The 206,005-nt window shown below is 46.0% G+C and overlaps 2 protein-coding genes and 1 long non-coding RNA gene across 4 annotated transcripts; all 3 read right to left on the bottom strand.

Moving 5' to 3' along the window:
* Window positions 1-10,860: 10,860 nt before the first annotated feature.
* Window positions 10,861-87,059, bottom strand: SPSB4 (splA/ryanodine receptor domain and SOCS box containing 4). Of its 2 annotated transcripts, none has more exons than XM_084753550.1 (3): window positions 86,301-87,059; window positions 64,633-65,366; window positions 10,861-12,098 (listed from the first exon to the last, which is right to left on the bottom strand). In XM_084753550.1, exons 2-3 carry the CDS (start codon window positions 65,210-65,212, stop codon window positions 11,971-11,973), a joined length of 708 nt encoding a protein of 235 aa, XP_084609676.1. In that variant the 5' UTR covers window positions 65,213-65,366; window positions 86,301-87,059; the 3' UTR covers window positions 10,861-11,970. The 2 variants fall into 2 exon arrangements, with proteins under 2 accessions (XP_084609676.1, XP_084609675.1); XM_084753549.1 differs by having other exon boundaries at window positions 64,519-65,366; window positions 86,301-87,048.
* An 11,672-nt stretch (window positions 87,060-98,731) lies between these two features.
* Window positions 98,732-134,773, bottom strand: LOC311581640. The gene is made up of 3 exons (XR_014773827.1): window positions 133,766-134,773; window positions 127,480-130,353; window positions 98,732-98,836 (listed from the first exon to the last, which is right to left on the bottom strand). It is a non-coding gene; the product is annotated as an uncharacterized lncRNA (long non-coding RNA).
* A 2,141-nt stretch (window positions 134,774-136,914) lies between these two features.
* On the bottom strand, window positions 136,915-170,507 carry SLC25A36 (solute carrier family 25 member 36). The gene is made up of 7 exons (XM_084754557.1): window positions 170,240-170,507; window positions 157,495-157,659; window positions 154,063-154,140; window positions 150,078-150,178; window positions 142,894-142,960; window positions 141,097-141,386; window positions 136,915-140,628 (listed from the first exon to the last, which is right to left on the bottom strand). The coding sequence occupies exons 1-7, from the start codon at window positions 170,278-170,280 to the stop codon at window positions 140,435-140,437; spliced, it is 936 nt and encodes a 311-aa protein (XP_084610683.1). The 5' UTR covers window positions 170,281-170,507; the 3' UTR covers window positions 136,915-140,434.
* Between the last annotated feature and the right edge of the window lie 35,498 nt (window positions 170,508-206,005).

The following is a 206,005-nucleotide window of genomic DNA, read 5'->3' as shown; positions in this document are numbered from 1 at the left end:
AAACTCTGTTTCTATTTCTTTTTACTTTGAAAGTCCATTTGCGTTACTTTATACTCGTTCCCTTTGTTCCCGTATGTTTTGTTCTGGCAGACCCTTTTCATCTTGGCTAGAATTTATTATTTATATATAACATTTTATATACTGTTTCGGTTCCATTCTTTATCTGATTTGTTCTGGAGAGTGTACTTCAGGTTTTCCCAAGGTCCTAGATCTTACTTTTTAATTAGAGGATTTGGGTCTTGTGCTTTTCTGTATTGCAGATGAAAACAGAGATCCCAGGAAAATTGGAGTTTTCTTACCTGCCTGTTTTGGGTCTCCGCTATACTCAATCAGATCCCTTTGAAGGACACACATGGATTAGACCAGCACCTGGATCAAGGCTCAGAGCACACACCCCCAACCCCACCCCAAACCCCTGCTTCCTGGCAAGGTGCCCAACGGCCCAGGCAGTGACTGCACTGCTCTTGTCACTGTGGGTTACTTTATATTTCTTGTTAACCTCATGTTGCTGGAACAATACAAAAACGACTTTCCATTCTGTGTGTTTAGGTGGGGGTTAGATGGTGCGTGTTTGCGTGCAGTCACGTGTGTGAGTGTGGTTATGCACATGCCACAGCCCATGTGTGGAGTTCAGAGGACAAGTTGGGTGCTGTTCTCTGGGGTGTGCCTTGAGACAGGCTCTCTCTGTTATTCACAGCTGTGTACGTCAGGCCAACCGCTCCAAGCTGAGTGTTGGGATTACAGACTCACTCGCTGTCACACCCAGCTTTATGTGGGTTCTGGGGGGGTTCATGCTCAGATCCCCACACTTGGGCAGCACTGCTTTGCTCACTGAGCCACCTCCAGAGTGACTTTGTAGAGAGTCATTCTCTTCACTCTGCGTAATAATCTGGGGTTCGTCTGTGTTGCCATATTACGAGGAGTTCATTCCGTTGCATTGCTGAGTAGAAATCCATTGTATAGATTTATTTTATGTATTCATTAACTGATCAGCTTTTGGACTGTTTCCATTTGAGACAGACTTTAATTAAAGCTTTTATATTTGTGCCATCTTTCTATGAGCATTCTAAATTTCTCTCGGGAAAATATCCAAAAGTTTGTCCTAGTAAGTATTCTCTAGGGACAGAATTGACCAAATGGATGTGTAATACGGAAGAGGATTTACTAGACTGGCTTGCACGGTGGGTGCTCAGAGGTCCCGCCATGGCTCTCTTGACACTGGAGAGGCTGGGAATCCACTCATGAGGCTGCATGCCTCAAGAGCCCCAGTCTGGCAATGGCAGCCTCAAGTGCTCTGGCTCTCTTCAGTCCATGTTGGGAGTGGAAGAAGATGGGTTCTGATGTCAGTGAAGGATATCAGCAGCAGCCATAGCAACAATAGAGCAAACGCACTTACCAGCAAGGAGTGAAGGCAGGCAGGCAAAAGGAATGCACTTCCTCCCCAGCCCTCTTTATATCTCCTCCACAGTTGGGCCCTGGCACCCACTCCTGGGGAGGGCCTCGTCTCTTGGTGAATCCTACTTGGAAACGCCTCCCACAGATCTGCTCAGAGACTTGTCTCTTACTCCCAACTTCACCTTTAATGAAGCTGACAATTAAAGAGTAACAATCACAGAGTTGAATAATTGGATCGTATCTTTCTACATCTCAGCAGCAGAGCTTAAGAGTTTCAGACGTTCCACATCCTTCCAACACTGACTGGGTCTTGTAAGCGTTTCCAGTTTTATCCTTTCCACACGGTGGTTTTAATGTACAGTTCCGCAGGGACTAAAACAAATAAAGACCCTGTGTTGATTAGGGTTTCCCTACTGATGTAAAGCCAGGAGAGAACTGACTCCACAGCCTTGTCCTCTGATTCCCACATACACACCACAGTATGAGTACTGTGTCGTTCCCCCCCCCCCCATGCCCCCCACCCCTCTATCACATGCACAGCAAAACTGACAGTGAAAGGGTTAACTGTTACAAAGGGCTCATGTTAGCTCATGACTTCAGAGGTTTCAATTAACCATGGTGAGGAGAGAAAGCTCTCATCCTGATCACAGAGGAAGTGGGGTGGGGAGTAGAAAGGCTTTGGGATGAGGGGGTGAAGGGGAGAGGCAGAGAACTAGGAACCCTGAGAGATGACTACCACGGTAGCACTGATCAGAAGGGCTTGCTCATCTCAAGCTGGATGTCCTTCCCCCCCCCCCCCACCTCCCCCCCATGTATTCTGGGGCCTTTATTATTTCTGCTTATCAATTGTGTTTAGGTTTTTAGACAATTTCATTAGCTTTTGTTTGTGATGTAAGAGTGTAGATTCACTTTTCCCCCTGTATGTATATTCGACAGATCTAGCAACATTTACTGAGAACGTCTTTTCTCACTGAACTGCAGTGGTGCAGTTAATTGAGCACCAAAGCATAGGTCTGCTTTTGGCCTCTGTTCTAGTCTCTGGTCTGTTCATTTTTGCTTCAGCTAATACTGAACCATCTCAGTTACCATGTCTTTATTAGCTCGCAGTGTCTGGTAACGTGGACCTGCGTTTCACTCTTATTTTCTCAGACAGAGCTATTTCAGACCTTCTTCATTTCCAACTGAATGGATAATCAATTTCCACAGCAACACATTTCCTGCACCAACGTCAGTTATCTGTCTTTACGGCTGACTAATATTCATTTTAATACACACACACTCACATGCACACACATACACTCTCGCTCACTCACGGATGAGTGACTAGGTGGCCCTTGTGAACACTGCTACAGTAAACAAGGCTGGGGATAATGACATCCCATTGCCAACTCTAGCTATTGTTTTGTGAGCTCTCGGGAAGGAATTGTTCCTGTCTGCATCCCGAAGCGTTTCCTCTATGTTTTCCTGTCCAGTTTCCCATCTTTCATTGAGGTCTTTGATCCTTGAAGAGCTGATTAAAAAAAAAAACGGGGGGGGGGGGGAACAGGCTGAGAAGAGTCTAGGATCGATCCTTACAGCCCTTCCATTCATAGCTCTGGCCTTACGGCTCTAATTCAAAAGTCAGGTTCTATGGAAGATAATTGTACGGACATCTTTGTCCCAGTTCTGACTTTTAAAGATATGGTTTCAGTCTTTCCCCAGTTTAGTCTGATGTTAGCTATGGTTTTTCTGTGTTGAAGTAGGATCCTTCTGTGCCGAGGTAGTTGTGTGATCTTTGTCTTCAGTTCTATCTGAGTGCCACATTAGGTTCATCAATTTGAGAACATTTCTTATCCTTGGATCTCTGGAATAAAAGCAAGTTGACCAAGTGGTGTGTGACCTTTGTAATGAGATGTTGGGTTCAGTTGGCAAGTAGATTACTCAAAATCATCACCTCTGTGTTTGTTGGTCTACAGTGTGTGTGTGTGTTTGTGCGCGCGTGCGTGCGTGTGAATGCAACAGCCAGAACCGGTTATCAGATCCTCCAGAGCTGGAGTCACAGGCATTTGTAAGCTGCCTGATGTGGAGGCTGGCAACTACACTCAGGTCTTATGAAAGAGCCGCTAAGTGCTGAGTCATCCTCCACCTCCGCATCCAGCGTTGATAGCAGGGCAGCAATGCCTACATGCAATGACTTCCTTTCTGTTTTGTAGAACTGTCTGAGAAGCACTGGTGTTCACTCTTCCTTAAAATATGGCAAAATTCAGTTGTGAACCCATCCAGTCCTGGGTCTCTCTTTGCTGGGAGATGGCTTATTACCACAACAATCTCGTTATTAGTTATTCATCTCTTCAGGCTGTTCAGTTTTTATAAGCTGTATGTTTTAGAGACGCACTGAATTATTTTAGAGTTTCTAATGGTTTACATTCCATTTAGTTTATAGTGGAGTTTAACACTACAGTTTTTATAAGATTTGTCTCTCTGTGTATGTGACAGTGTGTGTATGTGTGTGTCGCTATGTCTGTGTCTGTCTGTGTCTGTCTGTGTGTGTCTCTGTGTGTATGTATGTGTCTCACTATGTCTGTGTCTGACTGTCTGTCTGTCTGTCTCTCTCTCTCTCTCTCTCTCTCGAGCGCGCTCTCTCTCTGTGTCCCTGTCTGTGACTGTCTCTGTGTGTATGTGTGTTACTATATCTGTATCTGACTGTGTGAGTGTGTGTGTTGCTATGTCTGTGTCTGTCTGTCTGTCTCTCTCTCCCTGTGTGTGTGTGTGTGTGTGTGTGTGTGTGTGTGTGTGTGTGTGTGCACTTGCAGAGGCTGGAAGGGGCACAAGGTGTCCTCTTCTATCACTCTCCACCTTTTTACTTTGAGGCAGGATAAAACAATGTCTACTGATAATCTGGACTTTTGTGGGGTCTCTCAGAACAACCCCTTTCATCTCTGATTCTATTAAATCAGGTCTCCTCCCCCCTCTGTTACATTAACTAAGCACTTGTCGATCTTAGTAATCGTCAAAGAACTACCTTTCTGCTTCATCAGGCCCTTTGCTGTTTCGGCCTCCATCTCATTGCTCTCCGTTCTGACCTTTGTAGCTTCTTTCCTTTTGGTTTTGGGGTTTTGACCTTGTTTTGTAAGACTTTGAGATGCACCGTTACGTTATTTATCTGGGATCTCTCTGATGTTCGTGATGCTGGCTCTCATAGCTTTTGGCGCTCCTCTGTGTCTTGCTTTACTGATTCGGACCACATTTTCATTTGATTAGAGGATTTCTTTAACAATAGGTAAATTCAGTCTCCACATCCTTAGATATTTTCTGTTTTCTCCCGCTGTTGCTTTCTCATTCCATCTCATTATGATCAGATAAGATGTAGGAAGTTCGTTCAGTTTCCTATATTTGCCAAGGCTTGCTTCACGCCCTAAAGTACAGTGTACTTTGAAGAGTGTTCCAAGAGCTGTTGTAATAAATATGAGTTCTGCAGTTGTTGCAAGGGATAGTTTGTAAGCTTGTTGTCTGTTTGGTATACAGTGCAGTATAACATTGGGGTTTTTAAAAAGAATTATTTTACTTATTTGTGTGTATGTGTCTGCATGGGTGCATATGCACACGAGTGTGTACATGCACACACGCACACCAGAGGAGAACATCAGTCCCCCCGCCCCCCCCCCCATCTATCATGCTGTACCTCTTTCCCTTTGAGGCAGGGTCTCTCCCTAAACCTGGCACTCACGTTGACCTTCCTGTTTCCTCCTGCCCCCTGCCCGCAGGGCTAGGGTTAGAGACATTTGTGAGGACAGTCACCTCGTCACACATAGGGCTGGGCTCTTAACTCCAGTCATCATGATTTTAAAGCAAGTGCTCTCCGCCACCGAGCCATAGACGCCCGCTAGCCCAACACTGACGTTTGATAATTGATGCTTTGCTTGAATGGGGTGGATATATTGAAGTCCAAGTTTGAGTTTCATTGTTATGATACATACCACAACCAAAACCAACTCTGGATGAAAGGGTCTTAGTTCATCTGACACTTCCAGGTAACAGCTCATCCCTGAGGGAAGTCAGGGCAGCAATGCAAGGCAGGAACTGAAGCAGAAGACATGAAGACATAAAGACAGGGAGGAATGATGCTCACTGACTTGCATGGCCTGACTTAATACACCCCAGGACCACCTGGGCTGGAGTGAGGCTGCCCACAGAACGCTGGGCATTAACCAAGAAAATGCGCTTCCCCCCCCCCAAGACTTGCCTAGAAGACAGTCTGATGGAGGTATCTTCTCAACGGATATTTCTTCTATCCAAATGCCTCTAGCTTTTATCAAATTGACAACAACTAACCCCAGCACAAAGTCACTCACTAATATTGCATTTGGCCTAGTTGTGTGTCCATCTTCTCTGAACTGAAATGTTGCCTCTTGGATAGAAGAAGGTGGCTCAGTAAGATTCAGGAAGTTAATGAAATTTACAAGCTTCAAGAAGCCATTGGAACTTACAAAGAAAGTCCCCAAAGTCCCAAGGCCTGTCTCCCCCTCCCCCAGCAATGTCATAAAAGCTGGGGGCAGAGGGAGCTCTCCAATTGGTGTGAAGCTAACCCAGGTCTCTCTAGGAATTCTGTGGGTGCAACATTCCTGGGTTGTTCCACACAGAGTGGGAGCTTCAGTGATACAATTGCCTTTAAGCCCCTCATGCTCTTGTAACTCCTTACCTTGACCTTCTAAATAATTCCAATAAACTCGATGGGTCACCAGGGTAGACTGAGGTGGAATAATTTCTTTGGTCTGCTGTCAGTACCCCCTCTAGGGTGAGTCGATATTTGTTTATGTCTCCCTAGGGGAAAAAACAATCACATAATACAACTGGTGCCTGAACAGAGCCCAGCAGAACCAAAGATAAACTGAGGATGAGCAGCTGTATGATCCTGGAATGGTGGATGAGACATGCAACAAAAGTTGATTTGTTTAAAGGGGGACATCTATGAGGATGTCTTGGTTAGTTTTTTATCAACAACTTGATACAACCCAAAGTCACTTGGAAGAGGGAACCTCAACTGAAGAAATTCCTTCATCAGATTGGCCCGTGATCACGTCTCTGGAGCATTGTCTTGATTGCTATTTGGTGTAGGAGGGCCTAGCCCACTATGGGCAGTACCATTCCCGAGAAGGTGGGCCTAGATGCCAGAAGAAAACTAGCTGAGCAGAGGGCAGTGAGCGAGCCAGTAAGCATCATACCACCATGGTTTTTGCTTCAGTTCTTGCCTGAGTTCCTGCCTTGACTTCCCTCAATAATGGACCGTGGCCTAGAAGTATAAGGCACCTAAGTCCTTTCCTGTAAGTTGCTTTTGGCCAGTGTTTCATCAGAGCGACAATGAAGCAGGCTAGAACAGGGGCATGCCCGTGTGGTATGGGGTGGTGAGCTTCGTGCTGCTGTCGTGGATGATAGATAGAGCATGTTACAAAGGCTAAGCCATGTGAGAGTGGGGTATCCCAGGGGGAGCATCTGGAGTGGGCACCTTCCTGCATGTGGAATGGGTAGCAAGCCTCACTGATGGCTGAGGTCTGCCTCATGAATAAGAAGACACTCTCAAAGGTCTAGATGCTATTTCTGCCATCACTAAATAATGTGTGCAGGGGACAGGATCGTAATGATGGCAACTGCTGGGTGGCTTTTTGCTATGTGTAAAAGGATATGCAGCGAAGGCTCAGCTGTCTGCCTGTAAGAGCTCAGCTATACCATAGGGGAAACAAGATACAGGTGCTAGCCTCTGCATCGGCCTCTGATTTGGCAGGGAAGGTGGGAAATGCAAGGATGAGATGGAGGTTTCAGTCTGTCACTCTATACAGGTGGCAGTGTGCAAGGGAGAGAGGACATGTTAGATGTGTATTAAAGAGCTCTACCTGGGGAGGAAGGGAGTGAGAGGGAGGGAGGGAGCGAGGGAGGGAGGGGGAAAGAGAGAGAGAGAGAGAGAGAGAGAGAGAGAGAGAGAGAGAGAGAGAGAGAGAACACAAAGTAGAAAAGGTAGAAGTGATAGAAAATGTCTCTCCCGCCGGGCATGGTGGCTCACACCTTTAATCCCAGCACTCAGGAGGCAGAGGCAGGCGGATCATTGTGAGTTCGAGGCCAGCCTGGTCTACAGAGTGAGTCCAGGACAGCCAAGCCTACACAGAGAAACCCTATCTCAAAAAAACCTAAGCGGGGGGGGGGGGCGAGAAAGAAAGAAAAAAAGAAAATGTCTTTCCAGTCCGACCTTTAATACAGAGGAAGAAAAAGGCCTTGACTGGGCATGCAGAGCCGGCCCTAATGGTGGCCAAGCACAGGAACCTATGGTAAGTAAGGAATGCTCCACATCTGACCTACTTCAGTCGGGGAGTGCTTTTAAACCAGGAGTAAAAGGGTTTCTCACAGCCTGGCTTGTGCAGTTGTGGGTCGTGAGGGTAGATGATATGGGTCTGAGTGCTGTGGAAGCAGAGGAACTAATGAAGCTCCCCCCCCAACCCCCGTCTCCCCCCCCCCCCCCGTCCCCACCCCCACCCCCAAGGCAGCAACACATGGGAAATCAGTCCTTGATGGGCCGGCTCATATAAGCCATTAAGAATGCTTGGTTATTACCAGTTGCCGTGCAGGTCACGGACCGGAAGGGAATGAAAGATGATGTATGTGATGCCCAGTTGACTAGGCCAGGCAGGTGTGCGTTCACAGGAGAGTTAAGAGACAGGTGGATTTAGCAGGAGGTGGGGGGGGAGGCCTCACGACTAGCACGGGGTTTGTCTCAGTTATTTTTCTGTTGCCATGGCAAAACACTGCGGTGAAGACAAATTATAGGAGAGAGCATTTGATGGGAGCTTACAGTTTCAGGGGGTGGATCCATCACTACCACGGCAGCAGACAGGCAGGCATGGTGCTGGAACAGTAGCTGAGAGCTCACGTCTCATCCACGAGCTCTAGGCAGACAGAACTGGAAACGGCAAAGCCCACCCCCCACTGACACACCTCTTACGGAGGCCACAGCTCTTAATCCTTCCCAAACAGTTCTCCCCACTGGGAGCCAAGTGTTATTACCCTGGGGGGAGGGGGAGGGGGGAGGGGGGAGGGGAGCGGCATTCGCATTTAGACCACTAGGGTTTTAATGACCTTGCTGAGTTCTATGATAAGGCATAATCTTTACAAGGTAGGAAAAGGATGTGACAGGGCTGAGTGTGGCTGACATGTGGCTTGTGCTTGTAAAGTACTAAAGAGAGAAAAGTTGAAAGCAGCGGGGTGGGGGGTGGGGTCTCTACAGGGGTCACTTGAAGGCAAACGCGGCAAAATTCACGAGGAGTCGGAGCCCCTGCGGTAAAAGTTAACAGAGAGCAAATGCAGTGCTAATGAAGGTTCATATCCAGGTAGGCTGCATGTGGCCAAGGGCTGCTATGAGTGTGGCCCAACACAAAAGTGAAAACTTACTTAAACACTCTATTTTTATTATGAACACCCCCCCCCCAAGTGTGTGATTATGGAGCACGAGTTTTGTAGATGGTATGTTGAGGACATTCAGAGCTTTGCACAGACAGTTCACAGAAGACAGGAAGGATAAAACGGTGCAGATGAAAAAGGATGTGGCTGTCTTAGGGTGGGCAGTTATCCTCTCGGAGTGTGTGGTGGTGCGCCTTTCTTCCCCGAAAGAAAACGCACTGAAGGTAGAGAGTGTCCTCTAGCCCGGGGATGGAAAGGCAAGAGCCACAGCGCTGGCCTGGAGCCTGTTGGAGCCCGGGGGCTGCCTCCAGCCGCAGCACAGCAGGCCGCGGAGTGTGGTCCTGCTCTCCTTTGGGCCGGAGTTGGGTGGAGCCACACAGGTCTTCTCCGTCAAGTCCATCATGGGTAACGAGATGTGCAGGAGCAGCACCTCAGGATACGGAAGCAAGATAGTTCTCAGACAATGGAACTATGGAAAGATAGCTGTATCCAACATAATCTTAAAAGTTTTTTTTTAAGTTAAATGTATGTATATGAATGTTCTGCCTCTTCCTCACATGTCTAGCTCCATCCCCAGTGGCTTTCTATAGCCTAACTCCTAGCCCCTACCTCACCCCACCCACCCCCTTTGAACATCATAGCCCTTCTTTGTTTGGTGGTCATACATCTCTCCCCTGCCCCCACCCCCCCTTAGACTGTGAGGTCTGGCAGGGCTGGGCCAGATCTCACTCATTTCTGGTTAGTGCTGCAGGTGTGGGCATGAGAGGGCAAGGAGCCCAGGAAGTCTTGGGGGGTAGGGTCTCCAGGTCTGGAAGGATCTCAACCCCCACTCTATCACTTCCCTGTGGGTGTTTCAGTTTGCAGAGGGCATCTTGCCTACCCTGCCTCTCTGCAGGCCTTTGTAGAGCTGATGTGTCTGATCTAGAATGGGGTGGTAGGTACAGGCACAGGCCCCACCCTCCAGAGACACACAACCTGCTGGGTACATGAGGCTACAGGACAGAGGGGACCCAATCCAAGTGCTCAGTATAGGGTTCTTGGTGCTAGGAGACACATGCCCAGGTAGTGAAGACCTAAATAGCTCAGAGCAGGAAGACACTAGTGGATGGTTATGGGGTGGCCAGAGAAAGGCTGATCTCACGAGAGGGTGGAGAAAGGGTGGGAAGGCATTGTTGGAATAAAAGAAGCAGTGAAAATGAGGCTTAGGGCTTAGGACAAGGGGAATTGACTTACCCAAGGGCACTGTGTATAAATGAGGAAGCCTGGACTCCAACTTCCTGACCAAAGCCCGAGGTTGTATCTCTTCAGGAAGCTGCCTTTCGCAACCACAACAACTGAAAGCTTTGGTGGCTGACACGGATGGCAGGCAGGCAGGCAGGTGCCTAGAGCCTGAAGGCAGGGGATAACCCCCTCTCCCATCTCCAGCCTTGGGGTGGGCAGAAAATTATGTGTCTCACATCCACTCTTCCAGGCACAAGGAACTGCCTCTCACTCCTCCGCCTCCACTCCCTGCTCAACTTCTCAAGGTCAACAAACTCTAAGTGCCCCGACTCAGGACAGAAACATTAGTCTGATGCTACCCTGGAGTCTGGTATGGTGTGGTATGTTTATGTAAGGCTGATGCTGCCCAGTCAGTCCTTCCTATCCCTAACTGCTAGCCAGCCACCAGCCTCAGCAGAGCCCAGGTCAGTTCTGCCTCATTCACCCTGCAGCAATTCGCACTGCCCCCTGGTGGCCACATGCATTCAGCCCCGGCTCCAGTGGACTTGGGTTTACCCTGGCTGGCCCTGGTCATCTTGAACATCCAAGGCTTCAGTGTCAAGGGTTATGGGAATGGTTCCAGAACCTGGGAGCAGAGTGTCTTCCAGGTGAGGTCTCTGCACCATCTTTGGGGTGGGGGTTCAGATGGGGACTATGGACAGCAGATGGGAAGATGTGTATGGAGAGGCACTCCTAGGGTTGATGTCTGTAGATCTGGGGACAGATCAGCCAGGTTGGCGGTGCTGTCCCCACACCCCTGAAAGAGCACTTTACACACACAGCTCAAGGACAGAGTGACAAACTTTATTAGAAATGTTCCTTGCTTATAGGTCACATTCACATTAAAGTGGAAGCTGCACTGTCCGGCTCTGGTCCACACTATTGACCATTTCCAGTTAAACCCGAGTCTGGGCAGAGAATATCTGGAACACATCAAAGATGCCAAACGGTGTCATTGGCAGCAGCAGCAGCAGCAGCAGCAGCAGCAGCAGCAGCAGCAACATTCTGTGAGAGGATGGGTCCTGCAGAGACTATGTGACACCCGTCCTTCCGGTCCCAAGGCCACACCATTATGGGGGGTAGGGATGAGAGACTCTGGCTGATAAATAAACAGCACGTCACACATGTATTGGAAACAAGAAACTGTGGAAGTCTCCTAAAGTGAAAAAATAATTTGTTCAAAGAAAGCTTTGTGACAGCCAGGCTCCCCCCTGAATGGTGGCTGCCAGAGCCCTGGGCACTCAGGGTGTCTCAGACTTGGCATCACAAGGCCCCCATCCTCCTTAGCACCTTTGGGAAAGAAAGCCAGCCATCTTCACCACACCCCTCTTTCAAAATGCAAACCCTACTTAAAACGATCATACCCAAGAATAAACTCTGTCTCCTGCTCCCGACCCCGGGGCAAGTCACTAGACTAATGTCCCTGAACAGAGGGGTGGGGATAGCCCATGGACTCTATCCATGGAGGAAGGGGTGACAAGCCAGCTCAGTGAGGTAAGCCCAGGCGCTTTTGCACTGCCGTGGTCCCTGGGGATTTGTCTCTCAAAGTGGTACTAAGTCTCAAAATGGAAGGATGATCTCTCTCTGCCCTGGCAGGGGGCAGACAGGGAGGGGACCGTCAAGGACTTGCTTCCATCATTTATTATTCAGAAGCTATTTTCTCTCCACTGGCCAATTTTTCCCTGGGCCTGTCTGCAGTGGGGAGAACAAGACGCCGTCTCCTGCCAAATGTTTTATTCATTCTCTTGAGGAAGAAATGGTCTCTATATACTCCTGGTCCTGGTTGACGGCAGCAATGGCAACAGGCATTCCTTGTCCAAGTCAGTGACGTGTCCTGACACTCCGGAGCTAGTTGCTGTGTGACCACAGATGACAGCAGGTCTTTAGCGCCACTCACTGGTACTGCAGGTAATTTTTGAGAGACTGAGGCAGGGGCAGGGAGCCGATGTCCCGCAGGCGCTGTCTGCCCAGGGCTGAGCGGATGGATCTCCGGCACAGGTCCATCAGTGGCAGGGGCTCAGCTGCAAAGACAGTGAAGCGTTAGTGCCCGCACCTCCTCACTCTGCCCAGCCTGCCCACTGCCTACCCTTGTCCCGGAGCTGGCTCAGGGTTCCCTGCTCCTGAAGAGCCATCCCTGCTTCCAATCAGAGGTCCTCAGCGATGATGATTAGGAAAGCTGGGACATAGCTGGCCAGACTGGAAGATTTCAAACAGTAACTGGTGAACGGTGGTATTAAAAGAGTAATAGTGGTGTTAAACTTACCCACAGCAAGGATAAGTCCTGATGGGGAGTGTGTGGCTCAAAGGGTCTGAATGGGAATCCTTTTAGAAACAGGAGGATTTGTCCTGGCTACTCAGGAGGCTGAGGGGGAGTATCATTTAGGGCCAGAAGTTCAAGGCCAGCCTGGGCAACACAGTCAGACCCATCTCAAAACAAATAAGCAAACAGGTTGGATTCCACTAGAGGGGAAAATGTGAGGGTTTGATACCCTTGGTGGCCCTCTGCCCTCCCAGGACCTGTGGTAATCCCAGGGATACAGCCAGCAAATAGCCAAGGTGAGAACTAGCCCTGGAGCTGAGCTTGGATTCCGGGACTTCCTCATGATCTAAGAGTAAGCAAATGAATGGTTGGGGTGTGTGTGTGCGTGTGTTGTTTTTAATTTTGTGTACATGGGTGTTTTGCCTGTGTGTATGTCTATGTCAGTACTCCTACTGAATCCAAGTGGGACTCAGTAGGAGTGTCAGAAGCTATGGTCCAAGGCCACATCTTGGCTGCCAATGGTTAGGCCAGACCAGCACTATTAGCTTCACAATCTCCTCGTTTTTTGATTCCCATACAAAATGAGGCTGGCCAGGGGATGCCAGCTATGTATCCCAACCTGACCTGTCCTTCATAGGGTTCCCACCTCCGTGACAGCTGCACCTCCATCCTTCCCCAACCCTTGTCACTCACAGCACCTGTCCTCATGTTACCCCACTCTGTCCATCAAGCCTCTACTCTAATCCCTCTGCCTTCAATACCTCACTGGTCCCTTAGCAGGGATTGTGAGGTTTAAGATATGCTTGTAGCTGCTTCTTGCTGCAGGCTTATTATATGATCAAATACACACTAAGATCTTTTTTTTTTTTTGACTGGGAGAGGGGCTCAACTTATGTGAATGCATGTATTACATTTTAACAACCCCTGGGAGCAATAAATATGATTATTATCATCTCTCTTTTAGGGAGGAAGAAAGCTGAACCAGTGCACAATCCATTTACCTCAGGAGGCACAGCTGGTAAGTGGCAACCAGAAGTGGGAGCTCGCCTTCTATCTTACCCACATTTACCGTGGATCTGCTCGGCCTATTGCTAGGATGAGTGTATCTCGCTGAGCTTTTAAAGTCACCACCTGGAGTCAATGCGGCCACTCATTCCTGGCTGAGGGAAAAGGAAACTGAGGCTCACAGAGGAGAGGCTTCTCCAGTCGCCAAGCTTGCATTTGGAATGTCATACTGCCCCTCACCCAAAACAATAATAAAAATGTAGACTCGAGTAGAGAATGAAGGTGAAGTCACTTGTCTTCTAGACTCCTGGCATGTGCCACAGCCTCAGGCTCTTACTGTCCTCCCATAGCTACTTTCCAGGTCACTGCAGCCCACTTCTCCCCCACATTCCTGTTACAGTGGCACTGGAAAGCAGCCATGTTACTGCTCCTCACTAGTCAACTGCATCTGTACCCAAAGAAGAAGAAAAAAAATCAGCTCTAGGCAAGAAGTGGGGTCCAAGTACAGGTGAACGGAGGGATGAGCTTCTCAAGCCATAATTTTAAGTGAAAGAAAAGGGTGTCATGTGTGACTCCCCAAAACCCTGTAAGTTCAAAAGTAGCTGGTGGTGTCCAGGGCATGGTGACGTGGTGGTGGTGGTAATGGCGGAGGTTTGCCTTTAGATTTGCGTTCGGCTCTCCCAGCCAGCTTGCCTCAATGCCAGCAGGCAGCCGCTTGAGATCTGGACAGTTTCTTCACCTAGTACTCTTCAAAAAAGAACATACATCTGAAAACAGAAGCTCACTCATTGACTCAGAGCCTTACCCTCCTGACATGGGGGCAGGCAAGAATAAGTGCAAAGGATTGAAAGCACATCCATCTCTGCCAGGCGGAGGCATCTGGCTCCTCTGCTCCCACCCACACATTTCTCCTCAGTAAGATGGGATGAGATGATGACAGTACATCATGGACTATATGGTGACAATGGCATGGCTTGGCCCACCCTTTGCCTTGACAAGTTTCTTGCTGATGTACCACCTGTTTGTTTGATTTTGTTTTTCAAGACAGGGTTTGTCTGTGTAGCCTTGGCTGACCTGGCCCCGAACTCACAGTGATCCACCTGCCTCTGCCTCCCCAAGTGCTGGGATTAAAGGTGTGTGCCACCATGCCTAACTGCTTAAGTATGATTTTAAGCCATCGGCTCAAGAAATATCTTTGAAAACACTTACACTTTTGTTTATTATGCTTCTAAAAAAAATGCTCAGGTATGCTACCCTTACTGACAGCCATTTTCTGCTCTTGCTGAAGACTCATCCAGGCCAGTATGCCTACATGAGGACCAGGCCAGGCCAGAACCAGAAGGCCTGGTTCTACGCCACAGACATCCCAGTCCTGCTTGAGGAAAGTCCTGGGTACGTTTTCTCAGTCATCCATCACAAGCCCCTGTATGACCTGCGGCTAACCACGGGATTTCCAGAGACTCTGTTACCATCAGCACAAAGTGCTTATGGAGTTCACTGTCAGGGATGCAGACCGGTGGAGAGTCTGGTATGGAGACTGATGGCGTCGGCTGCTTCTCATGTCTCCCCACCCGCCATGGGACGTGCAAAGATGTGAGTCACCAGCCTACCATCACGCCTGCATGCGTGGTTTAAGTCTTGAGGCGAACGTTAAGACAGCGGGAGGCAGACGGGAAAGCATTTGAGTGACATCCTTGAAAGCTGAACTTAGAAGACCTGGGTGCTGTTTGTTTGTTGTGGTTGCCAAGGAAATGAGAAGATACACAAGTGTCCTGCCTGCATGTGTGTCTGGATGCCACTCGTACTCCTGGTGCCCCTGGAAGCCAGAAGAAGGCACTGGGTCCCCTGGAACTAAAGTTCCAGACAGTTGTGAGCCATTGTGGTGGGTACCAGGTCCTCTGAAAGAGCAGTCAGTGCTGTTAATTGTAGAGCCACCTCTCCCACCCCATGCACAAGAGTTGTTCAAGTGTCAGGATGTTGGGTAGACAGTAGTAAGCTGTAGGGGGCAGCCTGGGCTCTAGGCTTATGCCCTTCCCAGCTGAAAAGATGTGCACACTCACCCCGTGTAAGTATGAAGTTCACCACATCAGAGATGGAAACTAGGAAAGGCGGTGGCAAAGTCTAGGATGACATAAAGCCAAGTGTGACAGGGTGGTTAGTGGCGGAGAGGTGAAGCAGGGGTACCTGACAGTGCTGTCCACTAGGGGTGAACAAAGGCTCACAAGCGCCACCCAAAAGGACCACACATGGGAAGAACGTGCAAACAGCTCTAGCCCGCCACTTGGGGCAATGGTATTTCCATCGCTGCCCCAGCAGAAGCCTGAGCCTGCAGTCTTTGGGGAAAGCCCTGCTCACTACGGAGGGTCCACTGAAAGGAGGATGAGCAAACACCTCACAGTGGGTGGGGGAGGGGTGACTGGCCAGAAAGAAAAGGCATTTCTATACAGATAAGGACCCAAGAGCCTGGCCTCTGCCCCCAGGGTGGCCGATATTCTAGCTCCAGTGTTGCCCTCAAAGCAGCAGATGGCCTGGTGTGACAGCCTGGATGCAACCGGTTTGGCAGGATGGAACTCACACTTGACTCCTAACAGTGGGAAGCTTCAGGGTACTGTATCAACTTGGGTTTCCTAGGAGCAAATGCACATGACAAGGAAGGTGGCGGGATACCTGGAAGACAAATGTAGGGTGGACCTTGGATACCAGGGGTGTGGTTGTGAAAACCTCTACCAGAGAAGAGACGAATGTCCAGGAGATACACAGGGTAGGTCTTAGGGATAAGCTGGCTCTAAGTGGCACACATCAAAGGCAAGACTGCTCAGAAGAGACACTCAGCTTTACCACTAAGGCCATTGGTAGCCACTGGTCTACAGTAGCATCTCCAGAGGAGCAAGGAATCTATCTATCCACACACCTGACCCTGTACCCCAGGCCTTTCTCTATCTGCCGGTCAGGCTCTTGGGCGCTTGTCCACTTCTGGCTTTAGTGGATACCTAGCCCAGCTGCAGTCGGACGCTGGCTAGCTACTGAGCCTCTGCCAGTAACGAGGAAGACTGGATGGCTCTAGTGGGCTGTGAGGACTGCAGCCGTATCGTGCTGGCTGTGATCTCAGCTCTAATGGGCCCTTGCAGTCCCTAAGCAGGGCTGGAGAGACCTCTGTGTGTTTGGGTTAGGGGTGTGGGGGGAGTGGGGGGAGGGGCTGGGGTCTAGAGACCTGTACTAGATATAGTAGACCCCAGTTCAGCCTGACCTCGGTTCACGGTCAAAGCCGGACTCTTTCAACAGTAAACTTGAAATTTCTCTTGTAATCAAAAAAGTCATATATATCTATGAACCAATTAAAAAAAAAAGTTCTTGAGACTAAAAAAATTCTAAACACACATAGTTTTTCTTCTACTTTCCCATTCCTAAATTCTGATCAGAGTGATCAATGTTGATATTTCTGGTGCTTGAGATGTTTCTGTCCTAGGAGGAACGACGTAGCGTGTTTGTAAAAGTTGTCAGAATCTAAGTGAAGTCACCTTTGCCAAGCCCTAACAAAGATAAAGAGAGAAAGCTGGAGATGTGCGGCTAGTAACAAGAACTGTGCACAAAAGGCCTTGCCAGAAGTGTCACCTCACACAGAGGCCACCACAACCGTATCCAGCCGCAAATTCTGCAGAGACATCTGTCGGGGCCACTGTTACTCATCCCCATCAATCTGGGTGGGCAAGGGTGATGGTCTGACAACATCTTACATCACCCACATATGATGTGGCTCTTGCCTTCCCATGGAATGCCTGCTACTCCCAACCCAGCATCATGACTGTTCGGTGAATCTCTCCGATTGCTGTTCACATTGACATTCCTCAATTCAATTATTTGCCTAGTTCCTACTCTGGTGACATTAGGGCAGTTGTTACGTGGGACCTCTATCTACCCTGGCTCTGGGCTGGGACCCTCATCAGCTTTGTCATGTCCTCTGTGGCCCCGCGATATGTATGTGGTTCACGTGGGGCCCTGAGATGTAGGATCCCGGGTACCACGCAGACACACTGCATTCAGACAGCTCTTAAACAGGCCCTGTTTGTTACTCTTAACACATTGCTCTGTAGGCCCAGATGTTCTGCAGAGACCACCACACTCTTCAAAGAAGTCAAGTCCCTGTCCTCTCCTCAGCATTGTGTGGATCCCAATACTTGGGCCCAGATACCAGGGTCCCTGGCTCACACCTTTACCATACTCTGTGTGTTCATGTCTTTGAATGGAGCTCACTCCTGAGCCTTCCCCATCCATTTTCCATGCACCTGTGTTCTCTCTCAGCTTCCGTATTCACTCGGAACCCCTTTGTTCTCTTCCTGACTACAAAGCCGGATTTCCCTGCTACCCACCCTAACAGCTCCAACCCCACCCACTCCCTGGCCTCCCCATGTCACTCCCCAGCATGGCCAGCATCATTATGGTGACAGATCCCAAGAATCTGAAGACAAATCTCACTGGAAGTACCTTGCCCTAGGTTTCCAGCAAGCCCTAAGCTCTTGAGTCAATACCGAGTCTTTTTTTTTTTTTAAATCTCCTCCCCACTGTGGACTGTGACTCCCGCTGGCAGAAATGGGTGTCATCCCTGCTGCCTGGTCCTTACTGAAAATGACAAGGTCAACGAGACAGAGAGGCCCAGGTTCTGGGAGGCAGAGGCAGCTGGGGTGAGCCTTTGTGTCTACAGAAGGCACTGAAGCACTTCAAGGCAGGTAATGAGTACTAATAATAGAAAGCAGTCCTTTCCTGGGAGATGATCCAGTGCTTGACACACAAGCATTAGGACCTGGGTCCAGATGCTCAGAACCTACATAAACAGTGGAAACAGAAAGATGCCTGGAAGCTCACAGGCTAGCTATAGACCCCCCTGCAAACAGGATGGAAGATGTAGGTGTGCGCGTGTGGAAACACATATGTGTGCGCGCGTGCACGCGCTGGCACACACACACACAGAAGGAGGGGGAGGGGAGAGAGAGACAGAGACAGAGACGCTGAAGAACCCCTGGGAGAGAGCCCTTCCCTCTGGCAAGCAGAATTGTACTGTGCTGTGCCAGCTCTACACACCTGTCCCGGGATGATCCTGACTCAGATGAAACAGTTAAGATCGGGTCCTGCTCCTGGGAGCTGCAGGGTAGCTGGATGTGCTGGTCTGGGACAAAGACATCCCTAGGCACACTGGGAAAGAGGGAAACTGCCACTGCCCTCCAGCTTTTCCTCTTCTGATACATCCCGGGGGCTGCCTGCTGCCCACAGAGTCCAAGATAAATGCTGACCATGGGGTGGGGGGCAAAGGGCGGCGGGGGGGGGGGAGCAGGGCTGTGCTCACAGAGACAGCACTGGGGGTGCGGTGGAGCTCAGGAGTGGGGTTTCCATTCCCGGGGCACACCTTCTTCCATAGGAGAAGAGTGAGGTACCTGAGGCAGCCAGATTTGCCCACTAGTTGGCAGGTTAGACAATGCTATGGCCACGAATCCAGCGTGGTCCTGCTGTGGAAGAGACAAATAGGCCACCTAAACAAAGAATCTTACAGATTTGCACACAAATGCTGAAAGCCAGTAAGGAAAGGGCGAAGGAACAGTAAGCACAAGACTCAGGGAGCCAGTACCATGTCGCAAGGGTTTATGGGAAAGAAGGGACAGGGATAGGCAGAGAGGCATTTGGTTATCAGATGGGTGGTGGATTCAGGCATGTGCATTAAATCTCTCTCTCTCTCTCTCTCTCTCTCTCTCTCTCTCTCTCTCTCTCTCTCTCTCTCTCTCCAGGGTCTCTCTGTGTAGCCGTGGCTGTCCTAGGGCTGTCCTCCCTTTGTAGACCAGGCTGGCCTCGAACTCACAGCGATCCGCCTGCCTCTGCCTCCCAAGTGCTGGGATTCACGGTGTGCACCACCACACCCAGCCTGTGCATTAAATCTCAAACGAATTACAAGCAAACAAATAAGCAAGTTAGAATAAAAGAGAGCTGGGCAGGGGACTGGTGACAGCAGTGTGTTATGAGTAAAGTCGCAGCTAAGTGATGGACACAGCACTGGGGGTCTTGGTATGGATGAGATGTGCTCTCTGTGGCTCTCAGAAGTTCAGTTAAAAATAGAGATGAGGAGAATTAGAGTCCCAGCCTAACTCAAACAAGAGCTTGGCCAGAAGATGAATTGCAGCTAATTCTAGCTAATGAGTAATAATGACGCCACCCCGGCCTGCAAAGAGCTCAGCGGTGCCTGGGAGAGGCATTCCTGCAATTGAGAAACAGCCCTGACCTGGAGCTGAAGGCTTGAGAATGTGTGTGTGTGTGTGTGTGTGTGTGTGTGTGTGTGTGTGTGTGTGTGTGTGTGTGTGTGTGTAAAACAGTCATTCCTTGCTTCACAGTGCTTCCAAGGATCAGGTAGGGGACAGAGTCCAAGTACTTAGGGAAGGAAGGTCCCTGGCCTTTGTGGCACTCAATCAATGTCACACATTAAAGGCTACAGCAGCAGGTGTTCTTGAGAACAAAGCGGAAGAAATGGGGGCAATTAGAAAGTAGGATACGCCTGTGCTGGTAACCACGGATGGTTATTTAAGCTCCTGGTTCTTAATCTTCCTAAGGCTGAGACCCTCTAAAACAGGTTTTCATGCTGTGGTGACTCCAACCATAAAAACTATTTTTGTTGCTATTTCCTTTCTAACTGTGATTTTGCTGTTATGAATCATAATGTTAAGTATCTGATATGTGACCCCAGTGAAACAGTAGATTTTACCTCTCAAAAACCCTCAGTACCCACAGGTTGAGAAACACTGCTCTAAACACATCTGAACAGGCCAGAGCAGCTACTATGAGGGCAAGGCAGGGCTCAGCAGCTCTCAGTGACGGGAGCCTACAGCCCTATCCACCAGCCTGCAGTGGTTTTAGGATCCAACAGAGAAGCCCATGACTGCTGACATCTTCAGGCTCATCTACTGGACTCCAGTTACAAATACAAAGAGTTGTACTGGGGCTCCCACAGCACCTCCCATGCCATGGAACATTCTAGTTGCCAGTGCTGGGTGCTAGCCGGCAGAGTCGGACAGTACCTGGATGTGGGGTGTGGCTGAGAGATAGAGACAAGAACTTGGGAGGACGAACAGTAAATACAGCAGCCCCGAGTTTATTTCTCTCAGGCCTTGTATCCAGTATTCCTATGTGCGAACCAGAAGATGCTTAGAGCAGAAACGAATGCTAACAGCTGCTTTAGCTATCTCTATGCTTAGATGTCTATCAACTGGAGGTCAAAGAAGCCCATCCAGCTCCGCATCCCGACCTGGAATTAATAATAAACTTTCTTTTCTAAGAAATTGGCCAACACAAGCATCTTGCCAAGTTTTCAAGGCTGTGTGAGAGTCTGCAAGACAAAGTTGTCAGTCCTCTGGCCTGCCTTTGTTAAGCACTCCAGAAAACGGCCCCTGGCATCTAGTGATCTATAGTCCTCACTGTATTTACGGTAATCGGCGTGGGGAGGCACTGGTTTATGGTAGCCCATTTACAGATGTGAGGAAACTGAGGCACAGAGGGGTCGTGTAACTCGCTCAAGGCCACGGCTGAGTGATGACAATGGGACTGGTACCTGGTGTATGATTTGGAGGCTGTGTGTGTGTGTGTGTGTGTGTGTGTGTGTGTGTGTGTGTGTGTGTGTTTGTGCTTGTACATGTGTGTGTTGTGTACAGACAGAACCTACATTCCCGCCCTGAGGAGTCCCCTAGCTGGTCTCAAGAGGCCCCTTTGCATTGCCTCGTCAGCCCTGCTTCATGTGGTGATGTCTTCTGGTTTGTAGTTCACAAACAACCCTTGAAAGGACTGAAGGTGGATCCAAACCCAGGCAAACCTAGCTACAGGCTGGCGGGAGAGCTGAGAGTTCTAGTCTAGAGCAAAGGATTTTGTCCGGTATTAGACAGTTACCAAGTGGGTCCAATTTGCCAGGTTCCATGTATGATTTGGATGCCATCTGGGGTGATTTTTCCCCTGGAGTCCCAGCAACCAGGAGACACCCCTTTGGTCTTCATCCTTGAAGCAGCCTGGGTTGTGTGCTCTCAACTGCTAGGCTAACTGTCGCTGCTGACTTCTGTTTTCAAGGTCAGAGAAACTTCCTTCCTCTTGGGAAATGTCTCCATGTTAGCCTCTTACTGACCAGCATAGGCCTCAGGGGCTTAATATGAAGGCCTTCTAATGGATTTATTGTATTTATTTGACCTTTCCAAGTGTGAACTCAGAAACACGCCCGGAGGAGACGGGGAAGCTTGTTTTCCTTAAGTTGGGCAAAAATGATGGGTAAATTGGATTCTTGGATATGGTCTGCCTGGTTCTCTCACCCTCCCTTCCTCCCTCCTTCAGCCAAAGGATTCAATTAGGCTCAGGAGGAACCAGTAGTTATGGGATAGATAGCTCCAGAAGGGAAGGCGGCGTCTGCTCAGAAGTGGTGAGAGTGATGAGGTCTGTGGATGAGTATGTGCTGTGTACAAGCGCCATGATGCAGAACAAGGCTCAGCAGATTCGGAAGCGCTGACTCTTGTTTCCCCTTCTGGCTTCAAAGGCAAGTGGTGTCTTGCGTTAGCTGAATTTTAAAAACGTTAATGCCCAATGTATGAATGAAAACAAGCTCAAGTGGCACCAACACTGCAGACCAGAAGCCGCAAACATCACCGCGATGCCCCAGCGGGGCCAGGCATCTCCTAAGTACATCTGAAGAGCAGGTGTAGAGAAAGGCAGGCGGGCCCAGCAAACCAGAGAGCACACGCCAGGGCATCAGTGTTTGGTTCCAAGCAGGACTGTGGGCCCCATGTTACCAGGTTCCTGAGCAAATTGCCAGCAAAGCGATCACGTGATTTCCAGGCTTACCCAGACTTAGTAAAGGGCAGACAGGGCAGACAGGGCAGACTCTACAAGACACCACTCAATTATGAGAAAACTGCTATCTTGGATATAAAATGCCTGCAACATCTGTTTTCCCACAGACCCAAACGTCTTATTTCTTATTTTACTACAGACAAGGTATGGCAGACATTAAGGGTTTATGAGCCAAAATGTATTGGCAGGAAAAAAAAATTGACAGAGAAAATTAACTTTTTTGGTATATGCTAATTAAGTGGAGGCAAACCTAGTTTCCCAACGTACACACCGAGAATCCAGTTGCTCTTAGATAGTCATTGCCCAGGACCTACAGCAGCTGCCCTTGATGAACCCTGCCAGCACACCATCTGGCCTGACAATGCTTCAAACCTGGCCTCTTGCTGGATCCCACAGCCCTGCTTGACCACTCAGAGGACTGAGGGGAACAGAATCTGGTACCCCCTAGATCTATGCAGGGTCATTGATATAAGTGACCCTGCTGGGATTTAGGTACATGCTTAGGTGATGGGGCAGAGGACGCATCTGTGAAATAAGCCGCACAACTCTGTGGTGGGAGGCAGGCATGCCAGCTGTATCGCAAACTCATCATGAGGAATCCAGTAGCAGCCAGCCCCCCTAAAGCATGTCTGCTGTAGCAGGTGCCACTTTAACCCTCTAGAAACGAACTCATCCACTTTCACATGCCTTAGGATCCTCAATTGCAGGTAAGGAAGGTCCTGTCCTGCCTCCACACCCAAGGAGCTTCTGGGCTGGGGAGGAGTCCCTGGGGATGTCCACCCAGGAGGAAATCTTAGCCCGGATCCTGGCAGCCATACCCTGCGTTGGTCTGGGGCTATGGTTCTCCACCAGTGGAAAGGCTGGTGGGTCTCTTCTACCAAAGGAACGAACTCCTTTTGCCAGTGACACTTTAATAGGTCCCAGTGCGGTATAGCATCTTAGGAGGAGGCAGCTTTGGGCAGTAGAGTCCTAAGTCCCCACCGTAAGGAAGGACCCCGAGGTCTTCCAAGGAACAGGACTTTGGCCTTGTCTTTGCCAGGACCACGGTCTGAGACATGAACGAATGCGGAGGAGCACACTCTTGGTTTAGATTTAAGAGAACACCACAGTACTTACCCGTTCAAAGCACTGTCTTCTCCAAGGACCTTTACAGACGCCCTGTTCTGCAGGAGTGAGTCATTCCAAAGACTCACTCGAGGAATAATCGCGCCCCAAGGAGCCTCTCTACTGGGGGACATGCAGGAAACTTGGAGAGCTGCTGATTTGCTTTTGTATAGGCAAACAGAAACATTCCCAGGCCTCTTTGCTTTGGCTGCAGTTCCTAAAGCAGCCTCTTATGGTCCATGCATCCTTCCTGACTCATCAGCCCAGCCTAGGGCCAAGGAGAACCATGTTGTGAGCATTTGCTGTGCAATGGACACTAGGCTTAGAATTTTCGACACGGCATCGTTTTTCTTAATCTTCCCTTTAAAGAGGAGCTGTGTAAAGACCGAGTTGAATGGCACCCACACCGTTCCAAAAGAGCGCATGGCAACGGATGTCTGTTGACTTCTTGGTCCCAGCTTCAGTTTCTTCAGTCATAGAAAAACATTTGGCTTGCTTTGTTTTAATGAGTGGACTGTGTTAATTTATGGAGTGCTAGCGGAAACGGCTTTAAACACACACACAACCATGCAGATGTTTCTTCAATATATTCAGTCATATATGTCTCCTATTCCATTCTGGCTTTGATGGGGGCATCTGGAGAGGTTGGTGCCCTTGGATGGACAGCTTCCTGAGAATTCAGATTCTGGAAAGATGTGTGCCAGGGCAGAACAAATATCCCTAAAGGCTGGACTACAGAAGGCCAGTGAATGTCGGGTCAGAAAGGCTGTGTGGCCTACTGACAGCTCCTAGCTTCTAGCAAAAAATGGAGCTGTTTCCTCCCAAGGAGGGAGGTGGGGGAGTGAGGCTGGGGAAGGAATCTCTCTGTGAAGTAGACTTGTGATGGCACGGGAGCCTGCATTAAGACCCCATTTAGCAACACCGATTAAGGAGCTATAAATAGCACCTGGCTTGTCTCGAAGGCCATAAAACACATTTCCCTGCGTTGCTCCTAGCCTTCAGCCTGCTCTGATTAATTGAGGCTCGAAATAAAATACCTGGAAGGCCACTTTCTGATGGAAGGCCCTTGTTGTCATAGTGACCAGACATGGGGACCAAGAAGGGATTGCTGCAGGGCTGCTGGGGAGGGGAGGGAGTTGTTATTAAAAATGCAAACACCAAGGAAGCCCTGAAATCACAATCTTCACACTGAAGATTGTTGAGACAACAGTCTTTGCTTGTAATGCTTACAAAAAATGGCAGCCTTAGCTATCCCCTTCCCCCAACTTATGAACTGACACCCTATGATCAAGGAGGCAGGAGATGGACCTGCCAGACCTAGAGGGGATGAACAAGGCAGAGGCTTGAGTTTGAGTCCCGGGTCAATCCTTGAGTTGCCAGGTGACCTTGGATCTGAGCCCCCACCAGCTCTGGACCTTCTCCTGTGCTGCCCCTTCCAGTACAAAACAGAGGCCTAGAGAGGTTTCTGAGTTCCTGACGCATAGCCAGTGCTGTGCAACTGAACTGCTGCTGCTGTCAAACGAGAGCAGAGATTGTCCACATGTGGAGTCACTGCCGAGGTGTGCACACTACAGTGTACAGTGTACCCTGCTGTAGAATCATCCCCAGGTGTGCACACCACAGTGTGTAGTGTACCCTGCTGCAGGGTCATCCCCGAGGTGTGAACACCACAGTGTGCAGTGTACCCTGCTGCAGGGTCATGCCCAGGTGTGCACATCAGTGTGCAGTGTACCCTGCTGTAGGGTCATCCCCAGGTGTGCACACCATAGTATGCAGTGTACCCTGCTGCAGGGTCATGCCCAGGTGTGCACATCAGTGTGCAGTGTACCCTGCTGCAGAGTCATGCCCAGGTGTGCACACCACAGTGTGCAGTGTGCTGTGCTGTCTCTGCATGTGGAAAATACCTGAGAAGAATATACAAAAATCCAGTTGCCTCAGTAGGCTCTGGGAAGGGTGGCTGAACACAGGAGTGGGCATGCTTACCAGTGTCGTGTTTTAATTAAACTTTTAAATAGGGGCGGGGAGAGAAACACAGGGCTCTAAATTCCCAAGTTTTGATGAGCAGATTCAGCTGCGTTAGTGAGCTCAGCTTTCCTGACCGCCTGAGAGTTCCTGGTGAGCTCTCCCTCCCACTATGAGCCCTTGCTCAGATCTCTCGCACTCTGCGGTGACTCTTCAAAGCCCCTCTGCCTTTGTGGGCCTCTGTGCCTCTGTGTACTCTGACCTCTCTTCTGAAATGCCTTTCATGGCATTCTCCACCTAACAGTCTCTTCAGTGCTCCCTCCAACATCCCTGCCGTGTGCCCCTCCACAATTCTCTCTCTGGGGCCCACATGGTTAGTCTCTCTCCGCTGTACTTTCCACCTTTTATTAATGCTCATCTGAGCAATCGTAATTTGGTGGCCGCCCCAGTAAGCTTGGGACTCTTTGAGGCAGGGCCTCTGCGGTATATGAGTACTGGTGGCCTTTGAAGAGAAAGCTGCTCTCTACAGTCCTCTGCGAGGGTAGGGTCTGGCTCCATTGATTTTCTTGCTGACTATCCACCAGACCCCATGGTTCCTGCTCTCATCCACCTCTGGCCTCGCTGGCATGCCAGGCTGGTTGGTTATTAACATCTGGAGCGAAGATGGAAGAGGGGTACCCCCCCCCTAGACGCAGCATCTCTCTCTCTGCTGTGCCATCCGGGGCTGGTTCACTCTGTAGCACACCCATGGAAAGGCGGTGGGGTTTCCCCCACTATGTGACTTACGTACAATCTGAGCCATTTGGCATCCCCATCTTCTGCACAAGGCCATCACATGTGATGCTCTTGCCTCAGCTCCCTGAGTAGCTAGGGTTCCGGGCTTACACCACCAGAGCCTGCTCTATCAGGAGTCTTAAACACTGGTCTTACTGGAGTACAACTGGGAGAGGAGCCACTATGAACAAACACAAATCGTCACTTCCCACCCAGACACCAAAGAAGGGAATGGAAGGGTGTCCATGCTCCAGGATGGGGTTCAGATGTCAGGCACTCTGAGGGAGCCCACGAGCCTGAAGAAATCCCTCCCTCCTAGGTCTCTAAGTGAAGATACCAGTGGGTTGTGTCTTCAACTAGACTGTTCAAATTGACAGAAGAGTGGACGGTGGATTACAGAACACAGCCAACCTCCTCTACCACTGTCTTGTTGATCAATGAAATGGCACTGCCAAAGCCAGCTTAGATTTCTACTGTGGTTTTTATGAAAGATAAATCATTTCTAGATGTCTATCTTGCTAACCCTACTGTCAGTTACTGATGGTTTTCCCTGAGTTTTGCCTGCTGCTTCCTCGCTTGACTTGAATTCCCCACAGCAATTGGTTCAGAGTGGACGTGTCCCTGGACCCAATCAATATGCACTTACGGGGCCTACCCTGGGCAATGCTGATGTAAAGTTCTGGCTCCTTAGGGCTCACAGTTGTTTTGGGATTTGATCCCAACCATGCAGAGCAGGTTCCTGGGGGCAGGAGATTGGAAACGCTCTATTTACTTGGGACATGTTAGTTCAGGAAAGCTGAGAGCATGGCAGCTTAAAGCCCAATAAAGACACCTCAGTGAGCAAAGACGGAAGAGAGACCAGAACAGAGAGAAAAAACAGACCCAGGCAGACACACTGAAGTCTGGGTCAGGTGTTCTGTCCCTTATAAGAAAATGAGGCATCCCCACCACTGTGCCAGGCTACTCTGGACCCTGACCTTGAATTAGAGTCACAGGCGAGTCAGGGAATTACGGTGGGACCTCTGCTCTGCTCTCTAGGGGCAGGCACACTTGTTGCTTTTGTGTCACTGGTGTGAGTCTGAGGGGCAGCAGACACAATGGCTTATTAAGGGCAGGACTGTCACCTGATGGCTAGCTTTCTCTTCCCAGCCTCTGGGCTATGGAACAGCGATACACTTAATATGACAACTTCCCTTCTCTCTTGCTCTACCAAATGTTATCCCGCTTAGAAATGCCCTCCCAGAGGTTAGCTTTGTGAATTCTACATATTTTTTTCCATCTAGTCAGGTCGACGGTCTGTATCAACCATCACAATGAGTTTGGGCTGTCTGTCAAGTGACCTAAGGCGTCTGGGATCAGAGGACAGCGGAGGACCAGCCCGCGTGGACTGTTAGAGGAACTAGTATGACTTCTAGGAAGGTCTTAGGGACTCATGACTCCGCACCCCGATCCCTGAGACTGCCTTCTTCACCTGTGCCCCAAAACCTGTCTGAGCATTTTTCTTCGACTTCACTGCAACGAAGGAAGCAAGAAGTCAAGGGAGCTTCAAGTTTGAGAGAAGACTCTAGAAAGATCAGTCTAAAAAGAGCTGCATCCCTAAGGATCTGCCAGCCAGGAGACTGAAGGGGTAGCTCGCCTCTGCTGCTGTGGCCATGGCACAACACTGACTGGAACTTTGGGTTCCCACTTTCCATTTCTTTTTTCTTTCTGAGGGGGGCGGGGAGTTTGAGACAGGGTCTCTTTGTGTTAGCCTTGGCTGTCCTGGACTTGCTTTGTAGCCCAGGCTGGCCTTGAACGCACAGCGATCCACCTGCCTCTGTCTCCTGAGTGCTGGAATTAAAGGCGTGCATCACTACCACCCTGTGGGTTCCCACTTTCAAACTGGAGTCTTTTCCATTGGCCGGAGGCTGATGCCTAGCTGTCTTTGGGCTTCCTTACTGTCCCTGTTATGCAAAAGGAATGCCACCAGGTGGCGATAAGGAGTTACCTCACATGGTGTGGCAGTCTAAGTGGACATTTGTGGATTTGCTTTCGTGCGGATGTATTTTGTTTTTAGCTTAAAAAGTAATTAGAATATATGACTATTGTCAATTTGATTATCACTTTAGTAGCAAGCTACTGAATTATAATTGGGATTTTATACATGGTCTCTTCATCTCTTTTTCACTAACTGTTCTCTCTTTTTTCTATGCCGGGGATTGAACCCAGGCCGTGGCACATGCTAAGCAAGTGCCCTCCCACCAAGCTGCATCCTTAGTGCTGGCCCCGTGTCCCTCTTGCTAACCCTGCCAATGAGTGACCAAGCTCTGTCAGTGACTAGATGTGTGTCTTTGGTAAGTCACTTATCTCTGAGTTTAAAGTATATATCTGTCATGGCGGGCTCCATGCACTTTGTGCAGGGCTCTAATAGAGCACACAGGAGGTGCTCGGTAAACTTCAGATGACTGAATGAGTGAAATACTCGGCATATAGGAAGTACCCAACAAATGACAGCTAAAGGCAAGAAGGGACAAGATCTAAAAATGCAATGACAGGCCACAGGCAGTAAGAAAGGGGACTTTGCAGGCCATGAGGGGGACTTCCTGGGAGGCCAGAAATTACAGTGCATGGGTGGCTGCCCACGCACTCACCTCAGGAGACTAATCCTTTTCCACAGCAGGCTAAAACACACCCTCCCTGCCAAGTATTTTAGTTCCAAAGCCCTTCCAGAATGCTCTCTACCTTGTGGCAAACTTGGCGGGGAGCATTCCCACTTCGCCTTCTGTGGGCCTCGCTCAAGGGCCTCACCTGTGGCAAAGTGGGCCTTGACAACAGGATGCTGAAGTCTCCAGTTCTGCACCTGGCATCACCCTCCAGCCTCATGGCCTCGGTCTCTGTTCTCTGTCAGCTGGCTTGGACAGTGGTGTCCGTCCAGAAGTAGAATCCCGAGTCTGCTCCTCCCCCTAGAGCCGCAAGGCCTTGCCAGGGGCACAGACCTTCTGCAAGGGAGCACTGGTTCACTTGAGACCTCCTCAACTGTAGCAGTACAAATTATGTGACGCTTTATTTTCCCCAGCCTGCAAAGGCAGGGCTAGCACCTCATAAAGTGACGGGGAAATATGTGGCTGGTTTTGTAAACCAGGCCTACAAAGACTCACTTGTGCTGGGCCAGCCACGCAGCCTGTGCAAGGCTCCAAAGGTGCCTCACAGGCCTGCCCAGGTCTGGGCAGTGAGGTCCACAGACAGCAATGGCCCGCCTTGACACTGGCCACCTGTGTGCAGGCCACGGGACCTGGCAGCCTCTCAACCTTGCCACGCCATTACCTCTACGGGACCTGCAGATGCTCAGCTGCCAAAAGCAACACAGCCACCAGGGCCATGCCGAGGGATCCTTCTTAGGCTGTGCCTGGGAGGCCTCAAAGAAGTTTCTGCGGCCAGCCAGAGGGAGCCACCCAGGAGCTGTCCAGAGTGGCAGTGTCCGGGTCACTGGCTGGCTCCAGCAGGCTTTCCTCATGGAATCCACCCACAAGTCCCTCTCCTGCCAGACTCCTGTATTCCTTCCCCTCCCACAGGAAGTAAGGCCAGTCTGGCCTCCCAGTCGTTGCTCCTGCCTGGTGTGCTTGGGGCATCTTTACTGTAGACCGTTCCGGCCTATAGCAGCGCTGCACAAGGGCCACCCCTGTAACTCTGCAGCCCCAAGCCGACAGCCTCACTGCCTGTACCCTTTACTCAGCAGCTAATCATACCCTTCTGGGTGAGGTTTATTACTTAATGCCAGAATTATTTATTTCACTGACACCTCACTTACTTAAAACTGCCGGAGAAAGAGCCCTTTCAACATCAGTGAATTCCCAGCCCCCCTCCCCGATCAGCTCTCATCTTAAGTGACCAGTGGTATTTTTAGTTTGATCTCTTTGGGTGGGGATTTTCTAAAATGCCTATGCCCTCGCCTTAAACCGATCACTCTAAATAACTGGGTCCATTTTGGACGGCTCAGAATTAGACAGGAAGGCGGCCGCTTTGGGTATTGAGCCTTGCCTCTGTGTGGCTTCTGAGGTTGGGGCTGTGTGTGGCTTCTCTATTCTCTAGAAGGGCCTTCCATGAACTAGTCTCAGAGGGACCTTGCTGTCTACCACTGCCCTGCGTGGAGCAGGGAGTGAAGACTGTGGAGGCGGCAGTGGCCGGGCCAGCCTCTGGCTTCCCCTTCTCACGTTCTTGCTGCATCTACTCTGAGTGCAGTGGGAGGCACGTAGCTGAAAGGGACCGTTTGAGCAGCCTGTCTGTCGGTGAGCTTCAGAACAGCCTCTGGGAAGATATTTAACACATTGCAGAGGCGAGGCATGCTCCTTCCAAAGCCCTGAGGAACTGCCCCCAGCCACTCTAGCAGGCATGAGTGAGCAAATCTGTCCCTGTGCCCGCACTTCTTTCTTCCTTAGTTAGGGACTCCCGCTGTGGCCACTTGTGCCTGCAATCTGTCCTGAGTGACCTGCTTCATGGGCATGTCTTCTCCCGAGCCCTCCATTGCGGCCTCCCGCCTGAGATTAATTGCATTTTGGAAGGCCACGCAGGACTAAGACTGGATGGGATCAAAGCATACATGCCCTGGTACCAGCTGCCAACTGCTGTCTTCAGAGGATGCCCTATGACACCTGTGGGGACTGTAAAGCCTTGTAGCAAAGAGTGGCTGTAATCCCTGATCATAGGAAGACAGTGATGCCAAAGAGGTTTAAGTAACACACAGGACAGGCGTGAGCACTTGGGGACATTTCTGTCTTTGTTTCTTTTGTACGTGACCACATCGGATCGAGCCTGAGATGGAGTCCTCTTTCCATGTTACAGTGGAGGCCAAGAGCGGGGCCAGGGGCAGTGAGCACACAGGAGAGCCTGGGGAACACTGGAGGCCAGGTGAGAGGCCTGTGGGCGGGGAGAAGGATGACTTGTGCCAATCAGAGCTCTCCTTGGGCAGCCGCTCTGACCACAAGGCATCTAGAGGGGTCACGCCTGGCCTTGGTACCCTCACTGAAAATTCTTCCAAGCTGAAGGTTTTGTTTACTTCCTGCACGCTGGCTTTGGCATCCGGGAGGCAATACTTGTCTCCTTCAGCCTGGCTTCCTGGCATGCCACCCTCTCCCACCGCCTCAGCTCGCTCACTTTAAAGGCCTCATCTTCAGGCCCTTTGCCGGTGCTCATCTTTCTACTGTGGATACCTTGTCTTTTTCCCTTCCCCTCAACAGACTCTTACTAGTTAAATCCTCCTCTATGTCTCTTATAAAGTCCCTTCTATGGCGCTCAGGACAGGACAGGGTCCCATCACACTCCCCTCCTGGAACGCCACTTCTTCCACGCCCTACCCACCATAGAAGTAACTCCATGATAACTTCTGCAGTTCATTAGGGGCATTTGTCCACCCTGCTGAGTTTCTTCCTTGGGCTGCCATCCCTCTCTCTGTTCCCGGTATTAGTATCAGCAGTGCCTGGCACCAAGCATACACTCAGTGACAGCCAGTGTCTGGGCCACCTCAACCTGTAACCTGTGCTCCAGCCCCCCCTAACCCTGACCCCTTGGTCTTTCTACCTAGACACGTCTTTTGCATTAGTTACTTGCCTATTACTGCGATAAGACACCATGGCCACAACATCTTAAAGACTGGAGGGTTTATCTGAGGATTACAGTTCCAGAGGGTAAGAGAACCTCACTATCATGGCGGGGGACACATGGCAGCAAGCAGGCAAGGAGACTGGAACAGCAGGCTCAGAGCTGGCATCTTAAACTGCAAGCAGGAAGCCGAGACATCGAACAAAGCCCGCCTCCAGTGACGCCAACAAGGCCACACCCCCTAAGCCTCTCCAAAGAGCCACTAACTGGAGACCAAGTATTCAAATGCCCGGCTGGGACAAGGGGGTGGGGGAGGCATTCAAACCGTTACAGGCTCCACACCCAACTCTTGCCCTTTGATGAATGAACGAATGAATCACATGAAAGCACGGAAGAGTTAGAATGCCAGATAAGCCACGTGAGAACTACAGGTGCTCTACTGCCTAGCTGACAAGGCCCAAGACATGTCTGGGGGAGTATCCCTAGATCTCAGGGCTCAGAGGCAGAGAGGTTGACAAGCATCCTTCTAAGCATGTGGGAGATCCTGAAGTGTCTCCAGTTGAGCCATGGCAGGGAGTAAAAATAAGTGGCTTCAGAGCCATCAGGACTGATTTAAGGTGCACAAGCCATTATTGACCCTAGTTTGTGTTTAGCAAGAGACCATCTGTTTAGCTTTTTTCGCAAGGTAAAAATACTCATACAGTGGGAAGAGCCTACGTGTCCATCACTTGGGGAAACAGCAAACACGGCCCAGCAAGAGTCCTTAGCAGAGATGGATCTTCCATGTGTTTGTTGGCCCTGTGCTGGCAGTTTATACCTGTCACATTATTTGCCCCTCAGGAGAACTACGGCAAGTGCTTACAGTTGTTGCTTACAGTTTAGAACTGAGACAGGGCCTGGGATGGCTGAGGAATTTGTCTAAGGTTTCAGAACTTAGCACAGCTCAGAGAGGCAGCTGGATTCTCCAGTCTCCGTCGCAGCGACAGAATGAGATATCAGGCCAGTATCCCCAAGTCTGGAGGTGCATGTGTTGCCATAGAAACTAGACGGCCTCTGGTCCTGCTGTGCACGTTCCTTGGAATCTTTGGTCAAATTTTCCCCTGTCTCCCAGACTAAGGATCTAGAGTGCTGAGGGGAGACAAGGAAAGGTGAACCCTTGGGTTTCGTGGCCCTGGGAATTACAGAGCATTGAGGCCAAACAGTAGGGGATGGCCATCTCCAAAGGACAAGAACTCGGCTATCGGGTTCCCCTGACATTTCATATGCTTCTGGGTAGCATCTCTCTGAGTCAGTGCCCATGACCTATGGCAAGCCATTATTATAGCTACAGGCCTTGGAGGATGATGCTCTTCACCCCCTGCTTGACTGTGTGGCGTGGCCTCAGCAGAGGAGCAGTTCCTTGTGTGGCCCCTGGAAGAGGCCCTGGCCACTTCATAGGGACTTCCTGTTGGGTCTGCACTGTAGTCTTCAGGAGCGGACTACTATGTGGTTCATCTTCGAGTGTCATGAGTATCCACGTACTCTCCCCTCATCTCCTAGGCCATGGCCAGATCCAGGGCTGCCGGGTCCCAGAACTTGAGGGACTCAGGCCACAGACTCGCCTCCCTCTCTGCCTTTACCCCCCCCCCCCCCCCGGGTCTCATCTATCCCGGACATCTTGCTCACTCATCTAACTCCTTTGCTTGGAGGGGTTATATATAAACCCCACAGGCTGGTTTCCTGATGGTCCCAAAACAGTGTCACAGGCTGGTGCACGGAAACGTTAAACAACAGTAATTTGTCCCGTCATAGCTCTGGAGGCCTAAGGTCAAGGAATGGCTGGGGTGAGCATCTTCTGAGACTGTGAGGGAGACTCTGCCTGGTCCCTAGCTTCCAGTGGCTTACCAACCATGTTTAGTGCAGTCGGTGTATGCAACCTGCTGGTCTCTGGCCTCTGCCTTTATGTTCGCATGCATTATCCATGTGTGTCGAAGTTTTCCTGTCTCCTAAGGACACCAGTCACAGAGACTAAAACCCACCCAATATGGTCTCAACTTAATTCAATGACTTCATTTCTAAGTAAGGCCATATTTTGAGATACTGGATTTATCACATACTGTGGATTTGGGAAGGGCTTCAATTAAACTCACAGCACCTCTGCCTATGGGAAATAAGAGCAGATGAGGGTTCTGAGGGAGAAATTGTCCTGGAGGCATGTGGCCAGGATCACAAAGGAAAGAGGGAGGCACATGTTCACCTCAGAGGTAGCCACAGGAACCACTGAACGTGGTCACCACAGCTGTCGCCACAGACGGTGGCTTCTTGAGCCTGGACTATCTAAGACATTGTTGGGCACATGTCTGACTGCGGTGAGGTCACACCTGTCCCTGACAGAAGGGGAACTCTTGGAAGGAGACTGATTAAGGTTACGTGTTTTAGACTTCAGATCAAGCAAAACCAGGGAGTGAGACTTGACCTCAGCATCAGCCAATCCTGATGCCATGTCTTTTTTTTTTTTTTAATATTTTTTAATGATTTATTTTTTTATGTGCATCGGTGTTTTGCCTGCATAAAATTAATGTCTGTGTGAGGGTGTCAAACTACTTGGGAACGGATTACGGACAACTGTGAGCTGCCATGTAGGTGCTGGGAATTGGACATTGGGTCTGTCCCATCTGCCGCTGCCCCCATATGCCTTGTCTTTTAGCTTTGGCTGTCCTGGACTAACTCTGTCGACCAGGCTGGCCTTGAACCCACACAATCTGCCTATCTCTGCCTCCCTGAGTGCTGGGATTACAGGCATGGGCCACCATGCCTGGCTCCATGTCTTTTTCTTAACTAAAATCTAAGCTGCAATAAAACTCCGTTCCAACAACACTAGCAAATAGACTTCATGAGTTGTAAACTGTCCTCCAAGGACATGTTCCCCAGTCCTGCGATTCTGTAAGCGACTACCTGCCACCTGGGGCTCTGAAGTGCACACCTTAAATTAGATTACAGAAAAGCCTTTCTTGGAAATCAGGAAGCATTCAGTATGGACAATCTCAAAGCGGTTCACTGTGTCTGGCCCATTATTTTTACTTCTAGCAACCTGCCATGCTGATTCAAATTCAGTAGACGGAACGGGCGCAAGAAAAGCATTCCGTGTCATGTCATTTATAAAAAGGGAAGTCAGGAACAACCTCAGTGTACAACATACAGGACACTTAAGCTACGTACGGTACAATCAAATGATGACCTATTAGTTAGTCATCAAAAACCAATACGATTTCCACAAACACCACCACGCCCTATCTCCTTGTTCTAGATTAGCCAAGCAATTAGGTAAGAAGAGGGAGACAAAATTGTCACTGTCTACAGACAATTCAGCAGTATGTCTGGACCACCCTGGAGAACGCTAAGAGAGCTTTACTAGGGCAGTGAGAATTCAGTGAGGCAGTGCATTACAGACTGGTAAGATCTGCTTCCCTCCAAGATAAACAACACTTTAGGAAATGTAACAGAAAAAGAGGATTCCTTTCATAGGGAAAACACAAAGATGAACTACCTAGGGATAAACATGACAAGAATTGCCTAAACCGGGCATGGTGGCGCACACCTTTAATCCCAGCACTTGGGAGGCAGAGGCAAGTGGATCACTGTGAGTTTGAGGCCAGCCTGATCTACAAAGCGAGTCCAGGACAGCCAAGGCTACACAGAGAAACCCTGTCTCCAAACACACACACACACACACACACACACACACACACACACACACACACACACACACACACACACAAGACCCATGAGAGTGAAAAAATGTAAACACCCTGAAGGCCAGAACTGAAAGCTTGAAGGAAGAAGGTCTGTTTTATGCATGGATGGGCATGCTCAATGACTGGCTACGTCAATTACCTCTCAGAATAATGTATAAACACAGTGATTTCAAAATACCAACAGCCCTATTGGTGACCTTAATCATAACTGCAAGAGCACAAAAGAAAGTGCTCTGAAAATTGAGCTAGGAGTGGTCCTCGCAACTCCTGAACCTTATAATCATGGCACACTGCAGTAATTAAAGCCACTTGCTACTGAGCACTGGACAGGACTGGGCAGACCAGCCAATGAAACTCAACCTCTGTACAGGGATTGGTAAATGTCTATTGCCTGCTGTGGTGGTTTGAATGAAGATGGGCCCATAGGCTCATATATTTGAATGTTTGGCTCCCAGTTGGTCGGCTTTTGAGGAAGGGTTAGGATGCTGGCCTTGTTGGAGGAGGTGGGTTGCTGGGGGGGGAGGGGGGGAGACTCTGAGGTTTCCAGTGCCATGCGTGCCTGACGTCATGCTTCCCGCCACGTTGGTCATGGATTAACCCTCTGGAGCTAAAGCAAGTCTGCAATTAAATGTTTCTTCTATAAATTGCCTTGATCATGGTGTCTCCTCATAGCAATAGTAACTGGTAAGAACATGGCGTAATAAGGAAGAAATGGCATGGTGGACTTGAGACCCAGCTCCCATGACCTGGGGCATCTCTGCTACCTGCCAGGAGTCTGTTTTTGTTTTCTGCACTATGAGGATCATGTAAGGGTCATGTACGCGAAGTGCTCAGGAGTGGTGACAATCACTCTTATCACCGCTGTGTTCACCAAGACCCCCAATGAATGCCTGAAGCCACACACAGGATGGAACTAGGAGTCACTTTTCTTGTTGCTGATGAGAAGGGAGGTTTGTCTCCACCTTGGAGTCTGAGGGTGAAGACCATCGTGATGAGAAGGCATGGGGGTTCTAGCTGTGGTGGAAGGAGTGAGAGGCAGTTGGTCACATGGCATTTGTAGTCAGAGAGAGGGAGAGGGAGAGGGAGAGAGATGACCCCTCACACACACGCAGAGAGAGAGGGAAGAGGGAAGGGTGGGGAGAGGGAGAGGGAGAGGGAGAGTGACAGACAGGGAAGAATGTCAGTTTGCTTGTCCCTTTTCATTCAGTACCCAATCCCTGCCCATGGGACGGTGTCATCCACATCTCTTCTGCAGTTAAACCTCTCTGGGGACATTCTTTTTTGTTTTCTTTTGTTTTTTGTTTTTTTCAAGACAGGGTTTCTCTGTGTAGCCTTGGCTGTCCTGGATTCACTTTGTAGACCAGGCTGGCCCCGAACTCACAGCGATTCACCTGCCTCTGTCTCCCAAGTGCTGGGATTAAAGGCGTGCGCCACCACCGCCCGGCTCTGGGGACATTCTTACTGTAGATCATACCAGAGTTTTGTTCTTAGGTGATGCTAAATCTTGCTGAGTTGGCAACTGAGATTAGCTACTGCAGAGCCCACTGATTATGGCTACCCAGTGCACTGTGGTTCTAGCTTTTGCAGTCCGAGGTGAAGCAGTCAGACTTGCAGGACCGGCTTTCTTCTCTTTCACAGTTCTACAGACTCCTCCACACATCTTAGCAACCTCAGTACCTCATTTGTTTTTTCTTTCCTCATTAAGTTGAGCACATTTGCTCGAATGAAGTACTTAACACATTTTCTTTAGCAAATCCAAATTGCTAGCATCACTCTTCTGCCACTTTGGAGCCAATATTCTGCAAAGTAAGCATTCCTTGGACATCCACTACGGTACTAGATTTGAGAACTTCTGAGCGACTATCGGGAGATACTGGACAAAGGGTTAACTCAGGTCCTGGGTGAGCAAGAGTGGACAGTGAGAGATTTCCTCATGCTGTTCAGAATAGCATGCAATTTAGAATTTAGGATAATCTATTTCTCGGATTGTGCATTAAACACCCTGGTACTGTGGGTTGTTTGTTTGTTTTTTCTCATAAAGTTATTTGAATTATTAAATATGATCATGCTGCCACTTGATTGGAAGCTTACTGACCCGCTCTGTCGTACTAGCCATGTGCTGGCTCCTTGTCTGGTCCTCGATCCCACGTGGGGACACCTGCAGATCCCAGAACCTACCATGCCTCATGTGAAGGGGACGTCACTCTGTCTCCTATGGACAAGCATCAGAACCCACTGTCTGTCATGTAAGGGGGAGCAAGTCAATCTTCTTTCAATGTACAAAGTCAGAGGGGAGAAAGGAAAAGAACCTGGGGTACCTGAGCCTACAGTGGAAAACAGGTCAGTCATCGCAGCATCGTTCCTGAGGGCTCCGCGCTGTCACTCTGAGGCGAGAGTGGAAGTCTAGTGTAGCCTACAGTTTAGTCCCGTCTATCTCCAGGCTAGTGGAGAGTAGGACAGCAGTGAAAACAGAGACCCTTGCATGCTGGGTCCCAGAGTCACCAGAGGCCAAGGCTGAGGACAGACACCAGTCACTGGCTCACATAGGAGCCGAGAGCTGGGATAGAAAGACCCCTGCCACCAGAGCCGGGCGTGGTGGCGCATGCCTTTAATCCCAGCACTCGAGAGGCAGAGGCAGGCGGATCGTTGTGAGTTCGAGGCCAGCCTGGTCTACAAAGAGAGTCCAGGACAGCTAAGGCTATATAGAGAAACCCTATCTCGAAAAAAAAAAAAAAAAAAAAAAAAAAGAAAGACCCCTGCAGGTAGCCTGGTTCCTTTCCCCATGACAGACATCCTGGGAGGCTGGAACAAGAGAGATGGCATGTCAGGGTAATGAACTGGGAAGCCATTTACAGAAGACAAAAGCCTAAGAAAGCCTGGGAGAAGCAGACACAGAAAGATCAGTGGGGTGTGCCTTCAGCTGACTGGGAGTTGGGGAAAGTGCTGCCCACCTAACTATGAGCGACCCCATAAACAAGCCCTAAGCGACACACTTTCCCAGGACCTTAAAACACAATATGAGACTTGGGGAGAATTGATGGGTTCAAAGCTACAGAGAGAAAGTCGCCAAGTTAGAATGATTATACATTTAATGTAATTATCTACCCCCAAAGAGCTTATGCCGGGCAGTTCAGTATGATTTCATGTGACTGGATCCACCCACTCACACCCACTGTGATCAGGTGTGTGTGTGTGTGTGTGTGTGTGTGTGTGTGATTATACATTTTAACACAGTTACTATGATGTCATGAGAAGTGAGGTGTGATGAAGTGCTGCTCTCTGTCTGGCCTCTGCCTTCATGTCACATGCAGTCTACATGTCTGTCCAAGTTTCCCCATCTCCTGATGACATCAGTCACAGAGATTAAGGCCCACCCAAGTGACCTCATCTTAACTCACCATACAACTACAATGACGTCATTTTTAAATAAGGTCACTTTTTGAGATGTCAGATGTTAGGGCTTCGACATATCTGAATTCAGCATAAGTTAGAACAGAGCGAGAACACAAGGAATGCAGAACCAGAAACGCAATGGCCTCCAACTTCTAGGAAGTCTGACCCTGGGCTGAGAGATAAAAATCTATCACGGATTTCCAAGCCTTGCCTCCAGAGGCAACTGGAGGCCAGACTGACTCACAGTGGTCCCCTGGCTTTTAACCAAGTGGACCCCAGATTTACACGAAGGTCACATGCACATCTTTCTTTCTCCCTCAGAACAGAAAAAAGACCGGCTTTCTGCCCTCAGGGCCAGTTCCACCTCACCAACTGCAGGTCCAGCCCACCCCTCCCCTGCTCCAGGGACCTCCTAAGACTCTCCCTTGCATTCCAGGCCCTAGCTGCTCTCAAGAAACTGGGGGGAGGCCCCCCCCCTGCACTATCCATTCAATGCCGCATGCAGAGAGAAGCAGCCTTCCCGCCCAGGGTCTGTTCCACCTGGCAACTGAGCCGGCAGACACAGGAGCACCCCAGGCTTGGACAGTATGCAGTCTAGTGGAGTTTGGGGGGCAGGGAGCAGGTGGGCAAGCAGGGCTTCTTTGTGAGTTCCCTGGAGCCCCTGGCCAGGCTCATACATTATGCGTTTGTATTCACCGTAGCCATGGCATTCCAGGCAGTGGCCCAAACAATACAGAGGACACAGCTGTTGAGGAGCTTATAATGTCACATTTTCCCCCATCAGAGCAGCCCGGAAATCCCTTCCTGAACATGCCAGTGTGAAAACTCCCTCCCAGGGTGCAGTGCAGGTCAGGTGGGAACCTCGTGACTAGCATCAGACATGTGCCCTGAAGTGGCCCATGGAGGTGTGTGTGTGTGGGGGGGGGGTGGTGTCTCAGCTCCATCCTTCAACAGGCCTTTTTCCTCATCCTGTCTCTCTCGTACCTTGATCCTGGCCCTTGTCCAACCTTCCTAGTTCCTCACCCTGTCTTCCACCTGCCCTAAACTCTTGTCCAACCTCAAAATCAAACAGAAGCCATGTAGTCCAGCCTCCCAGGGGATAGAATCCCATCTTAGCTGGCCAGGCCTCAGCTCCATACTACCCCTCCCCTGTGACTAAACATTTCCCTGTCTTCCCAGGCCATGGTGAAACCCTTCAAAAAGCCCCATATTTCCTGTAGAACAACAGGCCTCATCTCGGAGGCAGAAAGACAGACAAGCCCAGGCAGGGATACTAGGTCAGCTCTCCGGCTAGCTCCCGCAATGAGTGCAAGGCCTGGGCCACATGATAAGTACCTCTGAGGGGTAGAAGCTGGGGTGTGGTTAACACTGACAGTGAAAAAAAAGGGGGCTTGGCTTTCAGGGATAATCAGTGATAAAGGAAAACCCTGGAAACACTAGGCCGAGAAGTATGTGCTACAGTCTGGCCACTGGGCAAAAACGGGGACTGTGAGTCAGCATCAACCCCAAGGATGAAAGGGGCCTCAATCAGCCAACATCCCAGTCTGGCAGGTAACTAGTTTCCTCCTGGAGTACAATCAAATGGTTTCTACTAAAAGCCTTTCCTTACAGGGCTCTGAGGGTAATTAAAAAATCAAAAAGGCCTTGTAAGAAACACACAAGCTAAAACCTGTCCTCATCAAGGCCCTCTCAGGAACTGTCTTCTCGCAGCCTCCTGCTCGACAGCCCTCCTCTGAACAGGGTGACTCTCGCTGGGAGATCGCGGGGAGCCAAGCACAGAGATGGATACAGCCGAGTTCAGATTCAACGACGCATTCCTTCCCGGCTTCCCATGGGCTTAATATGCTCACCCAGCACTGACGAACACAGGGGCAGCTCAACAAGGCTCACAGTCAAGGCAGGACAGTGACAGAATGGGGGGGGGGGGCGGCCCATGGCTGTCAGGGAGGGAGAGCATAGTGGTGGTGCCAGCCTCCAAGGGTGACCATGCCAACTGCACCCAGGTTTTGAGGCTTCACCAGACAGTGCTGTGGGAGTGTAGAGAACACACCGAGCTTCCAGCTAAGAGCTGGGCAGGCCAGGGTGTCATGGGCCTCTTATCAGTTGATAAGAACTGCGAAATTCTATTTTATTGGTTTTTTGAGACAGGGTTTCCTTGTGTGGTCCTGGCTGTCCTAGACTCACTTTGTAGACCAGGCTGGCCTCGAACTCACAGCGAGCTGCCTGCCTCTGCCTCCCGAGTGCTGGGATTAAAGGTGTGTGCCACTATGCCTGGCCTGCTTGCATCTTTTACAGACAACCCAGGGGAGTGATCCTGCTCACCTCTACTGCCCAGAAAGGAAACTCAGGCACAGGACAGGGCTAGGACAAGAAAGAGGAGCTGCTGGAAAATAATCACTTGGTCTCGGTTCAGCAAGGCCTGGCTTGGGCTCTAGGCGGTAGGAGTAGTGGATATATATTCGCCATGTCAACTGACAAGGACATCTTAGCTTCTCATTTGCATCTCTGCTCATAAACCTATGCTCAGGTCTGAGGAGACACTGGCTCTGCTACTAATGAAGGTTTCCGGGTAGCACACTCTGACTAGTCCTCGTTGACTGGTCATCTGTCCTGGTATAGCATAACAGACTGAGCCGGGCAGTGGTGGCACACGCCTGTAATCCCAGCACTCAGGAGGAAGAGGCAGGAGGATCTCTGTGAGTTCAAGGCCAGCCTGGTCTACAAAGTGAGTCCAGGACAGCCAAGGCTACACAGAGAAACCCTGTCTCGAAAAACCAAATAAATAAATAAAATTTAGAATAACAGACAGGTCGAGGAAGGAAAAAAAGGCTATGGCAGACCTCAGGCTGATTTCCCTTGCTACTCATGCCAATGCAGACAGCACTAGTGACATCCAGCATTCACCAGGTTCTGCCACTCACTCTGCATGTGTCACTTCCAGTTCTCGAGCCACGCAAAAGAACCCAGGGTCACCCTGACACTTGTGGAAGAGGATGCTGAAGAGCACAGAGATGCAGGAACTTGCACTGGGTCCCTGACCTGGGGAGAAGGGACACTGAGGTCCGAACACAGTTCTATGTAATATAAAACTTATACTCTGCACCCTGCAATCCCAGGCTTCACCTAACCCCATGCTGCTGGCTCTGGCTCCCTCATGATTTCCCAAGTCCATGGCCCCTGATGTTTGCTGCTCCACGGACTGGATTGTGGAGAGCGGTCAGTAATGAGGGGCGGAGTGGTCTGCAGGTCTGCTTTGGGGGAGCAAAGTGATGCAGAGGTCTCTCTGCTCTGTCACCTTCTCCTTGAGTCTCAGACTGTGTGTCTGTCCCTCAGTCATGGAGACTGACCCTGGTTCCTGTGCCACCTGTGGTAGATACTGACATTGGGTATCATCGTAAGCAAAGTCCAAATCTACCTTTTGCTGGTAAGTGGCACCTGTCATCCTTTACCCTAGCCATAGGTCATTACTGACAGGTAATGCAGGGACCAGAGAGGCAGGAGTCCTGGCTGATACTATCATAGAGCGGAGACCCAACACCCGCCTCTGTCGCTCTGAACCTAAGCATCTCATTGATTTGATGTGGGAGACTGTTAAGTCTTATTGATCCAGCAGTTTCGATTTGGCTGACGGTATGGTAAGTGGGTTTCAAAGCTGAAATAGGAGGCAACGTGCTTTTGAGATGGAAAATCCTCTCACAAGTGGTAAGCTTTGTTGGTAGTACTCAGCTCTAAGCACTTACGAAAACACTCAACACCCACAGTTGCAGAGTCACAGTGATGCCGAGGAGGTGATGTTGGGGCCTGTCCGTGTTTTGCAGAAGAAGAAATTGAGGCTTGAATTTTAAGCATTACCGTGCCCAAGGGCTCAGTCCTGGGGCCTCATCATCTCGTCAGCAGCTGCACTCCTACCTGGAATTTCAGTAGAGCTTTGAAGCATCTTACACTGACCCTGATCATACACAGCTCCTTCTGGGATGCCTGACTGGCTCTTAACCCTTCCTTCTGTGTGCATGCCCCTCAGCCACCCCAGCCTGCAGTCCTCCAATGCAATGCTATCGTGTGGGCTTTTTGAACCAAAAGTCTGGTCATCAGCCTTGACTCTTCTCTCACCACCACAGCCAGTCTTGTGGCCCTATTTTCATATCAAATCCAGCATCCAGTCATTTCTCTTGACCAGCCACCGTGAGATCAGCCTCTGAGCTGGCTTCCCTGCTTCTACAATGATCCTGTACCAAATATGTATAAGACAGTTAAAGTGATTACCCATCCCACCCCTAGAAACGTAATGCATTTCTCCTGCCAAAAGTTTGTGGTGACCTTGCATCCCACTCAAAAGACACTACAGTTGAGCTGCCCCTCTCTGTGCCCGGGTCTTCTCTGGCTCCAACCCTCATCTCCTTCCCGCCTAGAACATGGGCCTCAGATCCTCTGTGCTTGCAGCTTCTGCCATGACAGCCTTTTTCTGAGACAATCATATGACTCGTTTCATCTCTTCAATGTGGGCTCTTTGCTCAAATGACAGATTCTCAGTGAAGCCTTCCTTAACAACTTAATTAAAATTGTCAGCTCTGCTGCTGGGCGTGGTGGTGCATGCCTTTACTCCCAGCACTCGGGAGGCAGAGGCAGGTGGATTGTTGTGAGTTTGAGGCCAGCCTAGTCTACAGAGTGAGTCCAGGACAGCCAGGGCTACACTGAAAAACCCTGTGTCAAAAAAACAAAACAAAAACAAGTCAGCTCCAACAGGCCCCATACTCTATTCCTTTCCCTATCTTTTCCCTATAATGCTTATCACTAAATAAGGGTTTGTTGTGTGTTTACAATGACTGCCGGTTTCCACCAGTAACACGGAAGCTTTCCGAGGACAGGCAGCTGTGGCTGGTTTATGCCTGCTGGTGTGCATCCTCAGAGCCCATCCTTGTGTTTGGCACACAGAAAGTGCCCAGCTAATATGTACAGAACAATGAGGCATTGGTTCTATCTTAACTTGCAAAATTAATGCAATACCTATCAAAGTTGCAATGTCATACTTTACCGATTTAGACAAAACAATACAAGGATTCACACGAAACCACAAAAGACCAGGAACAGCCAAAGCAATCTACGGAGTGAGAACACTGCTGCAGGTTTTGCAATGCCCACCATCAATCATCCTACGTAACTTTGGTGATAAAGACACCCTGGGACTGGCATAGAAATAGGCCAGTGGAGTAGACTGCATTATATAAGAATAGAAAACAATAGCAAGCAAAGCTATGCCCGCTTAACTTCTGACACAGAAGGCAAAACCGTACATACAAGGAGAAAAGACAGCCTATTCAATGATGGTGCTGGCAAAACTGCAGAAGAACGAAATCAGATCTACACCTTTCACCTTGTGGAAAAAAAAAATTAATCCAAAATGGAAAAGACCTTAATTTAAACCTGGAAAGACTGAAACTTAGAAAACATAGAGGTATCCTCCAAGATATTGGGGCAGGCAAGAACACCACCAGCCTAGTAACTAGCCTGAGCACTCAACAGATGGGCCACACGAAAAGAAAACGTTTCTGCAAAGCATAGGAAACTATCAGCCGTACATGCAGATGGCCCACGGGACTGGAGAAAATCTCCACCAGCTACACATCACACAAGGGGTTAATAACAGCAGACATTAAACACCAAGGGAATAAAACTGCCAGTCAAAAAAATGGCCAGATGAACTGAAGAGACAGGTTTTCAAAAGCAAAGGAACACAAATGGCCAATAACTTTTTACAAGTGCGCAGTACCCCTAGCCATCAGGGACATGCAAATGAAAACTACTTTGAGATGCCCCAGTCAGATGGCTGCTATCATCAACAAATGTGATAACAAATGTTGGAGACGATGTGGTGAGAAAGGAGCCCACTGTTAGTAAGGGGGGGGCCTGTAAAAATTATTACAGCCATTGTGGAAATCAGTTTGGAGATTTTTCAAAAAATATTTGAAATAGAACCATCACAGTCCAAGCTAATTCTCTCCTGGCCACATACCCTGAGAACACTAAACCCTACCACAGAGGTGTTTGCACTCCTGCGGCTTTTCTTTTTCTTCATCATCATCATCATCATTATTATTATTATTATTATTATTTCTTTTTACATATATATTTATATTATTATGCATAAATACAATGGACTACACACCACAAGAAGGACCACAAAACAATCAGGATGCACTCCCATGTTTATTGCTGCTTTATTCACTAAAGCAAAGGATTGAGATCAACTTAGTTGTCCATCAATAGATGGATGGATAATAATTACATATATATATAATATATGTGTGTGTGCAACATATATACATATACACACACATATAATACTAGTCAGGAATAAAGAAAAACAAAATCACAGCATTTTGCAGAAAAACGGATGGATGTAAATGTGTAATATGGAGAGGGGTCACACACTCTCAGGAGGGAAAAAAAAACCCTCATGTCTCCCTCATATGTGGAATGTAGCCAAGACTACATGTAGAGATGTCAGCAAATGTACGCGTCACTACGGTATAACATGCATAAAGAGAACAAGAAAGGCTGAATATAAAGGGATGAACAGGGACCAAGCGTAGGTCCTGGGCACCCGTTTCAAAGAGGACACAAAGGGAATCGTTTTCCCAGTTCTAACTCTGCCATGGAGTTGTGGCTTGGGTGATAAGTGTGTAAGAATACATTCGGTAGTGAAAGTGTAAAATCCAGCATGAAGCTCAGTGGCTTCGGGAGCGCCTACTCTAACTGTGCAGAAGTCCACTGAGATGTAAAGGCATTGGGTCTGGCTAATGTGGGTAGGTGGTGTTTATTTTGTTTATGTTTTTAAAATATATAGGAATGCTCATAAAATTTCAAAAAAGAAGAACACACGGGTAAAGCCAGAACACTATGGAACTGGATGGTGGGGAGTAGAGCTGGCGGTTTAATTCCGGGCAGGACTCCCCATGTAGGAGACAGGGCACGGGGTAGGAAGGGAATTCCTCCTCAGCTTCTTTAATTAGAAGCACTTGGCAGGGAGCCAGGTGCAGTGGCCAATACCACTCGCCTTCACAGGGCGCATGCTCCCACCAGCCTGTCGCTCATGCGAGCAGCAAGAAGAGTAATCCCACCGCAGGCGCAGGCCCCGCAGGGATTCTCCCAAGGTCACAGAGCAGATTAACAGCCAAGCTGTCAACACCCACAGATTCTGGACTGATTCCTGTGAAATCCCTGAGAATTGGTTTTTCAAAGATAACAAGCTTTTGACAAATTCCCCAGAAACTAAGACAAAGCTTGGTCCGAATGCACCCATCCCTCATCTGGCTCCTGACCCTGAGGCTGGTGGCAGCCGTGGGCCTGCAGCCAAGCTATCTGCTATGAGACTTCACTATAGGGCTGGGGTGTTGGGGAGGTCACGGTCCTGGGTTGGTGGCAGATTACCTGCCTAGGATGTAAGTTCTATCCCTCCGTCCCCAGCAATGGGAAAGGGAAGGGGATGTCACTGTGGTCTGGGAAAGGAGCCTCCAGACCTGCTCAGAGTCACTCTGGTCCTACCACAGACTCTGCTTTCTGGGGCTGCCCCATCCTCCAGCCAGCCCAGGCTCCCCTCCACCCAAACTCTGCCCCGCATGGTGGGATGGATGGCGTCACTACCTCTGCCTACTCCAGGCCTTCTCTCCTTTGGGTATCCCCTTTTTGACGTCTGTGGCACCTGGTGCCCTTCTGGACTGGACTGCTGGGCATGTGGGATGGACCAGGTCTGTGGATCAGGGTACTCTGTCCAGCCTTCATAGAAGTGGGGGAACACTTGACAGTGCTGGGACCAGAGATGCCGACTTGTCAGAAGGGACAAGGATTTCTCACACTTCCCTCCCTTGAAGGCCACTCTCTAGCTGGGCTGCTCTCAAGCATGGGATGGGAGGCTGAGGCTGTCAGAAAGGCCTGAGCGCCAGCCTCCCAAACTCCTCCTCCTTACAGAGTGTCATTCAGCCAGCAGGAAAGCAAGCTGCGATGGGTGAGTCCTGTGTGTGCCCTGAATACCAAGCATATGTGTGTGGGGATGCCTCCGTGCAGCTCCACGGGAAAGTAAGTGCTCCATGGGGCCAACCTTAGCTTAGGACCTTAGGAAAGAAATCTGAGTTGGGGAGACCAGGAAGGGGATCAGGCAAGCAGGGGGAGGGGGAAATGAAGGCGCTGTGCCCACAGTGGGCAGCTGGCCCTACCCTTGAGAGTCCCTTTGAGCCCTGACGCGGAATGACTCTTGTGTCTTGGGCTGGGGGAAACACAGAGTGTTAACTTCTACAAATCCAAGCTTTGCCTTGTTGCCTGGGGACTGTCTGCAGAAGATGGAGGGTACAGGAGGGCACCGGCCACAGGGCTGGGGGCTGTGGTATGGGTACACAGCATGCCGGGACATTAGACTCCTTGCCTTTACATTCCTTTGTACGCATGGATTTGGAAAGCAGTAAGAGCATTTAGATGAACTGGGAACATGGCTCAGTCATTGAGCTCCCACATACATATAAACACGCGCGCGCGCGCGCGCGCGCACACACACACACACACACACACACACACACACACGAGGGAAAAGCCATGAAAACCTCAACTTTCTTCACCTTGCTGCCAGAGACAACCTTGGCTAAACTGTTTCAAGTCAAATAGACCTTCTAACTCAAGATTTCATTCTTCAGTGTCATGTCTTCTTCATGTAAAAACATTCAGAGGAAAACTCCAGCGTTCATATGTTGTTTTTTTCCCCCAGTAACATTTACTGTAGTGTCTTTTTATATTATTATTTACCTTATTTGGGTCTACTGCTTATTGTGGTTGTCACTTTTAGACTTGAAACTGTTAACCCAAGCTAGGCCCGAACTTGTGGTAATCCTACTGCCTCTGTCTCCTCCTGAGGGCTGGAATTACAGGTGTGTACCATCACACCTGGCTCAAGTTGTGTTGTTAATTTCTTGTGGTAACCATTTTATAAAGTACATTCTGTCATAAACTTGTCTGCCCGGGAAAGAACAAAGGACACACGGGGCCTGGTGTGGCCTGCGGGTGTAGGCATTCACCAGAATTTTGGGGATGTACTCCATAGATATGGAGGTTCCTAGGTACCCTGGTGGCAGGGTTTTCCATGCTGTATGCCTATGGTGCCTGACACTCTGTGCTCTTTGGTGTCCCATAGTGGCCTGATGACAGCTTTCTTGAAAGCTAGTGCTAATAGTAGGTCCTAAGTGTGAGAACCCCATGGCTCCATTTCCAAGACAGGCCTTGGGGAGGGGTTTGGGGTCCAGAGGGCCTGCAGAGGTGGGATGCCACTGGGCCACTTGTGCCCCACAGCAGAAAACAGATTTAGCTCCCCCCCCCCCCCCCGCCCCAAATTCTGCTGTAGCCCTGGCTCTTCTCCAGCAGACAGCAGTTTTAAATCTCAGCTCCGGGGTCACTTTCATTTTCCTGCTCACTGAGCAGAACCAAACTTTTGCTTCTAAAGGAAAGCCTACCATTTAGGGTTGTAAATACCAAAGTGTCCTGCCCCACCCTAGCCACAGACACGGCTAGAACCATCGCCCGGTTAGTCCAAGCAGGTGGCTAGAGGCTGCTGCCTTCAGACTTCTCTTACATGAAAGAAAAACACATATTCAGTTTTGTTTAAACCTACATATTAGTGGCTTGGGTCACAAGCAGCCAGACTTAATATCCACCGGCCCCCTTTAAAACTCCCACCGCATGATGTGCCTCCAGCAGCTTCCCAACTAGCTGATCCTGAACTCCACCAAGCTGCCTTCCCCCGTCCCTGTGCCCCCCACCCCCCACATGCTGCTCCTGCTCTCAGAATGCCCCATCTCCTTGGCAAATACCAACTTGTCCACCCAGCCCACTGTATCTGTATCCCGCAGATACAGCGGCCATCTCGGTTATGGCTGTACTAGGGGATGAGCGGGCAGACTGCTTTCAGTTCTAGGTCAGCCAGGATAGCCTGGAATATAGGTTTAGATCCTGTCACAAAACAAAACAAGATTCAATCGGTCCCAGGAACGCTGCCCTGGAGTCAAAGGCTGTAATATACCTTCAGAGTTCCTACGTGCTCTGGGTCCCCCAGCTACTCCCAGCCCAGTTGGTTTTTTTTTTTTTTTTTTCTTTCTTTCTTTTTCAAGACAGGGTCTCTCTGTGTTAGCCTTGCCTGTCCTGGACTAACTTTGTAGACCAGGCTGGCCTCGAACTCACAGCGATCAGCCTGCCTCTGCCTCCCAAGTGCTGGGATTAAAGGCGTGCGCTACGACACCCAGCTTCCCAGCCCAGTTCTTACGGTTATCCAGTGCGCAGCTTTCTGTAGGAGTTCTAGTAACAAGGACACTTCCCAGCCCTCTCCAGGGCCCTCCCTGGCAGAAAGTAGAAAGTAAATGTTTATAGAAAGAACGAAGCATAGATGATGACACACCCAAAGGGACCAGGGAAGGTGTGTGGCCAAGGAGGGTATCCAGAAAGAGGAGGGTGGGCTGAACCTGGGCCATGCCAGTTTTGGGCAATGAGCCAGGCCACTGACTATGGGCATAGAAAGCAGGCATCGCAGACCCTCAGGAGATCTTTGTGTGACTTAATGAAGCATATCCACAATGCCCTGCAGAACCTAAGAGTGGTCACAGTCCCCAGCTGCTATTGTTGATTGACAGGGCAGCTGCCTACAAGAGCCTCAAGCCCAGGGCAAGGAGGGGGGTGGGGTGGGGAGTGGCAAGCACTGTGGGCTGCTGAACTCAGCTTAAAGGCTTGCCATCTGGTTTAGGTCAAAGGTCTCCAGGGACCGTTTTGATTTATAGGCTGGGGCAGCCACCTAGGCGGCATAAGGGGAATGTGGAGAGAGCTTTAAAGGGGGAGGGGAAAGATGGGAAAAGGGACTGTGGGGGGTTGGGGGTTGGGGGTTGGGGAAACCGACATAAGCTCCGAGCTGAGCAGCCACCTGCTTCTGAGCCCAGCTTCTGGCTGTTTTCAGTACGGAACATGGCAAGAGAAAGCATGGGATTTCAAAAGGTGAGAAGCAGGTCACTGTAAGTCTGTTTACCTGAGTCGGTACTGGTGCTGCCACCTGGGAGAAGCAAGGCGCATGGGTTCTAGGTGGAGACACTTGGGTCTTTTCCTTGCAGCGGCTCAGCCTCTCAGCCATGAGTGCTGCTTTTGACAGATGGTACCCACTGGTACGCCTGGCCAGAACTTCCCTATGTCCTGCAGGGCCTCCAAAGACCTGGCACTCATCAGAGAGAGAGAAATGAACTATGGCCTAACCCCATGAGGAGGGTGTCAGACCCCTTCTGGGGCAGGAGGAGCTAGGGGCTGTGGCCTTTAGGGTGTAGCCTGCTGGACATCTCCAGGAACCATGAGACTACCCACCGGGTCTTCCGGGTAGGGAGAGTAGGCAGCACAGAGACAAAAGAGGTCCTTGTGGCGCTCAAAGCCAGCCTTGTGAGGCCACACACTTGTCAAGCTACCTGGAAGCCCAAGCCACACTGAGCCTGACCACACAGGATAGCTAACCCCAGCCTTAAAGTTGAATGTAGAGAAGCCGATGACCATACTGAGGCCAAAGCAAAGATGGATGCCGTGGAGGAGGAAGACACAAGGCCCAAAGCAGAGGACCAGACAGGCCAGAATCCAAATGTCACTTCTGATCGGAGATGAGCTAGCATCTCACGGCCTGTGTGCTCATCCATGAAATGACATGTTAACATGCTGAACCTGGGAGTTACAAGGATATCTGTGACCAGCAACTGGCGAGTCTGACTTCGCTATACCATCAGTTTCCCTGGCAAGAGTTATACTGCCTGGCTGTGGTAGGGACTTCAGGAAAACCAGGTCTGCACCTGAGTAATAAACTCAGCCCAAGGCTGTTGCCAGTGCTTCAGCATTTCAAGAAGAAATGCCACCTCCCAGATGCAAGGCCCATCTCAGCCAGGAGGGCGGAGGTGGGGTGGTGGTGGTGGTGGTGGGGGCCCAGGAGGGCAACAGTGAAACCTGACTCCAGGCTGCTTTCCACCAAGACATCTCAGGGGAAATGCTGGCAAGGCCCTGCTCTGGCCTCTGACCTCTGCCCTGGATTTGTTTATACATGGCAGGGGTGGGAGTTGGGGAGCGAGGGGATCAGAGCTGAGATGAGCCACGGATTTAGAAAATGACAACCAGCCCCAGCCAGATGCTCGAATGTGTCGCAGACAAGGGAAGTGTTCAGCAGCCCCTCAAGCACAAATCGGAGGCTGAAAGGCCACAGGGTCAGGGGATAAGAAGGAAGGCAATGTATGCCTCCTGAGCAGTGGCCAGCAGCGCCATCTGTTACGGTGGGACAGCATAGAGGAGGCTGCTGGGTGCTCAGGGCTGTGGGGACAAAGGAGGCATGTACTTGTCCCCTTCTCCAAATATTCTTTAGTCTTACTGAAAAGTCAAACAGAAACCATGGACCCCCTAAAGTCACAGGGGGTGAGAGAGAGAGAGAGAGAGAGAGAGAGATCACAGAATAAAGTATGGTGCTGTGTGATGGCCTCTACCCACGTACACAGGACTCTTGGGGTCTTGTTTTACTGTACCCCGAGAACCCATCTTGCTTATTCCTCACATCTTACCTACAAAGACAAGAGGCTCAGCAGGTTTATGGAGTTGAGAAAGTTACCGAACTAGGAGAGATGGTAACTGGCTCAACCTGGCTACGTTGTGTGGGGGTGGGGGATGGAGGGTGGGGGCCTGGATGTGGTGGGGTCACTGCCCCAGGCTGCCTTGGAATTCCTAGCATTCCTCCTATCAGCCTCCTCCCCCACCCGGGATATTCCCTAAGGTCTTCTGCCCATGACGGTACAAGCTTCTTACTCCCATCTTCCTCAGTTGGCTCCTGAGTCCTGAGAGAACTCAGACGAGGACACCTGAAGTCCACTCTGTGTCTAGTAGGTCCCGAGGGAAGCCAGACCTTTGCCCTGCCCATGAGCACCCAACTGTCCCCAGAGTGTTGAGCCTCAACTGGTGGTCGGAAAGGCCCCCATCACCACTGTCTAATATGGTGGCTACTGTCTGTGCACATTGGAGGACATCTAAATATGGACAGGACAGATAAGAAGGACCTGAAGACCTACTTCACTTCATTGTAGAAGCCACCTGTGGTCACCTTATACGACAGTATGGGCAAGGAAAGAATTTATCAAGCAATTCAGGTAGTGCAGACCATCAGCGTCAGAGATGACGAAAGGGCAGAGGTCCTTGAGGTTATCTTGTCCAAATTTCTTTCCTTTGACGGGGAAGTCAGACAGAGACCGTTTGCCCTAGCTGGAACCAGCTTTCCAGTTTCCTGGCTCCCAATCCAGGCTGCTTTCCAGCATCTACCCTACTCTTCCCTCACCCACAGCCAGCACCGACTCTGGGGGATGTCAAGTTAGTTCAACTGAAGAGCGCACTTTAATTTTCACACATCTGAACAATCCATTTTGGCTCGTTATCGTCAGCAGTCAAGGAAGGTTGCCTGTGTCAGCCAGAAAGGAAATAGTCCACTCTGGGTAGTTTGAGGTGAAAGACACACAGGCTAGCCTTGGAGCTCTCTCATCTTGGGAGACACAAAGTACAGGTAGAGTGTGCCTAACAAGAACCTTGAATTGGCCCCCTTCCAGGGCTCTCTCCAAGAGTGTAAAGGATTAAAAGCACAATAGACCGGCTTGGCTTATGCCTAGGCAATGGGTTAGGCTCCATGCCCTGCATCACCTGCCCACTGTTCCAGTTGGGAGAAACTGAAAGGCAAACACCTAGCCAGAGAGCAGTGCTGGCTGAGGCTCACACTAGGGATCCTCGGTCTACAGAGGCTTCTGTGGGCTAGACTTCCAGATGGTTCTGAGCTAACCTAATGAGCTCTGTGAAAACAAAACAAAAAAGCCTGAAATTTGGCTCGGGGGCAGTAGCAAAGGGAGAGAACAACCAGTAGGGGCCTTCAGAGCTGCTCTGACCAGTAGTCTCCCGGCCACTCAGTCCTCACACGATGCGTGGGTGAAACAGAAAATCATAAGCACTTTGACGAAGGTGCCTGTTCAGCAGCCTTACTTACCGCAGGCCACTCCGTAGAAGCAGCAAGCGAGTGCCGGTGGGAGAGAGAAGGGAGGTACTGCTGCTCTCACATGAAATTCAGAAACCTTTTATTCAAACAATGGAGTCAGAAGGCGCCTGGGAAGTGGTATTGGCCCCCAGAGCCTCATGGGGCTTCTCTTCCCGGAGTGTCCAGTGCTGTTGGCAGCAGGCTCATCCCCACTACTCTCCCTACAACCTTCACTGGCCTCTCTCCCACCTCATTGTCTGGGTTCCTCTCAGTCTCTCTCCCCAAGGAGCTCCCGGGTAACAGTTGTCAGTTACCCCTCTCTGTTCTTTTAGTCATATTTATCAATATTCAAAATGATCATAAGCATGCATTTATTTATTTATTATGAGCGGTTCAGTCAGTTTCTTCTTGCTCAAACTATCATCACAATGTTCCCAAAGCTGGACATACAGTAGATAACAGAGAAAAGAGCCGTGGAGTGACTGGCCCACTGACAAGAACGAGAACAAACCTAATCCTGAGTGCAGGCTGGACAGTGGTGGAAACCAGACCCACTCCGCTCACTTCGGCAGCCGGGCTCTGGCTGGTGTCAGTACAAACACCAGCACACAGATCAGGCGCCAAGCGCCAGATCATGTCTTTGCACACATATCAAGTTAGCAGCCGTAGTGGTGGTGGTGGGGGACACAACTGATGTAAATTCAGAATCCTTCCCTAATGGGCAGCCTCTCCAGCTTCCTTCCCAGAAGCACTGGCGAGAGTGTGTGTGTGCGCGCGCGCACGCACTCCTCCACCCTGCAGGTGCTGTGCAAAGGAAGCATTTTCCCACAAGCTGCTCATGGGTTCTTTTCAAACCCCATCCCAACCCTCAACTAGGTAGTCAATTGTGCAACTAGCACCTACTGAGAACCCACCAAGGGCCAGAAGCTGGGACACAGGGAAACAGGGTGGCAAGGAGGCACAGAGACCCGAGGGCCCGAGAATGTTCCCACATGACACTGAGGGGACAGAAGGACACACACAGAGAATGGGACTGTTTCTGGGGACCTGGCTTTAGGCAATGCTCCCTCACACTGCCCATCACCCCAGAGGCCTTGAGGATGTCCTGAGGAGGCATGATTGGAGTATGGACACCTTTCTAAACAGTGGTACCCAACACTTCACTTAGGCGGCACAGACACTTTCTCCCTTTGCAAAGGAAAGCAGTTGAACTCTCCTGGACATGCCTTTTGATCTCAGAGCCAAGGAAAAGGCTTTGAAAGCTAGACCACTTCAGCCTTGAACAGCAGTCCCCAACCTGTTTCTAGAAACTCAGCGTTGCACTCCTTGCTCTGCTCTAGCCACACTCTTTCCCAGCAGGGCATCCCAGATGGCTAGCTTCTAGCCAGTGCTGGGCTTTTGGTAAAAAAACAAACAAACAAAAAAACCAACAACAACAACAACAACAACAAACTGACTAGGAAGCTTATAACACACATTCCAGGGTCATAGCAGGATTCCTGACTTAGCAGGTGACACTTAGTACAGTATCGCAATTGCCGCAAGACACGTGCCAAGCGACCAACTTGAGGGTGCCCACAATACTTCCCAGAGGGAGCCAAGCAGAGGGCTGGGAGCCAGGATCAAGAACGTTAGGTAAAGGACCTCAGGAGCAGTATGTCAGGTGGCACACGTTGAAAGTTCTCAGTACGCCAAGGAAGGGCCAGGGCAATGAGCAGCCAGTGGCACCTAAAATTATGAGGAAGCACAGAAAAGACGCTGGGAAGCTTGGCAATGGGTTTGGGGAATAGCCTAAGGCCAACAGGTAGTTGAGGCAATAATCAGTCTAAGTAGAACGGCAGAGTCTCTTCCAACCCTGTGCCCACCACTGCCACCGCCGCAGCTGCCTGCAATTCTAATGCCATCTTATGTTCACATCCCTCCTAGGGTAACTGGACTCTTCTGGATTCTAGACTTCCAAAGAAGCCTTCCTGACTCTTAGCAGCACATGGCTTAAGTTACCTAGCCTTTCACTTTGGGTGCAGCCACTCACATAGCCCTGCTAACAAGGCCTAAGCCTCAGGCAAGAGGACTGTCATCTACCTCACTAAACACCAGGAGCCAATCTGCTTCTGTCCTGGGGGCACCCCTGGGAAATGGTGTGTGTGTGTGTGTGTGTGTGTGTGTGTGTGTGTGTGTGTGTTGCGGGGGTGGGGCTCAACACTCAGTCTGGGTCCAAATGGAGTTACTTAAAAGCATGTCCTGGGGAACATTCTCCACAGTAGAGTGGAGAGTGGGATATGACTTCCTCACATACTCTGGTGCCTCATCTTTGACCATGTCCCCTGGAGGGGGAGACCTGGTGGCACTCAGAGGAAGGACAGCAGGTTACCAAGAAGAGACTTGATACCCTATGAACCTATACAGGGGGAGGTAATCCCCCTCAGGAACAGTCATAGGGGAGGGGAATAAGGGGAAAATGGGAGGGAGGGAAGAATGGGAGGATACAAGGGATGGGATAACCATTGAGATGTAACAAGAATAAATTAATAAAGGGGGGGGGGGAAAGCATGTCCTGGGTGTTAGAGAAATGGCTCATAGGTTAGCAGTTGTTGCTTTTGCAGAGGACCTAGGTTCCCAGCATACCAACGTGGCAGCTCAAAAACCTCTGTAACTCCAGTTCCAGGGAATCAGATACTCTGTGAACTCTGTAGGCACTACACCTGCAAATGGTGCATAGGCAGCCCTGCAGGTAGAACACACATACAAAAATAAAATAACCTTTTTTTTTTTTTTAAAGCATGTCCTAAAAGGATGCTGAAGCTGGGACAAAGATAAGTCCTTTGCTAGTGTCTCTTTCAGCAGTGTTACCCAGTGGGGTTCTAGGCTTGGTGAGTGGGAGACAGGGAGCAAGTGCTGGCCAGGTGTGGTCTCCGAGGCCCGTGGTGGGGCAGCCCTTGCCTGTCAGGGCTCCCAGCAGGCAGGTCACAAAGCAGGGTTCTCTCGCAGCTCTATTTATAGAAGGTGGCCTCTGAACAGGATGAACTGGGAAAGCCAGCAAGGCAGTATTTTCCAAGCTCACGCTGTCTTGGCTTAATTTCATCCTAGGCAAATAAATCATTAAGGAGGCCCTGAGTCCCGGAAGATCTGACAAAGAAGGCCATTACACGGCACAGTCTTCCCTTGAATTATGGAAGGCCTCCTGACAGCAGCCTTATTAGTGTCTGGGCCAGACTGTACCTCAGCCTAACCACCCCTTTGCCTTAACCAAAGGACAAGACAGGGCAAATCAGCCAGCTCCCTGGTGGAAGGCAAACAGATGCTGCCACCAGCCTTGCAGGCTGCAGCTTTCCCCACTTATTGAAACGGTCTCTGGAAACAGGCTTGTTCATTCATTGCTTTCAGAATGGTCACCAGTGCCGTGAGATGCCTGAGAAATGGGCTGGACATGGTTTAAAAGTACACAAGAAAGAGCTATGGTGCTACAGGCTCCTAACGCCAACTCCAGCGCCTTCCGGTTTGTGACTTACAGGTTAGTACTAGACAGTCTCCATGATCTGGCTCTTCGTGCACAAGCCTCCAACGTCGCATGCGCAGATGCAGTTCATGGATGGGAAGGGGTCATTCATGGAGACTCAGTGGGACACCAAGCAGAAGGTCCCGAGCAGCCGTAGATGCGCTGGGGAGCCAAGCAGTTTGATTTGTAACCCTTGCCCCCCAGCATTTCACAGTAAAACTCTGCCATAATCATGTGGACTTTCCATGTGGCAGATGGGGAAGGGGGCACAAGACGGAAGTGAGCTGGATAGGAGAGAAGGAGATGCTGAGGACTCTTAGGGACAAGGTACAAAAGGCCCAGGACCTGCCCCAGCATCAGCTGGCAGGAGAGACAAAGGGCACAGACAGCCTGGGCAGCAACAGGCTTTGTTGTCATGGGCAAGCATGCCATTTCCGACAGACCAAACTATGGAGGAGCTGGAAACTAGCCTGGCTGCAGGGTCACCTGGCAAGGAAGGGTTGGTGGAGTAGGGATTTCTGGGGGCAGGGGATGGGGAGAGGGGGGCAGTGTGCTCTTTTCCACACCTTCAACGTACACCATCATTGGCATCAGCCCAGAATTTGCTAGACAAACAGAATCTTGGGCCTCCGTAGACCTACAGGGTCACATGTAATCTCCACAGTCAAACGTTCCCCGGGACAAGTGTCATCACTACAGTCACTCTGAGAAACACATCAGTCACAAAGCTGTACCTATGTGGTCCATATAGTAGACAACAGGGCTCTTTCCCCAAGTATCTGGTTCCGATGCCTGCAGAGGTTATTGAGATGAAGGAGTCACCGGGAATCCAGCAAGGATCTCGCACACGTGTGTATGTGTGTGTGTGTGTGTGTGTGTGTGTGTGTGAGAGACGCATATGTGAGCATGTGTGTATGTGTTTGTGGGGGGGGGGAGGGTAAGAACAGTAATGGAGAATGGCAGGTCAAATCCCTTTCTCTGTGCCAAAGGCCTCCCCTCCCCTTAGCCTTCCTGGTCCTTCTAGTCCTCACTGACCGTGGCAGCCCAACCTCCTGTATCCATGACCTGCATCCTGTACCACTTTGCAGTGTAAAGCCATGAACCACACTGCTGATTGACTCTCTCATGTCTTGCCAGGGACATCTTCAAAGGCTTTGGAGCCTGGGTTTTGGTTCTGGTTCTGCTGCACACTGGTAGGTGGCCTTGGCGAGTCCCTCCAGTTCTATAGACCATTCCAGAACCGCTTGTACTGTGTGGCTACCAATTGGCTGCAGGACCCCATGTCTTCTCACCCTAACGCTTGGAGACACTTTCCCTCCTCCCTTACCCACCCCCCCACACACAAATGTTCAATAGTAGCTGGGCTGTCCACCTACCACCTCCTCCTCGATGGCACACACGAGCCACAGCAGGAGTGGTGGCACTTGTGTGCGTGGCCTTGTTGAGCAGGTGATCACCAGGCAAGTCCCTAGCAGGAACTGTACCTGTCAGAAAAAAAACACTTGAACAAGACATTCACCGGGAAACCTTTGAGAAGGCTCCTGGAGAAGGCCGAACACACCCAACACACCTGGGGGGAAAAAAAAGTCACAACTGGCCTCTGAACCTGTGGTGCAATTTCTACCACATACCCTAAAACCTCCCAATGCCAGCACAGTTCCTTGTGTGGAGTCCCTCTGATTTGAGCGTGGACCAAAGTTTACTAACAGCTGTTGTCCACAGTGATTTCCCAAACCCACGGAACAATAATAAGCAGAATTAGTAGTTTTATGTCTACTATTTTCTAAGTCCCTACTATGTGACCCAAACTAAAGAGGTCACTTTTGATACATCATCAATGATCCTGACACCTTGCGGCAGAATAAACTTCTCTTTCTCAGATTAAAACAAAACAAAACAAAACAAAACAAAACAAAAAACTGAGCGCAGACTTAAAGTGACTTATTCAGGTGACAGGTAGGAAGAGCAACTCAGACCCCAAAGTACCAAGGGACCCTGAGGCCAGATCTACCTCCAGATCACACTAGTAGAGAGTGACAGAGTGACACCAGTCCCGCCCACATCTGATTTCAGATACCCGCATCTACATGTCAAAGGCCTCGGTGAGGGCAGGGCTGTGTGGGACTTTTCACGACTATTAAATGCCTGAAGTTGATCTCAAAGCATGACTGTGGCTGCTGAGTAAGGCTCTTTCTCCACTGAAAATCTGTTCCTTTTGTGGAGAATAAAAGGTGGGGGGGGGCCAGTTTCTGAATGCCAGGGTCCTGAATGGGCCTGCCTGGCCTATCACACAGCCTCCAGCTGGTCTGTCTGTGGGGACAGATGTGCTCTGCAAAGCACACAATGGAAAATGGGGATGGGTCACCCATGGGTCAGATTGTGAAGAGGGCGGGCAGTGACCACAGGCAGCTCCTCCTGCTCTGGCTAACTGTGACCCAATCCCTGCTATGAAGGGGAAAAAGAAAAAAAAAGAAAAAAAAAAAGAAAAAGACAAGCTGTTCAGGTATCGAGAGGCCAATGCATTCACGCACATTTGCTGTGCACCTACTATGCAGTCTGTGCATGGGTGCTACGAGAGAGGTCGCTGTGAAGACTAAGATGCAGTTCCCATTGCGGAGCACCTACTGTGCACTTCCGCGTGAGGTGCTTTAAGGAGAGGTAGACAAGAAGGCCAGAATAGATGCAGTCTCCACTTCAAAGTCATCACCCCACAGCAGGGGCAGCAGCACCACAAAACATACAGATTATGGTCTATTCCACGCAGGCACGGATATCCGCTTCTTATGGTGCCAATTAGATCCTACGTTCGGATTGGCTGGACTGGACAGCTGCAGTGATCTCACGGCAATAATGTCTACAGCCTTCTAAGCATCAAAGCCGTGCAACTCTACTACTGTACTGTCAACCCGAAACCAAACCATCCGCTGTGCTCACTGGGTGCCTGAGATGAGCTCAGTGGGATGATGGGAAATACAAAAGCATGCCGGCGGTTCCCACGGGAACATCTAGAGCGGGTCACCACGTGCCGGGCCAGACTTCACCTCTGCCATCGCTTCTATAGCACCTGGCAAGGTCTTCTAACTACCCCACTGCACAGGTGGGAAAACTGAGGCCCTGAAAATGTTAGGTTGGCGGGAAGGCGGAATCAACGCAATTCAAACGAAGATTAAAAGTTGATTCTTACAGGAAACTGCCTGGCTGTATAGAAATAGGAATCTGAATAATTCAATTATGAGACAACCATACTACGAAAATACACGCAGCGGTTAATAAGAAATGAGGCCACTCTACCAAACTGATACTTAAACAACTGCCAAGATCCATTAAGGTAGGGGAAGGAATCAAGATGCAGCACTCTGCTTACAGTCTGAGCTAAAAATTCTCTGTCGTAAATATTTCTGGAAGGATACAGAAGAAACTGCTGATGGTGGCTGATGGCAAGGATGTGGTAGGGGCGCGTCAGGGTACAACTGTGTGTACCTCATCTTTACCAATTAACAGGAAACATACGTGCATTAATTCCTGACTTTTTTCCACTGGTCACAAATGTCTCCCTAGTCACCATCCCTGTGTAGGTACGCTCCATTACTTGAGTGAACAAAGAAAGCAAACCCACTGAGTGGAGTCCAGGGGCCCTCGCTGATGGTGTAGAGACAGGGTCTCTCTCTCTCTGGTTGGCAGGGAGCTGTGATGACAAACTGATAGAGGATGGAAAAGAGGATGGAGGAGCCACATCCAGTCATCAGGGAAGTTGGGAGGACCTCACTGCCCACATACGGCCCGTGACCGTTGAGCGGGAAGGTGGTGCGCTCAGCACAGAGCAGGGCCACAGACTGACAAGGGGAGTATGTCCTTGCAGTCGTCCTGTGGAAAGCCTCTGGGGCTCACATCAATATCAGAAGCTGCGGCCAGCTGCCTGCCTCCTCTACTGCACAGTTACACCGATAAATACTTGTTGGCAGGTCGACTCAACCATCTAGGAATGACGTCTGGAAATATAACTTCTGCTTGGCGCAGGTGGATGGGCCCTCACAGCCAGCGGGTCCCAGGACGCCACACCTTTGCTTCCGCTCTCCATCCAAAAGTCAGTCTTGTGCATCTGTGCAGAACACCCCCAAACCAGCACAAAACAAACACCCAAGTAAAACATTTAGCCTAAGACACAGCTCATGGGTTCTAGAAAAAAAAAAACCAAACCATTAATACCCCTTTATCAAAGCTGATGAGGCCCTCAGGCTGTTGGCCTCTATCCGGGGCTCATCTCCTCCTCCTGTGTCACTCAGGACCAGAATAGCTAGGGAATGTTCTGTAACATTGCCTGCTCACAGTGACGGAGCACACCGGAGTCCCAGCAGCGGAACCGTCCTCTGCACCCAGCCTAGCTTTAAGTGTACTCTGCAGAGTTTTGTTTTGTTTTGTTTGAGGGTTGGGAAGGAAGCAATGGAAGGGGACAATGTAACAGAGGCAGTACTGCTGGATCTCAGCTAAGTTCACCTCACAGGGCCACACAGTCTGGTGGAGCCAACTCTCCTGAGCTGTCTCCCCTGCCTTGTCTGCTAAGGCTCCACAAGCATTTCGCACGATTGCCTTGCCCTGAACCCAGGTTCCTCAAGCTATGAGCTATGTGATTTTGAGCAACACATCTGAGCTCTCTGCACCTCAATCCCTTGAATAAAAGAGATCAGCCACATAGTAGCTTAAAGAAAATTTTGACAATTAAGTTTTATAAAGGGCTTAGAAAAGAGCCCAGCAGAACAAGATGCTTCTAGCTGGTGTTATTATTGGTATTACTAGGTTGGCTCTAGACAACCGAGACAGCCTGGTCATGGGCCTGGCTTTGGCTGCATCCACCTCAGTCACACAGTTCTTAAGCTGCAGACCCGTAGGCACCCTGCAGGTCTCTGCAGTAAACTCCCAGATGCTAAGTTGTATCATTCCACGATGTGGAAAGAACAAGTCCATAAGAGGTTCCAGGGCATCGTGCCTTTGTGAGAGGAAATTGCACTGCCAGGAGTGCTTGTCCTGTCAAACATGGGCTTCAGGGTTCAGAACGGTAAGACCTTTGAAGGCTTGCTTTTACAGTCATAAAAAATCATGAATTGAAAAAGAGTTATCCATTAACAACTTCCACTGCATTAGAGGAAAATGCTTTACAAAGGCCGCTCTTTGTAGTCCGTTCGTGACCTCCCAGAACCTCCCTCAGAGTGGCTGGTTAATTGGAGCAATGGGCTCAAACTCCTGGGTATCTACTCAGTGTTGGTGTGCCTGGTTACCCCAAGATGAAGAGGGAACACTGAGGCTGTGAGGGAGGTGATCTTTCAGAAGCAACCCCAAGGAGCAAACTTCTCATTTCCAATTACGCTTTCATTCTAATTCCCCAAGCCATGTCCACAATCAACAAAGGCTCAGAATTATTCTTTCAATCCACAGATCTTCACCTTGGTCCACCTAGCCTACTCAGAGACTCTCTGGGGCCAAACTGTTTCCCTCTCTAGGATCCACGGTGGAGTCTGTCCAGCTCGTCCTCTCTATTTACTACATAACCCTTTCCCAGTCGCCACCCAGCCTTGGCGCTCCACTGGACGAAGCTCTGTCCTACCACTGTGTCATGTATGGCTATGTCCTACCCGACAGTCAGGGCTGGTCCCAGGCTTTGCTTCCCCTCTCTGCCATCATAGATGGCCATGGTAGATGATGCCACTCTTGTCTGGAGAACTGGCTAGCACCGTTATCTGACCAACTGACCCTGTCATCAACTAGGAGATGCCATAGCCTTGCATCATGGCATCTTACTCCACCATCGGAATCCCTTTTCCCCACTTCCTGAATCCTGTTTCAGATTCTGCACACTGAAAAGCCCCTAACCATTGGGGAGAAAGATGGGGTTGAAACCATCCAAAGGCACCATCCATGAAGTCAAAATGCATCAAAGACAACTACCTTTCCCACCCAGCCTCCTTCAGCAGTGCAGGAGATCCCTAACTCTAAAAGCAACAAGGGAGCTAAAAGGACAGAATGGTAGACTATCATGCAATAGACTGGAGTGGATCAATAACCAAAAGGAAGAATTCTCTCTCTCTTTTGTTGTTGTTGTTGTTGTTGTTGTTAACTGTCAATGTTACACATTTAATACTGGCTACCGCATTGATGCCAACCTTCAAACTAAGAAAGGGCTCTGATGTCCCATTTTATAAATGAGTGAAGTGGATCTCAGGGAATCAGGGTGCCTCTCTAGAGACACAGAATTGCTGACTTAGGGATGGACAGAAGTGCTGTGTACACCCCCCAGAGCTCTGGTTGTAAGCCCGAATTTATTCCAGCAGTAAACTTCCAAGTTGGACCAGAGCGCTCACTAATGCCATTTATTCTCATCCCTAGGATTTGCCTCACCATGTCTACCTAAGAGGATTGCCGACATTTCCCACAAGGCACTGCGGTGACAGAATCACCCTGCTCAGGGTAGACTCATACGCTCCAGGGTTTCATAGCTAAACAGAAGATGGAGGCACCATATTCCTCCATTCATCTTTAGCTCAATAACCACAGAAACAAACACCAGGGAAAATGCTGCCAATTGCACCAGTGTTGGGAGCTCCAGCCGTCTTTGTGTTAGTGTGTTAGCCTGCCACCCTTGAAAACCCTCAGCTCACACTTTGCTCAAGCAAACACAAACTTTACACGAGTCAAACCTCGCCCGTGGTTCCTTTCCTGGAGTGTTACCCTTGGACTCTCCACTGAAGAGAGGAACATAGGAAAAATGGTCAGTCTCACAGGCCAACAGACCTAGGGGGCTGGTCCTGCTTACGGCTCTGCAGCTTCCGGTTTTGTTTGTTGTTTGTTTGTTTGATTGCTTGGTTGTTTTCTCTCTCTCTCTCTCTCTCTCTCTCTCTCTCTCTCTCTCTCTCTCTCTCTCTCTCAAAAGAAAAACAGGTCTGGCACACTGGCCGGCAATTATATCTCTTGTTTAAAATGAGGCCTGGAGTTGGGGTTGCAAGCACTCCCCTCTGTGAGTTTTGGTGGGCGTGTGGGAGGCACTCTACAAACACCTGACAAGAAAGAACTTAAGTGGGGGGGAGGGGGCTCATCTTGGCTTAGGGTTAAGAAGGGATATTGTCCCCATGACAAGGAAAGTGTAACAAACAGTGGGAGTGGGAGGCAGCTGGTCACATGGTTATCTGCGGTCGGGAAGCAGAGAGAGAACAGACATAATGTGCAGTCAGGCTATAAAACCTGCCAGTGATGAACTTCCTCCTGCCAGGCTCCACTTCCTGAAGGTTCTACAACCTCCCACATCAGCACCATCCTCTGGGGACTGGGTGTTCAAACACAAGCACCTATTGGGGGGATGTCTCACGTTCACACCACAGTAGCTGGTATGTGTGAGTGAGCAAGCCCAGCAAAGTGCTGGGATTCCAGTTGGGCCACGTAGCTATGTGTGTGTGCCTTTTCTGGAGGCTGCTATTCCTCTTCCAGCAATGGTTTGTTCCTGTGACTTTTAAACTGCCCCACAGGTTATGCATTTTGAATAAAGACAGACTTCATGTTGCTAGAGTGAAACCCAGCAGCCAACAGAGGGGTTTGACTTCAACCGCACCGTCATTAGCAGCTGCTGGGACTGTTCATACAATCTAGCTTTCTGGTTGTCTGGGGAAAAAAAAATGGCAAAATTCCATAGCCCCAGGGCCTCCTGTCCATGTGGCCACAGCCAGCTAGAGGTGAGAAATAATTTGTTTCTTTTGACAGCTGACAGAAGGAGCTAGGATTTGGGTGTGCAGACCTGCATACAGTAGGTGGCAATAAATGACAGTGGCTAACACTATACTTGCTGGATAGCTGGACTCCTACCCAGGGACGGGCAATGGTGACCCCTCTCCAGCTGTGGCCAGGTTGGGTCATTTCATAAATCTCTTCGGCACTCATAGCCGTTATCAAGTGCACTTACTAAGCACACATATCATCCCACGTGACTCTCCTGCGTGCCCTGGGCTGGATTATGGCCACGTGATGCTCCTGAGTGCCCTAAATTAGATTATGACCACCGTGGCATTTGCAAATGGGAAAATCGAGGCACAGTCCCGAAACTGCCAAGCCTTCAAAGAAGTCAGCATTCAAAACCATGACCACTGCTGTGATGATCAGGACTCCCCAACTGTTGTTTAACTCGCTCTCTTCCCCTCTTCCCAACTCTCCTGTGGCAGGAAGCCTCTACAACCTTCACCACCTAGACTAGCACACTTACGGTCAAGGCCATTGATGTAGCGCATGGTGACTTCGCAGTGGCCCCACACGGCACTCACCACCGGGTACAGTTTCTTGCCCTTGAGGCCACGGAAGGCCACACCCAGGTACTGACCATCCACGATGAAGCTGAGAGTGCCCTCGTCCATGTCCAGCACGACCAATAAGGAATCCGGCAGAGCAAAGGCCTCATCTGGCCCCAGGAAGGCAGGGTATGCCACCCCAGGCCGGTTCTTGCCGTCGTGGTACAGGCGGCTGCGACCCAGGTCCCAGCCCCAGGACTCGGAGTCACTGCCCACCAACGCGGTGTAACCCACAGAGTGTAAAGGGGCACGGGCCGTGGCCACGCCCACCACAGCGTGGGTGCCCCGCTGTCTAGCGGGCCAGTGGATCTGCCACGCATGCAGACCCCGGGCATGGCCCACCTTGCCGCGGATGCCATCTGTGCTCTGGGCCACCGGGTGCCGGTGGAAGGTGAGGCGGTCATCATCCTTGACGAAGACGTTGAGCGAGCGATCCTCAGGATTCCATGCATGTCTCAGCTGTACAGGCAGGCCTGCTGCAGGCATGTCCAGCAGCTGGTCTAGCCGAGCTGGCCGTCCGGGCTCTGACCCTCGAAGCTCCCGCTTGGCTGGCCGAAGTGCTGGCTCTCGCACCTCCACGGACTTAAGACCCCCAGAGAGCTTCTGACCCATGGCTCACTATGGGGAGGGGACCGTTGGCAGGCCACTGCTACCTCTCGGGAGCCTCCACTCCCGGTAGCCAGGGATGGACCCTGGGGCTGGGAACCAGGCTTCCTGATGGTTGACCTCCACAGCCTCTGCTGGGCTGTGGCAGGGGCCCAAGCTCCTGGAAGGAAGCAAAGGGCACAGGTTATGATAGAAGCATCAACAGCTGGCTACTCATTCCTTCATTTATGCCCAGGCCTTGGTAGGGCCCTTTGCAAGTGTGACAATTAATGTGCATAATAACTAATGATACTTCAGATCTCGCAGTTTCCAAGTATATGAGATGTGGCAGACGCTGTCCTCAATAATTAAGGTTTCCTCGGTCATCTGCATCTTACAGAGGCCCATGATTAGCCTGCCTCATGGGTAATAAGGGACCGAGGCAACAGTCAAACCAAGGTCCTCCGTTCCCAGAGTCTGTTCTTGGCACCAGAGCAGCCACTGGAAATCATTGCTGCAATAACAACTGAACCCCAAGAAATGCGAGTGCTGACACATGGGGCCATATACACCTAGGGTGTGGCTCATGGGTTTGGAGTTCCAGTTGTCTTGAGCTTAAAAAAAGAAAAAAAAAATCTCAAAACGTAACCAGGTTTTGGAAGCAAGACACCGAGCAAGTGTCCAGCAGGGTCACTCAGGGACAAGGATGCTAACATCCTTTCTCGTGTTGTTGCCACGGGAAAATAAATGGCAAAGAAAGAGGAAAAGGGAAGTGGCCACTCCAAACTGTGGAGCCAGACAGCACTGCTACAAAAACCCTCCTTATTTTGAGCCTCTTTTGGACTCCACTTTCCTCCTCCGTAAGATGGGATAAAAACATTCCCCCGCCCCGGGTGGTATGAGAATCTGAAAGATGATACTATAAAAGCTCAGGTCTCGGGCTCTGGAGGCAGGTGTCCTCTTGGCTTTGTTCTGCGATCATCCCACGGGGGAATTATTTCCCTTGGAGACATCAGTGTTTTCCTTAGGTATCTAACCATCATTGATACCACTCATCCCAGTTAGCAGCCCTTAATGCAAGGTGGCAGTTTTCCAGGAGGAGGAAAAGGAGGAGGAGGAGGAGAAGGAGGAGGAGGAGGAGGAGGAGGAGGAGGAGGAGGAGGAGGAGGAGGCCGCCGCAGGAAGGTCAGCCAGACCCCAGGGAGCTTGGAGTGCTTAGACAGCCCTACGTATGGGCAAAGAAAGGTTAAGCTTTGTCCCCCTTCACTCCCACTGCTGGCAGAGGACAGGTGTGTGCCTTCTTCTTCCCCAGCCTGAGAGCTGCTTGGCTCAGGACAATTTCCCCGAGACAAATGAGGAGACAGAATGCTGTCACGCTGTGTCCTGTCCAACCCATGACTTCCTATCAGTGATGGCTAATCCTATGAGATTAATACAGCTCACCTAGGCATATCTGCCAGGACATGTCCAGAGTTAATCAAGGGGTAGGATGCCTATCCTAAATGTGGGCAACACCATTCCACAGGCTGGCAGTTCAGACAGGATCAAAGGAGGAAAAGAGAAACTGCCCACTCTAGACATATCCCCTCCCCCCCCACCTTCCCAGCCACTGTCACCGTGAAGCCATGACGTGATTGGCTGTGCTGGGCCATGCCCTCTTTGCCACCATGATCAGAAACCTCTGCAAGTCCAAGGAAAATAAATCCTTTCTTCTTTAGGTCATTTTCATCAGGCATTTTGTCATAGCACAGAAAACTGACACTGGGATGCAGCTGGTGCTGGAACTACACCTGACCACGTAGGGGGTCTAGAATTCTTCATAGGAGGGATTCAGAAAAGTCTGGAGAAGCCAGCTAGAGAAATCCTACAAGGCTGGATGGGTGGTTCCGAGGAGCCCACAGGAGACCAGGATACTGACAGAAACGCCAACAAACAGTACGGACATCTCATCCAGTTCCAGGCTGAAGCAATGTCTCACGGGAACCGAACCCAGGCCATTTGTGTTGCTCTCTGCCAAAGAAGCTGTGCACATTTTGTCCATGTCCCAAGACTTCACAGAGACTGAATTTAAAGGTGAAGAATGATTTAATTTGTAGCATGGGATCTCAGGGCAGGCCAGCTTTCAGGCTGTGGATTTATTTTATTTTATTTATATTATTATTTTTTTTTCGAGACAGGGTCTCTCTGTGGAGCCCTGGCTGTCCTGGACTCGCTTTGTAGACCAGGCTGGACTCGAACTCACAGCGATCCACCTGCCTCTGCCTCCCGCGTGCTGGGATTAAAGGCGTGCACCACCATACCCGGCTCTGATGTTTGGATCTTATAGCCATATTTATAGTGATTTCTAGAAGTAAAATACATAGTGGGAAGATTCAAATTCTTCAAGTTTGCCTATAAAAGAAACCACAGTGGTTAACACCGATGGTCAACTTGGCAAGGCCTAGAATCACGTAGGAGTCCAAGCCCTGGTTACGTGGGGGTGGGGGTGTTCTGGGCTGGCTTGGGGTAGGAAGACTGAAAGACTCACTCTAGAGTGTGGGCAGCACCACTCCATGAGCTGAAGCCTTGGGCTGAATCAAAAGGAGAAGGTGAACGGAGCCAGCCTTCACCTCTCGCTCATCTCTCACCGTGGCTGCAGTCCTGTCACCAGGCTCTCTCCACCGAGATGAGCCACAGCAAGCTTCATCTTCCTCCCTGAAGTTGCTTTTGTCAGGGTTGCCACAGCAATGAGAAAAATAACAAATGCAGCCACCATAAAATGTGGCCTCTCAAGGGATTCGAGCAGTGGCTCTCAACCTTCCTAACACTGCCATCCTTTAATACAGTTGCTGGTGTTGTGGTGACCCGCTACCATAAAATTATTCTTGTTGCTACCCGTAATGTTGCCACTGTTACAAATCGAGTATAAGTATCTGATATGCAGGATATCTGATATTGGACCCCTGCGAAAGGGCCATTGGAACACCACAGGGGTGGGGCCCCATGAGTTGAGAATCGCAGGATTAGAGCCATCCATCATAGAAGGACATTAGGACAATGGGAAAGCCGCCTCCCTCGGGAGCATCTTGGCAACTGACTCAAGAGTGTGAAGGTTTTCACTTATATGAAAGACTCTGCCCCAAGAAGATAACTCCGGGATACCCTGCCCTGCATCAGGTAGCTAGGAAATACTCCCTGCTTCCAAGCACCAAGGCACTCAGAGGCCACCTCAGCCTCTGTTCAAGACGCCCTAGCTATTGCTTAAGGAGGTGGCGTATGTTAACGTTATCTACCATGCCAGCTTTTCAGGCATGCAGAATGCAAGAGCTATTGATTGGATCATGGAGGGTTAAAAACCTAGACGACAAAGGAAGGCCTAGGTGGCAAGACAGCCTGGGACAGATGTGGTTTCCCTGCAGGCAAGGGAGAAGCCACGTGATCCCTCTAAGAGGGTGATGCATGAAATGGTGACGGTGAAGCCAAAGATGGTAGGAAGGTGGGACATCTGCTGAAGACAGCAGCAGGCAGTGAGCAGAGACAGGCAGCAGAGAGGCAAGGTGATCTGTCTGCAAGTGACAAGGTCATAGGACCAAGGCTGCTGGGGCCCTTGAGAAGTGACATCTTGACGCCTCGTGCCCCATATGTTCCCTAAGAGGTTTCAGTCTTGTGTGGGCTCCAGCCTCTCCATCCCCCCCACGCTGTCCACTGAAATGGCGATATTTAGTCTGTGTCATCCTCTCTTCAAAGCAGGTGCCTTGCTTTAGAGAGTTTGCAGGGGCTCAGGGCTGAATGTGCGCCCGGAGGAGGTTGGGAGGATGATTTGGATTTGAAGACTGTTGCAACTGTTGAGACTCTGGGGATACACAAGATTGACTAAATGAATTTTAAGACTTCATGAGAGAGAATTAGGCCTTTTGGGAGCCAGGGGTGAACTGTATACTGTATAGCTTGCATTGTTAATTGACATGGTGTGAACTTGAGATAGTTCATTTTTTTTTTGCTTGTGTGAACACGTGTGTGTGTGTGTGTGTGTGTGTGTGTGTGTGTATGTGTGTCTGTGTGTGTAGTAGCTGGTGCACGAGTGTATGCAGGTGCGTATGCACATCTGTGTGTAAGTAAGCCAGAGGCCAACCCTGAATGGATCCCTCAGATGCCGTCCGCCTCATTTTCTGAATGAGGGCTTCTTCGTGGCCTGGAATAAACTGGCCGACTAACAGATCCCAGGGAGCACATCATCTGTTTCCACTTCCCCAGGGCTGGAACTAAAAGTACACTCAAACCACTGTGCCTTGTTTTTTCACCTAACTTCTGGGGATGAAGCTCAGGTCCCTGTGTTTGTACAGCAAACACTTTACAATCTGGGCCATCTCCCCTGCCCTGTGACAATCTTGAGTGTCAACTCTACCGGGACTTCGAACTGCCTGGAGGGTAGTCAGGTGCACTTCCGGAACTACAGAAGGCACTCCTTGGGTGCTTCTGGCCTCCGAGACCAGATCCACCCTCCTTCAGCACATCCTCTCAGCCACAGTGAAATGAAACTCTGAGACCGTGAGCTAAAAAAACAAAAACAAACAAACAAACAAACAAACAAAAACACCCTTCTGCCCTTAGGTCATTCACTCAGGTGTTTTGTCACAGACAGGAAAGCCCCGGACAGAAGCTCACCCCAACCAAAGTCCAGAAGGGACGGAAGGGCCCCTGCCTCCACTCATCATGGGCACACAGGTTTTGGATTTCTTTTTAACCCTCTAGTTTTCTTCTCAACTCCCATGTTTGTCCCCTTCCGTTGTCAAGACTCTGCTTTAGCTGGTGTCAACTCTTATTTGGAAAGTTCTGGGTGATGCTTGATCTGAGAGAATACTAGATCACAAAAATCCTCAACACTAGACAGTTTAAAGGTGGCAGAATAAAGCGAACTCGTGTTCTCTTCTGAAATCACCCAAAAAATCAAAGAGAAAGAGAAAGAGAAATGCAAACGCCCTCTTAAGCAAAACCGGACACGTTTGTAACCCAAACCACAGCTTACAGGGGGAAGTCTGCCAAACACAGCCAGAGGCAGCCCAGAGCAGCCAAGATCAAAGCCAGTCTAAAAAACACCTCGAGAAGGCACCTTGCGGGTCAGGGCTGGAGGAAAGCCTGCAGAGTAAGCCAGCAGCTGGGATTCCTGAAGGAAGACTCCAGTGGTCTGATGGAGAGCATCAGGCACAGGATGTGCTGTCTGGTGTCGGGAGCTGCCTTTGGCCTCTCGGGGTGACAGGAAAGCACAGGCATGCCTTCTTCACCGGCAGCCAAGTGCCGGGGGTGGGGGTGGGGGTGGTGGGGGGGAGCATTGCAGGAGGAGAACATGGAGCTGAGAGAAGTCCACAGCTACATCTCTCTGCTGACTGAAAAGAAGCAACTGTTAAGTCATCACCTGTGTCCTGGGAACCGCGTTTCTGTGAGCCACAGAACAGTCCTACGCTCCCTGCGTGGTTTGCAACACTCCCTCTGCATATAACATACAGTCTGCAGAATCCTGATCCAAGAAAGGTGCACCTTGACCCTCCGGGAACCAGAACTGGATGTAGGTAAGCTGCTAGGAGGACAGCAGGGGCAGCTCAGCTGGTAAGGTGCTTGTCACCGAGTCTGAACACCTGAGGTTGAGCCTGAGACCCATGTGGTGGGAGGAGAGAACCGACTGCCAAATTGTTTTCCGATGTCTGCATACACACTGTGGCACACTGACACACTGTGGCACACTGACACACTGTGGCACACTCACACACTGTGGCACACTCACACACTGTGGCACACTCACACACTGTGGCACACTCACACCCTGGCCCCACCCCACGCTCACCCTTCCCCCCACCCCACAAACACAAACTAAGTAAGTGTCATTTCAAAATGTTTTCAGATGCTATCAGAGAAACAGAGGAGAAAAAGAATAAAAGAGCAAATCAAGAAAAGCTGTCCTCTAAAACAGCTGCCGTAAAAGCAGATAGACCCGGTGATGGACTCGGTAAACAGTCTTTGCAGTCACTCATTTTAGGAGGCAGACAGTCTAAACAAAAGATTAAATTCATTCTACATAGTTATTCTAAAGATAACTTCCACAACCAACAATAAAACACAAACCTTCTAAACTGTCAGAAGGAAAGCAGCACAAAGTAAAACAGACCGTACCCCGAGGGCTTTGTTTTAAAAAAAAGTGATTGAAGTAAGAACACATAAAGACATAAGACGTGATAGTAAAACTAAGAACTGGAGTAGTAGCCATAACAATGTACTCAAAAGCAAAGACTAAAACCTAGGAGCAAGACAAAACCCCAACCACATACCACACACGAGAGTGAGTCAGAGCAAAACACAACCGAAGGACAGACAACACACAGGCAAAGCCGTGTGAAGTACCTAACAACCCTAGCATGAGGCATGTAAAGTGGATTTCAAAACAGGATTTTTTATTTTTATTACTATTTTTTGTTTGTTTGTTTTCAAGACAGGGTTTCTCTGTGTTCTCTTGGCTTGTCCTGAACTCACTTGGTAGACCAGAGCAGGCTGGCCTTGAACTCACACCGATCCTCCAGCCTCTGCCTCCCAAGTGCTGAGATTAAGGATGTGCGCCACCACGCCTGGCTTCAAAACAGAAGTTTTAAATAAAGCAAAGGAGAGGGCTTTGCAATAATAAAGAGTAAGCGCCACAGTTGAAAGATGAAATGCATCAGACGGCACCCATTAATTCAGAGCAAAAGCTGGAGGGGACTATAGGCCAGGTGGTTTTAACTCACGTCTTCCAGCTGACGAGGGGCCGGCTGACTGAAGGAAAGACAGACAATGAAAAAGCGAAGCCTGTGTAATTAATATGCTAGAGCCACTTGATGTGTGCACTGTGTTTTGTGTCTCAAAAGCAAAAATGCATGTTCCTTCAGGTGTCCGTGGAGCCATGAAGAACTTTTCCTGCATATTAAGGCCCAGATGAAGCCTCAGAAAATGAATATAACACAGGATCTGAGTTGAACCAGAGAGAGAGGGAGAGGAGAGAGAGAAAGAGAGAGAGAGAGACAGAGACAGAGACAGACACAGACACAGACAGAGACAGAGAGACAGAGACAGAAAGAGAGACAGAGAGAAGAGAGAGATCACTAAAGTAGACATCACAAAATCTAATCACTGAGCATTTTTTAGATTTTCATATATAAATCCATAGTACCTACAGAGTAACAACAACAACAACAACAACAACAAAAATCCCACTATTAAATCTGTGGGAGACTCAGACACGATGCTGAGAGGAAACTACAGATGATGTGCTTACTCTGACAAATGTTCTTGTATTTGATCATTTATCTTGGGGTGAAGGGAATGCGTGCCAAGGTGAGCATGTGGAGATCAGAGGACACCTGCAGAGGAATGTTAATCCAGCAACGTAGGCCCCTCTCATCACATCCACAGACCTTCTAGGTCTGTGAGATCCAGCTGGAAGGCAGACACGCCTAGTACACACCTTTAATCCCAAACAATGAAGGTAAAGTTAGTCTGTAGAAGGAAGCAGCCATGTTTAAAAGTGACATCTACTGAGAAGCAGACAAAGTGACGAATGAGAGAAAGATTTGACAGAACGGAATATGTCCAACTCTCGCAAAAACAGCAGGGTCAAGAGAGGCAACTTAAGAGAGAGCAGCACAGGAAGGAGGAAAGGTGAGGCAATTTCACTGGGAGAGACAGGCTGAAGAAAGAGCAAGCTAGACACAGGTGAAGAAAGGGAATGAGATGGCGCCAGAAGATTAGAACAGATGGCTAGAGTTAGTTTGAGGCCAAGCAGAGCAAAAAGTCAGAAGCCGAGCGAAGCCAGATAGAATCAGTCAGCTGGGAGAGGCGTTTGATTCACAGCAGCTGAGTTGAACCAGCCAGCCGGAGTCAGAAAGAACTAGAAAGGGTGAGCTTATTCAGCAGTATTTATCTCAGAGGCTGAAGACATTCTAGACCTACACTAGATTATATGGAGGCTAGAAGCTTCCAGGAGGAGGCCTAGGTTAACAGATGGAGGCAGTAAGCCCTTGAGACGATAACTGTATCAGATCAATAAAAGATACTTTTACAGACAACTTCTGGGAATCAGTTCTCTCCTTCCACCACACGGGTCGTGGGATTGAATTCAGGGCCTCAGGCTTGGTCCCATGTACCTCTCCTTCCTGGGTGAGCCATCTCACCAGGCCCCATACTGAGATACTTCTTAAAATGAAAATATATAAACTAAGCCTAATTAAGTAGAAAAACAACAGAATTCAGAGAAAAATCCAAGAGCCGGTTTTTTTTTTGTTTTTTGTTTTTGTTTTTTTTTTTTGCAGAGAGGGGAAGCTAGACACCACAAAACTAAAAGTAAGCCAATAACACATACAACTAATCCAATGTAATCAATCATACTGCATTTTCTAATAGCTCTTATTACACGAGGCTAGTACATTGCACAATGAAGTGGTGCTCTCGCTGTGGTTTCGTCTTCCCCGAGTCTAACCATAAAGATAAGAGGGCAAATTCCAGTTGGTGAGGTGAGGGACCTGAGCTACCCAGCCAGCACTCCTTCATACTGTCAAGGTCCCTAAAAATAAGGTCAAGAGAGTATGACAACTAAGAAGAGCCAAAGGAGACATAAAGGACCAAACATAGCACAGGTTCCCTGGGTTGGACACTGGGACCAAAGAAAAAAGAGCTGTAGGCAAACGCTGCCCCCGGTCTGCTTTTCCCCTCGGAGTATCCAGACACACTGTCCTGAGGCTGGATTGGACGGAGTGGAGCTTACCCTCGGGCAGGCGGGTGCAGGCAGGACCTTAGTCAGGCACGAGTGCTGAAGACAGTTTTCAGGGAAATAGCTCTCTTTATTTGGGGGGAGGGGGAGCAGGGGCCATATTAACCTTGGGGAGTGGGTAGGGATTTTCAGGATGAGTATACTTTGGTGCTTTGAAAGCATTATTTGCATAAAGAGGAAGTCCAGCTGCTTTGCAGGACATGACCTTATAAGAAGAGAGGAAGTTTAACCTGCAACCTGGCCAGCCTGGAGCAAGAGTGAGGTCAAGAGTAGGGCGGTAGGACTCCCCTCCCGAGCCTGGGCCTGCGTGTTCAGGTACACGTAGCCTTATGACTCTCACCTCTGCCACTCTTGAGGTGGTCATAAAGCTACGTGCACCTGAGCATGCAGGCCCAGGCTAGGGAGGAAACAGTCCTACTCTGGACCTCACTCTTGCTCTTGGCGGCCCTCTGGCTCATCCGTCCCACAGGCAAAAACATTTGAATAATAATGTAGCAATATTTCTTCGTTAATTGTGGTAAATATGTAATAGTAGTGTCAGAGTTAACTGTAGAGGAAGGAGCATGCTTGTGGGGTCGGTAAATGAGACCTCTCTATTTGTTGGTTTAGTCCTCCAACTCCCCGACCCTACTTTCTGTTCTGATTTCTTCCCATGATGGAGACTGAATCTGGGGCCTCGTGTATGCTAGGTTAAGTGCTAAGAACTGCTAATGTAACACATTTAAATGCATTTCATTTTCTTTATGGTATGTAAAATATTAAAATATGGTCTACTAGATTTATTTTTTAAAAAACCTGCCTCAGACCTTTATTCAGACCATTTTACTTAATATTAATTAACATTTTCATGTATTACAAAGTATACTTTAGATGCATGTCTTCAGTGACCAATTTAAAAAAATAAATTATATAAGTCACTCCATCTAAGTTTAAATTCAAGAAATAGAAGACATACTACATAAAACAAGAAAGGTGGCAACCTGGGTACACTCCTTTAGTCCCAGCACTCAAAAGGCAGAGACAGGTGAATCTCTGTGTGTTCAAGGCTAGCCTGGCCTACTTAGTGAGTTCTATGACAGCCAGGGTATATAGAGAGACCCTGTCTCAAAACAGAGTGGTGGGGGGAAAGAGAGGAGGGAGGGAAGGGAGGAAGGGAGAGAGAGACAGAAAAGAAACAAAAGTAAAAGTAACAGATAGGTCTGGGGGTAGAGGTCTGTTAGCTCAGAACTCAGGAGGCTGAGGCACGATGATCAAAATTTGAGGCGAGTCAGGGCTACAGAGAGAGACCTTGTTTCAATATAAAAGGGTGGAGGTAGTTTACAAATTGGTCTTGCAAAACAAAACAAAACAAAAAAACCCAAACCAAAACACTCACAAAAGAAGTTAGACATTGTTGATTTAATATGGGGCAATATCTTCCACACAAGTTATTTATAAATTAATGATAAGCTCCAACAAGTGAATATGAAAAGACCACTCCCAAATCAGTACGTGAAATGATATCAACAAACAGTACACACACACACACACACACACACACACACATACACACACACACACACACACACACACCCTGAAAATAGAAGCCAATCTCAGAGACCAGAGGGGACCAGTGAGAGGTGGAGAGAAATAATGGGGAGGGTCAAAGGAGGCAGGAGAATAGAAAAAAAGTACAACTATACATATGAATGAAGATGTTTGTGAAACATACTATTTTGCATCAAATAAATAAATAAATAAATAAATAAATGTGCTCTGTGAAAGACATAATGGAAGAGAAACAACTTTTATTTTTTATTTTTATTTTTATTTTTTCCAGACAGGGTTTCTCTGTGTAGCCTTGGCTGTCCTGGACTTGCTTTGTAGACCAGGCTGGCCTCGAACTCACAGCAATCTACCTGCCTCTGCCTTCCAAGTGCTGAGATCACAGGCGTGTGCCATCACACGCGGCCAGAAGCAACCCTCTTTTGTCTATCAGATGAGTATAAAGATCTAAAAGTTGAATGGCTTTTTGCAGGAGGTGTGCAAACGCTGACAGCCTTGTTCATCACAGAACTGAATGTACTCTGGTCAACTCCATAGATGGTAAATTAACTCCATCTCTCAAAATGGCAAGTGTGCTTAATCTAGTGATTCCATTTTACACACTTATTTACCTACATTCTCAGTTGCGCTCAACAACATCTTATATGTTGTGCACACTCAGCATTGTTTCAATAGTAAAATACTGAAGTAAAGCCAAGAGAAGACAGGTTAAAATAACGATAAGCTTGCCTGCCATGGCTTGAATGTGAAACGCCCCCTATAGGTTTGCGTGTGTGAGCACTTGGTCCCCCAGGTAGCAGCACTTTTTTCGGAAGGCTGTGGGATCTTTAGGGACACAGAACTCTTCGGAGAACATCTGTCTGTGGAGGTGGGTCTTGAGGCTGGTTTTACATCTCAGCTCCACTTCTTACTCACGCCACTTGCTGACTGCGGATGCAATGTGACCTGCTGGCTTCCTGTCCCTGCCGCCCTGTCTTCTTGACAGAGTGATGAACTGTAAGCCGAAAGGAACTGCTCCTCCCCTAAGTCGCTTCTCGTTAAGTGTTTTTGCTACAGTAACAACAGAGCAACTCATATGGGGCATCGGTAATAAGAAATGAGGCCGCTGCGATGATGTACCTGGCCATGCGGCCTTTAAGTGTTTGGAATTTGTCCAAAGGAAGAATATGGAAGAGTTTGGAAGGGCTGGGTTATAAAAACCTTATAAGCCTATAAGAAGAACTTAACAGAGTATTCTGGTGGACGTGTGGAAGGCCAGAGTCCTGAGAGAAATGTGGGCAGTGGAGGCCGAGATCACAAGGTTTCAGGGCAGAACAAGGACCCTACCGGGATCTATCTGGGTTAAAGGGCGCGTGCGTGCTATTCTAGCAAAGAATATGGCTTCACTCATGCCCCTGTCCTGAGAACTTGACTGAGACTGAATTTCAAAGTAACAAACTAATGTATTTGACGGAAGAAGTGTTTAGAAAAGGTGACATTGGGCCTTGCAACTGTCACCGCCAACCAGGTTTACCCAGGTCCGCAGTGAAAATTAGCAACAATGGTGCAAAAAGATATATATTTTTTTAATGTGTACTTTGGCAAGGAAGTGAATGTATATGGTGGTTTGAATGACGATGGCTCCCCACAGACCCATATGCTGGCATGCTTTGCCCCCAGTTGGTGGAATTGTTTAGGAAGGATTGGGAGGTGTGGCCTTTATTGGAGGCGTGTCACTGGGAGCTGGCTTCTGGCATTGAGGTTTCCAAAGCCCATGCCATTCCCAGTCTCCTCCTTCTCCCTCTCCCTTTCCCTCCCCCTCCCCTCCCCCTCTCTGCCCACTACTTATGGATCAAATGTACTCTCATCTACTGCTCCAGTGCCATGCCTGCCTGCCTGTTGCTAATGCTCCCTGCCCATAATTAGCACAGGCTGTAACCTTCTGGAGCTGTGAGCCCCCAAATTAAATGCTTTCTTTTAGAAGTTGCTTTGATCTTGGTGTTTGGTCACGGCAACAGAAGAGAAAATAAGACAATGAGTAAGATCAGGCGGACGGCAAGAGGAGAGGCTATAATTGCTAATAAGGTTAGCCCCATCAGAGAGAAATCTGCTCTCTCCTGGGACAACAGGAAAGGTCCATGCACACAGGACACCACTCATCAAACACCCCAACTTTAACTGAAAGGAGAGAAGCTGAGCCACAGAAGCATCTAAAGGGGTTCCCTGATCCAAAACAACTTCCTAGGAAAGTAATTAAGATCTAACAACAGGGCTGGGCGTGGTGGCACATGCCTTTAATCCCAGCACTTGGGAGGCAGAGGCAGGCGGATCTCTGTGAATTCGAGGCCAGCTGGTTTACAAGGTGAGTCCAGGACAGCCAAGGCTACACAGAGAAACCCTGTCTAGGAAAAACAAAAAACAGAAACAGAAACAAAAGATCTAACAACAAGGCATTGTGGAGGCCACCACAGCCGTGACCAAGGTGACCAGGCTGTATCTCAAGCTGTATTATTTTATTCACGAGGTACTAGTTTTGTAGGCATTAAAGAGCATAGAGGTTTGCTCCATGGGTGCGGAGAGCCACTAAAAGCAAACAATGTGTGGCAGGGTCAGAGTTCACACAAAGAGGCCTTGAGAGGCAACTGCTGTGAAGCCTTTGAAGGTAAAAATCTATGTTGCAAGGAAGAACCCAGGATGTTAGAGGTGTCACCTCTATGGGACTATGGGACACCTACTAAGGAAATCTATAGGTATAGAATAGATCTGGCCTAAGAGAGAGGCTATATATGTTGAGGGCGGAAGATCTGGAGGGCTGAACTATGTAAGCTCTTTGGGGCCCAGATGATTTCATTAAGAGTCCCAGGTACTTTATCTATTTACACAGTGCGACAACTCTGCAGGTGCTGCAGATTGGAGGATTCCCTGGGACAGCTCCTAACCAGGTGCTGAGTGTCCGTCCTATGCTGGGTCACCCTGGCAGAGTCTCCCTCCAAGTCTTTATCCCTATTAGCCTCAGGCTCCTGGCATTCAGGGCATGACAAGGTGGGCATATAAATAGACTGTCCCTTGTCTGCTCCCCAGTGCAGGGTCTTCGTGGGCGTTAGTGTCACGACACTGAAGAAAACCAACAGCAATATTACATAACTCAAGCCAGGGACAAAGGTTGGATGGATCCTGTCTGTCTGCTGGGCCATGGGCAAGGACTTAACGTCTGAGACTCAGCGCTAAGGCGCTGTTGACTCTTGGCTTGTCTTTCCTGCCTTCGCAATGGTGAAAATGATTATCAGTAGCATCCTATTGGGTATCCTGGGAAGGACAAGGTTCCCCTTAAGTTGTGTGTGTCTTTTGCCATCGCTATGGAGCGAAGGTCTGCGCTGAATACCCAGAATTCACAGCGTGGAGGTGTTTGGAGTTGGGAATCCCTGAATAGTGACTTCTTCCACCTCTTTCAGGAAACCTGCCCTGGTCCCCCAAATCTCTAGAATCCTTTTGCAACTTCTGAACACCCTAGACTAGTCAGGAGGGACATCTTTCTGGACCTGGTCATCTGTTCTTTGCTGAGGCCACCTACCCCTCTACCGCACCCCCAAAAGCTCTACACTTCTGTGCAACACCCCCATCCCCAGAAGCCCTTCCTGTCTTCAAGAATGCCCTCTAGGGACTGCACACATAAGGCAGGCATGCACACACAGGTAGGTTGCTGAAGGGAGCCCCGTCCCCGCCCGCCCCCCCCTCCACCCCCCCCCCCCCCGCCCCAAGCTCAGGGAGGCTCTTTCAGAGAATGGAGCTGGGAAAAAATGAGGACTTCAGTGAGGTGCTGAGGCGCAAAGCACTGCACACGCCATGTTCTCTGAGCTGCCGGCTCTCGACTGTAACCCACTGGTCTCTCCCATAGGTACTGCTCTGCCCTCCTCTGCTTGGTTTATTCATCCAACAGACACTTAGGAAATGCCCAGCGTGTGCCAAGCACTATGTAGCTGAGAGCTGGGGACACAGCAATGACTCTACCAGGCTTAGACCCTACTCCCTCCCTCTAGTCAGCCACATTTCTTCTCCCGTTTCTACAGCAACACAGGGTACACGGCCAGGCACACTGGACCCACAACAGAATCTAACTTCCCGATGGGAATAAACCCAATAAGCAACAGGCACAGCGAAGCACAACCAAAGGGCTGGGAATCCACTTCCTGAACCAAACTGAATGTTTCTGCCGTGCTCCAGTGGCGATGCTAAACGGCATTATCCTGAGGCATCCTCTTCACTTGGGCTTCAATCGTGACTGAACAGGAAAACAGAAACTCAAACTGTCCTTGGCCTTTCCTGGGTCCCTGGTGGGTGTCACTAACTCAGCAGGGCAAAGAGGCAGCATGACTGTAGCCTTGCCACCCTGTTTTAAAAGCCTCAGCGATTTGCATGTTATAACTCATTTTCCACAGTCAAATCAGTCTTAGAGGTTTTGCTGGGCTCATCAGGGGAGGGGGTCTGCCTACGAGGGGCCTGGTGACTGAAGGCATTTGGTGATTGCTGAATGACATGCCTTCTCCTCAGTGTGGCCTCAGGGTGACCCCTTGCTGGGGTCAGGAAGGGGGGGCAGGGGCTTTTTTTTTTAACAAGGGCTAATGATGTCCCCTTGGAGAATCACAGCTACAGAAAAGTATGAAACACAATTACTCCCCTCTGAGGAAGGACACCACAGAGGGGTCAGGACCCTCGACAGCTGTGAATAATGACAAGGACTGCAGAAGCAAGGGGTCTGACACCACCGAACTTCCTTTAGTAGTTTGTGAGGTACTTTTGTAAGAACACAAGCCCGACCAGACCCCACACTCTATTTATGCCCTCCTAAGGATTGTTTTGTTTTGTTTGAGACAGGTTTCCCTATGTAGCCCTGGCTGCCCTGGAACTCACTTTGTGGACCAGGCTGGCCTCGAACTCAGAGACATAACCTGTCTCTTCCTCCCCGAGTGCTGGGACTAAAGGCGTGCACCAGGTTCACTTCTAAGCCAGACTCTAACCCCTCCCAGGATGTTCAGCAATGCCTACAGCACTCAGTGAATGAATCCCTTCTCCATCTCCCTGCCCCTGTCTCTCCCTGTCCCCGCACACCTCTCCCAAGCTCTATCTATGTAGTTCTACTCAGCCTGGCCACATCAGCAACTCCGGGACCAACAGCTCCCACTCCTGAGGGCCTGTACTTGTCCCTACCACAGCACTTATCATGAGGAGCCAGACCAGAACACTACCTCTAGAACAGGAGCTGGCTTTCTCTGGACTATACCTACAAAGGTCGGGTATAGAGAAAATGGTGGGTGAGTGTCTTGGGAACTGCAGTGTGAAAAAACAAGTGCAGTACCATGCTGCCTCCGGCTCTTCCAGACAGCTACGTCAGGGCTAACGAGACCTGCCTGGTCCGGCTGATGGACTGTTTGCGAGCTTTTCTTGCTACAAACACTAAATTGGATGGGTATTTTATTAAAAGATGATCTCTCAGAATGAACCTACCAACAGTGAATAAACTATGGAACCCCCCTTCTCCCCAGGGCTTTAATCACAGATGTCCATTAGATTTTTCCCATGATACACACAGGGGAGCTCACGAGACAACTGGCTGAGCTAGCCGGTCTCCTCCCTCCCCCGTCCCCCCCCCCCCACTACTCATAAAAGCAGCCATCTGTCCAGGCCAGGTGGGGCCAACTCCTGCCTCCTGCCCATCCCATCTTCCTAGAACTCAATCAATGAGGCTTCCCCAGCCTCGCCTCCTCCTGGGGCCTCCTCCTGGGGTTTCCATGGGGATCTTCCTCCCACACTCCCCCCCTCCGCCCCCACACACAGGCTAAGGCTCCTGGGATAAAAGCTCAGCTGTCAGCCAGGAGTTGGGGGGGGGGGAGGAGGGAGGCTTGCTGGGTGGTGAGCAGCAGGCCCTGCATGCTCTACAAGGTCATTTGAAAGAGACACAGAACAGATCCAGGGGGACCCCGTGAGCACTCCTGCCCAGTGGTGTGTTGGCCCCAGGTACCTGTGGTCTGTTTCGTGGGACAGCTGTCTTCCGTGAGGCCAAGCACTGGTTCAAGCTGAGGCAAAGCATGGCAAAGCAGGCTGAGGAAGGTGCTGCCCGTGAGACCCTCTAGGAAAACAACTATTAAAAGAACCCAGTAGTCGCATGCTCAGTCTCTCACTTATGAGTGTAACTCGCTGGATGCAAGGGCTTGTCTGAAAACAGGTTTCCTGAAGGAAAGGAAAGCAGGGCCATTCAAGGATTGGGGTTAACCTAGGGGATTGCAATGGAGACTTGTGAATACTTCTGGTAAATCTGAGGCATCTTTTTGGCATGTACTGCTGCATACCAAGCTTGGAGAGGAGAAGGTACAGGCAGACAGGAGGGGCCTACCTGTGCGAAATGCTCCATCCCTAGGACCGAAGTGCTCCATCCCTAGGACTGAAGTGCTCCATCCCTAGGACTGAAGTGCTCCATCCCTAGGACTGAAGTGCTCCATCCCTAGGACTGAAGTGCTCCATCCCTAGGACTCGTAATTACCACTCCTTCACTGATCTCAGATTGTGGCTAACAGGTGGGGCCAGCTAACCGGAAGGTTTGGTTCAGCATAGACACAATTCACGCGTGGGTCACAACCCAGACAGGCGCTGCTAGCTCTGCTCCAGACATAACGTACGGCGTGTGGGGAAGTCGAGTGTCCATACCAACTTTCCTGCTGGTTCCCATAAGTGCGACGCCTCAAGGCAACATCTTGGGACTCTGCTTCCTCCTCTCTGTGTGTGTTTTCTCAAAACTTGCCCTTCTAGCCCTCTGCAGAAGTCCCCAGCCCTGCCTGCCTTCCCTTCCCTAGCCTCTGGCCAGCCCAGATGCTCCCTTGTAGTGCTTTCTATGGAGCGCATGGCTACCTTCTCAACACCATGGCACTTGGAGGGCTCACAGGAACTTGAGAATTGGATGTCCTGGACTGAGCTCAGCCTCCTCCTCCTCCTATGACCCAGGTTCCTCTCTGTGGCTCCCATTCAATGCCTTCTACTTCCGCCTTGGTTTACACCTCAGCACCGTGGTTCTCAACTTGTGGGCTCTGACCTCTTTGGGCATCAGATGACCCTTTCACAGGGGTCTCTTATCAGAAATCCTGCATATCAGATATTTACATTATAATTCACAACAGTAGTGAAATTACAGTTATGAAGTAGCAATGAAAGTTATGGTTGGGGGGGGGGTGGTCACCACAATGTGAGGGGCTATGTATTAAAGGGTCACAGCATTAGGAAGGCTGAAAAGCATGGCCTTAGCAGGATCGTTGAAGCAGTCTCCCAGGGAGGGCCTGTCATTCTCGGCTTCATTCTCTCACCCACCCACCTTGCTGCCAAAAGGCTAAATCCAAGCAAGCCATCCATCACCTGCGCATTCAAACGCGCACCCTTGACTGGCACGCAGGGGCCTCACAGTCTCTCCTCATAGCCTTTCTCTAACCAGAGATGTCAGACTCTCAAGTAAGCTCACCCCCTTCCTTCCTCAAGCTTCTCGGGCCTGCTCACCTGTCTCTGCCTACCGACATTCTCTCCCTCCTCTGTGGCCCCACTGGGATCCTCCCTCCACCTCTCTGCCCCATGATGTCATCCTAACAGCCTAGTGCCTCCAACGTCTCCTGCATCACATGCTATTTCTAGAAGGCTAGCCAAGTACCCAGCTAATTGCCACCCGTCTTCGAAACCAGCCCTGGGCACACTCCCTGCCTGCGTTAAGGGGTGCTTATCAGAGCCGGGGATGATGGCACACACCTGCAATCCCAGCACTCGGAAGGAGGAATCTGGAAGATTGAGAGTTTGGGACCAGCCTGGGCTACACTGTGAGTTCTAGTCCAGCATAGGCTGCAAGGTGAGAGCCATCTCAAAAAGAAGAAGAAAAAGAAGAAGAGGAGGAAGAGAGGAAATATTTGTCTGACTGAATAATTTGTGGTTTTTACCAACAAGCATTTTTTTTTCACAATTGAAGGATACATTTGAAATGTGGATTAAGTTCCAAATTCAAGGTGTGAAACAAGAATCCCATGCAATCAACACTCCACAAAGTTTATGACAGCTCATCTGGGGTCTTTCCCAAAGGATGAGCCAAACGGGCTGCTTCCTGCAGCCTTGGAACAGACGCCTGTATCTGAGCAGTGGCAGGAAGGAAAGCCAGTCAGCTCATGTAGGGACCATGTTTTATTTAAATGTGCTGCGAGATTTTTAATTTTTTATTATTGATCTTTTTGCCAAGTATAAGTGATCATGTTCACACAAGTTAAGTGCATACATTAAGTACTTCTTTAAAAAAAAAATGACTACCAGGAAAGACTTTGACTGCCTTGGATCTAGGTGTCCCTCTGCCCTCCTGATTTTCCACATTCACTTTCTTGTTCTATCTAGGGAGCTCCTGGAGATCTTTTGTTACCGTGCCAACAGGGGGACAGCTCTTTCAGGAGCACCGATGTGTGGCGACGAGCCAGACAGCTTAGAAAAAAATTAACAAACTGGAACATGGTGAGTTGCACTGGACTTTTTGCTCAAAGGGTAAAGACCTTGCCTCAGGCCAAAGCCTGGGCCACATCTTGGGACGGGAATGACCTCTGCAGGACAGGCTTGCGTGAAGAAAGGCAAGGTGCCGATCCCGTGACCAACTGGGGGGTAGGAGTCAGGAAAGAGATACACCCTGGGAGTGCTGGACCAAAACCAAGATCTTAGGCGAGGGTTTCAGAGGTGGGGGAGAGACAAACGGTGAAAAAGACGGTGGTGTCGGTGTTGGCAGGCCTAGAGGGCATGCCCGGCCTTTACTCCTGGCAGCCTTGAGGAAGTTCTAGCTAGAGAGGGATTTGGCCTGTTTATATTTTTTGAGGATAAACGCTTCTTACTGGTGAGTGGTTATTTGCTGATCTGATGTCTGAAGAACTGAATCTTATGGCTGTAGCACACTTTTTTTTTTTTTTTAGTGAGTGAGGTAAGGCACACAGGTTTCCGTGTTATTTCTCTTTCATTCCTTCTGTGTCTCTGTAGTCTTTGTCTTCTGGGGCTCTTGCTTGTCTTGAAGATTCTTTCCACATTTTGGACTGAGGTTTAGAGCTCAGGGGCGGAGCAGTTGTCCAGCACGCACAAAGCCCTGGGTTCCATTCCCAGCACACAGCCCCAAATCGGTTCTGAACTGGAAGACGCAAAGCCGCTGCAGCAAGCGGCAATTCTTTCCTGGGTTTGCCATGTCTTTCGACTGCTTCTGGGCAAGTTCTTTTCCTTGCAGATTTTATTTCTATGTCACTGAGTGTCCTTTAAAATCGAAGAGAAATGCAAACTGAAGAGATATTTGGGCGGCGGGTCTAATTTGGTTTGCAGCTTGCCAAGAGTGTGGCTTAAGTTCTTTTTATCGTCCTTGCTATGGAAGTTTTAAGACATGGAATCAGAGTGTGTGTGTCTCAAGAACCACACTGTAAAGTATGTCTATACCACACTGCTGAGATTGTGTTGCTGTACAAGTGGGTTTATCAGCAGCCCTAATCCGGTATCGCAGGGTTTGGGAGAGGGAGGGGCTGGAGTGGAGAGTTGGAAAGGGTCCTCCACCAGCCAGACTAACAGATCGCTTCCCACAGGGCAGAGTGGGAAAAGGAAACTTTTCCCTTTTCCACTACATCCAAACAGGCTCAACAACTGTTTGGGGCAGATGAGTGGGAGGATAAGAAGAGACATGTTCACACCCAAACCCTGGAGTAGGGGGAGGGAGAGAAGTAGCGGGGAGGGGGGGGAGGAGGAAAAGGGAGGAGAGGAGGGGGAAGGGAGGCAGAAAAAAGCTGCAGACTTTAAAGAGAAACTGTTGCTCAAGGTCACACTGCGGGTGGTGCTGGAATCAGAATTCGAATTCAAGCCCGGGACTGCAGGACCGAGAGTTCTAGAGACAGCCACACAAATGTGCCCTCTTCTTTCTTGTTGGCTCAGCAATCCGCGCTTGGCCACGGGGCGCTGGGAGTCACACTTCCTGGGCCTCTCCAGCACGGGGCTTGGCGGGGCGGGGGGGGGGGGTCCCTTGTTTTTCCTGGCTCAACCAGAGTGGACATATTTGCCCCACACAGGGCTTTGGCTTCCTCCCTACTTCCCAGAACCCCGAGCCCCCTGTTCTCTCCAAGTTTGTCTAGCAGCCAGGCTGGGGTCCGTCTGCTAGCGTTCCCCGGACAGAGCAATCACAGTGTTCACTGCCCAACTGCCGGAGATGAACCATGACAATCTCCACCAGCGCCTAGCGAGTGCCAGGCACTTCTGCAGCTCAGAAAGCCACAGACGAGCAGACCCCAGAAATTACTGCCCTCGTCATACAGATGAGGCAGCTGCTGCAGCTCTGGGAAATTGGATGATGTGCTTGGGTTCACAGGCTAATAGGAACGCTAGACTGAGTGCTTCCTGAGTGCCAGGCGCATGCCTCCGCACCACCCCGCAGTTCCCTCCAACACTCGAGTGAAGAGGGCACAATTCAAATCCCCGTCTTACGGATGAAGAAGACCGAGATTGTGGTGCCTGGCCCAAGGTCACCCCAGAGAGTGACGGATGTACTACCGAAACATAGCCGGGTGACTCTGGGGTCAATTTTTGGTGGTGTCTCCACAACACAGAGAGCAGCGGGTTTCAAACCCAAAGTACCAGAGGCTGGCCTCAACGCCTTGCCCGGGGCTGGGCGCAAACCAACCAGCTCGAATTGCCACAATTCGCGGAGACATTTCCGCTGACCGGGACCAGAGAGACCCCAAGAACACCGGGTGTGACCGGTACCGGCCGGCGATCACCCTTTAGCAGGAACTGGAGAACACTTACCATAAAAGAGAGGGCGAGCGCCTGCCCGGGAGGAATCCCCAGCGCCGGTAGGTCCGGGAGAGGTCTGCTGCCGCTGCTGCCCACTCAGGGGCGCCCGAGCGACCCCGCGGATGCTGGCTGCTTCTTCGCCAGCGGCGCGTCCTCCCGGCTGGTGCCCGGCGGCAGCGCCTTCTCTCCCCGCAGGGTGCCCTGGAGTTAGGGACGTTCTTGGCGAAGTTGGCGCTCAGGAGCAGCGAGGGGGCGCCGAGGTCCGGTCCCGAGCGGTGAAGCGTCCGACTGCCCCGATCTCAGGGGTGGCGCGGAAGCCCTCCCTCTGGCCGCCCTGAAGCTTGGCGCCTGACCTGGAAGGCGGTGAGTGCCGTGCTTAGGGCGCACGGGCCGCACCTTGGCCACTGGTCCTTGGTGCACCCGGTTTCTTCCCCGGAGCCCCGGGCGCACGCCGCGATGGCTGCAGCGGTGGCCAGGGCCTGGGCTGCGGTGCGCTCATCGCCTTCCCCAGGGGCTAGGCGCCTTTGTGCGCGGGGCGCGCCGACCGCCTGGGCCAGCTCTGGATGCTGCAGCCGCCGCCTCCCCCTCCTCCTCCACGGTCGCCCGCTCCCCGCCTTCCCGGCCGGCCCGGAGGCTGCAGCTGAAAGCCGATCCGGCTGAGCTCATCCCTGAAGGCCACTAATCCAATAGCCGCGGAAGGCGCGGCCGCCGGGAACGCCCCTTCCCCCACCATCCCGCGCCCCGGCCGTCCCAGCTCGGGCCGCTGCCGGCTCTGCCACCTTCTGGAGGCCACCAGCTGGCGGGAGAGGGAAGTGGAACCCGCGCCCGCGCCCCTGGGCCGAAGTGGCGCGGACGCCATTCACTCATCTGCCTGCTGGCCGGCCTGGACGTTTGCTCACACACGCGTTCATTCATGCGCATGGGTCCTCCCTCATTCATTCAAGCGTGCCTGGAGAGCCACCGTGGGTGCCTCTGGGGGCAGCGGATAGAAGAGAGGAAACAGCATAATCACTAGATAGCTTTGGTGCCTGCACTCAAGGCGTGTGGGAAACAGCGACCGGGAGAGAGAATGCTTTAATTCCTTGCCTTAGGCACACACATGTCCATACTTTATTTCTGAGGCCAGACTCCAACTTATCTTTCGAAGTCCAATCTCATGCAGCACCTGCTCTCCTGTACCTTTCTCCGCCCACCTAAGAAAAGGGTCTTTGCTCAGAGGGCTACGGGCACCGACGGTGGGCGGCTCCTTAGCTAGCGGGAGCTCAGAGATAAGGAAGAGGGCGTGGCCAGAGTGAGGGACCCTCTTTACTCCTCCCACGTTTGTTTCCTTGGGGAAAGAAAGCGAAGGTTCCTGGCCAGGGCATCCTGCTGGCAATCCCAGAGTTGACATCAGGTCCATTCCAGTTTTTACTGACCTCACTCCTCTCTGATGGACTCCAAGCAAAGATTCTACATCGGAAAGTGTCCTTCCCGCCCCTCCCCCCAACGGACGCTGAAGATAAGCACCTGTGATCCAATCCCTGTGAGGGAAATGTGTTGACCCAGGCTATGGAATCTCTCTCCCAGACTAGGGAGGGCAATTTGAGAATGCTTTTCTTGTGGAAGTGGCTTCATGAAATAGCTGCTGGACGCAGAAGGCATTACAGTCTCATGGTGGGTACCTGTAACAGCCAGCGGTATGACTGGAGCCAGAGCTCGAGGTAGGATGAAACAGGAGTGGATACTTAAGGGTCTTGGAGGCCATCCAAAGGGCTTGGCTTTTCCCCAAGATCCTCTTGACCTTCACAGATTTGCTGTCCAGAAAGATAATCCAGTGGCAGAGTGGATAGATGGATGAATAGAGCAGGCCAGCTGGGATGCTGCTATAGAGATCCAAGCAATAAACGATGCTCTACCATTCAGGACAACTCAGTGGTGTGCAAAGGGGTGTACCGAGCAAGTATTTATAGTGCTTATGATTTTATTTATGCTGCTTCACTGTGTTTGCACGTCTGTCTCTCTGTCCCTCCGTGTCTCTGGATGCCCTTGGGACGGCACAGAAGAGCTACTGAAGGAACAAGACCCGTGCTCACTCTTGCTTGCTCCTCTTGGAATCCCCTCCCTCCTCAGGACGTTTCTGGGGCATCTGCTCTGCTAGCTGCTGTGGCACTGACAGACCTAAACAGCATGAGGTGAGAACTGAGGAGAGCTCAGAGAGAGCAAAGGGGAGCCTGAGCAAGACTTTCCAAGGACTGGAGAGATGACTCCAGTGCTCAGAAGCCCTTGCTGGCGCCCGCTGGTGGTGGCGCATGCCTTTAATCCCAGCGCTCGGAAGGCAGAGGCTGGTGGATCGGTCTCTGTGAGTTCGAGGCCAGCCTGGTCTACAAAGCGAGTCCAGGACAGCCAAGGCTACACAGACAAACCCTGTCTAGGAAAAAAAAAAAAAGTAAAAAGAAGCACTTACTGATCTCCCAGGGTTCAGTTCCCAGCATCCACACGGTAGTTCACAGCTATCCAGAATTTCAGTTCCAGGCAATCAGATGCCTTCCCATGAGCACCAGTCATGTACACAGTGTGCATACATTCATGCAGGCACAACACGCATGCACTTAGACCTGAAAAGAACAGCAAGATGCTCAAGACTCTGCAGCTGATGATTTCGTTACCTGGACCCTGATACCATTTGGCCAACACTCATTTCTTCCTCCTTGCTGGGAGACTTCACAACAGCTTAAGATCAAGCACGGGGGGGGGGGGGGGGGGGCAGGGGGGGGGAGCCGGGTAGAAGGAGTCAGTAGCCCCAATTTGAGAAACTACTCCCCCAAACACAAACCTATGTGCCAGATAGGTTCACTACACAGACCTTTACAAATGTGACTTACCTCAGGCACCAAGGAATGGGCACAGCACTACCCAACCCCAGGTGCCACCAAAGTTCCCCAAACACTCCACCACGTCCAGAATAGCATAAGTGTGGGGTGTCCCGAGGTTTGAAATGTGCACACATGGTTATTCATTCCAGATAGAGTATCCAAAGAAATAATTTCGCCCAAGCCTAGTTCGGTGAACCAGTAAATGTATTGGAGTTACTTACAAAAGCATAGGAGGCACAAAGGTGTCACTAAAAAGCCCACTCTAGTAATGGATGCCAACTCCAGGATGCTGTATCGGTGCGGCTCCCTGCACAGCTTGCAGTCGGAAGAGTCTCCATACCCCAGCTTTTACAAGCTTGAGAAGGGGCCTTGTGAATCTTGTAACTTTCATGAGCTTTCTGAGCCTTCTCAGTTTTATGAGCTTCTGGAGTCTTATTGAACCTTTCTCCTCCCTCTCAGAATATTTCAGCTCAGAGGAAACAACCATACAGGAAGAGGAAACAATTTTGCCATTCGGGAACAGCCTGGGTAACCTGATGAAGTGTTCTTTAAACCGTAGTCTGCAGCCTATAAACTGGCCTCTGGTAATCCCTGCCCCTGGGCTGCCACATCCTGCCCCCTCCCCCTGAAGTGTAGGCTGGACTCTGCTCTCTTGCTTTTCACAAACAGAACACAGCAGGACAGACAGGATGTTCCTCCTGGCATTGGGTAATGAAAAGACCAGCTGCTCTGGGCACTCCTTGTCTCTCTTGCTCTTTTGGCACCGCCCCCTGAAGGAAGCCAGGTGTTGTGTTGTGAGGGAATTTGGTGAGGGCCTGAGGCCTGGCACTGTGGGACTGAATGAGGCAGCGCGTCCCTCCTCAGCGGTCCTTTTGATGTCTTTACCACATTCAAAACCACCGAATCAGAGGCACACGCTAAGCTACACTGATTGTGACTGTAGGAAATGCCAAGAAAATGTTGGGATTCCCAATCTTGGGATTGCTCATCAGCATCGGATAACTAACAACATGTTCTTGATTACAAATTCTTTTTTTCTTTTTCTTTTCTTTTTTTTTTTCTTTTTCTTTTTTTTTTTTTTTTTTTTTTGAGACAGTCTCTCTGTGTAGCCTTGGCTGTCCTGGACTCACTTTGTAGACCAGGCTGACCTCGAACTCACAGACTCTGCCTGCCTCTGCCTCCCGAGTGCTGGAATTAAAGGCACGTGCCACCACGCCCCCTGGCTTAACAAAATATTCTTAACTGCCAGAGAGCGGATCTAAAGATCTTTGAAGAACTCAGCACAGACTCATTCCAAAGAGCACACAATGTCTCATGGGCATATAGCCAAGCACTCATGGGTTTAAATCTCAGCTTGGACACGTTTGCTCTTAGCCCTCTTATTTGAAAACCAGGGTGTCTTAGTTTGGGCTTCTATCACTGTGAAGAGACACTGTGACCACAGCAACTCCTATAAAGGACAACATTTAACCGGCTTAGTACATCATTGTTATGGCTGGAAGCCTGGACTCATGCAGGTGGACAATAGTGCTGCTGGCAAGGCAGCTGAGAGGCATCCAGACTGACAGACCCAGCAGTGGGCAGTGAATGTCACGCTAGACTTGGCCTGAGCATTTGAGACCTCAAAGCCCGCCCCTTAGTGACACACTTCCTCCAGCAAGGCCACACCTACTCCAACAAGGCCAGGTCTCCTAATAGCGCCACTCTCTAGGAGCCTATGAGGCCATTTTTATTCAAACCACCACAATTGGGGGAGGGAGGGAGGGGTAAAGAATTTCTCCTGTGTGTGGTTTATGTTGTAGCATATTACAAAGTAGGTATTCGGTTAGCCTTTTCCTTATGCTTCTTTGATCAGTACCCCAAAATCTGCAACATTCTTAGACTTTTGGAATGAAGAGTCATGCCTATGTCTGTGAGATTGCCTGTGTCTAAAACCCCTCTCTTAGGGTTTTCGGGCATACAGATTTACATAGCACAGAGCAGTAAGTGGACCCATGGACGCCCTGAGCCGGCCTTCGCTTGCCCCTGTTTCTCCAGGTCTTGGTTTGCTGGCTACTGCCCAGGTGTCGGCTATCAAACCCTGGACTCTTCCTTGGTCTTGCAGAAGTGCTCAACTTTGCTTTTACCGCAGCTGAGGAAAATCTGTGGGTTTTGTGACATTTTTTTGGAGTGCAGAACTTGCTGGAAGGAGGCTTGTGTCAGGGCAGGAGAAGGAGGTAGAGAGGTCTGCCTGTCTTCACCTTGACCTACAATATAGTATGATCCTGTTCTCGTCAGCTCAGGTGCCATCATCTCTATGCGATGCCTGAGTGGACTTCATAAACAAACAAAACAAAACAAAACCAAAAACCTGATACATCCTTCAAGTCCGCTCCCATGACTCATCGGATGGTCTTTAATACTATTAATGGAGTCTGGGTCTGCCCATTTACCTAACATTACCTCTTTTCATCTGGCCCTGGGACAGGACATAATCAAGCACAGAATCCCTAAAGTGTGGCCACCTCATTCTCCCCGACACTGGCCTCCACACCTGCAGGTCCTTTTCCCTGATGCTGACTTACCCCGGATACCTCTAACTAACTTGCCTTTCAGCCTGCATGCAACACACCTCCTCCAGGAAGCGCTCTGTACCCCAGGCTTGACCTATGTTCTCCAGTGTGTGTCTTCTGTCTCCCCGTCCCCCCCACCCCCCATCAGTGCTGAAGTTGCCTCTTTTCTTGTCCCCACTCCAAGACAGGAGCACTTCAAGGGCAAAGGTGTCTTTTTCATCTTTGTAGCTTTGTTAACAAGCCTATATTTTCTTTTCACTAATTTCTCAAGGTACAATGCTCTATATTTTTTCCTTAGTAGCCCTGGCTGGGTGAGGGGCACTTATTTGATAATCACACAGCAGTTGGTTCTGACATCTTGTAAACCCTCTGGGATTTTCAGATCACATTCTTGCACCTGGCAGTGGCTCTCTTCTATAAAATAAAACCAACCAAACAAACAAACAAACAAAAAAACCCAAACAGATGAACTGAAATAATATTTGTAAATATTTATGACATACAGTTAGGACAGTGAAGATTTAGGGTTGTCGGATTCATTTTACCGCTTCTGGCACTCTGTTTAAGGCCTGGTACAAAGTAGATAGCCACGAAGGTTCTAGTGATGAGCGACTGAAGGCAAAGCAAAGGGAACTAGAAACGGAAGAAAGAGGGCAAGGTGCTTTGTCCAACTTCTCTCTTTCCTTGTTTCTTTCATATTTAAGGCACCGGACAATCAGAATTGGATTATTCATCGTCTTTAGTTGATGACACACTAGCATTATCAGTTTATACATGCCCTCTCTGTTAGGTGCTTTTCCACTGCCATGACAACACACCGCGTCTGTAAGTGTTACAGTTCTGGGCCAGAGTCGGGTTGGTGGGTGGAGGAACACATCCCTAATGCAGCTCTGAGGCATGGTTTTCCCCATGGAAGTGATATCCTGGCAGTTGGGAACCAAGGAATACCACAAAGTGACACCACACAACAAACCTCACACTGGAGATTTACTGGGAGAGACACAAAGAGGGTGGCTGCCTCTGCTCAGATGAGACGCGGCAGGGAACTGAGCGGGAGACAGGCTCATATAGGGTTTGTTGGTAGAGGAGCTTTCCAGGGTGGGGATTAGTTAGATTTCAAGGCAGACTTGGGGATTAGTGAGAGTTCAAACTCAGGGATTGGTGGGTTTGGGGGGGATTGGTGGGGTTTGGTAAATCTTCAAACCCGGAAGTGGGCTCAGACCTTTTACTGTACAGTGTCTAAGGCAATTTATAGAAAAAAAGAGCTTATGCAGGCTTGCTTACCATTTCAGATGAGTCCATGACCATCACTGTTAGGAACAAGGCAGCAGGCAGGGAGCAGGCAGGGAGCAGGCAGGCATTGGAAAGATTTCATCTGTTCCTTAAGCATGAGGCGGAGAGAGAGGGAGGGAAGGAGGGGGGAGGGGGGAGAGAGAGAGAACTGGGAATGGTGTGGACTTTTAAAACCTTAGCTCCCAACCTTTCAAGGACAGAGGCCAAAGTAAAGTACATAAGGTTTTTACATCATTTCTGTGTGCATTTGATTTATAGATCAATATCTGGACAAATGTAATCTTTTATTTTCTGGTAACTTGTGATCACTGAGAAAGTGTTTGAAGCTTTCTCATGGAATGTATATAATGGCGTGAAAAATTCCTTCAGAGAAATTTATGTTCCTCTCATTTATACCAAAATGCAAATTTTCAGCATGGATGTGAAAAGCATTAAAATTATAACTGTGTACAAGGTGAAAATAATTGACTAAATTTTCACACAATATAAAATGTTAAAGTTAAAAAAAAAAACAACAAAGCCCTCAACTCCCCACCCCTAGTGACACACCTCCTCCAACAAGGCCACACCTCCTAATCCTTTCCAAGCCGGTCCACCAAGTAGGGACCAAGCATTCCAACGTATGAGGCTATGAGGGCCAGTCTCATTCCCACAGCCACAGCCCTTACTGATTTATTTTTATGACTTAATAAACTGTAGGGGTCCAACATCATTGAAGGAAGACCACAGACTTAAATAGTATGTAAAACCAAAGAGCGTTTGTTTGTTTTGCAGAAACAGCCTGTATGCAGGAGTCAACCATCCATGCAAAATGGTGGTGACCTCAATAGGGAGCTTGCAGGGTCTTTTTTCTCTCTTTCTTGTTTTTTTCCCCCCCGGAGACAGGGTTTCTCTGTGTAGCCCTGGCTGTCCTGCACTCGCTTTGTAGACCAGGCTGGCCTTGAACTCCACAGAGATCTGCCTGCCTCTGGCTTCCGAGTGCAGGGATTAAAGGCGCCACCATGCCAGGCGCTTGCAGGGTCTTTTAAAGGCTTCTCCAGGAAGTCTATCTGTGGCTATGTGACTCTAACTGGGATTGGCTGGTGCCTGTGGAGGTGGGCCAGTGCTCACGGAGGCTTCGTGACTCTAGCTACCGCACTTTTAGCAATGTCCGGTCCTCACAAAACACTTAAGAACCAAATGCGCACGCGGCACATCTGGAGGATGCCCATCATGATGTTCTCTCCCCCCTCCCCCCATCCCCCACTTACCTTTTTAGCGATTTTGATGGTTACTACTGATTGTCTGTTAAAAAGCTCTAAATTCACCTAGAAAACAAATCTGTAGGCATACCTGTGAGAGAGTTTGAAGACTGAGGTGGGGAGACGCACTGTATATACGGTAAGCGCTATTTCATGTTGCCCGTTAGCTCTCCTTTCTTGAGTCCATTCTCTATCAGCTAAAGAATTACAAAACAGGAAGGTTGCAGTCCACAGGACACCGCCAAAATTCATTACAAAGAAAACAACAACAACAACAACACACACACACAGAGCACAAGGGGGGGGGCGGTCTAGAGCTAAAGCACCATTTGTTGTCCCTTCCTCCATGTCTGGGTGTCTACGTTGTTTATAGAGTGTAGATCTGAACCGGGTCCCCTTTGTCCTTCTTGAATTGGGTCTGTAGTGCAGGCTGCACTTCGTGACTTGAGTTCCGTTAAGTAACAGCCGAAACCAGATTCGATGGGGCATGGGAGGGGACTTTTGGGATTATCACGGAGAGGGTTTCTTTTGGAGAAGACCCCAGAAGCAAGACACCTAAGGCCCAATCCAGGACCTCTCTCCTTAGCTGTCAATCCACTTAAGAATTAACCTTCTCCCATCTTCCCTGACATCAACTGTGGTCCTGAACTGAGTCACAAGGAGCCATCAGCCTGAGCACCAGCGGTCACTGTGCTCTGCTTCATGCCCGCAGGTGCCTTGTGCCCTGTGGTGATAGACTGTACCCGTAAACTGGGAGCCAAAACAAGCCCTTTCCTCCTTCCGCGGTCTTGTCTGGCATGTGGAACATAAACAAAACAGCAAGAGGAGCTCGGGTCGCGGGCTGGTGCTGAGGAGCGGGGTTGTTGATAAAAAGTGGTCACCCTGTTTTTTCTGTCCTCGGGATTTTTAGGAGGAATGTGAAAGGGTTTGGAATTTGGGGTTACAAAACCCAAGAATGCTTGTTATGTGACAAAAAAAATGTCCCGGAGAGACGCCACACGCATGTCCACTCACCCCAGATAGGGAGGGATCCCACACTAAAAGCCCAGATGGTGATTAACATACTAAAGTGTAGTACAGATCCCACCAAAGCCCAACTTGGTGAACCAATGAGTTTTACTAGGGTTACTTACAGGGATGTGGGTAAGGAATTACTTATAGGACCATAAATGAAACAAAGACAGGCATATCACCAAAGCCCACGCCAGCATAAATGACAGCTCACAAAAGCTGAAAGCCTGGAGCACACTGTACAGCTTGTAGGCAACTCAACAGGTTGGAGTGTCTCCTGTCCAAGTGACTCAGTCACTTGGCTGGTTTCTACTTCTTCCTGGCAGCTGGTCTGGTCTCAGAGTCGCCTTTGCCACTTTTCCTCTTCTTCTTGGCAGTTTGGCTTCATTCACTTGACAGGGGGCGGGGGTGAGGGGGGTGTCCTCTCAGCTTTTATAGTTTACTCTGGCAGGGTGGGGCTTAGTGAATCTGGTAAATTTCAGGGATTTCCTGAAGGTATTTTGAGTGGTTCGCCTTTCAGATTAAGGAACTTTCCTGTTTCAAAACGGGAGGAAACTGTTACATAACACTGCTGTAAACAAAGATCACCAGGTCATTCTGGCGGAGGCTGGAAAACCAGACCAACTAGGGAAAAAAAAAAGAACAGGGAGGCCCATCTCATGAGGTTTCTGAGGGGAAGAAGCTCTGTATCCAGAACTGGTTTCATTCTTGCCAGTGTCCTGAGACGTGACTGAAAGTGAATCTGAAAATGAAAGACTGCTGGTCTGGGCAGAGGAAATTTCCAGGGAAAGGAGGATGCTAGGCTTTCACACTGGCCAGTGCTCACGAGCAGAAAGTGGAAAACCGTAAACTTCCTGTTTTCGGGACAGCAGGGAAAGGTGCGCCTACGGTAAGACCTTACCCACCGGAAGGCCCCCGACTTGTGAAAATGCAAAATCGGTTTGAAAAGGGAAAGCAGAAAGAGAGAATGCCTCTAACGGGCTGGTCTAACGTGTGGTGTCAGTCGTAGTAGGTCTGTGCTCTAAATTGCTGTTCCTCTCCCTCCTCCCCTGCCCCGCCCCCCCCCCCCCAATCCCAACTATTTCCCCAGCCTTCTGGAACAGTCCACGATCTTCCCAATTTTCTTTCTTTCTGAAGCTGTGCGCCAAGTGAATCACACTGATTGAGTTTTGAATGCGGAAGTGGTTTTCAATTCCTGCTGTAAGTCCCACTTAGTCATGAGGCATTCATCCTTTTTTATTTATTTAATTTTTTTTTGGAGAATTTTTCATGCAGAAGTACTGTATTTACATCGTTTTCATCCTTCCCTTTCAGCGCCCCCTCCCCTTTTAACTTCTAACCATCCCCCACTCCCTCTCAAATTCATGGCCTCCCCTTCTGTGCTACTTTTCTGGTGCCATCTTCTCCAATCTTATTTTAAAGAATGAGTTTTTTTTTTTCCTTCTATTTCCTGGGAAAGTTTGTGTAGAATTGATGTGATTTGCTCCTTGAATGTCCTGTAGGCTGGGTGGCGGTGGCTTGAACTCCAGCACTCAGGCGGCAGAAGGCCAGCAGATCTCTCATGAGTTCCAGAGGCCAGCCTGGTCTAACATATATTTAGTTTTAGGCTATCATGGCTACATAGTGAGACCTTGTCCAAAACTGAAAAAAATTTCATAGAATTCACTAGTGAAATAATTTGACCTTGGGGTTGTGAGACTCTGATTCGGCCAAGTCTATTCCGGGAAGCGACCGAATGCGAGGCAGGAGGCTGGTCCGATGCAAATGCAAGAGGGAGTTCATTGGTCCCACGGGATGGGGTCCACCTGTACCCGAGGGAGGGGCGACCCCGAGTAACAAGAGCACTGAGTTCTTATACTTTTCTTAAAGTCAGATTTGTAACAATCCTATTGGCTACTTAGCATGACCTTTAATTCTATTGGGTAGTTCGAAAACTATGCCTCAGACCGGAGGTGATCAGGGTCAGAGGGGAACTTGTTGTTTTAACTGTCTCGGGGTGGGGGCCAGTGGGGTAAGTTCCTGTTTGTGCAAGCTAAAACTGTCAGTTCTGCAGGGTGGAATTCCTCAGGGCAACGGAGTTTGGTTGGGTCTCTCAGGGTCTTTTCTTGAAGGTAATAATTTTTAAAAGATATGTAGCTATTTGTTTGGGGGTAAACTATGGTGGTTTGTACTTTTACAGAATTGTTGCACTTCATGTAATTGTTGAAAAGCTGAACATCAAGCCAGGCTTATGATTTCCTATCATTGCTTAAATACATGCAGAATGGGAAAGGAGATTGTTCCTGTCTGCTCCGTTTCTTCCTCCCTAACCCTTCTCCTCCCCACCAGCCTTTCCCGGTCTCTCCCCCACTCCAGGCTCATTAAAAGCTCATCGGTTTTATTGACCTTCTCAATGAATCAGTTTTTGCTATAATGTGTTTTCTATTTTTCTTGCTTCTATTTCATTAACTTTGAAGTAGAAATCATTGATTTGAAGCTGTTTTTCCTGTCTAATATAGGCACTTAGTTAGACAAATTTCCTTTTAAGTATGATGCTAGCCTCATCCCACAACTTTTATATTGTGTTTTAATTTTCTTTACATTGAAAATATTCTGATTTTTTTTTAATGTAATTTTTGCCAGGCGGTGGTGGCACATACCTTTAACCCCAGCACTTGGAAGGCAGAGGCAGGTGGATCACTGTGAGTTCAAGGCCAGCCTGGTCTACAAAGCGAGTGCACGATAGTCAAGGCTACACAGAGAAACCCTGTCTTGAAGGAAAAAAAAGAAAGAAAGAAAGAAAGAAAGAAAGAAAGAAAGAAAGAAAGAAAAAAGTAATTTTGGCTTGTACTTACTTAGAGTTGTATTGTTTTATTTCAAAACATTTGGAGATTTTCTAGATATCTGTCCAATATCTTTTCTAATTTAACTTTGTTCTAGTCAGAAAACTTTTTAAAAAATGATTTATTCATTTTTATGTGCATTGGTGGCTTTTTGCACATATGCCTGTGTGAGGGTGTCAGATCCCCTGGAACTGGAATTACAGACAGTTGTGAGCTACCCTGTGGGTGCTGGGAATTGAACATGGGACTCCTGGAAGATCTGCCAGTGCTCTCAACTGCTGAGCCATCTCTCTACCCCAGATGACACTCTTCGTATGACCAGAATTGTTCTGAATTTCCTTTTTGCTCAGACTATAGTTGATGGTTGTGAATGCTCAGGTGTGCCTGAAAAGTTGATGTCCTCTGCTGTTTGCTTTGGAGATGGCAGTGGGAACGTTGCCCAGCCCTCCAGGGCCCCCCGTTGTCAGGCTGCTCTTCTGTTACAGAGAGAAGGATGCTAAAGTCTACAACTGCATATTTGTCCCTGTCTCCTGGCAGCTCCTCAGGTTCCTGAAGCTTTCATCTTAGCTGCACACGCTTTGGGTTTGTTATGTTCTGTCTTAGCTAGGGTTTTATTGCTGTAAAGAGACACCATGACCATGGCAACTCTTATAAAGGAAAACGTTTAATTGGGGCTGGCTCACATTCAGAGGTTTAGTCCGTTAGCATCGTGGCGGGAAGCATCTGCATGCAGGCAGACATGGCGCCGAGGAAGGAGCTGAGGGCTCTCTATTGGATCTGCAGGCAGCAGGAAGAGACAGAGAATTACTAAGCCTGGCTTGAGCCTCTGTGACCTCAAAGCTCCCCACTTCCTCCAACAAGGCCACATCTTGTTGGGGTGACTGTCCTATTGTTGACTACTGTACAGGCTGAAAGCTGAGGGCTGGCAGGGTCTTGGTGAGGTTATTTCTATGGCCCTATAGGTGTAAATGCTTGTCCTTCCACATCTGCTAAAGGTCAGACAGACAGCCCTCTCTGTGCCTAAAGGCAATCTAAGAGATATGTCAGGTGTTGTCTTGCTGCTGATTGGTTGTAATAAAGAGATGATAACCAATAGCTGGGGCGGGAAGTAGGAGGGCAGAAAGAGTGACACAGGATGTTGCAAGCTGAACCAAGAGAATTGAAGAAGACACCTAAGGTAGCAGACACATACCAAAGAGGAGCAGGGAGGTAAAGAGTTAGCCACAGCCGGGGGCTGTCTTTAATCCCAGCACTCGGGAGGCAGAGGCAGATGGATCCCTGTGAGTTCAAGGGCAGCCTGGTCTACACAGCGAGTCCAGGACAGTCAAGGCTACACAGAGAGACCCTATCTCGAAAAACTAAAAGAGAGGGAGGGGGGATTTAGCCACATAGTGGATCTAGTGATAGAATAGTTGGATTAAGTTTTGGATTAAGTTTGGACAGTAGCTAGCTGGGAGACAGCCCCAGCAGAAGGTAAGCTTTAAACTATATTAGAAGTCCCAGTATTATGATTTTAAACCCCTGGCGGGTCTGGAAAAGTTTCGAAATAACACCTACTCCAAGAAGACCACGTTTCCTAGTTGTGCCCCGCCCCCATGAGGCTATGGGGACCATTTTATTCAAACCACCACATGTGCCTTTACAATATGACCCTCTTTATGCCAGATATGACTCATCACTCTGAAATCTACCTAGTTTAATATTAATATACCCACCTTAGATTATTTTTGGAATTAGACTAACATGGTATCTTTTCTAATATGTTGACTATGGTTTTAAATGGGCCCTTGTATTAAAAATAAATTTAATAGCTTATAGATGTGACTTGTTTTTACTGTTGCATAAGATTGTCAATTATTGGGATTAAATGTTCCATCTTGCTATTTGTTTGGTGTTTATATCTTAGTTCCTTGTTGTTTTCCCTCTTTCCTAACTTTCTTTAACATTTTCTGGAGGCAGTTTCAAGTCGTCCAGGATGACCTTAAACTTGCTTGTTGGCCAAGAATGGCCTCCTGCTTTCATCTCTTCCTACGTGCTAAAATTATAGGCATGCATCGCCACACCTGGCATTCGTTTTTAAAATATCTTTATGAGTGTTTTAGCCTGAATGTATGTCTGCGCACCACATTTGTGCCTGATGCCTGAGTTCAGAAGAGGTCATTGGATCCCCTGGAACTGGAGTTACAGTTGCGAGCTGCCATTGGGTGCTGGGAAACAAACTCTGATCCTCTTCCAGAGCAACTAATGCTCTTAAATGCAGAACCATCTCTCCTGGCTCCAAACCCAACTGTCATGGTTTCTTTATCATTGGTTCTACTCACAGTGACTTTAATGTGTCTCGTGTAGTTGTGCTTGTTTGTTTGTTTGTTTGTTTGTTTCTTCTTCTTCTTCTTCTTCTTCTTCTTCTTCTTCTTCTTCTTCTTCTTCTTCTTCTTCTTCTTCTTCTTTTTTGAGAAAGGGTTTCTCTGTGTAGCCTTGACTATCCTGGACTCACCGTGTAGAGCAGGCTGGCCTCAAACTCATAAAGATCCAGCTGCCTCTGCCTCCTGAGCGCTGGGATTAAAGGCGTGTGCCACCTCCACCCGGCGTCCTCTTAATTTCTTGAATGTCTGGTATATATAGTCACAGTAGTAATTTTTTTTAAATTTCATTGTCTGCTAATTCTACTCTCCGTGCCATTTGGGAATCAGTTCAAGTGACTGTAGTTTCATTTGGGTCTGTATATGCCTGCTTCTTTGCACGTTCTTTTCCCACAGAGAAGGTTTCTTGATCATTCATTTCACCCAGGATCCCGTCTCACCGGTGAGAACTTTTCTGTCTTTAGCCCTGTTTGAGATTGATGCTCTGAGCATTTTGGTCATTGCCCTGCAGGTCCTTCGCACTGCTGCTCTGCACTAAACTGAGTCCTCCCGGGGAGGCCCCTTGTAGGTCTCTTCCGCCCTCTGGGTGGCGGTTTATTTCCTCGTATTCTCCTTTGCAAAGGAAGCCACTTTGGCCTCCTTGCTCCCTGCTCTGTCTTCTGAAGTCAGAGCCGTAGCTGAGCTTCGCCAGGCCTCTCATGACCTGAAGATGCTCTCTCTGCACAGAAGGATGTGTCAGCGTAGGAGTCATCACAGTTGCTTGCATCTCAGAGATCTGTCTCATTCAGAGATGCTCCGTGCATCTTACTGGCTTTCCTTTGCCCACATAGGGAAGCACATCCAGACTCCACTCTTCCATTTTGGTTGGAGGCAGAAACCTTCCTTTTTGGACTTCCTTATGAAAGCACAGCCAGAGTAACTTCCTGATGATTTCCACAGAGGAGGCCTGGCTTAAAACACAGGTTACGTGACTAATGTGAAGACTACATGACAGAGCATCCGTAGACCGCCTGGGACAGTCCCAACAGCCGCCAGATGCTTGATGAATGTTGCTGATATGTTAGTCAGCTCTTGCTGTGGTAACAGAAAACCTCCACATCTCCGTGCTTACATAACAAACATTCCTAGTGGCTGCATCTGCCAGCCTACTGGTCTGCCGCGCTTTGTAAAACTCCCCATGGTTTGCCCCGAGTGCTAGGAGAAGGATTTCTCCTTCTGGGACTCAAGCTGATAGTAGCATCATCGGAGACCCATTGTTCTGTGGTATAGGGCAGGGCGTGGAGCCAAATAAGCCATGGATGTTCACTTAATGTTTTGTTGCCCTGATGTGGTATCTGTTGCATCCTCTCATATGTCACTGCCCAAAGTAGGTTACATGTAGTCATGAAAATATGTGAGAACCTGCTGTGCTCTCCACCTAGAAGTCCTGGCTGGAAAAGGATGTACGTACAAAGGAAAGGAGAATTGGGAGGACGAGTGCCCTCTACCAACAGCTGATGATCGCTATTAGCAGATGCTTCTACAAGCGAGTTTCTCTGCACATTCTTGAAAATAGCAGTTTTTCCTTATGTGTAGTGGAGCGGACACCTCATTGTCTATTGGGCCTTCGTTTTTCGTGTTTTGTTTTTGTTTTTAAGAAAAATAATTTATTTTCATTTTGTGTGTATCGGTGTTTTGCCTGCATGTGTGAGGGTGTCCAATCTTGGAGTTACAGACAGTTGTGAGCTGCCATGTAGGTGCTGGGAATTGAACCCTGGTGCTTTGGAAGAGCATTCAGTACTCTTAACTGCTGAGCCATCTCTCTCTAGCCCTTTTGTTCTTTTTTTTTTTTTTTTTTTTTGAGACAGGGTAGCTCTGTGCAGCCTTAGCTGTGTTGGCATTTAATTCTGTAGACCAGGCTGGCCTCAAACTCACAGAGATCCACCTGCCTCTGTCTCCCAAATGCTGGGATTAAACACTGGACTTTCCTTAATCTCAGGTGTGTATCAGCTCTATACGTGCTCTATCGTTGCCCAGGGGACTCTGTAGACTTGTGCTGCAGTGGGAAGATGATTCTCCTTCAATGGTCTGAAAGGCCACCCAGACAGGTGGGTGGTAGACACGCTGCTTGAGGAAGACAGCATCTGTGGTCTGAGCATGGTGAGAAGACAGAGCTGTGGTGTTTAGTTTTCACTTGTGACATGTTCATCTTGAGTGCTTGAGTCTTTACTCCTTACCATGGGTGCAGGGAAAAGGCCACGGTGCCTGTGTCATACCTGAGAAAATCAGCTCAGGCCAGGAGAATGGCAGGCACTATTCTTTGTTACCCAGTAAACCCCTCCACGTCCTCCAGCACGAACTGCTTCTGCCCTACGCTACATTCTAAGAACCTTGTTTTGGATGGCATTTCACTTGGCAGTGAATTATAGGCTGCCTTGTAATAGGTCTCCTGTTATATTATTTAACTGCCGTGTGGCTCGACGAGGAAGGGACTCAGATTTTCCAAGCGCTTGCTCTGTGCCAGGCCTCTAACATGAGTAGCAATTTAAAGATCATGATGGCAGGGGTACCGGTGGCACCGTTCCTGCATAGGCTCAGAGAGGAGCTAAGTGGTTTTTTTAAAGGCCGTGGGGCGGTAAATGGCAGAGCTGGAATTTAACACAGCTCTCTTGGCTTGGCATTGTGATCGAGGGCATTTTTAATTCTTGGAAAGCAAGAACCAGAGATCTTTATCCTTTTTAAATACCACTCACAGAATCCAGTAAGAAGACTGGGAACTGGGTGGGTATCTGAAAAACAATTAATTTTTCTTTATGAAGAGAGAAGCAGGTGGCTCAATGTTCCTTGAGTCCTGAAAAAAAAAATGTGCGGAGCATGAGGTTGAGAAAAAGGATAGTCCTTCTTGGCTCCTGTTCTCTGCTGATCTAACACTCAGCTGGCTGAGGGAACAGTAGATTGAGGTCACCAAGGGGTGAAGAAGTACATGGGCAGACAGGGTTGGGTTGGGAAATCCATGAAGTCACAAGGGAAGAAAGGAGCCACACTAATGGCGCCTGTAAGCTTCGCTCTCATCATCCATCATCCCCTTGAAGGCATGTCTTATTTTGTGGGAGTCATAGTGTCTTATTCACACTTAATAGCATCATGCAGAGTGAGGAACTGACGTTGGTTTCAGTTCAGATATAGCTGAATCTCAAAGACCTGACTACAGCCAATACATCCTGGATAGCACTGCCCCGATGAGAAGACGTTAGGCCATGGCATCAGCGAGGAAAACTAGCAAGGAATTCATAGCAGGAAAGGTATTCCACCCACATACTGAAGGCCATCCATGCTACGCTGTCTGATCTATTGCCATCTGTGACCTCTTTTTGCTTGCTATTACCTGTAAGGCAGCCAAACATGTTGTCTGTTTCATTGAATTATCTTTTTATGCCCTTGACATTATCATTCATTCTCTCTAAGACAACCAAGAGGTCTAAGGTGAACACTGTAGTTACAGTGCCACCTATTAAAAGGATCCGGGGATGTGTGCCAATTAAAGAAAAGCATGCCGTATTGGCCAAAACCGATGGTGAGAGACAAATATGGAGTAACCATCGGAGCAACAACATAGACAGGTTCATGGGGCTCTCTCAGCAAGCACAGAGCATAAGAGAGGTGAACAGTGTGTTCAAGGCCACACACCTAGTAGTCTACTCAAAGATGCACATATGAAATGTGTTATCTATGAAGCTGGGATGAGTGCGTTTACAAGAGTCGGGAGGGGCTTAGCTGGTTCCGTGTCTGCAGTTGGCTCTCCTGAGCCAGCGATTTCCCCTGCACCTTGGAAGTCTCTTTTCTCTCCTTCCTCCAGTGTCCTCCAAATACTATCCAGTGCAGCATGGCTGGACACCCCTGGCTAGCTGCTGAAACGCTTCTCCCATCTCTTATATTAATAAAACAATAGCTTTACTTTTAGTCCCGTAGCAATCTACTGAACCTCAGGAAACAATTCCTGATCATTCTCAGCTAGCCCTGACCACATTTCCCTTCACTGGGGATTGATCTAGGAGCAGACAAATGGCCAGTGAAATTGGTCAATGAAATTGAAGAGGAATTCTCCTGAGGCTTCCCAAGGAAGATTCTTTTTCTCTCATGATAGAAGGGAGAGTAGAAAACTTCATTTATTCATGTCCTTTCCTTCTACTATGAGGCCTTTCCTTACAATAATATGATTGAAGCCACAGGCCTTTTTCAACTATAAAGACAAGGCTGGGAAACTCAGAGACGCCAATTCAGTACCCTGGATTGTGTTGAGCCGAAGTCAACCATGGCTCTGTTGCCTCCGCACATGCCCAGAATTTATCATGGCGCCAAGGACATGACAAGGGACATCAGTGACTTTCCACTTGATAGAGTTGAGGCACTGGGAACAAGAGTTAGTCAGTGTAATAGAAGAGGAAAACACAAGAGGGTGACAAGCATTTTAAGAGACAGAGAAAAGGGAGGGGGATTACAAATAACAGAGCATCTTGGAGGCAGAGCGTGGGGATGGGGTTCCAGGTAGCTAGGGTGAGGCCTTCCTTTGGGAGTACCTGTGTGTTTAATAGAGAGGAGACCAGCAAGGTGGAAGAAAAGCCACGATGCTAATGTAGCCAGCTGGTGTTTGTTATTATGAGTTCTTTTTTTTTTTTTTTTTTTTTTTTTTGGTTTTTTGAGACAGGGTTTCTCTGTGTAGCCTTGACTATCATGGACTCACTTTGTAGACCAGGTTGGCCTCGAACTCACAGCGATTCGCCTGCCTCTACATCCCGAGTGCTGGGATTAAAGGCGTGCCCCACCACGCCCAGCTTATTATGAGTTCTTATTACACAAGTAGTATTAGTTCTGCAGCCTTTTCTGCCTCAGCCGTTTACGGGGGACTGCTCGCTGCTTTTTGTCGAAAGGCCCCTAATTGTTGCAATGATCAAAACCAAAAAAACACCTTCTTGACTGGCTTGCCATTGAATAAAATACAAACTTCCTGACTTTGACATGAAGATCCTCCGTGAATGAATCAAGTCCCAGCCCCTGACTCAATAGTGACTTCTCTCAATTCTCGTGAGTCCCGAGTAAAGAGGCTGTCCTGCCCACGCACCAGCAGACTTTGGCCATAAAGAAAGCTTGGGCATGTTAACTTTAAGGAGCACTCTGAGGTCAAGGGTTATTGCCATCACTCTCATGCGTTGCTGGCAGGAAGACAACTAGCAGCAGCCAATGGAAGCGTTGAGAAATTCATGACACCGAACAGTTGCACAAGCATTCACCCTTCAAGCAGATCACATTTAAAAAAAAAAAAAAATACCGGGGCTGGAGAGATGGCTCAGAGGTTAAGAGCACTGTTTGCTCTTCCAAAGGTTCTGAGTTCAATTCCCAGCAACCACATGGTGGCTCACAACCATCTATAATGAGATCTGGTGCCCTCTTCTGACACGTAGGCAAAACATGGTGTACATAATAAATAGATCTTAAAAAAAAAAATTACTCCAGATGTAATACACCTCTGTGGTTCTCCTCTTCCCTGGGGGGCTGTTGACCACCAACACACCGAGGCAAGAGGAGCAGAAGATGAGACACAAGGCCTGTCAGGCAATAAGTATAGCAGGAATTGAACATTCTGGGAACGACCTCAGGAGACAGTTCAGCTTAAATCAGGGAGAACAAAAGCTATATAGCCTTTGGGGAGTGGATAGGGGACTTCCAGGATAGGCGTTCATAATGGGTTGGAACCAGGCACTTTAAGGATGTTTGGTCTGCATTTGGCAGCAAGCACACTCCTATCATATGAGCGGGAACACAGCACCTAATTATCCTATAGGCGCAGGGAGGGGAGAGCTAGCAGGGATCTGTGTCAAGGGCCTTGTATCCAATGTGATTAGGGGCATCTATGTCCAAAGACACTCTCCAGATGGAGTCAGGCAGAGAAACCGGAGGCCCTGCTTGGGAGAGGGAGCCCTGCACTTAAGGTCAGAGTGGCTGCGCTCCGGGCCCTGGAAGGACTGCAACCCCGAACTGTAGGCTTCTTCCAACACACCTCTAGTGGTGAGAATATGTATGTGCACTCGAGTGTTGCAGCACTCTTTATTACTGTGAATTTTGATCTTAATGCAAGATTAAGAGCCAATAAGAGAAGATCCATCCATCCACTCACTGGTGGTGGCGTTCTTTAAGCAATGTAAAGGGCCTGGAGAGATGGCTCTGCAATTAAGAGTGAATACTGCTCTTGCAGGGGACCTGAGTCTGGTTTCCATCACTTGCTTTGTTTGTTTTTTTGTTTTTGTTTTTCAAGACAGGGTTTCTCTGTGTAGCCTTGGCTATCCTGGACTCGCATTGTAGACCAGGCTGGCCTCGAACTCACAGGGATCCACCTGCCTCTGCCTCCTGAGTGCTGGGACTAAAGGTGTGCGCCACCACCGCCCAGCCCCCATCACTTGTATAGGATGCTTACAACTGCCTATAATTCCAGCTCCAGGGGATCCCGACAGCCTCTTACTGTCTCCACAGGCACCTGCATTTACACGCACATACCTCCTCTCCATGCGTGTAATTAAAAATAATAGAAAACAAATGTTTCTTTAAAAAACAAGATAGTAAGCTGGGCAGTGGTGGTGCATGGCTTTAATCACAGCACTGTGGAAGGCAGAGGCAGGCCGATCACTGGGAGTTCAAGGCCAGCTTGGTCTACAAAGCAAGTCCAGGACAGCCAAGGGTACCCAGTCTTGAAAACCAAAAAAAAAAAAAAAAAACAAAACAAAAACAAAAAAAACAAACACACAAACATGGTACGCAAGCAACACAAAGTGCTCAGTCACCCTCATAATTAAAATATGAAACTAAGAAAACAAAACAATTGCCCACCATATGGCCATACAGGTTAAAAATTCAAAAATATGCACCGTGACAAGGATATAAATATTGCAGCAATTCCCTATGTGGTTGGTACAGTCAAGGCTATCCTAAGCCTCACGTGAGTCCTAGGCTTCCGTACTTTTATAAATGAGCTCCTATATGATATAAAATATATATCCCTTCACATTAAGTGTAATCTTGCTGATACTGAAATATTGAAGGAGTTTTTCTAGTTTCATTTTCAGAAATGACTATTAGTAATTCTCATGATAGACTATTTAATTTATTATAAGCTATTTAATTTATAATAGACTACTTGATTTATGACGGGCCATTGCTGAGCAGTCATATATGCTTGTGAGTTCTTACAAAATGAACAAAATTTAACCTACAAATTGTTTTCTAATATAATAAATTTTGTATGAATAATAACATTAGAAGTAATACATTGTAGAGACACTTAATTAAATATTTATTGATCCCAAATGCTTGGTTTCTGTTTGAGTGGAAAGCTAATGCTGTTCAGTGACTAAGCATACTAACAGACTCCTGATAACAGCTGCACCCTCTGGATTTAACGGCGAAAAGGCCACACATACGCATGTCTTGGAGAACAACTGGGCAGCGTCACTCAAAGTTGTAAATGTTCACATTTTTTCACCAGGAAATTCCACTGAAGTGAATTTATCCTATGCATGCACTCACAGGTGTGCACAACACATGTCTTAACAAAAGAGTTCTTTATCCAGTGTGGTTTGTAACAAAAAAATAAAAAATAAAAGAAATCTTGATAATCCGTCAATAGGAAATTGGGTAAGGTAATTATGGTACATCCCTGTACTGGAGTTCTGTGTGCCACTTGGAAAACATGGGATCTGCCTAACCCTGGTGATGTAGAAGTCACTACGCACATCATCAACTGACAGAAACCAACACTGTGGAATTGCAAACCCGGTCCCCACACAGGGAGGTCTTCTTATCTTAAGAAGTAGCTACACACTTTCCTTGAAACTGTTGTACAGTTACACACAAGTTATGCACAGTTGTCTCTGTGGGATGGAACAGGGACCAGGGAGGAGAGGTGATGGGTTCTCTTTAAATTAAATCTGTGAGTTATGTTCACAACAGTTTAACCAAGAACCAGGAGGAAAAGGAAGATGCGTGAGTCGAGGCCGTTAGAGATGGCGGCTCAGTGGCTAAGGGCACTTGCTGTCGTTGCACAGACCCAAGTTTGGCTCCCAGCACCCACATCATCTGTCTCATGACTTCAGTGCCGAGGAATCTGACATCTTCTTCTGGCCAAGGAAAACAATATACATAAATACATATACATAAATACAAATGAAAACAATTTTTAAAAACATAGCAGGCAAATAATAAGTTTAAAACCAGTGTCCATATTAGTGACAGTAAAAAAACAAAAACAAAAAAAGACTTCAAGATAGAAGTGCTGTGGAGATGTAAAAAAAAGGAGGGGGGTTATTTAATAATTAGAAAGGAATTAGTCAGACATATCAATGATAAATGTACATGTGCTTAATGTCATGGCTTTATCATCTACGGAGCAGAAGTATGAAGGAAGAGAAAATATCAACAGTTTTAAGACCACAACCCAAGGTTTTAGCATCCATCACCTCTTATTTTTAGCAAGGTTTATTTTTTGAAAGACTTCCTGATGGTACATGGTCCTGGTGGAGCAAGACCAGGAGATGGGTGATCTGGGTCAGAATCAGGAAGCATATAAAATGGTTGGGAGAAAAATGACTTCATTAAGTCTGGAATTTAACTTCTGAGGAAAACAAAAACAAAGTCTGATCAATACTGTTAGCAATATTGATCTGGTAATAGCTATAGAATGCCTGTGGAACCCATGTTTTCTTTCCTATTTTTTCTACTTTTATTTATTTATTTAGTGTGTGTGTGTGCACATGCCCGCACACATGTGCGCTCTAGGAAATGGATTTAGGTCATAAGGCTTAGCAACACGTGTGCCTTTACCCATGGAACAATGTCACCAGCCCAATGCATGCTTTTTTGAAGTCTACAGACTTCAGAAACAGAATATACTATGAGTCATACAGTAAATTTAAATACATTGAAGCCACACAGATCAAACAACTGACATTTAATTTTACCTTCAAAGAGCAGAGTATACATTCCTCCTAAGTGGACATGGAGAATGAAAGTGGGGCATACACTGAGTCATGAGGCAGATCCAACTATGTTTAAAAGAAGCTACATGATACAAAAGTCAAATCACATGAGAGGGAGAGTGACAAAATTAAATCAGAAATCATGAACTGAAGGACGCCTGGCACATGCTCCATTTGGAAATTAAGCAACAAACTTTTTAATAACTCACAAAGTGAAGAGACAGTCTCTTAAAAAATTACAATTAAGCTGGGCGTGGTGGCACACACCTTTAATTTCAGCAGGCGGAATCACTGTAAATTCAAGGCCAGCCTATTCTACAAAGTGAGTCCAGGACAGCCAAGGCTACACAGAGAAACCCTGTCTCAAAAAAAAAAATACAATTAAATGTTAAGAAAAATAACACATGAAAAAAGAAAAAAGTGACCATGTTTAATTCCAGCACTTGAGAGGCAAATGAGTTTGGGGCCAGCTTGGTCTAAACAGTGAGTTCCAGGACAACCAAGGCTGTTATACAGAGAAATCCTGTCTTGAAAAACACCAAGAAAAAAAAAAAAAGAAAAAAGAAAAGAACAACAACAACAACAAAACAGGTGTAGAGAGATAACTTTGATGGTTGAGATAGCAGGGAAATAATAAACTCAAGTGCAAGCAAAAAGTAAAAATAGGACAGACTAATATAAGTTAGTGAACATAGAAACAAAAATAAATACATAGATCAATGAAACTAGTTTATTTTTAAGAGAAATAAAATTGATAAATTCAAGAGAAATTATCATTCTCAGAAATGAAATAACAGATATTAATTAAAACCTATACACAGTATAAGTATTGATAATGGAAAAACTTTTTATTCCATTGCTGTGCTCTGAATATGACATGTGTGAGTTTTCCTGCATGAACAGAGGACTATCAGCCCCAGATAAGGCCCCAACAACAGACACATGAGACAGCCCCAATCTTGCATAGTAACCCAGTGAGCTTGTCGGGGCCCCTTATGGGATGACAGGACTGTAAACAGGTTGTTTACAGACGTGAGGTCAACAGAGGGTGCATCACTGAGAAGCCCACTGGGCAAGGGTGATGACTCATCCCTGGACAACTGAACCCAGCTTCTCTGGGCAGCTATTGGAATGTGTGTAATTTGTGAGGCTTGGGACCTTCCTTCAGCTTCCTGGGGCTTGTAAATTCTGTTACCTTCCTGAACCTCCTGAGTCTACCTCCGGGAGAGAATGTTTAATTTGGGGAAAAGTGAGGCTGACAAGCTTCTGTAAGGCAGGAGACACTGTCAAAAGAACAAAGCGACAGCCTACAGACTGGGAAAAGATCTTCACCAACCCTGCATCTGACAAAGGTCTAATATCCAAACTATATAAAGAACTCAAGAAATTAATTTGGGGAAAACAATTACACAACACCCCCACAGCTTCATATGTTGAAAGCTTGGTCCCCACTTGTGGAGCTATTCAGGAAGGTGCTAGAAATTTTGGGAGGTGGAGCCTGGCTGGAGGAAATAGCTTTGGAGGCACTTCCTTGGGGGCCATATCTTGCTCTTGGCGTCGCCCGCCTGTGCTTAGCTGCCATGAGGCTCTGACCCACCATACTCTTCTACCATGATGAAAGGTCCCGAGAGCCACACCCCCAACACACACACACCCTGGTCCAAAATAATGGAGACAGAAACCCGGCACTGAAAGCTTTGAAACTGTGAGCCAAAATAAAATTTCCCTCCTTTAAATTGTCCTTCTCAGGTAATCGCCACAGTGGCTAAAAGCTAACACATGGCCCTGTGAACAGCCATGTGAACAGCTTAGTGCATTTGATAATTTTAAAAAAGGGGGGAGGGGAAGTAGCCAGGCGTTGGTGGTGCACACTTTTTAATCCCAGCACTCGGGAGGCAGAGGCAGGTGGATCGCTTTGAGTTCGAGGCCAGCCTGGTCTACAAAGTGAGTCCAAGACAGCCAAGGCTAACACAGAGAAACTCTGTCTCGAAAAAACAACAAACAAACAACAAACAGGAAAGTGCTTTGAAAGGCACCAATGAACACAAGTCCATCAGTAAGAAGCATGTGTCTTGAGAAACTCCAGGTCTAGGAAAGGATTTGAATTCCGAATGAGAAATATTTCCACAAAAACATTTCCAGTCCCAGATGGTTGTGGTTGTGTTTTCTACTAAACCTTCAGAAGAAAGAATGCCAGCTCTACATAGACTCTGCCAGAAAGTAGGAAAAGAAGGAAGACCTCCCAATTCACCCTGAAAGTCAGAGACAACAATAAGAAAAGAAAAACACAGACTGTTGTGAACACAGAGGCCAATATCCTTTTTTAAAAAAAACCTAGCAAGTTAGGGGCTGGAGGGATGGCTCAGCGGTTAAGAGAACTTGTTGCTCTCGTATGGGATCCAGATTTTGTTCCTAGTACCCACACGTGACTCACAACCATGGGTAACACCAGTTCAGGGGTCTGACACCCTCTTCTGGCCTCTGTGGTCACCAGGCAGTCACATAATTAGCAATTTTAATTGTATACATATTTAATTATATATATATATATATTTTAAAGGTTTATTATTTATTATTATGTATACAGAGTTCTGCCTGCATGTACATCTGCAGGCCAGAGGAGGGTATCAGATCACATTATAGATGGTTGTGAGCCACCATGTGGTTGCTGGGAATCTAACTCAGGACCTCCGGAAGAACAGTCAGTGCTCCTAACCGCTGAGCCATCTCTCCAGCCCTAATTTTGTATATATTACAATATAACCAAAATAAGATTTACATCCGAGTGCTGGGCGTGGTGGCGCACGCCTTTTAATCCCAGTGCTCAGGAGGCAGAGGCAGGTGGATCTCTGAGCTCCAGGTCAGGGCTAGATAATGAGACACTGTCTCAGAAAACAGAAAAAAGATGTCTGTCAGAAATCCAAACTGGGTCAGCATCAACATTTGGAAATCAACCAATGTACTTCAGAATGAACTTTTTCAGTGCAACACCCTAAAAAAGAACTCTTAGGGTTTTTGTTGTTGTTGTTGTTTTAGTTTAGTTTTTTTGTTTTTGCTTTTTGAGACAGGGTTTCTCTGTGTAGCCTTGGCTGCTCTAGACTCATATTGTAGACCAGGCTGGCCTCGAACTCACAGGGATCCACCTGCCTCTGCCTCTCGAGTGCTGGGATTAAAGGTGTGTGCCACCACTGCTTGGCTAAAATTGAACTCTTGATTACGAAGGAAAAATATTTAATAAAATTAATTTCCCACTTAGTGCTTTTAAAACCTCTTAGAAAACCAAACATAAGCAAAAGCAAAATCTCCACGTAATAAATGACACCTACTAAGAAATGATAAATACACTCACAGCACAGAGAGTGAGGGTTCCCTCCAGAGAATGGAAGTGGGTCGTTCAGTCTTGGCATACCCACTTAGAACCACACTAAAGAACTTGTAGTGCCATTAGATTGTGTGTGTGTGTGTGTGTGTGTGTGTGTGTGTGCACGTATGTGTATGTGTCTGTGTGTGCACATGCGTGCAAAAGTGTGTGTGCACATGTGCATGTGTGAATGCGCGTGTGTGCATGTGTGTGCATGCATATATGTGTGTGTGTGTGTGTGTGTATTTGTATGTGTGTGTATCCTTTCCTCTTACTCTGTCTCCAAGGTTCTGGTCATTCCTCTCTTTTGCCTGTGACCACCTCTTCATCCTTATTTTCTCTTCTCCACCATGGCCATCACAGTTGGCCTACTGCTCCTTGGCCAGAGCTGTCCCATACGTCCCTTCTCCATCAGTGAGATCCCTGAGCCACCTTAGCATGGATGGAAAACAAATCAACAACAAAAGTAGAAGAAACATTTATATAAAGGATATCATACCCAAGCATCTCAGTCTAGGCTTAAAATCACCTTGACTGACAGACTGAGTGGTACACCCACTTTACAGGGAAGAAGACTGAAGGCAAGTGTGGCAGCCACACTGAGTCACACAGCCCACGCGTGTGCAAGCACTGACGGCACCTGCACCCCATCGTGCTGCGGGTCTGCCAGGGGACTGGTGCCTGCTGAGGCGAGCAGAGGCTCTCGAGCCAGACAAACCTGGGCCTGAGTCAGCGTCTGCCATCTACCACCTGTGTGATTGTGGGCAATCCACTCGCCGTCTCTGGCTTTCCATTTCCTGTGGACAAAGCTGTCTGTCTCACAGGGCTGTCAATGACAATCAGATGTACAAAGTCTGCAACAATCTTCTACAAAGTGCCCATTTGCTTTCTTTCTCGGTGAAAGCAAATTTGCTTAATGATTTTTGTGTCTTTCTTCACTCATTTGGACTTGAGGCACTAAAGCCTGTGTGTTCCAAATCTTATATATGCATATAAATAGGCATGGAAAACTACCGCTTGCAGTATTTAAAACCATTCTTTTTCCTCATTTATTTCGACTCCCTTTCCTCCCTTCATCCTCCTTGTGCCCATAATCACTCACCCCATTCCACAGGTTCTCCCTGTTACGAATCAGGTGACTTCCTTAATGAACAGTCCTAGTCCCAAAATCCCTAGCAAGGACACGGATTAGCTGGAAGGAGACAGAGTGATCCGTGTGTGAAGCGTGGATCCAGACGCACACACACGACTCTGTCTGGTCAGTCCCCACACGTGGTCCGAACCCACCCTGCAAGCAAACAGTGCCAAGGCCTGAGTGCGACAGCAAGGGAGGGAGAGTCCAGGCCAGTGTGGCAAATCCTCTCCTTCTGTCTGCCCCCATCCCTTTCCACTCCGGTTCATCTGGGCTTGCCTCTGAGTGAGGGAGAGAGGCCCACAGGCATATACAAAACCCAAGCCCCCTGGGCATTGTTTTGAAGGAGGCCTTGCACAACCCCCCAGGCTGGCAGAGGTGGAGCATGCTAACCTCATGTGGCAGCTGGCCTTGGCTCGCTGGACAGATGGTGAACAAAAGGAACGCCCAAAAGAGGCAAGTCACATAGCTCAGTCCCCACAGGGAGCCCCTGCCCTGCTGCCCTCGGAGGCACGCTGTAGCCCCGGAAGCAATGGCATACGGAAGAGAGGGAAATGGCCTTTTGTGGAAAATTCCAATTTCTTCCTTTAAATGCCACAGCCAGATGCTACCCTCACCCTCTCCCCTTTTTATAGATGTGGAAACTGGGTCTCAGAAATGCTTGGCGCGCTCAGGGTTTAAGCCAGGATGTCTGCTCCCCCAAGTCTTACATGCTAGAACTACTTCAGCAGATTATTTCTAGATGGTGAATGTTAAGCTCGTGGCTTCTTGTATACAATTTAAAGAGACAAAACGCTCAACCCTTACCTTGTGAGAGCCAAAGTGGGGACAAATGAAGCCAGCTGCCAAACTACTTGACTAAACACCGTCACATCATAATAGAAATGTTTCTGGATGCTTAAAATTGTTTTTGTTTGTTTGGTTGGTTTTTCGAGACAGGGTTTCTCTGTGTAGCCTTGGCTGTCCTAGACTCGCTTTTGTAGACTAGGCTGGCGTTGAACTCCCAGTGATCCACCTGCCTCTGCCTCCTGAGTGCTGGGGTTAAAGGCATGCACCACCACGCCCGGCCTTGTTTGTTTGTTTTGGGAGTTTTGACCGAGCACAGCTAATCTGCCAGGCCCACTGGATGAATTCTATAAACACCTTATGGTGGCCTACACTTTCCATGAAGCCTCCTAATTTTATTGTTACAATTACTTTTGCCATTTCAGGGCTCCCCAACACCAGTGGGGGAGAAGAGGGTGACAAAGCATGGCTGTTAAAATGCACACATGTGCAGGCTTCAGGGGACCCTGAGGTCTATGGTTTGTGTCCACAAAAAGGACATAAGGCCACCAGAAAGAATGGAGAAGAGCATCTCCTTTCATCCCAGGCTTGAGGGACAGGAGCTTGATAGACTCCGCTGAGGCCTCAGGTAAGACACAGCGGCATCTTCATTTACAGGCAAGGAAGTGGAAGTCGGGGCATAGTGATAGAGGGGCCTTGTGTGTCTTCTTTGTCAAGAATCAAGCCCCCCCTAGCCGGGTATGGTGGCGCACGCCTTTAATCCCAGCACTCGGGAGGCAGAGGCAGGCGGATCGCTGTGAGTTCGAGGCCAGCCTGGTCTACACAGTGAGTCCAGGACAGCCTAGGCTAAACAGAGAAAAACCTGTCTCAAAAGACACCAAAACCAAAACCAAACCAAACCAAAAAATCAAGCCCCCCAGCCCCATAGCAATGTCAGGTTATGTTACCTGCCCCGCTTACCTGGCCCACTCAGCCCGCTGTGGTTCAGGGGAAGCTGCCTAGCTCCTGGGATGGATGAGCGACCATGCTGCCTACGTCCTCACCGTAATGCAATCGCTAGACCACAGGGATGGGCGCAGAGGTGTGGTTTGACACAAATCGGTCAAGGAAAAGGAGATTCTGGGGAGGATGCTTGCATTTTGGGAAAAGGAGTCTCGTCTTGACTGGAATTAGAAGAATGACTGGTGTGCTGGGTCTCCAGAGGCCAGGCTTCCTGGTGAGTAACCTCAGAGAGTAAGGGTGAGAGATCAGTGTGTCCCCCGGGGGAGGGGGAGGGGGAAGGAGAGGGGGAAAGACCATCAGCTTTCTTTTTTTTATTTCCCAGAGTCGCCTTCTTTGTAACCACAAATCAGGTGGGAGGGGCTAATTCCTATTCCTCAGTCCTGAGCCTTGATCAGTAGGCCCAGGATGGCCAGGCAGGAGGATGCTCTATCTGTCCTCTATTCTTCTCTCAACTTTTGTTTTTCCTGGAGTGTGGCGCCCCTTGAGTCTCCCCTCGAGTACATTCTCTCTTAAGGTGTCCTATCTGGCCACATCTGGAACATGTTTTCGGCCGGACTCCCCCAGAAGGTGCCCGTCCCTGAACAGCAGAAGCTAACACTTGTCCCATTATGTGAGGAGTATCTATACTTCGGCAAATTTTCAGATAGTCATTCACACTTTTGTATTTATAAGGCCGAAGGGCTTCCTGACAATACTTGGATTTTCAAAGGCCAATTGTTTAATAGTAGGCATGGCTCCTTCCACATCTCCAAAAATCCTTCCTGCCAATTGCATAAGGCGATCAACAAATTCCTGGAAGGGCTCCGAGGGTCCCTGGACCACTTTCCACAGCTGTTCTCCTGCCCGCTTATTAGGCAAGGACTTCCAAGCCCTCGTGGCGCAAGTTGCAATCTGCGCATACGCAGCTGGGTCATATTGTATCTGGGCACTAAGCTCAGTATACAAACCCATACCTGCTAGCATATCCACGTTCCTCTGTGGAACCCCAGCCGCTGCATTACGTGCGGTGGTCTGAATAGACTGTTCTTGATAATCACTGTGCCAAAGCAAATAATCACCCCCACTGAGGACTGCTCTACACATTTGTTGCCAATCAATAGGTGTTAAGAATTGTCCTGTGAAGGATTCAAAAATGGCAATCATAAAAGGGGCATGTGGACCGTAGGCCATAACTGCCTCCTTCAGCTGTCTTATGTCTTTAAACTGGAGGGCTTCATGCTGTCTCTGCCTTTGCCCTGGGTTAGTTGGGTGAGGCACTTCGACTACTGGAAAGACTACTCCCCGAGAGGGAGCAGAAGGCTTTGCCAAAGATAATTGACTTTGATAATCTGGGTTATACGCCGGGGGCTGCTCTCCTCTAGTTTCTTTTCCTTCAATCTTCCGCTCCCTCAACAACTTCTTTAGGGCCCATATCTCAGAGGTTAAAGTTGCCTCTTCCTCCTCAGAATTAGAAGATATATCAGAGGCAATCTCAGACGGGGCCGAAGATTTTACAGATTGCTCCTCCTGCACTTCATTTAGGGCAAGTTCCAAACTTCCTAGCTGCTCTCTTATTTTCTCATCCTCGCTCCTAAGCGCATCTCTAACAAGACGCCATAACGAAAAGGTAGCGATAGGAACAGTGTTGGACCCTTCATTTCGTAAAGTCCTCTGGAGATCAGACTTCACCTGATCCCAATCTTGGATATTTAGCTCTCCTGATACCATAAACCAAGGACTACTCAATTCTTTTATTTTTATAAAATCTTTAACACTCTCATCCTTAATCCTGGTGCCTTAATCCTCTAACAATTTCACTAGTCCACCAGAACCGTGGATGAACCTGTGGCACCCATTTTAACACTCTCATACTTAATCCTGGTGCCTTAATCACTAGCCCACCAGAACCGTGGGCAAACCTGTGGCACCTATTTCCAATACGCCCATTTCCTACCTCCCTGAGGCGCTGGCCAGCTTCCCTGGGCGATCCTTCGTGCTAAGAGAGCAGCAGCAGCCACGGCAGTGGTTTATTCTCGTCCCCTTTCCAGAGTTCCAAAGAGCCTTCTTATAGGCAGCAAAGCAGGCATCCTCCTCCCAGGTGAAATCCCTCAAGAGGTGATTGCACACAGGAGGAAAAGTCTTTAGGAAGGGAGGGGCGCATTCTCAGAGCAGTAAACATGACTAGCTAACCAAGATAAACACAGACATGGAAGCTGCTAGAAACAGCAAGACAGGCAGGCAGCCCAGTCGGGCCTGGTTCCTACACCGGAGAATTTATTTTATTTTTATTCTTTGGTTTTTCGAGACAGGGTCTCTCTGTCTTAGCCTTTGGCTGCCCTGGACTCGCTTTGTAGACCAGGCTGGCCTCAAACTCACAGCGATCCGCCTGCCTCTGCCTCTCAAATGCTGGGACAAAAGGTGTGCGCCACCACCACCCGGCTTTCCTGGAGAATTTAAAAGTGAACCTAGACATCACATCATTTCACCTCCAACAAAGACTGTAAACAAAAGAAATGAGCGAGTTTGGCTTACTCAGTTGTTGCCAGTTGTGAATAGGGGGAGTTCTCTATGGTCCCACCTCTAGATGGGGAGCTCCAGGTGGTCAGTGCTTGCTGAAGGGGAGAGAGAGAGAGAGAGAGAGAGAGAGAGAGAGAGAGAGAGAGAGAGAGAGAGAGAGAGAGAGAGAGAGAGAGAGAGGCGGTTTCCTGCAGAGGTATCTCACATACAGATGTTGTTCAAGCTGCCAGCCCTGGACACATGTGCATAGGAACAGCACTAAATGGACGAGTTAGGTTGTATATTCATGTGATAGCACTAAAGAAGAGAACATGAAATTGGAACGTAAATGGAGAGGGCACGCAAAGGATTTTGGGATTTGAGGGTGGTGTAGATTCCATATTTAAAAATTAAGGAACAACATTACAAAATGTCATTATTATACTCCAAATTATGGTGATTTATTAATGGCATCTGCTAGCTAGTCCATGTTTATGTCTCGTCTCCCCCTTTGTCCTGAGTGTCTTTTCTAAATCAGAGTCTAATTCTTTTCCCTCTCTTGCATACGGCTTCTGTGTCTTCAGTGCTCACACTTAAGCATCTCACTCTCTTCTCACTCTCACCGCGCACCATCGGTAAACCCAAGGGACAGACACATTTCACCCGCAGATGCTCCGGCCCCCAGGACCCAAAGGACTGTGTCCCCACGCTGTTTCCTACTCTGCTCTTTCACGCCTTGTAAAGCAAAGGGATGATTGGGAGACTCAGTTTCCATCAGGTTGAAATACCTTGTTGGGAGGACTGTTTCCCCGGGGTGCTGGGTGTTTCCGATGGCCCCTCGCCTAGAAGCACGCCACACGAGGACGGGGTACTTTTCTCAGATTCATCCATCTTTGGATGCCCTCCCCTTTCACACCATCGCTTCAGATCACGGATGGCTGTGGCTTAGATCCATGATGCCAATAGGGCTTGCAGAAAGTGGGAGGCCAGGGGGTTCCAATTCAACCAACTATTATCTATGTTTAGTCTATAAGGATAAAATAATATAAAAAAGGATAAAATAATAACCACTTATTTGATTGCTTTAAAAGATAGGCTATCCATTAAAGTCAGAATAAATATTTCTAGTTGATTCTTTCATTTACCTTTTTCTCGGAATAGTGTCCTTTCGATATTAAACATGAAAACTGGAATAAGTGTTCACTGTCATTTAAAGCACAGTTAAAATCGGAAGCCTGCCAAGCAAGCGTGAGGACCTAAGTTCAAATCTCCAGGCCCCATGTTAAAAATGTCATATTTATCAGTGTACACCTCAGTGTGGGGGAGGTAGACAGGGGTATCTCTGGGCTCGTGGCCAGCCAATATGACTGAACCAGTGAACTCCAGGTTTAGTGAAAGAAACCGCTTCAAAAACTAAGGTAAAAGCAACGGGGTGGGGGTGTGGGGGTGGGGGGGAAGACACCTGAGGTGACTTCTGGCTCCCACATGCACATATATGCATACATGTACATGACTCATATACACACTGCACACAAGGCAAGCTAAAAATAAACTGCATTGAAACTGTATGATCATTATTGTTTTTGATACACAAGTCATCTCATCTTTGACCATCAGAAATGTTGGCCTTCTAGTTGGTCTCTATGTCCTGTCTGCTGCGTCTAACTTTCTGGTAGCTTCTGTGCTCTCTGGATGTGAACTATCTCAGGATTATCTTGTAAAGATCATGCCCCTGGTTGGAATCAGCCATGTTTCCCAGGAGCCCTGGTTCCTCTGAAAGGTAAGTGATGCTTAATTAAGAGGACTCCTTTTAAAAGCGCGCGGTGGGGACAGGAAGGGGATGCGAAGCCCGCACAATCCCCAGTCAGGGCTTTTCTTGTATACGGAAGGCAGATGCTGCGAGAGACTAGACTATGCTCAAGAGTTTGGCCTCTGGCTGGCCCTGCCGGAAAGTCTCGTGGAGAAGAGCCCAGAAAAACCAAACCCAGCTGTCTCCGCATCCTTCCCGCGGAGTCGGGGGCCAAGAGCTGACAGGTGTGAGGCGGGTGTTTTCCTAGAGACCAGCTTCCTCTGCTGTGTGTGGAACAGAGCGCTGGGCTTTCTCTTTACTGGAGGACCCACACTGCTTATTGTTAAGCGTGTAGCTGGGCGGGAGGAGGTGAATGGTGACTCGGGGCTTTGCCAGGGCCTTTGTGAGCAATCTCTTCTTTAAAGTTCACGGTGACGCAAGGTAGGTTCTATTTCTGTCCGTCGTGTACCGATAAGGAAAGGGAAGCTCAGAGGCTGTCACTTGGCTCAGGTCCGCACGCAGTCAGCGGAGGGGCCCCGATTAAGACGAGTGTGTTCTTGAACGGCGCAGGCTTTGTTCTTTGGAAGGTCATCAGCTCTCCACATCTGGAGAAGGAGGTGTGTCTCTCTCATCAAGTTACTGAGCAAGTCACGGAGATCATCACTAAATGCCACACCAATGTCCTTTCTTCCTTTCTTAATCACTCCTGATTTCATCCCATAGAACAAAGCACTTGAGCTGAGAGATGGCTTTTCCCAGCCTCCTTTGCAGTAGGCGGGGCAAAGGGATGAACCGCAGCTGTTGGATGGGGCTTCTGGGTAAGCTCCTTAAGCAGGGGACAGACAGCTGCGAGGTACCCCATTGCCCTCCTGCCATTCCTAGCTTCCTGCTCGGCCTGTGATTGCAACAACCTGCGCTCCAGTGTCATCTTGGACCCAACCTTGAAAATGAAAGCCTGGCATTAAAGATAAGGGAACAGAGGTATTGAAGGGGGCCGGGTCCCTGGTGACTGCCGGAATTGTCATGCCAGCTGCAACCACTCTTCTTTGAATTTCATTTAAGAGAAAGAGAAACAGATCTCTGTCTCGTTTAAGCCATTTATTAGGGCGCTTTGCTGCAGGGTGATAAGTGTCAGGCGCAGAAGAAGCTGAGGACGCTTCTCGGCAGAGAGTGCTTGCCAGCTTGCCCGAAGCTCTGGTTTGTTCCCCGAGCACCACATAAAGCAGGAATGGTGATGCGTGTCTATAATCCCAGAGCTTTGGAGGTAGAGGGAGGAAGTTCAGAAGTTCAAGGTCAGCCTGGGCTACATAGAGAGTTTGAGGCCAGCCTGGGACATAGGAAGTTTTGTTTGGGCCAGAGGGAGGAGAAATGGAAAAAAAAAAAAAAAAGCAGGAGCAGTAGAGAACCTAGGGCTTCCGCAGCTTTTAGCCTTCCTGATAAAACTTCTCCTTTGTTGAAAATTATTTTGTGGGGACCTCTTTATGACTTGGAATAAAATTAAATTTAAAAAAAGGAGCCATTTGTACTAACGTAATACCCAAAATTAACCTGTAAGCCCCACCTGCCCAAGGATCTGGAATACTGGGAGTTGTAGTTCTTGGAAAACAAAGCCTTGTGGGAAGGTACAATGTCCTATAAGGTTGTCCTTATAAGCCCCTGCAACATGTGGTTCGGGGCCATTCAGCTGGCAAATTTCCAGGGAATTGTCCTGACTAAAGTCCATCTCTTGGTTAGTATTTAATATTTAATAAGGCTTGCTCCAAATTTGGCCCAAAATGGTGGAACTGATTTTTTTTTTTCCAGTGACGATCGGGATCAGCAGTAATATATACTTCAGTATGTTAATGTTTGGGCACAACTGGACGAGCTGCCACAGTGTAGAAGGCAGATGCCAATACGCATAGGCAAACTCACCCTGTGTAGTGTTCCTCCAGTGCAGGGGTGAGTTATTTTCCACGCAGATACAGAGCAGGTATTGCCACAGGTTTTGTGACTGTCCGAAATGGCTAATGTTCCTCAGTAAGTGCTCAATCTAATAAGACAAACTGCAGGGATTTACGCTACCCAGGCGTTCTTAGACAACGCATCACGTATTTAAAAACTCTGAGATACCTTGTATTTATACAGAGACCGGAGAGTGGGGAGACCAGGTTGTCCACTGAGGTGGGATTTCTGGTGGGACATTGAGAATCATGTCCTTGATGAATGACACTGATGAAGTCACCCGTCTCTGTGGCCTGTAGAACAAGCCTCACAGCAAGAGGTGTGCCTTCTCCTGGATGCCTTTGGACCAGGATCCCAGCAGTGGCTCTAGGACCAGTCGGCTCATTATCCCCATTTTTCAAATGTGAAAAGGGACCCTGGGGGAATCGCTGGTGCTTAAACATCTGTGTTTTGACATGCTAAATTATTTAAACCCCGGATCTCTAAAAGACCTAGCACTCTAGCCCCTTGTGAAATGTGGAGGGAGACAGCCTCATTCAAACAAGCGCCGACCCATTGATGTCTCGAGTCACATGATTTCCCAGTTCCAACAGGTCTTCAACCCCCAAGCTTGTCACCGACTCTGGAAACTTGAGTAGGTTACTTTCTGTCTTCCCGACTATAAAACAAGATGATGAAACACTACAGGCCTGTTCAGAGCTTAGAAGTTGACAAGTACTTGCGCAAAGGCCTGATGCACAGAGGAAAGGCCTCAAGGACAGCATCCTTCATGGGCTCAGGTGGAGGAGAGCCCTGGATGTGGCTTTCTTCAAACCCCAAACCATCTTCACACCCTCAGAGACCCTTCTTCTGACCTTAGTGTTCTGCCTTATTGAGTATAGCAGTTTGTGGGGTGCCATGGGCTGGGCTTCCTGTCTTCGGTATATGGTACTCCAGGAGCACATCGTAAGTCCAGAGTCCTCCTCAAGACCTTTCCAGAATGGCTCGCTAGCTAGAGCAGGCTGTCTCCTGGGTACAGTGTGAGCACAGTTGAGCTCTCTTTCACCACATGCCTTGCGGCTCTGCCTGAATGGCTCTAATCAGCAGACACTTGCTGAATATAAACAAAGGAATAAACAAGAAAGCAGGTGACTGCAATCCCGTGCCTCCCCAGGCTGTGAACACAGTCTCCATGAGTAATGGCTGAGGGGTGGGGGGTGGGGGGGCTGGGATGGCTACCGAAGGTCTGGGCTCTTCTCCTCTGTCCCAACCCGCTTTAAACCTACACCACCAGGGAATGAAGAGGAAATTGCACCAATAAACACAATATTACTTTAAATCCTTAGTTTCCTGAGTGACATGGCCAGGTGTTGTGCTAATGCCACTCAAGTCAGTGTAAAATCCCATCCCAGGAAGAGAAAGGGCCTGAAAGGGAGATGAAGAGAGTACTTGTCTGGGTTGCAATTAGATAAGAATTAAGTTGCTTGTTTAGGGCCAGGTGTGGTGGCGCAGGCCTTTAATCCCAGCACTCGGGAGGCAGAGGCAGTCGGATCGCTGTGAGTTCGAGGCCAGCCTGGTCTACAAAGTGAGTCCAGGACAGCCAGGGCTACACAGAGAAACCCTGTCTCGAAAAACCAAAAATAAATAAATAAATAAATAAATAAATAAATAAACAATGTCCATGGTTTTTATAGACCCCTTTTCTGTGAGATGGGAAATCTGGGAGTACTTAGCTATTTCCAACGCTACAAGCTCATGCTAGCTAAATTACAACATTCAATCATAAACTAATTAATGTGCCACACAAAATTGGAAACACTCAACAGTACTAATGGTGTGGGGTTTGGCTCGTTGGTTTTTTTTTTTTTTTGGGGGGGGGGGGGCGTCTCACAGTGCAGTGTAGACTGACCTGAAACTATGTCCCTCAAATAATCCTTCACAAGTGCTGGGAGTACAGGCATGGGCCCCCACACCTGGCCTACATAGAATGCTACTACTGGGTAAATGCCTAATGGTAAATATAGTTATTCAAACTGCATTTAACTGGCCTTTACCACAGAAGACTATAAAATAATTGCTAATTTCCTTTGTGTTTCAGCATCAGACTCCTGGCACCTGCAGCATTTCCTCCTCTGCACGTACTGCTGTCCTCAGATTCTGTGGGCTCCTAGCGTCTGATCCGGAGGGCAGGAACAATCTACCAGGAGACCAGAATGTGGCTTTAACACCCACCCACAGCAGGTGCCTGTAGGCCCTAGAGACGTTGAGAGTGAATGGTGCCTTCCTCAGGTCAGGTCCTAAAAGCCTTTTCAGTCGGGAACATGGTGAGCTAGTGGGCGGGCTGGCATCTCTAAATCATTTTTCACCGAATTTGAAACCTGAGATGCTCTGGGACTTATTTTGTCATTGCTTCAGGGGTTACCAAGTCTTTAAATACCTAACAATAGGGCTGTCAAGCCGGGTGGTGGTGGCGCATGCCATTAATCCCAGCACTCAGGGAGGCAGAGGCAGGTGTATTGATGTGAGTTCGAGGCCAGCCTGGTCTACAAAGCGAGTCCAGGACAGTCAAGGCTACACAGAGAAACCCTGTCTCGAAAATACCAAAAAACAAACAAACAAAAAACAATAGGGCCATCAAGATGGCTTAGAGGACAAAAGCCCTTCCCATGAAACCCTGACCATCTGAGTTTGATTCTTGGGACCCGCAGTAGAGAGAAATGAAAGTCATCCAACCTTCACACGTGCATGCCGTGGCATACATGTTCATGCACACTTCATATGCATGCAGATATACATATGATAATAATAAATAAAACTGAAAATGGAAAAGACCCCACAATAACATGATACCATTCCTGGGGTATCCCTTCCCTCAGCACAGCATCAAAACAAGACAGATGTAAGTGTGGATCCCTCTATACAAGAACTAGCCTGTGCTCTAGAAAATATCAACATCTCAAAATCAAAGACTGGAAGCAATCTTACGGAAGGGCAAAAATGATGTCCTAGCTACACGGGCTCGTGAGTTGGACGGACCACGAACTGGGTCTTTTGCAACAAACACAATTGAGTTTTGCAGAACATGGTAGCTGGACTGCCTGGTACCAGCTTCCCTGACCTTGAGCATTGCTTTGTGACTGTATGAATGAATGTGCTGATCCCTGTTAGATGCTCAAAAGCAAAACAAACCAAAACCGAATGAAACTTAGAAGGGAAAATTTGAGTGAAAATACACAAATGGCCTGCACACCGTGTAGTTCCTTTGACAAATGCCGTGATTTGGATCTTGTGTAACACCTAAATCTCACGTGTTAAGGGTTTGGTTTCCCACAGGGAGGTGGTGGAGCCTTTAAGAGATGGGCTGGAGAGATGGCTCAGTGGTTAAGAGCACTGGTTGCTCTTCTAGAGGTCCTGAGTTCAATTCCCAGCAACCACATGGTGGCTCACAACCATCTATAATGACATCTGGTGCCCTCTTCTGGCGTGCAGGTATACATGCAGGCAGAACATTGTATACATAATAATAAATAAATATTAAAAAAAAAAAAGAAAGATACGAGGCATTTGGGAAGTTCGGTCCCTGGGGTATGTCCTAGTTGCTTTTCTGTTGCTGTAATAAAGCACTCTGACCTGGGGCCGAAAGGGCTTATTTAGTTCACAGTGTATAGCCCTGCACTGAGGGAAGTCCAAGCAGGAACTGAATCTGAGAGCATGGAGGGACCGTTTACTGTCTAACTTCCCTTGGCTTGCTCACCTAGCCTGCTTACATAATCCAGGACTACCTGCTCAGGCACGGGAGTGCCCACAGTGGCCTGAGTCCCCCTCCATCAATGAGCAATCAAGAAAATGCCCCACAGACACGCCCACAGGCCGATCTAATGGAAACAATTCCTCAATAGAGGTTCCCTTTTCCCAGGTATGTCAAGTTGACAGTCAAGATTAGCTATCACAGCTGTGTCCTTGTACGGGGACGCTGGGATCCTGCCCCCTCTTTCCTGCCCCTTGCCCGTGATCCCAGCTGCTCTGAAATGCATCTTTCCTTCTTACTTGTGTGCATTTGCCCGGATATTGTCTTGCCATGGGCCCAAAAGCCATGGGACCAACTGACCCTTCACTGAAGCCTCTAAAACCATGAGCTAAAATAAGCCTTGCTTCCTATAAAGCGATTTTCTCAGGTACTGTCCCTGCAATACAAAGCCAACTAACACAACATACTACTACCAACCTAGTTGCTTTAAGGAACCCAGACTTACTGTCTTGCAGTCATGAAAGTGAGCGGCCTGAGATGGGCCCCACTAGGCTGCATTCCTTTCTGAAACTCCAGCAGAAAAAAATCTCCCCCCACCCCCACCCCCTTTTTGCAGCTTCCAGATTTTGCCTGGATTCTTTGGCTCACATCCTCCTTCATCTTAAAAACCAGCAAGAGCTGGCTGAATCCTTCTCACAGTATCTTTGTGGCCCTGGCTCTTCTCTTTCTTTCTTCCCAATCACAAAGACACTTGTGATTGAACTGGGCTTGCCTTAATAGCCCAGGATAGCCTCTTAGCTTAAGGTCTGCTGATTAGGAGCCTGAATCCCTCCTTGCCATATGCACGACATGTTAGGACGTGAACACTTTAAGGACTGTATTGCCTAAGACACACGCAGAGTGAATGTATCAAGGTGTTAACAAATGAGTTAATAAGTGAAGGACATAAATTAAGCAACTTCTATAGGCTTAATTTTTTTTCCAAGATGAAAAGTCTCAATTGGAAAAAGGAAACATCTCCCAGTAATGATGGGTATTTCAAGCAACCACAAACATACAATCTGAAATTCAAAAGCGCTTTATAACCCCATCCCACCGGGAACTTTACAGCCCTTTACACCTTTGTCATGGCAACCACATTTCACCACAGAAATTGCCTGCATCCTTTTGCTCAGTGTACATTGCTTCACCTGCTCGAGTGCTGGGTCCTGGGTCAGGTGCCCGGATGTAAACAGTGAGAAAGTGCTGTCCACCGGGACCTTGGAGAGCCGATCTACCCAGGAGGCAGGGAGGGTATGACCAGCGAGTGGGGGTAGAGGAGGGGCTGGAGAGAATGGCTCCCGAAAAGTGCCACACACTGTTCCTATGGGCACCATGGCAACGCGTTTCCTAAGCCTCCAAAATAAAGAACTACTTGGGGACCCAGAACCTTCAGCCTAGCAATGGCCAGGGGAGGCCTGACAATTCTTACAGGAGGATGTGGAAGTGGATCCTCCCTCAGCTGCCTTCAGCCCCAGTTGATACTATGCCACTAGGAGTCCTTGAGATGGAGGACCCAGGCTCCTGGCCCCTAGAAACTAAGTGGTAATAAGTCTTTTTATCTAATATCTGAGTGAAGATTGGGGGTAGTTTGTCATATGGTGACAGAAAAGTAAAATATTTTCTCCTGCCCAAGAAGATTATTATCAGGAATTTTCTTTTCTTTCTTTCTTTCTTTCTTTCTTTCTTTCTTTCTTTCTTTCTTTCTTTCTTTCTTTTTCTTTCTGTCTTTCCAAGAACCTGCTTGCTTAAATATATTGTATTTTGCAGGTTTGATCTTTAGCTGGGGCTTACTTTTCTTACCGTTATGATTTACTTTTCTTATTCAGAATCAGGTTCCTGGACTGAGTCGGGCTGGTCTTGGAGTTCATTCATTTTCCCTCATGTGAATTTCTCCATTCTCTTATTCTTGGACACAGAGAATGTTTTCAGTGTTTTGCTATGGCAACCAGGCTGCTATGAACATTCTTGTGTGACTCCTGGAACATCTGAGCTATGTTTTCTCTAGGGTCTGTGTCTAGGAGCAAACCAGCCAGCTTATATGCTATTAGCATCAACTGTACAACGCATATTTTTCCCAGTGTTGATACAGTCTCACTTTAGGCAATTGCAGTGCCTAAGAATTTCTTTGTCCCACATCCATTTGATACGGTCTGATTTACTTGCATTTTTGAAAGATTTAAAAATCACATTTCATGTTTTCTAATTGCTAAGATGACCCCTCCCCATGCTTATTATGGTATATTAGTTTTTTTTTTTAATTTTTACTTTGAGACAGGGTTTCTCTGTGTAGCCTTGGCTGTCCTAGACTCATACTGTAGACCAGGCTGGCCTCAAACTCACAGGGATCCACCTGCCTCTGCTTCCCAAGTGCAGGGATTAAAGGCTTGCGCCACCTATGCCCAGTGATTTTGTTTGTTTTGTTTTAAGACAGGGTCTCTGTGTATCCTTGCCTGTCTTGGACTCCCTTTGTAGACCAGGCTGGCCTTGAACTCACAGCGACCTGCCTGCCTCTGCCTCCCGATTACTGGGATAAAAGGTGTGTGCCACTTCGCCTGACTTAGATGATGGTTTTTAAAATGTGACTTTATTCTCCTGTAAAATGCCCACTGATTATCTTTTTCCAGATTTTTATCAGGTTGGCTTTAACTGATTCATAGTTTTTATGTATTCCAGTTCTATCCCTTGACAGTTTTATGAATTGCAAACATTTCCAGGCTTTGGATTAAAATTTCCTTTTTGTTAAGTATTTTGAGGAAAAGAAGTTCTAAAGTTTAATGTAAATAATTTACTAGCCATTTCCTGTCTAGCATGTATTTTAATATTGCGCCCAGTAAACGCCCCCACCCCACTAATTTATGGGGACGTTCTTCCTGATTTCTTATAGCTGCAAAAGGTTGGCTTGTCACATTTAAGTCTAATCCACCTGAAAAGGATTCTAGGGCACGAGGTGTGCACCAACTGGAGATGAAGATCCAGCTTGATCTCTTTTCATATTAATAACCAGAGCCAGTGCCACTTTGTTGGATGGTCTGTCCAGTTTTGTCATGCTGTTTCTGACCCAGTGGTTTTTCCTTTCTCTCTCTCTCTCATTTTGTCAAGAGCTTTGCTATACACAGTTCAGGCTGGCTTCAATCTCTCCATCTGCTGCCCAACCCGTCCAGGTGCTGGGACTGCAGGCATTCGCCACCACACCCACCTGCCAGTCAAGATTCTGCTTTAAGCATGTGTCTGGTTTTGGCTCTGCCTTCAGCCCCATTATTTTCTCTATATCCCCATATTCAAGCCATATGGCCTTTAATTATCCTGAACTTTGTGGCTGCAATGTCACCCTTTCCACCTCTTGGCAAGCATCCAAAACTTAGGCCTGTTGTTCTACGGCATATTTGGATTTTTATGTGTGTGCAGGGTGTAGGTACACTCATATGGCCGGATGCACGTGGAGGTCAGAGGTTAACCTCAGGTGTTCTTCCTCAAGAGACTTACACCTTTTCTGAGACAGTCTCTCACTGGACCTGGGGCTTGGTGATTAGGCTAGGCTGGCTAGCCAGTGAGGCTCCCTAAGGGTGGGGAGATATTTTTAAATCAAGGAAAACTTTCTCCTCCTATCTCTAGTTTGCTAAGTAATTGTGAACAAACACCAGGTTTTGCTGAATGCCTTTCCATGAGGACCCTGTGTTTTTTCTCCATTAAACTTCTGATGTGGTAAATTTACCCTAATAACTTAAGGACAAATGAACCTGGAATTAATCCTATTTTGTCATGACTTATTAGCTTTTTACAAAATGCTGTGAATAGAGCTGGCTCAGTACTTAAGTGTGCTGCTGCTCTTGCGGAGATCCAAACTTTGGTTTCCAGCACCCACGTCAAACAGTACACTCCAGCTCCCGGGGGCCTGAGACCGTCCTCTGACTTCCGCAGGTCTCTGCACACACAGGCACATATAACTTTTTTTTAATGTCATGAACATGAGGCATGGTAGAGCAGGCTTATAATACTATCATTCAGGAGACAGAGGCAGGCAGCTCTAAGTTTGAGACCAGCCTGGTCTACCTAATAGTTCTAGACCAATTTGAGTTACAGAGAGATCCTGTGTCGAAAAGAAACCAAAAAGGCCTTTAGGCAGGAATAACTCCAGTTTGCCCCAAGTCCAAGAGCGAGATCAGCTGCGGCTTTTCTTATCACTTTCATATCAAGGTATAACTGACCCAAAAGATGAGTGTGCATGGCTTGTTTCTTACTCTCTGGTAAAATGTGTGAACTTGGGACAATTTGATCCTTGTGTGGCTAATAAAACAGATGATTAAAACTTTCAAGGATACTTGTAAGTGAAGGTACTGATAGTTTTAACCATCCTTGTAAATTGTAAGTTTATTAACATTTCCACAAACAATTAAGATAGGCTGCAATTTGCCCTTTCCCTTAATAGAAATCCCAAGTCTAGTGACTTAGGCAGGTTTATTTTTCTTGTACAGCAGAGAGTGCTGTGGTGGCTCCACTATGCTACCTGGCACACAGATTCCCCTGTCTTTCCACTCAGTCCCACAGTTACGCTTCTGACGGACTTGCTGGTTGGCTTCAGGCATCATGGTCTCACTCCAGGCAGGATGAAGTACAGAAGAAAGGAGGATGTGAACAGTGTTGAGACAGACACGTGGTCTTTGTCCATTGTCAAAACTGTGGAGACAAGCACACTAAGTGGGTACGCATCATGCATTTGAAGAAGTACAAACACAGCTGGGTGTGGTGGCACACACCTTTACTCCCAGCACTCAGGGATAAGAAGGCCGAGGCAGGGGGATTGCTGCAAGTCCAGGACAGCCAAGGCTACATAGAGAAACCCTGTCTTCATCTGGCGGCGAAGCCTCTGGAAAACTTAAATTCCTACCCTAATGCTCAAGACAGGTCTAGTAGCCAAGCAAGTGACCTGTCAGGTGTTATCTAGCTATTGCTGCCACCTAGTGGCTGTCTTCCTCAAATGGAGGCTGAAGCTTAAGTGGCAAGTATGGATCCTTTCCTTGTGATGGGGAAACCATTGAGAAGTTGGCTACATTTTGAGAAGGTTCAGAAATGTGTTCGCACAGAACTTGACTTTCGTGTGTTTAAATTTTTCTTTTTGTCTTGCATTTTGAGAAGGTTCAGAAATGTGTTCTAACAGAACTTGACTTGAATTTCGTGTGTGTTAAAAAAATTTTTTTTTTTCTTTTTTCTTGCCTCACCAGCATCCCTATTTGAGAATCATGAATGAGGTCTGGGTGTGAATCAGAGGGACACCTCACAGGGAAGGAAGCCTGGGAATTCGGCCTGTGACCCTAGGCCTCTTGTATCTTGCAACGTGCCACGTCTAAGCGTCTGGCCTTACAGGTCACTGCAGTGGTCTAAGGAAGGCACAGCTGAAGCTTTAGCACACAAGTAATACTCCGCTCTAAGGCACCGAAGCAGCATGCACACACTAATGACAAAAGAGTATGTGGTTCTGCACATCTGTTGACAGTGACACATGGGCTAAGGGGCTGAGTCGATTCCCTCTCAGGGGCTTACAACTTTTGGGCTCTGCAAATTTAGAGGCCCAGGTCTCCAAAGACAAGCACTCTGCAAACACACAAATCAAGAGCTCATTTAAATTATAAGATGCATTGGCCACATTGCCTCTTCATGTCTTGAGGCAAGAGGAGTCCGTGTTAGTCAATGGAATCAACTGTCATAATTCAGAGAAAGATGGGAGTTTGTTTCCTAGGAACAGGTAGGGATATGACTGGTGCCTATAAATGGTTCTTTGTTGGGGTTGGTCTGGTGCTGTGCATTCTAATGCTAATTCCTGGCCCCCCAAGATCTGGTTGCTGCCCGGAAGGGAGTACATTCTCATAAATACCCGTCTTTATTATGTAAACCTTGGTCTGCCTAATTTAAAGTTGACTGGTATATAAAATTGTTGAAGCCTGTGATTGGGCAGAGAGGAAGGCAGAGCTTAGGTTCTGGGTTTGGAGTCAGGTGGGGACCATGAGGCTGGAAGGAGGGGAGAGAAGCCAGGAGAATGGACCATGAGCACGTGGCCAAGAAGGCTGGCTGGATAGAAGCAGCCCAGACAGGAACGATAAAGGTCAGTAACACAGGGTGTGTAGCTGGGGAACAGCAAAAATAGCTTACAGGGGTGACTATCTGCCCAGTTATTGAGTTCTAAAGCCTTTATAAACCCAGGAGGTCTCTGTCGTAATTATGTGGGAACTGGCCAAGGTAGAGAAGCCATGAAAACCTAATAACCATTTCAACAACAGTTCTCTTGTCCAGTTTTGATGGTAACTGAACATGTACCGGAGACCCATGTTCCAAAATGAGTGACCAGATACCAGTCCTGTCAAAGATGGACCTTTGGGTTTCACTCAGTGTTAAATCACTAAGACCTACACAAGAGCTAAGAGCAAGGGGAATCTAGAATGTGAAAGTGAAACGTGTGCTACTAATTTCCTGGCAGAAAGAGATGCACGGTGGAGTCTGGGGCTGCTTCTAAATTACACAGGAAGCAGCAGGTGTGAGGAGCACAACCTGTGATGGGCACTGCTGTAGTGCACTGTACTGACTCACTTCAAAGTAGTTAGCTCTTGCTGACTGCCCATCAGCAGCTGTACTGCTTATCAGATACCAGTCCCTGCTTCTGGTCACACTAATTGGAGTTATTTTAGTTTTTGTTTTAAATCTTTTTATCTATTTAAGAAAATGTAGCTGTTGATGTTAAATGATTTTCATTTTCTATCTGACTGACAGCCTTACCACTTTTGTTTCCTTTCTTCTGTTTAGGAACTTTATCATTTTCTAGTTTAAGGTAGCAGCTTCTATCATTGATTTTGTGTCTCTCCCGTAGTTTGAGGGTTTGGTTTAAGTAGCTCTCTACTCTTTGAGGCATATTCTTTTCTCAAAGTTTTGATTTTTTTTTTTTATCTTAACGGTTGTTTACTTCAGAATTGTTTTCTTATGATTTGACGCATGCTACTTAGGAATGTGCTGTTGCATTTCAGAGTATCGTGATAGCTACTCCAGGTATCTATTTTCTTCTAATTTACTCAGACTTCCTATAACCCAGCACACCACCTTGGTGAATACACCATATTCATTTAAAAGATGTTTGTTGTTCTATAAATGCCAACTAGATCAAGTTGGTTAAGTGTTCCTTATAACAATTATGTACTTAGTGATTTGTTTCTCTGGTTGTATCAATTAAGATGGTGTTGATATTGGGCTGTAAAGATGGCTCGGAGGCTGCTCTTCCATAGGACCTGGGTTCAATTCCCAGCACCCACATGGCAGCTCATAAATGTCTCTAATTCCTGGTCCACAGGATCTGACATCCTTACAGACATACGTGCAGGCAAAAAATCCAATGTACATAAAACACAAATAAATATATATATAAAAGGATGGTATTGAGATATTCAACCTTTTAAACTTCTTTGATGGTTTTACTCTTTTTAGGTAAGTTATGTTTATGTGTGTATACATGTATGTCTGCTACCTGTGGAGGCCAGAAGGGGGTGCTGGAAACCCTGCAACAGGAGTCTAGACTGTTCTAAGGGACTACATAGGTGGTGGGAATTAAACCCAAGTCCTCTATGAGTCAGTGCTCCTTTAATTTTCGGTTTTTCGAGACAAGGTTTCTCTGTGTAGCCTTGGCTGTCCTAGACTCACTTTGTAGACCAGGCTGGCCTTGAATTCACAGTGATCCACCTGCCTCTGCCTCCCGAGTGCTGGGATTAAAGGTATGTGCCACCACTGCCTGGCTGAGCCAGTGCTCTTAATGGCTGAGCCATTGCTCCAGGCTGACATTTTATTTTACTCATTCGTTCATTCATTTTTGGTTTTCCAAGACAGGGTTTCTGTGTATTGCCTTGGCTGTCCTGGACTTGCTTTGTAGAAAGCAATCCGCCTGCCCTGCCTCTGAGTGCTGGGATAACTGGCATCTGCCACCGTGCCTGGCTGACATTTTAACTTTTATTCCGAGTATTTACAGAGACATCTTGACACCCAGAGGATAAGGTTAAGCCACACGGCCTAGACTGAGTTCTAGGGCCCCCCTCGCCCCCAGGACAACACACACCTGGTCACAAGGGGAATCCAGTATCCATGGGACGAAGCTCTGCATTGGCCTGTATTAATCAACTGTACTGCAGAAGTTTATGTAGGTGTCACTCTAAAAAACTCAAACTATAAAAGCAAACACTGGATGATGAATAATAACTAAAATAAAAATGAAAATTCAAAAAATTTCTAGAGAAAAATGAATATGAAAACACAACCTTCCAAAACCCGTGGAAAATAATAAAGTGGTCCTAAGAGGGCAGTTTGCAGCTGTCAGTGCCTACAGAAAGTTAAGAGACATCTCACTGTTAATTACTTAATGATACAATTTAGAACCTTGGGAAAATAAAGCCAAACCCCAAATCAGTACATAGGAAGAAACAGTTACATCAGGGAAGAGATTAATGAAATAGAACAATAACAGAAAGTACTAGGAATCAATGAAACAAAAAGTTGGGCCAGGTGGGCTGCCTTCGATTATAGAGATCAGGGAGGCAGAGGCAGCCATCTATCTGCAATCAAGGCCAGCATTCAAGGCCAGCTTGGTCTATATAGTGAGTTCCAGGACAGCTAGGGATACACAGAAAAACCCTGTCTCAAAAAAAACAAACCAACTAAACAAAAATAAAGAGATGAAAAGGGAGCTGTTTGTAAAATAGATACTGATAAAAATTTACACATCTTGGGGCTGGAGAGATGGCTCATTGGTTAAAAGCACTGTCTGCTCTTCTAGAGGTCCTGAGTTTAATTCCCAGCAACCACATGGTGACTCACACCCATCTATATTATTTAATGCCTTCTTCTGGCCTGCAAGTGTACATGCAGACACATTATATACATAATAAATAAATAAATATTAAAAAAGAAATTTAGCATCGTTAAGTCTTGCCTTAAAAACTAACATTCCAGCCAGGCACGATGGTGCACCCTTATAGTCCCAGCACTTTGGGAGGCAGAGGCAGGCTGATCTCTGTGAGTTCAAGGAGAGCCTGCTCCACAAAGTGAATCAAGGACAGCCCAGGCTACATGGAGAAACCCTGTCTTTAACAAAGCAAAAACAACCCTCCTCAACACTCCTCTAAATTGTAAATGCTGTAATGAATGCATTTATAGATGCATATGGTCTACAAAAATAACATGAAGATGGTCAAATATGATTGCAGTAGTAATTTAACATCTCCAAACTATAAAAGTCCAGGTCCAGACAGGTTAACTGGTGAAATTTTATCAAATCTTTCAAGATCTAAAACCAGTGCTCCTCCAAATATTCAATAAGATAAAACACGAAAAAACATTACCAAACTCTTTTGTGAAGCTACTATTAGCCAATACCAAACCCAGACAAAGATGCAAGGAAAGAAAATTCCAGATCAATTTTACTCATGAACATAGACACAAAAATTCTCACAAAATTCCTCCAAAGAGAATTCAAGAATACATTTAAAAATATCCTTTAGCCCTACACATATGTAACAGATGTGCAGCTTGGTTTTCATGTGGGTCCCCTAACAACTGGAGCAGGGCTGTCTTGACTACGCTGCCTGCTTTGGATACCTTTCCCCTAACTGGACTGCCTTGTCTAGCCTTAATAGAAGATACACCTAGTCCTAGTACAACTTGAGATGCCAAGGCAGGTTGATGTTCATGGGAGGCCTCCCCTTTTCTGAGGAGAAAGAGAGAGGGGAAGGGAGAGGGAGGGGCTGGGAGGAGAGGAGGGAGGGGAAACTGTGACTGGAATGTAAAGCAAATTAATTAATGGGGAAAAAAGACCATTCACAATTATCAAGTTGGTTTTAGTTCAGAGATGCAGAGATAGTTTGATATCTCAATAAATGTTATGCCCTTCGTGTTTAAAGTCTTAAAGGCACTCAGAATAGAAGGAATATATCTCAGTATCATGAAGACTGCACAGCAAACCTGTATTTTGTTAATGTAACACAAAGGTATCCATTTTCTGTATTTATTCAATAGTACTAGAAGTCTTTAAAGCCACAAGATAAACAGACCAAATAAAAGGAAAGCAGAAAGGAAGAAGTCCGAGCATCTCGCTTTGTGGATGGTATGACTCTATACGAAAGAGATTCTAAAGACACCACCAGAAAACGCTGGATACAAAATTAACATAAAAGCCAGCAGCCTTCCTACACACCAGTAAGAAAACTAGTAGAGGCAACAAAGGAAACAATTCTTTTCACAATAGCCTAAAGAATACCTTGGAAAACAATCTAACAAACACCAGGAAACTGTGTAATGAAAATGCCTTGAGTTTTACAAGTTGTACAAATTAACACTAAGGCTGAGAAAGCAAAAATCCAAATTTCTTTCCCTGCCATAGCAAAACACACACACACACACACACCCCAAATGTGACCTGGCTTCTTCCTGTCTGTGTGTAAAGTTTGTCGTTGACAGCAACTCAAGGAGACTTAAAATATGACAATTATAAAGTAGGTAGATACCAGGAGCACAACTCAGCTACAAACGTGTGTGTGTGTGTGTGTGTGTGTGTGTGTGTGTGTGTGTGTGTGTGTGTGAGATCCAGAGTGCCATGGTCTGCATAGGGAAGTCAGAGGACAACTTTCAAGAATTAGTTTTTGCCTTGCACTGTATGAATCCCAAGGACTAACAGGTGGTCAGGGTTCGCAGCAAGTGCCTCCTCTACCTGCTTAGCCTGCCCACGAGCATCATTTTTATCCACATCATCTACTGTATATAGATTTACCAGGTTATTCTACAAGCTCTAAAAAAAGTTTAAAAAACAATCTCTTCTTGAAACCTATAATAAAAACAAAAAAGTTAGTGTGAAGATGTTACTTCCTAGACCGAGTATATCAATTTAATAATCAGACTCTTATTGTTCAGTGGTCTATAAATTGGATTTGTTTTAATATATGAAAAGCAAAGATCAACAGACTTGCAAGACCACACAACAACAGATACTTTTTACCAAGCTATGAAGGAATTACATTACCTGACTTTTGATACTCACAAAGGCATCAATGGTTTATCAGGCAGAAGGTTTGCTGCAGGAATAAATGAGCCCAACACATAACTGAGAAGAGCAATGCAGTCTGCTCTATGCACAGTACAATGCCAGTACAGTGATTTTATCTTCATCACAACAAAAATTAAGATATATATTTTAAAAACCACATTTTCAAAAGCATATTTTAATTTTCTGAATTTTAATTCAAGTACAAGTCAGCTAGTTAACAAATATAAAATAAATGCACATAATTTGCAGCCATGTACAAAAAATGCAACAATAGCAATACTCACATGAATGGGCAAAACTCATCAGCTGTTTTAAAACTGACTGAACTATGAGCGATTGGTATAATTTAATTCACATCCACTGGGGTACATTCAAAAAGTTTAACATAACTGATTAGAACTAGATTTTTTTTAGTTTTGATAGCATAAAAATCAAGGTACAATTAAGGAGAAACAAAGGTGTGGTGGAGAAGGTACGTGAGGGGGCAGAAAGCATACTTTATGGTAACATTGTGTCCTATTTAATTAGACATACCTATCTTCTTAGGAATGTTGAAAGTCATGGTCAGTGAGGCTAAACAAGCTGCGCAGCAGCCCCACAGAGGTCCCTAGTCCACTAACAGTTTAGACAAAGGGGGAGACTCATTCCTAACACTTAAGTTCTTCAAATGGAAATCACTGTTTCAAGAAAAGCCAAATGTTTAGTCTTTCGTAAGTGAACATTTATTCTTCTGAACACCCCAAACTGTGCACATTCTAACATGGCAAGCACACAGCAGATATCCAGGTTGAGGAGACAAAGGCTGGGCTATGTGACCTAACTATGATGTCATGGTTTCAGAGTGACAAGCCAGCTTGAGCGCCCTCTAGTGAGTCAGGTTGTCTCTACACAGTTACATAATGAGCACTGGACCAGACTGAGTGAGCATGGAAGGACAGGCAGGTAGGCAATGCCAGCACTCAGTAGGCAGAGGCAGGAAAGGCAGGAGTACAAGGCCATCTTGGGCAACAAGAGACCCCATCACTAAAAAAGAAAAAGAGGAACAAACAAACAAACAAACAAACAAACAAAACCCAAACCCAAACCAAGAACAGAAGTTTGGTGGTAGATCAGTCCCTGGGAATTTAAAGCACTGTGTGTACCCTACTATAGCTTGGCAATTCATCAACTGGAATATCTAAGTTTCAAGCGTTTGAGACACAACAGCAGAGCTCTAGCCGCTGCTGTGTGAGGCTTTGCTTCCAGGAGCTACTGCTCCGGCCAGACTGAGTTCAAATTTCTGAGACAACTACAGAAAAAGTATACAAGATCCACACTAACTCTCCAAGACATTTAAAAAAGATTATCTGATTGAAAACAAGTTTTTAAAAATCCAATGCTCTGAGTATGCACATCTTTTTAAACATTACAACTGATTTAAGAAAATCTTCAAAGAAATACTTTAGAGACAAACTATAACAACATATGTGATTTTCTTTTTTTGGATTGTCTCTGTCATAAAGTAAAAACTATGGCAGACAGTGCTCAAATGGAAAAACAAAACGACCTCACTGCTCCTTTCCAACAGCTGCTTTACGAGGAAATACTAAGACTCTAAGCCCTCTTTCCTGCAGACCACACGCCAACACTTAGAAGCCGAGTACAATGCACTAGAGGTTAGTGTTAGTTGCAAAATACAGAATAGCATGTTCATCCTTGAAGGACACTTATCAGGGATTTGCTACGGCTACATAGGCTGCTCCTTGGCTGCTGGTTTTTGCGTCAGTCTTCTTCATTTGAGATCCGTGTAACACAGGAGAACATGCTCTACATTCAACACAACCAACTACTATGGAGCAAACGTGAAGACAAGAGCAAATGGCGCTGTGTTAGGCAGTGTCAGTGGCACCTGAAGAGGCCGCACGCTAGCCTGAGACCTTCTCTACAGATTTAAGTTAAAGCCCAGGTAGGGATTCATTTTTGGTATGTCCCGTGTAATAAATGTCAAAGCTGTTATAATTCCAAAGGTAACAATCTAAACTTGCCTTTGGTCTCCAAATAGATTGGAATATTTTTAATTCCAATTGAGCACCTCAAAAACATCCAGTTACTATTACAAAGAAGTTGATCGATGTGAGAAATTTAAGAGGAAATTAAACTTCATTGGTGACAGCAAAGAAAGCTTTCAATGGCATACGGCTGTTCCATAATATTGTGGCATTACACAGTACACTGCATACTTAAAACACTGTAAGATCTCCAAAACAGACCTAAAATCCAGGAAAATATTATGAACACTGCTTCTGCCTAATACAGAACAATGTTAAAAAAATTAACATGAATTCTCTCCTAATTCTTAACCCCTCAAAAGGCCACAAAGTGCATTTGCAAAGTCACTCTGAAGAGAAAGCCATTGCACACAATGTAAAGTTAAGGTACACTGATGGGTTCCACAGTGGAGTTTAACTGGAGAAGTCTTATACACCAGTATAGCAACTTCCATAGGAAAAGCTATAGTATTACAGCAAACATCTTTATAATGGCCATATATAATATATTTAAGTATTCAAAAAAGTGTAGCTGACTTATTAGCAAAATTTAAAAACTATCTTGTTAACACATTGAACTAAGATTAGCCCAACTCTATGACACAGCATTCAAGAAACGAGGACAGAATAACATTTCTCCAATGCAGCACACTCATTCACAGGTCTTTGCCAACTAAGATTTGCTGTATCTGATAGCTGAAGGCTTCTTTTTATAGTATTCATATTGTCCTAAATATTAGTATCACTTCAAGGAACCTATAAAGGACAAAACTGAAAATTACCATTTTCTCTACCAACCAATAACCTATACAGATGTGGAAATAATTCAAAGGTCAAAATTCTTAATATGAAAATAAGTAGAAGAAAATTCAAGTTATTAGCTTTTCTACTTTTAAAGTAAATAATACATAGGTATGAGACCATGATAATCAAGTTATAGCTCCTAGATTACAGGATCAAAACTGCATTAATTCATTTATCACATAATTGGAAGTTATAAGGAGTCACGGAATCAGTATCCACTAGCTCACTATATAGTCCCAAACCATTAGCCATGTGCATCTGATATGTTAATTTAGAGTCCACATTATGATAGCTCTTTTAGCTGTAACCAAAATATTTTAATGCTGAAAATACATAAAGTATTTAGATGCTATTTTACTGGTTGTCAAACTACAGTGATTGACATTGTGCCAGGCAGGCCCTCTTGGAGAAATGGTATTAAGGATCTACCTATTGTTATTTTAGAGAATCACAGGAGAAGTCAAGTTAGACATCTGTGGAAAAACACAGTACAGTATATACTTAGGGATGACTTTGTTTCAAATGCAAAAAAAAAGAGAGAGAGAGAGAGAGAGAGCTCATTGAATTAACACTATATTCTGAATGCCATAAATCTATAAAACAAAACCGTAGCTGGTGATTGATGGCAGAGAAAATGGCAATTTTGAGAAACGAATGCTTTTCAATGCATTCTCTTAGAGGTGGCCCAGGGTTTTGTCACTGAAAGATGAATGTGGTACCTTACTTCCTACAACCAAACTTCCACTCAGCCATTGTAGTTACATGCTTCCAAACTACTGCCTTCTGTCCACCCTGCTGGCTTCAAGCTTCCGTGGTCCACTGTGATCTGATCCTCCTGCTCTGAAGCACGGCCACCCCGATGCTATCCGTTGAGCAGGTAGACCACCAGTTCATAGGTGGCCATCATAATGGCTGTGTTTGGAATCTGCCTCACCAGATGAGTTGTTAGGCCACGGTAAAGGGAGCCATAACCTTCTTCTTGAACAATCAAAGACAGTGTCTGAAAAAAAGATCTGTATTTTGTTCCTTCTTCACGAAGTCTTGTTCTTACAACTTCTGTTTAGGAAAAAAAAAGAAGAATCATTTGACTGCTGTCTTTCCACTCCCCTCATACTGAGCACACACCCAATCTGTGCCTCTATAAACTCGTGATAGTGATTCAATGTATAGGTCACTGGAACCAGTCAAATCACATAAACACCAAACTAAAGTATAAAATAAATACAGCATGATGAACAAATAATATTCATAAATATAGTAAAGATGAATACAGGATATATTAGAAACAATTTTTTGGACGGCATGCTGAATGTACCATCGTGAAATAACGTTAAGATTGCTTGGATCCTTGCAACTTAAAGACTTTAAATTTGGGATTCATTTATGATATATCCTTGGGCAAATTATAATTTTTAACATTTCTTCTTGTTACCCATTTGAAAATGACAGCATGCCTTGACTAACAATATTAAGAACAGCACCTCACTATATGGCAATTTTCTTATTACCCAGCTACACTCTTACCATGTGGATACGCTATGGTTGTGGCACAGGTTTTGGAGGTGGCAGCAGCTAGCATCATTCTCACAAAATCTGATGCTTCTTTCACAGACTCTTCCTCACTTTCCATCATAGATGCAGTCTTACATTCCAGTAGTTTTTGCTTTATACTTTCATAAATCACGAAGTGGATAACTGTCTCTGATATGCCGGCATATGAGGCAGACATGCCTCTATAAAATCCTCTCAGTCCATCTGTCTGATATACCTTACGAACACATTCAAAAGCACCCATTTGCTTTTCCCCACGACTTCTGCAAGGCAAAAAGGGAAAAATATTAAGTACTAGAAGATAAAAGATTTTTTTTATCAAAGTTAACAAAATGTACTTTTTAAAAAAAAGGTTTTCTGAGACAAGGTTTCTCTGTGTAGCCTTGGCTGTCCTGGACTCGCTTTGTAGACCAGGCTGGCCTCGAACTCACAGCGATCCACCTGCCTCTACTTCCCGAGTGCTGGGATTAAAGGTGTGTGCCACCACACCCGGCCCAAAATATACTTTTAAAAACATGGCACTCTACTAAACATGGTCTTTTGTCAACTCAATAAAATGTCAAAGTATGCATTCATTAGATTTCTTATCCTTTCTCTTACATTTGTCCTATTAGATGGATATCATATTATCATCTTACCAAACACACTACACTAACTCTTTAGCTTCTTGTGCTCTGCAAAGGGGTCAGGCGGGAGGAAACACTTAGCTCACTCTTCTAGGGAACTCCATGCCATGCTCAGTGTTGACCAAGGAAGACTCAAAAAATAGCAAAACCTCAAACTCTTTTGTTGTGATCATTCCAGTTCTAATCAGGCTAAATTTCCTTTGCATGTATTACAATACACACATATGAAAACGACGAGGGCTGGCATGGCGGCACACATCTTTAATCCTAAAACTCTGGGAAGCAGAGGCCAGGGGATCTTTCTGGGTTTGCAGCCAGCCTGGTCACATAGTTAGTTCCAGGCATGCCAGAGCTACATAAGGGAGAGCCTGTCTCAAAAAACAAACTAACAACCCCCGCCCCTCAAACAAAAACAAAAAAAAGGGAGGTGTTCTGACACTGCACCTTAAAGTGAGGAGTATAACTGGGTTTTTTACAGTTTCACATAGGTCCATCAAAAAGTTACCAGATAAATGTAAACCATATTCCCTATGTAGTGGTCTTGCGGTAGCCTGATAAATGATGACTCAGTCCCCACACTCACAAAGTAACTACTTGGTATCTTTCCTAACATGATCTCCTTTACTGCCACTTTAAGGGTACTGCAGTTATTCCTAAAGGTACAGAATCTACTCTTTCACAAATACATAACTTTTGGTAAAAATACTTCTGTAATACATAACTGTGGTAGTTTTACAGTAATATAAAGTCACACTTTAAAAAACATCGGCTAAGCCAGGCGAGGTGGCACATACCTTTAATCCCAGCACTAGGGAGGCTAGTCAGATAGCTCAGCAGTTAAGAGCACTGGCTGCTTTTCCAGAGGTTCTAAGTTCAATTCCCAGTAACCACATGGTGCCTCACAACCATCTATAAAAGGATCTGATACCCTCTCCTGGCAATGTGGATGTACATACAGACAAAGCGCACCCCCCCACACACAAAAGAATAAATTTATCTTAAGCTGAGTGTGTTGACTCACTTTCAAGAACAATACTTGGGAAGCTGAGGAAAGATATCACCACACATTTGGGAGCAGCCTATAGTCCTCCTGGGCTACAGAAAGACTATGTCTCAGAACCAAACCAACCAAATAAAAACATACCTTGCATCAAGCTGTAACCGAGTCTTTATAAGCCAAATGGGGTTTGTTGCAGTGATTGCAGTAAAACCTAAACAAATATATTTAAAATCAATGCCAGCAGACAGGAGTCACACTATTCACACACAGTATGAATATGTCTACAAATGTTGAAACTATTAACTGAAATAAACTTTACACTTGTCATCTTATGTCCAGATACCCACGAACACCTGTTCTGGCCTTCCTAGATGGTATTCTTTCAGGAGTAGATTCTCCCTCACCTCAGGTGTTCTCCTAACCTACATGAAAACAGGTGCTCTCTACTCTGTAATCCGAGCTTACAAACAGAGATTGTGTGTATTCAAGAGCTAAAAAGCACGCATTCTAAAGCTGCTGCCCTGCGGTGCATTCCATCACCCACCCACCATACATTCAAAAGGAATTCTACATAAATAGTACCACATACTAATAATTTGGTCTGTGGCCCAGAAGTTTTTGTATTTTAAAATAAGTACTAGCACAGAGGTAAAGTTTCTGTTAGGGTTAACAGATGAGATCTTCTTGTAATCCAATTTAACAAATAAAAACTCTTAAAGTTCCAACAGCTACATATGGGAATTTCCCTCTCGTTTTTACAGACAGAAGAAAGTCAGTAGGGTAGAAGGCAGCTCTCCCTCACTAGCGTTCAAATGTCACCTGGTAACTACTACCACAGAGCAGCAGTCCCCTGGCGGGCGGCTCAGTTGCAGACAGTAAATTAGAGTTTCTGGTGCAATGCATTCTTTTTACTTGGTATCTTCCTGCTTTTTTTTTTTTTTTTTTTTTTTTTAGAAAAACAGCATAGAAAATGCAATCTTAACGACAGGAATTTATAAGATGTTTCGTCTATACAAAACAGGGTATTTATTTTGCTTTTACATTTAAGATCAGTAATATAAACTTTACAGAATTACATTTATTCATACTGGCTTTTAAACTTTACTGAAAACTTACACAGAAGTAAGGAACTTAGTTATTTTAATATCTTCTATCAAATACTACTAGGTCAAACAGGTTGTTTTTAGGAAGACATACTCTACTCAGCACATTTAATATGAACAAAAGTGCTGTGATGTATCTAATACTACATTAAAGGTTATTAGAGTCAATCATAAACTTGTCTTGGCTTTTAAAGCTACTACATAAGTCAAATGCTTTTATTCAACTGTTTACAAAGCCTCCTAATGCTCTTTCCCATTCTGTAATATCAGGTAAGTGATTTACTCAAGTTTTACTTCTTCTATGCCCTGTTTGAACACTGGAAATAGCTGCATGTCACACAAAGGGGTATCCCAATTAAAGCTATTTATTAGCAAGATAAAGTGTGGTTTATTAACTTTTAAGTAATTTTGTGACTAGTTTCTGCTTTTCTTAAGTGTTTTAATACTACACAGAGGAATGAGACCAGTAGCTTTGGCAGCATTTGCTGGTAGTAACAATTTAGGACGTGAAGCCGACTGTCACAGAGCATCCTTTAAATAAGAGGTTCTTCTGAAGAGTTTATTCTTGGTGAAAGAGAAGACTGACTATTAGACTAGTTTACATATTTGTCTTAAATGCTTAGTCTCAGAATAAACATACATTGTTAGTTTCTTCTTTTGAACCCCACTTTTCTAAATGAGAAAGTTAAACTCAACATATTTTATATATTAGCAGACATCAATACAGGACAGACCACCAACTAAATGACTCCTTGTTGCTGGAGACTGAAACCAGGGCCTCAAGGCTGCTAAACAGTCATCTAACTAAAAAGCCATACCACAACCCCAAATCTTATTTGTTAAACAAAAATTGCAATTCCTAAATATTTATATTCACTAGGTGTCTATACAGCAAGATTAAGGGTTTCTATATGAAAATGTGGGGAGCAATGTTATTCACAATGATTTTAATTATTTCTAGGAAAAACCACCTGCCTTCTTATAAAACTTAACTTAAAAGGCATAAAGTGGAAAATCTCTCTTAAGCTAAAAATAAAGCTATTCAGTTAAAAATTTTCATTCAACTTAATATTTTCAAAAGATTACCACCATGTTTAACATTAAAGTAAAACTTCAAGATTCTGCCCATAATTGCTTTCCAAATCACAAAATCCCTCACTTTAAGAAAGGAATACCACATGTCAAAATATTTTAAAATATTACTCAGAATACAAAATTTTAATACTCAAATGGTAACTTTAATATCTCTCTGTAAATAAACAATGTCAGAAAGCAAACAACAGGTATTTCTCACTTAACTAAAGTTCATTTCCAGACACAGTATGTAACAGGTTGACATTAAAATGCAGGTAAGCGGGAGAGTGTGTCCTGTGATTGGCATTACTGTAAGCCTTGCTCACTGTGCTCACTGGCTTAATTCTCCTAGTAACTGGCATATTACTTACTGGCTTGGATAAAAATTTAGGCATTATCTATAGGTTTTTAGCAGTTGGACCTTTAAAATGGAAAAAAAAAGGCTAACTGGTTCTTAAGTTCCACAATTACTTTCTCTTAACCAAAAAACAGTAGCAAACAGACATTATTAAGCTAATTAAATATGGAAAAATAACCTATTAACCCAGGAAATAAAACAAGTGGAATAAAACAAAATTTTACTATTAACAAAATTATGTGGTGAGGCAGTTTGTGGTTAACCACAACTAAACGTCATCTTGCTCCATTTACAACAGAACACAAATGTTGGCATAGTGATACTGAAGGTTAGAAATTGCCTATCACTTTTTATTGTGCATTTTAGTTTTGTTACATTACGTAATGTATTCAGAACACCAATAAAGCAGGACAACAAATTGGGAAGTATAATGAAGAAGTCACGTATAGCTTAAGAATCTGTATTATTCCGGAATCAGTTAAATTCAGCAAAGTGCCAATTGAGTTAGTAGTGTCAATCTTATTGAAAAACTTTAGAAAAACTTAAATGCAAATTTAAGTTGTTCATCAAATAGAACTCCACCTGCTTATATAAGTCAATTAAAAACATAAATCCTACCTAAAGAAACTCGCTGAAAACGTTTAAGTGAGTGATACCTGCAGTGTTGCATTTCAGTACTTACTTCAATTAAATTCTGAAAGCATACACAACCTCCTAAGAGTATTGAAACTATTTTAAAATTTATATCTACACTAAAACAGCTAAGATCTCATTCATGATAGCCTGCACTTCTCAGAAAGTAGACATTAGTCTTTTCAAAAGAGCAGTAATCAAGTACCAATGGACTAGAGTGCAAAGCACTGTGTTAGACTTCTAAACGTCAGCTAAGCAAAGACAGAAGACAGCAACTATTAGTTAACAGCTGCAGGACAGCATATTAAAACTACAACCTCTCTAATGTATTAACATATACTGTTGTTATTCTGTGGAGGTCAAGGCTATTACAGCCACTGGAAGACCTCCGGTTTACATTACATGGTAACTGAAAAGTAGACCACTCTTCCTTCTAGAAGGACAACAAAGGGATAAGGTTAAATCTTTATGAATTACTCAGCAATGCACACAAATTCATGTCCCGCCTTCTACTCATCCATAGCTACATCCCAGGGTGTGTTTCTTAAACTAGAGGCTGCAAGAGATGCTCAGATGAGTACTCACGAGGTTTAAGTTAGTCCATATTTCTACAGGAAGTGACCTGCGGATGGGGAGCATGAGATGACACGATCTCACTCTTTTCTCGGGAGAAATGTACAGTAAATGCCTAAAATAGACACAGGCTTTTCTGTATCATAACAACAAGCAGCGACCTCATCAGATACACGTGTACAAACTGAATCCCACTGAAGGATTTAATAAATATTTACTGTGAGATCTTTTTTTTTTTTAATTTTAAAGTTAAGAGAATATCAGAATGTGCCTTGTGTTTTATTATAAAAGTGCATAGAGTACTGACAATCCCACCATCTTCAGCAGATTCAGAGTCCAAATACTTACCTAAAAGACGATCAATTTTGTTCTAAAGAAAAAATGCTAACCTTGTCAAGGGAAAAGCTAAAAAAAAAAAATTAGAAGGGATTCTACGTCCCATTTCCTACGACTATTATCTACCATGAAAAGAGCTACAAACACTTTTATCTGTTCTTTAATAATCAGATTATCTAGTAATTAAAATAAACAAACAAACAGAGCCCCATCAGAATATTGAAGTCTGGAACTTTTTGTAACTAATAAATACACATTGCTAACAGTGGTACCTGTCACCTTTGACTCTAGCAGTAATACTGCACATCCATACTTATGGAATATTTTGGATTATTTGTATTAATTCTTGTGTTCTACAAAACAGAAAACAGGAAAAATGTTCACAAGTAAGCATACAAAGCAGCTGTCCAACCATGCATTTGGCTGAATACTGTTAAGGTAAACTTTAAGGAGTAAAAAACACCTAACCTTACATTTAAACAATGAAATTTAAATCACAGAAAATAGACTTTGAAAAAAAATGTGTTCTTGAAAACAAACAAACAAAAAAATGTATTCTGTAAGCAAATACTACTCACTAGGGATACTGACAACACTAAATGATTATATTTATTGATACATTAGAAATTTCATACTAACTATAGGAATAAACATAATAAAAAATTGAGGTAAATTTAAAAACTGGAAATTATTGTAAAGAAAGAAGAAACAATACAATTTTTGGTATGGTGCCATGGTGTACTAGGAGGTTACTCAAATTTATTTCAACGAATCAGACATAAAACAGATACCCCTAAACAGTTAGTTCAAAAGTGGTATGTAAGGGGAAAGGATGGGTGAAACACAGAAACGATCAGCATTACTGGATTAAATATCTTTGTCACTGGAAATGGTTCAGCAAACAAAAACATAAGGTGTGGCCACTTGTATGTAACAGCAAACAAATGAAGACTGTCTTTAAATGCACCTCGAACTAAGCTTTAAGGTTTGAATCACGTGCTTCAGCTGATTTGGGCAACATACAAAATGAGACTGAAGAGAGGCTGCATGTGCTGACTGATATGCCAGATCAGCTAGCTGCCTCATTTAATGCATTTTTGCTACTAAGGTGACAAGGTTAGCATTTTTTTGTTTAAACAGCCAGTTAAAATCTTTTTAACGAGATTTATCTTTAACTATTTTGTACCTCTAAATTATTCTTTAATGTCAAAAAATATGACCCAGAAGCCAAGCCTGGACAACCTGGTCGGGGTTATTTTTAAGGATAATGGGGCAACAGGCTACCTTAATCAATCTGTACTGGGCCATTCTGTCTCACCAGCCACGTAGCTACACAGAAGAAACTGCAAAGCTAAATGTTAATGCTAACAAACAGTGCAAGGAAATGCTGAAGGCATAATTTTCAGGACAACGTAACTGCAAACAAGTGAAAAAAATATTTTCAAATTATGCAGTAAGCACACAGTATAGTAATGTCTCAATATGAATGCTCAAATTATCAAAACTTAAGGAATTCAAGTTGGGAAACAGTATTAATGAAGATGTTATACATTTGAGAAAAAAGTTTCCAAGTTTTACTAAATTACTTTGCAATATAATTTAAAAATAGTAATAAGTTTTGGTGAGATATCCTGATAAGACGTTCCAGTAAGACTTTAGAAACTTTGAACCTCTAAAATCACAATATTGAATCCATAATACACTGTCAACTTTAAAATGACTGCCTATCTAGTTTCTTGATTTCAATTTTTAAATGTAACATTAACATTTCTTTTTAATTTTCTGGAGTTAGAGACAAATAACCCACTGCCCCAAAACCAAAATGCTGAAATCTAGAAATGTATTATTAACCTAGTGTAATGATTACTGGGTTTATAACTAATTGGCCCAACTTTCATCTATACCCAGTCAAACATTCATGATCAATGTGTATAAATAGTACAATTAAAAATTCTAGTTTGTAACTAGGTAAATATTATTGCACCAAGAACTAATTACTCAATCTATCCAGATCAATTCAGTTAATCCATGGATAAAGTACAAAAAACTCCAGGGAATTACCTAACTTGTTCAAGATCTCCAGACTGGCAAATTGGAATATACACTATTTTGACTTAAAACACTGTCCCTTCCAGCTTCAAAATGTCAGTCAGCCAAAAATTACAAAATATAAAGAATCTTGAAATTAATTTGTAAGGTATCAATAGTTCACAAATCAGAATTTCAAATGTATACTTAGTTGGTTATATATGTGGCCAAATTAAACTATTCTAAAAAGAAAATGAATAACAGTTTAAGGCACTCATTAAGTACACAATGGGAAATCTATTTATTGATCAACAGCTGATAAAAGCAGCTACGATTTTATGAAATTACAGGATAACTTAGAAATATGAGGTAGATTAAACAATAATTCTCAGAAAATTGGGAGACATTTCTATTAAGAACTGAAATTCAAGGCTTTGTCTAACATGCACGGCAGCAAATGATTCCAGAACCGTGGGACAATCTCCACTACTCATTCTTAGGTAACACAGAGACCTGTGAGGGGTGTTTTGATTCAGAGTCATATCCAAGTTCCTGGAAACATTTTTACACAAGCACGTACACATAAGCCAGTGTCTACTATAGTTCAGGCCCAATAGTCTAGATTATCAGGAATGATATACTTTTTTTTTTTTTTTGTTTTTTTTGTTTTTTGACAAAGGGTTTCTCTGTGTAGCCTTGGCTGTCCTGGAACTCTCTTTGTAGACCAGGCTGGCCTCGAACTCACAGAAATCCACCTGCCTCTGCCTCCAGAGTGCTGGGGATACATTCTTAATCGTACATCAGTTACACTAACTGGGTCCTAATAAGCATCACAAAACCTGCAGCATATGAGCCCAGGATGTAATGAATGCGTCACCAAGTACTGGCGGTGTGCTTCAGACAGGAGCTGAAGGCACTAAGAGAAAACCGAGGAGAATAAGCGGCAGCTCTAACTCCAGTGCAATTATGGCTAGACTCCTAAAGCATAAACTCATTAAATATTAAGCAACACATAGCAAAATAAATATACTACCTGTAGTCTGTCAACTTTAATTCTTAATTACAAAGATGTAACTGATAACAGATTTTACATATTCAAATGAAAAAAACATCTTTGCAGACTTTATTAAAAAGCACACTAACCATTTTAATTTGATATGAAGTCATCATAATATATTAACATCTCCAGGTTTAGAAGAGTTTTTACTATTAAATATTCATACCTGCCATTGCAGCTGAAATCATGTGTACTTGGGTAGAATCAGGATCAAAAACACCATTCAACTTTTCCTTGCAGTTTGAGTAAGCAGCAAAGTATATTGCTCTAAAAATTAAAAAAAAAAAAGATTAATGATATAAATCTTCATAATTTTAGAATAGAGAAATCTATTAGAAAAAAGTATCATTCATATTCAATATAACATCAGACTTACTCATTTTCTCCACAAAGCACATTTTGTACTTTAATAAACTCAAATGTATAGCCCGTAGCACCATTCTCACATCACCCAAGCTGTACTCAACCACTTAGCAAGCACAAGAAGCAAAAAGACTTTGTACAGTTATCAAGATGACTGGAGACTTTATATTTCATGAGGCTGTGATGTTTGCACTGTGAATGCTAACTCAGAAGTCAGTGTGTTTAACTTGAGTTAGGTGAATATAATTTTACAGGTAGAGCAGATCTAATCAGTCCAATGCTGGATACTTCTAAGATTCTGTGGTATATTCTCTATTATAAACATATATAGAATAGGTTTATATATTCTACTTTTTTGGTGCCAGAGATCCCATGCAAGCCTTCATCCCCTTTATATCTCTTGACCACAGTATTCTTTAAAAAAAAAAAAAAAATTATTTATTTGTTTATTGTATATGAGTGGTTTATCTGCATGTATGCTTGCTCGCCAGAAGAGGGCATCAGATCTCATTATAGATGGTTGTGAGCCACCATGTGGTTGCTGGGAATTGAACTCAGAACCTCTGGGAGAGCAGATAGAGCTCCTAGCTACTGAGCCGCCCCTCCCATAGTATTCTTAAGACAAATAATTTTAACAAATGTTATTAGGCCCATCAGGTCAGGTTATGTTTTGCAATGTCTGTAAATATCCCATTAAATTTGGAGTTCTTTCAGCCTCTGAAGTACTTAAGAATGCTGATTTACAGAGTGGTAACGAAATAGAGTAATAACTGACATTACTGAACCTTCTCCTCTTATTATGTATGAGTATTCTGCCGCCATGTACGTAAGTGCATGAGTGCACAGAGCCCAGAAGAGGATGCCAAATTCTCTGGACTGGAATGACAGATGTTTATGAGACTCTGTGATGGTGCTGGGAACTGAACTCAGGCCCTCTGCAAGAGCAGTAAATGTTCTTAACTACTAAATCATCACATCAGCTCCATTTTCCATTTTCCACTAATATATCTTTTTTAAAAAGTGTTTTAAAAAAAAAGGGGCCAGACATGTGGCTTACATCTGCAATTCTAGCAATCAGCAGGCTAAGGCAAGAGAGTTCAAAGGCAAGCTGACCTAAGTGAAAGCCTGTTTCAGAAAAGGGGGGGGGGGTTTATTTAACAACTTAAAACAAAGCATTCTATTTATGAGGAAAATTATAATGAAAAGATACTTAGCACACACAACTCTAAACCATGAGGGGGATGGACTCCCGAGAAATCACAAGACACCTTAATAAGAAAATAGGTATAGAATATACATATAGGAAATCAACTTATAATAAAGAGGGTGTCATTACACAAAAAATTAAATACATGGCAAAATACCAAAAGAAAAGTTTTAGTTTATTAGTAACTATTTTTAAAAATGGACAGAGCCAGGCGTGGTGGCGCACGCCTTTAATCCCAGCACTCAGAAGGCAGAGGCAGGCGGATCACTGTGAGTTCAAGGCCAGCCAGGTCTACAAAGCAAGTCCAGGACAGCCAAGGCTACACAGAGAAATCCCGTCTCAAAAAACCAAAAATGGACAGTAGCCAGCATTCTTAAGTATGTAGCTTAAGAGCAATAACTTCACTATATGAAAAGAAAAACTTGGTATGCCTCTTTAGAGGACAAATTAGCAATTTCTAGTTTTCAATGCATTTAGCTCTCTTTATCCAGAAGCCCTACTTAAGTAGTCATTCTAAAAGAATATATGTATTTCTTTGCAACACTGTGGTGTATGACTATCATGCCAGCATCCCAGAGGCAGAAGCAGAATTTTGAGTTTGAGGCCAGCCTGGCTATTTAGTACCACCCTGTCTCAAGAAACAAAAACACATTTAAGCCAATAAGCTTCCTTAACTACAAAAGGAGGTTTGGGAATGCCCACAGAGCCACTGCTAGGACAGGAGCTGAAGGAGTGGCCCTGATGTTAAGAGCACTTAACGTTTTTCCGTAGGTCCTGCATTTGGTTCCCAGCCCCCACATCAGGGGCGCAACTCCAGGAATATAACGCCCTCTTCTGGCCTCTGCAGGCACATGACCACACACAGACACATGTATATACAAGATAAAAATAAATATTAAAAGTCACAGATTGGCTGGGCTGTGGTGGCTATACACACCTTTAATCCCAGCACTCAGGAGGCAGAGTGAGGGAGTTCCTCTACAGAGGGAGCTCCAGGACAGCCAGGACTACACAGAGAAACCTATCTCAAAAAGGAAACAAAACAGAACAAAAACAAAATCACGTATCATGGAGTTTCAAGAAAAGTTATGTTTCTTATGATCCATTTATATAAATAATTACTATGGACAATTCTTCATGCATATGACAACCCAGGAAAATTACTGGGAAAAAGTACACTGAACTGCTTACTAATGGTGGCTGTCTATGAAGAAAATAATGAATGTGTGTGGAGAATACAACCAGTAAGGTGATATAGTAGAGAAACTAAACCTTTAAGTTTTATTATCACTGCGTGTGCTCCTGCGCGTGTGGAAGTCAGAGAGTGACTTTAGAAGTCCGCTCTGAGTGCTGAGCTCGTCGTCAGGCTGGCGCGCAGGCCCCTTCATGCCCGGAGCCATCTCACCACCACCACTTCTCTGCATTCCTATGTGGTGAAGCCCTGGTTCTGAGTCCAAGGCAATGCTGCTCAGCCTCCCATTGCAGGCACAGGCAACAGAACTCAATCCTGAATACTTTCTTAAAAAGAAAGAAGTCAAACCCAGTAAGCAACTGGATGTGAATGAGGGATATGGTTTTAAGTACAGAACTAGGTGTCCATGTTCATTCTAAATATGAACTTTTCTGACCATCCTCCTCACTAGGCACACATGGTATACATACATTTGGGCAGGAAGAACATTCATACATAATAAATATGCTTTTTAAAATGCTTATTTATCGTTAGGTAAACCTCTGTAGTCCTGGTAGTCCTCAAGGGTCTTAGGCAGGAGGACAACAAATTTGAGGCTGGCAGGGTTACTCAGTGAGATGTCTCAAAACAAAACCAAAGAGCACTCTTCCCCCCAACACACAACCAAGCCATTTGTTTATTTATTTATTTAGACTTTTAAGAGTTACCATAGTTAAATTAAAAACAAAACTTCCAATAATTTGTCATAAAAATCAGTCTGGGAAGTAGAGGCTGGTGAATTTCTGAGTTCAGTTTATAGTTTTTGTCCTGTGTAATTATTTAGCCCTTCCCATAAGTATGAAATTCCTCTAATTCCTAAGATCAAAAGAATTTAAACATTCTGTCAGGAGGTATCACAACAGACAAGTCATTTGTTATGATGAAATTCAGATTTATTTTGAAAACATAACCAGTATCATAGATCCTATTCATACTTAAAGACATTTATTCTAATTTATAGTTTTGAATAGTCTCTCAAATCTCGGGTCCATTCCTAGAAACTTAAAATATAAAACTTTCATCTATAAATAAGTTTTACCCTTAGAGCTTTTTTATTCCACACTTCATTTTCCAAGTGTGAGCATCAACAGTTTAAAATGAGCACGATACCGTCTCCCTTACCACATGAAACAGCTTCTTTGCATTCACAGTGCAACGGATTTGTTAGTCCCAGAATCCACGTCTTCTTTACAGTTTCCTTTTGATTAGCACCAGAAATTCTCACCTATCTAACTTCCCATGGATACTGAAAGGTGCACTTATAAATCTACTTGTTCCTGCAAATGGTTACATCCAGATACCTTAAAACACAGCCAGCCAACATTTTATTTAGCTCTCCCGCCTTTTTACCTGGAGGGGGCCACCCCCACCAAATTGGGGCCCAATCCTCTAAACAACGATCGAAGACCCTCTTTTTCCAGGATAACCCTGAAAAGAGAAATGCAGATTATTAGAAAGAAATGTTCTTCTATTGTCCTTTACTAATATCCTAGAGCAAGGCAAAGCCACCATCAGTTTATAATGTACCTTTCGGGTCTATTTCACTACTCATAAAAACACTTTTTTGTGGGGGTGAGGGGGAGGGGAGCATGCAGGAAAAGTACTGAAGAATCAATGTGATTTACCAGTGATGATAAAATTCGGTACATATTATTATCTAAAATTACTGGCAAGATGGCTCAGCGGGTAAAGGCACTTGCCACACTGCCTAAGGCTCTGACTTGGATCCCTGGAACTCACCTAAAGTCGGAAGTAAAACTGATTGCACATAGCTGGTCTTTGTTCTCCATATGCATACTGTAACATGTATGTACCCATATATACACATGCACAAAAGTTTTCTAAATTATGGTTTCAGCTAGGTATGTAGGCTCATGCCTGTAATTCCAACACCTAGGAGGCTGAGATAAGAGGATCATCCCAAGTGTGAGGCCAACCTGGACTTCAAAGTGAGTTTCAAGTCAGGCTGGGCTTCACTGAGACCCTATTTGAAACTAGCAGAAAAGATTAAAAAGTACAGATTGTGACACTGACTTGCCCTCTTACTTGTGTGCTCTCCCTCCCTTCATTCTTACTGGTATCAGCCAGTTCAATTCTACAGCTAAAAATGTAGTTTATTCCTACTTTCAGAGTCTGTCTGGTGCTGGGGATCAGACTCACACACACACAGAAGGCAAACCCTCCACCAATGAGCCACAGTCCAGTCTTTACTCCCAAGTTCAGCAGGATCATGTCAGTCACCTGTTCCAGTGAGATGCTATAGCAAAATCTATCACCCTAATACCCTACCAGTTACTAGAACGCTTGGTGAGTTTCCCCTCCAATCAGGTAACATTTACTATATTGCAAATTTAATATAAAAAGAGCTCATGACTAGATAAAAAGATAGAAAAACATACAGCCACTAACACTGAAAAATTTGCCGAGTATTTGTGAAAAAAAATGTTTAGGCAAATAATTTAATAGGTGGCAATAAACAAATACTGTACAAGAAATTTATCCCCAGAAGAAAAGGGACTAAGAATCTAAAATATATAAGGCTTTCTGAGATTAAGTAGTTCAGTGAAGTTACAGAGGTGAGAAGAGACACCTATATTTTAATATAGAAGCCAGATGTGGTGACATATGCTTATATTCCACATCTGGAAGGCTGAGGCTGAAGTAGTTCAGGCCAGTCTAAATTAGATCTGATTTAGGACAATAAATAAATAAATAACAAGCAAAGGGAACTTTAGAGCTAAGAGATGGCTACTTAGAGAGCTCCTCCGAGTGTCTGTAGACTAAAGATCTCTTAGGAGGCAGATTAATGTAATAGCTCATCAGCGGTATAAGCTGAAAGGAAAGACCTTTCTCTGTGAAGTACAAGGGTGAAAAACAACTTTGAGAAAAAAGTAACTTTCCACTCATTGAAGTTTTATGATAAGAAAACTAAACAGGAGCTGGGTGTGGTGGCGCAGGCCTTTAACCTCAGCACTCAGGAGGCAGAGGCAGGCAAACTGCTGTGAGTTCCAAGGCCAGCCTGGTCTACAAAGTTCAGTCCAGGCCAGGCAAGGCTACAGAGAGAAACCTTGTCTTGAAAGACAACCCCCCAAACCAAAAACAACAAAACAAAACAAACAAAAACATAACAAAACAACAAAGACGGGAAAAAAGAAAAAAAACTAAACAGTACTCACTTATTGAGTATTTAAGTGCTTAGTTAAACTAATTTATGAAAAGATTAAAGGAGGGCATAAAAAACTTGAGGAAATGGTGGAGGTGGTACATGCCTTTAATCTTATTACTGGGTAGGCAAAAGCAGGTGAGTTTGAGTTTGAGGCCAGGCTGGTCTACACAGCCAGTGTTATATAATGAAGCCTTGTCTCAAAACAACAACAACAAAAAACCCTGAAAAATCTAAATTTAAAAATGAATAAATAAATCTAGAGAGATAAAAAAATGTGTCTCAGGGGTTTAAAGGAGAATTTTAAGAAGACCTAATCAATGGTACTGGCATAATGACGTTAAGATACGATTCCTGGGACTGCAGGGATGGCTCAGTGGTTAAGAACCTCTGGTTGCTCTTCCAGAGATCCTGAGTTCAATTCCCAGCACCCACATGGCAGCTCACAACCATCCCTAACTGTAGTTCCCAGGAGATCCAATGTCCTCTTTTGTTGTGCACATATGTAGAGGGAACACCCATATACATAAAATACATATATAAACAAATAAAAAGACATTTCCCAAATCAATTAGTACTTTGACATTTTAATTCAAAATTGCTGACAGTTTTCTTCCACCTTTCATGTACTTGGGTAACCAAGTTGAAAAGGTGTGATGCAATCTTTTAGCAGCAAATGTAAATACCTTGTATTAGCTCATCTGCTCTGACAAAACAAACACTACTGAGCTAAGTTCAAACAGATTTAAGTCACGTGAGCTGATAAGGCTCACACACACAAACACACACACACACACACACAGGCACTGAGCTCTAACACAAACCTAAAGATGTAGAAGAAACTGATCTAAGTAAGTTGTTTTCTTTGGTTTTTTTGAGACAGGGTTTCTCTCTGTAGCCCCGGCTGTTCTGGAACTTGCTCTGTAAACCAGGCTGTCCTTCATACTCAGAGATCCTCTGCCTCTGCCTCCAAAGTGTTGGGATTAAGGGTGTGTGTCACCATGGCCCGTCTTGAAACCACATTAAGTCTAGTAATATAAACATGACATTTCCCTCCAAATCATCAGAAAAATGACCACACACAGATTTTAAAACTGGGATAACTGTTTCAAGCGGAAGCTGTTTAGGTTCTATGTTTTGTAAAAAGCAAACAGACTATCGGCAATCAGATGCAGGTACTTGTGCAGATATGTGAACATTAAACACACAATAGCACTAACACTACCTTCATTTCAAAACTAAGTAAAACATCCACCTGGGCATGGTGGCACAGAGATAGGGCCTGTTCTAGATACTAAATTCTAACCAGTCAGGGCTACATAGTGAGACCTTGCCTAGAAACAAATGAAACAAACAAACAAACAAACAAACAAATTACAAGTCAAAACAAAATACCTACAATACCTTTAAAAAAGATACCCACTATATAGATGTAGAAAAAATATTCTAAATATATACAATTTGGAAATATTCCATTTTATATAATCTTTATAACTGTTCTATTCCATTATGGGCTAGTACCACTAGTAAGTATGATTCATACTAATTTTTGTAATTGAATTTTCTAAAGAACCTTTTAAAATACAGAAGAAAAAAAAATAAGCGTGGTTTGCTCTCACTTTAGACAATGGAGAGGCCCAGGGGACACTACTCGGTTGACACTGGCTCCAGCCATGGTGTTCAGCTGAACTTCAGAGATATAAAGTGTCACAGAAGACGACTGCAACCGTGTCTTGACAACTTCCAGTGGACATGTCATAATAGCTCCCACTGTACCACCACATCTACAAAAAACAAGAGCAGAATTTAGGCATCTAATCAGCCAAGGAGAATATATATGCCCCTACCCAGTGCTCTAGCCCAAAGGTTGCAACCTTACTAAAATTTAAACGTTTGAAGACTAATTTTGTTGAAAGTTTCACTTACTTGACTGCAAATGAACACTGTCAGTCACTGAAACGAGCGGAGGGAACTAAGGAAAGCCCTCTGTCATGTGTTAACTGGTGGCCCTAGTCCCCACATATCAGAATATGAAATAAAAAACCTGAGCTTAGGAATTTACACAGAAGATATAATTAGGTAAAGGAAGATTTCTAGTGATGGATATTACTAAAAATGACTGACAAACTGAATTAAGACTGTAAGAGTTGATTAATGCTTCTTTCCCAGGCTGATCATCAGAGTAACAAAACAAAAACTCTAAACAAGGTGGGGGTGGGGGTGGGGTGATGGAGCACGCCTTTACTCCCAGCACTTAGAAGGTAGAGGCAGGTGGATCACTGTGAGTTCGAGGCTATAGACCAGGACAGCCAAGGCTACACAGAGAAACCCTGTCTCGAAAAACAAAACAATAACAACCAAAAAAAAAAAAAAAAACCTCTAAAGAAAATGTATTATTTAACCCAGTTACGGGGGAAAAAGAATTAGGTAATAACCTAAGCAATTATTCTCTTTATATAAAGAACAGGACGTGATCCCTCAAGAGGCTGATGAGGGAAGGGTAGGGGTTCAAGGTAAGAGCACTTGCTGAACAGCATGAGGACCTGGTTGGAATCCCGAGCGGCCATGGAAAGCCAGACATGGCACATCTGTAACTCTATAACTGGGAGCTTTCTGACTAGCTAGTTTACCTGCCAAGAGATTCAGTGGGAGGTCACACACACACACACACACACACACACACACACACACACACACACGGGGCGGGGCAGATCACTGAGTTTCAGACAAATGTGGGTACAGATTAAGCAGAGTGAGAAACAATTTTTCCTTACAGCATTATTCCTGAAAATAATGACTCAGCAGAGATCTTATTGTACTGAAACAAGAGCTAATAGAATCCAAAGAAAGGGAGTATGAAAAGCCACATTGAAGCCTACTGTCCCACAACCCAATTATAAAAATAACTGAAAGAATAGCAGACTTATGTAAAACGAAAAGGAGAGCGAATACTGTTGGAGGACCCTGTGGTTTGAGGTTGCAGCCCACCATGTCTCTGAGCTGGGTGCTGGATGGAGGGCTCCCCCTTGCCCCCACACTCCGACTCTCTGCCTGACCTCATCTGGAGAGTGTCCTTCAGCCTCTAACCCTATCTAAAATATGACCATTGGCACAGTTCCCTACTAGCACTCCCCCTGCTGCCTACTGGATAATCAGGTGCTGTGTTGCCCTTCGTATGCATGACTGTGCTACCCGATGCAAATGAAGCACCCCTGGCACTTGTAACCCCAGCCAATAGTGTGCACCTACCCTGGGAACTCTCCCTTCACTCCCCAAGAACTATATAGCTTTTGTTCACCCCGAATAAAGTGGAGCAGTCTCCATGAAGCTGATTCTGGAAGGTCATTTCCATTGTACTCATGGCTGCCCCTGCTCCCTTTGCCCTGCAGGACAGGTGGGCAGTCCCCTAGCAGCATACTAGAAGTTAAAGGCTAAGGGCAGGGGGGTGAGGAAGAGAAGGGGGCAACGCACAAAGTTAACCTAAACTAAGGATGAATGAAAAAGCCTATGGAAAGCACAGCAGTGGTGGTGGTACACACCTTACTCCCATCAACTGGGAAGCAGAGGCAGGCAGATCTCTGAGTTCAAGGCCGACCTGACCTACAGTGTGTGTTCCAGGATAGCAAGGGCTATACAGAGAAACCCTGTCTCAAAGAGCAAAAAGAGGAATTAAAGGAAAAGACTTTATAGTTAGTAAATGAATTTCAAAATAAAACTGTAAAAATATTTTAAATGGAATTACCCCATATGGGTGGCCAGAATATGGGTCATTAAATGAAAACTTCAGTACAAAGTATGGATACATCTCTATGGTTCATAAGGTCAGGGAGGCTTCAGATATCTCCAAAACAACAGAGGTGGCTGTTATTTCTCTTGGTTCCCCTCTATACCGTATGGTAAGACTCTATTGGTGAAGAAACAACATGCTTTGGTTGCAGGGCATGAAAAACAAATCCAAACCAACTGGGAAACTTCCCACTGCAGACTAGGTTTCACAGTGCCAGAAGGTGCTACGGAGTCAACCAGGGAGAGAAGACAGCAGTGGCCTTACCCAGCACTAGCCTGCACACTCCAATACCAACCCACCTGGCAAGATGTGACCAATTATAGTAGCATGCTTGTGACAGGCTAACTGCTTTCTGACTGATGTGAGGAGGTCTGCTCCACAGGAGTGAATTCATAACCCTGGTCAAAAGACCATGGCTGGGGAAGTCATAGCGCTTAGGGTAGAATCTGCTACTGTCTGTTATTTTGCTAAATGGTCATCTTATAAATTGCCTTCTAAATATTTCTTTTTTTTCTTCTTTTTTTTTGTTTTTTCGAGACAGGGTTTCTCTGTGTGGCCTTGGCTGTCCTGGACTCACTTTGGAGACCAGGCTGGCCTCGAACTCACAGCGATCCACCCGCCTCTGCCTCCCGAGTGCTGGGATTAAAGGCGTGCGCCACCACGCCCGGCTGCCTTCTAAATATTTCTATCTACAGATTGAAGAAGCTTCTTTTTGCTGTGGTTACTAGTCAGAGATCTTTTTGGGGGTGGGATGGGTGTTTTTTAAGACAAGGTTTCTCTATATAGCATTGACTGTCCTGGACTCACTTTGTAGACCAGGCTGGCCTTGAACTCACGAGATCCGCCTGCCTCTGCCTCCAAATGCTAGGATTAAAGGCGTGCGCCACCACAGCCCGTGTGTAGTCAGAGATCTTTAACTGGTCAAAGTGCTAAAAATAAAGGACTGTGTCAGCCTTAAAAAGGATATCTATTATCAAACCAGCCCACCCTCTACCCTGGCCCCCAGCAAAGCTCAGGAGACACCGAGGAAGAGGAGGCAGAAAGAATGTAACACCCAGAGGATGAGAAGTAAAATACTATCTTCTAGTCATGACATAGCTAGCAAACTCATGAACTCACAGTAGCTGCGGTTTGCTACAAAATAAATGGGGTAGTGATCTCCAGACCCCATTCCTACTCAAGAGCTAATGGTAGTGGACAGCTGCTGGAGTCAGTAGAATCCCTTGGTGTTGGTTTAATTTACGTGGTGTGACTACTGATACAATTTCCATGCTCAGTGGATGGACCAACATCCATGCACACAAAGGCAGCACTAACTAGACTTAGTGGGTTATATAGTAATATATAATATATATTATGGTATATATTATAATAAGGAAGAAGAGGAGTACATGCAATTGGGGGACTGTATTGGGAGAAATATCAGGGGCGGGAGTTGGAGGGAAGATATAGGAGTAGATATATTTCATAGTATCCATGTATGACAGTCCCAAGAATACAGAATCTTAAAAAAAAAAAAAAAGAAAAGAAAAAGAAAAAGAAAAAAGCTATGCCAGTTTTAGTTTTGTGTCAATTTGATGCAAACTAGCGTTATGTGGCAAGAGGGAATCTTAATGAGAAAATGACTCCATCAACGTGGCCTATAGGGATGTCTGTGGGGTATTTTCTTCATAATGACTGATGTGGGAAGGTCTAGCCCACCGTGGATGGTACCAACTCTCAGCAGACGTCTTGGGTTAAGAAAGCAAAATGAGCTGGACGTGGTGGCGCACGCCTGTAATCTCAGCACTTGGGAGGCAGAGGCAGGGAGATCTCTGTGAGTTCGAGGCCAGCCTGGTCTACAAAGTGAGTGCAGGACAGCCAAGGCTACACAGAGAAACCCTGTCTCGAAAAACCAAAGGGAAAAACAAACAAACAAACAAACAGGCAAAAGGAGCAACCTATGGGGAGCAAGTCAATAAACAAGATTCTTGGCCTCTGCTTGAGTTCAAGCCTTCCTTCAGGTTCTTGCCCAACTTGAACTCTTCCCTGGCTTCCCTCAGTGATCCACTGTAATAAAGACATGTTAAGCCAAACCACACTCTTTCCTTCTCAAGTAGCTTTTGGTCATTTTTATCACATAATAGAAAGCAAACTAGTACAGAAGCCAAATGTGAAAATTAATAATATATTAAGTATCTGAAGCAGAATGCATCTACATTATGCAAAACATTTAATATATTGCTTCCACAAGCAAAATACCCAACAAGAAAAAAAATCTTCCCAGAAGTAGCAGGTATTTGTGACAGAAATCTTACTTTCTAAAGAGACTACAGTTAGAATATGACTGTGAGATAAGTGTCTGACTAGCAAAATGGAACCCTAGGTTTAATGAATTTCCCAGGACTCATGTACTCAGTAAAACTGCATTCCTTACATTCCTGGACAGGAGTCTAGTCCCCTGGTGAGCTAAAAAATCTGAGTTCAAGTTTAACAAAATGCACTGGACACAGATGCACTAAGGCAATCTTTTCAACTACACATAAGAAAGGCTTAGATCCCAGAGGATAACACACAAAGACGACATCAGAATGCCAGACTCCTCGATAACCACAAACTTATCTCTAAAATCCCAAAGAAAACAACTACCACACACAAAGGACTCTAATGCATGAGAATGGCTACATTTTAGGGAGCAAAGGGAAAACAGTAGAAAAATGGTAAGGAAGTGCCATACTTAGAAATTAAGTCAATCCAGATATGAGAGTTCAGAATGACAAAAATCTCTCAAAGGCAGTTCATAAAAGGAATGTATTTGACCTCTGTGAGTTCCAGGCCAGCCTGGTCTACAAAGTGAGTCTAGGACAACCAAGGCTACACAGACAAACCCTGTCTCGAAAAACAAACAAAAAGGTGTTTTATTTTTATGGCTTCATCAACTTGGAGCACAAGATTAAAGCACTGTGCTACAATGCACTCAGCATATTGTCTAACTGAACATGAGCACAATGAAAATCTTAAATATACAGTATTTAGCTCACTTATGAATTAAGATATGATGGCACAATTATTCTAAGCTAAGCAAGTAATTACTGGGAAGGGCCTGGGAGCCATGGCACAAGCACTTGGGAGGCAAAAGCAGAATCGGAAGTTGAAGTTAATCCTCAACTGCACAGCGAGTTCAAGCAAGTGTAGCCTGGCCTTATCTCAAACAACAAATCCTCCAGCTTCATCCCAATAAACAAATTTTTATAAGACAACATTTAAACTTATCATAAACACCACTCTGCATAACTAACATAATCATGCTTTTAAAAACTGGCAAGAAGCAGCTCAAGGCCTCCCTAGGCTACAGTGTTCCAAAACAACTTAGTGAGATCTTGTCTCAAGATAAAAAGAAAGCTAGCGCATGCCTTTGATCCCAGCACTCAGGAGGGTGAGGCAGGCGAATCTCTGTGAGTTCAAGGTCAGCCTGGTCTACAAAATGAGTCCAAGATGGCCAGGGCTGTTACACAGAGAAACCTTGTCTCAAAAAAAAAAAAAAAAAAAAAAAAGAAGGTTGGACTATGAGGCTCTTGGTTTCCTTTGCAGAATCAAGTTGAGGAAGTATCTGAAATCAAAAGCAGCTGAAAAGCCTGTAACTACCCAGGGCAGAAATGTCTAGGCTAAAAATCATCAGGAAGGTGAAAAGGGATTCAAAGTTTTCTGACACTCAACTACCAACCCAAGTGAAAGAAAAAGACAAACCAGCCACGCATGGTAGTGCACTCTTAACCTCAGCACTTGGGGAAGCAGAGGCTGAGGGATGTCTGAGGCCAGCCTGGTCTACACAGCAAATTCCAGGCCAGTGATGGGTACATAGATTTTGTTTCAAAAAGTAAAGCAAATAAAAATACACAAAGAAAATGACAAACCAGAAAGAAAAATCGACTACCTTCAAATCTCACTTGTTGAATAAACATGCTTCTCTGCACTCCACTCCAAGTGCATTAATGTAGGCCCTTAGGATTCTCTGCCTTCTACTAGAGCTGTTTTCCTCGGCCCAGTGATGTGGTCATTAGTTAGAGCAATAGTAATGTGGCAGCCAAGTAATCTGCTAATGTGAATATTTTACTATTTAAATGTCACAATTCAAAATTTCTTCTGTAAATCACTCATTTGTTCTGTTTTCTTCACTGGCAATTCCAAGAAGAGAACAGCCAAATTTGAGAACAAAGAAGATTAAAAATTCATTATAGCATCAAAAATCTCTAAATTATGAATCTTACTGAACTATAAAATGGCATTATATCTTTAGTATATACAAAGTAACCTCAATTATTTCTTCTTAGGCAAACTACCTGGATGGACTATGTGTATCCTACCTTTACAGGCAGGGACAGGAGCAATGGCTTCAGTTAGGAGCAAGGGTTGTTCTGAGCACCCACATCGAGGTTCACAACAGTATGAAACACAGCTCCAGAGGATCAAATGCCCTCCAAGCGTACCCAAAATGCATTAGTGCAGACATGGGCAGGCAAATCACCACACACGCACAATAATAAAAGTTTCCCGGCAGTTGGTGAGCAGAGTGGTACACAGGTAAAATTCAGCACCCCCAAGGCTAAGACAAGGGGACCAAGACTTGCAGATCTGCATAACAACACACTGCCACCCAGAGAAAGAAAGTTTATACATCAACCTACAGACCACTTAAACTTTGTTCAACTCAACAACTTTTAAAGACAATTAATTAAATCCCTTCTACTTTTGCCTGTGTGGTAAGTTTACCCAACTTTAAGGAGTTGCTTCTATTTGCCTATGTACATGAGAGAAAAATTCTGGCATGCCAGTGGTCAGTAATTTTTATCAACCTCTTAAGCGGCACAGTGTAACCAAGCGACTGAATATAAGACACTCTGCAAACATCTTGTAAGAAAGCAATGTGTCCACTGAGAGCTTCAAAGTACTCTCCCACACAAGTTTACCACAGCACACAGGACGAAGTTGAGAGTGAGGGGATGGGAAAGGCAGGAAGAACTTTTCTCTAACTAGCAGTACCAAGCCGACCAATTTCAACCACACTAAGACTCATGAGCCTACCAGGTGCAGACACAGAAACCGCTGTATTGACTCAAACTGCTGAGCCACTGGAACGGGTTCCGCTGGAGTGGGGAGCCTGTGATTCTTCAATATTCTGTTCTAGAAAAGGCGTGAACATGAAACAGACTGATCCCAAGACCGTGACTGTCAGACACAGGCCTTCATTTTGAGGCTCTGGGCAAGGAAATTCTTAAGTGTGAAAAGTATTTCCTGAGTAGGTCCACAAAACTGGGTGGTGTGCACATTTTAAAAGGTGCTTGGGAAGCCGGGAGGTGGTGGCGCATGCCTTTAATCCCAGCACTTAGGAGGCAGAACTCGGTGAGTTCAAGGCCATCCTAGTCTACAGAGTTTCAGGGCAGCTAGAGCTGTTACACAGAGAAACCCTGTCTCGAGGGGGGAGGGGGGGAAAGGTGCTTGGGAATCCATCTTTCTTATCTTTACACAAATACATTTCTGCAGACAAATGCAGTTTAGCCTTGTAAAAGCAGAATGAACAGGTTGGCCCATTTTTCTGTCTCCACGTAATATACCATTTCATAAGAAACAACAGAAAAAAGTTCACAAATATGTTAATTAATCTTAAGGGGTTTTGTATAGTTTTGTGTATCAAAACATGTGGTCCATCTCTGACATCTTGTAAACCTCATTAAGGAATTCTTACCCCCGCCCCCCAACCTTTTCATTTGTAGCTTATTTTTTTTAACCAATATTACAAACTGAGCATTATCTCAAGACTTTAGTATTAAGGCAAAAACCACACTTTTCCAAAATGGCTAGGAACATTCATTTCCTATACAATGACAGGTTACCATTAAAAGCAAATAAACTGTCGAAAATAAAGGGGTATTTGACGTATGTGCACTGTTTTTAGTACAGAAAAATAATTAACAGGCTATTATTCTTACTTCCAATGTTAGAGCCAAATAAACACTAGTAATACCCAAATCAGAAAATGCTGGCCAACTGATCAAACAGAAGTGTGGAAGGAAACTATCATATAGATCAGTGTACAGGTGTATAGTATCAGACTAAGAACTAAAATACCTACTATAAAAACAAAATATACAGAAGGAATGTGATACATTTTTAAAAAGTAAATTTCTCTGATAAAGTATAATAAATCTATTTGCTTCCCTTGCGTTAAATTTCTTAAGTTGTTCATTTCTTGTTCCAACAGCATTTTTAACCCCTTGCCCTGTAAAAACCTAATCAAAACCACGAAAAATCTCTAATCAGACCAGATCCGATGGCTAGGAGCTCTTAAACATAATTTATATGACAGTAAACTAGAAAGCTCAACATTTTTCCTTGCAACAGTATACTTGCTTCATTCACTGAGGTTCAGAACACATTTTCTGACTCTTCTTTTTCTTTTCTTTGCTGAGGCAGGGTCTCATTATACAGACTAGGCTAACCTGGAAGATATCTGCCTGGCTCCGCCTCTGCCTCCTGAGTGCTACCATGCCCGGCTGGTGTACTTTGATGATTCCTCCTGTTCTAATCTTTTACTGAAGATTTGAACTTAAGCAGGCATGCTTAGGCAGTATCAAGTCCTTGAATGATCCGTCTCCAAGACGTTTTTTGGCCACCTCCATTCCCAGAAAAAAACGCTGCTCCTAGAGGAAGAATTCTGAGACTACCAACAGCTGCAGTTCTACAGCTTTGTCTTTATGAACATGGCCTTAGGATCCCAGATCACCCCAAGGGTTCTTGGGAATTCTAAAGAGCCCTAGCCTCACCCATCACAGCCCCTAAACTAATCCACCACAGGGAAACAGTTGAAGAATTCTCTGTCAGGGAAAACAGCTTCTCTTAGTTTTCCAATTCATCAGAATGATATTCTCACAAAGGGTCTATCTCAATGTTTAAGACAGTCAGTCAGACAGACAGACAGACACACACACCCAACTTCATAAGTTCAAACCCTATCACCTGAGGTGACAGTACTGAGAAGAGGGGTAGGCCTTATGTTTGGAATTAGTGTCATAAAAGAGTGCTGCTAGCTAGCCCTTTCTACCATTTGAGAGGACGCAGTCTGAGGAAGCAGACCCTCACTAGCAGGCATGCAATTTGCCATCACCATCAACTGGACTTTCAAGGCTCTAGAACTGGAACAAATAAATGTTAACTTTTTAGATGCCACCTGATTTATGGTATTTTGGTATAGCAGCCCAAAATGTCGAAGTAAGACACAGAACGGGGGACATGGATCAGTGGTTAAGAGCAGTTACTGGTCTTGCAGAGGACCTGGGATCAGTTCTCAGCACCTACAATGTGGAGCACAACTGTGTTACTCCAATTCTAGGATACCTGATGCCCTCCTCTTTTGATTGGCCTGCATGGGTTCCTACATACATGTAGTGCACATACATATACTCAGATATGCGCATGTGCACACACTTCTTAAAAGAAAATTAAGTCTGTTTTACTTCATGTATATGAATGTTCTGTTTCGTGCGTGGCTGTTAGATCACCCAGAACTGCGGTTTTGAATGGTTGTGAGCCACCATATAAATGTTGAGAATCAAACAGAACCTGGGTGCTCTCCCTCCCCGCCCAAGCAGGGTTTCTCTGTGTAGCCCTGGCTGCCCTGGACTCACTCTGTACACCAGGCTAGCCTCAAACTCAGAGATCTGCCTGCCTCTGCCTCCCAAGTGCTAGGATTAAAGGTGTGTGCCACCATGCCTGGCTGCAACAAATATTCTTAACCACCGAGCCATCTCTCCAGCCACACATAAACAAACAACCCCCTCCCAAAACCCCACAGGAAAAATAAAAAAGATGGAGGAAATGGGAATAGTAAAAAATTATGGACATAGCATAATTTTTTTTTTTAAAAAACCTCATTAAAAGTATTCTATTTCTGGCCTCTTACAAGGAAGCAGTTGAAATAATTTCACAAAATTCATCACAAGAGTTTCTTACTAAATAAATGATATTTATAAATAACTTGATAAAAATTCTCCTCATACTTTATGTTTGTGAACAGATACATAACATCTCAAGTACAATAAAAACTAAACCTTATTTACATTCTTATTTTTACAGGCTACCCTGGTATGTCTCTGAAACTCAACTGACCCCACGATCTTACAAATTCTGAATATTAACTCTGGCAAAAGCATAATGAGATCAAAGGGTGCCTTAAAGAAAGCACGAGTTAAGCACATGAACATGTCATTCAGACCCAAGGTCCAGTGTCAGTGTTTCAAACGTTCCTATTTAACAATACAGGCCCTAAGTAAGAATCTTTCTGGATCCTGATGCGCCTACCTGAGTATAAAGCATTTTAGTTAATAGAAAAGGAACTCAAGGCTCCCATGTTAAGAAACCCTTGCCTATGAATAAATGCCACTATGAAAGGTTACTCTTGGTTCTTTTAAGGTTTATTGAGCATAATACAAAGAATACCTGTATGTGAGGAAGGCCAGGCATAGCGCTACAAAGACACCATTCTCCCGTGTAGTAAAATGACTTTTCAATTTCCAGTATATATAATCCTGTCATAGTAAACAAACCTAGTGCTTATGAAGAAAACAGTATATTACTGCCAAAAATAAGCAATTTTGATATATAAATTAGATATGTTCAATAAAGAACATTTCCAACATAACCTGCCTACATCGCTACATGTTTAGCACACTGCCAGATTAAACAAAACAGAATTTATATACTGTAAAATCATCAAGACTTTTACAATTACTTCTTCCTCATGTATGAAAATGTCTGACCTTAGGGAATTTTTTTGACATCTGTATTTTGATCAAAATGACTTTTGCTATCACTTATTACTCTGTTTCTATAAGGAGTGTATGTTAAAATCACTTATGCAACCATTGTATACAAATATGAAATTGAGATGAAATGCAAAGAAAGGGAATTTACAATTCAAAACAAGTATCTTGTCCCATTTAGCATTCTAAAAAAAAAATCCTCCATTCCATCTCTCAACAACAAAAACCTAAACAGAATGGCCTAAATCTACAAGTATTAATAAACACAAAGTTATGAGCCTAGTACACCTGGAAAGTTAACACACTAAGACTAAATTACATCATATACAAGCATAATATACTTTTAACAAAACCTGCAATCCATAAAGCCTGAACATTAGGAGCCACAGAAGGGCCAGCCTCAGAAGAGACCTTGTCAATTTTGTTTTACAGGTGAAGTGATTAAAATGAAAGGGTTTTTGCCCATTTTTTAATTCAAATTATCAGGCTGAACTACATCTATGGTCTTCTAACTTCTCTTTCTCAGACAATCTAACTGCAAGTAGAAATCCAATTACTGCAAGACAAAACATCTTTACTTTTTCCTACCCCCTCCCTACACACACACACACACACACACACAGAGAGAGAGAGAGAGAGGGGCAGAAAGACAGACAGACAGACAGACAGAGGAATATAGCACTCGAGGGGCCTAGGGATGCAGCAGGGAGGTAAAGAACTTGACCAGCCCGTGCAAAGTACAGGTACAGCAGAAATTTAATTAGCCCTTTACTGGCAGTAAACATTTCAGAAACATAAAAAGCAAACACAAAATTAGCAGCTGCTTTAATGGCAGAATAGAGGACGGTTCAAAATTGGTGAATAATAAACGTTGAGTTAAATGTGTGCCAACTGAGGAAACTACTGTGATTACTGGGAATTACTAGCGTGTGAATCCCCACACGCTAACTCACACAACCATAAAGAGAATGTGTATGTATTCCTTTGATAGTCTTAAAGTGGTTGATCCAAAAAACCAAAGCATAGGGTGTGAGAATACTCTTTATTCTGTTATACGGGTTAAAAAAGTTAGTTCATCCTAACTATATTTTACGACAACTTTATAATCTTGCAGATAAAAGTCTTAACGTTGTTCTATTTCTCTAAATAATTGGGAAGGAACGTATCGAATGGAGGAACAAGCTTGGCTCAGCAAAATGGCTGTAGCACTCACGCAGGAGGATCAGCAAACCAGGCTCCATACTAATCCTGTACACATATATAGTTAAATATTCACCTAAATACCTGACTTCTCTCAATCCACGCCCACCCGTTCTCCAAAGCAGCGAGTGCTGAGGGCTGCTTTAAAAGAAAAAAAGAAAAAAGAGAAAGAAAAAGAAAAACGTACTTCAAAGTCACAGCCGCTGTAACCGTGGTCAGCTAAGGAAAGAAAAATTTTCCAGAGCTGGAAATAACCTTCAGGCACCGCAGGCGACAGCACAGCAACGCCTTTCCTGCCCGCTGCGACACCCGCCAGCAGCCACCGCGCAGCGGCGGCCGGAAACAAGGTCGCCCGCGAACGTGGGCAACGTGAGGGCCCAGGCGCGCGGGGCGGGAGGGGAGTGGGGGGGGGAGGCCGAGCTTGCTCCCATTTTGTCGCCAGGACGAGCCTCCTACCTGAGGCCGGGGTCCGTGCGCCCCAGCTGTCGCGCGGTACAGACCAGCTAGGCCGCGACAACGCCCAGGCCCGGCGTGGCCTCCTTAGGCCCGCAGCCTCCACCCCGCCCGCGCCACCGACCTTACCCTCCGGCAAACAGATGCACCAGCGTGTCCCTATGGCTCATTCTCTCTTCTGCATGTCCTCCGGGCGCAGAGGCGGGACTCGGACCCAGCAGCCCGCCACGGCCAGCGGCGAGGGTCGAGACGGGGCGGGGGTTGGGGGAAGAGGACGCCGGCGAGCGGGCGGAGCCGCGGCTGCGGAAGGGCCACCGGCGAACCCACTCCCGCGGCGTTCCTGCTCCGGCGAGCTCCGCCAGACTGCGCAGCCCGAGTCGGCCGAGGAATCGGAGGTCCCTACATAAACAGAAGCTCCGATTGGTCTAGGTGGCGTGACGTCACGACAGTCGCACACCTCTTTCACGTGATCGCTGAGGGGGGCTCCTCAATGAAGGGCCGCGGGGCAGGGCGGGAGTGCTTTCACCGGTGTAGTAGATGAGCAGGCTCGCCCTCGCACCTGATCCGCTAATCTGGAAGGCTGCCGAGCCCTTGCCACTTGTCGTTATTTTTAATTTTTGTTAACTGGTAATTATTTTCAATACAGATGAACCTGCAAAACAATATAGATACCAATATGCTAATCACACCGAAAGAACAACATTATTATTATTATTATTATTATTTCATACAATGCCCTTCCCATTTGCAGGGGCCCCACCACCCTTTCCAGCCTACATGAAATTCTCCGGAGACACTTTCCTATCGGCATCGCTTCCTTCACAAAGTCTCCAATTGCCTTAGCTTTCTCCATGTTTGACGTGCACCTAAATCCCTACAAAGCATACAGCCCGCAAGTGTTCACGCCGCAGTAGAGGACGTCAGCAGCGCTGAGTCAGTGCCAGTGATGTTGTGTGCCTTCTTATTTTGATTAGTATCGTTATTGGGGCAGGGGCGCGGGAAGTCGAACTCCTTGCCCAAGGTTACCGAGTTCATCCCAGAACAGCTGGGATTTGAATCCAGGAGAGTCTGACTTCAGAGCTTTCCCTGTTTAAAAAAAAAATAGCTGTATATTGGAGCAGAGAAGGAAAGGGCCCCCGGGGATGGGGGTGGGGGTGGGGGATGGGGCAAAAACTAGGAGATCAGACCCCAAGAGTGACAACTCTGGCCAAATGCCAAAAATTCCGGCATGACATCCAATGGGTATCTCTTTATATGGACGTTTTGTTGAGACACAATTCCCATAACGTATAGTTGTTGGGACGTGTGGTTTGGTGGGTTGTTGTGTATTTTCCTGGTTGTGCAAGCTTTACCTACTCAATTCTGGAATGCTTCCTCACCCCAACGCAACCACGTATCTGTCAGTAATCACTCCCGTCCTCCTCCTCCTCCTCCTCCTCCTCCTCCCACAAACTGCTGATCTATTTTCCATCCCTCAGGTCTTGCCTGTGCTGCGCATTGCACGTGAATAGAAATAACCTGATGTGTGGCCTTTGGTGTGAGGAGTTGTTCACCGAACAGTGTCCTCCAAACTCACTTGAACCCTAGCAGGCTGCATGATGGCTGCTCCGTTACCTTTCCAGGCTGATATTCCTTCCTTGACTGAATATGATCCACATTAACTGAATGACCAGCCGGGTCCTTTCTGCTCTTGAGGCTGTTACCAAAGCTGCGGCTGAGAACACGTTCTGTGGGTGTGTTTCTGTACAATAACAGTTATTCCTAGATCAGTGACGAGTCGGCGTTGCCGTTTCCTTTTCCATCTCTCTTAGAGGCCACTGTGGAGCAGACTCTGACCAGGCACGTTCTGGCTGAGGCGGGGTGCCGCCCAATGGGGCACTGAAGTCAGCAAGGACTCAAGGCATGCCGGGTCCACAGTACCAGAAGGTAACATTTCGGAGAAGAGGAAGTATGCACTTATGTCTGAGCTGCAGATGGAAAATCCCAGGCTGTAGCTTCCTTATACAGTTTAATCTCCCTGGGGGTGCCTTCCCATCAGCCACTCTGTGACTCTTACACTCAGCTATGTACACTGGTGACAGTCAGAGGGAGTACTGGAGGTAGATAAGACCCTTGTTGCAAAGGTGGATTTTCCCTTTAGAGAACCAAATGTTTCCTTGTAGGAAATACTGTATCTGGGGACCCAAAAGCATGCCCAAGATCCCCCTGAAAAACCTCAATATTTAAAAGATAATATATATATATATATATATATATATATATATCAATCTATTTTGATCATATTCTTTTCTCCCTCGATTCCTCCCAGATCCTCCCTACCTCCTTGTCCACCCAACTTCATCTTCTCTCTTCCTAAAACAAAACAAAAACAAAAAATGACAATCAGAGCAAACAAAAACCCAAGTAAGACAAAACACACCAAAACAAAACAAAACAACCCCCCCCAAAAAAAACAAAAAAAAAACCAAGTCCACAAAAAACCAAAGCTAACCAAACAACCAAAAAACCTATTTTTTCACTGGGCAACTCCTTCTGGGCATGGAGCCTGTCCTGCAGTGTGGATGATGCACCCAGTGGCGCTCCGGTGGGGAAAGCTGATGTTCCCTTTCCTAGCAGGCATCATTTGCAAATAGCTTCTTGCTCAGGGGTTGAACTTGCTGTCTACTTCTCCTTTTCAGTGCTGGGACACCTGCAAATGCATCATATATTTCAAAATAGGCAGCAGTGCCCCTTGAGGAACACTTGGTGTTTTAGTGTCAACATAACTTAAATGTGATAATAATTACTGACATCTCAATAGGTGTTACAAGATGAAGAAAGAAAACAAAATATCGGGCTTAGTGTATGTGCATCTAGGTGGAAACATGCTCTTAACAAAACAGGATAGAAGCACTCATGTCAATCATAATCCATGTTTTCTGCAATTAGTCACATGGCCTCAGCTGGTATTTGTAACTGCTTAACCTCTACTGTTCAGACTGTGTTTCCCTAACCCTTATCAAGCACTTCAGCAGGGCTGGCTTTTTTTTTTTTCCAGGAGGGGTGACCCACATGTTCCTTCCTGAAGGGTCTTTGTGTCATCCTGCTTGTATAGTTTCCCGCTGAGTTTAATCATAGCACATGGATGCCCATGTGCCCAAGAGATGCCCTAAAGCAGCGGCCCTAAAGCAGTGGCTCTTGACCTGCTGGGGTCAAGCAATCTTCCTCCCCCCTCCCCCGAAGACAAGGTTTCTCTGTGTAGCCTTGGCTGTCCTGGACTTGCTTTGTAGACCAGGCTGGCCTCAAACTCACATTGATCTGCCTGCCTCTGCTTCCTGAGTGCTGGGATTAAAGGAGTGTGCCACTACATTCGGCATCAACCCAACTTTTTACAGGGGTCACCCAAGAGCACTGGAAAACACAATTATTTATATTACAATTCATAACACTAGCAAAATTATAGTTATGAAGTAGTAATGAAAATAATAATTGTATAGCTGGGATCACCACAATGTTAGAACTGTGTTAAAGGGTCACAGAGTTAGAAATTGAGAACCACTTTAGGGCCTAAAGCATCTCCTGTACTCCAGACAGAATCTTCCTCGCCTCTATTATGAAGAAGCCATCCAATTTCCCCTTAGCAGTCTGGCTCAATCACCTTTCCTAAGACTGTTATTCCATTCTTTTTTTTTTTATATTTATTTATTTATTTATTTATTTATTTATTTATTTATTATGTATACAGTGCAGGCCAGAAGAGGGCATCAGATCACATTATAGATTGTTGTGAGCCACCATGTGGTTGCTGGGAATTGAACTCAGGACCTCTGGAAGAGCAGTGAGTGCTCTTAACCTCGGAGCCATCTCTCCCTGCTATTCCTTTCTTAAGGATACCAAAGCCCTGGGTGGCCAGAGGGACGGCTAAACTTTCAGTTCAATAGATGATTCTTGTGTCTCCAGACAAAATTGTTCCACTGCCTGGAACCAAAACTTTTAGGCCAAAAGAAGTTAAAGTCACGGGAACAGGAAGCAAAAATATTCCTAATGGGTCGATAGGAGTGATAATGAATGAAACCATTCCCTCCCCGCACCCCCAATCCTGGCTATGGGAGAAACTGTACCGCATACTGGATGCTGATTCAACGTATATTCTCGACAATGCTACCTTAGCCCTCCAAGCTACTGATACCTAAATGGCATTGTAACTGTGTCTTCAAAAGGCCATTCCAAGGGCTTAGGGCTGGTGGTTTTAGGAAACTGGCCACTCTTCCAGGATCTGAGTTCAATTCTCAGCACCCACATGGTGGTTCACTATAACTGTAGTTCAAGAGGAACTGACATCCTAGACTCACACACGCAGCATATGTACACACACACACACACACACACACACACACACACACACACACACGGACATTACTGCTTCCAGGTAAGGTGGAGGAGAAAGTTTACTGTGGATAAAAGGGAGATCACAGCCAGAGGCAGGGACATCTGGGAGAGTCCAGAGTAAAGATGACCCTAAACTAGGCTTTGTGAGGAGATGAAGGATGGAAGGAGGGGGAGAGCCAGAGAAAAGCTGCCAACCAAGAGGCACAGCCTGGGCCAAGAGACTGGCATAGCCAAATGACAGCATTATATAGGGGCCTGAGGAGCTGTGGGGGAAGAGGGAGGGAAGCCCAGCCTAATGTCTGGGCTGGAGAATTCAAGGTAAGGGGCAAGGTATGCCAGCCAGGAGGGCCCTATAGAACGTAGGGACTGAGGGATGCTGGGAGGAACTGGCAGCCAGTGTCTGCTTTGTTATGTTAATGAGCACCTCAGTTAGCCATTTGCCCCAGGTTTGAAACCTAACAATACATATAAAATTTTTTTGTGTGTTAAATTTTTTTTAACATACATCTCTGTGAGTTTGAGGTCAGCCTGGTCTACAAAGCAAGTCCAGGTCACACAGAAAAACCCTGTCTTGAAAAACCAAAAAACTATTTTTTTTCTATCAAAAAGCAAAAGTAGGTCATTTTATAGTTCTAGCCAGTGAGATATTTCAAGATGGTGGAGAAATAGGCTAAGACCAGTGGATTCCATGAACATGGGTCCATTGTTGAACTTACCTGGCTGTGGAAGTGAGTTGTGTGGTCAGAGACAATGCCATGTGGAATGCTGTCGTGGTGGATAAGGCATTCTGTAAGTCCATGGATAGCAGTTTTGCCAGAAGCATTACATTCAGGAAAGGAAAATCTGTAATTAGAATAAGTATCATTTCCAGTAAATACAAACGATTGCCATTACGAAGAAAGAAGTAGCCCACTATTGTCAACTAGATCACTGCCTGGGCACCGCAGAGAGTGGTGTGCCATATCAGGACCTCAATGTCAGTCTTTGCTGTTGACAGATCTGGCATTCAGCTGCAGCTGTAGCCCTGTCAGCCTTGGTGAGTGGAAGTCCATATTGTTGAGCCCATGGATGATTCTGCCACCATGTTTTTCTTCGTGGGACCATTGGGAAATGACAAGGATGGATGGCTGGGGAAAAGGTTGGCTGTCCACTGTGGGGACAATTTTGGAGTTTTGGTTCCTTTAGAAAAATACAGAAATAGCCAGGCATGGTGGCACACACATTTAATCCCAGCACTTGGGAGGCAGAGGCAGGCAGATCGTTGTGAGTTCGAGGTCAGCCTGGTCTACAAAGTGAGTCCAGGACAGTCAAGGCTACACAGAGAGACACTGTCTTAAAAAAAATACAGAAATATTATGGAGGGTGTTTTTGTTTTAATCCCAGGTGTGGGGATGTGGAATTGTTTCAGAGTGTCCACAGCAGCTGACTATGATTTGCCTCCTGTTCTAGAAAAGGTGTGGTTTTGGCAGATGCAGATAGTTTCTGTGATTGTGTGACATTTATAATTCTGCAGACATTTTAGAGAGCTGTTGGGTTGTTGTTTGTTGTCGGTGGTGGTTTGTTGAGTAGTTGTGCTCAAAGAAGAGAGAGCAAGAAGAAATTAGATCTACTGGTGGCAAAGATCAAACTCACCCCAAGGAACTCGACGCTCCTAACCACCAGGACGTGGTCTAAGGATAACATTGCCCGTTTTCCTTTCTATCCCTCTTTTTCCTCTCCTACCTAGTATTAGGGGGTTGAAAGGATAGGAAAGGGGTGGAGAATTGTGGAAGAAAAAAAATCCATAAAGTAACCAAAGGCAGCTACAGCTTGGTTTGTCAGATAATACCAAGCTGATGATGGGCAGCTCAGGTCACACACTGTCAAACGCTCAGTTTCCACTACAGCTCAGTAGTAGGCTAAGAGCTATCTCTAAGGGAGAGTATTGCTGGTAGATGACGGTAGAGCCTTGTTCTGAAATCCCAAGGGTCTCCTTTGTGACTCATCTATGATCCTTTGACTGGCACCATTGGATTTGATGGGTTATATGGTCCCAGTGGTAGCTCATCCTGAACAGGAGCCTGGGCCTGTTGAAGAGCTTTTCTTCTGTCCCAGAACCCGCTCAGAACTAGCAGCTCTGTGAGTCCCTTGGTATATGGGTCAGAGTAACACACCCAAGTGAGGAATGTGCTGTCTCTAGAACAGAGATAGACCCAGTAATGTGGTGCTTCCTTTTTGGTGGTTGGAGGCTGTTGAATTTTGGTTGAATTTATTTTCTATCCTCTGATGTGCATATGTGTTACCCAGTCTAAAGTGATTGCTACTTCATGCTCACTTGGTCCACTCAGCACAATGCCATCAGTAAAGTGCACCAGAGTGATATTTTGGGGAATCGAGATACTCCAGATCCTTTGCACTTAAGTTATAACACACACTGGAGACTTAATATGCCCTTGAGGTAAAACTGTAAATGTATACTGCTGGCCTTGCCAGCTAAAAGCAAATTATTTCTGGTGGTCTTATGGACAGCTATAGAGAAAAAGGGATTTGTTAGATCAATAGCTCCATGCCGTGTACCAGGAAATGTGTTAATTTGCTCAAGAAAGGATACCACAGCTGGTACAGCAGCTGCAATTGGAGTCACCACTTGATTGCATTTTTGAGAAGCAATTGTGTCTCTGTCTTCTTCACTGGCCAGGTAGAAGAGCTAAAGGGAGATGTGGTGGGAGCCAACATCCCTGCATCCTTTCCTCCCCCCTTTAAATTTTTGAGACAGTTTCTATGTGTGGCCCTGACTGTCCTGGCATTCACTTTGTTGTCCAGGCTGGCCTCGAACTCACAGAGATCCACCTGCCTTTGCCTCCCAAGTGCTGGGATTAAAGGCATTCGCCACAGTAAGTCTTGATAGAGGCACTAATTTCTGCAATTTCTCCTAGGATGTAGTATTTGTTTTTAATTCACTATTTTACCTAGTAGAGGTAACTTCAATGGCTTCCATTTGGTGTTTCCAACCATAACAGCACATAAAAAGGTGTTTTTCCTTCCAGCCCCAATTCCTGGAAAAATGAATCTGAGACTCAAAAATATATTTACAAGTACCTAGGCCATATAGCTAGGCTTATTCCCTGACTAGCTCATAAGAATATCTCTTTTATTCTAATCTTTGTTCTGTCACCTTGCTGGTTACCTCTGCTTAGGCTCCATGCATATCCTCCTTCATGTCCCAGGGCCAACCCTCCCTTGACTGGATCTATCCCAGCATCTTTTCTCCTTCCCAGATGTCCCATCTTCTCTTCTACCTTTTCCTATGGGTCATAGGTTTTGTTTCTTTGTTTTTTTGAGACAGGGTTTCTCTGTGTAGCCTTGGCTGTCCTGGACTCACTTTGTAGACCAGGCTGGCCTTGAACTCACAGCGATCCGCCTGCCTCTGCCTCCCCAGCGCTGGGATTACAGGCATGTAATATATATATATATATATTCCATCTATACAGTCTGGAACTGGAGAAATAACCACAGGATGAGTTCTGCGGACCCATACTAGACTCACTGTGAACCAGACTTCAACCCAAAACAACAGTTACCCTTGTAAAAGGCCATAGTTTCCTCTGAGAAAGGACCGCGGAAAGGCTAACAGTAAAACTTACAGGTATTTTTCAAGGTCCTTCCACAAGCGGTCCTGACCGTACCTTCATTCAAGGGATGCTGGCACGAAAACTGGCTCAAGTCTAGATATTGGTTCACAGACTGAGGTTCCCTCTCGCTATGATCCAGTGGGGTCTGTCTTTCACTTGTCCGAGCATCTTTCGGCTTAAACAGATTAAACAAAAAGGCGTGGGGCTTCAGTATCTAATTCATTCCTGGAAACACCACGACGGATTGACTGATTAGCCAGTCCCAAAGGTTCATGTATGGCGTGCCACCTTAAAATTCACTCTGTCTGCGCTACGCATTATTTGTTAGGCCATTACGGACATCGCTTTGGCTCTAGGGCCCTGCTGCCCATTACGATAATTATGCTCGCTAGCCTTTGGTGATTTAGTCCTACCATCTGGCCTGCTCCTCTGGGCCCAATCAAACTCATCTCATTTAATTCGTCCAGCACTGTCTCCAGCCCTAAGGCCTGGCACCAAGGAAAAGAGTGACCGCAAAGTTCTTCTAATGTGCTGGTACCCCTCCCGTCCTTCTGGGTCGTATAAATCGGTGTAGAGCACAGCTTTTGGGCCTTTCCAATGTGGAGGATGAGGTTTTACACAGCGCATCCACTCTAGCATTGCAGTTTCCCTGAACCTTACCGATCCATCCCTTCATCAACACTAAGCCAAGGGACGTCAGGCATCTCTTGCTCCTTTTCAGTCGGCCACCTTTTGGTAAACGTCTCAGCCAAACTAATCAAACTTTTCACAGCCTTTCTTGACTGTACAAGCTTCCACGTTGAAGCCTGAATCTCCATTCAGTGGGCCCATATCAACAAACTCAGCCTGATCGAGTTTTCTGTTCCTCCCACCATTATCCCACACCTTAAAATCCATTCCTATGAGCATCCTCCCAGTCTTCTACCTCCTCTCTCTAGGAGCCTGTTAGCCTTAAGTCTGGTTATAGGTCTAGAGGCAACTTTTGAAGGGCCCTGAGGGACGTCAGTGTTGTCATGCCTGGCATCTCCTTCAGGGAAAGCCCTGGCTGTTCAGAAAACACTGAAGGGTTAATTTCTCAGGCAAAGGCAGAAAGGGCAATACTGCAGGGAGTGGGTGTGCATCCTTTGCTAAGGGAGGGGAACGGCCACTTCCCTAGGTGAGATCAAACCCTTGAGAATCTAAGGCCGTGGTTCTCAACTCCCAAAGGGGGTTGTATATCAGATATAGTGCATATCAGATATTTACATTAAGATTTATAGCAGCAGCAAAATTATAGTTACGAAGAAGTAGCAACAACATAAATGTATGGTTGAGTCAGCACAACATGAGGAACTGTATTAAAAGGGTTGCAGCAGTATGAGGATGGTTGAGAACCACTGATCTAAGAGTTCAAAATTCTCTGGCCCAGCCTCCCACACATCTCTATGGCAAGCTATAAGACTTTTTTTTTTTTAACCATCAGTAGCCTTACTTTAACCACAAGGCTAGGACTGGAATTTTTGCTGTAACTCAGCCACTTTTATAACGAGAGCTTCTGTTTGATTTTCCACAAGTTGGAGTCTATGGCTACTGTAGAGAAGATTCTCTTCCAGGGGGGTGGGGGGTGGGGGCTTGAAACCTTTAGACTGTTCATGAGCATCCGGAGCCAGTCAATTGTATCAAGAAGTTAATTCTTTTTCATTGTTACTATCCTGAGATGTTCCAAGTTGGTTAATGTTATCAGGAATCTCAGTCTTTTGTCAAGTCATGCAGAGATGGGACAGCAACCAGATAGCATCACTTTCTCTTTTTCCACAGACTGTCTAAAATCATGAATAGTCAGGTGTGGTGGAGCATGTTTTTTATACCAGCACCCAGGAGGCAGAGGTAGGCAGATTTCTTGAGTTTGAGGTCAGTCAGGAAATTTAAAAAAAAAAAAATTGCTGCTTTGGTTTTAGTTGATTCCAGATGCAATCAAGTTGACAACTAAGATTAACCATTCTGTGTCCTTACCTACTGAGCCATTTCACTGCCCCTAAGTCTTTATTTAACAAAACAAAACAAGCAGACAAACAAAAGTCAATGTAGTCAAATAAACAGTCCAGATCAAACAGAATGAGGAAAGAATTTGAATGGCCTTTATAAAACAAAACAACAAAAACAAAAACAAACAAACAAAAACTGACTTAAAAAAATAAATGGTCCTACTGGGCCTGGTGGCGCATGACTTTAATCCCAGCACTTGAGAGGCAGAAGCAGGCTGGTCTACAAAGTGAGTCCAGGGCAGCCAAGGCTACACAGAGAGACCCTGTCTCGAAAAAAACCAAGAAAAAAAAATGGTCCCAAGTTCATGAAAAATACATTTAATGTCATTAATCACCAAGGCAATAGAGATGAATATCAAAATGAGATAATGACCGCACAGACTTTAAAAAGCCCCAAATGACAAGGATTGATCAGGTTTGGAAACGTTGGAGTCTCACTTACTGCTGGCAGGAATGTAGACCATTGCAGCTTCTGTGAAGGACTTCATGGTGCTTCCTCAAAAAGTCAAGCAGAATTTCCACAGCCTCCGGCAGTTCCACTTCTAGACATACACTAAGACATGAAAGCAGGCACCCAAAGAGACGACTGGGTGCTCGCAGCAGCAGCAGCAGCATGCAGTACAGCTAGAGGACTTTCCCCAGCTACAAGCACACTAGTAGATGAACTACATATGTTGTATGCATGCAGAGGAATGGTACTCATCCTTAAAGGGAAAGACACTGTGACACAGGCTGCAGCATGGAGGAACTTTAAGGGAAATTAGCCTGACATAAAAAGGCAGATGTTTTGTGTTTTCACTAGTATAAAGTATAGTCAAGCCACTGAAAAAGAAAGTAGGGAAATGGTCACCAAGGGTAGGGGAAAAGAAGGGACAAGAAAGGGGAGGTGTTGCTTGACGGTTACAGAATTTCAGTTTAAGATGATAGAAGTGTTCTAGGCATTGATAGTGATGACGGCCACACAATAAGAGTATTAAACCCATGGCTTTGCACAGGCTAGGCAAGCTCTACACCACAGAATTACATGCCGAGCTCTTGCTTTTTTCAGCCAGTCTTACTACATATATTAGGCTCACCTTCAACTTGCTATATGCATCCTAGGCTGGCCTGAAACTTAAAATCTTCCTTTCTTATCTTCTGAGTGTTGGATTTGCAGGCATGCACCAGAACACCTAACTCATGAGGATGCTTAACACCAATAAATGTTATCTTCCATAGTGGTTGACATGTAAAATTTTATATTGTATATTTTTAGCCACAATAAAAGTATGTAGGCAGTGCACATGGTCATAAAGCAAATATATACTACTATGGAAATTATAAGGAAAAATATCAGACCCCCTAACCTTCCTAGCTCTTCATTTTCATCTCTATAAGTGCTAGAGAGAGAACTTAGCGGGTAAGAGCACTGACTGCTTTTCCAGAGGACCCGGGTTCAATTCCCAGCAACCACATGGCAACTCACAACTGTCTGTAACTCCAAGTTCTTTTTTAAAAAATATTTATTTATTTATTTATCTATTTATTTATTATGTATACACTGCTCTGCCTGCATGTACATCTGCAGGTCAGACAAGGGCATCAGATCACATTATAGATGGTTGTGAGCCACCATGTGGTTGCTGGGAATTGAACTCAGGCCCTCTGGAGGAGCAGTCGGTGCCCTGCACTTCGGAGCCATCTCTCCAGCCCTAACTCCAGCTTCTGACACCCTTTCACAGACACACATGCAGGCAAAACACCAATGCACATAAGATAAAAATAAATAATGATAAAAAAAAAAGATTTTGCTTTTAGCTTTAAGTTCCACATCTCTTTCTCTTTTTCTTAAAAATAAATGAAAGGCAAAAATCACAAGAGACGGAAGCAGAATTAGATGCCCCTAGGAGAGAAAGGTTGTAGGAAGTTTAAACTTTAATGCGGATGAAGGCCAGTTTGGGATAATGGGAAAATCTGGAAATGGTGATGGTTATATAGTGATATGAATCTGCCCTTGACTGAGACGGGTCAAGATGGAAGCCAGGCTTGGTGGCTCAGTGTTTTAAATAATAAAAAATTCAGGTTCAGTAGACAGATGTGCTTAAGCAGATTTCAGGAGATCTGGTCCTTCCTTAAGGCCAGCCATTCATAGCAATGGAAGCTGGACCAAGAGACTCAATAGCGCCTGCAGATCAAACACGATTTCTCATCTCCATAGACATTATGCAGCGTTTTTTCAATCAGTGGGTCACAACTCCTTTGGGGTCCCATATCAGATACCTCGCATATCAGATATTTACATTACTGTTCATAACAACATCAGAATTACAATTATGAAGTAGCAATGACGTAATTGTATGGTTGGGGGCCGCCATAACATGAGGAGCTGTATTAAAGGGTCACAGCATTAGGAAGGGTGAGAACCACTGCACTAGAGCGTAGGATCTCTGAGTTTTGAGGGGGGGGGTGGTCACTGAGTTTAGGAGAGAAGACCTCTGAGCTTAACAAGTTAGTGAGGGGCCTAGATAGGTTATAAGGCTGTAGTTTAGGAAGTCAGTCCTATGGGGCTGTTACATGGTAGGAGTTTGGCAATCTGGAGAAAGTATTGTAAGGTGTGGCTGATGTGCGTAAGGTGTGGCTGATGTGCATAAGGTGTGGCTGATGTGCAATATCAGGAACAGTCGCCGTGATCTACTATTTCAGCGCCTGTGTGTGCATGGTAGGGGCGGTGTCCAGTACGGTGGTGGCACTCCGCCTTTAATCTCAGCACTGAGGAGAAAGAGGCCGGAAGATTCCTGTGAGTTTGAGACTAGCCTGGTCAACATGATGAGTTCCAGGCCAGCCAGAGTTAACACAGTGAGACTGAGACTGGGTCTCAATGTACACACACACACACACACACACACACACACACACACACACACACACACACACACACGAAAGATAGCTAAGTAGTTAAAAGCACTTGCTTGTTCTTCCATAAGACCTGTGTTTGGTTCCCAGCACCCACATGGATGACATACAACTGTTATTCCAGATCCAGGGAACCTGTCACCCTCTTCTGGTCTCCTCACTACACACATGTGGTATACATGCGAACAAGCAGGCACACACATACACATAAAATAAGCAAATCTTAAAAAAACCAAAACATTTTAAAAACTTAAATTAAAAAAAGAGGCCAGGCAAGACAACTTGACAGGTAAAATTATTTCCCTCCAAATCCGATGACCTGAGTTTGATTCCCTGAAACTCAAATAGCGGAAGGGGTGAGCTAACTCAAGCTGTTCTCTGACTTTTACACACATCCCGAAGAAGATGTGTGGTCCCTGTCTTAGTTAGCATCTCTGTTGCTGTGATAAAACACCGTGGCCAAAGGCAAGTCGGGAGGGGGTTGGCTTCCACTTCCACATCATAGTCCATCACTGAAGGAAGTCAAGGCAGGAGCTCAAACAACAGGAACCAGGAGGCAGGAGCTGATGCAGAGGCCATGGAGGGATGTTGCTTACTGGCTTGTTCTCAAGGCTTGCTCAGCCTGCTTCTTAGAGATCCACGACCACCAGCCCAGGGATGGCCACGCCCACAATGGCAGGGCCCCTCCTCCACCAATCTCTAACTAAGAAAAGGCCCTACAATTGGATTTCTGGAGGCATATTCTCATTCCCTCCTTCCATATGGCTCTAGCTTATAACATGTTGACATAAAACTAGCCATGACACCCCCAGTAATAAATTAAAATAAAATAAAAGTGGGAGACTAGGGGAGATGGCTCAGGAATTTAAGAGAGTTTACTATCTCATCAGAAAAGTTCAGATTCGGAACCTAAGTTAGGAGGTTCACAAATGCCTGTTAAATCTAGCTCCGAGATATCTGATAACTACTTACACACACACACACACACACACACACACACAAATTCAATATTATTTTGTGGAATAGGGAATAGAGAGAGGTGAGGTCCAAGGAGTTTATGGACATTTATTTCTATTCTGGCTACTTTTCGATGAAGTTTTCTCCTGTGCCGGTTGGTCAGATGGTCATGTTGGTATCTGTATTCATGCATCAATAAGATGCCAGCCACTCGCATCCATGTGGCATGCTGGCCAGCAGGCCTAGAAAGGGGCCAATTGTTTTTGAATAGGAGTTTGAGGTTTCCCTGAAGGCCACAGTGGTAAGTGGAGTCAGCTGAAGGATTACTTTTCCAAGAACCCACTGGAATGGCACTAAGTTCAATTTGTAACTGACTTAAGTTCTTAAGTTCCAGGTGTGCTGCTCCCAAGAGCTGATTTTATTACAGAAAAATGAACTGAGGCCTGAGAGTTTAGCAGAAGTGGGGGGTAAAAGAGGCCAGGTGGGGTTCTGTACAGAGATTAGAGAGGTTTAGAGATTGGGATTTTATGTATTTATTTTATTTTTAAAATTTTAATTTACTTTTGTTTTATGTGCATTAGTGTTTTGCCAGCATGTATGTCTATGTGAGAGTGTCAAATCTTAGGGTTACAGACAGTTGTGATCTGCCATGTGGGTGCTAGAATTTGAACCTGGGTTCTCTGGAAGAGTAGTCAGTTCCCTTAACCACCGAGCCATCTCTCCAACTCGGGATATTATTATTATTATTATTATTATTATTATTATTATTATTATTATTATTATTATTATTATTAGTTTTTTGAGACAGGGTTTCCCTGTGTAGCCTTGCTTTGTAGACCAGGCTGGCCTCGAACTCACAGTGATCCTCCTGCCTCTGCCTCCCAGTTGCTGGGATTAAAGGCGTACAATCATCATACCCAGCAAGATTAGGAGTTTTTAAACTAGCCCCAGTCTTCTGAGTGGATCAACATGGATGAAGAGGCAGCATATTAAGTTTTCATTGGGAACACCAAAAGATGTCACCTCTACCTCTTTTTACATCCAAGGTCCTAGGTTTTCTAAGCTACTGCTGAGATAGAGCCCAGAAAAGAGAGCCTGTTGGGAACAATAGGCCATATGGCCAATGTTCAGCCATCTTGTCAGAGTCTGTACCTTTAAGTCTCTGTTTTTCCCAGAGCTTGCCTTTCACCAGAAACTAGCTGACCCTGTTGTGGGTTGGCAGTTAGACTAAAGACAGATAGAGATGGAGCAACTCTGTTGTGGTTTAGCAGTTAGATTAGACAAAAGAGGGAGCCAGATACCCTGTGTGGCAGGACATTATGACCCTGCCTGGAATTCCCTGTGTTTTGAGAAAAGCCTGCAGCTGGGTTGCTATAGCAATATGCTTCCCTGCCTTCTGTCTTATAAAAGCTGCTGCCTGATTAAGTTTGAGAGCTTGATCAATCAGACTTGCTCTCCTTCTTTGTGTTTTGCATTTTCAACAGGTGAACTTCCTCCTGAGTTTTAGTCAAACCCCGCAGGCCGGGGTAAGAGCCCAGAACCTCAACAGTAGGGTTAGAGTACAGAGGGGTCAGCAGAACCCCAGCAATGTGGGAAAGCCCAAGAAGCCACAGAACCTCAATGTTTTCTATCTATCTATCTATCTATCTATCTATCTATCTATCTATCTATCTATCTATCTATCTTTCTACCTAGTATAATTTTTGGTATTTTATTTATGTATATGGATGTTGTGCCTACATGTCTGTGCATCGTGTGTGTGCCTCGTGCCCTCAGAGGCCAGAAGAGGGATTCCAAACACCTGGAACTGGAATTACAGATGTTTGTGAGCCACCATGTGGATGCTGGGAATCGAGCTTGGGTCCTCTAGAAAAGAAGCTCTCCTCCTTTCTGTTTTGATACTGTTTTAAGATGTTTCTTGGAAAGGGATTGCTGTGTCTCTTGGCAAGCTTTCAGGTGTTTCTGTCTGCTTGCTATTTTGTTTTGTTTATTCTTAGTTTTTCCTTCAATAGTGAAGAGATTCTTGTCTCTCAGCCAATGAGAAATGCAAACCTGTGTGAGGGGCTTCTTTTCCTCCCTGGATCCCTGTCCCTTTCCCGCCTTGCATCCTGGCTCATCAACTCCATTTCTGGTTATATTCAATGCAGACTGAGCTCTTACTCCAATCTGCTTGCCTGCTTCTCTGACTTATATTTTCAAAACCCTTTAGGAACTTTATATTTATCCCCCATTTTGTGAAGTTCTGTGACAAAGCACCATGATGCCAGTAGGTTTTTCTCTTCACTCTCTGTGGCTGTGTCACCTTTCCAGTGAGGGAGTGAAACGCTGGGAATGCCCTTGGACTGTCTTTAATGGCTTCTCCTTGCTGGTTTGTCCTTCAGCTTTCAAAACTTATTTTTCACTTATTTGTGTGTTGGACAGATAGAGTAAATGTACATGCCGCAGCATGCATATAGAGGCAGAAAACTTGAAGGGCCCAGTTCTTTCTTTTCTTCTTGTGAATTCTGGGAATGTAACCCACATTTGCCTGCTCTATTATCATCATTTTGAGGTCAGGGTCTCTTGTAACCCAGGCTGCTTTTGAACTTTTTAGCTGAAGTTGGCCTTGAACTCCTTGTGCCTCCACCTGCCAAGGGCTGAGACTACAGGTGTGTTCCTACTTACCCAGAAGAATTCATGTTCTTCACACATGGAACATTTACCATGTAGAACATGGAACATTCATCCTACAGATCCTATCAGAGCAACAGAACACATCTGAAAAAAATTTAAGAGGATTGGAGTCATAGACTCTGGTTTCTGAGCACAAACAAATTAAAATAGGAAGTTAGTCCTTTTAGCTGAACTAGAGGACCGTCTCAGGCTTCAGTGACTCTACAGCTGATATGATTTGCTTCCTATAAATTGTGTGCACAACCATACTTTGATGTGGTCAAAGAGATCATGCCAATGCCAAGGTATGTGCATGTAAGGGGTGGCTAGCTGACGAAGTCACAAAGTAGCCAAACTGTGATTGTGGTTGAGAAACTGTAGAATCCACTCAGGTCAAAGACTGAAACAAAACTTGTGTGCACAGATAGGCAGCTAAATTCACTTAGTTAATTTTTTATCAACATATCTGTGAGTTGTACTTTCCTCCCTACTTATAAGGAGAGGAGTGAGTGGGAAGAGAGAAGAAAGTTCAAGTTACTGACTTTGGCACTCAGCCATTCACGTTGAAGTGGCTGCTTGCCTCTCCTTCCCACCCCTGCGCCCTTCCTGTAAATACAGGTTACTCTGGGTCGATTGCACTGCCTGCTGCCACACAACCGCTTCCCTCTTCTGTGCCTGCAGGCATGCCTCTGGAACACACCCCTCCCCTCTGCGCTTGCCCAGTTCTCCTCAGACCTCTCCAGACCATGCTCCAACTACAGCCTCTACCCGGGCACCCTTCGAGTGCCAGGGTTCCTGGCACGTAGCTGGCAGCATGCTTCTCCAGGCTTGTAGCAGCTTATATTTGTAGCCTCTTACGTACTTGTCAATGTGGACATTCAATGCATAGTGTTCATTTGTCCTCCCTCTGCTAGGCTCTACCCTAGCCCAGGTGGCAGATTAAGGCAGCCATCTCTTAACCAAAGTTGGATTCTAGCGGAAAACCAACAATATGCTGGTTACCAGTCAAGACACATTACTGTGAAGAAAACAAACAAACAAACAAACAAAGGAATGAATGAAAGAAGAGTTGTTCAGAATGCGTGGACAGGGACATCTTCTCTGAAGATGTGCCATTTGTGCCAAGAACCGAGAATGTGAAGACGTGGGCGGGGCTGTAGTAGGGTGTCAGGGATGCTCGGATGAAGTGGAACAGACCAGGGCCTTCAACACAGAACTTCAATCCAAAGGTTTAGTCTTTTTCTGAGGCCTCTCTTTGGCTTGCAGGCAGCTGCCTTCTGACTGTAATGTCCCTGAGTGTGTCTGTATCAAGATCTCCTCTGATGAAGAACTAAATCGTTTTGCATTAGGTTCCACACAATTATATATTATATAATATAAAAAAAAATATATATATATTAGCCTTAGCTACCACTGTAAAGGCCTATTCTACAAAAGAAGTCACATTCCTGCAGGGATTGGAAGTGAGTGTTGTTGTTGTTGTTGTTGTTGTTACTGTTTTGATGGAGGGTATAATTCACAATAAGAGGTCAGGTCAAGTGCATAATCTGAGAATAGAAAGCACAAAGGCCCTGAGTAAGTTTAAGGACAGAGGCAGCCAGTGGGGCTGAGGTAGAGGAAGCAGGAAGGATAAGACAGGGGCCAGCTCATGTTATAGGTCACTGCAAGAATTTTAAGGGACATGGGAAACTGCTGGAGGCTTTAAGTGGGGTGGTATGAGGGCCTAGTTTTCAATTTCCAAATATCGTTCTGGTGCTGAGGAAGTCGGATAGAAGGAGGACAAGAAAGGAAACAGGAGATTGTCAGGAGGTGCAGCCAGTGGCAACTTGGGCAGTGATTTCAGAGGAAATGGCATTCTGTTGGATGATGACAGGGCCAGGGGTGACAGGAGAGGGAGTGGATGGAATAAGGAAGAAAATACATGGCACCTCTAATGAAAATATTGTTTAACCCAAATTAGCTCATCACCACAGAGATACTAACCCACTAAGCGTCATGGTTAGGACAAGGACACTTCAGTAGGTACTGGGTAGTTTGAGTAGAATAAACTTTTATTAATCAACTCTATTTAATCATAGGAACGTGCCACATGCTTACCATATGTAAGATACATTGTATCATTACCACAATCTTGGAAGTGAACTGAGTGATGTCATCATCACTGTAAAGATGAGAAGCTGTAGGTACCTGTAACTTCAGCCCAAGGCAGCTCAGAGCTCTGTGCTGTCTCCTTCCCCAGGGATTACCACATCAGGCTGCGGGCTATATTAAGATGGAGTTGCTAAAGGGGACCATTTATTTCTATTAATAATACAGTGCATCATCAATAATAAAAGTGTATTAACTTTTTCTCTATGATAGATTAATCATGAATTCTTTCAGACTTCAACTCTGATCAGCACTAAGTAACCTTAATTTGTGTCATTTTTCTGACTCATTGCTAGATGCATCATCCATTGCACCACTGGCCCCCTGGATTTATTTCATCATTGAAAGTCCCAAATGTCTGTTTTCCACACTGGTGTATATGTTATGATCCTCTTTTCTGTCCCAACAGAACATCCCAACATCCTCAGGACTTTGTTTAGTTCTGTCCTTTGCCCTTCTGGCTAAAGCTGCAAACATCATCATCATCATCATCATCATCATCATCATCATCATCACAACAACAACAACTATATATATGACAAGGAAAACAAAATGATAAAAAAAGAAAGAAGGGCAGCTGATAAAGGTGGGAAAAACAAGGTATCCCAGAAAAGGATGAGGAATGCAGCAGAATCAAGCTGAAGACATTGTTTCTCCACCCAGATTCAGCAGCAGTCAGCTCAGGAGGCACTTCTAGCCTTCCCAGATGGTTGGCTGCAGGGTAAGGCTGTCATGTCCCGAAGTGGTTTTCTGCTGGCCAGGAGGAATATAAGCACTGGATCAAAGACAGGGAGTCAGCTGGGCATGGTGGCACACGTCTTTAATCCTAACACTTGGGAGGCAGAGCCAGGTGGATCTCTGAGTTTGAAGCCAGCCTGGTCTACAAAGCAAGTCTAGGACAGCCAAGGCTACATAGAGAAACCCTGTCTCGAAAAAGCCAAAAACAACAACAACAAACACAACAAACAGACAAAATGGAAACACAGGGAGCCATTATTTCTTTTGGCCCATGGCACACATGGTCACAGGGAGCAGCAGTGCCAGAGAAAGTTTAAGGAGTGAGTGAGAGAGAGGGCCATTAGGGGGGAAGGGAATGGCCAATACTCCAGGCAGGTAGCCAGTGATTCATGAAAGTGGTGGAGTCTGCCCTAGAGGATCATCAGTTTACAGGAGCTTTTGACTGATGAGAAAGAATATATATATATATATATATATATATATTTTTTCCTCAGAGATGTGACACTATTCCTACCCTTAGTGACTGGCCAGCTTGAGAAGAAGGAAGAGAAGTGCCCAGAGCCCCCCAGATTAATGACCTCTGCTCCCTGGGATGCTCCAGTTACCCTTGGGAAACTTCCTGTCCCACAGACCAGCTTTGGGAACCAGTGAAGAGGAGAAAAGAGAGTCTTGGAAGATTCCAAGGTAGGGAGAATTGAGCAGGCAGTGAACAACTGGTGAAGGGAAACCAACTGTTGGTGAACAACTAGTGTAGGAACTAACTGTTGAGGAGAGGTTGAGGAATGAAAGAAAAAAAGAAATACTAAGACCCATGCACATATGGTACAAACTGAAAGGTCATATAGCCCGGGAGACCGTTACTTTTCTTCTGATTTCCTTCTGTTACTTGCTCTCTTTTCTGTCTCCGTTACTTGCTTGCTTACTTGTTAGGCTAACCCCAGTACTTTATTTAAAGTGAAGTTCAATTTTTTTTATTGCAGTTTACATCATGATTTTTCTCATTTTTTTTTACAATCAATAGAACATTTAAAAATCAACAGAGGAAGAAGACAATCTAATAAAGAAATACAAACAGTTCTGTATAATGTACAATAAAGCATACAGCAAAAATCAATCAATTTGCAAGCAATGGTCAGCATGACCTGATTATTATTTCTTTTTTTTAAAATTAATTTATTCATATTACATCTTGATTGTTAGCCCTTCCCCTGTTTCCTCCCATTCCTCCCTCCCTCCCACTTCCCCCCTTCTCCCCTCCCCTATGTCTGTGATTGAGGGAGACTTCTTCCCCCTATGTATGCTCTAAGATTATCGAGTCTCTTCTTGGTAACTTGCTATCCTTCTTCTGAGTGCCACCAGGCCTCCCCATCCAGGGGACATGGTCAGAAAAGGGGCACCAGAGTTCACGTGAGAATCAGATCTCACTCTCCACTCAACAGTGGAGAATATCGTGTTTGTCGGCTAGGTCTTGGTAGGGGTTCGAAGTTTACTGCCTATTTCTCCTTGGCTGGTGCCTTAGTTTGAGGAGGACCCCAGGACCCAGATCTGCCTGTCATAAAGTTCTTCTTGTAGGTTTCCAGGACCCTGTGGGTCCTATTATTTCCCCATTCTTCCATGCTACTCTCGCCTAAAGACTCAATAGGATGTCCTCTCCTCTGACCCACTTTCTTGGTAAGTAAGGTTTTTCATGGGACATACCCCTGGGACTAGTGTTTTGATATAAGTGAGTATATACCATTTGTCTCTTTTTGCTTCTGGGTGAACTCACTCATTATGATAATTTCTAGGTCAATCCATTTGTCCACAAATTTCGGGAATTCCTCGTTTTTAATAGCTGAGTAATACTCCATAGTGTAAATGTACCATAGTTTCTTAGTCCATTCTTCTACTGAGAGGACATTTAGGCTGTTTCCATGTTCTGGCTATTGTGTATAAAGCAGCTATGAACATGGTTGAGCATATGTCCCTGTTGTGTGTTAGGGCATTTTCTGGGTATATTCCAAGGAGTAGGATAGCTGGGTCTTGAGGAAGCCCTATTCCCATTTTTCTGAGAAAACGCCAGATAGCTTTCCAAAGTGGTTGTACTAGTTTGCATTCCCACCAGCAGTGAAGGAGTGTTCCTCTCTCTCCACATCCTCGCCAACATGTGGTGTCATTTGAGTTTTTGATCTTAGCCATTCTGATGGGTGTAAGATGGAATCTCAGTGTCGTTTTGATTTGCATTTCTCTGATGCCTAACGAGGATGAGCATTTCTTTAAGTGTTTCTCAGCCATTTGATATTCCTCTGTTGAGAATTCTCTGTTTAGTTCTAAGCCCCATTTTGCAATTGGGTTGTTTGGTTTTGTGGTGTTTAATTTCTTGAGTTCTTTATATATTTTGGATATTAAACCTTTGTCAGATGAAGGGTTGGTGAAGATCTTTTCCCAGTCAGTAGGCTGTCGCTTTGTTCTCTTGACAGTGTCTCCTGCCTTACAGAAGCTTCTCAGCCTCATAAGGTCCCATTTATTAATTATTGACATTAAGGCCTGGGCTGTGGGTGTACTGTTCAGGAAGTTGTTTCCTGTGCCTACGTGTCCCAGGCTCTTCCCCACTTTTTCCTCTAACTGAGTTAATGTCTCTGGTTTTAAGTTGAGGTCTTTAATCCACTTGGACTTGAGTTTTGTGCATGGTGACAAATAAGGGTCTAATTGCATTTTTCTACATGTAGACATCCAGTTAGACCAGCACCATTTGTTGAAGATGCTATCATTTTTCCATTGAATAGATTTGGCTTCTTTGTCAAAAATCAAGTGAGCAAATGTGTGTGGATTCATCTCCGGGTCTTCAATTCGATTCCATTGATCCACCAGCCTATTACTTTGCCAGTACCATGCTGTTTTAATTACTGTTGCTCTGTAGTACAGCTTGAGATCAGGTATGGAGATTCCTCCGGAGGATCTTTTATTGTATAGGATTGTTTTTGCTATTCTGGGTTTTTTATTTCTCCATATGAATTTGAGAATTAATCTTTCAATATCTTCAAAATATTTTGTAGGTATTTTGATAGGGATTGCATTGAATTTGTAAATTGCTTTTGGTAAGATGGCCATTTTTACTATGTTAATTCTCCCGATCCATGAACAAGGTAAATCCCTCCATCTTCTGATGTCATTTTCAATCTCTTTCTTCAAAGGTTTGAAGTTTTTTTCCAATAAGTCCTTCACTTGCTTGGTTAAAGTTATTCCTAGATATTTTATATTGTTTGTGGCTATCGTGAAGGGAGTAGTTTTCCTAATTTCTTCCTCTGCCTGTTTGTCATTTGTATACAGAAAGGCTACTGACTTTTTCGAGTTTATTTTGTATCCTGCCAATTTGCTGAAGGTGTTTATCAGCTGCAGGAGTTCTCTGGTGGAATTTTGGGGATCGCTTATGTACACTATCATATCATCTGCAAATAGGAATAATTTGACTTCTTCCTTTCCCATTTGGATCCCCATGATCTCCTTTTGATGTCTTATTGCTCTGGCTAGAACTTCAAGAACTATATTGAAGAGATATGGGGACAGAGGGCAGCCTTGTCTGGTTCCCGATTTTAGAGGGATTTCCTTGAGTATCTCTCCATTTAATTTAATGTTGGCTGTTGGTTTGCTGTATATAGCCTTTATTATGTTTAGATAAGTGCCTTGTATTCCCGATCTCTCCAGAACTTTAAACATAAATGGGTGTTGGATTTTGTCAAATGCTTTTTCTGCATCAAGAGAGATGATCATGTGGTTTTTCTCTTTCAGTTTGTTTATATGATGGATTACATTGATGGATTTCCGTATGTTAAACCATCCCTGCATGCCTGGAATGAATCCTACCTGGTCATGGTGGATGATGTCTTTGATATGCTGTTGTAATCACTTTGCGAGTATTTTGTTGAGTATTTTTGCATCAATGTTCATAAGAGAAATTGGTCTGAAATTTTCTTTTTTTGTTGGGTCTTTGTGAGGTTTAGGTATCAATGTGATTGTGGCCTCATAGAAGGAATTTGGTAATGTTCCGTTCATTTCTATCTTTCGGAATAGCTTGAATAGTATCGGCATTAACTCCTCTTTGAAGGACTGGTAGAATTCTGCGCTGAAGCCATCTGGCCCTGGGCTTTTTTTGGTTGGGAGACTATCAATGGTTTCTTCTATTTCTATAGGTGAAATAGGGCTATTTAATTTGTTTATCTGGTCTTGGTTCAATTTTGGCAAATGGAATCGGTCGAGAAATTTGTCCATTTCCCTTAAATTTTCGAATTTTGTGGCATAAATGCCTTTAAAGTAGGTTCTTACGATTCTTTGTATTTCTTCAGTATCTGTTGTTATGTCTCCCTTTTCATTTCTGATTTTGTTAATTTGGGTAGTGTTTCTCTGTCTTTTCGTTAGGTTGGCTAACGGTTTGTCTATCTTGTTAATTTTCTCAAAGAACCAGCTCTTGGTTTTGTTGATTCTTTGGATTGTTCTCTTTGTTTCTAATTTATTGATTTCAGCCCTGAGTTTGATTATTTCTAGGCGTCTACTCCTCTTGGGTGTTTCTGCTTCTTTTTTTTCTAGAGCTTCCAGATGTGTTGTTAAGTTGTTTATGTGGGATGATTCCATTTTCTTTTTAAAGGCACTTAGTGCTATGAATTTTCCTCTTAGCACTGCTTTCAATGTGTCCCACAAATTTGAATATGTTGTTCCATCATTTTCATTGATTTTCAGGAAGTCTTTAATTTCTTCCCTTATTTCTTCCATGACCCATGTGTCATTAAGTAGAAAGTTGTTTAGTTTCCACGTGTTAGTATGCTTTTTGTTATTTCTGTTGTTGTTGAAGTCCAGCCTTAGACCATGGTGATCTGATAAGATACAAGGTATTATTTCAATCTTCTTGTATCTGTTGAGGTTTGCTTTGTGACCAACTATGTGATCAATTTTAGAGAATGTTCCATGGGGTGCTGAGAAAAAGGTATACTCCTTTGCGTTTGGGTGGAAAGTTCTGTAGATATCTGTTAGATCCATTTGATTCATGACATTGGTTAATGAGGTTATTTCCTGGCTTAGTTTTTGAATCAAAGACCTATCCTTGAGTGAAAGTGGGGTATTGAAGTCGCCCACTATTAATGTGTGGGTATCAATAAGTGGGGCAAGCTTTGTTAATAACTCTTTTACAAATGTGGGAGCCCTTGTATTTGGAGCATAGATGTTCAAAATCGTGATGTCTTCTTGGTTGACTTTACCTTTGACGAGTACGAAGTGTCCATCCTCATCCCTTTTGATTAATTTTGGTTGAAAGTCTATTTTATTAGATATTAGAATGGCTACCCCAGCTTGTTTCTTGTGACCATTTGCTTGGAATATTTTCCCCCAACCCTTTACTCTGAGGCAATGTCTGTCCTTGTGGTTGAGATGTGTTTCTTGAATGCAGAAGAATGTTGGGTCGTGTTTATGCAACCACTCCATTAGTCTGTGTCTTTTTATTGGAGAATTGAGACCATTGACATTGAGAGATATTAATGACCAGTGATTGGTAAGTCCCTTCATTTTTGGTATTTGTAACAGTCAAGATTTTGTGAGGTTGTGATTTTGCAATGGTATAGTTACCTATTTCCTATGTAGTTTTGGTTGTAGACCAGTTGGGGTATAGTTTTCCTTCTAGTAACTTCTGTAAAGTCGGATTTGTGGCTAGGTACTGTTTGAATTTGTTTTTGTCATGGAATATCTTGTTTTCACCATCAATGGTTATTGATAATTTTGCTGGATATAGTAGTCTTGCCTGATATCTGTGTTCTCTTAGGGTTTGCAGAACCCCTGTCCAGGCCCTTCTGGCTTTCATGGTCTCTGCTGAGAAGTCAGGAGTAATTCTGATAGGTTTGCCTTCATACGTTACTCGGCCTTTTTCTCTTGCCGCTTTTAATATTTTTTCCTTGTTCTGTATATTTTGCGTTGTTATTATTATGTGACGGGAAGATTTTCTTTTCAAGTCTATTCTGTTTGGTGTTCTGTAGGCCTCTTGTATGCTCGTATGCATCTCCTTCTTCAAATTGGGGAAATTTTCTTCTATTATTCGATTAAAGATATTTTCTGGACTGTGGAGTCGGTTGCCTTCTCTTTCCTCTATCCCTATTATTCTCAAGTTTCGTCTTTTCATGTTATCTTTTATTTCATGAATGCTTTGTGTCAGGAGCTTTTCAGATTTAGCATTTTCCTGGATGGTTGATTCCAGTTCTGCGATTGTATCTTCAAGTCCCGATATTCTTTCTTCCATCTCTTGCAATCTGTTAGATAATGCCACCTCTGAGATCCTTGTTTTCTTCTTTGATGCCTCTTGATCACGTTTTTCTTCTGTGTGTTCCTGTATCATAGCTTCCATTTTTATCTTCATGTCTTGGACTGTTTTAATGATTTCCTTCATCTGGTTATTTATATTTTTCTGAAATTCTTCAAATGCCTCTTTATATGATTCTTTTAACTCTTCAGCCCTCTTGTTTGCCTCCTCCTGCAATTGTTTACAGATTTTAATTGTTTCTTCCTTTATCATTGTCTTTACTAGGGCTTTGAGGTCCTTTTCTTGACTATCCATTGCTGTTAGGTTCTCCAGGTTGTTTTCATTGGGAATGCTGGTATCTGGAGATGCCAAACTGTTTTGGTTTTTGTTAGCATTCTTTCGCTGTCCTCTTGTCATTTTGATGTCTCTGATGTTGGAAGATATTTTGTAGTGACCTTCGCTGGTTGAGAGTGGTTAATTGATGACTGATTATAGGTCAGGTGCTCTTGCCTGTGGGGATCAAGGAGTATTTCCGTGGAACAGGTAGTTGATCTGGTTTCCCTTCTGGTGATTTTCCTCTGCACCGTGGGCTCCAGGCTGAGTCATCCAAAGTAGATTTCTCTTTGGGTTTTACTGCTGTGATTCAGATCAGCAGTTTTGGGACCTAGATTAAGGTCCACACACAGACGTTCTGGTTGTGTAGGTTGATCTCTACTGCCTGTCCTTCCTGTGGCTTTGTAGTCAAGATCCCAGGTAAATCAGATCTTCTGGAGGTGTAGCTGTCTTTTAGGTCTATCTCTATACCCTGTAGAGGTGTTCACCTTCTCCCAGAACTATATGCCTGGAGGGACCAAGGTCGCTCCTGGTCAGCAATTAGATACTGCAAGCAAGACCCACGTTTTGTCTCTTGATATTGTGAGATTGCCTGCCTTGTTTGGGCCAAGAGCCCCTGATAAGCTCTCTATTCCAGGGAGTGCAGGACCAGTGCCTTGTGACTGGGTGGGTAGGCACAATAGCAGGAAAGCGGTGCAGAGCTCTGGAGAAAGCCTGCGGGTTGGAACCAGGTCTTCCCGCCAGGCTCTGATGCTCCACTAATGCTCTGGGTCAGCAATTAGACACTGCAAACACGACCCACCCAAGTCTCGACTCCCGATAATGTGAGAGTGCCTGCCTTGGTCGGGGCAAGGGCCCCGGATCAGCTCTCTAGTTCAGGGAGTGCAGGGCCAGTGCCTTGTGACTGGCTGGGTAGGCACAATAGCGGTGGAGAGCTCTGGAGGAAACCCGCGGGTTGGAACCAGGTCTTCCCGCCGGGCTCTGACGCTCAGCTATCGCTCTAGGCAAGACCCACGTCTCCTGATATGTCTGTGGAAGCAGTTCCAAGCTGACTTCTCACTGCCGCTGTTTGCAGGCTCAATCCACTGTGATTGGTGTTAGGTTGGGCCCTGGATAGCCAGCGAGCTGCAGTCCCTCCACCTGTTGGGACCCTCCGCCTGCGTTTCCACTCGCCCCAGACGGGTGATCTCTGCAGTTTGGGGTGGTGTGGAAGGAGGAATCCTAGGGCAGATTCCCCCTCTTCATTGAGACTCCTGGCTAGGGTCTCCGGAAAATCCCCTCCCCAAACAGCGAGTCGGTGCTTTCTATGCAGCTGTAGTTTGCATGTGGATTCCGTTCTAGAGTTTGGGGAGTGCGTTTTGCACCTCCGGGATGTTTGTCCCCGGGGAGGGGGGTGGGCCCCCTGTTTGGACTGCAGTCTTTGGGGCCCCACTCACCTACAGTTCTCAAAGTCCAGCAATCTGTTTCTCTATTTATGTCCCTGGTCTTCTCGGAGTAGATCAGATACGCGGCTTATTGGTCGGCACCATCTTGGAATCTCTATTATTTCTTAAATAATACTTGGCAAAGTTTAATCATAAATTTCCCTGGGCTAAAGCCATTGTATTTACATGATTGTCATAGCAACATAATTTGAACTAAATATTCCTAACACAGAAAGAACTTAATTTACTCCCAGCCCCAAACCAACAAGTATCCTATCCAAGCCTAGGCTAACTGAGAAGGAGTCCTTTATTGTAAAATATCTGTAAAGCATGACCTTCCAAGTCCACCTTCTATTTCTCTTAAAGTAGATTCTAAAGAAACTTTTCTACAGCTAACGGTATCTAGCGAAGTACCATAAGTTTTGAAGGTGAACTATCTAAATTCACCTGGTCTAGAGAGATAGATCAGCAGTTAAGAAAATTTGCTATTCTTGTAGATGACCTGGTTTCAATTCCCAGCACTCATATGATGGCTCACAACCATCCATTGGTATACACAAGGTGCACATCCATATATGCAGGCAAAACATTCGGACACTCAGACACATAAAATTACATAGATAGATGTATATTTTGAGAAAGTTGTTTTTAAGCAAATTGAATATTATATAAGCTATATGGAATCTACTTAAAATAAGATGGCTATTGTGTCACTGATGCATACAATGCTAGGGGCTCATCATCATCATCTTCATCATCATAATAAACATAGTCCATTGTTGAATAATTATACTTTGTTTCCTTACATAACGCTTCTGGATCTAAATGGATGAATCAAAACTTTAAACATCGAAGTCAAATCAAAAGAATTGGAAAGCAAGTCACAGAATGCAAGAAAATATTTGCAAAGCGGTATCATATAAAAACTGTATTGTGTAACCAGGCATAGTGCCACACACCTTTGATCCCAGCACTCAGGGAGGCAGAGGCAGTTGGATCTCTGTGAGTTGGAGGCTAGCCTGGTCTACAACTTGAGTCCAGGGCTACACAGAGAAATCCTGTCTCAATAAACCAAAACCAAAACCAAAAAAAAATACTGTGTTGTGGCTTAGATCTAAAATTATCCCCTTCCCTATAAGCTGATGTGTTTGAATCCTTTGTTTCAGCTGGTGATACTGTTTGAGAAAGCAAAGAAGTTTTGCCAGAGGGAGTGTGCCACGAGAGGCAGACTTTGAAGTTTTACAGCCTGGCTGGACTTGTGGTGTGCTTCCTGTGTCCTGACTGTAGACGAAATGCCTTTCCGCAGTGATGGACTGAATAACCAAAATAACCAAATGAACGTTTCTTACCTGAAGTGGTTTCCTGCCAGGTGTTTGGTCCCAGCAACAACAACAACAACAACAACAACAACAACAACAACAACACCCTAATGAAATTTACACTGGAAAACTTTTCCCAACAGAGAATATTGAAAGAAGTCATCTGGCCAAAGCTTTTCTTTTTGCAAAGTAGAAAAACAAACTGGAGAAAAAGATCTGCAGCTTGGTTTCTTTGTCTCCTAAAAGACCAACCCAAAGCAAGGCTTTAGAACAAACCTGCGTTGGGTCAAATGGAGCCTGGGAAGGCAATAGGGCCCTTGAGTTCTGATGATGGGGAGCGGGGGCTGGGTTGATCATGGATAACGTGGCTTCCTAGAAAAAGTGGTTGTCAATCACAGAGCCTGTTTTATTTGCATAACCCTTCACCGGGGACGGAAAGATGTAACGATATTAAACTTTGGCTTCTTTCTTTATTTTGATTGCCCCTAATTTACAATCCTCTTGCTTAGCCTCCTCAATGGCTGGCATTAAGGGTGTGTGCTAATGTCTTGCAGTGCTGCTGACACAGCTGCTGCTGCTGCTGCTGCTGCTGCTCCAGGCACACACACCTGGGGTTCCAGTGCCTGTACAGACCAAGACTGAATAGAGAAACTCTGCAATGCAAGAGAATTTTCATCTCTTTCTTCTTCTGGGCTCGTGATCAAGATGAAGAAAAACATTTTTTTTTCTTTTGAGTTTGTTTTCCCAAATCAAATCACAGAAAGGAAAGAAATGGAAAACTCCACTGTGCTGGTGGGTGTCCTCCTCCCCCGCCTTAGCCTAGTGTGTTTTCTAGAAACCTAGTTTCTGATTAGCCAGAGAGAGCATAGTCCCAGATTAGACTTCATGACTCGACAGATCATACTTCTAGCCTGGGCTCCTTCCCTCATGGCAGCTCTTGCTGCTTTCTAAATAAAGATAGCTTAGCTTCTAAATCAAGGACGATCGGCTGGAATAGCTCGCTGGCCCGGCGGGATGGTGGGTCCTGGCCAGAGCTGAAGTCCTAGTCTCAGGGCTCCTCAACTCACTTGGAATTATGTTTCAGCTCTGAGGGCAGATGACCTGGTGGCCTTGATTCTGGCTTCTCTTAGGCAGAGTCTCTTGTCCCTGTAACCCAAAGATTCTCCCCTAGTTCTTGGGACCTGGCAGCTTCTTTGCAGCTGTTTCCCTTTGTTAGGGGTTATTCAAAGAGAAGACTGTTCAGACATGGGTTGAAGCCAATGGAAAGTCTTTATAAGCAGTCCAGTGACTACACTGGATGCTCAGGATCCCAGGGTAGGCCTGAGCCTGTGTCAGGGGGGAGCCTGTAAGCATCAAAACCATGGTCTGGTTTTCTGGTTTGACATACTTCAGTTAACAAGAAAAGTTAGCCAGATGTGGAGGCAAGGTTAGTACATTTTGAGACCTTCCTAGAACAATATGGACTTTGATAGAATTGGTTTGGGCAGATGGCCTTTTGTTTTTGTTTTTGTTTTTTTGTTTTTTGAGACAAGGTTTCTCTGTGTAGCCTTGAACTCACAGCGATCTGCCTACCTCTGCCTCCCGAGTGCTGGGATTAAGGGCATGCGCCACCACCGCCTGGCTGATGGCTTTTTCTACATGCTGAGTTTTACAGCCTGAATGATACTTCCACCATGGAGTCAGTTGTGCTAAGGTCTGGGGGCTGTTACACCTCCTAGGAACTATCAATGGCTCTGAGCTCCCAGAGCCACTGAAACTTGGAAGTCTGGGTAGCTATGATGTGACAACACTTAGCTAAGGGGTTTGGATGAGGCCTGCCCTGTTCTGTGCAGTGGGCAGACAAATAGGCAGACCCTAAGGAGTTATGCTGTGAAAAAGGTGAGTTGGGTGGGTGGGTGGCTGTGGGATGGTTGTTGGCATTTAGGACAAAGCCTGGGGCCATTTGTCTTCGATATGTCAATTAAAGAGACAAGTAATAGCAGAGGAAGAACAAACAGACGGGGCCAGGGACTTCTAGTCTATATTCAGGGTTGTGACATGAGATTGAGGTTCAAACTGAGGGGGAGAGGTGTGTGTAACTAAGTTGTCCTGGTCAAGATGTAGTCTCATCTGTCACCGACCCAATCTTTGTTGGAGTCTACATCTCTAAAGCTGTCAGAAGCGTGTGACATCGCTTCTTGGGCAGCAAGCACCAGGGCTCTGGATTCTGAGGAAATTCCAATTCTGTGTGGTCTGTTGCTGCAAGGGAGAGGCACGTGTCTCTCTTTGTTCCTGCCAAGATGGTTTATAGAAGACTGAGGAAGTACCCAGTGAAGGAGGTGAGGGAAGACTCCTGAAAGAGGTGATGTTTATGTTCAGACCAGAGAGGCAGGTAGGTAGTCAGGCGAGGATGATGCCACAGGTGAAAGAATAGCTTATGTGGAAGCAGAGAGAGGAGTGAGCTTTGGATCCGCAGGCAGGAGGATCCCAGGGCTCCCCTCTTCTGCAGCTTCTCTGTCTGATTGGGAACCCCACTCCCCTACTCTGTACTGGCTCTAATGCAAAAAGGAGCCATCAATGCAACAGACATTTATTATCTTCTACAGTTTCTGAGGCCAGTGTCTCAGAGGCACTTTGGCTGGGTGGCTGTGGCTCAGGGTTGCTCGTGAAGTCACAGTCAGGATTTCCCTTGAGCCAGTCTTCCTTAAAGTTCCACTCAGGTCGGGGAAACTGCTTTTAAATTCATGTGGTTGTTTCTGCTATGGTTGTGGCAGGAGAATAGGTGTGTGTGTGTGTGTGTGTGTGTGTGTGTGTGTGTGAGAGAGAGAGAGAGAGAGAGAGAGAAAGAGAGAGAGAGAGAGAGAGAGGGATTGAGATATTTGAAATAAGCCAGTTGATTGGAAGCCCTTGCTCACTGGACTACAGAAAACAAATCAGAGCATGCTGGAGAGGAGCCTGAGCAATCTGGAGATGAGATAGACCCAGCAACGAGCTATAAAGCAACAGAAATCAGAACTCAAGATATTGGAGCGTTTGAACTTCTGTATTTTCCCAGATCAGTGGCCCATTTCTACCCTCTGGTGTGCTTTCTTTCCTAATAAAATGCCTGTGTTTCTACCACTCACTATCCATGTATCTTTGCTCTAATTCGTTATCTTGGCACACAACTTAGAAATCCCAGTGGGCATCCCTCTGGACTCTGATTTGCCCCTGTAAAAATAGGGCTGTCATTCTATGGTAGTTAACTTCTATTGGAGTGAAATAAACACCACACACACACACACACACACACACACACACACACACACACACGCATGCACACATGCATGCACGCATGAAGCGGGCAGAAAACACAATGTTGGTGCAATAGAGCAGGAGACTACACAGATGTGACATCATCTTGGAGACTGGGTACCACATAGCCTATGGTTAGATTGGATTTCATCACCTGTGATCCTAGGTGTACTGGTATACAGATGTGGTTCCCACACACCCATGCCTCTTCTGTGCCTGGAGTCCATTAGCTTTGCATTCTCTCAGAAAGCTAGCCATTTTGGGGCCCAGAGTGCTGGCTCAGCAGGTAAAGCACTTACTGGCAAGCCTGAAAAAGTTGAGTTCATTCTCTGGAACCCATACAAGGGAAGGAGAGAACAGACTCTCACAAGTTGACCTCTGACCTCTCTACATGTGCAGTGGCACACACACACATGCACACACACAATAAATAAATGTAGGAAAATTGAAAAAAAAATTTAAAGTTAGTCATTCCCTCTTCTCCTTCCCAGTGAGTGGGGTCTTTTGGTCTTCTACCTCTAGTTTTTGTTATTGTTTTTGTTTTCCTTAGATCTCATTTCTTTCCTCAGAGGATTTGGGATCTATTCAGAACAAATGAACTCAGCTAACAAGCCACGGCTACCTTTCTTTCATAAACCTAGGTTGATCCAGGGGTCCTTGAATCATACTATATTAGTTTTACAATTTCAAAATATCAAGACAGTTTTCATCAAGAGACAAGCAAGGACTGTCCCTGTCTACCCCTGGGGCGGGGCACGTCCATCGGATGTGTTGGGAAGGACTCCTGCTTAGACTGCTGATAAGCCCGATTCCATCACTGGCCAAGGTCCTCTGCCTTCTCTGAGCTTTGGATTCCTTATCTGTAAACTGAATTGTTCTGAAGATTAACCCAGGTGATCCTTGCACAGTCTGCCGTTTTTCCTACTACCTGTATTGACTTTATTTGTTATTAATATCATCTCATTCCAAGGTCCAACTTAATATTTCTATTTCAAGCTGCTTTCTTTGTGTGTATGAGCATGCGGGGGTTGGTGTATGTGCACGTGTGTGTGTGTGTGTGTGTGTGTGTGTAGGTCAGAAGGTCAGAGGTAATGATGTTGGACACTTTCCTTTATCACCCTCCACTTTATTTTTTGGAGCAGGGTCTCTTATGGACCCTGTAGCTCATTTGGTTCAGCTCGATGGCTGGCCAGTGAGCTCCAGGGATCCACCTGTTTCCACTTGACGCAGCACTGGTGGGTGACAGATACAATGCCTGGCTTTTTTTTATATAATGTTCTGCCTGCATGTATACCTGTACACCTGGAGAGGGCACCAGATCTCATTATAGATGGCTGTGAGCCACAGTGTGGTTTCTGGGAATTGAACTCAGGACCTTTGGGAGAACAGTCAGAGCTCTTAACCTCGGAGCCATCTCTCCAGCCCCAATGCCTGGCTTTTAAAGTAGGTGCTGGGGACCTGAGCTCAGGTCCTCATGTCATCTCTTTACCCTCCTCTCTATCTGAAATCTATTCTGTTCTCGAAAGAAATAGCCTGCTGAGTCAACACTTCATAATTTAGTATTTATTGGCTATTGTCTCATGTTTTTATTTCATGTGTGTTATGCCTCTTTACAAATCAGATTTTCAATTCATTGTCTTTTTACTACAATGTCTCTAATGAAAGGCCAGTACGAGCCAGGGGATACACAGTCAACACTTAGTTCGTTTTCTCTGATAGTAAGAGGCATTCCTGGGAAGCCATCTGGGAGAGGATTCCTCATGATGAGCTCAGAAAACTTTTGGGGAAGCCAGGAAAGGGACGAGAAGAACACAACTGCCAACCGCAGTCAACCATACATTTTTCCGCATAAAGTTTTACATGTTATTTTACTTGCTTTTATTTTGTTGAGATTTCTAACTGCTAAAAATCCTCACTGCAGCTAGCAAACTGCAGAAAACTATGAAACCAGATTGGATTTGTTTCCTTAAGACCTTTGGCATTCATCTTATTCCTGTGGAAGAAAATAAGTTCTTGTCCTTCAAAGTCCTGCTTAAAATATACCAGTCTAATATTAATCTGAAAGTATAAAAAGTTCTTTCTACAAGACAACAATGTTATTATTTAAAAAAAAAACAAGCAAACCCCAAAACCTAAGTGGTCATTGCTTTGCCACAGTTGACGACATGTTTATCAACATGGAGACATTTTCCAATATGGGAAGAATGGTTTCATTAACGCGTCAGCATTGTGGAATCCAGTGGCTGGCTACAAGGGCTATTTTTAGGGACTTTGTGACCTGTATAAATGTGTTGACAGCTCCAGTGTCTAGTTACCATATGTGAATAAATCTAGTCCTCATTTAAAAGTTGAACTCATTACAAAGCTGACCTCCAAGGCCGAGCTGCTTGAGTATTCTTTCCTTATATAGAACCTGGCAGGGCAAGCTGGGAAGGACTCCGTTCCATCTTACCACACCTGTTGTCAAAAAGCTCTGTAGAAGGATACTGCAAGCTAGGCGTGGTGGCACACACCTTTAATCCCAGCACTCGGGAGGCAGAGGCAGGTGGATTGCTGTGAGTTTGAGGCCAGTGTGCTCTTCAGAGCTAGTCCAGGACAGGCAAGGCTACGCAGTGAAACCCTGTCTCGAAAAAGAAAGAAAGATAGAAAAAAGAGGAAGCTGCAAAAACCATCTTGGGGTTGACCTTAGCAGTGGGCCGCACTGCGGGTAATTGATGAGACTGTCTTCTTGAAAAATTCCTAGTCATGAATTAAAACAGGCAAGGGTTCTGTTGATCACTTTCCAGAAGGCAGGAGATCCTGGGGAAAGAAACTTTACTTGGGCTCAAGTTGATCCAAGAAGCTTGGCATCTAAAGGAAGAGACTAGGGTTGGCCACTCATTGGGCAGCTGGAGCTGGGGACATCAGTGATGGCCAGAAAGCCCTGGTTCCTGAAAGCAGCATGGAGTGCTAAGGGAACAGGACGGCTGGTGAAGAAACGTGTAATTAGAACTGATGCCTCTCCAAGAGCATGGCAGTCAGAGGGTTGGCAGCTTTTAGGAGCAATATCACCGCAAGTGACAGCTTTACACATGGTCTCTTTAGTTCTTCCTCATTCTGCCTATAGCTGAGCACAGTGGCCTTAGTAATGCACAAAAGGAGAGAAGCCCATGCCAGCACCTAAATTAACCCTCCCCCCCCCTTATTTTGAAAGCAAGGACTCCAAACACTCAGAAGGCAATCTCACTGTCCCTTTCTGGGCCTGTAAGAATTTAATGGTGGAGCCTTGTGCTCTCTCAAAGGGCCCTAGGGCCTGTCTGACTTGCACTAGAGACCACTACAGTTTGCAAATGGCAAACAGCAAGGAAAGTGACTTACGCACTTTCCTTCCTTTTCAGGAAGTGCTTTGGGGAAACTGAGGCTCTGTCTTGGATGATTGCAAAGATTTATGAATGAATCATTTGAGTCCATGTCAGCTCACACCTGCTCATTCCCGCACAGCTTGGTCTTGAGACTTGCCTTGAAGGTGAGGGAGGTGTAGCAGGAATTCCTCCTAGCTCTGCCACCTGCTTGTCAGGTGTCTGCATGCAACCTCTGCGGCCAGTGCCAGAGCCACAGCGGGGAGGAGTAGAGGTGGAGTGTCAGTGTAGTGTCAGATGTAGTGGGGTGTTCATGTGGAACGATTCTGAAGGCAGCTAGATAATCTCACCGAGGGGAACAGAAAGGCTTAAAGTCACAGCCAGGAAGAGCACGTGGAGCTGTGGTTGTCAAAATCCAGAAAGATGCTAAACGGAGAGGAGGGGCTCCAGAAAGCTAAGGTTGCCAGAGGCAGGACAATGGGAGCTATCAGGCTGGGAGAAGCTAGTGACACATTGTCTACAGATAACTTAAAAAAAAAAAGTAATAAAATTAAAGGCCAGT

Source organism: Acomys minous, assembly GCF_964271855.1.
Source record: "Acomys minous genome assembly, chromosome: 13".
Classification (NCBI taxonomy): Eukaryota; Metazoa; Chordata; class Mammalia; order Rodentia; family Muridae; genus Acomys; species Acomys minous.
This window is presented reverse-complemented; position numbering and strand designations above follow the sequence as displayed.

What these genes read in the sequence shown, in the direction of transcription:
- SLC25A36 (XM_084754557.1), bottom strand. Translation starts at nt 170,280, where the DNA reads ATGAGCCATAGGGACACGCTGGTGCATCTGTTTGCCGGAGG. An exon ending in GTGCATCTGTTTGCCGGAGG is followed by an intron (nt 157,660 to 170,239) that starts GTAAGGTCGGTG and finishes TGTTTTTTGTAG; the next exon opens with ATGTGGTGGTACAGTGGGAG. An exon ending in AACCATAGCGTATCCACATG is followed by an intron (nt 140,629 to 141,096) that starts GTAAGAGTGTAG and finishes TTTCCTAAACAG; the next exon opens with AAGTTGTAAGAACAAGACTT.
- SPSB4 (XM_084753549.1), bottom strand. Translation starts at nt 65,212, where the DNA reads ATGGGTCAGAAGCTCTCTGGGGGTCTTAAGTCCGTGGAGGTGCGAGAG. An exon ending in CTACATCAATGGCCTTGACC is followed by an intron (nt 12,099 to 64,518) that starts GTAAGTGTGCTA and finishes CTGTCTTTGCAG; the next exon opens with CTGAGCCCCTGCCACTGATG.